At 38.5% G+C, this 288,358-nt stretch overlaps 11 protein-coding genes, 1 long non-coding RNA gene and 1 pseudogene across 30 annotated transcripts in view; 6 read left to right on the forward strand and 7 right to left on the reverse strand.

The window, feature by feature from the left end:
- The first annotated feature begins 3,891 nt into the window (after window positions 1-3,891).
- RAD54 (DNA repair/recombination protein) lies at window positions 3,892-35,505 on the forward strand. The gene is made up of 21 exons (XM_010271025.3): window positions 3,892-4,201; window positions 4,525-4,905; window positions 5,497-5,583; window positions 5,696-5,936; window positions 6,010-6,135; window positions 6,246-6,302; window positions 6,404-6,490; window positions 14,149-14,244; window positions 14,519-14,569; window positions 15,896-15,970; window positions 16,098-16,184; window positions 24,709-24,800; window positions 24,887-25,019; window positions 26,305-26,424; window positions 26,514-26,627; window positions 26,722-26,805; window positions 26,935-27,012; window positions 27,096-27,154; window positions 33,781-33,982; window positions 34,062-34,160; window positions 35,012-35,505. The coding sequence occupies exons 1-21, from the start codon at window positions 4,029-4,031 to the stop codon at window positions 35,375-35,377; spliced, it is 2,808 nt and encodes a 935-aa protein (XP_010269327.2). The 5' UTR covers window positions 3,892-4,028; the 3' UTR covers window positions 35,378-35,505.
- Window positions 35,506-41,397: 5,892 nt separating this feature from the next.
- Window positions 41,398-42,403, forward strand: LOC104606011 (uncharacterized). The gene is made up of 2 exons (XM_010271018.3): window positions 41,398-41,986; window positions 42,116-42,403. The coding sequence occupies exons 1-2, from the start codon at window positions 41,489-41,491 to the stop codon at window positions 42,155-42,157; spliced, it is 540 nt and encodes a 179-aa protein (XP_010269320.1). The 5' UTR covers window positions 41,398-41,488; the 3' UTR covers window positions 42,158-42,403.
- Window positions 42,404-54,527: 12,124 nt separating this feature from the next.
- On the reverse strand, window positions 54,528-55,868 carry LOC104606002 (BRI1 kinase inhibitor 1-like). Its single transcript, XM_010271005.2, has one exon. The coding sequence runs from the start codon at window positions 55,749-55,751 to the stop codon at window positions 54,744-54,746; it is 1,008 nt and encodes a 335-aa protein (XP_010269307.1). The 5' UTR covers window positions 55,752-55,868; the 3' UTR covers window positions 54,528-54,743.
- A 5,416-nt stretch (window positions 55,869-61,284) lies between these two features.
- ATG2 (autophagy 2) lies at window positions 61,285-109,921 on the reverse strand. Of its 3 annotated transcripts, none has more exons than XM_010270981.3 (14): window positions 109,371-109,921; window positions 97,216-98,333; window positions 96,815-96,963; window positions 94,544-94,719; window positions 91,209-94,454; window positions 90,956-91,068; window positions 69,783-69,981; window positions 69,373-69,486; window positions 64,490-64,597; window positions 64,273-64,405; window positions 62,629-62,831; window positions 61,970-62,166; window positions 61,675-61,739; window positions 61,285-61,484 (listed from the first exon to the last, which is right to left on the reverse strand). In XM_010270981.3, exons 1-13 carry the CDS (start codon window positions 109,572-109,574, stop codon window positions 61,736-61,738), a joined length of 5,964 nt encoding a protein of 1,987 aa, XP_010269283.2. In that variant the 5' UTR covers window positions 109,575-109,921; the 3' UTR covers window positions 61,285-61,484; window positions 61,675-61,735. The 3 variants fall into 3 exon arrangements, with proteins under 3 accessions (XP_010269283.2, XP_010269276.2, XP_010269293.2); XM_010270974.3 differs by having other exon boundaries at window positions 61,675-61,876; XM_010270991.3 differs by having other exon boundaries at window positions 61,675-61,876; window positions 64,252-64,405.
- Window positions 109,922-112,294: 2,373 nt separating this feature from the next.
- On the reverse strand, window positions 112,295-152,589 carry LOC104605981 (putative protein phosphatase 2C 12). Of its 3 annotated transcripts, none has more exons than XM_088887560.1 (10): window positions 152,248-152,587; window positions 151,416-152,164; window positions 149,439-149,610; window positions 144,034-144,187; window positions 143,888-143,951; window positions 116,514-116,621; window positions 113,665-113,790; window positions 113,321-113,547; window positions 112,883-113,082; window positions 112,295-112,798 (listed from the first exon to the last, which is right to left on the reverse strand). In XM_088887560.1, the coding sequence occupies exons 2-10, from the start codon at window positions 151,611-151,613 to the stop codon at window positions 112,779-112,781; spliced, it is 1,269 nt and encodes a 422-aa protein (XP_088743686.1). In that variant the 5' UTR covers window positions 151,614-152,164; window positions 152,248-152,587; the 3' UTR covers window positions 112,295-112,778. The 3 variants fall into 3 exon arrangements, with proteins under 3 accessions (XP_088743686.1, XP_088743685.1, XP_010269263.1); XM_088887559.1 differs by having other exon boundaries at window positions 151,416-151,715; window positions 152,248-152,586; XM_010270961.3 differs by lacking the exon at window positions 116,514-116,621 and having other exon boundaries at window positions 151,416-151,715; window positions 152,248-152,589.
- Window positions 152,550-153,741, forward strand: LOC104609556 (protein translation factor SUI1 homolog 1 pseudogene; annotated as a pseudogene).
- Window positions 153,742-166,724: 12,983 nt separating this feature from the next.
- Window positions 166,725-242,473, forward strand: NQR (ARP protein (REF)). Of its 8 annotated transcripts, XR_016076469.1 has the most exons (20): window positions 166,725-166,880; window positions 171,899-172,072; window positions 172,661-172,842; window positions 174,609-174,714; window positions 174,921-174,997; window positions 186,797-186,884; window positions 190,273-190,462; window positions 191,766-191,892; window positions 192,099-192,179; window positions 206,159-206,260; window positions 206,650-206,745; window positions 208,057-208,131; window positions 226,277-226,396; window positions 227,810-227,938; window positions 232,793-232,870; window positions 233,583-233,669; window positions 234,262-234,470; window positions 234,582-235,815; window positions 238,943-239,029; window positions 239,154-239,528. XR_016076469.1 is itself a non-coding variant. In XM_010270907.3 (18 exons), exons 1-18 carry the CDS (start codon window positions 166,826-166,828, stop codon window positions 239,202-239,204), a joined length of 1,905 nt encoding a protein of 634 aa, XP_010269209.1. In that variant the 5' UTR covers window positions 166,725-166,825; the 3' UTR covers window positions 239,205-239,528. The 8 variants fall into 8 exon arrangements, 1 of the variants encoding a protein (XP_010269209.1); XR_016076468.1 differs by lacking the exons at window positions 234,262-234,470; window positions 234,582-235,815 and adding an exon at window positions 242,246-242,473 and having other exon boundaries at window positions 239,154-239,257; XR_016076471.1 differs by lacking the exons at window positions 234,262-234,470; window positions 234,582-235,815 and adding an exon at window positions 233,475-233,512.
- Window positions 239,618-243,600, reverse strand: LOC104605950 (B3 domain-containing protein At3g19184-like). 3 transcript variants are annotated; one of them, XM_088888440.1, is made up of 8 exons: window positions 242,938-243,600; window positions 242,672-242,797; window positions 242,469-242,570; window positions 242,146-242,177; window positions 241,879-242,038; window positions 241,224-241,430; window positions 240,986-241,070; window positions 239,618-239,813 (listed from the first exon to the last, which is right to left on the reverse strand). In XM_088888440.1, the coding sequence occupies exons 1-8, from the start codon at window positions 243,160-243,162 to the stop codon at window positions 239,803-239,805; spliced, it is 948 nt and encodes a 315-aa protein (XP_088744566.1). In that variant the 5' UTR covers window positions 243,163-243,600; the 3' UTR covers window positions 239,618-239,802. The 3 variants fall into 3 exon arrangements, with proteins under 3 accessions (XP_088744566.1, XP_088744565.1, XP_010269220.1); XM_088888439.1 differs by having other exon boundaries at window positions 241,879-242,041; window positions 242,938-243,597; XM_010270918.3 differs by lacking the exon at window positions 242,938-243,600 and having other exon boundaries at window positions 241,879-242,041; window positions 242,672-242,931.
- Window positions 243,601-244,406: 806 nt separating this feature from the next.
- On the reverse strand, window positions 244,407-247,667 carry LOC104605961 (B3 domain-containing protein Os01g0234100-like). 3 transcript variants are annotated; one of them, XM_019199848.2, is made up of 7 exons: window positions 247,240-247,667; window positions 247,021-247,110; window positions 246,496-246,527; window positions 246,252-246,417; window positions 245,943-246,149; window positions 245,521-245,614; window positions 244,407-245,431 (listed from the first exon to the last, which is right to left on the reverse strand). In XM_019199848.2, exons 1-7 carry the CDS (start codon window positions 247,387-247,389, stop codon window positions 244,707-244,709), a joined length of 1,464 nt encoding a protein of 487 aa, XP_019055393.1. In that variant the 5' UTR covers window positions 247,390-247,667; the 3' UTR covers window positions 244,407-244,706. The 3 variants fall into 3 exon arrangements, with proteins under 3 accessions (XP_019055393.1, XP_010269230.1, XP_010269238.1); XM_010270928.3 differs by having other exon boundaries at window positions 244,407-245,434; window positions 247,240-247,666; XM_010270936.3 differs by lacking the exon at window positions 246,496-246,527 and having other exon boundaries at window positions 244,407-245,434.
- A 2,764-nt stretch (window positions 247,668-250,431) lies between these two features.
- Window positions 250,432-256,702, forward strand: LOC104605974 (putative membrane protein At3g27390). The gene is made up of 9 exons (XM_010270950.3): window positions 250,432-251,045; window positions 251,237-251,345; window positions 251,470-251,665; window positions 251,770-251,906; window positions 253,088-253,376; window positions 253,463-253,569; window positions 253,706-253,880; window positions 255,318-255,766; window positions 256,322-256,702. The coding sequence occupies exons 1-9, from the start codon at window positions 250,961-250,963 to the stop codon at window positions 256,473-256,475; spliced, it is 1,701 nt and encodes a 566-aa protein (XP_010269252.1). The 5' UTR covers window positions 250,432-250,960; the 3' UTR covers window positions 256,476-256,702.
- Window positions 256,703-257,909: 1,207 nt separating this feature from the next.
- On the reverse strand, window positions 257,910-260,909 carry LOC148791239 (high mobility group B protein 10-like). 3 transcript variants are annotated; one of them, XM_088888435.1, is made up of 6 exons: window positions 260,560-260,909; window positions 260,213-260,288; window positions 259,322-259,484; window positions 259,082-259,132; window positions 258,566-258,993; window positions 257,910-258,360 (listed from the first exon to the last, which is right to left on the reverse strand). In XM_088888435.1, exons 1-6 carry the CDS (start codon window positions 260,778-260,780, stop codon window positions 258,076-258,078), a joined length of 1,224 nt encoding a protein of 407 aa, XP_088744561.1. In that variant the 5' UTR covers window positions 260,781-260,909; the 3' UTR covers window positions 257,910-258,075. The 3 variants fall into 3 exon arrangements, with proteins under 3 accessions (XP_088744561.1, XP_088744562.1, XP_088744563.1); XM_088888436.1 differs by having other exon boundaries at window positions 259,094-259,132; window positions 260,560-260,908; XM_088888437.1 differs by lacking the exon at window positions 259,082-259,132 and having other exon boundaries at window positions 260,560-260,908.
- A 1,269-nt stretch (window positions 260,910-262,178) lies between these two features.
- Window positions 262,179-270,091, reverse strand: LOC104605936 (uncharacterized). Of its 2 annotated transcripts, XM_010270894.3 has the most exons (7): window positions 269,552-270,091; window positions 265,264-265,321; window positions 264,551-264,631; window positions 264,334-264,369; window positions 263,825-264,064; window positions 263,586-263,727; window positions 262,179-263,074 (listed from the first exon to the last, which is right to left on the reverse strand). In XM_010270894.3, the coding sequence occupies exons 1-7, from the start codon at window positions 269,725-269,727 to the stop codon at window positions 262,581-262,583; spliced, it is 1,227 nt and encodes a 408-aa protein (XP_010269196.1). In that variant the 5' UTR covers window positions 269,728-270,091; the 3' UTR covers window positions 262,179-262,580. The 2 variants fall into 2 exon arrangements, with proteins under 2 accessions (XP_010269196.1, XP_019054704.1); XM_019199159.2 differs by lacking the exon at window positions 265,264-265,321 and having other exon boundaries at window positions 269,552-270,039.
- A 15,781-nt stretch (window positions 270,092-285,872) lies between these two features.
- The window catches only part of LOC148791240 (uncharacterized), a 6,689-nt gene continuing 4,203 nt past the window's right edge, over window positions 285,873-288,358 (forward strand). The window contains exons 1-2 of the long non-coding RNA XR_016076425.1: window positions 285,873-286,820; window positions 287,715-288,358. The exon at window positions 287,715-288,358 is cut by the window's right edge and continues 4,203 nt beyond it. This is a non-coding gene — a long non-coding RNA (uncharacterized LOC148791240). The remainder of the gene's footprint in view (window positions 286,821-287,714) is intronic.

Consider the following 288,358-nt stretch of genomic DNA (forward strand, 5'->3'; position numbering starts at 1 on the left):
CATTTTATCACTTTAGGTCAAAAAAAAATAGATATCAGGCCGGGCTTGTTTATGTATTAATTTAATACATTCATGCTCAAACCCGAGTCTGGACAGAATTTTGAAAAAAATTTCTTTTTTTTATTCAATAAAAGTGTTTTATTTAATTTATATTAAAAGCCCTTAAAACTCAAAAATAATAAAAGACATTACTATTGTTTTGAAAATGATAAGAGAAATAAAAAAATATTATATATTTTTTATTAAATAAATTGTGTTTTTTATTATATAATATATATTATTAAGTCGGGCTGAGCTTTTTTGAGAAAGGCCAAACTTGACACGAAAAAAAGGCTGGATCCAGTGTTTTAGGCCTGAACCCACGGACCTAAAATAATGTCCAAACTCAACTTAGAATGGGACGGGCTGGGACCAGCCCAAGTATGCCCCTTACATCAGTAGACATTTACATGCCTCATAGGCCAGAAGGTGTGCTAAACTATTTTTCTGTGTGAGGAATATATACACAAAATATTTAGATTGAAAGAATTGTTGTATCTTGTCGTGTACCCTAATGAAGATAATCCACCCATGAGAGGTGTATCTTGTTGTTTCTACTCTCATTTTCTTCATCAAATGAACCAGCTGTATGGGTGAGTCGATCTCTAGCCTTTTAAGATGATGATCTTGCTTTTCATTTGTTGCATTTAATAGATCGTTTAAAATATTGCAAACTAATATAATAATGTTCAGATTATAAATATTGTATAATTTACCTGAGAATCAAATGAACATACGTAAATTTACTTACCTGAATAGCTTTCCAAAAAATGAATGGGACAAATAAATCATTATTGAATATATATATATATATATATATATATATATATATATATTTTATTCAATAATTAGCTATCTTTAGTAGTTTTTGTATAACATCTAATAGAACATGAAAATATGTTTGTACCAAGAAAAAAAACAGATGGACACACCGTTAACTTATCATTCCTAGGAAGGAGGTGGTTTAATACCCTCCCTCTGAATGTACTATAATGTGAAAAAAAAAGGGAACTTCACCTTGGATACACATTTGCAGGAATATTCTCTTAACCCAAATTTTATTTCTTAGGGAGCGTTCTTTTTTTGAATCTCAAGATAGTGATAGTTGGTCAATGTGATTTTGATTCCCATTGACCAAGAAATTCATGTTTTTTTTTCAGATTTATGTGGGGATTATGAAAAACTTATTTTCCTATGTATCACTTATACTCTTAAGTGGGTAAATAATTTTTCCACCTAGGCATAAGTCACTAACACTTAAATGGGACAAAAAAAAAATGACACCAATCGAGGGCTGACTCATTGGTGTGTTAGCTGGATTGTCCCAGCATTGACGTGGAATCAAATCCCGCAACCAGCACTTTGGGAAAATAAAGGGAAAAAGGGGAAAGTTATTATTGGTTAATAAAAAAGGGACAAAAATGCCCCTTCAAATAATGAGGTTTTATGGCTAAAATGGCCATTGCCTTATGTTTTGTACTCTGATACTTGATAGTTTATGATTATTATCTTGTTCGTTTCTACCAAAAAAAAAAGAGAGAAAGGGTGACACATGGAGTACTGATTTAGTATAGGTTTATTCAGTATACAAGATATATACGTTGATGTATGTGTATAAACATGTTTATGTGGTAAAAAAATAAGAGAGAGGATGATGATAAAAGGGTAATTTGTCACATTGGCTTAATTTGGAAGGAGTGCAAATGCAAATATATTCGGTGCAAAATTTTGTGTATGATATTTATAAACATTGTACACATTTGTATTTGTTCTCTTCCCAAATTGAGCCTCCCTTGTAAAATGTCACAATATCATTTTCATATGCAATATATACACTTTTCCCTCAACAAAGATAACCTAAGTTGACATTTTATATCTTTCGTTTTCTAACAAACCAAACATAATCTTAGAATTAGGGCCACGTGGGTTTCTGTTTAGGGCCTTTCTTTCTTTCTTTGGTTTTTTTCCCGGTTCATCTCTTCATGAATCATGAGGCTACACGACGGGGTAGCTTATCCCTCCCATGCCCATAGGCCATAGCCATAAGACCTGTTCATGGCCTAGGCTTGGAACTCAGCTTTACACAGTTTCATGCCTAGACTGTTAGATTTTAATCTCATTAGAGATTAAACTTAATGGGGTTTGATTGGTTAATTACGAGAAAAAACACACTTGCACACATGTCTTAAAAAATAGTTTTTTTTTTCTCTTACTAAAACCAATTTTTAACTTGTCCCACGTTGGAAAATTATAAGAATTATTTTGAGTTTTTTAATAGGAGTTGATTTACGTTGTTTATATATAAAGAGGAGAGTATGGATGGTTGTTACTGTGCAACGCAGGTGTGTGTGTAGCACAATAAGGTGCACTTTGCTCACACTTTAACTTTTGGTGCGAGACTGATCGTTGATATGATCAACGACCACGATTCGATTATGTGTGATCAATAGACACCATTCAAAGTTAACAGACATTAGCTGTTAACTACCTTTTAACATATATGATTTCTGAAATTGTTATTATTCAATAAGCCTTTTTTTAACCAACACTTTCCTCTTGCTCCATTACTCTTTAGAAGTTATTTAAAGAGCATGAATCAAGCATTTGCACACACAATTTCGAAAGTCACTTTTTCTCTCCCTTTCTCTCAGTCCAGCCTATTATTGTCTCGTAGAATATTTATTCGGAGACATCAACTTTGTTGGTTGCATATTCTCGCCCAAGGCTTTGTTGTATCTTGGGAACGGATTTACATGTAACTCATCAGCAAATTCAGTGAAATTGGGTGGGGGCAAATAACGTTCTAAATGCAGTATCTTCAAACACGCCTCAAGAGCTTATCCTCTAAATTTTAGTGACCCAATTTCTCAATACAAACTTCAGGCTAAGTCTATGCAAATTTTTGCAAAAGTTAAGCCTGATCCCGGCCATGTCCATATCATAACTAATCACCCCAACCTTGGTGGCAACAGGATTTGGCCCCAAATCCCTGCTACAACCAACTTTGGTTGCAATTGAGCCACCAACAATTGGCGGTTATGGTTAGCATTGATTTTAACCCGAGCCAATTTGGTTGAAGTTGCATCTCTATTTAGAACTATATAGGCTGTATTTGGCATCATTGCCTCTTCTACTTGCAATATTTTAGGTTAACAATGCAACATTTGTGACAATATATTTTTGTTATACCACAAATATTTGAGTTATCAATACAACATTTGGTACTATTATTGTTTATTTAAGTTACATTTGGAAGTGATGTAAAACATCGTCAATGTAAAAAGTTTATCTCGGTTCAGTTGTGTCGATGTTTGGATGGAGTGTAAATCAAGATCTATATAAAACTCAACTCCATTTTAGATTTATTGTTGTTTGTATGGAGTGGAGTTTTATATCATAGCAAAACTACATCAAAAGTAAAGTTTTACATCGATTACCAACGTAAATACTACATCCATCTTTTATCAATGTAAAAACTTAACACTTTTTCCATACTTTCTGAAGCTCAATAGTAACTTTTTTTTATTTTATGGTTCGGTGTAAAACCTCATGTAAATTTACATTGACGACGTTTTAAATCGCTTTCAAACACAGCCTTAAGGAAACATTAAATTTGATATTTTTACTTTAAAAGGTAACACTGAATCGAACGCCTATATTTTTTTTATTAAAATTTGTATTGACCAAGGCCTTTCAAGTAGAAGGCAATGGTACCCAAACACAACCATAATGTTTTGGCCCGCTCCACTACGAACGAACGAGGCCCAAATTTCGACCGTTTGAAAACGGGTGTGTATGGGTCGAAAGAGAAGAGCCCGGTTTATATACGATGGATTCTTTTATAAACTTGGATGCTAGAGTATCTTGTTCCTCGTTGGACCTTGGACGGGTCCTCTTTTCCGCCAAATTTCTGTAAAATTTAAACAAGTAGAGCTGCGCTTGCCTTGGGAACGCGAAGCCTGAACGCGGGAAGGTGGATTTCATCCGTCATGGAAGACGACGAAGGGGTCTTCTCAGCGTCTGACTCCGACCTCAGCGATTCCAGCGACGAGTACCGCGAAGGCAAAGATGACGAAGTTGACAATGATGAAGAGCGATCTCCGGCTGAATCTCCCCCGTCCGACGAAGATCGGAAGTCTAAGAATGTAGCCGCACTTCTGAGGTACATCAAGAAAATTACATCTTCCTCATGGTCTATAAAAAGCTACAAATCCATACATGTTGATGGAAATCATTTTCCTCCCTGTTTAGTGGTTTACATTTCCCGAAACACAATTAATTCCTTTGAATTGGTTAGGCCAAGTACTGTTGGTTGGTTACGACCTCCGGTTGTCTATATAGGGTTTCGATTTATAATGGTATTTTTCTGGGTGATTTATTTCAACGTCTGGTGAACTAATATCTTCAAATTATTGCAAGAATATAAAATTATAGTTAAATGCACGAAGATTAAAGGTGTTTTTTTATATGCTTGTGATTCATCAGGGGCAACCTTGTTGTTAGAAGGCAGCCACTACTTCCTCGAGTCCTTTCAGTGTCAGATGGAGCGGCCGTGGCTAGGAAACCATTTAAGCCTCCATGCACTCAACGATATAGTGACCAGAATGAAGAGCTTGCTCGCCGTCTTTGGGCTCGTAAGAGATTTGTCCCATGGGGTTCTTCAAGGCCCGCATTGGTTCCGGTAACCAACCGCTTGAGTGCCTCAAGCGTTGTTGAGAAATATGTTCCAGAGGAGAATGTGTCTCTGCCGCCAGGGGTAGAACCCTTGGTATTGTGGCAACCTGAAGAATCTGAAGGTGAATATGGGAACATGACATCAATAGTGGTGGAACCTTTGCTTGTTCGTTTCCTTAGGCCTCATCAAAGGTATTTTGCTTTTTCAAGTAGCTAATCTATACGATATTGGGATTCATAGTGTTAAAGTCTAATTGGAACATATGCTCATGATTTCATATTACAGTAGCAGTATGGTTCTGAGTTATTATAGCAGCTAAGTTTTACTGCTATTGTTTCTTTAGTTAAATTTATGGTACTCCATAATAAAGCACGAGAATTTGGATAAGCAATATAGAGATTTTTGGATCAATAATAGAGATTTTAAAAATCCCTGCCATTATAATGGTAATTGTAATTGTTAATAGTGACCAAGGTCCGCCACTGTTAACTATCTTTTTTTTTTAATCTTGTACCATAAGTATATATATATATATATATATATATATATTTTTTTTTTTTGTAATTTCAACACTTGAATATTACTTATCCTCCAGTACATTAGAAAATTGTCAGCTAATATTATTTTAGATTTCCCCTTAATTTTTTAGTTAACTTTGAACTGGAGTTTAGAACATGTTAGAGCAACACTTAATTCACAATGTTAGACTTTTAGTAATCTGAATTTATTAGTACTCCAATTGTTTTACTCAATTTATATTTGTGGATGGAATTCTCATGCAGAGAAGGAGTTCAGTTCATGTTTGAGTGTGTTTCTGGATTGTCCAGTTCTGCGGGTATTTCAGGATGTATTCTAGCAGATGATATGGGGTAAATGCCTAATCCAATTTGGGTATTTCATTTGATTTCAAACCAGTAGTCTCTTATGATCTTATTTTCTGGCCATATTGTTTAGGGTAATTATTTTGTCTTGTTTGTGCAGGTTGGGAAAGACTTTACAGTCAATCACATTACTATACACTGTTCTTCATCAGGGATTTGATGGGAAGCCAATGGTTAAGAAGGCAATCATTGTTACTCCCACTAGTCTCGTTAGTAACTGGGAGTCAGAAATTAAGAAGTGGGTTGGGGAAAGAGTTCAACTTATTGCTCTATGTGAAAGTACCCGTGATGATGTTGTCTCTGGTATTGATAATTTCACAAGACCTAACAGCCCTTTTCAGGTAAACTTCTGTACCTCTGGTTTTGTCAATTTTCCTGATTACACTAATACTGATTCATTATATACTATGTAAGGTGCTCATTGTTTCGTATGAGACATTCCGGATGCATTCATCAAAGTTTGATCAAAGTGGATCTTGCGATCTTCTCATATGTGACGAGGCCCATAGGCTGAAAAATGACCAAACATTAACCAATCGGGTCAGAAAGCAGAAATGTTGGATTTTATTTTAGAATACACTATTTTTTCATGTAGGTATAATGATATTCCCCATTATCTTAGTAACTTTATGCATATTGTGCTGAATCAGGCACTAGCTGCTCTTTCATGTAGACGGCGTATTCTATTATCAGGAACTCCAATGCAGGTTGGATAAAATTTACACTATTTTTGTTCTTCAACTTTGAACCTTCTCTTGTTGTATAGCAGTTATTGGTTTAATATTTATTTATTTATTTATTTTGGCAGAATGACTTGGAAGAATTTTTTGCAATGGTTAACTTTACTAACCCAGGAATTTTGGGGGATGTTGCCTATTTTCGTCGTTACTATGAGGTGAGATGCTTAGCTTTATATATTCAAAACAGACCATGGTTAAATAGAAGTCCTGTATATACTTGTAATTTTGCTCAATGTCTTCCACCAGAATGTTAGTCATTCTTGGTACAACATATTTGCATTTAACAACATTTCTTGGATTTGGGATGGGATTCTTGTTTAACTTAATGGTTAAAGTTGGTTGAGAAGATTAGCAGCCAAACTAGCTTCTGATCAATGTTTTAAAACGCGGAGGCATGATGCGAGGCGTTCCACTACCTAGAGGCGTGAGGTGTAGTTCGGAACGCAAGAGGTGTAAGCCTTCGGAACACAAGGAGGCTTACACCTCTTTAAGAGGAGGGGGGTTAGGAGGACTTGACATTGAATTCAGTATGCTTCGATCACGACTTTCTAGTGATCGTGACCCCCTTGCCTTACATGCCCTCCGAGCAGTAGTGCCAACCTACTATCTGTTGATGAAGTTTCCGACAAACTATGGAGTAGGAGTGGTGTGAGGTGATCAACTTGAGTCTCGCAAGTGCTACCTGGCCATGCTAAAGGGCAAAGGAAAGCAGGCCGTTGACATCAATTTGGAGCTGCCTCCGGAGAATGACGATGAGAGAGCTTGCCCCATGGACACCGCCTTGGTGCCGGTCTCGGATACCGACCCCGAGAAGATTGTGCGGATCAAAGCTTGCCTCACGGAACCACTGTGTTCTGGGATGGTAAATTTTTTAATTAAAAATATAGATGCTTTTGCTTGGTCGACAGTAGAAATGCCTGACATAAACCTCTCTGTCATAACTCATAGGCTAAATGTTGATCCTTTAGTCAGACTAGTCCGGTAGAGGAAGAGGAACCTCACCTAGTAGCGGTGGAGGATAATAGATGAGGAGGTCGGGAAGCTCCTCGCAACAAGCTTTGTTAGAGAGGTCTAATACCCGAGAGTTGGATTGCCAACCCAGTGTTCGTGAAGAAAGCCAACAACAAGTGGCGCATGTGCGTCGGCTACACCGACCTCAAAGTTTGCTCAAAGGACAACTTCCTACTTCCTAGAATAAACCGCCTGGTAGACACGACCTTAGGATTTGAGCTGTTGAGTTTCATGGATGCCTACTCCGATTACAATCAGATCCAAATGGATCTAGACGATTAGGAAAAAATTGCTTTTGTAACTGAGACAGACTTGTACTGTTATAAAGTAATGCTCTTTGGTTTAAAAAATGTTGGGGTGACTTACCATCGCCTTGTAAATAAATTATTTTCTGATTAAGTTGGAAATAAAATAGAAGCATATGTTGATGATATGGTTATGAAAACCCGATTTTCAAACTCCTTAATTTTTGACCTAGATTGTGTTTTTGACATTTTAAAGTACAACATGAAGCTCAAATTGAACAAGTGCGTCATCGAGGTCATGCCGGGCAAGTTCCTCGGGTATATAGTGAACTAATGTGGCATCGAAGCCAACTTGGATAAAATCCAGGCCATCCTAGATATGAGACCCCTTGGTTCAATTAAAGAATTTCAAAGGCTAGCAGGTTGGATAGTCGCCTTGAACTGGTTTATGTCTAAGTCAGCTGGGCAGTGTCTTCGTTCTTCAAGGCCATAAAAAAGAACCAAGACTTCGAGTGGACTGAAGAGTGCCAGCTCGTGTTTGACGAGCTCAAGAGGTACTTCAGTTTGCCACCTTTGTTGACTAGGCCGGAACCTGAGGACAATCTCAAACACCACCTCTCTGCCAGTGATGAGGCAGCCATCTCGGTCCTAATTTGCGAGGTGGACAGAGTGCAACGACCTATCTACTATGTGAGTAAAGTCTTGCACGCTGTGGAGACCAAGTACCCGAACATCGAGAAGCTGGTCTTCTTGTTGGTGCTAGTAGCCCGTAAGTTGCACCCTTACTTTTAGGCCCTTACCATTGTGGTTTTAACCGATTGACCTCTAAGGCAAGTCCTTTAGAAGCTTGAAGTCTCGGGAAGGCTGATAAGATGGGCAAAAGAGCTCAATGAGTACGACATCCGGTTTGAGTTGCACCTAGCGATCAACGCGTAGGTCCTAGCTAACTTCGTCACTGAGTGCACGTTCATCATGTCGGCCCTTGAAGTTGTTGAGCTCGTGACCACCTTGGAGGCATCAACTAGTGCATCATCTGACTCAACTTGGGACGAAGAACCGTAGATCCTTCATGTGGACAACTCATCTAGCCAACGTGGAAGCGGAGCTGGGCTGATCCTCTATGGACCTAGCGAGGTGAAGATGGATTACGCTCTCCGGTCCGCATTCCGAGCTTCGAGTAACGAAGCCGAGTATGAGGCGCTGATAGCCGGGTTATCACTAGCAAAGGAGGTTGGCATGAAACATATTGTGGTGTACAATGAATCTCATCTAGTGGTGAACCAAGTGAATGGGTATTATGAGGCCTAGGAGCTCGCCATGTTGGCCTACCTGACTAAGGTTAGAGAGCTCCTACCCAACTTCCACTCTTGGTACATCCAACAAGTGCGGAGGTCCGAAAACACCAAAGCCGATGCGTTCTCGAATTTGGTTGGTGCAATGGACATTACAAAGAAGACACTCTACATTGAAGACCTGCCACGACTAAGCATAGAAAGGGTGGCAGAAGAGGTTGCTCTTGTTTTGGTTGCGGAACCGAGCTGGATTGACTTGCTTGTTGATTATCTGTGCCATGAGACCCTACCAGCAGAACACAACGTAGCTTGAAGGGTAGAACGACAGTTAGCTCGCTATATTATCATTGGCGAGCAATTATATCGCAAGTTGTTCACGTTCCCCTACTTGTGCTGCTATGCGGACTCAAAGCTTGACTCTCCCGAGCTAAGGCCTAAGGGTCTGTGGGTGGACAAGCTACTTAGTGTCCTTTGGGCCTACCGAACTACAATCAAGACGGTGACATGCGAGACTCCTTTCAACTTAACCTATGAGACGGAGGCTGTCATCCCAACCGAGATCGAGGTGCCGACCTTGTAGTTTAAGATGTACAATGAGGAGGCTAACGAGGACGAGTTGTGGACTAACCTCGACCTAGTGGAAGAAGTCCGTGACTTGGCCTATATTTGGACCGTGACATACCAGTAGTGAGTAACTCGAAACGTTGGAGGGGAGGCAGGTACCTCGTGCATGGAATGTTGACAACTTAAGGAGATATTATCTGTGAGGAGTTTAGAAGTTTTGAGCTGTGCCCGCATAGACTACAAATTTCACTAAGTATGAAAAATGAGACCACCCGCCTTGGCGACTTGGTCTAGCTGATCTACACTGTGATCACTTCGGCTAAGTTATACACAAGAGGAAGCCAAACCGCTTTCAGCTCTGAGGCCCCTTACGTCGACCTTGGAATACTTCGACAGTTCGACAACTTGACATCATTTTGACTTGGCTGAAATCATAACTCTAGTCGCTTTGGCACCTAGGCAATTGGTGCACCTTGTTGTCTCGACACCTTGGATTGTGTTTCCAAGACTTAGCCTACTATCTAAGGCAAAAAGATAAAGACACACGATGTGCAAAGATGTGGTTCCATTAAACAGAAGAAAAGAGTACATCGTTACTCAACAAAAAAAAAGGAAAGAAACAATCAAGAGCACATAGGCTCTAAAAAGAAGCATTTAGGAGCACGCATGCTCTAGGTACAACAATTTCCTAAAGAACGTAAGTAGAGACTCCCCACCGGAAGTTTCCCCTCCTTATCACCCTACAAATCGTCGTCGACCTTGTCTGTCCCCTCATCCTCTTCAACATTGCCGATCTCGCCAACCTCCTCATCCGGAGTTAGAGGCTCTTGGTTGACTTGAACGGCTAGCTCATTTGGTACCAACCTAATAGATAGTACCGAAATAAAAGTTGGGATGCAGGGACTTGAGGAAGCAGCAACATAGCTTAAATCCCCTCTTCATAGAAGGAAGGGCGTTGTCGACCTTTTCCTGCTCATACTTTGGTGATAGGTGGAAACCCTTGACTGTTGCGATCTCAACTCAGTGAGTATCTTTAGTATATTTAGTTCGCTGCTCTTCCAGCTGACGATCCTTAGTTTGCACTTTGTCGGTTACGGTGGCGATGGTTCATTTGGGCTGCTCCAACTCGCGTTGCATATCGATATTGAGCTTGAAGAAGCATTGGCGGTCTTCCTCTGCACTGCGGTGAGCCGCCTCAACGCTTAGGTGATCTCCTTCTAGTTGGGCCTAGGGCAATGTTTGCCTACATTTCATGCTTTTCACGCTTGGATAAGGCGGCCTGATTTAGCAAGGCCTGGCCCATCGTGTTCGCCTGTAAAAAAGGAAAAATAACAAGTAAGGCTTGGAATGAAAGAAAAGCAGACATCAAAAATAGAGATTACACACTTGAAGGATGCATTGAGTCATCCTTGTGTCGACATCGGAAGGATCGAGCCCATTGTAGTACTGGACGTCCTCAGGGAGAAGGATTCCTCTCCCCATTCGCAGAGCAACTAGAGGATTGGTAAGACAACCGGCAATCAAAATGTCGATGTTGGGGATGAAACGAGGTATGTCAGAGTGAGAGGGACCGGAAGTGCACTCTTTTGGGGTGACCTAAGGGGATGGAGCGACCAGACCTATGGCAACCTGAGCGGGCTCTACGGACATGGGGTCGTCGCCCCCTTCAAGGTCGAAGACCTCGGGCATGTGCACGCGAGTCTCTCCTTGGCATTGGCTGTCGAACCCTCCATTGACGAGTGAACCGAGGAGTCAACCACCACCTTTCTCTTCTTCTTTGAGGGCCTCTTGGTTGCTGCCAAGAGGAAAGTAGTACTCGCCATCTCTGAGAAGCCACACAAAAGAAAAGTGAGTTAGCCGAGCTAGAAGGTAATCTCCAATATAAAAGGAATTGATGATTTTGCTGACCTACCCATAGGACCCAGGCCAACCTAAACGAGCATAGGCTCAGCTAAGAATTGATCTATTAGTAACCGTTGACGTACAAGGTGTTGGACTTCAACAATAAACTCTTCATCGAACTCGACCTCAAAGACCTTTCTCGCCTTACGTCGCCAGACGGTGTCCATAGGCCAACCAACTTCCTGAGAAAGGAAGAAATACCTATTCTTCTAGTCCCTAACCTTTGTGGGGAAACCTCCTAGAAGCTTATAACCTCGGTGGAAAGACAAGTAAAAACAGTAGGATCATTGGGAATCTTCATTATACTGCATAGCCCCGATAAGACATCTATGTCCAAAGGAAAGTCAAGATGGTAATTAAGAGAAATTGTTCCCACAAGGGTTCGGATGGCATTCGAGTGGAGTTGCCCCAAAGAAATACCGTAGAGAGAGAGGACCTCAATAATGAATGGGTGTAGAGGAAATTGGAGGCTGACAATCAATGCCTCCTTGAAGACACAGACTTTGCCTCGGTCGTGGCTCCAAGGGAACTGGTCTGGGTCGGGCTGAATACAATTGAACTCATTTGGGATGTGGAATGCAAACACTAAACCAATGATTTCCTCCCCACTTAGCTTGCTGGTACCGAACTGGGAGCTGGCTTCTGACTCTTGCCGAAAAGTTAAGGCCCTAATATGGGAACCTCGTTGATCTCGCACTGAAGTCCGTTCCTCGGCCCGAGTAGAATAAGAGAACCCCCCTTCTAACTCACTTGAGGACATGGCTAAAAGAAGGAAAAAGACTTACAAGCTTTTTGGAAAACAAAAATCGACCTCTACCAATCTGATTTCGCCCGCCGAACTGATAGCGATCTCCCAACAGGATTCTCCAATTGCTTGCCCCACTCTCTCGTCGAAAATCTCATAACAGTGCGAATGGGACCCCTTATTTATAGCCATGGGTGTGGAAAATCAATGGATGAGGCAATACGACGATGGATTAATGATCGAGGTCACACCGCTTGCGGGCAAATTTGAATTTTAAAATTTATGCACCCAACTTGAAATTTGAAATTCGAATCTTGCTGCATGCTAGCCCACCCTTGAGCCGAGTTTGGTAGACAGGCCGAGCAATTTGCGAACCGACTGAATGAGTCACCACGGGTCGAAGATTGACAGCGAGCTACTCCCTTCGCCTAACTGGCATTGACTCGAGAGTGAGGGGCAACTGATGTGGGGCGATTTGGCCCTCCAGTGACGTGATGACATGTGGCACCTCAAAACAGTCAACTAACATCTTAACACCACGTAAGAAAACCTCGGGAGTGCCTCAGACACCTTGCACCCGCCTTGGCGACCTTGGCACCACCTTGGTAGACCGAACTACGAATGGCTCGACAAGACGTTAGGTCTGCGTAAGAGGCGACCTGCATCCGCTGACCTGACTTGAGTTCAACTAGTGACCTGCTTGACGTGCTGAGTCCATCTTTGGGCGTTAGGTCGGGATACCGTCTCCGACTTCCCTGGGATCATGTCGCCATGTTGGAAGAGCCGATTACCACCCCGCTTGCTTCGAACGCGACTGGATAGACATTACCCACTTACTTGGAGTCCATCTTTGGGCGTGGAACTGCCTCCGAACCAGACGGGCCGGAGATCTCAGACGCGCTTCATGAGCCTCACAACAACTATCCTATATAAAGGCATCCCCATTCACAGTAAAAGGTAAGCGCGATTTAGCATTTACAACTCTCTAGCTCTCTTACTTTTTAGCTTTCTCAAAACTCTTCGTTGCCTTAAGCATTGGAGTGCCCACCCTGGGTAAAGCAACCCAGACACTCTGATCTCTTTCTTTGCAGCTCAGCTAGGCGACCTACCCAGTTTGACGTCCGTGTTGTCTGCCAGCAGGGAGCACTAGATCACACATCATCAGATAGGATTAGGAATGAAGTTATCCATAGGAACCTAGGAGTAGCTCCAATAGGTGATAAAATGAGAGAGAGTAGATTAATATGGTTTGGGCACATAGAAGACCACCAACTGATCCAGTTAGAGGAAGTGATTTATACACATTGAAGGGGCTTGAAGTGACCAAGTTAGACCAAAAAGGACATAGGGGTAATAAGAAATGATTTAAGCACTAACAATTTAACCGTGGAAATGACTTTAAATATATCAGATTTGCGAAACAGGATTCATGTAGCTGACCCCATATAGTTGGGATAAGGCATGGATGATGATGATGATGATGATAATGATTGATTCTTGATTGTCAACACTTCATTACATATAATATAGTGATCATTTCTCTTGTACTTGTCAAGGTTAATGTCTTCCAGAAGCTTCACCATAACTTTACTTAGCATGTGACTTGATTTTAAGTTAATGAAACATAACCTGTTACCATCAAGGAAAAGTAGTATTGACATGGATTGAAGTAGTGAGTTTCTTTTCTTTCTAATGATACTGATGTTATCGTAAATTCATTCTAAAAGAATCAAATCAATTGCTATGGTACTACCAAGGTTCAAAATTTGATACAATACACCCTATATTGGGCATATTGTATCATATTGGCAAACCCCTGATACAAGAAATACAAGGCTTTTGGGGTTTTGACCTAAACTGCCCCTTGGCCAATTTTGAAAAAAAAAAGGTTATGTAGCTTCCAAACACTCAAAATGCATATTTGGCGTATCAATACTTTGAACCTTGAGTACCACAATGTATGTAACATTAATGATTTGGCATTTCCAACTTTGCTAAAAGTTGATAATTTTAACTCATTTTACTTCAAATTGTGACATTCACCTTGAATCAAGGCTCCAATCATTTGTGGAAGAGAACCTACAGCAACAGAAGAAGAGAGAAAACTAGGCATTGAACGTTCTGCAGAATTAAGTGCCAAAGTAAATCAGGTAATCTTTTCTTTTTGTTGTATGGGCTAGATTGTAAGATCTTCTTTAGTTTTTTGAGAGACCTATTCATGCCTTATCTTAATATAAAAACAAAAACATTTATTGTTGAAAATAAACACCAACACCTGAAGCTGTTATCTTGTGGTCAAGCTGCATATACTGCATCATAGTTTCAGATGTGCAGTTTTTTTTTTTTTTTGTAACCAATGACTTACCTAGCTTTGTAGTTGGTGTAAGATTTCTCCTCAAGTTAACATATGGCTTTTTGTTTCAGTTTATCCTGAGGAGGACAAATGCTCTGTTATCAAATCACTTACCACCAAAGGTATGGTGTTTATTTTGGTATCTACTCCAAACTTTTGTTCAACATTGCTTAGTGCATTCATCTGGCAAAATATCTATCCACATTACACATCTTGCATCAATCATCCTTTGTTACTATTTCATAATATCTCCTTGGTCATTTCATTTGGTGTTCTGTTGTTGCCTTGTTGGGCAACTATGTTCTGTTTTTGCACCTTTGTATTTATGGAGTTATCTTTGTATGGATATACTCTAAGACTAACTAGGAGGTGATGCCTATGTGTAAATAGTTTCTGGAAACACTTAGTGCTCCAAATAAGATTTCTAAAACATGTTTTTTCTCAAAAGAAAAAAGATAGAGTTGTAAACATGCAGTAGCATGAAAAGCGAAAAAAATGTAACAATTTCTTCATACAAAATAATGAATGGAAATAATTCATTGGTTGTATAGTGGAAGCTTGATTGCATTTCATAAATACAAGGTTGACTGTCCTTTGTCGTTCATGTAGGCTTGAGAATACGCTTACCTTGCAATGGTTATTATTTGAAACAGAGGGTCTGGTTTTCCTTTAAGACTTGAAGCCTGGACCCTGATCAATATGAAACTTCTATTTCTTTTACAAATAAGCAGGAAACTGATTTATCTTTAACACCTTAAAATGGTTGAAGTAATGCTAAAGGTTAGGATGGTAGCCAGTTTAACCCTCTCAAGATCCTGGATAACTGGGATCAGCATTGGAGTAAGTAACAAACATATTTGAAGTTAATGTTAGTGTGCATATGATCTTCATGCTTGACCAGATTCTCTTTTTTAATATAACTAAGTTCAATGTCAAGGTGGAGATTTTGTATTTGTGACACATTGTATAAATAGCGTTATCTCCATCTAAGAGGTATACCTGACATTGCTGGACTTGATAAAGACATCTGATGATCGTGTTTTTTTTTTTTTGAAAATTTTGTCTTGTCAATTCATTTTCATCTTGACAGGGGCCTGTTGCCTCTATGACCTTTATTGATTTCATTACTACTAAAAAAAATATATAGATTTTTAATATTGGATGCTTAGATGTGATGCATACACTTGGCACTTAGCACAACACTTTTTGGAGCATTCAATGCTTCTCCAAGCTGAATTCAGCTAAAAACCTTTGCATCTGCACTCATAAACAAGATATCACAAAAGGACACATCCAATAATCACTTCTTTATCACCTTTCCATGCTTCATATTTATTCCTGTTATTTTCTTTTTATATTTATGAGCATTTGCTTGATATTAACAGTTTTGTTGAACGAATGTTGAACTTATTAGTTCTTGAATAATTGAGTTGATATTTCCCATGCAGATAGTTGAAGTTGTTTGTTGCAAGCTGACTCCTCTCCAATTAGAACTGTATAACCATTTTATACATTCGAAAAATGTAGGTTTTTACACTTTTTTCTTATTGCCATACATTATATGTTTCTGCAATAGGTGCAATTCTCATTGGATATGATACAAGGAAGTGATTGACTGGACTACTACACCTTTCATGACCTCCATTACAGGTTAAACGGGTAATTTCTGAGGAGGTGAAGCAGTCAAAAATTTTGGCATATATTACAGCCCTTAAAAAGTTGTGCAATCATCCAAAGGTGAGATATCAATTAAATTGATGTTTTCATTAAGAATTGGGGGTCCGTTTGGTTTGCAGTTGGGATCAGAATGGTCTATTCCTCCTGTCTGTTTGGTTCAGACGGGAATGACCATTCCCTCAAATGGGAGAATGCCATTCTACCAGGAATGGGAATAGGGTTCTGGTTCTGCCCAGGCAAACGACTGGAATCGGAATGGACCATTTCAACTCCAATTCCAGATCCCTATTCCTGCGAACCAAACAGACCCTAGAAATATCTTCTTAAAAGACAATTAACATTATAACATTATTTATTTTTGTGTAAGGATTAAGAATTTATGACCCTAACATGGATTTGTTTGGGCTTGCCTTGAGGGGCTTGGTACAAAGGTGGCTCATAGAATTAGGAATGCAAGATGTTTTACATCACATTAGCTATTTGAAGTAATGCAATTGAGGAAAGAAATAGAGATTGTGGGTTTTACATGCTTGAAAATGTTTTATATGTTTGGTTTTATTTTCAAATTTTCATTTGAATGCACTTTACATGTCATGTTCATGTATTTTAATTTTAGATAATAGGTTTTTTTAAAACATTTATTTTAAAATTTAAGTTTATACTTTTTATTAATATTATGTTTAATATATTTTTTTTATTTTTTGAATTTTCTGACATTTATTTTGATTTTTTTGGCATTTTTGTAATTTTGTGTCTTGCTTCAAAAAGGCACACACCTCAGCTGTAAATTGCCCCTTGCACTTTTTTTTGCACCTTGCACTTTTAAAACACTGTTGCTGAGATTTCTACCCTTACAACTTTAGTTATGGTTCGTGATTAATTCTCTGTGAATGTCTTGTAACATATCCAATTTGCAAGGTTCTCTTTGCATAAAAGCTGAGATGTAAATGTATTTGTGTGAAAATTTTGGGAAAATTTCATGCAATATAATTCAGTCAATCGAATGATTAAATTCCAATTAACATGGTCGTAAGCCTTATCCAGATCTAGTTTACAAAGCAGCCCAGGCCTCCCCTCCCTTTTCCTTGAGTCAATTAGTTCATTTGCCACTAGAACACTGTCTAACATTTGTCTATCCGACACAAACGCAAACTATCTAGCTACTATTGTGTCTTAACTTGATCTCTTTTGTTATATAGATAAACCAAGGAAAAGGTGTGAACAGGGTATTGACATGGAATTTACATAAAATTGAAGTGTTTTGACATGGAGATGACACCCGAACTTTAATTATAGGTGTTAGAGGGGTATGTTGGGGGTTGGGGGGGGAGTTTCTGTGGGTTGGGATGAGCCTGGTTTAGGACCAACCAAGGCCCAACAACCCCAACTAAAAGAGTTGGCCCCAAATCCTAGGGCTGGTCCAACTTGAGGTAAAGCCCTTGTTGGCTAGCCCAAGCATACCCTATGTTGGAAAGTAGAAGATTCCTAGGGCTGGTCCAACTCTCTGATTGATTCTCCATAATTTTAGGTCCATCAGTTTAGGAAACTTAATTTCCTAGAATCATGGGATATCCTAGAATCATGGGATATTAATTGGAGAATCCCACTGATATAGAAATTAGTTTTTTTGGGAAAGTTAGTTTCCTATTTTATCACCCTGTAAATTAGCTCTGTAATTTTATATAAAGTTGTGTATATGCTCCTTCCAAGACAATACAATCAATTCATTTTTCTCTCAAATTTTCTCATGGTATCAGAGCCAGGTTACGACCTAATCCACACATAGTATCTCTTTGGTCATCTCTGCTGCGTTCAAGAACTCTCAAACAGTATTTGGGAGGTTCTTGAGTGTCCTTGATTCTTCTTCGAGATCGGCTACAGATCTGGACTCTACATTTTTGCTTCTTCTGGACTGTTGCGCCATTGGATTCATCCTTTTTTTCTTGGATCTCTTTGTAGAGACATCAAATCAGTCTGAAATCTTAGATCTGGTGTTGCCCAGAGCAGATTTACTGAATCCCTTTGGTTTCATTTGGATCAGCTTTGATTTTGAGTGGTTTCGATCCACTCTTCAGTTTGGTGGAGCATTACAGTTACTTTTTTTTTTTTTTTACATTGGCTGAAAGATTCTTTAGGCCTTCATCGCCAATCCTTACTAAGTTTTTCAGACCCTCATTGTCTGTTTTTCTCTCTTTCTTGAAGCCCACCCAATATGTCAGAAGCCACCGTATCAAATACTACTGCACAATCGGAAGAAGTTTCCTCACATCAAGCATCTGGCGACCTGCAAAACATTCAGGCAACATATAGGTTGAACGGGAAAAATAATTTGAAGTGGTCTCAGTTTGTTCGAACATATTTAAAGGGAAAAGGAAAGCTTAGCCATCTCTTAGGGACGGGACCGAAGGAAGGAGATCCAAGATTTGATGCATGGGACGAAACTGGCTCCATGATCATGTCATGGTTATGGAATTTAATGAACCCTGAAATCAGCGACACGTGTATGTTTTTATCCACGGCTAAAGAGATCTGGGATGCCATCCGACAAACATATTCAAAAGCACGTGATGCAGCACAAGTGTACGAAATCAAAGTCAAGACTGGAGCAACTAAACAAGGTAGCAAGACAGTTATCGAGTAAGCAAATTTACTGCAGAACCTGTGGCAAGAACTCGATCATTATCGGTGCATTGAGACTAAATGTGCAGCGGATGCAGCAATCCTAAAGAGTTTTATCGAAAAAGATCGCGTTTATGACTTTCTTGCAGGACTCAACGCAGAATTTGATCAAGTTAGGGTCCAGATTCTCGGAAAAGAAGAGGTACCATCTCTAAATGAGACTATTTCTCTGATTCGTGCTGAAGAAAGCCGTAGGGGGGTTATGCTTGAACCCCAAGTACTAGAAGGTTCAGCCATGACTACAAGGATGGAACAACCGAAAATACTGGAAGGATTGAAGACAGATTTGTCCTCTGCACGGGACAACAAGGAGTCTCTTTGGTGTACCTATTGCAAGAAACCAAGGCACACCAAAGAGAAGTGTTGGAAGCTGAATGGTAAACCATCGAATAGGGAATGGGGCTACCGAGGAGGACAACAGAAGAGTCGAAGTCAATCTAACTTCACCACAAATCAGCCGAGCCAAGAAAAGCCTCCAGACAAGACCGAGTTCAATAAGGAGGAGATCGAAAAGTTAAGGGGGCTTCTGGGATCGTTGGAGAAACCTAGTGGTACAGGCTCTCTTGCAATCTCAGGTAAGTTTTCTATTCCTCACGGACTAAATGTCTCAGATGAACCTATTAGGGATTTATGGGTTATTGACTCAGGAGCCACAGATCACATGACTCGCTCCTCACTACATTTTAGCACTTACACCCCTGCCCAAGCAATCGAAAAATAGCCATTGCAGACGGTTCCCTTACTACCGTAGCTGGCCTTGGGGATATCCATATTAATCCATCACTTACACTAAAAAGTGTCCTTCATGTTCCAAAGTTGTCCACTAACCTGATATCCATCCAAAAACTCACCCATGACATGAACTGTAATGTGCTTTTCTATCATTCTTACTGTATATTTCAGGACCAGGATTCGGGGAAGAGGATTGGACTTGCTAAGGAGAAGAATGGACTCTGCTATCTTGAAGAATCATGCAAATCAAATATTGTCCTGGATAAGTTATCTCTGTCATTCTTTTCATCATCCAACAAAGACACCATTTGGCTTCATCACTTTAGACTAGGACATCCATCTTTTGGAATTCTGAAAACTATGTTTCCCTCCTTCTTTAAAGGATTGAGTGTTGAATATTTTCATTGTGATGTGTGTGAATTTGCAAAACACAAGCGCGTGCCCTTTCCAATCAGTAACAAGAGAAGTTCAGTCCCATTCTTTTTGATCCATAGTGATATATGGGGACCCTCCACAGTTCCAAATGTGTCTGGTTCACGATGGTTCGTCTCTTTTATTGATGATTGCACTAGGGTCTCTTGGATCTTTTTTCTTAAATCTAAATCAGATGTAAGTAGTGTACTCCCAAATTTCCATAACATGATCCAAAATCAGTTTGGGGTCAGAATCAAAAGATTTAGATCGGATAATGCACGGGATTATTTCAACCAAACTTTATCCCCTTATTTTCAAAAAGAAGGGATTATCCATGAATCCTCATGCATTAATACTCCACAACAAAACGGAGTAGCAGAAAGGAAGAATGGTCATCTACTAGCTACAACTCGAGCCTTACTTTTCCACCAGCATGTTCCAAAAACCTATTGGGGGGAAGCTGTGCTTACAGCCGCATACATTATAAATCGATTACCTTCAAGGGTTTTGGGATTTAAAACACCAATGGAAACACTTTCTCAATTTTATCCCGATCTACGTACAACAAATAATCTCACCCCAAGAATCTTTGGATGCACTGCTTTTGTCCATGTTCATACCCATAATAGAGGGAAGTTAGATCCAAGAGCCATCAAGTGTATTTTTGTGGGTTATTCGTCCACCCAAAAGGGTTATAAGTGTTACCACTCACCTACTAAAAAATTATTTGTCTCTATTGATGTCACTTTTGAAGAAAAAACACCATATTTCACTCAACCTTATCTTCAGGGGGAGTCTTTGTCATTCATTGAAGATAAGGACAGAGAATTGTTCCCGCTTGGTCTACCTACAGTTTCTCAACACCCAAACTCAACATCTATACCAATTCAATCCGTATCTGCACCTATCGAACCACCTCAAACCAAACCAACTTCTTCACCCATTCATACCAGACCCATGATAGAGAATGATGAACTTTCTGACTCTATGAGATTGCAGGTATATTCAAGAAGAAGAAATCAGGATCCTAATCTTGTGTAGGTTCAAGATTCAACTCCTAATCCTGAGAATGAGGTAAATACAGTTCCAGAAATTTCTTCTGAATTAGCATCTGACCAAGATCTTCCTATTGCCCTTAGGAAAGGCACAAGAGAATGCACTAAACATCCCTTATATCCCTTAGCAAATTTTGTGTCCTTTAAAAAATTCTCACCATCACATAGGAGTTTCCTAGTTAGTCTAAACACCATTCATATTCCTAATACTTTATCTGAGGCATTATCTGATGAGAAATGGAAAGATGCTATGAGAGAAGAGATGCAGGCTCTTGATAAAAATCAAACATGGGAAATTGTTGACCTACCACCAGGAAAGAAACCCGTGGGCTGCAAGTGGGTTTTCACAGTAAAGTACAAGTCAGACGGCTCTCTAGAAAGATACAAGGCAAGACTCGTGGCAAAAGGATATACACAAACCTATGGTGTTGACTATCAGGAGACATTCTCTCCAGTGGCTAAGATGAATACGGTAAGAATTTTGTTGTCACTAGCAGCTAATTTCGATTGGTACTTGGAGCAATTTGATGTAAAGAATGCTTTTCTTCACGGTAATTTAGAGGAGATATACATGGATATTCCTCTGGGCTTCAAAGGAAATCTAAAAGGAAATAAAGTTTGCAGGTTGAAAAAAGCACTATATGGTCTCAAGCAATCACCTAGGGCGTGGTTTGGAAGATTTACTAAGGTTATGCTTGCCATCGGATACAAACAAAGTCAGGGAGATCATACACTCTTTATAAAGCATTCGGATGTAAGGGGAGTCACGACTCTTCTGGTATATGTCGATGACATAATTGTGACAGGAAATGATGAAAAGGAGAAGGAAGCCTTGAGAAGATGCCTAGTCAAAGAATTCGAAATAAAAGAACTTGGGAGATTGAAGTGTTTTCTAGGGATTGAAGTAGCTCATTCCAGAGAAGGCATCTTTATCTCACAACAGAAATATGTAACAGATCTTTTAAGAGAGACAGGAAAGTTAGCATGCAAACCATCCTCCACACCGATTGAGCTAAATCACAAATTGGGAGAAGCAAATGAAGATCCAGCCGTGAATAGGGAAATGTACCAAAGATTAGTAGGAAAACTTATATATCTTGCCCACACAAGGCTAGACATAGCATATGCCGTGAGCGTGGCTAGCCAGTTTATGCACAACCCGAAAGAGGTTCACCTACAGGCGGTCTTTAGGATACTACATTACCTAAAGGCTAATCCTGGCAAAGGAATCTTGTTTAAAAGAAATACTGGATTAACCCTAGAGGCATACACCGATGCAGATTATGCAGGCTCTCCCATGGATAGGCGGTCCACTACAGGTTACTGTACGTTCCTTGGAGGAAATCTTGTGACATGGAGGAGTAAGAAGCAGAATGTGGTAGCTAGATCAAGTGCGGAGGCAGAATTCAGGGCAATGGCTCAGGGAGTATGTGAATTACTATGGTTCAAGATAATTTTGGAAGACCTAAAGATCAGATGGGAAGGTCCAATGAGATTATTCTGTGACAACAAGTCAGCTATTAACATTGCTCACAATCCCGTCCAACATGACAGGACAAAGCACATTGAGATAGATAGGCATTTCATAAAGGAAAAGCTGGATAGCGGATTAATTTGCACTCCATACGTCTCAACGAATGGTCAACTGGCAGATATGCTGACAAAAGGGCTTTGCAGTGTGGCATTCCAAGGACTTATCTCCAAGCTGGGAATGGAAGATGCATATTCACCAGCTTGAGGGGGAGTGTTGGAAAGTGGAAGATTGACCCTCTGATTGATTCTCCATAATTTTAGGTCCATCAGTTTAGGAAATTTAATTTCCTAGAATCATGGGATATTAATTGGAGAATCCCACTGATATAGAAATTAGTTTTTTTGGGAAAGTTAGTTTCCTATTTTATCACCCTGTAAATTAGCTCTGTAATTCTATATAAAGTTGTGTATATGCTCCTTCCAAGACAATACAATCAATTCATTTTTCTCTCAAATTTTCTCACCCTAAGCTAAACCGTGGCACAAAGTTGGGCTGAGCTCTAGGATGGATGGGTTTGGGTGTCCTTGGTTGGGCTTGTGGAGATTGGTTGGGTTTGAGGGTTTTGTATTACATATTTTGCTACTCTAGAAATTCTTTAAGCTATACAATCCTTTTGGAGAAAAAGGAAATGAAAGAAAAATACAATAGAAACATCATTGTAGATGTAATTGCTAGCAGTGTGCATGCTCTGTGTTAGTGAATTTGGGCCCAATAGGAAATGCACGTGTTGGTATTACTGTAAATGCCTGATCAACATATGTATATGTGTGCTAGCAAGTACATAATATGCATACATACACAATGTAATACATAGTGGATGTATGTTAAAAATGTTACACAAGCTCAGGATGCTAGGTTAACATTGTGTTGGGTTGGACCTGGCTTGGGCCCAAGGCCTTAACCCTAGCCCAACCTGATCTAGTGTCAATCCCAAAGCTTTGGCCCAAAGCTTGAAAACCCAAACCCAACCATGCAAGAAGAACAAATTGGCTGGGTTAGGTAGACCAATGTTGCACCTCTTAATCTTTTGTGTCAATTAATCATTTTCAATAACAGCCTTGGAGCTTCTTCTGCCTACGGATTGGTACCCAAATCAAAGTAACACTATCTTTAAACTCTTCAGATTTATTGGGGACAAAAACCTACTGCTTATTGAAGAATGTTTGTTTACGGTTAGCATTAGGAATGCAATCAAATCGAGCTTTAATCGAAGAATTCAAACTCAAACTCAGTTAGGCTTGATTCGAGTTCAATGCTAATTGAGTTGAAATCTCAAGGTAAGTTTGATTAGTTTTTCAAACTTGAATTTGGCCAATAAAATATTTGGCTTGAAAGCTTGCGAGTCTGGCTCGATTTATTTATATATATATATATTATAAAATATAAAAATATTATATATTTTACATTATACACAATTACACGTATTATATAACATATTAAACAACTTATATAACATATAATATTAGACTATGCAGTGTCGTTTTATCTAAACTAAAAATCAAACCATGTTGCTTCATTTTGAATTGAGAAACCCTCACACTAATTCGCTGCCTCTTGGCCTCTCCCTCTCTCAGTGCTCCACTGGAGCACCACTATCCCTCTTGCTCCTACGTTTTTTCTGTTGGAAAAGAATAGTGAGAAAGCCCTCATAGTCATGGTTGCAACCTCTTGATGCCATGCTTCTGCTTACATGATAACATTTTGAATTGCAAGAGGTTAATGGAGAAGTTCGTCATTGTCTTCTTCTAAGCCTTATCCTAACTATATGGGGTTGGTTACATGAATCCCGTTTCACCATTCCATTTTGTTTAATGTCATATCAATTGTTTAATTATGAATGCTTAAATCATTTCTTACTACATCGACCCATGTCATTTTTGGTCTACCTCTAGCCCTTCTAGCTCTTTTAACTTGCAACATGTCACTTAGGTTAATGGAGAAGTTCATATTTCATACCTTGATATTCTTCAGATTTGCTGGGTACAAAAACCTACTAATTATTGAAGAATGTCTGACTAAAGATAAATGACTGCTTTCAATGGGATAAAATTTTCCCAGCCTTCATTCATATTCTAGTGCTAGTCTGCATCCCTCTTTTAGTTTTCATATTCATTTTATATATGCATTCCTGATACTAGTCTAGTTTTAACCATGGTAATTTGTCTTCCAGCTTATTTATGATACAATCAGGAGTGGAAGTCCAGGTACATTGGGATTTGAGGACTGCATACGATTTTTCCCACCAGAGATGTTTTCTGGCAGGTAAGCACTTTGCTATGGTATTATTTACGCCTCTTCTTTAGAAACAGTTTTTTCCTTCATAGGTGCCTTGTGCTTTATTTAATCAGATCTGGATCATGGACTGGTGGTGATGGGGTTTGGGTTGAACTCTCTGGAAAAATGCACGTCCTGGCTAGATTACTGGCCCAACTTCGTCAGAAAACAGATGATCGCATAGTTCTTGTTTCAAACTACACTCAGGTATATTTTCAGTTACTTTTAATATCTAACCTTTTTCTAAGTTGGAGGCCCTAATTTTGTGGAATGGTGTAATTGCATAATTGTGATGGCACATGCTAGTTTATATATATATATATATATATATATATATATATATATATATATATATATGGACCAATAAGTACTCTTCAAGTTCTGTAAAAAGTTAGGGTTACCATAATTTTTTTCCCATATTGAAGAATTGGTGCCTGGGGCTAGGGGAGGTGATCTTATTTATTTATTGTTTATTATGTTTCTGCAAGATCCAATTCAATATTGGGGCATTTGGTTTTTTTACTGACAGTCATTGGGCCCTTATTTCAAATAATTTCTTAATGCTGTTGGGCCTCAGCCCATGAGGCCCATGTTACTTCATTTGTTTTTATTTGTTTCTAGCAGTAGTCGCCTCACTATATGTGCAGAGGTAAGGCTGCGTACATCTATCCCTCCCCAGACCCCGCATTGGCAGGAGCCTTGTGCACTGGGCTGTCCTTTTAGTAGTCGCCTCGCTAGGGGTGTGCCTGTCTTTGTGCTTTTTTCTCTTTTAAATATAAATGTTGAATGGGGTGGCCATACTATCTTTTGGCTTCTCTCTTCTCTCTATTTTTTCTTTCTTTCCTCTCCTTCTGCTCATCCCTCTCTTTCTCCCTTAGTTTTCTTGCTGTTTTTCATTGTTAACAGATTTCTACTGTTTTCTCATATTGGAACTAAACTTCTCTAGTTAAATTCTTTGAATAGTCGATAACTATTTCAAACCTCTTTCTCATATTCTTCCATGATTTTTTTTTTTTTTTTGTTTTTTGTTTTCAAAACTTAGGTGTACACCTCTGGGAGTGCTTATGAAAGAATGAACTTAAATTAATTTCCCTATCTGACTTGTTTGCGCATGAGATGGATAATAGGTTGATCTTACACAATCTTGTCAATCTGAAAGAAACTGTTCTAGCATTGATGATCTAGTTCTTTTTAATAATATTGCATTACCACTAATGATCTAGTTTGATAGCATAACAGAATTACATAAGTTTATTGATTCAGAAGCAAATTAGAGTGAGTTCATACATCATCCCAACGAAAGGCGCGAGCTGCAGCCCCTCCTTGAAACTTACAAGTAAACTAGGAAAGAAAAACAAGAATCACAACTGAGCCCAAGAATTACATAACTCATTTGTCAACTATTTAATTATTACTCTGAAGTTCTCTGTTCTGTCCTGCTTTTAGAAGTGAGCCTTTGGTTCAGTATATTCTTTTTATATTCGGTGATCAGACTCTGGATCTTTTTGCTCAACTGTGTCGTGAAAGGCGGTACCCATACTTGAGGCTTGATGGAACCACATCTATCAGTAAAAGACAAAAGTTGGTCAACCGTTTTAATGATCTATCAAAGGTACATGCTAAATTTTCTAATTTTATTTGGCTCTTTCACCTACCAATGATGCATTATGGGGCTTAATTAGCTTACATCATGTCTTATAGGATGAATTTGCCTTTCTTTTAAGCAGCAAGGCTGGTGGTTGTGGACTTAATTTGATAGGTGGTAACCGCCTTGTGCTTTTTGATCCTGATTGGAACCCGGCAAATGATAAGCAAGTAAATACTAACTTTGATGTGCATTAGAAAGATGCCTATTCATTTCATGATCAACAATTTTCTAAGTTTTTCCAATTTGTCTTTCCACAAATAGGCTGCCGCTAGAGTCTGGAGAGATGGACAAAAGAAGAGAGTATACATCTATAGATTTTTGAGTACTGGAACCATTGAAGAAAAGGTATTGATTAAAACATTATGTCACAACACTGGATGATACTTGCTTCTTCCCTTGCATCTGTGATTGTTTTTGTTGCCATAAGCTATGGTTTTTAGATTGTTTGAAGGTTTATTTGAACACATTTAATAGGTATACCAGCGTCAGATGTCAAAGGAAGGCCTTCAGAAAGTTATTCAGCATGAACAAATGGACAACAATAAAGGACAGGTTCTTGTAGTGACTACCTTTTGCTTGCTACATTTTTGACATTTGCTTTTGAATGCTAGGTCTATTAAATATTCTATTTGCAGGGGAATTTTCTTTCAACAGAAGACTTACGTGATCTTTTCACATTTCATGAGAATGTGAGGTAGTGTTCATTTCTAAAGTTAAAAGTTCCTCCCAGCATCTACAATTACTGGAATGTTATTTTATGTTGTCCCATGGCATGTAGATGGGCTTGATAATGGAAGTAACAGGATTCTTTGAGCTCTACTCTAATCCTGGAGTATTTTATTCATTAGTACAAAAAGTAAAGGGTGGCCTGGAAAATCCTTATCAGGTTTTGCTTCCTTCAATGCATAAGGCTTTCTACCTTCTAGCCTGTCACCTTTTTCACCACAAAGTTATATACACTACCACACGCAATTTGCACCATCACATGATGATATGCAATTTTTTTGAATTGTTGAATGACATGACATCTAAGATGAGGATACTACGCCGAACAAGAATCTGCACTCCAATGCATAGCAGTGAAGTTATTTCAATTGAATAGTGTGGCTAATCTCTAGAATTTTAGATGAACATGGTTAATAGCCTTCTTCTATTTTATAATCTGCTAAACATAAACAGTGTGCTCTTGTTTGTATAACAGCTTAGGACCTACATGTTTTCCATGGATAAGCACAAAAAAAAATGATCATTAGAAATTCTCACATAAAACATTGTGAAATGTTATGCAAGATGATCAGTGTAGAAAATCCACAACACAACTAGTAGTACATTCTGGAATTTTCTTAGATGTGCTTGTCCCTTTTTCATTTTTTGGTGGTGATGACTCGTTTTTTGGTCTTCTTGTTTTCTTTTAATTCTAAGTTTGGTCTTCCTGGCTTCAGCTAAATTGTAGCTTTTGTTCTTTTCTCCTTTTGATGCTGTTTTGGAGCAGCTACAGTAACCCGAACCAGTGAAGGAAGAAGACAAGAGAAAGAACAGGAGGGTTTAGTCGAAACTGATTAGTCTCCCATTCAGTCGACCCCCTAATGTTTATTAGGTTCTAATTACACTTACAAAGACTAAACTGCCCTCACTTAAGTGTGGGGCAGAGTACTCTAATAAAACAGCCACATAAGCAAAGTACTTAACTGACATGAGATTACTAAACTACCCCTATTCGGCTCACTCTAACACTCCCCCTCAAGCTGGAGAATATATGTCATATAATCCCAACTTGTAACATAGATAGTTCACTTTCCCTGAGTTTAGAGCTTTTGTAAACAAATCTGCCCATTGATCATTCGAGCCCACATGTTCTGTGTTTATCTCTCCAGCAAGGACCTTCTCCCTCACAAAGTGGCAATCAACCTCTATGTGCTTTGTTCTCTCATGAAATACAGGATTGGATGAGATATGGAGTGCAGCTTGGTTGTCACAATACAGTCTCATAGGTTTATCCATGTGAAACCCAATTTCTTGTAGAAGATTCCTCAACCATACTAACTCACAGGTAGTATGTGCCATGGTCCTATACTCAGCTTCAACACTACTTCTGGCCACAACTGTCTGCTTTTTACTCTTCCACGTCACAAGATTTCCTCCAAGAAATGTGCAATAGCCCGTAGTAGATCTTCTATCATTCACTGAGCCTGCCCAGTCTGCATCTGTATACCCCACTACTTCAAGTTTTCCTCCTGGTTTATACAATAGTCCACGGCCTAGAGCTCCTTTCAGATACCTCACAATTCTAAGAATTGCATCCCAGTGAGGTATACGGGGGTTCTACATGAATTGACTCACCACACTGACTGCAAAGGATATGTCGGTTCTGGAGCTCCTTTCAGATACCTCACAATTCTAAGAATTGCATCCCAGTGAGGTATACGAGGGTTCTGCATGAATTGACTCACCACACTGACTGCAAAGGATATGTCGGCTCTCGTGATAGTCAGATAGTTCAGCTTCCCCACTAGTCGTCTATACCTTTCAGGATCTTCAAATACATCTCCTGTATCACTGCTCAACTTAACATTTGGTTCCATAGGGGTCTTAGCCGGTTTTGCACCTAACAGACCTCTGTTTCTTCCAATAGATCAAGAACATATTTTCTTTGGCACATAATTACACCTTGTTTTGACCTGACAACCTCTATTCCCAAAAAATACTTCAATGTTCCAAGATCTTTTGTTTGGAAATGATTTTGCAGAAATACCTTTAATTTTCCAATCCTCAATTTATCACTGCCAGTAATGACAATATCATCCACATAGACCACTAATAGAATCTTCCCAGCTTCTGAGTCATAGCTGAATACTGAGTGATCTACCTGGCACTGCTTCATTCCAAAACTCTTCACCACTTCACTGAACTTCCCAAGCCAAGCACGCGGCGATTGTTTCAACCCATAAATTGCCTTCTTCAATCTGCATACCTTACCATCCTCCTCCTGAGCAACAAACCCAGGTGGTTGCTCCATATATACCTCCTCCACAAGATCACCATGGAGAAAGGCATTCTTTATATCAAGCTGAAATAGAGGCCAATCATACATAACTACTAGGGAAATTAGTACACGAACATAACCAATCTTAGCCACCGGAGAGAATGTCTCCATGTAATCCACTCCATACAACTGTGAGTAACCTTTAGCAACAAGTCTGGCCTTCAGACGCTCCACACTACCATCCGGCAAGTATTTCACAGTATACACCCATTTACAGCCCACAACATGCTTACCAGGTGGGAGAGTAGTAAGTTCCCACATTTGAGTATGTTGAAGAGCAGAAAGTTCCTCCTCCATTGCCCGCCGCCAATCAGGTGAACTGAGAGCTTCTTGAACATTGTTAGGTATGGAAATAGAGGATAAAAGGGAAACAAACTGGCGATGTGAGGTAGAAAGACGAGATAATGAAACAAAATTCGAAATGGGATGGAGGGTAGAACTGCGTTTACCTTTCCGTAAAGCAATGGGTAGGTCAAGGTCTGAAGGTTCAACAATAGGAGTCATGAGAGGATCCGCAGATGAGGTAGAAGTTGGAGGAGGGGTCGGTGTCGTTCGACGTGTATACACTTGCCGGATTGGTGGATGTTCGGTGGTGATCTGCATGGGATGAGGTGATGAGTCTACTCCAACAATAGCATCTGGAACTGGATCACTGACAGGAAGAGGAAGAGGAAGGACGGGTGGAGACGAAGGCACTTCAGGACTTGAGAAGAAGGGGACTGACTCAAAAAAGGTGACATTAGGGCAGACGTAGCACTTCCGGGTAATGGGATTATAACACTTGTACCCTTTTTGAGTTCGTGAGTAGCCAAGGAAGACACATTTAATTGAGCGTGCATCTAGCTTGTCTATTCCAGGGCTCAGATTGTGGACAAAGCACACACAACCAAAGACACGAGGAATTAATGGGAATGGAGATAAAGTGGGAAACAAGATAGAGAAGGGGGACCGACCATGAAGGATGAAGGAGGGCATCGATTAATGAGAAAACATGTAGTGAGTACAACATCACTCCAAAACCGTTTAGGAACATTCATGTGGTGAAGAATAGACCGAGCAGTTTCAAGAAGCTGACGGTTCTTTCGTTCAGCTACCCCATTTTGTTGAGGGGTGAATACACATGATGTCTGATGAATAATGCCACGCTGTTCTAAATACTGTTGAAATGAAGTAAGAAAGTATTCACGACCATTATCTAAACGGAGAATTTTGATTGGAAAACCAAATTGTGTGCGTATTTCAGCATGGAATTTTTGAAAAATGGAAAACAATTCACTTCTTTCTTTCATTAAGTAAATCCATGTCATTCTTGAACAATCATCAATAAAGGAGACAAAATACTTGTACCCATTATAAGACTATATTTTGATTGGACCCCAAACATTTGAATGAACCAAAGAAAAATGACTCAACATACGACTCTCAACTCTTGGACTGAAGGACACACGACGATGTTTCCCAAACTGACACGACTCACATTGCAAAATTGACAAATGACTCAATGACGGGACCAAAATCTTGAGAGCCTTGAGAGATGGATGTCCCAGTTGGCAATGCCATTGTAGAGGAGTAAGTGAAGTCTGAAAAGCAATTGAAGATCCACCACCGTCAAGATAATACAATCCACCAGCTTCATGCCCCCCACCAATCTTCTTCCCCGTCTTGAGATCCTGAAAAACACAAATGGGAGGAAAGAAGGTAACAGAACAGTTAAGAGCTTTGGTTATTTTACTAATAGACATAAGATTGAATGGAAACTTAGGGACATATAAAACAGATGATAAGGGCACAGAAGCCATGTCAACATTACCAACACCATATATGGGGGATGAGGACCCATTGGCAAGTGTAACAGTTTGTGATGTGGAGGTTTCAGAAAGAGAAGAGAACACACCTAGAGTCCCGGTCATATGATCTGAGGCTCTAGAGTCAATAATCCAGGGAGAGGTTTTAGATGACATGCAAGCAATACCTGATTGGGCAAGTGTGGCAGTTGTATGCTGTGAAGTAGTTTGAAGGAACCGTTCATACTCATCACGCGGTACGCTCACCATTTCCCTCCCAGAGGTAGATGTAGATGTGGGAGGAGTTCGGTCTGCCGGTTTACTGTCACTGATATCAACCTCACCTGCTACAGCATGATTAGCCCATTTAGATCATAACAGAAATTCACTGTGTGTCCCTCTCTACCACAATGAGTACATTTCCTTGTAGAGTTATTCTTCCCTCTGCCACGGCCTCCCCCTGAGTCACGGCCACCCCGACTAATCATGGAACTGCCACGGCCTCCTCGGGGAGCATGACCTCCCCCTCTTGTACTATGTCCAACCCCTCTAGCTGTCACAAGTGCTGATCTATCAGATTGTGTGGAGTTCTCTGTCTATCCCAAAGAAATTCTACGAAGCCTTGAGAATACTTCCTCAAGTGTAGGAAGAGTAGAGCCCCCCAATATTTGGGCTCTAACTGGTTCATATTCCGACTTCAGCCCCACTAAAAATCTTGTAACATCTAGTTGCTCCCTTTGCTGTTGCTGAACTTTAATATCTGGAGTAAGGGGGTGATAGACATTGAGTTCATTCCTTATATTCTTCATGCAGGCATAGTACTCTTCTAGTGTTTTGGTTCCTTGTTGTAAATCAAAATACTCCTGATAAAGCTGATACACTCTTGTTGTGTTGTCTTGTCCAGAATATAGCTTCTTAGCATGCTCCCATATATCCTTAGCCGTATCAAGGAACATTAAGTTGGCACTAATTTTGGGTTCCATACTATTCCACAGCCAAGTCATGATTTGAGCATCTTCTTGTTCCCAATCATCAAACCCTGGAGAGTCCTCTGATGGCTTCTCATCTCTTACATGCTTTACTTTCTTCTTTGCCTTGAGAAACACTTCCACTGATTTAGCCCATGGAACATAGTTCTCCCCATTCAGCTTAATTGAGGTCATTTGTACCCCTAGGTAGTCGGAGGAAATTACCACACTAGGTTTCTGATCATTGTAGCCATCTCCTATTGCTGCCATTGTACTCTTTCACAGTTGCTTCTAACCTTACTTCTCAGCTACAAGCTGATTGATGTTGTTCACAGTTTGATACTTCAGCACCTATTGCAGCCCCTAAACACAACAGTGGGAGCACACACTTGTTCTTCTTCACACTACTGCTGACTTCACACACCTACGACCCACATAAGCATCACAAGCACCACAACACAACAGTAGGCCCTCTTACAACCACTCAATAAAAAAAATTGTGCATCACAAGCACCACAACACAGTCAAACTGCTACACCCAGTTCAGACTTGTTTAACACACTTAAGAGGGCATTACACAACCACAAGGAGCTTGGCAAGGTCACTGCATTCCACCTTACACCACTCGGCCACCTACAGCAGCCTTAACACCACTCAACAACTCACAGCAGCACTACACCATTCGGCTACTGCACACACAGCCCTTCCTAGGGCAACAATGAACCTAGTTCTCTAGGTTCTAATCAGTACTAACTGATTCTTGAAGGGTTCCTACCCAGAAATACCAGCAACACAAAAGGACTAAATAACCAACTTTCCTTTGAGAGTATCAGCCAACCATTCACTGCTGAAATCACCTTCCTCGATGAAGAAAACTGTGCGCAGCAGAGAGCAACGAGCGGTGATGTCTCAGACCTAGGGCGAACCAGCTCTCTCCATTAGCTAACCAGAAACGAAGAGGAAGGTGTCACGAACACAGCTGAGATGCTTTACAAGCAGAAGCAGGTCAGAAACCTCGCTCTGATACCATGTTTTGGAGCAGCTACAGTAACCCGAACCAGTGAAGAAGGAAGAAGAAGATGAGGAAGAAGATAAGAGAAAGAGAAAACAGGAGGGTTTAGTCGAAACTGATTAGTCTCCCATTCAGTTGACCCTCTAATGTTTATTAGGTTCTAATTACACTTACAAAGACTAAACTGCCCTCAATTAAGTGTGGGGCAGAGTACTCTAATAAAACAGCCACATAAGTAAAGTACTTAACTGACATGAGATTACTAAACTACCCCTATTCGACTCATTCTAACAGATGCAATGCAATCTTGTTATTGAAAAGACAAAAAAGAGAACTATTTATATAATAGACATCACTTTCTCAACTTAGTAAAACAATGAGGGTCTGAAAAGTTGTGTTCTTCTCTGTATCATGAAGTTTTACTCCCGGATCTTTGTGCTTTTAAGGCTCTATTAGCAAGTTGGTTTCTTTTCATCTATGCATATTAATTCTGATCTCTTACTGTTTATGCAGGTCTGAGATTCATGAAAAGATGAACTGCACTCGTTGTAGAACACATGCATTAGAGATAGATGATGGTCCTGAGATCGCAAGAGAGGTTGAAGGTGTCAATTCAACACATGGAGTTTGTCATTCTGGTGAAGGCACTTCAGATATAGGTGGATTTGCTGAAATTGCTGGATGCTTGCATAAGTTGAAAAGCTCAGAGAAGCAGGTAATTCTTAGTTCATTCATCCTATATTCAAGTGTCTTTTTTTTGCTTCTATTCTTCTGACTGAAACATCTGTTTTCAGCTTGGAGCCCCTCTAGAAGAAGATCTAGAAAGTTGGGGGCATCATCCTTTTCCAATGTCAGTACCTGATGCAATTTTTCAATGTTCTGCTGGTGATGAGGTGCGTTATAAATTCAAACTTATATTTTTAGTTTGATTATATTTTGAGAAAACTGATTACTGTCCTCACGAAGCTTAAGCATCACTAAGTTTCTAAAACCAGTAGCCATCATCCGTCATTTTTCAGATCAGGAAATTAACATTAGTGGCTGAGTATGCAAATTTTCGATTTTTTTTAACATTCAACTATCATTGAGTGGGAGAATTAGTTTTCTGTTCCTATTGAGTCAATTCATTATTCAACAGATTACACACTAGTTGATTAATTGGATATAGAAAAGCAACTCTTTGCATTTATTGGTTGTCACCAAAACAATGTTTTCTTGGTTTGAAGATTTCTTATACAATATGCTTATTTTCTTCTCTTTTTTCGGTATTCGGTGCTATGCACCATTAATAACTTCCCCCTACCCCTTTTTTCCTCAAAGTGCTGGTTGTGGGATTTGATTCTGCATCAACACTGGAACAAATTACACACCAGCGAGCCAGCCCTCGATTAGTTTTCTTACTTTCTTCTCAACTCATCATTATGCAGCCAATTGTTTTCTATGCACATTACATTGTATGTCCATGACCTGTTGTCCATTAGAGAGCAAGCACCCTATGAGACCAAGTACACCTTTATATTATTTGGAGCCTAATGTTGTATATTGTAGTACATGATGTTTGATTAAAGCAGCGTTCTTAAAATTCCTAAGCAAAGCCAGGCGATGAAGGAGGCTGTAAACTGAGGTGCTTAGGCACTTTCCTAGTGACCTGGGTGATTGGTATTCGAAGTTGTAAATTTTACCTCTTCCTAGGAGTTGAATATATTTGATGTATATTGTTTTAAGCTAATCTTGGTTGCTGCAGGTCACATTTGTTTTCACAAACCAAGTGGATGGAAAGCTTACACCTGTTGAATCAGTGGGGAGGTCAAAAACTCAAAGAGAGGTAGAACAAAAAGAAGACTCTGATTCAAAGGCGATCCGTAGTCAAAATTCCTCATTGCGTCAACATCTACGGCTGAACCCCATGGTCTGTTCCAATGGAGATCCTATGAGGAACCCATCAATTGCCACATTACGGCCCACTACAGGGGCGTCTGTAAAATTTTTGAGAACGTCTCTGAAAGGCACAATGCATGCGCAAACAAAGCCAAAAATATCTAACGGGAATAAGTTACCACTGAAAAGATTGTCTGCCAATTCTGAAGAACATGATGATGATTTTATGTAATTCATTGGCAGCTAAAGTTCCTTCATTTTTTTTTTCATTCTAAAAATTCCTAGTCAATTCTTTGGTTAGGATTTCCCTAAAATAAGTTCCGATATTGACATCTTTAGAGCTTTGCATCTTCCAAGAAATGACATGCTTGGGGAGCAATAGATGACAAGCATCTAGAAATTGTTTGGTTGCCAAGGGCAAATTCTAGAAAGAAAAAAAAAGGGGTATCAGTGGATTCTCAGTCTGAACTGATGAGTGACAACCGTGGGTTAAGCTGTTCAAACTGTAGCGTATATGTTTAACAGGACGAAGGTGGGATTCGATTGGATAAATCCCACCGGGGGACTCGTAGCGACTGAACTAATAGTCTAATACCATCAGACTCGACCTGGTTTATTTATTTTTATTTTTTTATTTGATCATCTTTGGATGAGAGCGTGGTTGTATACTCACTATCAGAAAAAGTACTCTTGTGTGTGAACTGTGAAGGGGAGGTTGCCTATTCTTGATTTATCTGAAAATTAATATGATGGTTAATACACATTTTTAGCTCTCGTGTGTTGAACTGTGAAGGGAGGTTGCCTATTCTTTTTCTTAAATAAATTGTTGGCAAATTGAGACCTGAACTTGGTCCAGTTCAGCATTCATTTTTTTATGGATCCGGAGTTTCAAGTGTTGACAACCACAACCTTAAGTGGTTAGTAGAGTCCTATACTCGCATTTTGGCTTGGGAAAAGTCATGATACCCAGTACCCTCAGGATTGATAGACCTGCTTGTGTTGAGCGCAAACGCAATAGGGGGAGATACTTGATAGTCTTTGTTCCGTTTTTCTTCCTTTGCCTATCATCATCCAGAGAATCAGGTCTGGATTTCCTGCGGCAGCTGCACCAGTGACCAGTCAGAGTGGAACGTGCTTCCTCTGATGGGTGCCGAGCCGTATTTAAAACCTTTTGGTCATTAACTCGGCATACGTGGGTTACGGACAAGCTGTGGTGTGTATTCTAGTAATTATGCCATAACATAGTGACTAAAATACCCTTATAAAGTGTTTGTGTACTGCTTTTACAGGTTACAGGCTTGCAGCAGGGAAGTGAGAAGTGAGAACTGAAACTCGATTTGTGCAGCTGCAGCCTGCTGCCTGTTGCCTGCAGGCCTCTTAAATGTAAATGGACCATTTGGATTGTGGACTGGTTCACTGAGGATTGCCCAATGGAAAATGGTTTTCCATACACATACAGCCAACAGGCAACAGTCTGTCTAAATAAATAACTTCTCGGAATGGGGTGGGCCGTGGGGAAGAATCTGGCCAATCCCCACCATTCATTGGACATGTGAATAACCCATGTTTTCTTTTCTGGAAAATATACATTGAGACACTGGTTTTGCTAGTGATTACGATGCGATCTAGGTAGGTACCGTACTGAGCTTATTGTAGTAGACCGGAACCCCAGCTGCCACATGGGAGGATGGATCCCCAACCCCACGTCCACCAGGTCCGTCCAAAGTCCAAACTCCTCCGGATTGGCCGTGCCGTCCAATGAGGGTGCCTGGGGGATTGCTTCATTTTGGCTTGGCAGAGATTCTATTCATTTCCGATTCAGCCCCACTACTGCACTAAGCTAGAGATGCCATTCATTTCAGTTTCAGCCACGTCACCTATTTGTTACTTGTTAGGTGATTGAAATAAATAATATAAATACACATAGAACTGAATATGTACAATGGTACGATGCAAAGCTAAGATGCCTGCTTTTCCAGAGAGCTCAGACTCCAGAAGACTGTGTATCTGTGGGTCGTTTTGATGTACACCAAATCCAGCGGGTTTAGAAGCTGATATCAATGTTGGACAAGTAAATATAAGTACATAAATGGGCTAAGAACCAAACGAACAAAGATTATATTTGATTTAAGCAGGTCACCGCAATATCTGGAGTTGTGAAGGCAAACCAAGGTACAGAAACAGATTTTGCGTATCCTTCATTAATGTTGATAATCCATCCTTCCCCAACAGTCAACGCTTGCATTTGTCTAACACACAAGAAGATTCTCATTCATCACGAGACTGATTCAACTCTGAAGGCTGAAGCTAGTTATTAGAGAGTGGACTCACTCCAGACTCCAGACTCCAGACTCCAGAGGCATTGAAGCTGGATCATCTCATCTCTTGTGAGTTGTGACCTCTGTGTGGTACCACCATTACCAATCAGCTTTGAGCCCTCCACGTAAACACCAACTCAATAGCGCGTACTTACAGCTGTCTGTCTGTCTGTCTGTCTGTATCAGTGTGGTACCTCCACCTTAATATCAAATCAATGCCTTCAACTTGAAGGGTGATTCCTGATTCAATGAGGCTGTCGGCGTGGGGATACAGATGTTGATCCAACGGTCAGGGCTGAATGCTCATTATTATTTATTTATTTATTTTTATTGGCTCACGGGCTTCTTTTGAAGCATCCCACCAAACCCCTCTCTTCTGTGAGCTAGCTACGTGGACTATGGAGGGTGGTGCCATGGTGGAGGGCAATGTTTACAACTGCAAGAGCCAAGGAGGAGGGAGGATAGATGCCTCGGGAATGGCTTTCCAAATTCCAACTGGTTGCAGCTCAGCTCAGCATCCCTGTGCCCATCGTACCAATAGTCCATAGGTTGGGTTGCTGGGAGTTATAAAACATCTTCCAATCCTCTATCAACTTGATCTAACATCGCATATCTCACCCATCATAAAAGTGAAACTCATCCGGAGTCCCGTGCTGAGGAGCTGCCTCGAAGGATGTCAGAGCCAGAGCCCAACCAGCAAGCTAATATGACTCTTAATAGCCATGAGGATTATATTTCTGTTTCTTTTCCCCCTATGGGGAGTAGAGTATTAGACATTGTCAGGAGAAGAAAATTTTATATATTTGTAATGTAAGGACTTAGAACTTATTAGGAGGCTATAGCTATACATAAAGAGATAGGATTATGTATATTATATTGTTCTTCATTAGTGGATGTCCTGCGATCATGACCCATCCTAGTTAATGCATGAATGCCACGTATTTTACTCCTGCAACTGAAAGAGAAATAAGAGATAAGGGAAAGAGATTATTTGATGGAATAAAACATAGATTGCTGTTACTGGGAGAGTCATTTCAAATATAATATTAATTAGCAAATGAAATTGAGAATAGTTCAATTAAATAAAGCTTAGAGAGGAAGTATTCATTATTCAAAGCACCCAAATTAAGAGAGAAGTGTTAGTAATTAGCAATTACTTCCTCTGATCCAACATCGTAAGGCGCAACAAATATAAAAGAGTAGACAGGTTCTTAGTTTAAGTCTATAAAGCCAAGTGCTGCCGCCAAGGCAGGAGACCAAAAGAGAGACAAACACCCTTAGACCTAGCCTTACCCACTGTGATTCTAAGGAGTTCCGATGTGTTTGACTGGTCCTCCTCAAATCAGAATCTCTGCAACTGGTAGAGAGAGAGATGTGGGAATCGGCCACCTGTCGCCGCTCCATTTGGCCGCCCACCTGAGTTACGTTCCACCAAAAAGGGTATACCATGTGAGTGACAACGGTGCCTTTTGGTACCAGTAAAAAAGCTCAATCAACCACAACCCCTTAAATTCTTGTCTCTCATGTTCATGCTATGGTCATTTGGTCAATCCTATCCCTATGCCATCTAATTCCCAATTCCTAAGTCTAATAAGTGACCTATCCATCCATCCACTAACCACTTTCAGCCCAGTTAAGGTATCTTTTCCTTTCTTTTTCTTCCTCTTCTTTTTTCTCAAAAAGAATCAAAAGATGATGACTGAGTTGCCCTCTGCGTTTTTCTCTGTCATCAAGAGTCATGAGGACTAGAGGAGTCCTTGGTCACACAAAGTAACAATTTACATGCGTGGTACATATTAAAGTACAAATATGTTACCTCTTGCATGTACAGTTTAATGCCTCAAAAAGAAAGCATTAAGCAAGGGGAAGAGAGAAATTTGAAGGATGATTTATTGGTACATTTACATACTATACACTTAATTATCTCTAGACTCTAGTTAGCTTCTTAGTTCTTTCCCTTGGAATTCTTCACTCACTGCATCCCCACAACTCACACCATTAATACTTTATAATTAGGGTTGCAAGCATGCATCCATCCAGTATAAACAAATATATATTTATTAACAATGTAACCAGATTGAAAGATTACAATCCAATGGTAATTTGTCATCCCTCTTTTCTTAATAATATGTGCCCGTACATTGGAATTGACTTGGTGATTGTTGAAATATTTATATATCCTCCCTAGAAGTTACTGAATCCTCATTCTTTTTTCTTCAAAAACAATGCAGAACCCTAATAGTAATAGACACACTCAGAGAGAGAGAGAGAGACTGACATTTGTTAACAATTCGAGAACCCACGCTTACCAACCCATCTCCAAGGAATACTCGCTTAATCTTTATGAAAACAAACACCATTGGATTAAAATTTTTATTGTGAGGATTAATTGAATCTACCAAAGCAGTGAGTGTAGAACCGTGCAAGAAATGGTGAATTAATACTAGAATCCTTATCCTAATTAAAGAAAACCCATTTCCTGTGCTTACACTTGTTCTCCATGCATTCTTAGAATCTCTCATTCTTATTAGTTATTATTACTTACTAATGATAATAATAATAAATTATATGAACCATATGAAGCATGTTGGCGCCATTTGCATTTTCAAAATCTGTCCTTGTTTTACTTACTAATGATAACAATGAGGCAGTGGCATTACCGTAATTTAAGGCAAGGGGGAGGGGGGGGGGGGGTAGAAGCAGAGCACTAGCTTAGTTAGAAGGGAAGAGCCCTTCACGTGCCCACGTGCTTTGGTCCAGAAAACAAATATGGGGTAATAAAAGGAGGCACAGAGCAATCTTTTTCGTTTGATGGAAGCTGAGTGTTCATTGCGAGGGTCTACTTAATTTATTTCTTCATATTTATATCTTATTTATTAAATTATTTTAAGCCAGAAAAAAGAGAAGAAAGTTATTTAAGGAAACCCTAGTCACGTGATCCCATTGATCAGTCGGCATCGCCAGCTCATTCATTGCTAATAACTTATAAGTCAAACATCGGTCAACTCTCTCTCTCTCTACAGTCCCATATTTCCTCCACCAAAGTCTCAAAGTTAAAAAGTTAATAAAACCAACAGTATACCTTTTATTTACTCGTGTTGCTTCCTATCCCAGCAATGGAAACTGTCACCCTTTCTCCCCTTTTAAAACTTACCAAATTGATTCAATCCGTCCATGTAATCCATCATTCCATCCTTCTACCCATTCCCCATAAATGGTAACAATCCATTGGTTCAAAACCAAAACCTAAAGTGGGTTACATCCATGCATGTCGCCATGTCCACATGCATGCATGGATAGAGATATGCATGCATTCATCATCATGACCATTTATAACAATAACATTGTGTACCCACTTCATGCACGACCTCCCCTTTGTGCATAAGTAGTGCACTACTTATGAACCACACAACTTCCACAAAATAAAAAATAATAATAATTGCATAGAGCAAACTCATCAGTTGCCTCATTGTTATATCACCCACATGGGATATATATTTATGATATACATATCATACCATACAATGTATGCATCTGTACCCATAAATATCTCATGGTCCAAATACAAAACTGGACCAAGATTATTCAACCCATACTCGGAAAAATCTAAGAAAAAGAAGAATAGATAGATTAAAATTAATCTGTTGTAACTCTATATATGCTGCCTAATGTCTATGGTGAGTTGGGTTGAAATAAAGAAAAGACCAAATTAAATTAAGTTGATAAAGAGAGAGAGAGAGAGAGAGAGGATGTCACAGCACAGACGACAAATGTAGATGTTGTGGGCGGCATTAAGAGGCATGGAACATGACATGACATAGCATGCACAAAGAGACAGAAGCTCCTCTCTTTTTCCATATAAATACAAACACCAGCTGCGCTCATTCACATATAAATAAAACCATCCACTTGTGGGTAGGTTACAACAGTGCAGGAGGGAAGGTGGGGGGGTGGGGTGGGGACTGGGCCGGTCGGGTAGAAGAACAAGTTAAAAAGAGGGTTAGGCTGTGTTGTTGTGGGTTCCCATGGCATGCCTAGACATGTTCAACAGCGAGCACCAAGGTCTCTGCGCTCCCATGAGCCCCAGAATCTCCTTCTCCAACGATTTCGTCGACGCCCAACAAATGATCAAGTATGAACGTAGCTCCAGATCAGAAGCACCCGCCTCTTCCGATTTTGAATTCTCTGTCACTAACTACAACATGATGACTGCTGACGAGCTCTTCTTCAAGGGTCGCTTGTTGCCTTTCAAGGATAATTGCACCAACCAGTTGCAGAAGATGACTTTGAGAGATGAACTCCTCATCGATGACGACGATGTACCGCCGAGGCCGCCCAAGGGTAAGTGGAAGGGTCTGCTGGGTCTGAAGAGGACCCCCCACATTTTGTCCAAGAAAGCAGCTGATAAGTGTGATGCTTCCAATTCCATGTCCATGGAGAGAGTATCAGTAGCTGTTGGAGGCAATAAGACACAGCTGCTGGTTCATGACGAAGGCTACATTATTAGCAGCAAGACCTCCCAGGTAATTAGGATGGAGAATGGATGAGATCGATTATATATATTTTGTTAGTGCAGTGTGCAGTTACTAACTAGTAACTAAACAGACGTTCTTATTACACTTGAGACTGATTTGGTTTAATTCTTGATGCAGGAGCTCTTGAGTACTGATGGTGGACCAAGTTGCAGAGAATAGGACTTGCCTTGATCCATTTCATAACGGGGTCGTTGTAGAGTTATTGGAATTTTTTGTTCGAAGGGAGGAAGAAGGGATCTTAATTTCGTGTTCGTGAGCTTGTTTTAACTTTCAATATTCGTCTTTCCCTTTTTTTTTTCTTTTTTGGTTTTCATGTTCTTTTTTTTTTTTTTCCTGAGGTTGGTGTTTGGCTGTTCTATGTACAAAATATTTTGCAGTTGAACTTCTATTGTGTGATGCTGTCCATTGATGGATCTAACCATGGGAGATAAAATGTCGCTCTAATTGCTTTTCTTCCCCCGTTTTTTCTTTCGCTTTATATCTGTCTGGCTCTGTGCACTGTGCAGTGTGTGTATAACTGCATATGTGAGAGAGAGAGAGAGAGAGAGAGAGTAAAAAAGAACTAATTAAGTAGGACGAAGGGGACTCTAGAATCGCGTAAAGGGTCTCTATCCAATCCATCCCTCCATTATTTGCTTTAAAAATCGGGACTCTATTATGGGGCAATGGTCAAAGAGGATCCAAGTACCTTTCATGAATGGAGACTTCATAAAGTTCAAGTAAGAATATAATTAGTTACTCACGGAGACATGAATTTGATCCAACCTAGCTTGCACTGTGGGGACCCTCTATAGATCTGAAATAATTCGTATGTTGCAAATAATTGATTAGCAGTGGTGTGAACCAGCTGTTTCTTTCAACGTACAAGCTAGTTCGTTTTCAAGCTTCAACGTGTGTGTGTGTGACTGTGTGGAGAGAGAGATCAGCCGTTGAGAGGACTTTTACTTATTTGATCTTTACTGAAACCTGGAAGCTATCTTAACTATCTTGAGAGAGAAAGAGAGAGAGAGGATGAAGAGGAACACATCGGTCCGCACTTGCCGATTTTTAGGGTCCCAGCAGCAGCAGCCACACCACCACCAAAAATAATAATAATAATAAAAAAAGGAATCCCAAGATATGACCCACCAATTGAATAACCAAGGATATGCACTAACCCCGGCAACACTTGAATAATTCATCGCCACATTATATTGATGTTATGTTAACATTAAAATTTGGCAAAAGAAATTCAATTTGCAGGTGATGGGGATGGAAAGGGAGGGGAGGGGGGACAGCCCAAAATGAGAGAGAGAGAGAGAGAGTACATAAAGGCAAAGGCCCCAAGTGGGCATATAAATCCAACATAACATTCATACATAGACTTGTGGGCCTTTGCCTTTTTATTAATCTCTCACCCGAACAAAAAAGGGGCTTGTGCCTCGTGGGCCATAAAATTCAGATGGACCAATCCATATATCAAATCAATACACCTTTACTAATCGAATATTTTTTTGGTAAAATTACTAATCGAATTTCAATCAACAGAGATTGTCTTACTTGAAACTATGGAAGATACCCTACCCATCAGGCCATCACCATTCACCTAATTGCTCTAAAGCTTTCTTTTTATATTGTCATGTTACTATATACAGACGGACAGACCTATGAACATAGATAGACATTCATTCGGAGACGGAGATGGATCAAAGAACACCATTTCCCGAGGAGAAGAGTCCCATGAACATGAAGACTGCCTTAAGATACCCTTTTTTTTTATTTATTTTTAATTGACCAGGCATAAAAGAAAAGTTCAGTCTTGAGCTGAGCGACGCCATATTTTTTTTTGTGGCTCAAGAAAATGTTACATGAGGATTGAATGAATACTTGTATTACTCGTCCAAACTGAGATAATGGCTGAACTAGCTCAACTGAATGACTTATTTGTTATTTTGGATTGTGGTGAAGGAAATAATTAAATGATAAAATATTTAAAAATAGTATTATCATTTATCAGCCCAACGTAACTTCTGTTTTAACCATTAAGCAGCTTACAACCTCGTTGATAAGTTAATGACTCCAGTTCAACCATTTCAGGCCCCGTTTGGTGCACACTTCACAGAAATAGGGGTCTGGAATAGGAATTGGAATAGGTCATTTCCATTCCAACTGTTTAGTTGGGCGAAATTGAAATCCTATTCTCGTGGAATGGCATTATTCCCTCCCCCTCCCTTAGAAATAAAATCCTATTCCTATTGATTCTAATTTTCATTCCCATTCCTATTTGAACCAAACAGACAATGGGAAACAAATGTTTTGTAGTGAGATCATTCTGATCCCAATTCTGATTGCAAATCAAATGGACCCTCAGTTCAACCCTTTTAGTTTCAGCTGTCACTAAATGGCCCCAGAATGACACGCCATCCATCCCTCTACTCTCTACCTTTGACTCGACTCTTGCCCATCATGAATCAGAATGTATCATCTTTTGCAGAATGAGTTGAGTTAGAGAACTTAATAAAAAATGCATTGTCTTTGGTAAAGGGGCTTACTTCTTGGAGAGGTAGATCAGTTTGGGAAGAAGCTGGTTCAAGTGGGGCAATTCTTGATCAGTACCTTATATATATATATAGGAAAATTCTTGATTAGTACCCTGTATTTTGGTTCGAGTGACAATTTGGTCTCCGAACTTTAAAATGCGATTCAGCACCCAAGCTTTCAAAATGTGACAATCCAATACCTGCCATTAACTAGTCCGTTAATCAACCGTTAAGTGACATTTGAAAAGTCATAAATGCCCTAAGAATGCCATCTAATTCTCTTTATCAACTATCCAAACATTTACAATAAAATGAACGGTCGCAATTTCTAGATTCTTCTAAACAATCACCAACTTTTTTGAATAGAAGAGGCTAGGATTTGGGAATGTTTAGTTTTTTTGTTAATGTTTGAATGGTTGATAAAGAGAATTAGATGGCATTCAAAGGACATTTTTGACTTTTCAAATGTCACTTAATGGCTGATTAATGGACTGGCTAATAATGACAGGTACTGGATTGTCACATTTTGAAAGTTCGGGTACTGGATTGTCGAATTTTAATGTTCGGGGACCAAATTGCCACTCGAACCAAAGTACAAAATACTGATCATGAATTTTCCTATATATATATATATATATGTGTGTGTGTGTGTGTGTCACTATCTATTATTTGGATTGATCAACACAAATTTGTAGGAGAGATTTTTTCACTTGATTTTTTTGAAAATATTTTAAATTGATCAATACTAATTACTATTTTTACCTAAAACGTCAAATTTAATATTTTTTACATATATGCATATTTCTATTTGTTGTCATATGATGTTATAATACATATTTCTCACAAGTTTGCATTGATCAACCAAAATGCAACTGCAACACAATGATGTACCAAACACCCCATGATTAGCAAATTTATCTATAACATATGTCTATTGATGCTTTTTTCAAAGAAAACATCTTGAATTGCATTTTTTTTTTGAATTATGGAAAAACGTATATTTAATTCAGAAAAAAATATATAATAGGTGAATTATTTGGATTTGAAAAATATGGGACCAAAAATTGAAGAACTTTCAATTATATATAATATATATATTTAAAAGTTTAAATATATTCATATCTTTGCCTTGGATTCATGTTTCGAGTCTTGAACTGGTTCTCGGTTTCTAGACTCTGATGTATCTTCTTCTCTTCTTTTTTAGTTTTTAATAAATTTTAATTTACTTACAAAAAAATAATTTAATGGCGCTATATAATGTTAATGCTTGAAAATAATAATTGTCTATATAATTTATCTTTTTTTTTTAATCCAACCATTAACTACATTCAAAGAAGTATAATAAAACAAGCTACTAAAATCAAAATGTCTTTTCATTTTTTTTACTCTTTTACTTTTACTCTACAGTTTACACCCACGTGTACCCTTCCACTAGTGTATGTTTAATATGCTATACACGTATTTTTAGGTAGAAAGTGTGTCGATTTTTTTACTTTTAACTTTTCTGCAATGATAAGACCTAAAGTTCCGTTTGTCTGCAATGCAGTTTTTTTGCACTATTACAAACGTCCTTAAAACTTTGGCTATTTTCATTTGTCCAAAATAACATCAACTATTTGTTTCATCGATCTGCTCTTTGCATTTTTGCAGAATGAGTAAAGTGTAATGTAAGGTTTTCGAAAGACTCTTTGAGATCAGTTTTGAAAAAAAACGCGTTTTTATTGTTCCAGGGGAGTTAAACCCAAAATTATTCATTTATTCTTCAAACCGCTGGAGCTTATTTATTGCCGCCAAAACGAACTTTTTTATGCTTCCAGGAGAACTACCTTATGGTTGATAATTGATATCGCCAACGCCAAGCTTGGTATTTCAATTGCCACTTCAGGTCTTCTCTCTCAATGGATCGGTTTTGGACTGGACGGATCAATTTGAAAGATATAGTGGATTGGACCAATTTGGTCCAAAATATTTATTAGATTGGATTGGACTTGATCCGTCCGTAATAAATTTATATTGGATTTGGTTGGATTAAGTCAATACACGGTCCATTGATATAAGATAAGAATATAACTGTTAATGGATTGGATTTGGGTTAAAATCAATTTAAATTAAGATGAATTTGAACAAATTCAACGATCCAAACATTAAATTGGACCGGTCCAAAAATGGTCCAAATTATTTATTGGATTGGATTGGACCTAATCCATTTATAATGAATTCACATTAGACTGGATCGAATTGGACCAAATCAAGTCGAATCGACACTCGCAAAATTTGAGCTTGAGTTTCTGGTCACGGAGGTATTAATTTTAAGATTATTTGAAAGCAATGGATTATTTATTAAGCTGATAAATTTGATGATTGAGCCCAGAGAATAGTATGTATTTTCTGTGGGACATCTTTACAATACATTGCTGACCGTGTGCTTATGTCTGTCCAACATATCTTCTAACCAGAGCCAAGCACCACGGTTTCAGTGACTGTCCAAATCCAAACTCACTGCTTTGTCTCAAAATACAATTTTGCATTTGACAAGGGCATCATGATGTACATAGATCAACAACAAGATAACATATTGTGGTCATATATATATATATATATATGTGACAAGGGCTCTGGTTAGAAGATTCTAAACTATGGTTGTTGGGCAGAACAAGAGGAACAACTATGCTCCCTTGTTGAACCTGAGATGCTAAGTCATGTGACAACCAGCTCTGATATGATTTATCCTTTCACAGGACACAGAATACTGTGCTATCCGTTGGACCAGAAAGAATAAGTCCCCTATATTGAAGGATCCATCATGTCTTAAGATTGTTCAAAATCAGTGAGGTTAAGGTTTCAATGTTGAACGAATTTACAAGATTAGGTCTGCAACTTGGGTTGGGCCAACCCAGAAATAATAGGGTTGGGTTGAAATTTGGTTTCTTTTTTTTGATAGCTAATTAGGTTGAAAATTAGGTTGAGTTGATGCCTTAATGGGCAACTATGTATGAAATGCATATTGATTTATTTATAAAGTATGTTTATGTAAGAGGGAGAGAAGAAAAGAAGTTGATGCATCATTTTGCATATATATGTGTGTTTGCATGAGTATGGTAGTGTTTTACTATTACCACTAAGCTATGACCAACCTATTTGTCAAGAGGGAGTTAGTTTTTTGTTTTAAGTATATAAATATAAGATTAATGGGTTTGGATGAATTGGATTGGGTTAAACACAACCCATTTAATTTTATATAACTGGGTCATTAATGAGTTGGCGGGTTAGAAGGATTGGGTTGAAGCTCAACCTAAATCAAACTCAACCCAACCCGCCCAATTGCCACCGCTAGTAATGTGTATTTGTGCTTGTATTTGTAAACTTGGTGTAGGGAAGGTTCGAACGCAAACCCAACCCCATTAACCTGAGTTCATGATTGGATTGCATTAAGGTTAGGATTGAGAACTTTTATCACATCGGGTTGGCCTAGGGCTGACATGTCAATCTACATATTTGAATTGAATTGCCACAGAGACTCTGTCCATGTTTATAGGCTAATCTCTTTTTAAGAACACTATATTCTACCATGCCCTATTAGTAAAAAAAAGGTTGTTCTAGTGTTCTGTGAGATTTAAGAAGCTCTTGAAGAGGTAAAATACTTCATAAACACAACAGAGTTTTGGTGCAAAATGTGGGGATTAATGTAGGTGATGTGGAATACAAGCAAATGAGATGGGTTCATCCGCATTTAATTTTATTCTCTATAAATAACTAGCAGCTGTTTTTTGGACAGCAGGTGGGAGAATAATATTCCAGAATCTTTTTCTTTTCTTGAACTAGGAACAGATTTGAAAAGCATTTATTAATTGATCTCATTCAGATTAGGGTGGCATACTGGTGTCAGATAAGAGATGATTTCAAGTATTTCAGGGATGATTTATTATGTTTGGACAGTGCATATCTTATAGATCATATTTTTTGGACAGTGCAGGAAGAATAAAATTCCAGAATCTTTTCTTTTTCTAATATTTTGAACAAGAACAGATTTGAAAAGAACTTATATTGATCTTATTCAGGTTAGGGTGGCATATACTGGTTTCAGATGAGAGATGATTTCAAGTATTTCAGCACAGATGGCATCATAAGAAGATGTTAATGTGATAGTAATGACATCATTTTGGAAAACCACATAGAGATATATGCAAAGTTTGTGCAGTTGTTGAAAAGAAATTAGAAGTACAGCTTCTTAGATGAGAGGAAAAATTAATTAAATGAGAAATACGAAGACACCAAAGGGTGAACTGCAGGATGGGGTGATTTAGTTGAAGGAATGCAAAGTTAGGATCCATATCCAGTCCACTCCTCCCAAGAACACAGTGGCCCAGAGACCAACATTGGGTTGTGGATCTTATTTGGAGATGCTATCAGCTGAAATTAAGATCTTCAAATTGTGATGCATGCAATAAAGGCCACCGCTTGGTCTACATCCATCTTATGCCATATGCTGAAATCAAGTGTCAGAACTCAGAACACAGGTTGAAAGTCTGAAAGCAGCCACTTTTTGCAAGAAAATGCTGAAAGTTAGGTCTATAACCAATCTACCTCTTCCAAGACATCAGGTAGATAGGATAGGACCAACACTGGTTAATGGCTGAAACTTTAGTTGCCAATTTGCCATGTATTTGTAATGATCCACCTTTGATGACTTGGAAGTTATCACACTAAAAACTGCTTGTGAAGATACTTTGACAACAAACTACGTACTTGGATTACTTTTCCTGACATTATTTTATGCATTCCTAACCATGTAATGAGTAGCACAAGTTAAACCATTACACGGTTTTACAATGGAAGGGAGAAAATTAAATTGTCTTAAAGCCAGTTTTGTAAAGTATTACCAGTTTTAAATTTAATTTGCAACATCTTTGTGAATATGTCCTTCCATAATTGTATACAACTGCAATCCATTTACTATAACTTATTTTTCCCCCAAAAATATTCTTTTTCCTGAAAAAAGAAACAAGGGAACCGAGGTGATGAAGGTGCTTTTAGATGTCATTATGGCACAATTGCAATACCATATAGACCCATAGGACAAGGAAACTTGGTTAGTGCCAAACTATTGGCAGCACTCCAAGGGCTGAGTCTTGGAAAATCTCTCAAGGGTTGTTGGTGGAAGGGGATTCAAGTTTAATTGTTGGGTGGTTCAAGATAAATAGTTCAGGGCCTTGGCAATACAGGCATAAGTAAGACACCTAGCTATCTGGAGAAATGGTAGATACTTTCACTTGGACTCAAAGATGAGCTTACCATATGGCAGATGAACTGGTTAAACAAGGGGCCATCAGGACTCAACTGTATTGGGGGTCATTCCTAGGGAGACTAAAAGAAAAGTTAAGGCAAAATGTAGTCAAATATAAGGGTGCTAATTGGTCAGGTAGCAGAGCTAGCCTAGATTCCTTTGGTATTCTTGAAATGCTTACATTTAAACATTCTTTCTCAAAAATTAATAAGAAAACTTCTGAGTTACTGAAACACTGCTGAGGCTCTGAATCCTATTTTGTTTGGCTTACCAAGACTGTTAACTTGTACACTTGTCAGATTTCGATACATGTGCCCATATCCTTGTAACGTAGAGGTAAAGGCATGAGAAAATAATATATGGCTGGTATATTTCTTGTTGTTCCATGGACTGGTACATTTTATGTGTGGTAGGTATTTCCCTTTCATTGTTACATGAGGCTTATTCCGTTACACATTGTTGTATTTAGAATTGTTTCGTATATTGCATCTCATATTTGTTTGGGTATTTTTCTTCTCTAAATGAGTTCATATTTATGTGGTATCTGCAATTGAATTGCCTGTGCAGGTTGAGTTGTGTCTTTTCATGTTTGGTGAAATGAAAGAGCCATGTCTAGGAGTTTTGCAAACTAAAATGGGTCTATATGGCTCTTGATAGAGTGCAACAGTGGAATGGAATCCATGTAGCTCACCCCAAATAGTTGCAAGGTATACCATGTGTGTTGTCTAATTGGGAGATCAATATTTGTGTTGTGTTGATGATTCTTGATTTTTCTTATGTTGTTACAAATTCTTTTTTCCTTTTTCACCCCTTTTAAAATTGTATCTACTGGAATGGTAGCAACAAGTAGAAATAGAAAGGAAAAACATTCTTACACAGTCACTCATGAAAGCAAGGCTTGCTATAAACAAGTGAACCTCTAGTTCTCTAAAATGGATAGTTAGTGAAACCAGAGAGGGCAATTACCCAATAATTGTCCCAGCTATCTAGGGTCTTGGGCCAATATTAAGAAATCTTTGTATATCCCTCTTTCTTAGTCTGTGTATTGAATGTGTTGCCTTTGTCTGTATGGCAGTACTCTTAATTCAGATTATAATAGTTTATTTGCAAATGCATCATAATTCATAATAAGTGATGGGGCTTAAGAAAGAATGTCTAAATTATCAACATATAGGCTGAGTGTCTAAACCACTCTGCCTGTCTAAATTATCAATAGATATCAGTTTCTGAAAAAAGCCACAGGCCTCAAGGGAGAAAATCTGTTTGACCATAGTTATAAATTTGGCATATTGGTCAAAATACAAGAAAAGTTGGATACATTCAAACAAATGAAATACAGGAAAGGACCAGGTAAAGATGCATTTGTTTTCTGAAATTCTTCTTCTTTTTTTTTGGTAAGCAGGGTATATGTATTAAGAAACCATTTTCTGTGGAGCTTTTCTTCATCATTACTGTCAATTATCATCATATGCAAAACAGTGCATCCAACTTTTATTGATAATTAAGAATATTTTCAAATATTCAGCATTTTATCAACCAGACAGTGAGAAAGAAACCCGAAAGGTAGAAGGCAACTTGGCATACCATGACCATTGAGCCTGACATGGGATTATTTGATCCTTGCCCCAGTTTTTCCTTCCTGGGCCCAAGATAATAGATAATGAAATGCCATTGAGACATGACATTTTTTCCATTTGTTCATGGAAACATCTGTTCAATACAGATTACTCTTAGGACATTATATCCATTCCTAACAATGTTAAAGCATCTATTCTCTGATTGTAAGATTTAATCCACTTCAGGATTTGATAATTTGTCTTTTAGGTATCCATATTTTGTATCCAATATTGTGGATGTTAATGAAATTTATCCACGCAGTACATTCTCTGTGTAAAATGCTGAGCACATATTTTTCTTGTATACCTTATAAATTATAGGCCACAAATCTGGAATATCATATATGGAATCCACATGACTGACAAGGGAGACACACTCAAACTGACATAAAATTCCGGATATGTGGTATGTAGTGAATTCATTTATAAGGTGTAGAAGAAAGCAAATTTGCAAGCTTAGCATTGCTCTGTTTTCCGCTTGACATGCTTATTTTTTTGTTCCTGCAAATTAGACTATAGGTTATTGATCAGTAAATTTAAATCGATTGATTGTCTATATTTTACTTTCAAATTATGTAAACATCTGATTGGGTTATGTTACGTAACTGTAGAATTAATCTTCTCTCTCGTATGAATGGTTAATATATTGAACCAGAAAGATCGGTTTACATAAAAAAAAAAAGAAAATCTTGTTGCCTACTCGAATGCAAGAATGCCCTTTTATAATGGAAGAGACCGATAAAAGATGATTCTTTCCCAGTATCTTCTAAAGTGATCCTGTTTAACGCCATCAAAACTCCTTGAGGTCAAAACCCAGCTCATATGATCTGTTGTTGTACAGCATCCAAAGAACTTAAAATCGTTTAGTTATTGCTTACTCAAGCAACTGATATTCACCTATTGACTTTTTTTTTTGGAGTGCTTACGTACCTTGAAAGTACCTGTAACGTATTCTTATTTGCATCTCCAATTGTACTTGGCTGATGATTGGAGAAGATAAATTTTCCGGGAAAAAGATCACCCATGAAGGAGCCAAGAGCCAACTACCCTTTTCAGTCCCCATTATTTACTGTAAGAAGTCCTTCCGTGGGGTAGTGATCTACTCGTGATCATCGGAAGATTTTTTAAGTCGGCAAGGTGGAAACTCTTTCATTCATCATCTTTCGTTTTTTCTTTCACCCTTTTCCTGGTTCAGGTTAGAAATAGAAACCCATTGGAAGGTAAACTTCAACATTTGAGACTGATGGACGGGGATCTGTCCTCTTGAGTCTTGAGGAGAATTGACCTTGATAGGACTCCCTACCTACCGCATCTTGATGTGAAGCTGCAAAAAGCAATGGATTACCTTACCATGTGTAGGAATACGGTTGAACCTTTTCTGATGCACACTTGTGATATTATTTCCTTTGATTTGCTTGCTCTCTGTTGTGTGTTGTTTTCCCTTCTGACTCTTGCTACAGATAGGGGAGAAGGGAGATTTACTTGCATCTCTGGAATTTAACTTATGGGTCATAGTTTTATGTGAGGTTAACATTATATTATTTGAGCCCACTGGTCGTCATTCTTCTCCATCCCGTGACTTTCATTGGTGGTTGGAACAAACATTCAGTTCCAAATTCCAATGCGACGAAAAGAGCGGTAGGTCTGCAAGGCCCATTCAATAAATGTTTCAGACTTACACGAAGGAGGAGGTGGCATTATTATGTTTCTCAACTCTGTTCTAAGGTCTCTAAAGTGAAGCTGCAAAAAGGATGGAAAGCATTTCCATGTGGAGTGGGGCATTGTTTTCAGGGAGATACTAATATAAAAATAATAAAGAAGGGCATTGGTACAGGGTACTGGTAGGAGAAATGAGCTACTCAATTGCTCATATCATTATTATAACTTATATTCTCCATTAACAGAGACATCATCATATTCCTTCTATTTATTGGAGGAGCTGTATTTGGTACTTATCTCTGTAAATTCCAGATCTATCAAATCATCGGGAGACCCACAGGCATGGAATCCCAAAGGATTCTCTCCCTTTTGGTAGCCCCATTGCTCTTGAAGCTTCAACAATACAGAATTTCCTCCATCGTCCAATTTAATGCACTAAAATTAATGCAGAGTTATAATCATGCATGTAGTAGTCATGTGAGGGATAAGGTTCTGTATGTGGGTCGTCGTCGTTCATGGCTCATTATCCCTTTCCTACCCCAATTGGGGGTTTCATTTGAGGGGAAGGGTGGTGCAACCATTTTATCAGACCGTCGACCACTAGAGAGTAGAGGCGCCCCACTAAGCTGGTCACATGGTCAGTTCCCCGTCTTCATTGGCTCCCTGCTTAAAGCATGCATTGGACTCTTTCTGTCGTAATTCTACTTGCTGAGTCATCAAATTGCCAATTGGTAGAATGCCCAGAAAAGGCTGTCTTTTTGCCACGTGGTGGGGACCGCTAAAACTTGTTGAGATGGTAAATGCAAGGACCAGCTTTTTGGGCTGCCACCGACTCTGCCATATGGAAGATTCCTGCTTTGTCTGAGAGTATCTAGGTGGACGAATTTATCCTAGGCAGTCAAAAGGGTTTGGACCCATATAATCACGAGCTCGATTGAAGGGTTGTCAATGTCGGGGGTTACACTTTAACCTACGCAAAAATATATGTGGATGCAGCTTAAAGCTACAATACATGGCCTGAAATTGATCTTCATCACTTTCCTGGGTACGTAAGCCCAACAATGAAGATATTGTCTCAACTCGATCGTTTTACAGTATTACTGGTTGCTAGCATTGAAAACCGTCGTGGTGGTGGTATTAATTGTAGATAGGATTCGTTTGTTGCGTTTACTTAGATGAACTGAAACGAAAGCTCAGAACGATGAGTTTCAGGCCATGGTTAGAAGAGAAGACTGCTGCTATTTTAAATTTTCTTTCCTTTCTTTTATTTGGAAGCGTGGGCCGTGGGGGTGGACAAAGTAATTATTAATTAAAGTAAAAAATGAAAAACTCAATGGTTGAGAGAGCTTTCCAAATCAATTATCAAAAAAGTACTTTTGAGTTTTGACTGCACCAAGCCACCAACACCAACAGTAGTGTTATTGGAGATACCTGACCATACTGCAGTTAGATTTTCAAATGGAAAGCAGAACTCGTTATTACGTTTCCATGAAAGAAAAGAGCTCAGAAACGGTCTCATGAACATGATATATAATATCAATCTTTCGAATTCCTTTTGTACTACGTTTTAATTAATACACTCTATACAGCAAGAAGGGAATGAAGGAAAGCAATACCGAATTAATGGAGAGAATTGAAAAATTTTCATCTTCATCAATATAATCTGATCAGCATTTGAGTTTCTCCTCCATCGCGATGGAATTCTTGCAATGCGCAATTGCAGCCTGGATTGCGTTTTGCAGCTCTTCCATGCTGCTATCGCTTGATGGAGAATGAAAAGCCTGTGTAGCAACAAGATGACCACTGTTGGTGGGAGACGTCCATATGGACGCCGGAGCTGAGAATTCTCCTCTTCTTCCCCTCCACTCTGGCTTCCCCCTCGAATTTAAATTACCTGAAAACGAGTAAGGCTGCCTACGATGTTGCCGGTTATCCTTTCCACTTCCAAAGAGCAACAGTGGTCGAACCATTCTCACGTACCTTTTTAAAATATGACTCACATCGAATTTCAGCTTCTTCTTCTTCTTTTTCTCGTCCTCTTCATCCTCTCTTTCTCCAATCTCAGACCCTTTTCGCCATTTATTAGCAAGTCCAAACAAGGAGCTGAAAGACTTTGGCTTGCTTCTTCTTTTTGTCGCACTAGTACTAGTACTGTTACTATGACTATTGTTGATGATGGTGTTGTTGCTACTGCGGTTGTTGTTGTTATCGTTGCTGTTACTGTTGTTGCCGGTGCTTTGGTTGCTGTTGCTATTGTTGATGATGTTATTGGGTTTTCCGTCTTCTAACAAACCTGTGACGGGAGGATTATAACTTTCAATGGAGTTGGTGGAGGAACGGGGAGAGATGGGAAGATGAGACAAAAGGTGGAGAGGCAGGAGATGTCCATGAAAGAAAATATCGTCGGCTGGAGACAAATCGATTGCAAACGAAGGTGCGGGCTTGGTTTTGTCTGGTACTGTTGAAGGGGGACGGAGAGAGATTGTGAAGGAGAATTCATGAGAAGGAGAGGAAGAAGCTGAAGGCGGAGAAGAATTGGATGTAGTACTGGATGTTTTCTGATTTGTTGACTGGTCTTCTTTTACTTCTTGCTTTGATTTTCCTTCTGCTGCTGCTTCTCCTCCTCCTTTGTCTGCAACTTTCTCTGTTTTCTTTGAATACTGTTGGGTGTCCATAACTTAACAGTATTATAGGAGAGTAGTTTATTTGGTTCAATATCTGGACTTGGGAGAACTCCCTGCTTTCTAACTCTTTTTTGATATTAGCAAACTTTGCCAAAGAAAAGGAGAGAGAGAGAGAGAGAGAGAGAGAGAGAGGCACAACTTAAAGAGAAAGAACAAAACCTGGACCGGAAAGTTAATAATAACCTATACTTAGATCAGCTTAGAATAAGGGAAAAAAAGAAAAGAAAAACAATTACATTCATTAATGTGGTGGGGTCCTTTTCTAAGTTTCCATTACTTGAAATGGAGACAAATTAAATAACCAAACTAAATCCAAGTTAAGTAAAAGCAAAACTAATGTTAGGTATGCATAGATCTCTGTAAATGAGTGGCTCCCCAAAGAAAGAGAAATGTTAAACACACGTTAGGAGAGGAATCTTCAAATATGACAAATATGCCCCTTTCTATTTTCCATGAATTTCGACCTGCATGGAAACCAAGATTGGAGAGGCGTAGCTATGTGATGTGATGATACATGAGGAAGGAGAGCCCAAGTCCCAACCCAACCAGAAGTGGTGATGTTACTCCGACTACAAGAAAAGATAATTAAGCTTTGAAGCTAAGATACTCCTCCCACAAGCCATCTCTCTCTCTCTCTCTAATTATCAAGACTAATTAAATGAAAATATTTGCTATATATGCTGTAGGCATGTAGAGCAGGAATTAATTAGTATAGTTCCAGTGGAACTGATGCACTGCATGCACCTACAGAAGTGGGGACACTGGAAGCGAAATGAGGCACAGGTCCACCAACTAATCCAGTCTAGATCAGAGGGTTGTGTATGGTTTGGTGTGGTCCATGTAAACGAGATGGAGTCCCACAGGCACGTGTATATCGCGGTCCATCCAACATGGTTGAGTTTTGTTTGTTTATTTGGATTTTGGGGTGTCAACATCACAATCATGGATGCATTATTTTGGTGGACAGGCTCCTCTTTACCACTAATGCCATTACCCACTCAAAATCATATTCTATATATATAAAAGTAGAAAACAAAAGATCAACAAGCAGACACTGCATAAAACAAGACTTCCCAGTTCCCACTCCCATTCTGCACATCCTTTTGCTGCCACCATTCCTTTTTCCACTAACCCCTTCACAAGCTTTATTTTTTCTTTCCGTCTCTCTTCATTTCTTCTTCAAATTTTTTAAGAGGAAATGGCATCCTAGAAAGCAAAATCAACAAGCATAATATTAAATAAAAGCAATCATCTCTCTCTCCCTCTCTCCATAAATTTCAATATTTAATTTTGAAATCCTAAGCACTGCACCGATTACATTACTTCTTAGCAAATTGATTTGTTGACAGTATTAATAACTAAATTATATTGATATCTAAAAAGACTCAATGCCATATTCATTGTTTAGTCTAGCTTTTTAAGCAACTTAATCTTTAAGTTAGTTAAAATTGATAACTTGTAACAAAAAACGCAAATATATTATATTTATATAAATGAACACTTGCCATAAAAAATGGTATTGACTTTTATAAATTCAATATTTAAGAGTTTGTGCTCAAAACGCCAATCTAGCTGATAGGTTGGTGCATGATTAATATATGTATACTTACGTTGTTATCCACGCGATGGTATTCTTTGCAAAATTGCAAGCAAAAACTCACATAATCTGAAAGTGTGGGAATTTGTAGGGGTGTTCATAGTTCGGTTAATCGAATCGTGGGCTAATTTTTGAAACCGAGTCAAGGTTATCAGTTGTTTTGGAAAACCGGTAACCAAAATCGAATCAAAGTCGATCGATTAATCAGTCGACCGATTCTGTTAATTGTCGATTTGGTTCATCGGTTTTTTATTATTTACAATTAAAAATATATAAATATATAATAAAATACTAGAAATATATATATATATAATATTATATTTTAAATATTAAATAATATATATTTATATAATGCATATTTATTAATTTATAATGTATAAAATATATATAATATAAATATACATAAAATATATATAAATATATGTATACTGGTCAGTTCGGTTAACCGCCGGTTTTCTATTTTGATTAACTGAAACCGATTTGATACCTTCATTTTTTTTAAATATTGAACCGGACTGAACCGACTGATTTGATTAACTGAATTTTCGGTTCGATTTCAATTGGTTCAATTTTTCGATTTTTTTGCTCAATCCTAGGAATTTGGCCATACATCAAAAACATCTTGCAATGAACAATGAACTTAACATAAATGTACACGAGATATTCCTAATGTGCGGCTACATGCTATGAACAGAATTTTTGCTTATCTGGCCTTGTTATGCAAGGGTTAAGGATCCACACTTGATGCGTAATATTTGTGAACCTTGTACCTTCATTTCTTTCTTTCCAGCACCCAATATGATCGAAGATAAATATGTCTCAGTACTCTCTCTCTCTCTCTGTACCACAAACAATATATTTTGAGATATGATTTCGTATCAAAGGTGGACATCTCAGATTTGGACAATGACGGCATGGGTCTGGTTATCTGTGGCTCTCTTGAAGGTATAGGGTTTAGGGTACAGAAAAGTTAGTCTTTCTTTCGTACTAATTAATTTATTAAACGGCACAATCCAATAATAATAATGCAATTGACATCATTTTATTTTTCTTTACTCTTTTGTTTCATCAAGCAATGGTCCTTGTCTATACTAAGCTTTCTGGAAGCATGTATTGGTAGAAAAAAAATGGAGCCCACCCTCCCATAAATTGATAAAATTTCTAAGTACATTACCTATATTCATCATATAATAATACCGTTGAAATTCCTTAAATTGGGCCAATAATTTCATTACCAATTTATCACACAAAAATTACAAGTTTAAAACAACTCAAATAGACCAACTTCTTACAAAACATTTATTGAATGGTATAGCCATAATGATAATAATGGCCACACCAAAACTGTGACAAAATTTCTACCAAAAAAGATGAGAAATTGTCTAAAATTCATCCCGACTTTTTACGAATTCTCTTAAACTCACAACTTTTTAAAATGTAAAAAATTCCCTATATAGTAAGTTTTTATTTTCTAAAATTCACCTTCAGTTATATCACTGTTAATGTTCGTTGACAAAAGTCATCCACATCAGCATAAATAATATTTTCATGACCAAACTACCCTTGACTGACGAGTTAGGGAAAAGTGTCATTTAGGGTTAGATTCTCCCGAAATTCTCTCTCGCTCGCTCCCTTAGACCTTTCAGCCATTGCAAGTCTCACACTTTTTCTTCCGGCCATTGCAAGTTTCTCTCTTTCTCTTTGTGCACAAATCTTCAAAAGGCAGATGACACCAACTGACTCCCTCTCTCTTGGTTAACTCACTCAGATCTATAGTGGGTGAATGCTGCACCATCCTCTCTCGCTCAAATCTCAATTATGGCAACCACACCACCCTCTTGCTTAGATCTTGATTCCAGCCACCGCACTATCCTCTCTCACTCCAATTTCGGTTTCGGCTGCCGCTCCACCCTCTCTCTCGCTCAAATCTCGATTCTGGCTACTGCACCATCTTTTCTCGCTCAGATCTCGATTCTAGCCATCTCTCTCTCTCTCTCTCTCTCTTAGATCTTGATTCCAGCCACTACACCTCCCTCTCTTGCTCAGATCTCGATTTCGGACGCTACTCCACTTCTCTCTTTCTCAGATCTCGATTCCGGCTGTCACACCATCTTTTCTCACATAGATCTTGATTCCGGCCATTGCACCACCCTCTCTTGCTTAGATCTCAATTTCGACTGCTGCCACACCACCACTATCCCTCTCTCACTCGCTCCTATATCCAGTTTGAAGTTGTGAATGATCAGAAATTCTAAAGATTTATAATATTTTGAAATATGTAAATATGTAAATATGTATTGTAATTTTTTTTGCAACTTGAATATGGAATGCAAATCCCCACCGAGGGCTCTGCAAATTTATGCAAAAATATTTTTGTAATTTTTTATGTAATTCTCTGAAATATTTTTTGAAAATCTCTTGCAATATTAGTTGGATGCAATGGCTAATTTTTGTCTATTTTTTTTTGAAAACTTTTATCATTTTAGTAGTTTTTTTCTGCAATGTTAGTTGGATGCAATGGTGACCATTGTTTTTTTTTCTTACACTTGGTTTCGTTTTGACCAGTCTTGTTCTTAGTGGGAGAAGCAGCAGCAATGGTTCTCTTTTGTTCAAACTATTAGGATTTTGTTCAAACGATGGGGTTAATTTTGGGATATTGTTAAATGGATCGAACTTGAAAAGTTATGGTGAGTTTAAGAGAATTCATGAAAAGTGATGGTGAGTTTTAGACAATTTCCCAAAATAGATATGCCATAAAATGCTGGTGAAAACACTCAGGAAAATAAGGACACTTTGACATGAATGCATTATACATGTTGCATTCAAGGTTCAAAATATTACAAGTATCATAACGTATTATATGTATCTATTTTTAAACTTGGGATATGTCAAGAAATTTGGAACATCTGCCAAGTTTCAAATACAACTTTAAGACTGCAACAATGGTGCAAAAATAATGGTTGACATAAGCTTAAATAAGCAAAGAGTATCAATTCTTTTAATGGCTCAATACTGAAAATTTTGGTATCGAGTGCATCAACCAATGTTCTAAAAATTGACCCGAAGGCCAAACCGTTTTTGCCTCCAGGTTGCAGGTCACCAGGTCGAATGGTTCAAACTGTTTGAACCATTGATCCGAAATCATAATTATATACATATGTATATATGTATAAATATATATATTTATTAATAAATAATGTATGAATATGTTTTAGATATGTTATATGTATTTTTATTTTTAACTCAAAAATAGCGTGGCAAGGCACCTACGGTCCTTGGAACGCATAAATATAAAAAAATTACCCAAAATAAAAAAAAAATCACCCCAATCGAACATCGAGATGCAAAGTTATGACCTCTGAAAGTTTGCATACATTGCATGTGCAACCTGCAACTCGGTGATCGGGTTGAACAAGTCGACAGTTGAATAGGCCGGGCTAAACGGTTCTTGACCAAGTAATGGGGTCAACTGGTCTGACCAACTAGGTCAACAATGGGTTGAAAACATTGGTGAGGATCAAAGGCTATATAACCCAAATAATTTAGTTCAAAAGGGGAAAAACAGATGAAGGAAAGTGGAAGACCCATCTTGTCCGTACCTTTACCAATAACTACCCCATATATTGAAGGAACTGTCTGCTACAAGAATCTCACCTTTACTAGTAACCAAGGTTCAAAATATCGATGCGCCTGATACACGGTAGAGGCATCTTGGGCAGTATCAATAGCTTTTTTTTTTAAATTTTTTAGATTTAAGGTTCATCAACCCCTGAACTGGTCGAAACACCCTCTGTAGAGGTGTATCGGGAAGCTCCCAATACGATATGTATCGGGCCGTATTGATACTTTGAACCTTGCCAGTAACAACCTCACAAAAAATGTGCATAACACTGGTTGTATTATATTAGTAGGGAAAGGCATCACAAATTCAACAAATGAAAGCTTGCTTTCAAAGAATATAATTTAGTAAAATATTACATACACATTTGACTGATCTAAGCCTATCATCACAATTACAAGAAGGCTCGCCAGCACGGGATCAAACCATATAACACATTTACTATTTACACTGTACAAATATAACATCTATTGAATCAAGGGAAAAATCTGTTCAATTGAATATATACCTGCATCCAGAAAACGTCATCAACTATTAGATTTCATGGAGAGGTGAGAGGCCTGAAATTGACAATGGAACACCAATAGCCAAAAAGCAACCCCTTGTGTACACAAGCACCAAGATTATGTCCAAGTGTCATCTCCCCATTAAGCTTTAGAAACAAGATCTAAGACATGATTTGAGTAATTCAAACTTACATGGTACAAAGGTGTTGGTACTAGCCACCATGACGCTTCAGTAATCTGTATATTGTTCCAGTCACCTGTATCAATACAAAGCCTCTTTCAAGTACAATATTAAGTCAGGTAAAAGCAGCAAGAACACCATTAACTATGATCTTGAGGTTGACTGGGACCCAAGTATTTCTCCATTGATTCTTTCTTATGTTCAGGATCAAGGCTGCAGATGTGGATACAATTGTTACTATGATTCTAAACATTGATCCTATAAAAACAAATATGGATAAAATCAGGTCAAGAAAACAAGCCTGACCTGTTTCTGACTCCAAGGAGTGCACAATGGACAGCACGAGCAGCAGCAGAGGCAGGAGCTATTGCAGCTGCAGGGGCAGCACATACAGCAGTGGCCAAAGCAGATGCAGCACCAGCACCACGCTGGTACGTCTTCATGGGAGTTCCAACAAGAGCTGAAGCTGTCTTCTCCAGGCCATCACTGAGGCACTCGTAAGCCTGTAAACCAGATTTAAGTCATTTATTGTCAATGCCCACTCATAAAGCGCCGTAGATGTAGATCAAGACATTAGTGACTTTAATAGTTTAAAGAATAAAAATATAATAGAGGCCAATAGCTAGATAGATCAAGACATCATTGTGGATGGAGCAGGTTCCTTATTGGTACATGAATAGATTATAATATAGTTTCTAATGATGCAGAATGCTCAGTCTCAGTATAGTGAAGTGTCTTGTTATATAGATTTACTTTCTTCTGGAGGGGAGCATGTGTGAATTATACTGGTGCATACATGATCATCGGTAAGATGAGATTGAAATCATTGGCCTTTGTATTTTTTTAATTGATCCCACATGATAACCTAGCTGAATGCTACAAATCCTACTAATATGTTGAAATTCATATTTGAAACCCAAAATGACAGGAGCAAACACAAATTAAAGGACATTGGAAATGGATACCTGCCGGATTCCTTGTTGGGCATCCTTGGGTTGATTTGACCTAACATTTGTCCTTGCTCTGCTTCTAATGGACCATGGTGGAGAAGGTGGAATGCTTGCAAGAATATATTCTGTTTGAAGTAGAATGTCATGAGCTCCAGCTGCCAAATGTACCCCCAATCCAACTGCTTCAAGTGAAATACTCCTAAGAAATGCAATTGCACCTGACATGGATATATTTGTATCAGTATTACTTCTCATTTTCATCATATTTCATGGACCAAGAAAAGCAATATCAATGAGCACATGAATGAAATCAGTAAGACAAAGAAAAGCATTTTGGAAGAACATCATGGTATTTAATTACATTACACATTACATCGAAAGAAAATCTAAAACATGTCATAGCTCTACTTTGTAGCCTAAGTACCTACCACCAATTAAGGTGTTGGTTAACTTCTTTACGCCCTTAGTTATTATCACTTTTTGATTGGTGACTGATGAGTTGTATTGATTCAAAAAATAAGGATTTAATTAGCACTACACAGCTCTCAACCAGAGCCAAACCCCACAATCACCTTATAAGTATTAATTGGCCCCAAAAAATTGCTCCCTGGACACCCCCTGCTTTGCTAAAGTACCTGCAAATGTGTTTACTATTGAGAGATGGCCGACTTAAATGGTCTATTCATCAGGATAGATAGGTATGATAATTGTAGCTAACTGCTTTTGGGATGACCATCCTCAACATTAGAGGGACCATGGCCCCTTGGGCATGGTAAGAGAAGCAAAGATGTTGGGAATCCACTTGAATTACTTGATCGGTTGGGTCCCCAGATCCTGCAACAGTATCATGGATTCTTTACCAAGGGCAGGGGTCAACAGCAATGTTTTAAACTGGGGGCATCAGGATCAGGCCTTGGATTGGAATTTCTAGCTACATGGAAAATTGGTTACTTGAACAGCAAGTTTAGTTATTTTTTGTCAGATACAGGCCATGTTATACCTTCATTCATTCTAACTGTCTGGAATGAAGATCTTTTCTCTCTTTACTCAATAAAATCTCATTTTAACATTGCTGATAAGAAAAGAACTTTATCACTGAACAAAAAAAAAAAAAAAAACAGAAAAATGTGATAATGATGATGATATGACATCAGGTTATTCCTAAAATCTGTACATGGATGCAAGTTTTTAAATATCGATACACCTGATATGCATGAACCTTGTGTATCGGGTATTTCCAAGGCATGCGTGCTTTTTTTTCAAAAGCCTACAGGGGGGGGGTCAGTTTTAGGCCTGGTCACCCTCTGAAATTGCTCAAAACCCAAAATACCATTTTATTTAGGCGTATCTGGGTGCTACCAAAACAATACGATATGCCATTTATCATCTTCTTTCCATTTACGCTTCTCTTTTTGTGTATGGGGAGAGGGGAATCGAAGACACTGCCTTAACATATTATCATCATTTATGACCCAGTTACGTGCTACCAGATCAATAAATCAAAACTTGCATGTTACATTACCTTTTCAAAAGAGGAAAAAAAGATCTACCCATCCATTTGAAGCATGTCATCACATATGAAAGTACAGAAGCTCTAAGGTTGCATGAAAAGCAAAACAAAATTGTGATGATAAGTACATGTGTGAAAATGTTAACCACCTCTTTGCACCCCCTTGAGCAGTCTGTGATCCTTCCTATAATTCTTGACTGGTAAAGAAACCAGCTTAGCAGCACCAGAACCAACAGCAAACAATGATCGTACGGTAGGAAGGCCTTTCAACAATTTGTGAACCTACATTTTAGATTGCATAGTTCATTAGTATCAAACAACTAATGGAACTTTCAGCATTATCAACAGGGAAAGGTATAAGAAAACCTGAGTTTGAGAAATATCTTCTAACCATGCCCCGGCTATTGTTTCACAGACACTGCTCCAACCATAGACACCAACAGCATGTACATGTTTGAGCTGTAACTCAATTCCCTACATCAAAATTCATCAAGTATCAAAAGTATTCTCCACTCACAGATGCTGAAGCCTTAATCACATAAGGACCTATTAGTGCCCACAATTACTATCCAAGCAGCAGAAAGAAGCTGTTGGTGGACTGCTTTAATTAAAGATATCATGTGAAATGAATTACAAATTAGTTATGGATCCATCTGTAAAGACCAGGCGGAGGGGCCACAAGAAACATGTTAAAACCACAGTTTACATGAGAGGACATAGAAACATCACGTATCACTGCCAAAGAACCATATAGGCATGAATTTCACTATATGAAAAGCCCTTGCTGACTGGGATCTAGTTAACCCGCCATTAGCAATAGAGTTTAATCCCTCATTCCATCTCATATTAGCAATTATCTAACTAAAGATCTACCTTATCTTTCTTTTTTTTTTTGAGAAAAGATAGCTTGCATTTGGAGGCAAAAAGGGGAAATGTCCCTTATCTCATTCATGTAGTGACCAAATTTCCAAGTCCCAGAGCCAATACTTTGATTTCATCTAATAGCACTGCTGAACTTCCTTCTACTATGAATCAGTACACATCCTCTGCAAAATTTGAGTACCTGCCAATAAACCTATGTCTCTAATGAGTCATGACCATGTTCTTGAAGGTTTTGCTGCCTGCTAACTCTTGTAAGAAGATGAAGACTTTTCTCCCTTTCCAACATGGATTAAGATCATCTTTCCATCCATCAATGTCATGTGGTGAGAAAGAGCATCTGATACAGACCAAATCTGAAACAGATGAGAGAGAGAGAGAGAGAGAGTATAAAGCATATAATGTGGCAGTTATTCTTGTATATCTCTTATGCGATTAATGAAAGAGGCAGGTTTCTCAGGTGGCAGAGCTGCTGTCAAGACTGCAAGGCAAAGTTTAAACCCTCTGGCCCTGGACCAGCACTTTTGGGGTTGGTCCAAGTCTGAATCCTTCTCCGTTAAGTCCTCATATTCTGGTTTAGATCCTACTCTTCCTGGCTCCTTCCCCAGTCAAATAGTCTGGGGTGGTCTGGCCCCCTCTAAAGTGAAGTTTTATGTTACTTTGGGTAGTGGTTGGGAAAAAGTGTTTGACAAAGACTATGCTGGTTAGAAAAGGGTTGGTGTTACTAGATGTCTCTTGTGTCCTGTGCAGTAAGGGTAATGAGACTATCAGCCATCTTTTTCTCCACTGTGAGTTCTCTTCAAGAATCTGGACTCATTTTGTCAAGGCCATTCATTATTCCTCCTGCATGCCTAGCTCTGTCAAGTCCCTTGAGAGCTGGAAAGTTGGTGGCATGAGCAAAAAGGGAAGGATCTTGTGGAGTGCAATCCCTTTAGCAATCCTGTGGTCCAATTGGAGAGAGAGAAATAGGAAGATATTTGATCAAAAGCAGTTCAAGTAGAAAAGGTGATAAATTCAACCGTAGATGACTTGAGAGGGTGGCTGAGTACAAATGTGTTGTTCAAAGGGGATGTGTTGGGTTCTTTTGTGATGGTTAATTTTTTTGAGGGCTCTTAAGTTTGTTTATTTGTACAGACGTTTGTACAGCGGGCAGTTATTCTTGTATATCTCTTTTGTGATTAATGAAATTTTACTTTACCTCTTCCAAAAAAAAATAATATAAAGCATATCATGTGGAATCCAGTACTCATTTTGGTGGCTGGGTAGGTGGCTAAAGACCATAGTATTGGACTTGGTTAGTACAGGCCTATTGGAACTAGCCCATAGTAAAACCCATTTAGTGTTCTTTAAGAAACATGATATCTGATTTTCTCTTCTCGGCCTTGGGTTCTGCATCAACTTGTTTTGTAGTTTAGAAAGTAGTTCCTTTTGTCATTCAAATACCAAGTATTACTAAATACAACTAAGCATCAACTATGCCATTCTCCAATATTATATAATAAAATTAGGGAAGTGATTTTGGCACATCCGACTTTTCATATAAGGGGCCACACCCCTATCCATCAGTCAAACAATTACATGTTTGAAGGACAAGAATACATTCCTGTATAATAACTCCCACTTTTTTTATCATTAAATAACCACCCTAAAATCAAATGCATTAAAAAGAAGGGAAAAGCATACAAGATGTACCTATTAAAAAAATACAAGTAGCTTATCTTACTTTAGTTTATACCACCATATAAGTTATTGCTGTTATTTCTTTATGAACTATGAATCATCATATTCACACAATCTAATCTGGATTAATTGGTAAAAGGAGAATTATGATCTCTTGACTAACACCTTGATACCATTGATTCAGAATAAATTTGGTCGTCTTTTTTCTATGAATAACTGAATTACTTCATTAATGATTAAAATAAAGAAGATACAATACAATCATTGAAAGCAAATTTTGTGTTAAGAAAGGTACATTAAGATAGGGATTTTTTTATCAATAACTGAAACTTTTCATTAAAAAGACATTAAGAATGTCTTTATCAATAACTGAAACTTTTCATTGAAAAGACATTAAGAAAGGAACATTAAGATGAACGCATTAAATGAACAGTGAGAAATAACCCCTCTTATCTCTCCCCAAACACAATTACTTCAAAAAATCTTTAATTACAGCTGAGCAAAAAGAGTTGAGTTCTTCCTGTCCCTTGTCTAGCAAAGTGTATCTTCAAATGAATTTGCACTTCTCTTCACCCACTGTATTCTCACCTCCAGATATAATACATCCAATGACTTGGCTCTTTATTTTGCAACCAGTTCACCACCAGTTTTGAGTGAAATGGAAGGGATTGTTCCTTGTGCTAATTTGTTTTCCCTCATTGAAGCATAGGAACAAAAATATTTTTTACTTCTTTCTGACCAAGTTATGAAAGTTGTCATCAGATGAAACTTGATTCACTTTCCCCAGAAACATGAAAATTTGATAATCTTGCCAGCAAATACACTTGCACACACCACTATTGGTCATTAGATTGATTGCTAAATCTAATGGATTGTGAGTGGTTTTAGAATATGAGACTTGTTTGACAAATGCAAATATATATTCAGGACAAGATTGTGGGTATTTCAATACTTTAGCACAAGCTATGGGAATGCCTAAGTTCAGCTCGTGACCAAGATAATTGGTTCAGGTATTCAAGAAAGACTAGTTTGATTGTTCTTTAATAGATCATATGGACTTTGATTGACTGAAATTGAATAACAAGATATGTTGTGCCAGCACCGCTTAAGAGTAATAAGGAAAATGATGCTGGTGATGATCATTTTCTAAGTAAAATAGGTATACATATATACAATGGGAGTTAGTCAGCTAGTTGGATTGTGAAGAAGGCTGAATGACAAAGGAATCTTCCACGTGGAAATTTTGACTTGGGGCTCAAAATGGCTCCACATATTCCTCTTGCTCTCCTCTATTAGGGCCATTACCCAATGTTGGTTCCAGCTATCTAGGGTCTTCGGTGGGATAAACTGGATACAGTCCTAACCTTTGACTTTTTTTTTGCACAAAGTGGCTACTCTCAGACTTGAAATCACATTGTCATGCTCACCAGCCCAAGATTTTACCATCACACCAAATAATAATCCTTTCTCATCATCCTTTATTAATGGTTCAAACTTGAGCCCAAATCATTTGCCATGTGGTCAGAATAAGCAATGTTTTCAACTTGCCAATGACCTGGACAGTTGAACTATTCAAATCATCACCTGGTCACATTCACCATCCTACCCAGGCAATTGAACCATTGATCTGCTTGACCCGGTCACCAGGTCATGGGTTTTCTAGAGGCCATAACTTTGTACTTGGTTGTCCGGTTGGGGTGATCTTTTTTTATTTTGGGTAGCTTTTCAAGATCAATGTGTTCCAAGGAGCCACTATTTTTATCAAAAAATGGCCTCAAATTTTAATTTTTATCTACTTATTTATAAAGATTAAAAACTGAAATACAGGCAGTTCAAGAAGAGGTATGAGATGGCAAGATGCTACCTCCCCTTTAATTTAAGCAAGATGGAGGAAGGCTTCAACTCCTACCATTCCACTTCCCCTTCCAAATTTTTTCTCATATCTCTGATAATATTGTTAATATATCAAGGATATATTGAACTTCATTGATAAATTAAACATCTGAGATTTAGAATTTAGAATATCATTGAAACTTTTTCATATTTCAAGAAAATCATTGAAATTTTTTGGAAATCTTTTCCTGAAAAAAAAAAACGAATGGAAATTCATGGTTTTGATGATTAACTTACTATTCCAAATGTCATTCCCTTCTGAATCCATCATAGTTAAAAAAAAAAATGAAAGAAAGAAAGAAAAAAAGAAATACACACACAACTGAAAAAAAAGGGATTCTCAATATAAAAAAAAGGTAACATAAGAAGACAAAGAGAAAATGGCTACAAGACTAAAAGAGATACCCTTTGAAGTGTCTTAATCTTGTTTTACTTGATACAAACCGTTGCTTGCTATGGCTTTTCATTGTGTAATTATACTTCTTCTGACAATCCATGAAGTTTCTTTGATGAACTCCATGTTTTTATTAAATCTTCCTAATTTCTTTAGATTTTCCAAATATCTCAGAGAAGTTATGAAATATTCCCAAAATTTACCAAATTTTGCATGGTGAAACATCCATCAATCTCAAAATTGTGGACCATGCATACAACAATGGCACACAGATACAACAATCTAATAATCTCACTATTAGGCCATAATATGAATTCATCAAAAGGAAACCATGCTATAGAACTATTTTACTGGCCATAAGAATTATTGTTTCCAATGTCACAACTGTGAATGAGTATTTTACCTTCCAAGGCACAAGATTAACAAGTTCTACATATTTCCCTCCTCGTAGTGCTGCAAGATCAACACGACAAGGACTGTAATCCACCCGAATGAGAACAGGACATATGTCAAATTTCTGATACAAAACAGGAAAGTCTTCAGTGCACAGCATAAAAAGTTTAACAACTTAAGAACTTAGAGGGAATAATTATCATAATTTATTCTACAGTGGGAGTCTAAGCCACTGCTTAATCCAGGAAAGAAAATAATAATGTATGGTAACAGATAAAAAGAAATCATAAGATTTTATCTTTTAATGCTCACACCTTTTTACTATCTTTTAATGCACTATATTGATCTTGTTTCTAATCCATCAAAAAAGGACTTCATTGCATTGCATGATAGAAGCTCAAAGAGGATTAAACCACTTGCCTGGAAATAAGGGAGCAATGCCTCCTCTGCAATTGTATGCTCTCCAAAGTTACCAACAGGCACCATACTTGACCCATCCAAATCATGAGAACTCAATGACTGGTCAACTTTTGATTCTTTCCCTCCAAAGAAGCTAACAAGAAAATCAAGTTGGCCTTGATGAAGATGCAATAGTATAGGAAGGAATGCAAGACGTAACCTGGAAGCCACACAAATACAACAAATTACTTATCGCCCTTTACTTTTTTTTCCTCCATTAAGGGTATTAGTATACAAATCAAGGCTGTAAACTGGATCAAGACAATGAAGCTCTCAAAAATTTTTCTGTTGATGATCTTCCATGAAGCTGGGGTGCAATATCAGTCATCTCCCCCAAGGTTTTAAATATTGATACACCCTGATATGCATGAACCTTGCGTATTGGATGTTTCCAAGGCATGTGTGCTTTTTTTTTTATAAGTGAGTAGTTTTACTAATTCAAATAAAGAAAGTACAGTCAGCCTAGGAGGAGGCACAAGGTGTTACCTCCTCCAAGGACTGAAACATAAACACTAAACATACACAAGCCTGAAGCACAATTACAAGGTAACCCAAAACAAGTGTTTTAAAAGCACAAGGCACAAAAAAAAAAGCGCAAGGGCCAAAGTTTACGCCTGAGGTGCAAGGCGCAAGGCAAGGTGTACACCTTTTTAAGCAAGGTGAAAAATTACAAAAAAAAAATCAGAAAATTCAAAAAAATGCCAAAATTTTTTTAAAAAATGCGAAAAGTTCAAAAAATATTTAACATAATGTTAATAAAAATATAAACTTAAGTTTTAAAATAAATGTTTTAAAAAGCCTATTATCTAAAATTAAAATACATAAACATAACATGTAAAGCGTATTCAAATCCCACAATCTCTTCTTTTCCTTAATTGCATTGCTTCAAGTAGCTAATGTGATGTAAAACATAGTGCATTATTGATTCTATGAGTCGCCTTTGTACCACGCTCCTCGAGGCAAGCCCGAACAAGTCTATGTTAGGGTCTGAAATTCTTATTTCTCACATAAAAAATAATGATTTTATCTTTCATTGCCTTTTAAGAAGATATTTTATTGCAATGAATGAATGAACAACATTAGCAAATAGGGGGTTCTTGGAGCCGTTAGACTCAAAAAAAAAGCAAAAAGCACAAAATTTTTAAAAGGCATACGCCTGGGATGAGGCGCAAGGCTTTGAAAGGGGTGCGCCTAGGACTTGGGCGAGGCGTATACCCCAAAATGCGCCTCGCCTGTTCACCTAGGCATGCCTTTTAAATCTATTGAGTTGGGCCGATTTCTAGTTATTGGGCCCAGTTATTTATTTATTATTTTTAAGTTGTTAAGTTAGGAAGTTGTTGGGCTTTAGGCCCATTAGTTTATGTTTTTAAGTTGTAACTGTTCAGCTACTTAAGTAGCCGCCCTACTAAGGGCATTCTTGTAATCTCTCATTCTTTTAAGTTGAGTATATAATACAAAGAGAGGTTGGCGGCCAGAACTAATTCAATTCTGGTTGGCATCCTACTCCTTTTCTTCTCTTCTTTCCTTCTCTACTGCTAAAACTTTTCACCTTCTTCTTCTTTCTCTTCACAAGGAATTTATCCAAAACTGTGATCAGTGCTTTCTACTTGGTATCAGAGCAGGCCGAAGGTTCCTTGAGTTGTTTTATCATGCAGCCCTAGATCGGCCGACTGCATGGTGATTTAAGAGGCTGATCGAAGATCTCGGATAAGCCCCATTTTTGGATTTTTTGGTGGATCTGTTTGCTCTGTAGCTGGTTTAGGTTTCCCATCAAAATCAGGAGAAACTGGAGAAAGTGAGAGACTCTTGTTTTTGTTGGATTCTTCAATTTTGACCCAGGAAGTGGCGCCCTAATTTTTTAGGGTTCCTTGGAGTTTTCTGAGGGAGGTGGTTCAAGTTCTACCTGTTTTGGAGGTTTCTGGAGAGAGTGGCTGCCTCTTCTCTCTCTTCTCCCGTCCCGCAGAAAAGGAATCTTTTGTGAGAGAACCATCTAGGGCACCATAAGGGTGTTGTTGGTACCAAAAGTGATTTATTTGATATTCTTGCATATTACAGTAACCTTCTACCCCCTTGTTGATAATTATGGAAGGTACGGAGTTGAAAACAAGCTTGGGAGTGAAATGGGACCAGTGGGAGGAGGTGTCGGAGACCTTTTCGTGGCTGGAACCATTACTACAGTTAAGTTGGATGGTTCAAATTACTTAGAATGGTCACAATCTGCAAAGGTGGCCCTTGGTGCTCGTGGGAAGTTAGGGTATATCATTGGTGAAGAAGTGAAACCCGAAACTAACAGCTCCCGGTGGGTACAGGAAAACTATATGGTGATTATTTGGCTGTGTAATTCGATGCTGCCCCATATAAGAATTTTTTTTTTTGTGGGCAAATACAACTAAGGAAATATGGGATGGGGTTGCATAAACATATTCACAGAGGGAGAATGTTGCTAGGACTTATCAGTTGAGAAATCAGATTATTGCTACAAGGCAGGGAGATAGACCTATTACTGTTTACTTTTCAGCCCTTAAAACCCTTTGGCAGAAGATTGACCATCTGGAGACAGTTGTTTGGGAAACCACTAAGGATGCAACTGCCTATCAGAAGCTCCTAGAGAAGTATAGGGTTTTTGAATTTCTTGCTGGCCTTAATCCCGAGTATGATATTGCAAAACAACACATTCTTTTCGGGGAAAGTGTTACTCTCTCCCAAGCATATGCCTTTGTGTCAGGGGAAGAGAGCAGAAGAAATGTGATGATGAAAAATTCTGGTTTTGATCAATCAGCCATGGTTAGCATTGTGAGACCTAAACAAAGTAGAGACTGGGGTGGCAATGAAATCAAGAAGGAAGACAAAAAAGATTTGATTTGTGACTACTGTAAGAAGACTAAACACACAAGAGATACTTGATGGAAACTTCATCCTCATCTGGTGCCAAATAGACTCAAAAACAAGAAGGGAAATGCTCACATGGCAATCACTGGTGACATACCGGCCCCTCCCATTGCACCTACTCTAGAGTCTGTTGCGGTTGCTGTAGTGAGGGCCAAACTTGAGAGATATGGGCAGTTCCTAAATCAGTGGGATACAGTTAGTTCTAATTTAATAACAGGTGGACAGCCGGGTACAGGTGGTTCTGGTGGAGCACGCTCTACTTCCTTTGCTCACACAGGTAGTTCACATGCCACTACAAATTATGTTTCTGCTACAGGTAAGGAGGGGCCTCCTTGGATTATAGATTCTGGAGCCTCAGAGCACATGACCCATAGTTCCACTATCTTTTCCTCTTACTAGCTCTGTTCTGGTAGAGACAGAGTCTCCACAGCTGATGGATCTCATGATCCCATTGCTGGGAAGGGGTCTAGATTAATGATTCCATTTCCCTTCCCTTTGTCCTTCATGTTCCCAGATTGTGTACTAACCTGTTATCTATTAGTAGTTTGACTAAGAACCTGAACTATTCAGTAATTTTTCTCCTGGTCATTGTATTTTGCAGGATCTAGATTCAAAGAGGACGATTGGGAGTGGTCGTGAAGTGAATGGAATCTACCTCCTAGATGTGCTTCCTCCTCATCAGGGTCATCATGTCAGCAGGGATAGTGAGTCAGGGTCTATGAGTCAGATTATGCTTTGGCATAATCGCTTAGGTTATCTATCTTTTTCTTCTTTGAGTTTCTTGTTTCCAAAGCTTTTTGAGTCTATTAATTTGTCAAGTCTAAAGTGTGAAGGTTGTCAACTTAGAAAACTTTGTAGACATTCATTTAAAGCTATTAATAAAAGATGTTCATCTCCTTTTAATGTTATTCATTCTGATGTGTGGAGACCTTATCATGTTCTTTCTATGGGTAGTTATCGATATTTTCTCTTATTTGTGGATGATTTTTCTCGATATTCTTGGATTTACTTAATGAGATCCCGAGATGAGGTACCATCCTTGGTAAGGCAGTTTCATCAGATGGTGCTAACACAATTTGGGATATGAATAAAGGTGTTTAGATCAGACAATGCCAGGGAATATTTTGAAAAACATCTTGCTTCGTATCTGTTAGAATATAGTGTTGTCCATCAGAGCAGCTGTTCCTACAATCCACAGCAGAATGGTGTTGCAGAAAGAAAAAACAGGCACATTGTTGAGATTGCAAGAAGCATGATGATCACATCTACAGTTCCAGTTCATTTTTGGGGTGATGCAGTTCTCACAGCAGTCTTTTTGATTAACAGGGTGCCCTCCCGTATACTTGGATTCAACACCCCATTCAGTTTCCTTTTTCTTGAGGGGGAGATGTTCCATTTCCATATTCCTCTCAGAGTGTTTGGGTGTGTTTTCTTTGCACATATTCTTGGTCCTCATTGTTCGAAGCTTGATCCGAAGGCAAAGAAGTGTGTCTTCCTTGGATATGCAGAAAATCAGAAAGGGTATTGTTGCTATGATTCGATCTTTGGGAGTCGGTATGTTACTATGGATGTCACCTTCTTTGAGTCCACATCCTTCTTCTCGAAGAATCCTTCTCAGGGGGAGTGTTTTGGGGAAGTGAGTGAACAGTCTATCCCTCTTCCGGTTCCAGTTCCTGTGTCTGATCCTCCTATGTCATTTACCTTACTACCTCCCTTGCGTCCTGCTTCTCAGCGTTACTCATGACAGAGACTTCACAGGGAGGTTGATTCCACTGCAGCAGAACTCACATCACTTCCTGTCGGTTCCTTGGAGACTCTAGATATAGCTGACACGGATTCAGGTATTCCTCTTGATCCCTCTATTGTTTCAATTCCCATTGATTCTACTAATCCCATTACAGATAACCTGGACCTTCCTATTGCTCTCGGAAAAGGGAAGAGAATGTGTACTGCTCATTGTATTTCACAGTATTTATCCTATAGTGGACTTTCTCCTTCCTACCGTGATTTCCTTTCCTCTCTTGATTCTGTATTTATACCCAAGGGTGTCAGTGAGACTCTCTCCAAACCTGAGTGGAAGACATCTATGCAGGAAGAGATGAAAGCCTTAATTAAGAATCAAACATGGGAAATTGTGGATCTACTTGAGGGCAAGGAGACTGTTGGATGCAGATGGGTTTACACAGTTAAATATAAGGCAGATGGAAGTATAGAAAGGTACAAGGCAAGACTTATTGCAAAAGGGTACATACAGACCTATGGCATTAATTACTTAGAAACCTTTGCACTAGTTGCAAAGATGACTTCTGTTCGAATACTTCTTTGTCTTGCTACCACATACTCTTGGCCCCTGTTTCAATTTGATGTGAAGAATTCTTTCCTAAATGGAGATTTGCAAGAGGAAGTGTATATGGATCTTCTTGCTGGTTTCTACAGTGATGCTGAAAAGGGAAAGGTATGCAAACTTAAGAAGTCACTTTATGGTTTAAAACAGTCAACCAGAGCATGGTTTGACAAATTCAGGAAGGCCTTGGTTGCTTTTGGCTACTCTCAAACTCAATCTGACCATACCTTGTTTGTGAAGCGGAGGGGATCCTTAGTGGCAGCCATAATTGTTTATACGGATGATATTGTTGTCACAGGGAATGACTTGACAGTTTAACGAAGAATCTACACAGGGAATTTGAAATTAAAGATCTTGGAGAGCTTAAGTACTTTTTGGGCATTGAAGTTGCAAAGTCAAAACATGGAATCTTCATTTCTCAAAGGAAGTATGTTCTGGATCTTCTACAAGAAACAGGGAAGCTTGGAACAAAGGTAGTCAGTACTCCTATTGATTAGAATCATAGAATTAATGTATTCGTGTATGACAAGACCAGACATTTCCTATGCAGTGAGTGTGGTGAGTTAATACATGCATGCCCCACGAGTCCAGCATTGGGAGGCTTTGACAGGATTCTTGCTTATCTGAAGGGACACCCAAGCAAAGGCATACTATTTGCTGATCATGGACAATTGAAGCTAGAGGCTTATACAGATGTTGATTGGGCAGGATGCCTTGATGACAGGAGATCTACTTTAGGAGTCTGCACCCTTGTTGGGGGTAACCTAGTCTCGTGGAAAAGTAAGAAACAAACAGTGGTGGCAAGATCAAGTGTAGAAGCAGAATACAGGGCCATGGCACATGGAGTTTCAGAATTTCTCTAGATCTGTTCCTTGTTAGGAGAGATTGGTGTAAAGGCAGAACCTCTGATGCTGCATTGTGATAATCAGGCAGCAATTAACATTGGCCCATAACCCAGTTCAGCATGATCGGACAAAGCACATTGAAGTGGATAGACACTTCATTAGAGAAAGGGTGACTTCTGGGGAAGTTTGTCTCTCATACATTGCTTCTGATCTGCACCTTGTTGATGTTCTCACAAAAGGTGTTGCAAGAAACAAGCTGGAGCATGATCTATGCAACTTGGGAATGTATGACATTTACTCCCAACTTGAGGGGGAGTGTTGAGTTGGGCCGATTTCTCGTTATTGGGCCCATTAGTTTATGTTTTTAAGTTGTAACTATTCAGCTACTTATGTAGCCGCCCTACTAAGGGCATTCTCGTAATCTCTCATTCTTTTAAGTTGAGTATATAATACAAAGAGAGGTTGGTGGCCAGAACTAATTCAATTCTGGTTGGCATCCTACTCCTTTTCTTCTCTACTACTGAAACTCTTCACCTTCTTCTTTCTCTTCACAAGGAATTTATCCAAAATTGCAATCAGTGGTTTCTACTAAATCATTACCCAAAACAGATCTCCCCTTGATACTCCTTGCTTGGCCAGAGAATCAGCCATTGCATTTGGTGATCTGCAGACCCATTGAACCTTGACTATCATATTTCTTGTCAGCCATTTAACTTTCTTTAACAGATTCCTGTAGCCCCAACAAGTTGTTTCCAGACTTGTCAACCAGCCCACTACTACTTAGGAATCCCCTTCTACTATAAAACTGTTCACTCCAAGTTGACTGGCCATCTATACACCTTGTACCGCTGCTAGTATCTCGGCCCTTATAGAATCACCAACACCCTTTGGTCCTAAAGATAAAGACAACATGTTGCTTTGTCTCTCAGAATCCCTCCTATTCCGGATGGCCTTGGGTTACCTTGGCAGCTACCATCAAATTTCAATTTTACCACTCCATTTGGTGGGGGTTTCCATTCAACTTGTGGTTTGTTCTTTGTGGAGACTATAGAAGCCACCGCTGCCCAATTTCTCCTCAAGTCTTCAAAGGAGTAATCCGCCAACAAGTCTGAAGATTTCAGCCACGAGACTGTCCTTGTCATTATGCATTCCTTGATTTCAGCAAGACTTCTTTCTTTTTCTTGAAATATTTTAGCATTTTTTTTGCCCCTTGCAGAGGGACAAACTGCAATCTCCAGCAATTAGTTACAATTTTGCCCAATACAATGAAGATCTATTTGCCCCTTGTTTTGCTAGGGTATCTTCCATCCCATTTGCATCCTGTTTGACCCAACGAAACCGAGAGTTGAACTTCCTTGCAAGTGTGTCAATTTCTCTGAAGATAAATTTGAGCTTCCAAGGTACTGATGTGATGTTTTTGGCCCAAGAATTGACCACTAGTGAGTCTCCTTCTATTTCTAAGTCTGTTGTTCCTATCTGTTCAGCCATCTTTAGACCTTGAAGTAGGGCTAGAGACTCAGCCTGTATTGAGTCACCAAAACCTATTGGTCCTAAGTAGAGTGCCACCACCACACCCAGATGATTTCTGAACACACCCCCCTATGTATGCCCTTCCTGGGTTGCCAAGAGAACTCCCATCAAAGTTTAGTTTTAGTTTGTTCAGTGCTGGTGGCTTCCATTCCATACTTACAAGTACTCTGGGTACATCTATTTGTGCTGCTTTAGCCCAATTTCTTAGGATCTCATTCGTGGAGTAGTTTTTGAATATCTCCATGGTCTTCACCCAATGTGCAGTTCTGATTTTTATGGCTTCAATAACTTTCTCCTTTGTTTTGCTTTTTCCAGAAATGATTCTTAGGTTTCTTTCCTCCCATATAGTCCATACTGTAGCTGCTCTTACTACCTTCCATAAGCACTTTCCTCTTTTCTTCTGTTGACACAAGAAAGAGGGGCTGAATAGACTTACCACATCCTGTAGGGGAACCCATCTGCATCCAAAGAGAGAACAAACAACATTCCAAATACCAGAAGCAAAAGAGCAGGATAAAAGTAAGTGGATTAGGGTTTCACCACATCGCAAAGAATACACACATGAGGAGAGAGGCAATTGTTTGGCCTCCTTTTTTGTAGCACACCACAAGTGTTTACCTTCCCTATGAACACTTCCCAACAGAAAGCTTGTACTTTTGGAGGGATCGGTTTAGACCAGATTTCTCTCACTGGGAAGTTCACCCCCATAGAAAGATGCACAAGAAAATAAACCATCAGAAGTTGGGGACCAATCTCTACAATCAGCTATAGATTGGTCCAAGTAGACCCTCTCAAGTGTTGAAATCAAAAGCACTAGAGACTCACACTCATTTTCCCTCAACCCTCTTCTGAAACCAAAGTCCCAAGAGATCCCTGAATCTGAAAGCACACCAAACCTATCAACAGGTTTGTTTTTATGGTTTGATAAGGAGTAGAGGTCTGGGAATTTCATCATAAGAGGCACATCCCCAACCCAAAGGTCTTCCCAGAATAAAACTTTGCTGTCATAACCAACATCAAACCTGATAAATTGAAGAAAGGTTGGATATACCTCAAAGATTGCCTTCCAGGGAGAAAATGGAGCTGCATTGGGGGCTAGTTTTGCATCCCAGATGTTATCTGCTTCACCATGTAAGCTTTTAATGACCCTGTGCCACAACCTTTCTTCTTCATAAGGGAATCTCCACAGCCATTTCCCTAGAAGGGCCTTGTTTTTTTTTAATAGGTTCCCTATACCTAATCCACCCTGCTCCTTAGGGTAACAAACTTGCTCCCACTTCACTAAGGTGTCGTTTGATTGCACTTTTCAGAGGTTTGAATCTGAAAATGCTACTTTTCAGACCTCACCCCTTGTTTGGTTTGACCTCTTAAAATTGGTCTGAATCTTATTTTCAAATCTGAAAATAATGGACCTTGGGCCGGCTCTTAATGTGCTCAAATGCGTTTCAAAGCCAAAATATCCTTACAATGTTCTGGAAATGACGTGAGTTACCCTTGATAACCCCAAACCCAGAAAACTTAAACATTTGACCTCTCTTTCTCCCTCCCTCCCCCCCCTCTCTCTCTCTCTTTAATTTTTAAAAAATATTTTAATTTTTATTTGTGTAAATTATTAATTATTTTAATACTTTTATAGTCATTAATTATTTTTTAATTTTAATCGTTTCATTTATTAATTAGTAATTATTAATTTATTATTTTTTATTTGCATTGTTTCAATATTATTTTGAGGTTGAAAATTATTTTTTATGAGATAATGCAAATTGAATTCAACATTTCCAAATAGTATGTTTTAGGGGTAAAATAATAAAATCAGTAAATTTCAAATGGTAAAGGGTTGATCCAACACAAACAAACTTATGGATTCAGATCCTCTAAAAAGTAGAAAAGCATATATGCCTCTTTTCAGATTTCAGACACTTTTAATGTCTTTTTAACTTTTTAGATTTATCAAATGCCACCTAAATGATCTTTCTTTTCATCACCTGGTTCCCACAAAAAGTCCCTCATAATCTTCTCCAACTTCCTAGCTATTTTCACTGGGATCTTAAAGGTGGAGAGGAAATAAGTGGGTAGGTTTGCTAGGGTTGATTTTATCAAGGTGATTCTTCCCCCAAAGGATATATAATTTCTCTTCCACATTACCAATTTCTTTATGAACCTCTCTACCACCGGTTTCTAGATGCTTTCAGCTTTTGGATTCCCACCCAAGGGCATACCTAAGTATTCCAGAGGCCAATTTTTCACTTCACAACCTAGCAGATTTGCCATGGCTTGGAGGTCCCCCCCTTCAATGTTGATTCTATCTATGCAGCTTTTTCCCCAATTGACTTTCAGTTTGGAGACCTGTTGAAATTCATCCACCAATCTTTTCAGATTCTTTAAACTGGATTCATCACAGCTTTCACAGAAAATGATTATGTCATCAGCAAATTGCAAATGTGACACCACCACTTCTGATCTACCCATCCTCCAACCTTTAAACTGGTTTTCTTGATCAACCTTGGTGATTTGTCTACTCAAAACCTTAGCCACAAAGGTGAATAAGAATGGGGATAAGGGATCACCCTGTCTTAGTCCTCTTTTAGCCTAGAAGAAATCTTTTGCTACCCCATTCATCAAAATAGAAAAATGTGTTGAGCTAATACATTCTTTAATCTACATCCTCCATCTTTCACCTAGCCCCATCTTTTCCATTAAAGTCAACAGGAAAGACCAATCCACCATATCATAAGCTTTTTCTAGGTCCAATTTACAAATCAAACCTTTGCCACCTCGTTTTCTCTTAGCTACAACTAAGATTTGATCCACAATTTGTTTCCCTTCTACAAAGCTCCTTGGTTCTAAGAGATAACATAGGGCAATACAGTCAACCTACCAGCCAGGACTTTAGCAATGATTTTATAAAAGCTACCCACTAGACTTATCGGTCTGTAATCCTTAAGGGTTTTGGCCTCCTTTTTTGGCACTAAAGCAATAAAAGTTGCATTTGCTCCAGGTGATAATTTCCCTTCTTGATAGAACTCCACAAATACATCCATTAATACATCTTTCAAGATTTCCCAACAATCCTGATAGAAAGCCATTGAAAATCCATCCGGCCCCGGAGCTTTAGATCTATCCATCGAGAATATTGCTTCATGCATCTCCTCAATAGTGAAAGCTCTTTCTAGGAGGTTAACTTCGGATTCTGGCACTCTGTTCCACTGTAAATCTCCCAATTCTGCAATGTTTTCATCAAAGGAAGCTAGGATTGACTTAAAATGATCGACAAAGCATCTTTCAATTTCCTCTTTTGTAGTTACTACTCTTCCCTCCACCTCTATACTGGAAATTTGGTTTTTCTGTCTTCTGTTTGCTAGGGAGTAGAAAAATCTAGTATTTCCATCCCCCTCCAAAAGTCATTTACATCTAGATTTTTGCCTCTAAGAAATCTCTTCTTTTCTTAGAATCTCTTCCAATTACACTTTTAAGTTCATCTTTCTACTCTATCCTCCAGCCCACATTCTTTCCAGTCCTCCTTTTGGTCCACTTCCTCTATTTTCTTGGCTAATTCCTCCAATTTTGAGCACACTTGATTTTCTTGGATATTTGACCAGGTGAAAGAGGCTTGTAACAATGTAGGTTCCTTTAGTTCTAGGGACTCAATCAAGGAATTGATGTGTCTCATACAAGTTGTTAAGGGCTGGTCAGGGTTGTTTGTCTCATTTGTAAATCTTATTACACTGAAATCTCCTACCAAACACCACGGACCCTCCCAAATGCCCCTTACTACAGCTAGCTCTTCCTAGAATGTGCTCCTCTCTCTATATGAATTTGACCCATACACATTAGTCAACACCCACTCCCTTCCATCACTCGTCCTCTTGGCTTTTATTGATACTGAGTATTGTCCTATCAATTCCTCCTGACAATCAACTTCCTCATTCTTTCACATTGTAAGGATCCCACCCGAGGCACCCCATGGTGGGGCAAAGGACCAACTTAGACTCCTGCTACTCCAGATACTTCTTATCAACCTTCTGTCCAAATCCAAAAGCTTTGTCTCCTGTATCATGACTATAATCGGTCTCTCTTTTCTTATCACATTCCTGATGATTCTTCTTTTCTTTGCATTTCCTAAACCTCTTACATTCCAACAAAGCACCTTCACTCCACTCTTTTTTTTTTCGACCCAAACTCATTTCCAATTCCTATTCTCCTCTTTTCTTCTCCCTTTTCCTATTTACAAACTTCTCATAGGAAACACCACAGGCCTTTCCACCTCATTCATTCTCCTCTCTCTTTTTTTGTCATCTTCTACCTCCTTTCTAAGATAGACCTTCCCTTTAGCAAACTTCCTTCTGACTTCTTTTTGTTCCTCTCCTTTTACTTTGGGTGTCTCTCTACAGCCATCTTCTCCCTCATCTAACCGGCAGACTTCCTTTTCCTTCTCGAGTACCTGCACCAACTTCATTTCCCCCAGCATCCTTCTCCAACTCCATCACATAAATCAATTTCTCCTCGTTGTCTTTTCCTCCTCCCTCACCTTCTTTTACTATCGCACATGCGTCATTATCAACCACCGGTGAAGTTTCAACAGCTGGAACTGCAAAATCCAAAAACTGAAGGTTACTACAAGGATCAATACCAAATGAATTTTGACAAAAAAGTGGGGGCGAAGAAAGAACTAGATTGAGAGGGAGGGGGGAAGAAACTCCCTGATCTTGAGTCTGGCTTTCACCGATTACTCCAAAGACAAACCTTGATGGTTTGAGTTCAGGTATAGTGTCCACCTGCGTAGCTAGGGGGAGTTGTTCCTCGAGTGGTTCCATGGTCGGTTTGCACTAGATACCCATCTCCACAAAGATGCAATCCTGTCTTTGCTCTTGATTTGTATCTATTTTCTTCTCTCTCTGTGAATCACCTGTAAGCCTCCCACTTTCCGCAGTAGGATTACCAACCCTCGAATCCTGTGTCTTCAGAATCTCCGTACCAGCATCTTCGATGAATAGCAGTTCAGTTCCGAGATCTTCAAAGTCTGTGAGGTTACAGGCCTTTGTCGAGTTGATGCTACCTATGCTGGACGGTAGATCTCCATCATCTTCTTCCACATCTCTCAATGCCTCCCAATCTGAATCCTCTTCAGAGTCTCCTTGCAAGACCCTATTGTAGCGAGGGTTCGGCTTCTCAGGCGTCGTGGAGTTATCTTCAGTCGCCAGCCTCCATTGAAGTTCCAGCCCAGTCCCCGAAGTCGTTCCAACAGCCGGAGGAAGAGGAGGGGGGGTTTTCTGATCACCGCCTTTATATGGGGACGAGACGAACGAACAGAAGCAGTTGGGGACGATGCCACAATCATCGTCCCCCAAAGGTGCACAGGAGATGCACACATGCTGTTTTAAGAGGTCACGTGACCCGTTTTGAACCTTAAGACCTTGCTTGAGCAGTTGGGTCAGATTGTGGGAACTTGGTGTAGACTTTCCATCTTCCTTCTCATAAAGGGCGTGAGCCGGCCCCGCCTTTAGACTTCAGCACCTCTACATACGATTTCATCTAGGCCATTGGATCCCATTCGAAAACTTTCGAAGTTACTCCCTTGAATGAAGATAAGTGTTGCTTAAATCTTTCACGCGACCTTTCAGTTCCCCCATTATTTTGGTCAACTTGGCCCTTTGGGCTGTCCACCCAACTGATGCCACATGTTCTCCAATAGTCCACATCAGCACCTTCTTCAACCTCCAAACCATTCCAAAGAGACGCTTCAACTTCCGACGCCAGCCACACCATTCTCCAACAATCGTCAGCGAAAATGTCTAGGCTTCTTGGAGTTTTTTCCACTCTTGCTCCTGCCACTTTGAGTTTTACCACTTGGAGGTTTTGCAAAGAAAATCCTTCCAGAACACCTCCACAAACCGCTGCAATCTTGTGGAAGATGTGTTCCTGCCACAAATTAAAGGGTAATCCTAGGATCTTGATCACTAGGGTTTTCTGAGAAATATTCACTTCATTATAGGAGGGCGACCAGTTTTCTATTGCAATCTGGCCAAGTGAAGTTTCAAATATTCTGTTTTCTCTCTGAAGTTCGGCCATGTCCAGAAGATCCTTGCATTTATCAAATGGTATCAGGGTGATTTTCTCCTTTGGCTTAATCGACTACACCAGTATGTGCAACACTTCTTGCCAGTCTTCCACCTCTTTTTTAAGTTTTACAACTTTCCTTTTGCCCCAATCCGCATTCCTTTCCTCACATTACCTTCGAATTGGTTTCAGTAGAAAGTACTGAAATGGGAAAGAATGAGATATTTTGTTTGTTCGTTTTCCCAATTTTTCTCCCACCTATGACCCCTGAGTAAAGTTCTTTACTTCTATCTTGTTGTTCGTTGTCCAGTAACTCCCATTTTCCCTGGTTGAAATCCCCAAGTGCTCCAGCAATCACCCTCCACCCCTGTTTAGCTTGTCCCTCTGGTAGACATATTATTCGTTTTCTCCCCTTGCCGAAGAACTCTGTTAAAACTAAGAATCCTCCATTTCTATTTCTTTTGTTTGCTACTGTGAATCTCTTCCCTTTGTAAGTCATTTCATTTTCCCAAACTTGTGTTCTTTCTGCATAAAGTAGACCATCTACGAAGCCTTTAAACCAGTCCACCACTTCTGAATCCATTATAATTGTTGCACGTCGGTCTTCCCTTATTTTCAGGTTTTTTTGCCTTCTGTTATTTATTTCCTCCAATAGGATTTTCTTTTTCTCCAGTTGAAATGCTCTTCTTCATTTCTCCACCCGAATGAAACTCCCCATTTTCTACTCAGCGGCTGTCTTGCTCCCACCTGAGATTTGTCACCGGAGTTAACAGTCTCCGGTGGTATTAGTGAACAATCTAGAAGTACGACGAATCATCTCACCACACAAGGTAGCATCTCTGATACATTTCCACATTAACTTCCCTCTTTTTGTCATTCTCCCAAAGGCAGGTGGAGTGAACAACAGCTTTACTTCAGAGGGCAAGTTCCACCTGCACCCAAATAATGAAACAACCCAGTTCCAAATATTGGCAGCAAAAGAGCACAATATCAGCAAATGGTTACAGTCCTCATCCTTCACTTTACACATAAAGCACCAATTTGGGGACAAACGCATATAAGGTTTCTTCTTTTGCAAATTTCCCACAGTGTTCATCTTACCATAATAGGCTTCCCAACAGAACACTGCTATTTTTGGGGGTATTGGCCTTGACCAGACCACTTTAACGGGGAAGACCTAGGAGGGGTTGGAGCAAAGGGATTTAAAGAAAGATGCACAAGTGGAGGCGAGGTTAGAGACTAAACCATCTTATTCAGGTTAGGGGGTCCAAACACATCGAGTCTAGAAGCAACAAGAGCTCTAAAACACAATAAAATTCTTCATCCCTTAACCCTTTTCAAAATCCAAAATCCCAGTTTAAAGCCAAAGGGAGAACCGGGGTAGGGAACCATGAAATGGGTTTTTTTTTTTTTTTAAAGAGGGAGATGGAATAGAGAGAAGGGAAACGGTCTTTTAGGGGTTGAGTGCTCACCCAAATATCTTCCCAAAAAAGAACAGAGTTTACAGAACAAACATCATACCTTACAAACCTAAGGAATTTGGGGAGAATCCCAGAAATAGCTTTCCAGGGTGTTGTGAGCAAAGACCTTCAGGAGAAGGGATACCCCCACGTCCCAACTTGATTCAAAACAACCATGGATACTCTTCACTACTTCATGCCACAACCTCTCCCTCTCCAGGGGTCACCTCCAAAGCCACTTACCTAAAAGAGCTTCATTCTTACTCACTATATTCCCTAAGCCTAGGCCTCCTTTTTTGCTTCGACTCACCACCTCCCACCTAATCAAGTGATCTTTTTTCTCTTCCCCAGGTTCCCATAAGAAGTCCCTCATCAATTTTTCCAACCTCTTTGCCTCCCTTTTAGGAATTCTAAAGACTAACAGGAAGTATAATGGCAAGTTGGCTAAAGTTGCCCTAATCAAAGTAACTCTACCCCCCAAAGAAATATAGTTTCTCTTCCAAGCTGTCAATCTTTTTTTGAATTTTTCCACCACCGGGTTCCAGAACCTACTTTCCTTTGGATTTGCACCTAAGGGAAGTCCTAAGTAGGATAAAGGCCACTGAGACCAAGTGCATTCTAAAGAGGCTGCTATAGACTCCATCTCATCTCTGTTCAAATTTATTCCCACAACACAGCTCTTCTCAAAACTTATCTTCAAATTTGGGGCCCTCTCAAAGTGAATTATTAAATCCTTTAGATTCCTTACCTTCATCAGATCACAACCTTCACAAAAGATTATTATGGCATCTGCAAATTGAATATGGGTAATTGAAACTCTATCTCTACCTATTCTCCACCCTCTTAAAGACTTGGCCTTATTCGCTTTTGAGAGGAGTCTACTAAAACCATCGGCAATAAGAGTGAATAGGAAAGTGACATGGGACCACCTTGTCTCAGACCCCTACTAGCTGGAAAAAAAATCATTAACCCATTGACTAGGATGGAGTAATGGCAAGAGGAAAGGCAACCATTTATCCATTTGCACCATCTATCCCCAAATCCACACTTCATTAGCATGAGTAATAAGAAACCCCAATCCACTAAGTCGTAGGCCTTTTCAAGATCTAGTTTACAAACATAACCTTGACACCCAATCTCCTCATCTCCTCCACACATTCATTTGCTATTAGAATCCGATCTACTATTTGTCTCCCTTGAACAAAAGCTCCTTGGGCTTGGCTGATAAGAAAGGAAGCACCTTTTTGATCCTCAAAGACAAGACCTTAGCCACAATCTTGTATACACTAGTCACCAAACTAATAGGTCTAAAGTCCTTTGGATGCTTAGCCTCTTTCTTCTTGGGAATTAAGACTAAAAAAGTAGCATTCATTCCATGACTAATCATTGAATTATCCTCAAATTCCTTGAAAACCTCAAAAAGATCTTCTTTGACTATGTCCCAACAATCTTGAAAGAAAGCCATTGTAAATTCGTTTGGCCCTGGTGCTTTATATATGTTAAGGGAGAAAACAACTTGTCTAATTTCTTCCTCCTCAAAATTCATTTCCAACCAGCTTCTACTCTCTTCTAGAAGCCTCTGCCAAGTCACACCTTCCAACTCCACTCTAGGTCCTAGGGGTCTCCTCAAGATGGATTTGAAATGGTCAACAAAACAATTGGCTATCCTTTATTGGGAATCAAGGACCAGTCCATCGACTTCTAGTTTGGATACTAGGTTTTTCCTTCTCATTCCATTGGCTAGTTCATAAAAAAAATTAGTGTTCCCATCTCCTTCCTTGAGCCACTTACATCTAGACTTTTGCCTACAAGAAATATCCTCTCTCAAAATGACTTCATCTAACTCTCTTTTCAGTTTCCATCTCTGATCTCTTTCCTGAGAGTTAATGACTCTTTGGGATTCCTTCACATCCAATTCCTCTATTTGGGTCATCAAAGAGGATTTCATTTCTTCTATTCTCCCGAAATGCTCCTTATTCCAATCCTTTTATTCTCCCGTAACATTCTGACTTATCGTCTCCGGAACGAAGGAAACACTCTATCTCCACTATCATCGAGTGCTTCTTGAACCTCAGATTGCGCCATTCCGGGGAGTTGACTTTTTCTTAGAGATTGGAACCCATGCCCAATTCGGATTTACTGCTCCACTAAGGCTGAGATTTTTTCCTGCGAGCGGTGGTTGTGTCTTGCTCGAAGGGGACGATGATAGACCATCTTTTGTGTCCATCATCTCCTCTTTTCCCTTGGTCACCTGCCCACTTAAAGAGGCGTGTGGCTTGTTAAGACTTGGGTCCACCCCTTTTAAACAGTCGGCCCGGTCATAACTAGAGGCTCATTATTTCCAAAAGGGTCTAGGCCCAATCCCCCAACCTCTTTACCGGTCATGTGTTTACTTAAGGCTTCACGTGACTAGCCTTAGTTCACTGGACTAGAATGAACCGGCTCACAAGAATGGTTTGAAACCTGAACCCTAACCGACCTTTGCTAAATTTCTTTTGAAATTTGAACTTCTAGTGCATGCCTGTCTCCATTTAAGCCTCCTGTCACCATCTGAACATAGGATCTTCCATCGCTCTGCCCACCCTGCCATGTAGACTTTCCCTAAGTCTTTATGTTATTCTCTTTTTTCTTGGTTTCCTCAGTTGACAAAGCCTCTTTTGTAGTAACTGCTCTGCCTTGCAATCCACATAAACACTTGTTTTGTCCCTTCGTCCCTCCTTCCATAGCTGAGCTTCAATGGAAGTAGCAAGTCAAACAGGGTATGCTAAACCATCTAAAGCAACCTCTATCTTCCTTGGAATGTCACTGGGTTTAACTCCGCCTAGATTCAATGCAACTGATTGAAGATCAAAATCAAAGACACCATCTAATCTTGCATCATAGATTATAGCTATTGACTGTAATACCTCCTCCTAGAGATTGAAAGGTGTAAGTAGGAGGTGGTCAGGTTAGGTGGGGATGGTCTCCTTGAAGGACAAAGGAAGACCAGGAGTGAAGAATCAATCGAGGCTAGGATAAGAGGAGGGAGTGATAAGACGGCTGAGCAAGAAATTCAATGACTGGGTTAATCAATGGTTGAATGAATGATCTTCGTTATGAGGAGGACCTTAATTTATTGGGAGGGACCCCGAGATCCCAAAAGGAAGGAGTCAAAAGTGTGTTTTTCTATTAGGAAAGAGAATATTAGATTTAATGTCGGTTATTAAAGAACATTGCTAGGGTTTCACTACGTGTGTTTATGAGATCTCTCAAGGGTTGGCTGTCCTTTCACCCAAGGATTCTCATAATCGACATGTGCTACCGCCTTTCGCACCTTATTTAACCGACTTGGTGCTAGTGACGTCATTGCGTAGCGAGCAGCCCTTTATTAAACTTAAGTGGCGCCTTATCACGCGTGCAACTTAAAATTACACGTGCGGTCAATACTTAAGTCCAGTTCTCAACGAACCACGGCTTTGTAACGGTTTGGGGTTTATCGTGAGACCGCGCTCCTTCGGATTTCATCGCAGGACCGCGTGGGTCTGAGATTTATCGCAAAGTCACACACATCCATGGTTCATCGCGGAACTGAATGCATATAAAATTCATCGCGGGTTTAATTAAAACCTATTTTAGGCTCGTGTCAAGCACAAGTCCATCGCGAACGTGCAATGAGCCACGTGTTTATTGCAAACGTGTGATACACTACAAGTTCATCGCAAGTGGCTGGTAAGCTAAAGACTGTTCGCAAGCATCCATATGGTATCGATTCAGTGTCTTCTGAACTCTGAAGGACTGAATGAGCATGTACCTACAAAAGGCAAGCCAAGCAGTCTGACTATTATGTTGTCCTCAACCTCAAAACTTTTGGTATTAGAGAGAGGACATCATTTCGAGACTATGGCAACACCAGCCTCTGAGTGAATATTTAAAGCTGAAATCTTTATTTCAACTTCACCCAGATCTATCAGAGCTTTACAAGATTCATAAGGTGTAATCACCATCGGCTTTGGCAGGTTCAATTCTCTGAGTATCGCCTGCGCAATACCCCTCCAACCCTTTGGTGGGCTTGAAGTTTCCACCACAAATTTCTTCACCCAATCCTCCTTTCCTGCTGTTGCTACCAATTTACATTTTCTTTTTCCCTTTTCTGCAATCGTCCATTTCCTGTCACTGGATTCTTCCTCTCTCTTTTGTTTACCCACTTCTTCTCCTTTGCTACAGCTTCTATTTGTTCTGCTTTTAGTTGTTGAGTAAAATCACTCAGTAACTCTACCACTACCTTCCATCCATTACCTCTTCTACCTTCTAGGAAGCAAACTAACTGCTTCTTTCTTCCTCCAAAGAATTCCTGCAGAGTTATGTAGCATCCTTTTGCATTCTTTTTACATTCCAGCTCATATCTCTTTCTTCCATCTAAGTTTAACTCCATAAAGTTCACATGTTTACCTTTAGAACTTGCTTCTAAAACAAACTTCTGCATCCATTCGATCACTTCCAGACCTTCCAGCAGTATCGTGGCTTTCTTTGCCTCCCTAATCTTCAAGCTCTGCAGGCCTCTGATCCTTATCACTTCAAAGATGAAATATTTTGCTTCAATCATCATCGCTTTCCTCCATCTTGCAACTTCTACGAACCTTTCCTCCATCTCTTCTTTCCCCCCAACTCATCGCTCTCGGGTTACTGGATTAACATTAACTGGCATGTGTGCTTTTTTTTTCAAAAGTCTAGAGGGGGACTGGTCTTAGGCCTGGTCACCCCCTGAAATTGCACAAAAAAGGCAAAACCCAAAATACCTTTTATAGATGTGTATCAGGGTGCTATCGAAACAATACGATACACCCCAATTTGTAACGAAATTTTGATGTTTGAACCTTGATTCCCCCCATAGGAGGTACCATTAGGGATCACAATGGGAGTATCTTGGCACTATTTTCTGGGCCCATAGGGGTAGGGATCACAATGGCTACAACAAAACAAACAATGTCTGTGGCAATATTGGTATCAATTGAAGCAAATGAGAACCTTGGCCACTGACCTAAATGCAAATTTCACCTAGACTTAATAGATTAACTAATGTGCTATAATAGTAACAGGTGCAATGGCTAGACAAGGGGTGAATAGGGCACATTTTCTGTGACAACTTGTTGTATGACTAACTGTAGAGTGAGAAAATGCTTTAATAAAGTGTCTAACACTCATTTCTTGGAGATGATTTGCATTCTGTACATATTCATTTTTACTTAATAATTAAAAATTTTCACAGTTACCAATAAAAAGGGGCATTACTCCAAAGAACCATTATAATACAATCCCAGAAAGAGTACTGTTGTTAGGGCATTTTTTTTATCAGTGAATGGTAAGATTTATTAATTCATAGCCAAAGAGAGTACAATTTAGGGTGAGGCACGAGATGCTACCTCCCCTTTAAGGAGGGGAGATGGAGGATACCATCATCCCTTTAGTTAATAAGCAGAACTTTTTTTTATCAGTGAATGGTAAGATTTATTAATTCATAGCCAAAGAGAGTACAATTTAGGGAGAGGCACGAGATGCTACCTCCCCTTTAAGGAGGGGAGATGGAGGATACCATCATCCCTTTAGTTAATAAGCAGAACAAAGGACAAAGAAAATTACAGAGAAGCCCAATACAAAGAAACCCGAGTAGCCCCTTGTTAAGCAAGATAATCAGCCAAGGCATTAGCCGATCTACCCACCCACTGAAACCTAATTATCATAACCCTCGAAAGCCATTTAACCTTTTTCAAAATATCCTTAAAGCCCCAAGTGACAGTACCCCGGTCAGCCAACCATCCAGGGAACTCTTTGATGGGACCAACCAAATGGTGGGTTCTGATTCTCTGAATATGGGACATCAAACAAGTTATGTCATGGCAGCCCCAAGCACAATCTTTTGCTATGTAAGTGAATCATATCATTACATAAATTAGAGTCCATTAGTCAACAATGAAAGATAAAAGATAAAATAAAAGAAAAGAAAAGAATTAAATTATAAAACATAGGGCATACCTGTACTCCTCAAGAGGGGTTAAAGGATCTGGCCTCACAGATTCCAGTTCCAACTTGAATGCTTTTGCCGAGGATTCTCTAGGATGATCTCTTGAATGGTAATATCCCAACACCTTCAACATGAACAGATGAGTGAATTGCATTCAAATGTTACACAATGAGAATTTGGTAAAAATGCAAGACAATCAAGGTATTGTCAATAGAAATATGCAACAACCAAGAGACCAAGGTCTCAAAAATTTCAAATTAATACCAGCTTCCAAGGTGCATCCCTGCTCCGATCATAAAGATATAAATCCTTGACTGAGAGTGAGAGTTTTGAGACACATATTTCACCATCCGGAAAGATGTCATACTGAAGGCTCATGCCAGATAATGCAAGCTCTAGATATATAGTTGCGTCCCTTCCACATTTGTTAGCAATACGCTGAATATTGTTGTTATCTTGGTCATTCCAATCAGATCCAGCATACATATGCCACCTTACCTCAATGTTCTTAAGAAGTACTTGTCCTATTGCCTTGCAAAAACTATCAGAACCTGTATTGTGAATAGAAGAATGCTTGTGTTCTCCTGGGACTTGCTTCTCTCCAGGCTGCTCACTTCCTTGCGAAATATGGTCTTCAACAATTCTCAGTGAGGTGTCTTGATACCAACCACCACTCCCACTTCCAACATATCCATGGCCTCCATTCCAGGGTTCACATTTAAGATCATCATGCAGTGGCTGGTTGGTTGTAGATAATTCAGATGAAGGGCAAAATTCAGATAAACAATAGCCTTCTATAAATTCTGGAAAACAATCTTTCTGTGGAGATGATGTCTGAGTACTTTCTACCCTAGTTCCAGACATTGACCCATTGAAGGAGAAATTACAAGAGAAACTTTCAGGGGCACTGATCTCCATATTACATCCCTCTCCAAAAAGACAACCATCAAGGAAACCATTCAACTGTGATTCAGAGGACCAAGATGTGCCTCTAGGATTTTCATTCACATTAAAAGCATTCTCACATATGTCATCCATCAGGCCAACTGTCCCAGATCTACATTTAGAATCTAGACTTGATGACTGTGCATGCAGAGACAAGGCAGCAGTATTACTAACAATGCAATGCCCATCATGTGCCTGCTGAACAGTATTCCACCTAGTCTGCAAATGCACTATTGATTCCTCCACATCAGGTGCAAAAAGCTGCTGCAGTTGAGCTACCAAACAAATAACACCAGAAGTGGTGTCATGGCAAGTACTCAGGTTAATGCAGAATTCAGAACATTCTACTTCCCAGAGGTGGCCATTCTTACAATTTGTCCTTAAAACCGCTTCAACAAGTGCCTCACTAGCCACTTTGACATAGCCCACGTGGCGAAGATACTCCACAGTGTAACTGCTACTAGCATCTTCAAGCCCAGAGAGTGCACGAAGAAGGAGACCTAGATCCTGCACCCTAATCTTGTAGTCATTTTCCATACAATTTGCGAAGGTTTGATTGGACAGATTAATTGAAGCTGCAGCTAGCAAACAAGCCACATATTTTTCCCCCGAATCCTGCATAAGTTTGGCAGAATCATTGAACCCAGATTCCATAGTTTCACTACTGGCCACCAGATTTTTCATGTAGGGTTCATAACTCAAAGCAATGTCCACAAAGTTAAGAAGGAGCAATGATCCACAAGATGAGCCATTCTCAGAAGAGCCCTTCCCTTGTTCATTCTCTTGAGAAGGTAAACTGAAGAAGTAGCATATTGCATTTAACCAATCCAAGCGGCCTCCTGGAGCTACCAATGTGCAGCATCTTACAGTTATGGATGTGAAACCTTGAAAAGTCTGTGGGTCCCAAAGGCGAGCAATTATAGTTCCAGCAGAACCAGAAGACAATGCATTGGCACCTTCTCCATCACCACGCTGCATTGTAGAGTTGCTACAAGAGATCAAGAGAAGCTCACGGGTTGGAAACCCAGTTATGGAGCCCCACAACTCACCTTCACCATGGCCCAACCAAAAAAAGTTGGCACCACTAATTCCCCCAATATTTGAGACAGAAAGCAACTCAAATCTCTGTACCTTCAGTTTTATGCTATGCCACGAACCAGGAAGTTCTTTCTGTATTGAGCATTTCACTTCCTCCACCTTATCCAGGTTAATTAAAATTTCTACAGAATTGCATTCCACAAGCAAAGATGTTTGAGACTTGACGTCTTCTATCTTGTCATCCTTGTAACCTGGAGCTACACTTGTCTCACATGGCGCATATGATAACCCATCCAGAATCTGGTTTATCAGATGATGCATGCCTTTATATTGAGAACTGTCTAGATTGATTGAAACAGGAAAGAGACGAATATGAAGGAATGATGCAGAGCTTAAAATCATCTCCTGATGAGTACGAGAATTTATATCCTCCAGATCTTTCACAGTTGTTACAGATGCAAACTCATAACCTGTTGCTTTGTTTCTACTTCTCTTTAGATCTTGTGAAGTAGCCAAGGACTTAGCTTGCTTTGCTATCCAAGGGCCAGTCACAGGACCCTCCTGCCAAAGCATACTAATGCAGGAGAGGCATCCAATTCTGCTGTTGACAGAGAGGATCTTCTGAGAAGAAAAAGTCTTTATGTGGTTGGTATAACAGTTACTTCTAAGACCATCTTTACAAGAAGAGGTGATCAAGTAAATCTTAAGGTTTCCAACATTCAAGTGGAGGGAACCAGAAGCCACAGAAGAATATCCACTCTGAGAACTTGCATCAGGAACTTTTTCATTGTTCAATGGAGAGGAAAAATCAAGAGCAATAAACTGATCCCAGGAAGCATAGCGTCCATTATCTCCATTCTTCTCAAAAGGGAAGCATAAAATCACCCTTGCATTAGGGAGGAATATATTCCCTTGCAGACTTCTTTTAGGAGACAATGTTGTAACATAAGGATATGTCTGTCTTTTCACATTCCCATGACTTGACAAGTCATGCTTCCTATTCAAAGCATCAGCTTCAAAACACTTGTTTGCATTATTTATTATTTCAAATGAAGATGTGACTTGCTTTAAAAGATCCAGCAACATGTTTAACAAATGAAAGTTCACCCAAAAAATGAATGGTGGCAGATTCAAAGAAAATGATGTTGAGCCCGATAAATTGTCATCTGAGCAAGTCAAATTCAAGGTAAATTGACAATGACTGACACTTGATGTTTTCAGAAATTTAACCTTGACTAAATCCTCCTTGCAAATAGTCCTAAAATTGATTCCTTGTCTACTTGAAGGAAAATCCAGGGTATTCAACCCACTTGTTGTCTTTTTTGGATCAGAATCCTGGAAAAGCAAAGGAAATGATGGGAGAGCATGCTGAACTTCTGCCTGAAGATGTTGGATTGGAAGAATCTGCTTGCAAATACCACTCTCATAACCCAACAAGCCAGAAGTCAGAGCATTTCCACTGCTAAAGTAATCATCAAGCTCAATATGCATCACAATTGCTTCAAACTTTTTTTTTCGAGGACATATCTGTTGACCATATGAAAAGTTGAAAATCAATCAAAAACAATTCACAAAACCGTTTTAAGGAGAGAAGTACAATTTAACCAGATCATTACCTGCAAAACAAGGAGTAGGTCTAGACACTTCATATTCAGATAGTGTATATTTTCAACAAAAGTTGCATCATCAGACATCAAATTACATGAATGTTTCTGGTATTCATCATGCAAAGAAAGCACAACAGAAACCCCTGCAATAGTTGCCTTGAGATTTGTTTCAACATGCTGCTGTTCTGCACAAGTATTAGGAAAATAAATCAGTATCTCATAGACTACTTGCTCAGAGATTAGCAAACAACATTTGTGTACTAATGAGAACACTGATAAGAAACCTGTAAGGAATGGCAACATCCAAATATAAAAAAACCAAGTAACTTTCATGGGTAAATAAATAACAACTATAGAAGTTACAGATCCACAACTCTGATGAGAGTTTGAAACTTAGAATAAGCTTAAAAGCAAGGTACATGCACAAAGGGTGCCAACCAACATCTTCTCTCATTTCCAAAGTGTCTAAGATACTAGATGGGCCCTCAGATATAGCTTCTCTAGTATGATGACAAGATACCATAGGGCCCCAGACCCATCTCCCATCCACCCAATGACAATATGTAAATATCCCTCCACCTCTCCTTGCCATCCAACTCTGCCCTCTCCTAGCTTAGCCCATGATCCTCATAATTCACCCTTAACTTGACCTCCCCACAATCCCCTTTTCTAAAAAAATTCTGCCCTCTTAATCTCTTAACTCATCATCTTCCATCAGCTTCTACGATGAACCCCTTCATATGAGCTGATTCAACAACCCGTAGCATATGAGTAAATTCAACAAGTGATAGCCTTGAAAAAGGGGTAACAGTGAGTTTTTTTAACATTCCACATTGACAAGTTAAAGTTTTATACTTTTCATAGAGGGGATCTATTTTCACATCATACATGCCTTGGATTCTCCCTTTTGTACTCAGTCCTATAATTGCACCTTTCATATTTTTATTATTAACTTATTAGAGAATTCTATTAATATTGAATCACATTATAGTAAACTACAGAAAAGAGAGTCAACATATTAGACAATTTTATTAATGCCAAACCAAAGAATAGTGAAGTACAGCTAGATGAGAATCAACTGACCCTCCCCAAACAGAACAAATGAGAACTGACTCTACTGCCCTCCTCACAAGATGCCATCTCCGTAGAACAAGAAATACACTCTGAACTGGGGGTGTGATCCCCAAGATGACTATTAAGTCATGTCATCCCTAGCAAGAGCGTTAGATAAAACATTTGGTGATTGAACCACCTAACCAAGTAAGAGTTCAGACTCAAAGCGAAAGATCTTGCCTTAACATGATTTTGAAGTTGTCAAGGACACTCAGTTCTCATCCAGCTAATTACCATTTGTGAATCCCTTTCCACCACCAGATTCCAGCAACCAATTAAGCACCCCAATCTCAATGTGGCAGTGGCATGAATTCAGTCCATGTGGAGTTTTTGGCCCCCACAGGACCTGAATTAACCATCAAGGTTTTGCCTTCATGCTTTCTAAATGCACCAACCACCGATTTTCAAGTTTCTTGGATTATAGAAACTGCACCCTCAAATCTCAGTTTTATACAATCAGTTGGTAAAGATATACTCAGGGACCCTCTTCTGGTAGATCAATATGCCCCTGCTTGTTACCATTTTATGATGTCATTCAAAGTAAACAAGGAGAACTAATTCATAGCCCACCAATGTGCCAGCCACCCTGATAGTTATGACCTCAATCAATGCCACTGCACTTTACCTTGTGTTAAAGAACTCATCCAACATACTTTTTGTTTACCAATAAAGGTGCCTATAAAGAGGACAATAACACAATTGAGCTGGAGTTCAACAATAAATGTAGTCATACTTGAATTTACTTACAAGCATAAAAATCAACATCATCAGGTTCAAAGTAAGAATACAAATTAAAGGGTCCATTTGGTTCACAATTGGAATTGGAATCGGAATTGGAATGGTCTATTCCCATAGTCTGTTTGGTTCAGACAGGAATGGGAATAGGAATTGGAATAAGCAGGAATGGGATTTCATTCCCAAGAGAGGGGCAGGGGATGGTCATTCCCTCAAATGGGGGAATACCATTCCAGCAGGAACGGGAATGGGATTCCGATTCAGCCCAACCAAACAGTTGGAACCGAAATAGTCCATTCCGATTCCGATTCCAATTCCAGACCCCTATTCCTGCGAACCAAACGGGGACTAAGATGTCCAAGCTATCTGTAGGGAATGGAATAGGTCTAACTTGACATTCTCCAGATAACACAATGGTTACAGAAAGGTTACCAGAAGGGATATGCAATGACCCAGAAGCAAGGCTAGATGCAGCAGTTATTGCACTGAAAACAGAACAAGTCCAGTTCCATATCCCACTGTTGCCTAAAGCTGATTGGGAAGACCTCATTCCATCAAAGCATTCAAAGAAGTGATCCACACTGCAAATTACCCAATGGCACAATAAAGTGAGATATTAGCTCCTAGTCAAAGTTAACTCAATGAAATAAGATAATATTGCATGAATAACTCATTGAATTAGGCATTGAGGGTTTGAACTGCAAGAACATAAAACATCACAAAACCTTGGCAGTGCCTGTTAGGGGAGTAAAATAAGGAATCATAAAACCAACTTTAATTTTAATGCTACACCTTGGAAGTTGGAAGTCTGAAAACATAAAAAGGGAACGAACCTTGCCCCAAAGTTGTGTTCTACTTCATCTCTGTCATTTGCATTTTTGTTGAAGGACAATGGAACCCAATCTGGTATAAGATGTGACCCTGGTAGCAAAGCATCTGTTCCTGTTTCTTGACTAACTAGTGAATAGAAACCTGATGAGGAGCTTTCACTTTTTGGTGTCACTATATCTGAAGTAATCATAGAAGCACATGGAGTGGATGATTGGTAGAGAGATGCTGAACTAGGATAAGCTAAGCCTGTGGCCTTGTGCTGCATATGAATTCTTGCATCCTTGTCTATATTCTTGAGAGATTCCCATAAGCAAATGAACCATCTAATGGTGCTGGGCTGAAATATTAATTCCAAGGAATCAATAGAAACATCAGCATCCACTTTACGGATATCCAAAGAACCATTTTTCCAAGGTATACTTAGTTTCAGGCTCCCTGCAAATCCACCGCTTCCCCCTGTCAAAACTGGAATTGGAGAGTTTGATGAACAGTTTCCTAGATACCATTGACCAAAGGTCTTTCCACAAGCACATGGAGACTGTGTCTGATTATCAACATCATCTGTTTGAAGAAGCTCAATGAAGGCTCCATGAAACTTTACGAAATTTGTTAGCCTAGTCATCCCAAGAAAGCTATCAGATTCTACACCAGAACTTACATTAGCATCTTCAGAAACATAAGTCCCACATTCCGTTTCCGTAATTCGAAGAACCAAAGTTTTTTGATATTCCGATTTGCTTTCATCTTTATTTAGACAAGGCTCAAATGCAACAATCAGTTTTTTTACTTTTATATGAAAGCTTGTAAGCAACCATTTTACCATTTTTGCAATTGTTTTAACTCCTTCATGGACATCCACAGATGGAGATGCTGAAACCTTGTTAGCAACTTCATGCTCAAGCTTTTGCAAGCCATGACTGGTATGTTGTTTAACATCTTGACTGGAAGTAGATGTTCCCGTAGAAGTTTTAACTCCAGCTTGTAAATTGTTCTCTACACAGGGAGCAAGAACGAGCTCAAGTTCATCCAAATCTATCTGACAACTTTTACCCTTCCAAGGGATTTTAACCAATAGGGAGCCAATTGATCCTTCTTTTACAATGACTGCTGCTGAATCCAACTGGAAAAGGTAGACAAAAGAAGATTAATCATTTACAATTGATCCTTCTTTTACAATGATTGCATAATGGCAGCACTGTAGCTAGCCTAAACCAATAACTTGATTAAATAAACAGGTCATACAAATGCAAACCAAAAAGTCACTCCCAAGTCTAAGAAGTGAAAATGGAAGTAAGATAGTGGTGGCAGTCAAATAATTATTACGGAAGTTGGGCATGTTGGGGAGTTCATATCTCAACATCCTGGGATTTGATCAACCATAGCTTTTGGAAAAGTGATAGATTTGAGAATCTACTGTTAGTCTAAACTTCCAGATTGACAAAACAAGGTGAAGGTTTCATTTTTCAAGTTGTAGAGAAGCTGGTTTCTCCAACTGCATAAAGTATACATTCTGGTCAATAGTCAAAACTTGGCCTTTGACCAGCAGATCCCACCAACACCCAGAACAGGGAACCTATAAATTATTGTTCCAATGATTTTAGTTGAGTTTTAGTAGTTGAAAAGGGTGAGAATTTTCTCTTTGAAGCCTAAGTAAGATTAGGACAGAAACAAGAAGTGGAAGTTTATATATCAAGTTGGCAGCTTCAAAGATTATTCCCTCTAATCCCTATGCTAGATTATGTTTTTTATATAATAAAAGGAAAATTCTATTCAAAACGGAAGACAGAGTACATTTTATTCAAGGTGATGAGCTAGCACCCGCACAACACAACCAATAACAAATATTAAACTATTATGTTACGAGGCGAATCAATTGCATCCCAAAATCTAGACCTGAACTCTGCCCTATTATCACTCTTTAAATCAGGAAGAGTCAAAATCAGTGTCTAAAAATCCAGCCTGAAGGTTGAACTGCTTTTCCTTCCAGGTTAACAGGCCAGTAGTTTACTTGCCTGAGTCAATGAGTCAATCCATGATATCATTGTAAAAAATTTCAAAACAAAAAACTAAAATAATACGAAAAAAATAATGACTGATTGATGGGTCAGACAGATCAACAATTCAACCATCTAGATTGATGGGTGATTGACCAATTCAATGGCTTTCTGTAATATAGCAGGTTAGAGATTGACCCAAACCAGGGTTGTGACAGGTTGAATACATTGGTCAAAACCCAATCCACAGTTAGATTTCCAATCTCAACACGAAATCTTTTTTATTGTTAATGTCAACACAAATTCCTTCACAGCTCCTTTTATTATCTTCAAACAATCTTTTGTTCCAATCCTTCCAAATACCCTAACAGATTGCAAAAGGAATACAGCCCCAAAGAAGTTTGGGCTTCCTGCTCTCTTGAATACTTGGCCATCAAGCAAAAATTTGGTCTGGATTTTGTGGTTGTAGAACTTGAATTCTGAACAAGAATGTGAAGATGAATCACAACCTCTTTGTTAACTTGCAATAGATGAATAAATATGTCGCAATTTCTTCACTGTTGTAGCACAAGTAACACATACTAACCATATTAACACCCATCCAGGGCCGGATGGGTTTACAATGGCTTTTTATCAGGATTGTTGGGATATCTTGAAAGATGATCTCTTGTGGGTGTTTGAGGAGTTTTTCAGGAGAGGAATTGTCAATCCGGGTGTGAACTCAACATTTATAGCCTTAATTCCAAAAAAGAAAGATGCATCCCACCCGAAGGATTTTAGGCCAATAAGCTTGGTTAATAGCTTGTATAAGATCATTGCAAAAGTGTTGTCTTTGAGGCTGAAGAAGGTACTGCCAGATATCATTGCACACTATCAAGGAGCTTTTGTGAGTGGAAGACAAATTACAGATCAGATTTTAATTGCTAATGAGAGTGTGGAGAACTTTAAGAGGGATAAGAAGAAGGGAGTGGTCTGTAAGCTGGACTTGGAAAAGGCTTATGACTTGGTGGACTAGGAGTTCTTGAGGAAAGTTTTAACTAAATTCGGGTTTGGGGCTAGATGGTGTAAGTGGATCATGGGCTATGTCTTGTCATTACTCAGTGCTAGTGAATGGGATAGTGGTAGATTTCTTTCCAGCCAGTAGGGGTATAAGACAAGGAGACCCCTTTTGTCCTTTCTTGTTCATTCTAATTGCGGAGGTTTTGGGGAAACTGATTCACAGAGCAGATTCTAGAGGGCTCATTAGAGGCTGGAGGGTTGGGAGGGTAGAAACCCCCCTCACTCACTTACAGTTTGCTGATGACACGATTCTGTTTTGTGAAGGCGATAATGTGAGGTTTATTAGGAACTTAAAGTCGGTGATACAACTGCTTGAGCAAATGTCCAATTTGAAGGTTAACCTTGGGAAAAGTTGTGTGGTGGGGGTGAATTTGGAGGAGGGAGAGATCAGGGAGAGTGCTGAAGTGCTAGGGTGTGAAGTGTTGGGGTGGCCTTTGAATTACTTGGGATTACCATTAGGTGATAATCCCAAGAGAGAGAGTTTCTGGAACCCGGTGATGGAAAGGTTTGAAAAAATATTGGTATCCTAGAAAAAGAACTTCCTCTCTACCACGCTTGCTAACTTACCCATCTTTTTCATGTCGGTGTTTAAAATCCCAGTGAAGATTGCTAACAGATTAGAGAAGATAATGAGAGATTTCCTGTGGGAGCTAGGAGAGGAGAAGAGAGATCATAGAGTTAGCTGGGAAATAGTGTGTAGGAGTAAGTCGTGTGGTGGTTTGGGGCTTGGGAGTAATAAGAGAAGGAATATGGCTCTGTTGGGGAAGTGGTTGTGGAGGTTTCCTATGGAGAAGGAGAAGCTATGGGCTAGAATAGTGGCAAGTATACATGGGCTGAAGCACAATGGATGGGACGCTGGAATTAGAGTTAGGATCACAAGCAATTCTCCTTGTAAAGCCATTCATGACCTGCTACCAGTTTTCTTCCCTAATATCAGGTATGACTTGAATTCCGGTAACTCCATAAAATTTTGGGAACAAACCTGGGTGGGGAGCGCCCCTCTAAAGGATCAGTTTCCATCTTTGTATTCTCTTTCTGATTTGAAAAATGAGCCGATCTCGTCTTTCACCACCCCGTCCTCTTCCACTTCTGGGATTGGGTGGAACTTGGGTCTAAGAAGGAATTTGAGGGACTCAGACTTCGACTGTATTTCAAGCCTTCTTGCACTTCTTGATAACGTTGTCTTAGACCCCACTAGGGCGGATTCTAGAATTTGGACACCTACCCCCAATGGCATTTTCTCTTTTGCTTCGTTCTTCAAAGTCTTAAGTCAGTCCACCAGTCCTACCTTGTCCCCTTTCCCTGTTGGTGAGGTTTGGTGCAGAGCTATACCTCCTAGGGTTGGTAGTTTTTGTTGGGAAGCTTATCTGGAAAGAATCAACACTGGTGATCTACTCCAAAAGAAGAGACCCAATACTTGCTTGTCACCTCAGTGGTGTGTTTTGTGTAAAGCAGATGGGGAGACTGGTTTTCACCTAATGGTGTCTTGCCACTTCGCGAGGTCATTGTGGGATTGGGCTTTCTCCTTATTTGGATGCAGCTGGAATCCCCCATCAGACATGTAGGGCCTTTTCTCCCCTTCCTTTTTCAGGTGGCGGTTAAAAAGGGCCTTTTCTCCCCATCAGACAATGTGGAGAGGACTAAGGGCTGCAGTATGTTGGACACTGTGGGAAGAAAGAAACTTCAGGATATTCTTAGAAACTCAGAGAGAAACAACAGATCTGAGGGCTATCATACATTTTAGGGCGGTACAATGGCTGAAATCTTTGGAAATATTCACAGATTACACTGTGGATGACATGTTGAGGAAGTGGGGTGAAATTGCAAATTGCACGCAGACCAAGTCAGTAATGAGTGTGGCTTGGACCCCCCCCCCCACCTAGTGGATTCTTGAAATTAAACTTTGATGGATGTAGTAGGGGAAACCCGGGACAATCGGGGATCGGGGGTGTTTTTAGGGATGAAAATGGGGTCATCTCTGCTATGTTCTCAGGCCCAATTGGAGTGGGTGACTCCCTTAGAGTTGAGATCTGTGCAGTTATGGAAGGAATCCGGAAAGCTAAGGAATTGAACATCAAGAAACTTATAAATGAAGGGGATTCAGAGGTGGTGATAGAGTGACTGACTAAAGATCAAAATGATTTATGGAAGTATAATAATGAGAAGAGGAAATTCAAGTGGCTGGTGCGGGAGATGGAAGTTAAGACATGTTGGATTAAAAGATCAGCTAATTCCCTAGCTGACGGTTTAGCTAAACAAGGGGCAGAAAGGGATTCATTGTTTTGGGCTAAGCTGTAACGTTAGTGTCTTTGTATTTTCTTTTTTCCTTTCTTGAAGCTCTTTGTGACTCTTGGAAGATAAGTGTGTTTGTCTTCCACTTGTAAATTTTCTACTGGTGAATTAATGAAAGTGTTATTGATCAAAAAAAAAAAAAATGATCTGGCTTTTAGAATTCCACCCATTGCAATCACCCAAGCAAAAGCTTCCACTCTTGGTGGAATGGATTTCCCCATACTTCTTTAATCTCTGAAATTTCCCATCGGATTCTGATAATCGCATTATATAATGATTTTAACTGAAAAGCACCCATTTCTGCATTCTTTCTAGGGCTGTCAATGGATCAACTCTGATTCACAACAGTCTGTACCAGTCCCAAACCGATTATCTAATCGGGACAAAACATAAAGCATAGACGCAGAACCGTCCCGATTAATAATCGGGATAATCAGGTCTGACCCGATTATACTGACATATAATTAATACAATGGGTGGGGAGATCAGCAAATGCATTGACCGACTGTTTAGCCAAGCAAGGGGCAAATAGGGAACAATAATATAGGGCACAAGTATAGTTTGGTTTTGTTTTCTTTTTACTATGTTGGGAGAGGATGCAGCCCACACCTTCCCAAAGGATGCTTGTATCATTTTGAATCCATGAATTAATAAAATAATTTACTTATCAAAAAAGTTAAAACTTGATTTTTGATAATATAACCATAATAAAAATGACAGTAAATTATTAAATTATTAATATGTTAATATATCAAGTGCTTTTTATTATCTTATATGTTATCTATCAAATTTACCTTCTAGACATAAAATATAATAAAATTACAAGGGAACTAGAAAATCTTTATATATTATTAACAAAATAATTAGTTTGGAACAAGCAATAATCATAACCGACCCAATTGTTAATCAGAAACGATTCAGCCAATCAGATAGAGCCAACCCATTGACAGCCCTAATTCTTTCCACCATCTAATACCCCCCCCCCCCCATTATTGATATGTTTGCAGTTTCAAGCTTACTTAATAATGTTATGCACTCTTCCACCTCTCTTTCAAATAGTGGTTAAGAAACCATACCACCCTCTTCGCCCATATCTCAAAGCAATGGCTGAAAAGAATATTGTTTATACTCAGCTTGTATAATCTAGGACATACCTCACACAGTCTTCCAACATCACACCACTTATCTTCCCAAAACATAACCCTTTACTCCTCACCCGCATGGCTACATTAAACATAGGGCACACACTCTTCCACCTTTCTCTCTCCAATAGTTGTCTTTTAAACATAGGGCACCATAACACCCTCTACCCCCCCCCCCCCCTCAAAGCATTGGCTGACAGGAATGTTGCTTATACTCAGTTTGTATGATTAAAGACAAACCTCACAGTCTTTTTGATCAGCAAAGAAAGATTAATTTTATTAATGAGTGAGAAACAGGTGCCAAATTACTATATAACCAACATGTCAACAAAGCCATAAAAATTACAATTGTGCCCAAAACAACTGCTGCCTATGGACCCCCTGCTTGGCTAATGAGTTGGCCATTTCATTTGCAGTCCCTTTGATCCAAGTGAAAGAAGCATTGAGTACCCTTGCCAGGCTTTCTATCTCTCTCGGGGTGTGTCTATCTACAAATCCAGGGAAAATTACACCTTGTGATAGTCCAAGAGATAACCAGTTTTGAATCCCCTCCAATCTCCAAAATTTGAAGGTTTGCTTGCTTAGCGAGTTTTAGACCTTGTAACAGCGGAAGAAGCACAGCCTTTATTGAGTCTCCTACCCCTAAAGAACCTGAGTACATTTCCAATACTTTCCTTGAAGAATCTCCAAATACACCGCTAATGCCTGCCAGTCCCAGGTTTCCTAAAGAGCTCCCATCAAAGTTTAGCTTGACTTTATTGCTAGTTGGGGCAGTGATTTAAAAGGCATGCCTAGGCGCACAGGCGAGGCACATTTTAGGGTATGTGCCTCGCCTAGGCCCTAGGCGCAACCTTTTCAAAGCGTGTGCCTGATGCGCCTTGCGCTGCCCAGGCGTGCGCAATTTGAAAATTTGACACTTTTTTGCTTTTTTTGAACTAGCGACTGGGCCGGGGCTCTGCCCCTGGGCCCCCGTGCCACGACACTCGAGGCAAGCCCAAATAACCGGAGCTTTGAGAACCCCCAATTTGGTAATGTTGTTCATTCATTCATCCTAATAAAATGTCTTCGTAAAAAGCAATTAAAACTAGAAAATCATTATTTTTTGTGTGAAAACTAAGAATTTAAGACCTAACATGGACTTATTTGGGCTTGCCTCGAGGGGCGTGGCACAAAGGCGGCTTGTAGAATTAGGAATATAATATGTTTTACATTACATTAGCTACTTGAAGTAATGCAATTGAGTGAAAAAAGAGATTAGAGGTTTTACATGCTTGAAAATGTTTTATTTGTTTGATTGTATTTTTAAATTCTCATTTAAATATGCTTTACATCTTATGTTTATGTATTTTAACTTTAGATAATAGGTTTTTTAAAACATTTATTTTAAAATTTAAGTTTATATTTTTTATTAATATTATGTTCAATATTTTTTGAATTTTCTTAATATTTTTTTATTTTTTAGCTTTTTTTTGTATTTTTGCACCTTGCTTCAAAAAGGTGCGCGCCTCGCCTTGCACCTCAAGCGCAAATGGACCCCTGCACCTTGCACTTTTAAAACACTAAGTTGGGGGCTTCCAATCCATCACTTTTTTATCTTCCTCTTTAGAAGAGTGTTCTACTTCATCCCATGCTCTTAATATGTCAGTCACTAAAAAGCTTTGGAAGAGCTCTAGTGTTTTTAGCCAGTGTGCGACCTTTATCTTTATAGAATCCACAATTTCTTCCTTTGACCTGTGAGGACAAACCTCACAGAGTCTTCCAACACAACACCATTCCTCTTCCCAAAACCTAACCATTGACCTCTCAACTACCTTAAATTATGTGAGCTCCAAAAATGAATGTTGAATAACACAATCCCCTTCCAACATACACCCCATAAGAGTGTGAAACTTTCCTTGACTCCCACCCACACCTAGCTACCCCATATTTGCATGCCACTACTCTTCTACATAGAGCTACCCTTCCTTATCCAACCAAAATCTCCACAACCACTTCCCAAATAGAGCCTTTAGCCTAAATAAAAATCTTTGCTCTCCTAAAATCCAACCCACCCATTTTTTGGCCTGCAAACCACTTCCCAATCCCAGACTTATGGAGTAAGTGTTCCAATGGTTGTTTTACTTAGAAAATCCTATTACAAAGTTTTGATGAGAAATCAGTTTGAATGCTTACAAGTTAGCAGATTGTGGGATAATAGGTTTGACCTAGAGTTGAAGCCTTTGCATAATTATTTTCCCTATGCACTAACTTAAGTCTTGTCCTTTTCACTATTGATCATTTGAAGTGGTTCCATTGTGGCAACTGTCTGTGTTATGTGGCAAGGATGAAAATTTGCTCCTCTATGTCTACAGCCAAGCTGCTTGTTTTACTTGGTCTTACTTTTTTCCACTCTTTAGTTGTCTAGATGGGACTTCTCATCCTACAATATTTTGTCATTGTGGCCTTGCATGAAAAATGGAAACATGATGATTATTTTTGGAGTTTGATGTTCTCTACAGTAGGTCAGAGGACATAGAGAGAGAAAAAGAAGAATCTTTAAAAGAAATGAAGAGGCAAGGATTTACCCATGGAGTTATTCTAATATTAAATCAATTATGTTGGACTACCTGGTTGTGTATCCAAAGTTTGATGAACCTGATGGGTCATCTTTGGCAGGAGCTTTTGGTAAGCTTTGTATTTAGATGTGGATGACTGGATATATGGGCTTCATTCTTCCTTTTGTTATCCCTTTTGCCAGGGATTTCTGTATTTGTTTGATTTTTTCTCTCAAAAACTCCTTTTGTTATTTATTTGATAGGTAATGGTAACGCTCATTAAATTTGGAAACTCTTTGAAGAATACATAGGTTCAGCCCCTTATATTAGGGATTCCAACCCCCAAAGGTTTACAATTACAATTCAGCCCAGAATAAGTCTCCTCTGTTTGTCAAAGAGATTTGGGGTAAGCCATAGGGTTGGGAGTTTTTGTTGGGAAACTTTTCTGGAAAGAGTCAACACTAGTGATCTGCTTCAAAAAAAGATACCCAAGACATGCTTATCTCCTCACTGGTGTGTTCTCTGTAGAGCCGACGGGGAAACTGGTTTTCACATGTTGGTCTCTTGCCAATATGCAAGAGTGATTTGGGAATGGGCATTATCCCTTTTTGGGTGCAATTGGTTCCCTCCTATGAGCTTGCAGATGTTATTTTCTTCCTCCTTCAGGTGGCAACGGAAAAGAGGCAAGACCATGTGGAGATGCCTAAGGGTTGCAATATGCTGGTCTTTGTGGGAGGAAAGGAACTCAAGGATTTTTTCTGAAAAAGAGAGGAGGGTTGAAGACCTGGTAGACTTGATCCATCTGAGGGTAGTGCAATGGCTGAAATCCTCAAAGCTGTTCAAAGATTTCACTGTGGATTACTTGCTCAGAAAGTGGGGTGAGATTGCTAGTCGTACCCTAGGTCAAAACAGACTTGAGATTGTCCTGGATTCCCCCCCCCCCCCTCTCTCTCTAGTTTCATAAAACTGAACTTTGATGGAAGTAGCAGAGGAAACCCGGGGCCTTCGAGTATTGGAGGCGTCTTTAGGGATGAGAATGGGACTGTTTTAGCTCTGTTCTCAGGCCCAATAGGGACGGGGGATTCTCTCAAAGCTAAGATATGTGCAGTCGTGGAAGGCGTCCAGAAGGCAAAGGAAATGAACATCAGAAGACTTGTAATTAAAGGGGATTCGGAGGTGGTAGTAGGGTGGATGAAAGAAGATAAGGCTGGCCTATGGGTGTATAGCAACGAAAGGAAAAGGTTTAAGTGACTGGTCAAGGACATGGAAGTGAAGTTTAGATCAGTGTTTTAAAAGCACAAGGTGCAAAAAAGGGGCAGGGGCCAATTTGCACCCGAGGCGCAAGGCGAGGCACGTGCCTTTTTGAAGCAAGACACAAAAATACAAAATAAAAAAAAAGCTAAAAAATAAAAAAAAAAGTCAGAAAATTCAAAAAGAAAATGCCAAAAAATCAAAAACCAAAAAAAAAAATAATAAGCATAATATTAATAAAAAATATAAACTTGAATTTTAAAACAAATGTTTTAAAAAACCTATTATCTAAAATTAAAATACATAAACATAACATGTAAAGCATATTCAAATGAGAATTTAAAAATAAAATCAAATATAAAAAACATTTTCAAGCATGTAATACCCACAATCACTTTTTTCCTCAGCTGCATTACTTTAAGTAGCTAATGTGATGTAAAACATATTACATCCTTGATTCCACAAGCCGCCTTTGTGCCACGCCCCTCAAGGCAAGCCCAAACAAGTCCATGTTAGGGTTTCAAATTCTTAATTCTCATTCAAAAATAATAATTTTATAATTTGAATTGCCTTTGAAGAAGATATTTTATTAGGATGAATGAATGAACAACATTAGCAAATAGGCACATACCCTAAAAGGCGCCTCGCTTGTGCACCTAGGCACACCTTTTAAATCACTGGTTCAAATGGGTGAAGAGATCTGCTAACCCATTTGCTAATGAGTTAGCTAAGTTGGGGTGGGTAGGGAAATTTTATTTTGGGCTCAGTTGTAATTTCAGACTTTTGTCTGGGGCTTTGGCTGCAGTAGGGGAAGTTAAGAAATTTTATTTCCCTTTTTGTAGCATATTTACAGGCTAATTAATGAAATTATTGTTATTGATCAAAAAAAAATTCTCCTCTATTTGGCTAGATAGCCAGTTAAACCCTTTTCTGATCTTTTAACCCATCTAAACACCACTCCAATCTCTCTTGAGAGAATTGTAATCCCCCTCAAGCTCTGCCTATGTGTCCAAATCCCTAGAGAACCTGTTATTTCCCATAGAACTATCTGTTTATTTAATATAATCACTTTTTTACTCCAGTGGTTCTTTTGAACAACTCTTTAACAATGGTTCTTTTGAACAATTCTCCAATCACAGTAATATTAAATATTACTCTATAGACAAGTAGAATATCCCAAACTTCAATCAACACGGTTTTCTTGTCCAGTATTACTTCTATAAAGATTTGAACTTCAGGACTAGCGTGTTCATTAATATTAACTTATTAACTAATTGCTTAGACTGAATTGGTTTCATTTATATTACTGTATATTAGCTTCTTGTGGATGAAATTTGATAGAACATTCTGTCATTCAATTAGTTAGCTAAACAAATCCTTACTTGATCTAGATTCAAAGCTCAAATATTTATGTTTTAATGTTTTTAATATAATTTACCATAGTTCATAAGTCTCATCCACAGAGAGCCGCCATACAATCAATAGCATCCTCTTAACTGTCTGAAAGTAGAACTATTGCTAAGGCAATTTGGCACAAACTTGTAAGTGAATGCCCAATTAATATACGTCTAAGGAGGCATCTTAAAAAACATAATGATCTTGCATATAGGTTTCTTGAAACTTTTCTTTCAGTTATGTATGAAAGTTTGAACGTATTGGGAAAAAGAGGCTGCACAGTCATTAAATTGACCTAAATACACCAGTAATAGTGGTTGGTAGACTCAATTCTTCTATTTCTCCAGAGTCCAGAACATTGGCGGATTCAATGAATTGAAAACATATAAAAAGGCCCTATGCTCTTGATGAACAACATGCCAAAATAGAAAGCTATATAAATTCCATAAGAAGTGCAGATAAATCAGTAGTAAGAGAAGACCAAGTGTACCTTCTGGTTAATATAGTCAACATTGAGGGCAAGATCGCTGAGTTGGATGGTGCCTGCACGAAGCTGCACATCGAGCTGATTGAGGTCGATGTCTCCGAGAATGAATTGCCCCAATTTCTTCTTCAAGAGGAATTTACAGACGTTTTTTATGGCCCAGCGAGAGAACATCGCCTCCGCAGATTTGGCGATGTTCCAGGGAAACATTGCTCCTCTTCTCCTCTTCTTCTTCTAAATATTTGGGGCTAGGGTTACGAGTCCTCTGAGCATGGGCCTTGAGAATCCCAGTCGAGCCAGTACTTGCTGGTGATGCAAGCTTTGCACTTCCATCCAAAGCAGGCACTCAGCCAGCAAGCAGGCACGGAGAGACAGAGACGGAGACGACGGAGACCTAAAAGAATTCCCTTCGCGGTTAGACAAAAGAGAGCTTGCCGCTGCCGGAATGAAAAAAGGAGGAGAATGAAAGAAAGAAGAAAGAAAGGAAAACGACGAACGACGCGTAACAGCTCGGGTACGACACAATAACCAAAATAATATATGTAAAGTTTAAACATAAACAAAACATACCAATATTTGGATTTATGAATCAAAAAAAAAAAAATTGGATTTGGGAATTGGGTAGAGTTTGGATAAAAACTTAGGCGCTGTTTGGGTAGAATTATGCTTTTAAGTTTTGTAAAGTATACTTTCCGAAATAAATAAATCATTTCCTGCTTGGTAAAAGTACATTTGTCCATGCATCCGGTGTTTTGGTGGGTAAGACAGGGTGGTGTAACTCTAATAGCGGCGAATGAAGATAGGGTCGAGAGTTATATTGGAGGGTGGTCAATTACCACCCGTTCGCACGAAAATAAAAATATTATTTCGCCAAAAGCACAAAGTATAAAAAGCCGAATTTGGAGGTTTTTATACTTTTAAAAATTATAAAAATAGAAGCACAAAATATATAATACAAATACTATATCATATTAGTAAAGTCTATCCAAACAGAGTCTTAATAAAAGCTCGTGCTCACTGCTTTTAAGCCCAAAATTTTGGCAGGTGCTCTTGTGTCGAGGTGATTAGAATTTCGTATCGTATTCGTACAGGGACTCGCAGCCAGGGTTCATTCGGCACAAATAAGCACCACACCGAATGTATCTGAACGCTCGCACGGCACGGATGATGCTGATCTCACTCGTGTCCGAAACTTCGCCGACTGAGTCGGAGACCGGCCGTCTAGGGTTTAGAGTTTGGATACAAAGATATTCGAATAGTGGGGCCCACAGATTGCGGGAGATCCCGGGTGTGGTTTGGGACCCATCCCTGTACATTTTTATACGCACCGATCGCTCTCAGAAGTCAGGCCCCAGCACCCCAGCAGTTCGCTGGCCCACACCGAAGTCATCATTTCCAATCATTTCTAACCATCAGATATTTGACTTATTGTTGAATCTTGCCCTGGTGAATGCTGATCGCCTGATCGCCATAATAAGGAAAACGGGTCTGGGCTTTAAATGAAATCCAGTCCAATAATCTTTCATGCGGTAAAGATTGTTGGGGCCTGGGAGGCCCAAAATTGCCACAACCATGTTAGAAAGAAAATTCCGTGAATATGCAAATACGAATATGTATGGCTAGATGCCACGTCATCTCCAGCATGGATTGGCATAATCGTCTTCAACGTGGATGATGAAGTTGGGCCATGATATTAAAAATCTTATCCTTTCAAGTTTCATCATGGGTATAAAGAAGCTAATCAGCTCGTTGACTTCAGAGCCAACCATGTTCATTACGAGTGTGGAAATCTGGCCAACCCTTCTGATTAGGCAGAGCTAGTAATCAGGTTGAACGTCAATCTTTTGAATAAATAAAAAAGAAATTCAAAGCAAGGTGAAATACAGACCGTATGTCCATCGAGTTCATATCTGCGCCCTACAATGCCCGTACATTCCGACCTTGTATTGGGAACATCTCCCAATGATAATTATGGGAGATAATAAGACATCACCAAGAGATGTTAACAATATAAGGTCGAGATGTGCTGTGGGGCCTTATGGGGCGCCCAATTCATGTCCATCACTGGGACTGGGGTACTTACTACTTGGTTGGGGGTCCATCAAAGAAATGAATAACTTGTGGATTAACTTCAATGGGTATCATGAATGACGATTCAGCCCAGGGTCAAAATTTTTAGGCCTAAAGTACAGTTGGGGTAAGTGCTACCTCGGAATTGATGTCAATTCATGGGTGGGCGTTGATGTATAGAGTGGGGGTTTTTGACATTTTGAATGTTTATAGATCTATAGTGAAATTCAGAAATTTGCATTAGACCTGTCCGTACTTTTCCATTATTTTTTTTCTCTATAAATGATTGAATCATTTTTCGCATGCATACATGCCCTGAGACATGTTCACTCTTTTTCAAAAAAAAAATGTTCACTCTGTTTTCAGGTGTTCGACTGCTTTTAGTATGCATATACATAATCATATCTGCTTCTGCTTGTCTCACCATTTGGATAATTTGGTCTTTTTATTCCATTATTGGACTGCCTTAACAATGCTCATGAAGTAATTATTGGTCTTTTTCCTTGGGACAATTCTTCAGTGCAGCGACCATGCTTGGAATCAACCAGTCAAATAATTATCTCAGCAGATTTCAAAACATCCAAAGGGAAGTTTACAAGGTCCGTACAGGCAGTCCACAAATGTGCGTTGTAGAAAGGACGTTTACATCATTGTCAAGCTCTGTATATTGTTATATTCACCAGGAAATATTATATGGAAGTTTTGTCGTTCTTTTTCCCCCCTCACTACCTTTTCTTTGGTCTTGCCTAATCAAGAAATTTAGAAAACAAAGGGCACTCATTATACGAGTATCCTTTTCTTTATCTTTGATTTGATGTTCAGTTTGCCTGCTTAACAAACCCAAATGAAATTTAATGACATTTGGAATAAACGGTTCAGCAATTATGCTTTTTAATCTAAAAATTAATACAAATTTCCAACGTATTAGGGTGTTACATATTACAGTGGTGGCTGCTTAATTGAACCCATATACAATGAAGTGATCTCAAAAAGAAAATGAGTCTATCACAGTTGTCAGAGATCTCTTGTGCTTGGTGAATTCACCACTTGCAAACCATTCGAAGAAAAAAGGGAAGATCAATACATCAATCCTCAAATCAGAAGACAACTCTGTAAATAAACAAAAAAGCTCAAGCCCCTGATCTTCTGTGTTGAAGCAGCATAACAAGTGATTTATCAATGGGTCTTGGTGGTCACTTCAGATTAGAGCCCATTTGTTCAATCCCATCATGAGTGAATGAACAGTTAGTACCAGAACAAGGGCCCAGATTTTCCATTTCTGGTCAGTTCTGAAACAATTGTTAGCACCAAGTATTGTAAAATCATGACATTGCCACCAAGAATTTACCAGTCACGTTCACTATCTGAAAAAAAAAAAAAAAACAAAAAAAAATCAGAGAAAACCAAGTTCCATAACATTATACTTTTGAAACTAGGCAAGAAAGTACCTCTTGGTCTTTTCCCTTCCATGGCTTCTTTCTTTGCCTGACAACTTGAACAGAGAAAAGGGCCATCCCAGGGACGCGCTTTTCCTGGATTTGATGAGCCTTCATGCACTGAAATGCCCTCTCCAGGTTTCATCTCTACCTGGCAAACTGCACACATGAACAACCTGAACATGTTGCACAGGGGATATTCTACATCTAACCTGCAAACCAATGTCTCCCAAGTCAGAAGAACCCAAGCACTTGGCATTTGTCTAAGTTGTGGCAGTACCACCCAGAAGGAAATCACAGAAAAAGATAACATGTAAGCAAGCAAAGGAAAGCTTATGGACAATGACCAAGAAATAAGCAACAAGAGAATACAATACAAACATAGACCATGCTTTTCCAGACTTGAGGTAAAAGCCTCAAGTTACTAATGATACTATATAGAATACAAACCTATCTGCAAGCAAAGCAGATCCTTCCTCGTACATTTCCTCCACAATATCTGGCTCTAAATATTCCTTTTCCCAATCAGAAGTCGACTCGTATGACTTCCTGCAGAACATTGACTTGAATACTCCTTTCCCCTGCTTCTTTGAAACAGGAGGATTTTTCTCCTGCGGTAGTATATCAACAACAATGCATGTGGTATCATCTCGGAGTCCCTTTGGTTGCACCGCCTCCTACAAACATAACAGAAAAAACAATGTTATTAAACGTCACCAAGTCACTAAATGCAAGATAATCATACATAAAAAAAAAAGGAAAAAGAAAATTCAATATGAACTACAGTGCAATACTTTGACGATCTGGGCAGCTGCAGCATCTGCTGGCATCCCACGACAACAATTTAGAGCCATTTCTGATGATAAAGCATCCCAAACACCATCACTTGAGATGATAAGCCTACCCCCAGCAGTTGACAACTGTAGAAATAACAATAATGGCAATCATTTAATGTGATGATTAGTGCTTGATAGCAACAAATGAATGGAGAACTTGCTGCTGACATAGATCAAAAGTGAGAACTGAGGTTCTGTATCTCAGATTATCAATACCAAAATCAATCTAAAATGCCATTTGAGACAAACTGAAAATTGCAACCATTTCAAACATTCTTTTAGTTTCAGAAAAGTCAAATTGCACAGACTAAAGTTCCTTGTACATAAGTGTGATTGAAATGGAACTAAATAAGCAGAATGTGTATGCATGTTGTGAGTTCAGTGTGAAGAAAGTGTGAAGAACCTTTTTTGATTGATAACTGTTAAATCTTATTATTTATGTATAAAAGATGGTTAATACATTAAGTGTCAGACGTCCCAGTACAAGCAGTTCTTTACAATTGTCCCCAAAACAACTGAGCCCTGTTCACCCCCTCTTAGGGTAGTGTTAGCTAGCTTATTTGCCAACCTTCGAGCCATGAAGAAAAAAACTTCGAGCCCAAGAAAAAAAGGACACCACTCAACTAGCTAAGCATTTTAATTTCATCTAGTGTGTCAGTATTGGCATGACTCTCTGGCAATTGTTTCTCAGTCATTGCACAACCAAGAGCCCCCCCCCCCCACCACACCATGTCATTAAAATCAAGAAACCTGCTCATCAACCTCAAACCCTGTATAACTGCCAATTCTTCTGATTTTGTGGAGTCCCTTACGCCTATAGTTCCTGAATAGATGGCTAATATGGTACCTTGGTTGCCTCTAGAGACCCCACCAGTGTCGAATAATCCTGGGTTTCCCAAGCTACACCTATCAAAATTCAATTTGACTAGGCTGTAAGCTGATGGATGCCATTCCTCTGGAGCTAAAGATCTAGTTGTTCTTGAGGGTGCTGCATTCTGCCAACCCCTAAGAATATTGTCTGTTGAGAATGGTGCAAAAACTATCAGTATGAAGAATTAAGAATTACTATTTACGTTGTTGCATTTAGCATATATTGACATTGAACAGACAAAAATATATATGGAGTAGGGTATGAGAACATGCAGCAATTAATATCGGTGTATAGAAAACCGGACCAAACCGGTTGAATCGTGACACGGGACCTTGGTCGATTCAGTCTTATCCCAATAACTGCTTTTGCTAAAAGTCGATGAAAGCCAGCTGAGTGGTTTTAACTGGAAAACCAATGAACTGGTCCCAGTTTCATGAAACCACCTGGGTCTTTAACCAATTGAAATTTTAAAATGTATTTAACAAGATCTGAACCCCTAACCTCTTATTTTCATATATTGCTTAATTACCATTAGAACACCTCTTAACTTGTGTTAATTAATGACTCTTTATTGCACATATTACTTTATTACGCAAGTATTTTAAAGAAAATGTAAATTAAGAGACTTGAGCCCTATTTATTTGCTTTAAAAATTAAGGAACTTGTGATCCATACACCATATTTAAGTATATTAGAAGTTGTAAAATATATTATATATAGTGATTATATGACCTGTAATATATATATATGCCATGTCATCACGGTTTGACCTCCAGTTGAACCTCTGACCCGTGAACCTCTCCCTTCACCGGTTCTATGCGACTATGCCCGGCCAGTTCTCTGAACATCGATTAATATTGATGGGAAGCTTTTTATATATTCATCTGATACAAGATTGCACCAACCTTGCCTTCCAAGTGTCATGTATAACCCAAACTTTGAGAGTAAGACTGCCTATCTACTTCACCCTTTGCTTTGTTTATGCAAGGCCTATCTATACAAAGTTTGTAAAGGTTTCCCTACTTTTCCCTACTTTTTCCTTCAAACCAAACATAGCCTTAAAGAAACCCATCATCCCCTTCTTCAACAATAAGATTTTCCATAATATTCCTGAATCTTGAAGTTAATTGATTTTAATTCTTAAAAAATATAAATGATTCAATCCAGTTTAAATATGAAGCAAAATGAATCATATGGATGAAGTAATGTATTTTCTACTGCAGAATCCAGATGCAATAAAATGCACAAATCTAAATTGTACCGAGAAACTAGGAAGAACAAGTAAAGAAGAAGAAGACTAACATATTGCCAAAAGAAAGAGCTACTTATAAACTAGAATTTACACACTATAGGATAAAGGAAAAATAATAAGATAAGATGATGCATACATAGACTGACTTGCAGAGAAATGAATTAAACTTGGACCTTAACAATCAAAGCACAAGTTGTTATAGAATGCACCAAATTCTGGCACTTGGGAATTTTGTTAGTTCTGAAATTCAATAAGTTAAAACACAAAAGCAGACTTTTTTACTAGACTTAGCTGAACTTGGATTGGAATTGATTCCATACCCACTTTACAAGTTGCATCAACTTGAGATGGAATTAAACATGACTTGGACATGATAATCTTATTGCCTCACAGCCTCAGTTGCATTTTCTTTAATGAGTAAGATTTCTGTGCCCTACCCTCTTATTACAAGGTAACCCTTTTTCCTAACAAATATGATTACATCAACTTTGCCTTCCCTGTAATGGTTCCAAAAATTCAGCTGTACAGTGTGTTTGTGCGAATGAGCAAAGCAAGCAACTAAGGGAGGGGGGTGAGGGGAGGGGATCAAAACTAATTTAGTCCACTGAGATGTTAATGATAATAGAGCACATTAAAACTAAGAAATAATCAATTCAATGTTCATCTAGAAAGTTACTAACAAACCTTGATTTGTTTCACATAGGGGACAGGAACGATAAACTCGCCAACATCCATATCTCCAATAGATCTTGAAATGCATAAGCCACCTGGCCAACATCTTATAGGGCCAATCTGAAAAATCAGAGTTGAAGCACAATCAAATAGCTTTCTTTGATCCAAAAGATTAAGTCAGGGCATGGAACTTTACAATAAAGTACATCCAAAACACCAAGACCTTAACAGGAAAATTAGAAAAAAAATGAAGTCAAAGGACAGAGTATAGTTGCAAGGCTTTATCTGTGTGACAAAATTTTGAGATGGATTTCTTATCTATGGTGGTCTATGGACATTCTGATATCATCACAGTTGAAAAACAGTCCTCTTGATGTATGGAACTGCTTGAGATTAGATGCAAACCAGAAAATAAACAAACAAGAGATGATTAAGAGGAAGAAGAGAGAGAGAGAGAGAGCTGGCGGCAATGAGAGTTAGAGAGTGAGAGGTTCGAACTAAACCTCCCTCTAACACTCTAAACATTTTATTAAGTTAATCTTTGAAATATTACAGAGAGGCCCTTGAGTGGGCAAGAAATTACAAAAAATTGAACATTACAGAGTATGGGCCCAGAATAACATAACATGAAATGACAGTCTATGGGCCATTCGGCCCATCTCCTCTACACTCCCCCTCAAGCTGAGCATAGATGTTAATCATGCCCAGCTTGCTAGTGTCATGTTGAAGCCTTGCCTTGGAAATGCCCTTGGTGAGGAAATCTGCCAATTGTCCTTCAGAAGTAATGAATGGAAGACACACTTCACCGGAGGAGACTCTTTCTCGAATAAAGTGTCTATCAACCTCAATATGTTTGGTTCTATCATGTTGTACTGGGTTGTGAGCAATGTTGATGGCAGCCTAATTATCACAGTACAACATCATGGGTTTGTCATGATCAATCCCAAGTTCTTCCATTAAGGACCTTAGCCACAACAATTCCGAGACTCCATGTGCCATGGCTCTATACTCTGCTTCTGCGGAGGATCGGGCCACAACTGACTGTTTCTTACTCCTCCAAGAGACAACATTACCAGCCACCAGACTACAATACCCTGAAGTAGATCTTCTATCATCAATATTTCCAGCCCAATCAGCATCAGTATAGGCTTCAAGTTTCAGATGACCATGCTTGGTAAATAGAATTCCTTTTCCTGGACAGCCTTTCAGATAGCACAAAATCCGTTCTGCTGCTGCCATATGAGTATCTCTAGGAGCATGCATGAACTGGCTAAGACAACTGACAGCATACGCAATATCTGGCCTAGTCATGCACAGGTACAGAAGCTTCCCAAGAAGTCTCTGAAAGACCCCTTTGTCTTCCAACAAAGTTCCATCCGAAGTTGAAAGTTTGTGACTCATATCAATGGGAGTTGCAGCTGGTCTTGCACCCATTTTCCCAGTTTCAGACAACAAATCAAGGACATATTTCCTCTGGGAAATAAGAATCCCATCCTTGGATCTAGCAACTTCTATGCCAAGGAAGTATCTCAACTCCCCCAGATCCTTAATCTCAAATTCTGTACGGAGGAAAGACTTAAGGGCTAGCATGCCTGAGGCATCATCACCAATCACTATAATGTCATCAACATACACAATGAGATACACTGCTAGAGATCCACTTTTCTTCACAAAAAGAGTATGATTTGACTGTGTCTGAACATAGCCGAATTTAACAAGTGCAGTTCTAAATCTCTCAAACCAGGCTCTAGGAGATTGTTTGAGGCCATAAAGTGATTTCTTCAATTTACATACCTTTCCTTGCATATCTTTCCCATACATTCCTGGAGGGAGACACATGTAGACCTCCTCATGTAAGTTACCATTAGAAATGCATTCTTTACATCTAACTGATAAAAAGGCCAGTCAAAGTGAGCTGCCAGAGATAAAAGAACCCTCACAGATGTCATCTTGGCAACAGGGGCAAAAGTCTCCAGGTAGTCAATCCCATATGTCTGTGTGTAGCCTTTTGGAACAAGTCTGGCCTTGTACCTCTCAATAGTCCCATCAGCCCTGTATTTAATGGTAAAAACCCACTTGCACCCAACTGGATCCTTCCCTTCAGGCAAATCCACCACCTCCCAAGTACCATTTTTGTGTTGAGCATCCATTTCAGACTTCATGGCATCTCTCCATTCTGGAATCCCAAGAGCTTCTGATACAGACCTAGGAATGGGGTTAGAAGCAACTGAAGAGAGGTAGGCAAAGTATGAAGGAGAAAGTAGGTCATAAGAAAGGTGTTTGGAAATGCAATGTGCAGTGCACTTCCGCTTTCCTTTCTTAACAGCAATGGGAACACCAAGATCTGGGAAGGATGATTCCAAGGGGGCTGAAACAGTACCTGTTATCTCATCTGTGATTGGGAATGTATGAGCCTCATCTGTTGTAAGGGAAACTACTTGCTCATTCCTGGATCGCTGCCTTTGATACACTTTGGGATTATAGGTAGGACGAGGAGGTAAAGAAATAGGGGCACTAGGACAAGAGGAATGAAGTGGCTGATCCTCCTTTGATTCATTTGGTGAGGATACAGGCTTGTCAAGAGACTCAATTGGAACAAGAAGAGGAAGAGCAAAAACTTGTGACAGACTCTCCCCCTGTTGACAATGTCCTTCCTGAGAGGAACCATAAAAAGGAGAAAGTTCATCAAAGGTAACATCCATAGAGACATGTTGGGTGCCAGTCTTTGGATCAAAACAACAATAACCCTTTTGTGTGGGGTAACCAAGGAAGATGCATTTGTGGGCTTTTGGTTCAAACTTATGTCTCTGCACACTTGGAATGTGAACATAACAGCTACAGCCAAACACACGAAGAGGAATTGGGAAGAGATCCTTGTTTGGATGAAGAAGACTGAAGGGGAATTTAAACCCTAAAACCCTGCATGCCATACGGTTTATGAGATAGGTAGCAGTAAGTACAGCATCACCCCAAAATCTTGTGGGAACATGTGAGGCAAACAAAAGGCTCCTTGCAACTTCAACAATATGTCTATTTTTCCTCTCAGCAACCCCATTTTGTTTAGGGGTTCTAACACAAGAGCTTTGATGAATAACCCCCATGTTAGAAAGATACAAGGATAAACTCTTCTCAAAATACTCTTTTGCATTGTCAAATCTGAAAACCTTAATTCTGATATCAAATTGAGTTAAAACAAGCTCATGAAATTGCCTCACAAGTCTTGGGACTTCATCCCAGGATTTCATTAAGTATATCCAAGTGAATCTAGAAAAGTCATCAATAAACGGGATAAAATATCTATAGCCCCCCATAGAGGATAAGTGGTAAGGCCCTCACACATCAGAGTGCACAATATGAAAAGGAAAAGAAGATCTTTTATTGCTCACAGGGTAAATGTTTCTACAATACTTTGACAACTGACATGACTCACAATTGAGACTGGACACACTGACTCCCTTAAACAGTTTGGGAAGTAAATGACTTAAAGCAGAAAATGGTAAATGACCCAACCGACAATGACTCAACATAATTTGATTGACAGACTCTAAAGAAGTAGAACCAAAAGCAACATTCTTGGGATGATCAAAGCATTGGCCAGGGGTGTTGAGCAAGTATATTCCATTCGCTTCATGGCCACTCCCAATCACCTTCCGAGACTTTAGGTCCTGAAACACACAGTGAAAAGGGAAAAATGTTACACAACAATTCAGTGACTTGGTCAAGCTACTTACAGATAATAAGTTGGTATTTAATTTAGGTACATGAAGAGTGGAAGATAAGAGTAAGGAGTCTGTAGGCTTGATAGTTCCCTTGCCAGAAATAGGGGCAAAAGAACCATCAGCTAAGGTGATTTTGTCACGACCAGGAAGCAGATCATATGAAACAAACAAAGTGGAAAGGTTGGTCATGTGGTCAGAAGCACCTGAGTCTATGATCCAAGGGGTCTTGGGATTACCTGAGGTGGATGCATGGTTAGCAAAAGCCCTTATACCTGAGTGAGCAAATGCGGTGGTGGCAGGACTTCCAGAAGGGTTGGATGATGAAGTTAACACCTTCAAACTGGCTGATCATCTTTCCAAACTTCTCATATTCAGCTTTCATGGCTGCCAACTGTGCACTGGCAGACTCAACCTCTGTATCTGTACTTGTGGCTGCATGTGCACTTCCTGTCTTTCTACTATCATTCTTCTTCTGGAATCGGATAGGGACAAGACTGGGATGCAATTTCCAACACTTGTCCTTGGTGTGTTTCAGCTTCTTGCAATATTCACACACCACCTCCTTTCCTGTGCCACTGGGAGCTCCTGTAACCCCTTTGGGTTTAATTCCCATATTTGCAAAATGATCATTGATACTGACTCCTTGAACCTGCACTTGCCTCCTACTCTCTTCACTGTTGACCAAAGCATATGCTTGAGACAATGAAACATCTTCCTTGGACAAAATGTTTTGCTTTGTGATGTCATATTCAGAATTCAGCCCTGTCAAGAACTCAAAGACCCTGTTCCTTTCAACTAATTTTCTATATGTTTCAGCATCATTAGGGGTATCCCATGTCACAGCCTCTATCAAATCAATCTCTTGCCATAGAGATTTCAGGGTTGAGAAGTATACTGCAAGTGACTTCTCCCCCTGCCTTAGATTCTTCACATCACTTCTTAGTTTGTAGGCTCTGGCAACATTCAACTTCTAGGAGTAAGTTTCTACAACACTATCCCAGATTTCCTTAGCCGAGTTCATCCAAAGATAATGCTGACTAATCTGTGGCTGCATTGAATTCACAAGCCACCCAATCAATGTGTAGTTTTCTTGCATCCATCTCTAATAAGATGGAACATCCTCTGGAGGAGCTTTCTTGCTCCCAGAAATAAAACCCCATTTTCCTCTGCTACAAATATGGATTTTCACTGATTGTGACAAGGCCAAGTAGTTGGTCCCATCAAGTTTAACTGTAGTTACAGCCAACATAGAATCAACTGGGGTTCCCAAAGTCTGTCCATATTCAGCAGCATTCTTGTTTTCAAGGTTTGAGAAATCCATCATGCAAAGGCTCCAATTAGGATTTTAATAAGTTTTCCAAGGTGTTGGGGTTCCTGATGAGCTTAGTTTTAGCTGAATGGGCAACAACAACCAGCTCACAGAATCAGTTCAATCTTGATAACTGTGACAGTCCAGCTCGGTGGTAGCTCTTTCTATACTGTTTCAGCCTTCTTCAAGGAACAGCCAGCAAACCCCCAATCACAAAGTATTTCAACTCCCCAACAACCGTTGTCCCAAAGAGAAGGGAAAAAAAGTCCACAGTCCTTAAGAGACCTTTTGTCAAACACTCAGTGTGCAATAGTTAACAGCCTACTGTTAACTAGAAGAAACCACTTCAATAGTGTTTTGTATAGGTCCAAGAAGAGGTTGGGCTGAAAATGAGACTAGTACCACTTAGTCCAAATCAGTTTCAGCAGCTTGGCAGTCCAATAACAGCCGAACTGCTCTTCCAAAATAACCCAGAAATTTCTGAGTTGAATCAGTCCAGCAACAGTAGGGCAGAATGGAGGAGGGGTTTGAATGCTTTAACAGTCCTCCCAAGCAACAAAAATAACCCAGCAAAAAACTGAGAAAACTTACAGTAAGAGAATCTCTTATTTGAACTTCAAACCAGGCCAAACACCTTGCTCTCTGAGATAAGTTCGAAATCCTTTTCTCTGTTTCTTCCTGGTCACCGAACCCTTCTCCAAGTGTGTAGAGACTTAGGCACCCTCCAATGACCTCCAAGAACCAGGCGAATGACTGTAAATTTTCATCCCTAGAACCTCCTCATGCAGTTGGCTGAACTAGAACCACATGAGGGTTACGCCAAGCAATGGCCCGCTCTGATACCAAGTTGAAAAACAGTCCTCTTGATGTATGGAACTGCTTGAGATTAGATGCAAACCAGAAAATAAACAAACAAGAGATGATTAAGAGGAAGAAGAGAGAGAGAGAGCTAGCGGCAATGAGAGTTAGAGAGTGAGAGGTTCGAACTAAACCTCCCTCTAACACTCTAAACATTTTATCAAGTTAATCTTTGAAATATTACAGAGAGGCCCTTGAGTGGGCAAGAAATTACAAAAAACAGAATATTACAGAGTATGGGCCCAAAATAAGGCCCAGAATAACATAACATGAAATGACAGTCTATGGGCCATTCGGCCCATCTCCTCTACAATCACTTCAAAAGCATTGAGAAAGAGAAAGAGAGAAGGTTGTCAACTTCTATAGCAATGCATTTGGTGGTGATAATTCACTCTCTAAGATTGTGTTTGGTACCATTGCCACTTCTACTTGCAACGTTTTAAGGTTGGTCAATGCAAATATGAGTATTATTTTCTACCACAAATGTTTTGAATTATCAATACAACATTTGATACCATTGTTGTTTCTTCAAGAAACAACAAATTTGGTGTTTCTACTATAAATGCCAACACCGAATCTAGTGCTTATATTTTTTTAGTGGAAGTGGTTATATGATGTGATGCACCAAGACAATTTCTCAAAAATTTGTATTGACCAACCTAAAACGTTGCAAGTAGAAGTGGCATTGGTACCAGGCACAACCTAAAATTATTATTTGAATATGTACCAGCATGCTACCATTTTGTATTACATTACCATAGAGTCCAATTCCCATATTACCTGTGAAACCATAAGAGACCATGAAACTTCAATGGTAACCATAAGCTAGGTTTCACAACTCATCAATCAATCAGAATCTTGAAAATGTCATAAAAGGGCAGCTCAGTGCACAAGGAATTGGACTTGAAATTGCATATATTTCTATTACATATGTAGCATCCGAAATGATATTTTCTTATATCTTTCATTTTCTATGGTTTAATCTCACATTAAACTCATAAGAATGTAGTTTATCATCACAACCCTCCATCCAGAGGAACATAATAAGTCGGGCCACAACCCAATTACTTCTCCCCTGACATAGTCCCATCAATGAGTTGGGTTCAGATCAGATATACTTAAATCAAATTTCCACCCAATTAATACTCGAATTAGAATAGAATCTGATTGGTTGGATACTGATTAGATTCAGATACTATTTCAGTAAACCCTATGTAAAAGAACAAATGGAAGATTTCATTTTATTGACAGTTTTTTTTCATTAACTGCCTTTTTCTAATAAACTGGTTAGTTCTATTTATATCCCATATACTATCTTTAAATATTTTGGAGTGGCGTTTCTAATCTAACAAAAAAAAAAGTTAAATTGATTTACATTTTATTTAATATCATTCATTTGTTAGGGGGTTAAAAGTAGTTAAAAGGGTGGTGTAGGCAGCTGAGCCAGCCTAAATTGAAGGGCCCATGCTTTTGTATATAATCTAATATTTCATTATTTTAATAAAATTTGAGTTAAGTTATTCATCAAAAAAACAAATATCATTTATGCAGAACACTTTAACTTGATCTGATATCAACAACACTTGTGATGATAATTGTGATATCAAATGTAGCTTATTCTGTCCCATTGTTGTCAGACTTGGATCAAATGCAAAACTGCTCTGGTTACTGGGTCATGGATTAAACATTTCAACTATCAAGATTAACCACTTGACTTATTCAAATAAAAAAAAGTGTAAAAATCAGAATTTTAAAAGTAAATGATTCTAAATTATCTTGTACAACCATTTTAAATCAAAATGAGCTTAAAACAATAACTTTGACCAAATCAACGTTTCTAAGAACCATGCATGCTGAAAACTGTTTTAGCTACTATTCTCACTTCCCAGTCCCAGAAGTTCAACCATCTTCTCTATTCCAAGTAGTCCACCAGTACCCCTAGGCATTTTAGCTTAGGATTGGACAGAAAGGCCAAATCATTTCATCAGATTGTCATGTCTACCTATTCAACTTTGGATAAATATCCGGTTTTGCACATGCCTTCTCTGATAGTGGGTATTATGTATCATCAATAAAATCAACTAAGAGTACATTCCATTTACTTTGAAATCCACTCCCATGAGACTTTTTTTAGAAGTACGGTATCAATTCATTAAGAGGAAAAATACAACCAGAGGCTGTACAATGGAGGTATAAAGACAGCACTCAAACTACAAAACCATTGGGAGATACAAATAGACATTCAAAGTCAAAAAGAGAACTGTGAAAAGAACTGTCAACTTTAAGCTGAATCGAAGACCAGGAAAATAGCTTCGCCACTATCTTTTGCCACACTTCCTCTTCTTGACAGCTTTTTTTTTAATATCCTTGAGTTTCTTTCTTGCCATATCAACCATAACACAACACCTGGAATCAGATACCATAGAACTTTCCCTTTCTTGCTTAGACCTTGTAGCCTCCAGTTGTTGACGAAATCAGCCATTGATTCTGGGCAGCAACTTCTGATTGCAAAAATTCTGAGAATCCTCACCCATATTTTGTAAGTGAAGCTACAATGCATAAGACACATCTTTTAGAATCAATCACCATACCCCTCCTAACCAAGTTGTCTCTTTTAGGAATCTTATTCAGGTAAGCAGCCCAAATAAAAAAAGGAGACCTTCGATGGAATGTGTCTGCACCATATTACATGCACAGGAAATTCCAGATCTTCTTCCTCTTGGGCCAGTTTACCATAGAAAGATTTCACCGAGAACTGGCCTTTGCTATCTGCAACCCAAAACCTTTTGTCTTCTGCATTGGTGTCGATTTGAGTGTTATACAACCTTTGAAGAAGCCTACTGAATGGTTCGATCTCCCAATCATTCAAAGCCCTTCTGAAAAGAGGATTCCAGACAAGCATCCCATTGAGACGGGACATATTCAGCTACTTTTGCCTCCTTGTTTGTTACAATTGCAAATAATCCTGGGAAGTCATCCTTTAGCGTATTGTTACCACACCAACGATCCAACCAGAAATTAACTCTAGTACCCCTTCCCACTACAAATTTGATTTCCTTGCTGAAAGCATTATAGTTTTTTTCAATTCCCTTCCAAACTGAACAACCATACAACTGATTCGCATCACCAGGGATCCAACCTTCACTTCTTGTACCATATTTTGCTTCAATTACTCTCCTCTACAAGCAGTTCCTTTGGTTACCAAACCTCCTAAACCACTTGCCAAGTGAGGCTAAATTCATTTCCCGAATTCTTCTTATTCCCAGCCCTCCATTCCTTTTTTGTTTACACACCTTTCCCCAGTTAACTAAATGAATTTTTTTGCTCTCCCACCCCAACTCTCTTATTTTCCTCTCAATCTGGTTTGCAACTCCAGCTGGAATTGGATACAAGGAAAGCAAGAAAACAGGTAGGGATGAGACGACATTCTTGATTAGAGTGACCTTACCTCCCTTTGATAGGTACCTCGATTTCCATCCAGCCAACCTCTTCTCAATCCTCTCCAAAATTGGATCCCAAATAGACTTGGAATTGCACTTAGCCCCTAAAGACATTCCCAAATACTTTAAGGGGAACTTACCAACTTTAAATCCCCAAGATTGCAGCTCTTGAACCTCTCCCACTGCCACCAGGTCACTTTTGTGAACATTCAAGTGAAGCCCTGAAACCACTTCAAACCACCAGAGAATGGCCATTAAAATGTCAATTTGCTCCCCAGATGCATTGCAGAAAAATAAAAATTGAGTCGTCTGCAAACTGTAATAGGTGGACCTTCAACCTGTTTTCTCCCACCCTGAATCCTTCCAAGAAACCCCTGTCACTGCTTTCCAAGTCAGTTTCCCTAAGACTTCCATCACACATAAAAATGGCAAAGGAGACAAGGGGCCCCCCTGCCTTAAGCCCCTTGAACTCCTAAAATGACCACAAGACCTCCCATTCACCAAAACCGAGAAAGAGAGAGTAGTTACACACACCTTCATCCAATTCCTCCACCTGGTCATATGCTTTTTCAAGATCCCAATTCACATGGTCATATGCTTTTTCAAGATCCATCTTGCATAGCAAACCTGCTCTCCCACTTCTAATCCGGGAATCAATCATCTCATTTGCAATTAAAACACCACCTACCATTTGTCTCCCCTCAACAAATACACCTTGGAATTCTGAAATAACATGCCCCATGACTGGCTTCATTCTTTTAGCTAAAACTTTCGAAAGAATTTTGTATATACTCCCAATAAACCTGATCGGCCTAAAGTCCTTTAATTCTTCAGCTCCTTTCTTGTTTGGGATTAGAGAAATAAAAGTGGAGTTGGGACTTCTCACAAATGCAGCTGAAGCATGGAATTCTGAGAAAACAGCCATTAGATCTTCTTTCAGGAAACCCCAGCACTTTTTAAAAAACATCACAGTGAATCCATCGGGTCCCGGTGCCTTATCTCCTTCCATATCTTTAATTGCTTCCCAGACCTCCTGCTCAGTGAATGCCCTCTCCATTTCTCATTTGTTCTTGAGGTAAACTGTTAAAAACCAGATCGTCTACCTTGGGTCTTTTCTTCCAAACTTCTTTGTAGAGTTTAGGGAAAAAAAAAAAGAAGCATTCTGCTGCTTCTCTGATCCTTCCCTCTTCCTCCACCACTTCCTCATCTATGACCAGCCTTTTTATCACATTTTTTCTTCTTCTGACACTTGCTATTTTGTGGAAGAATCTGGTATTCTTGTCACCACCCTTCAGCCACAGACATTTAGATCTCTGTCTCCATTTCATCTCCTCTTGAAAAGCAAGTTTGTCAAAATCATATTTTGCTTTCCTTCTTTCTTTATCCCCTTCTGAAACTTGCCCTTCCTCTTCTGCCTTACCCACCTCCATAATTATATCCAGGCATTCTTTCTTCCTTACCTCTACTCCTTTGAAAACCAACTTTCTCCATGTTTTTAACTTCTCCTTGAGGCACTTTAGCTTCTTACTAATTCTAAAGCTTGTTGATCCTTCGAAATGAAGCTGCAGCCACCAGGATTCAAGCATACTTACAAAACCTTCCTCTTCCGGCAAGAGGTTCTCAAATCTGAACGGGGAAGGCTTAGGAGGAATTCCATTACTATCTAGACAAATTGGCCTATGGTCAGAGAGTGACCAGGGGAGAGCCTCCATGGAAAGGTGATTAAATTTATCCTCCCATTCCGGCGACACTACAAATCTGTCTAGCTTTTCCAAAATTGCCTCCTCCTGGTTATTGGTCCATTTGAATTTTGCTCCCACTAGAGGAATATCCACCAACTCCCACCTGCACATGAATTCCCCAAAACCCCTCATACCCCTCCTTTTTTCTCACCGCTACTTGATGGTATTTGCCAAATCTCCTTTTATGAGTATGTTCTGGTAGCCCAGATCTCTTGATATCCTGATTCCAGTTAATGTTGCCATAACTTCAGCCTTTGTTGAAGAGGCTACCCGAATCAGTCCACTGAAGGCCCAATTAATTGTACCATCTCTTCTTCTAAACAATCCACCAATTCCTGTTGCAGCATTTCTTCTAAACAAAAAATCTGCAGCATTTCTTTGAAGATCAGAAATAGAAACTCCTTTAAAAAACTCTGAGTTGGAAGTCCCAAGGAAACATCTATAGGAAATGATAGACAAGAGCTCCTCATAGTTTCTTTCTGTTGTTGAAAATGCAGTTATTTCTCTCTTCCCAGATGGTCCAAAGGATAGCATGTGCTACTATTACTAAAAGCCACAGAGTCCTCACTCTTTTGCTTAACCCTCTTGCTGTCCATTGTCTGAGACAATCTATCACATGTTCTGGGAAGGTCCAACTATAACTGAAAAGATTGAGAAAGAAAATCCAAAATTTCCTAGTTTCCTCACAGTGAATCAGTATGTGATTGGCTGATTCCCCAGCTTTTAAGCAGAAGCAGCATACATGTGTGGATAAATAGGACCTTCCATAGTTCTTTTTCTGGAGGAGATTCAGAAGTGTTAATCTTCCCACACACACACACGAAAAAACTCTAGAGGGATTGTGTGTGCACCAAATTCTCTTGAAAGGGAATTGGACAGTTGTCTGTTCTTCCTTGATTAGAGCCCTGAAGCAGGACTCAGTTGAAAACTTACCGGCTGGGTGTAGGGTCCAGACTCGAGTGTCAAGGGTATTTGGGGAGAGGTACACTTCTCTGAGAGTGTATAAAAATCTATTTATTTCATCAAGTTCATTTTCTCTCAAAGGTCTTCTAAGGTCTAGGTTCCAATTGACCTGAGAGTGGGAAGGGGATAAAACAAGGGAGATGTGAGCTTCTTTGTTTTGGGTAAGGCTGTAGAGATGACAGGGATTGATCCACAACTTAATGGCTTGAGCTCTTTGGTTAAAGGTGGTGCCCAACTCTTGTGTGTAAGTCCTACATGCATGTATGAGCTCCCCAGGTTTGGCAAGCCCCCCTGACTATCAATCATCTTCACATTAGGATCCATGGGAGTGTCAACTGGCTTGGCTCCTAACGGTCTTGTCTCATCCAACAAATCTAGAACATATTTACATTGTGACAAGGAAATTCCCCACTATGACCAAGTGTTTTTGGATGTTATTGCACACGTCTCATCTCCTTGAAGTTGCTCGGGGCATGTTAATACACATGCATGTTCCCAAGAGTTTTTAGATAAATGTTGTTTTATTTGCCACATATGTTATCAATCGTTGCCTTCTCAGTTGTTACAGTACAAGACCCCACACCAACTCTTGCTTCCTAAAGTTCCATTGTTATGCATGTCTTTGGATGCCAATGTTTTGCCCATGATCTATCTCCTACTCGTGGTAAGCCTGATCCTAAAGCTATCCCTTGTGTTTTCCTTGGCTATCGCTCTTCTCAAGCAGGTACAAATGCTTTGATCCGGTTTCCTGTAAGTATTATATTTCTATGGATGTGTCCTTTGAAACTAAACCCTTCTTTCCTGTTTCTCCTCAGGGGAAGAGTAGGGTTGAGTAGATACCAATTTAGGTTCAGCTTCCTTCTTTTCCTAATCCTCCTCCCTTTTGTGTTTCTCCGCCATTGCAAGGGTCAACAAAATCCAAGAGCTACGGAACAGCTTGAAACCATGCAATGAAATATCATCAAACTCTCCAAGGGAAGATCCTCCTCAACCAAGTACCCTTATCCCTGTTGATATCTCTAACCCCATTGATAGTGATACCTCTACTACTAGTGATATGGACCTTCCTATTGCCAAGAGGAAGGGTCTCAAATTTTGTACCACTAATCATCCCATACCACATTATGTTTCCTATAAAATATCTCACCCTCCTTTTGTGCCTTCTTTTTCTTCCATTGACAATGCTTCCATTCCCAAAAGTGTTGCAAAGGCCTTATCTATTCCTAAATGGACAAATGCATGAAGGTAGAAATCAATGCACTACATAAGAATGGTATGTGAGAATTGGTGGACCTTCGAAAAAGGAAAAGAACCTGTAGGATGTAAATGAGTGTTCACAATGAAGCACAAGGAAGATGGTACAGTGGAGAGGAATAAGGCCCGGTTAGTAGCAAAGGGGTTCACATAGGTTATGGAGTAAACTATGCAGATACTTTTGCCCCTATAACCAAAATGAATTCTATCAGAGTTCTACTTTTTTAAGCAACTAACCTAGACTAAGACCTCCATTAGCTAGACATCAAGAATACCTTCTTGAATGGTTACTTAGAGGAAGAGGTATATATGGTTCAGCCTCTTGGCTTTTGTGCTGAAGGCAGTGAATTAAAGATCTACAAGTTAAAGAAGTCTCTATATGGGTTGAAATATTCACCAAGGGCTTTGCTCAATAAGTTTCATTTGGTTGTACAAGAGATAGGGTTCAAGCAATACTAGTCAGAGTAGACCACACACTTTTGTGAAGAGAGGGCAGGGAAAGATTGTAGTATTAATAGTGTATGTTCATGACATAGTGCTCACATGTGACTGGATCTCAGAAATACAAAAACTGAAGAAGTTCATGCCTACTAAGTTTGAAGTGAAGGATCTAGGGCCCTTACATTATTTCCTTGGAATTGAAGTTGTCCACTCTCAAGAATGGATCTTCATTTACAAAGGAAACTGAAGAAGTTTCTCACTCTCAAGAAGTGATCACAAGTGATTGGATCTCAGAAATGCAGAAACTGAAGCTCCTGTCTACTCAGTTTGAAGTGAAGGATCTAAGGCCCTTATGTTATTTCCTTGGAATTGAAGTTGCCCACTCTCAAAAAGGGATCTTCATTTCACAAGGGAAATACATCCTAGATCTTTGGAAGGCGTAGGTAAGCTAGAGTCAAAGCCTACTGACACCCCCATTGACCCAAATCACAGGCTAGGTGAATGTAATAGTGACCTTACGAAGGATGTTAAATAGTACCAAAGACTTGTGGGGACATACTTATCCATAACCAGCTTGATATTGCCTATGTTGTTGGCATACCTAACCAGTTTATGCATGCCCCTGAGATTGCTCGCTTAGAGGCTATAGAGAGAGTCCTCAGGTATCTCAAGAAGTTTCTTAGAATTGGGTTGTTATTCAAGAAGAATGGTCACTTAAGAGTTGAGGTATACATTGATTTTGACTTGGTTGGGTCAGTTGATGATAGACAGTCTACCAATGGGTATTGTACCTTTGTGAGAGGTAACATAAGGCCATGTCTCAAGGAATTGCAGAGTCTTGTGGATAAAGAATATGTTGGGAGAGTTGGAATTTGGTGTCAATGGTCCTATGTCATTCCATTGTGACAACAATGCTGCCATTAATATTGCAGCCAACCCAATTCTACATGATAGGACAAAACACATAGAGGTGGATAAACATTTTATTAGAGAGAAGCTTAAAGTGGGGAAGTGTATACTCTTTATGTCCAGTTCCAAAGAGTAACTAGTAGATCTGTTTACAAAGGGGTTTCACCACTTGTGGCACAATGATCTTTGTGACAAGTTGAGCATGATAGACATCTATGTCCCAACTTGAGGGGCAGTGTTGTGTATTTATCATTATATGTGTCATAGGGGCACTAATGTTTTTTTGCTCTTTTATTTCCTGTTGTATAGCTGCCCTACTATAAATACCAACATAGGTGCCACCAGCCTATCTCTTGGCTCTCAATTCTTTTCCTCCTCTTCTCTTCTCTCTTCTCTCTTCTCTCCTTTCTCCTCTCTATTTGTTCCTTTTTATTGCTGTTAATAGGTTACATTTCCATGATCAAACAGTTAAGGGGGTGTTCTTTTCATATTTGTGTTCATGTTTTGTTTAGTTCACGAATACAACCAGTGTTTTGCATGCCATTTGTATTATTGATGGTTTTGGAACCAACAATCCATGGTTCCAGAACCAGCAAAATAGTCATTTTTGAACACAACTTATTATAGCTTTCTCAACCAATAACCATGGTTTAAAAAAAAAGCATGACATAAAAAAGTATATGGTGAGTCTAACAAACCAATATGGCTCAAGGCATAATGTTTCCATTTGATGATAACTGTACAATTAAAAATAAATAGTGAAAAGTGCATGTACATATGAATCACATAATCAATGCTCACATACCATGGTTCAAAAAATGAACCATGAACAGAACAGCCTCTTTTGCATTTTGTGGTTCAAAAAAATACACCATTTTCAAAAAGTATTGGTATGGTTTTGGAACCACACCACCCTTGTTCTGAACGATGAACTGAACACCACCTAAATTTTTCATAGCAATACAATTTTAATCTGCAATAAGAAGTCATCCGATGCAAGTTGATGGTTTACAAAGAGAAAGAGAAGCACAAAAATTAAACAAGATGCGGTATTTAGAAATGACCTTTGGGGTCTAACTATTTAAAAGTGGATATGACCCTTGATAAAATAGAATGGCAAAATAAGGTTCATGTAGACGACCCCAATTCCTATACAGTTGGAATAAAGATTTATTTAGTTGAGTTGAGTTGAATAAGATGGTTTGAGCTGAACTCCCAAAAGAAAATAGTATAAAATCATTATTTGGTGCTAGATCAATCCATTCTCTTTTCGTATCTCTAAATCCAATGGATGTCATAAATCATGTTCATGTTGTACAAGGTGTAATTATTAAGTACAAAAGTTACTTGTGGTTGGATATGAACTATGATATCAACAATTTCAGGGAGGAAAGAACATCCAAAATATAGAACCACTTGGGAAAAACATAACTAATGAACTTGTTTTTGAATCCGTCTACAAGGAAAAAATATTCAACTACATAATTAAAATAACTAAAGGATAAAATACAAAATTAGATTTATCAAAAAAAAGTAGGAGACAAACCCCTTTTTGGTTAAAAAAAAGATAAAATGCAAAATTAGTTAATTAGGTTCATGGACAACTGCATTAGAAACAAGAGGTTTTAAAATAATTAGGACCAAAACAAAATATATGCAGTGTAAATTTAATAACAATAGGAGTGCAAGCCAGGATACACTTAGGACAAGAATTGATATTTCACAATGTATTACTATCAGCCCATATCAGCCGATACGTATCGTATCGATGACCCACCAATATGCCACTTTAAGCGTGGTGTCAGGGTTGACCTGTTTCAGGGGGTAGACAAGCCTTATACTAACCCCCTTGAACAGGTTTGAAGAAAACTAAAAAAATAGCAGTGCCCAACGATACAGACCGATTCACCCCATCCGCCTATCAATGTGACCCCTTCCAGTACCTTGGTTCAAAGTTCAATAATTCATAACAAAGAAGAGATTGTGGAGGATGTCATCCAAAGAATTAGTGCAGGATGAGCAAAACAGAAGGGTGCATCTTATGTGATAGGTGAGTGCCACTTTGGCTAAAAGTAAAATTCTATAAACAGTTGTAAGGCCAAATATGTTGTATGGAGAGTGTTGGACAGATAAAAACAACATGTCCAAAAAATGATTGTGGTAGAAATGTGAATGCTTAGATGGATTATTGGTAAAATAGAAAAGACAGGGTCAGAAATAGAGTCATATGAAGGAACCTAGGAGTAGCTCCAATAGGTGATAAAATGAGAAAAGTAGATTGAGATGGTTTCGTCATGTGCATAGATGACCTTTTACAGCACCTGTTAGAAAAAGTGATCTGTTATGGCCCTAGAAGTGAATCTGGCTTCTTAGTCTGATAAGAAACTTGATTAAAGAAATAAAAAGGTGAGAAAGGAAGAAGACAACAGCAGAATAGAAGAAGGGGATGGAGAAGAAGAAGAAGGTCTGATAATCACCTCTCTCCCCTCACTAATCCTTTTATTAATCTTCACTAATGTGGTTAATTACAAATCAGCCCTTAAGTGGGGCGTCCAGCTAAGCATAAACTTAAAATAACTTAAAAGAAGTTAACAGGCCCATTAGCATACAAAATAAATAACCTACTACTGAAACATAAAATAAACACTAGGGCCCATTCAGCCCAGTCTCTCTACACTCCCCCTCAAACTGAGCAGTCAATCATGCCAGCTTGCTTATATAGTGTGCCAGCTTCCCTTTTGGAACACCTTTGGTCAAGACATCAGCCAATTGCTATTCTGGCGAAATAAATGGCAAGCAAACCTCTCCTGAAGCAACTCTTTCCTGTATAAAATGTCTATCAACCTCTATGTGCTTAGTTCTGCCATGTTGAACAGGATTATATGCAATGTTGGTAGCAGCCTGGTTGTCACAGTAGAGCATCATTGGCTTTTCATAGTCAACACCCAACTCTTCTAGAAGTGATCTCAACCACAGTAATTCCGACATCCCATGTGCCATTGCATTGTATTCTGCTTCAGCTAAGGATCTAGCTACTATAGATTGTTTCTTACTCCTCCATGAGACAATGTTCCCTACCACTAAAGCACAATATCCTAAGGTGGATCTCCCATCATCAATACATCCAGGATCCAGCCCAATCAGCATCAATGTATGCTTCCAACTTTGTGTGTCCATGTTTAGCAAACATAATACCTTTCCTTGGAATGCCTTTCAAATAACACAAAACTCTTTCTATAGCAGTTAAATGTGTGTCTCTGGGAGAATGCATAAACTGACTAATAACACTTACCGCATAGGAAATATATGGCCGAGTCATGCAAAGATATTAACAACTTCCCAAGTAGTCTCTGAAACACTCCCCCTATCAGGCAACAGTTTACCATTAGTGGCAGAGAGCTTATGATTGGGATCTATAGGGGTAGAAGTTGGTTTAGCACCAAGTTTACTAGTCTCTGCAAGGAGGTCAAGAACATACTTGCGTTGAAAAATGAAGATACCATCATTGCATCTAGCAACTTCAATTCCCAATAAATATCTGAGATCCCCCAAATCCTTGATTTCAAATTCAGAGTTAATAAATCTTGTGAGCTTAATCACTTCCTGGGTGTCATTACCTGTGACCACAATGTCATCGACATAAGCAATTAGAAAAGTCACCAAAGAGTTACTTCTTCTCATAAACAAAGTATGGTCAGATTGGGTTTGTGTGTAACCAAAGTGTTAGAGTTAGTCGAATAAGGGTAGATTAGTCAACTCACCTTGGTTAAGTTATGAGCTTATGTGGCAGTCTTATTAGAGGTTTTCTGTCCCATACTTAAGTAGGGGCAGTTTAGTCCTTGTACATTTAATTAGAAGCCTAATCACTATTAAGAGGTCGACTGATAGGGTTTAGCTATCAGGTTCGACAGTTCTTTCATCTTCTTCTTCTTCTCTTCTTCTTCTTCTTCTCCTTCTCTTTCTTCTTCTCCTTACTGGTTCGGACTACTGTAGCTACAGTAGAAACATGGTGTCAAAGCGTGACAACTTTAGTAAGTGCTGAATTAATGTCGAGTGTAGTCTGTGTTTTTTTTTGTGAAATCAGTAGTGGTGTGGATAAGAACAAAAGCGTGCGTATCTATCATTGTGTTTAGGGACTGCTGTAGGTTCTGGAACATCAAACTCTTGACAGCAGCACTTAGTTGGTGATTGGTAATTCAGATTAGAGGCAGCATTGAAAGAGTATCATGGCAGCAATGGGAGATGGCTGTAGTGATCAGAAACCTAGTGTGGTGGTTTCCTCTGACTATCTAGGTGTACAGATGACCTCAATTAAACTGAATGGTGAGAACCATGTTCCATGGGCCAAGTCGGTGGAAGTTTTTCTCAAGGCAAAGAGAAAAGTGAAGCATGTGAAAGAAGATAAACCACCGGCTGACTCTCTAGGGTTTGATGATTGGGAACAGGAGGATGCTCAAATCATGACATGGCTATGGAACAGCATGGAACCCAAAATAAGTGCCAACTTCATGTTCTTAGATATAGCTAAGGACATACGGGAACATGCCAAGAAGCTGTATTCTGGGCAAGATAATACTACAAGGGTATATCAGCTCTATCAGGAGTACTTTGGTCTGCAACAAGGAAATAAAACCCTAGAAGAGTACTATGCCAGTATGAAGAACCTCAGAAATGAACTCAATGTCTATCATCCTCTCACTCCAGATGTTAAGGTTCAGCAACAACAGAGGGAACAACTAGATGTCACAAAGTTCTTAGTGGGGTTGAAATCAGAGTATGAACCAGTTAGGGCCCAAATATTGGGGGGCTCTACCCTTCCTACACTTGAGGAAGTGGTTGCTCGGCTTCGCAGGATTTCTTTGGGACAGACAAAGAATCCCACACAGTCTGATTGATCAGCTTTTGTGACAGCCAGAGGAGGTGGACGTGGTACGAAAGGGGGAGGACATGCCTCCCGAGGAGGTCGTGGTGGTTCCATATTTGGCCGTGGTGGTGGTCGTGACTCAGGGGGAGGCCGTGGCAAAGAAAAAGGCAGCTCTACAAGGAAGTGTACCCACTGTGGCAGGGAAGGACATTTCGTAAATTTCTGTTATGATCTTCATGGCCACCCTCCCTCTAAATGGGCCAATCATGTTGTTGCTGGTGGGGTTGATGTCAGTGATAATCAACAGGCAGACCTAACTCCTTCCACATCTACATCTGTTTCCGGAAGGGAGATGGTGAGTGTACCGCGTGATGAGTATGAGCGGTTCCTCCAGTCCACTTCACAGCACACTACTGCTACTCTTGCCCACTCAGGTATAGCTTGCCTGTCATCTAAAACCTCTCCTTGGATTATTGACTCTGGAGCCTCTGATCACATGACAGGGACTCCAGGTGTGTTCTCTTCTCTCTCTAAAACTTCCACATCTCAAACTGTTACCCTTGCCAATGGTTCCTCCTCTCCCATCTGTGGTGTTGGCAATGTTGACATGGCTTCTCTTTCTTTATCATCTGTTCTATATGTCCCTAAGTTTCCATTCAATCTTGTGTCTGTTAGTAAATTAACCAAGACTCTTAACTGCTCTGTTACTTTTTTCCCTTCCTCTTGTGTTTTTCAGGATCTCAGGACAGGGAAGAAGATTGGTGGGGGGGCATGAAGCTGGTGGATTGTATTACCTTGACAGTGGTGGATCGTCAGTTGCACTTCAGACTTCACTCACTCCTCTACAGTGGCATTGTCGACTGGGACATCCTTCTCTCAAGGCACTCAAGATACTAGTTCCGTCTTTGAGTCATTTGTCAGTGTTACAGTGTGAGTCGTGTTAGTTTGGGAAACATCGTCGTGTTTCCTTCAGTCCTAGAGTTGAAAGTCGTATGTTGAGTCCTTTTGCTTTGGTTCATTCAGATGTTTGGGGCCCAATCAAAATAGAGTCTTATAATGGTTACAAGTATTTTGTCACTTTTATTGATGATTGTTCAAGAATGACATGGATTTATTTAATGAAAGAAAGGAGTGAATTATTTTCCATTTTCAAAAATTCCATGCTGAAATACGTACACAATTTGGTGTTCCAATCAAAGTTCTTCGTTCAGATAATGGTCGTGAATATTTTCTAACTTCCTTTCAACAGTATTTAGAGCAGCATGGCATCATTCAACAAACTTCTTGTGCATCCACTCTTCAAAAAAATGGGGTGGCTGAACGGAAGAACCGTCATCTCCTTGAAACAGCTCAGTCTATTCTTCATCATATGAGTGTTCCTAAACGGTTTTGGAGTGATGTTGTACTTACTGCGTGTTTCCTCATTAATTGGATGCCCTCCTTTATTCTTCATGGTCGGTCTCCCTTCTCTACCTTGTTCCCCACCTTGTCTCCCTTTCCATTAACACCTCGTATCTTTGGCTGTGTGTGCTTTGTTCACAATTTGAGTCCTGGAATAGACAAGTTGGATGCACACTCCATTAAGTGTGTCTTTCTTGGCTACTCTCGGACTCAAAAAGGGTACAAGTGTTACAATCCCATTACTCGGAAGTGCTATGTCTGTCCTGATGTCACCTTTTTTGAGTTTGTTCCCTTCTTCTCAGGAACTGAAGCATCTTCGTCTCCACCTTTACTTCCTCTTCCTCTTCCGGTCAGTGATCCCGTTCCGGGTGTTCCTGTTGGAGTTGACTCGTCACCTCATCCATTGCAGATCCCTACTGAATGACCACCAATTCGGCAAGTGTATACACATCAAACGACACCGGCCCCTCCTCCAGCTTCTACCTTGTCCGCGGATCCTATCGTTGCTCCTGTTGCTGAACCTTCAGGACTTGACCTACCCATTGCCTTACGGAAAGGTAAACGTAGTTCTACTCTCCATCCCATTTCCAATTTTGTTTCAGTATCTCGCCTTTCCGCCTCACATCGCCAGTTTGTTTCACTATTGTCATCTATTTCCATACCTAACAATGTCCAAGAGGCTCTTAGTTCACCTGGGTGGAGGCAGGCAATGGAGGAGGAACTCTCTGCTCTTCAGCATACTCACACGTGGGAGCTCACTACTCTTCCTCCTGGTAAGCATGTTGTGGGTTGTAAATGGGTGTATACTGTTAAATACTTGCCAGATGGTAGTGTGGAGCGTCTGAAAGCCAGACTTGTTGCTAAAGGGTATTCACAGTTGTATGGAGTGGACTATATGGAGACCTTCTCTCCAGTGGCTAAGATTAGCTTTGTCCGTGTGTTAATTTCCCTAGCAGTTATGTATGATTGGCCCTTATTTCAACTTGACATAAAAAATGCCTTCCTTCATGGTGACCTTATAGAGGAGGTATATATGGAGCAACCACCTGGGTTTGTTGCTCAGGGGGAGGTTGGTAAGGTATGCAGACTGAAAAAGGCAATTTATGGGTTGAAACAATAGCCTCATGCTTGGTTCGGGAAGTTTAGTGAAGTGGTGAAGAATTTTGGAATGAAACAATGCCAGGTTGATCACTCAGTGTTCAGCTATAACTCAGAAGCTGGAAAGATTTTATTAGTGGTCTATGTGGATGATATTGTCATAACTGGCAGTGACAAATTGGGGATCGACAAACTCAAGGTCTTTCTGCAAAATCATTTTCAAACAAAAGACCTTGGGACATTGAAGTATTTCTTGGGTATAGAAGTTGCTAGATCAAGACAAGGTGTAAACCTGTGCCAAAGAAAATATGTTCTCGATCTATTGGACGAAACAGGACTGTTAGGTGCAAAACCGGCTGAGACTCCTATGGAACCAAATGTTAAGTTGAGCAGTGATACAGGGGAAATATTTGATGATCCTGGAAGGTATAGACGACTAGTGGGGAAGCTGAACTATTTGACTATCACGAGACCAGACATCTCCTTTGCAGTCAGTGTGGTGAGCCAATTTATGCAGAACCCTCGTATATCTCACTGGGATGCAATTCTTAGAATTGTAAGATATTTGAAGGGAGCTCCGGGCCGTGGGCTATTGTATAAACCAGGAGGAAAACTTGAAGTAGTTGGGTACACGGATGCAGATTGGGCGGGCTCTGTGTCTGATAGAAGATCTACTACAGGTTACTGCACATTTCTTGGAGGAAATCTTGTGACGTGGAAGAGTAAAAAGCAGACGGTTGTGGCTAGAAGCAGTGCTGAAGCCGAGTACAGAGCCATGGCACACACTACATGTGAATTAGTGTGGTTGAGGAATCTCCTACAAGAAATCAGGTTCCACATGGATAAACCTATGAAGTTGTACTGTGACAATCAAGCTGCGCTCCATATCTCATCCAACCCTGTTTTTCATGAGAGAACAAAGCACATAGAGATTGATTGCCACTTTGTGAGGGAGAAGGTTCTTACTGGAGAGATAAGCACAGAACATGTAAGCTCAGGTGATCAGTGGGCAGATTTATTTACAAAAGCCTTAAGCTCAGGGAGAGTGAACTATATATGTAACAAGCTGGGATTATATGACATATATTCTCCAGCTTGAGGGGGAGTGTTAGAGTTAGCCGAATAAGGGTAGATTAGTCAACTCACCTTGGTTAAGTTATGAGCTTATGTGGCAGTCTTATTAGAGGTTCTCTGTCCCATACTTAAGTAGGGGCAGTTTAGTCCTTGTACATTTAATTAGAAGCCTAATCACTATTTAAGAGGTCGACTGATAGGGTTTAGCTATCAGGTTCGACAGTTCTTTCATCTTCTTCTTCTTCTCTTCTTCTTCTTCTTCACCTTCTCTTTCTTCTTCTCCTTACTGGTTCGGACTACTGTAGCTACAGTAGAAACACAAAGGATACAAGAGCAGCTCTGAATCTCTCAAACCAGGCCTGAGGAGACTATTTGAGACCATAAATATATATTTGCAATTTACACACCTTCCCTTGCATTTCCTTTCCATACACCCCTGGAGGCAAATACATATAGACCTCTTCATAGAGGTCTCCATTCAAAAAGGCATTTTTAACATCAAACTGGTGAAGGGGTCAATCAAAAGTAGCAGCTAGAGACAATAAAATCCGAACTGAAGTCATCTTGGCCACAGGAGCAAAGGTATCAACGTAGTCAATACCATACATCTGAGTGTAGTATTTAGCAACCAATCGAGCCTTAAACCTCTCAATAGTGCCATCAGAATGGTACTTAATGGTGAACACCCATTTACAACCCACTGGTTCCTTCCCTTCAAGCAAATCCACAATATCCCAAGTATGGTTCTTATGCAAAGCATCAAGTTCAGTCATCATAGCATCCCTCCATTCAGGTTTGAACAGGGCTTCTAGTATAGACTTGGGAATCACATAGGTAGAAACAGAGGCAAGAAAAGAGTAATAGGTAGGGTTTAGAAGGCTACAGGACAGGTGTTTGGAGATACAATGTGTTGTACACTTCCGCTTGCCTTTTCGAAGGGCAATAGGAAGGTCAAGGTCTGAGAAGATAGGTGGGTCAAAGGAGGGCTGACCTGTTACCTTAGTAGTGATGGGAGGTGCAAGAGGCTCTGCGGAAGGAGTGGAAACAACTTGCCCATGCTTGAATCTTTATTGTTGGTACCACCTTTGGAGAACAGGATGTGAAGGAAATGTATGAAGATGAGCTGGAGGAGGAGGGGGAGCAGGAACATGTGGTGGAGACACAATGAAAGGGGAGGCATCAGAAGAAGAGGGCTCAGTAGAGGACTCAAAAGGAATTGGAAGAGGAACTATTGGAGACATAACAAATGGCTCCTCATGATGCTCCCCCTCAGGAGAAATACCAAAGGAAAGAATGGACTCAGCAAATGTGACATCCCTAGAAACAAAGTGGGTGCCACTAGCCGAATTAAAACAACAATATCCTTTTTGTGTGGAGGCATATCCTACAAAGACACACTTATGTGCCTTAGGCTCAAATTTGTGTCTCTAATGATTATGAACATGTACATAGCAAGTGCACCCAAAAACTCGGAGAGGAAGAGAAAAGAGATCCTCGTCCGGAAAGAGAAGGCTAAACGGGGTTTTGAAACCCAAAGCCCGAGAAGGCATACGGTTAAGCAAGAAGGTGGTAATAAGGATAGCATCCCCCCAAAATTTAATAGGAACATGAGATGCAAAAAGGAGGCATTGAGCAACCTAAACCACATGGTGGTTCTTCCTTTCCACCACTCCATTCTGTTGTGGAGTGTAGGAACAAGAACTTTGATGAATAACCCCAAAGGTCTCAAAGTAGGATAAAAGGTTCTTCTCAAAATATTCCTTAGCATTATCAAATCGAAATATTTTGATCCGTGTATTAAACTGGGTAAGGATAAGCTTATGAAAATTTTTCACAATAGTTGGTACTTCATCCCAGGATCTCCTGAGATAAATCCAAGTATAGCGAGAATAATCATCAATAAAGAGGATAAAATATCCGTAACCCCCCATAGTAGGCAAATGATATGGCCTCCACATATCAGATTGCACAATATGAAAAGGAGAAATGTATCATTTTTTGCTTACTGAATAAGATTGTCTACAATGCTTTGCAAGTTCACAAGACTCACAATGAAAACTCGATAAAGACATTCCCTTAAACATATCGAGAAACAAATGACTCAAGGCTAAAAAAGGTAAGTGACCAAACCACAAATGACATAACATGACTCTATCAATAGACTCTGACACAACAAACTCCAAAGCTACTCCATTAGGTGGTCCAAGACTCCTATCAAGTGTGTCCAGCAAGTATATTGTATTCGCCTCATGGCCACTCCTAATCGTCCTTTGAAATTTTAGGTCCTAAAAAACACAATGGGTAGAAAAAAAGGTTATGCTATAGTTCATGAATTTAGTCATGCTACTAACAAATAAAAGATTGGTATTAAGCTTGGGGACATGAAGAACAGAGGACAAGACAAGTGTGTCAGAGGTCTTGATATCTCCTTTGCTAGAGATGAGGAGCAAGAGACCCATCAACAAGAGATATCTTCTCTCTACCGGAGAGGAGCTAATAGGAACAAAAGAGGTTAAACAGACTAATCATATGATCTGATGCACCAGAATCAATAATCCAAGGGATTTTATGATTACTCGAAACATAAGCATGATTTGCAGAGGCACGAGTACCTGAGTGAGAAAATGCAAATGATGAAGTGTTGCCAAAAGGGTAGGATGCTGTTATAGTGGTTTCCAAGTGATTCAGTAACCTCCCATACTTCTCAAGGCTTTTCTATTTGACCATTTTTCTTAAAATTGATGTTATTCCGAAACCTGCCCGAGAGAAGATCAGGATGGAGTTTCCAACAAGTGTCCTTAGTATGCCTTGGTTTCTTGCAGTATTCACATATCACTTCTTTCTTCTCGGTCAGACCTTTCGGCTTTAGTCCAACATGTGCAAAATGTTCTGTAGGTGGATTCTATAATTGCATCCATCGCCTACTCTCTTCACCTCTTACTATAGCATATGCCTGAGCAAGAGTACCTCATCCTTCGCCAGAATATTTTGTCTAATAATGCTGAACTCAAGGTTGAGTCCTTTAAGAAACTCAAACACCCTATTTTGTTCCACCAGTTTCCTAAAAGTCTCTACATCATTAGTACTCTCTCAAACAACTGTCTCCATAACATCAATTTCCTGCCATAGTGATTTCAGCATGGAATAGTAGATCACTACACTCTTCTCCCCTTGTCTCAGATTTTTCACATCACTTTTCATCTTATAGACTCTTGCCACATTCAAATTCTATGAATATGTTTCCGTAACATTGTCCCAAATTTCCTTGGCCGAAGACATCCAGAGATAATGCTAACTTATATGGGGTTGCATAAAGTTAACCAACCATCCAATAACAGTGTAGTTCTCATGCATCCATTTCTCATATGCAGGGTCTATCTTTGTGGGTTTCACCTTATTGCTTGTGAGATATCCCAGTTTACCTCTACAAGTCTCAGTCGCACACTTCTAGAGATCAAACTACACCTCCCAAGTCCTGAGTGCCACATCCAAATCTTATCCTTGACTTGCAACTTGAAAGCTCTCTAGTCGGCTAGGATTTTGGGCAGAAAATTACAGCTCCACTTCTTGGCAGTTTTCAGCTAGATCCTAACTCTCCAAACCCTCTACCAACTAGGCAAAAATATTCTTTGATCTATCAGGAACTTATCCCTCCATACACACTCCTAATCGAAGGGTGTATGGGAAAAGAGAAAAGAAAAAAAAGAGGGAAAACCTGCTCTAATACCAAGAAGTAAATCTGACTTCTAAATCTGATAAGAAACTTGATTAAAGAAGTAAAAGGGTGAGAAAGGAAGAAGAAAACAGCAGAATAGAAGAAGGGGGTGGAGAAGAAGAAAAGGAAGGAGAAGAGGGTCCAATAATCACCTCTCTCCCCTCACTAATCTTTTTATTAATCTTCACTAATGTGGTTAATTACAAATCAGCCCTTAAGTGGGGCATCCAGCTAAGCATAAACTTAAAATAACTCAAAAGAAGTTAACAAGCCCATAAGACAAGCCCATTAGCATACAAAATAAATAACCTACTACTGAAACATAAAATAGACACTAGGGCCCATTCGGCCCAGTCTCTCTACAGCACTCAAAGGACTTGGATGGAAGTAATAACAGAAGATAGAACATCAAGGGGCAAACCAAAAGGACTTGGATGGAAGTAAGAAGAAATGATTTAAGTGCCCATAATTTAACGATTGAATAATATGGCACTGAACAGAACAAAATGGCAAAACATGATTCATGTAGCCGACCCCATATAGTTGAAACAAGGCTTAGATGATGATGGTGATGATATGTCACACTCAAAGAAATATACCTGTGCGCCACCACCAGTATTAAGCCGACCAACCTCACCACCACTTGCAGTTATGCGTTCCCTCCTGTTAAACGTGTACTAAGTAAAACTCTAATAAAAGAGCAATATGTGGTGGGAAAATGTCAAAAAATATTAAGTACACTTACTCTTCTTCATTACATTCCAGCCTATGATCTGCAGACAAAGAATATATGACACCATCAGCAGATTCAAATATGCATCGAGAATCACCAACTGATGCTACAGTTATGGTCCATCCATCTATTATCACAAAAGTGACAGTTGTTCCAGATTTTTGAGCTGAAAAGATAATCAAATGATCAATTTACAACTACAAGATCATTTAATGCAATCAAAAGCTGACATTACTGAAATCAGATGCATATCAAAGAAGAAAAATAATGTACCAAAATATATTAGAGTACCCCCATTAGTACACTAGAACATAAAGAAAGATGCAGATATTCAGAGCTAAATATCTAGAAGCCTTGTATGGATAACATTCCTTTATATGCCTGTGAATGGATAATGTTGCCATCCATCATCTGAGAAGCGACCATATGGATTAGCCATGTGAACAATAATCAAATCCATAACTGTGTCAACTTAGTATTGTTTGGTTTTCTAAATAACAAGAGAAAAGGCAGGGCTTTTTTTTCCATGCAGCAGAGAGCTAACTGCATATAGATTACAAAAAAAAACAAAGATACAAGTCCAGTTACAGATTAGATTTATGTTTTATTTCATAAAATACATTTTTAGAGCTTAAAGGTCTCTTGTACTGGAAATTTAAGAAACCTTTGTATCAAATTATCAATCTTAGAAATGATTTTAATTTTAGAGATTTGAGAATTCTATGTTTTCCTTTTGGTAGGGATGCAAACGGATTGAATCGAATTAGGATAGGGATATATCCGAATTCGATCTGACGAGATGTATCCTATATTTGAATTCGATTCGAATCCAATCGGATATAGAATACAACCATTTGAATTCAATTCGAGAAAGTATCGGATATCCGATAACAAATCTGATTCAATTCGTTTAATTTGATTGAAGTTGAAAAAAAAAAACAAACATATAAGAGGAAAAAAAGAGATTAGGATTAAGGGTTTACATCTGTATTTGAAAAAAGAAAAAGAAAAGGTTTTATGCATACCTTACTCTTGTAATCTCTGGTTCCACAGAATTGATGTTCTTTACGTTTTGTGGTCAAAATCCATGTTTTTCTTTTTTTTTCTTATTGAGAATAGATACTTCCCTGATCATATACTTTTCTCCTTAGAGCAAACAGATAGTTTGAGAGACACAAAACATGACAACTGAAAAAATCAAGAAACCTAAATGCCAACTTGTTACAGTATGTACAAAAAGAAAACTGTAAAAAATCCTTAGAAAAATTAATACCCAACTTGCTAGAGCAAACAATCAAATGGGCGAACAGCAATTCAGCAAAACGTAAAGAACAGAGCGCTCACAGAGATTCCATGGAAGCCGGATGATATCACCTCTTTCCTCTTCAACAAAAAATGGAAGAAAGCCGAAAGGTCAGCACTCTCAACCATTAAGCATCGATTGTTTTTTCTTCTGAAAAACGATTAGGGTTTTCTTCTAATCTTCTTTCTTTGATTTGGTTGATGAATAAAACAACTCTGGTTTTTGGATTTTCTTCGTTCTAAAGGATGAAAGATGAAATGTCTCTCTTTGTTGGGAAGTTCTAAAGGTGTAACATGGCGATGAAAGATGAAACGACTCTCTTCTTTGGGAATTAGAAGAATCATCGAAAACCAAAAAAGTGAAGGACGGACAGTCCTATTCAATTTGTCAGATAAGGTACTAGGGAGTAGGTAGGGAAGCTTAGGAGATAGGGAGCTATTAGGTTTCTATTGTCTTATCACCAAACAAAAATAGGTTAAAAAAATCAACTTTATGTGTGTATCTCTGTAAAATGCATATATAATCGAATTGGATTTTTTTTTGGATCGAGTCAGGGGTATATCCAAATTCAATCCAGTAAGCAAACGGATCATATTTTCTGATCCAATTCGATCCAATGATCCGATAATATATAACCGAATCCGACATTATCAGATCGAATTTGAATTCAAATCAGATCAAAATCCAATCCATTAGCACCCCTACCTTTTGGTAGGTAAAGACAAAATATATTATTTTTGCTGTAATAACAGTTTAGAATGATGCATATATCGTATTGGATGTTTTAGCAAGTATCTGTGTAAGGTTCTCTCTTATGTTATCCTCTTTAAATTCAACAATAGTCCTCTCATTATTATACTTAAGTAAATGCTGTTACGATCAAAACAAAAATAAAAAAATCGGTACCCCGAAAAAACAAAATTTTCTTGAGTATGAACATATGTACAAAAGATTTATAATCTAATTGAGAAACAATGATCTTTCATGAGGCTCTTTGTGGCTCTTGGAAGATAAGTGTGTTTGTCTTCCTCCTGTAAATTTTCAACTGATGATTTAATGAAAGTGTTATTGATCAAAAAAAAAATTGAGAAACAATGATCAAAGGTGGACAAAACTCTGATTCCCTTTTGTTACAAAAATTCAACAATAGTTCCATGAAGTTCTTCAATATATGGACAACAGAAAAAAAACTAAATATCAATCTTTCCAAACACCTTAAATGCAAGAAAGCTATTTTATTCAAAAATCCTACAATTATGCACCTTCCACCAAGCCAAAAGATATATTTAGGGGTATCCAATGAAAAGAGTTCAACCAAACCTTCAAATAGAATAAAGAATATACATATAAATGAGCCACTTTTTCCATTTGACAGTAAGATAAGCATGTGGCTTTTATTATCTTCCTTCTTCAGATCAGATGATCAAAGCTAAGACCATTAACCCTGATGAAATTGAAACTTTGAACCATGATCCTAATGGTAGTTATGTAATTCGCTTGAAGTCACTACAACTTAGAAACTAGTTCTTTTGTACCGATTTGTTAGTCAATTCATCAAAAATCAGAGAAGAGCCCTCATGTTAAAGAACCAAATGTTGGGGGGGGGGGGCTTGTGAGGGTGGATTGGATACAGACCTAACCTTTGGCACTTTTTGCACAAAGTGGCAACTCTCAGACTTAAACCCTGCTGTCTCACGGTTTTCAGCCTGAGATGTCACATCATACCAAGTAATGGCCCCTAAATAGACATCAAATAATAGCAACCCATTATACACTACAAATGATAGTAAGAATCAAGCTTAAATAAACATCAATGGGAACATCTAATTATTACCATGAAACATCAGCATCTTTACCAACTTTAACTCTTACATCTTGACTCCTTCACTCTGAGATTATTTAAGGTCATCTATATCATAAATTGTGAGGTCATATTAATTTTTACCATGATTATAGCAAATCGTACATGATAGAGATAGAACCAGGTTCTGGATTGATAGATGGCATGGGCAGCTCCCACTGATGGAGGTTTTGCCTTTACTCTTCCTATTAGCACAGAACATGGAGGCCATGATCAATGAGTAATTACTCAGTGGCAATTGGCTCAGTTGCATGGAGTCCCATTTTCAGGAGGAACTTAAATCATTGGGAGTTGAACCAAGTGATGGACCAGCTATAACCAATTCAGGGCATCATCCCACAGGTAGGCCTCTCAGACTCGAGGGTCCGGGTGTGGAGAAAAAATGTTTTTTTCCTGCAAAATCTTCTATAGGAATCTGAGACAGGAGGATGACAGTGAGTTTCCTGATAGAAGGATTTGGCTGTCAGGGGCTCCACAAAAGTAAAGCTTTTGGTGTGGAATGTTGCTCTATAAAAGTTTTTGACCAGTGATAAACTGTTGAGAGGGGGAATGATGCTGGACCAGGTGGGCTGTGTATTTTTCTTTGAAGGTATAGAAATTGCAAAGCACATTTTTTTACATTGTCAGTTTGCAGCTAGAATCTGGTGGACTGTAATTGAGATCTTCAAGTGGGTGGAATGCTTCCCACACAACATATTCAATCTTTCTTTGAGGCTAGCAGCTAGAAGGTATCAACAGCAGGGGGGAAAACGATGTCAAATATAATCCAATGGCAGTTTTGTGGTGCATATGGGATGAGAGGAATGACAGGATATTTGAGAACTCAAGCTCTTCAGTCTCTGATGTATTGACACTGTTTTTGTTAATATCTTGCTAAAAATAGTTGTAGTCTCCTGTATAGGCTGGTGAAGCAAGTTATAATCCTCGTACATCTTTTTCGCATAATATTTTTTATCAGCACATAATTTTATTTAATTAATTAGTTATGTGTGGAAAGCAGTACAAATTGATGACCAGGGTGTTACCCCAAAAAACATATGCTAGGATACAAAGAAGCCCAAAACAAATGCTGCCTTGTTGTCCCTTGTTTAGCAAGGGAGTCAACTAACCCATTTGCACTCCTTACCCACTTGAATTCAGCATTTAACTCTCTTCCAATCCTTTTTGCATAATAATTTAATACTTTACCTTTTCAAAAAAATAAAGAATATCAGATTGTGGGTATCGTAATGAGCCCCCACTCTCTTATATAGTTGCTTGAAATATGTGAAACATTTAAAAAGGTCCCTAATAAGGTGGCAGTAACAAAAGACCTATAAAAAACTAAAATAGGCACATGACCAAATCACCCAATTACAATAAGTCCATAAAATAAATAAGCATAAGAAAGAAATAAATCTAGTAATTCCACTTCTATTCCTGCTTTCAACAGGTTGTTTCCATTGCACACCCTGGAGAAATAGGGAAGTTTCGCTATGTTTTGGAGAAAATTGCAAACCATGGTTAAGACATTGTCAATAACCTCAGTCTACATGGGGAGGGGGGAGTGAACTTCAAAAGGAATATATGTGGTGACCGTATCCACTTCCAATGGAAGGAATCAGGTTTAAATCCCACAATAGAATTATAAAAAGACAAATGTGACACAGCCACTCAGGTCAGCTATCGAAACCCTCACAACTTCACTCCCCAAATTAAGGTGATTTTGTTGCAAAAGAAGTGCTATGAGGCTACCCACTTTGTATCCAGTAAGCATTTGACAGAATCTAGGACATGAGAGCACTCATTTGCCCAGGCTTCATAACATTCCAGCACTAAAGCTCCCTTAGACGTTGCCATCCTATACGGCTATACATAAGTAGAAAAACCATCTTTAAGGGTGTTTGTACCACTCCATGCATCCCCCTTTCTCAACTAAGTTTTTGCACTGCAGTAACCTCATCACTCACAGCTTTGAACCAGCCTCACACTCTAAGATGAGCAAGATGCATTTTAGTAATGAAACTTCTCCAACACCAATACCAGTATACCACTTAAAGAATTGTCATTTACTTCCACAGTGGATGTCATTCCTCAAAGTGGTGGCTGTAACTTCACTGACAATGTGGTTAGCAGCACACTGTCCAAAAAAAAATCATCAAATTAAAAAGAAAGAGATCAAAAAATGCACAATCTTCTTATCAGAAGTTATGTATGGATATTTGGTGACTGCCAAGTCATGACAATAGAGTACATATAATAATACACTGGTACCTTTTTGTTGAAAATCCTTATCCGTCTTCACAAACCCTGCAACCAAAGCCCTTGGCAATGCTCCTAACCATTCATCTCGGCTTAGATCTGAAGGAATAGCAGCCAAAACATTATTTAACAGATTCTCCTTAGTGTATATAGCAGCTGCAGACCCATTATGACCATCAAATAGCTGCAAATAATGTAGTGATTCAATCAATCTACAGAAACATAGAAAGGTTAACAGTATAATTGCAACAGGCAGCTATGGTTAATAACATTTTTCATCATGCTGCTAGCAGCAAGAAAATAAATGTATTATCATGCTCATGCAATAGCTTGAGCGTGTCAAAGCTCAAGTAAGTACACTTTCAAGCTGGAGTGTGCATTAGTACACTGTACTCTTCTTGCTTGTTGCCCTTACATTTTCTTCACAGGAGTGTGCAAGATAGAAGAGAGCATAGTTTTCTATGAAACAACACTAGTAGGAATAATTGCTGAAACATATCTAGCAAGATACTATGAAGTGCCCACATAGGAAGCAACTTAGCCATTAGACCAATAGCTAGAACTTGGATGCACAGCTTCAGAAAGGAATGATTTTTTATTGGAAATTGTAACTTTCATTAAGGAAATTATGGAAATACAACTGTCAACCACCCAGAACTAGGTGTTGACCCCAAAATAAACAAATTACAACACAGCCCAGAACAAATTCTCCCTAGAAGCCCCTTCTTTTACCAAAGTGTCAGCTAAACTATTCACTGATCTCCTGATTCATCTAAAAGAAACCCCGATCTCCCTTGCTAAATAATTGATTTCCCTTACAAATTGTCTAAGTGCCCAGATCCCCTAACAGTTATTTTGCATCCAGTCAATGACCATCACTTTGTCTCTTAATGAGTCCCCCACTCCTAAAGGTCCTGAATAAAAAGCTATCAGTCTGCCTTCACCATCTATGAAAGCTCCCCACCAACAAAGGAATGTTGTTTTCTGTATTGGAGCAAAATGACACCAGAAATGTGGTTGAAACAACAAGAATCATGGGCCCCAAGATAATATTAGATGATCAAGCAAATACAGGAGTCGTTGATTAAAAAAATTGAGAATTGGATATGTTCACATTGAAATAGTAAGAAATGATTTGTTACAAGGACATGGTCAGGAGTGGTAAGAAATGATTTAAGCACTAATAATTTAACAGTGGATATGGCTTTAAATAGAACGGATTGGTGAAAAAGGATTCATGTAGCTGACCCCATATAGTTGGGACAAGGCATGGATGAAGTTGATGATGATGATGAGATATGTTCAATATCTCCTAGGGATTGACCAAGACTTTCTAGTTACCCAACAAAAGCTGCTTCCCCACATAACAGCATCCATAATTGTCCAGTGATTGTTAAACCCTTCCACTCTAATTCTATGTATAAATCTGCAACTCCTGCACTTTAAATAATGCACATTGTGTAGAATGTGTTCAATAATGGCTAAAAAATTAAGAATACACCATAATCAGGTAGTCTGTGTACTCTATGTCTAATTCTTGCACCATTTGGTGAAAACTCTTCAACAACCACGTACTACTTTTTTTATCTTAGTGGTATTTTCTTTTTTATTAGCATGAAAAAATATCTAATTCTTGCACCATGTCATTCCATATCCAGTCAACCCCTCCCAAGATCCCAGCTTGCCGTGATCGACATTGGATCCATCACCACTGTTTCATGGCATCACTGAACCCCAGAGTTTCTAACCCCGAGTATTGTTCTTTCAAGCCGCAAACATCTCTCTTGTTGAACCTTCCAAACCATTAAAGATGACTGTGTATGTTTGTTACTTCATCTTTCTCTTGCGTTTTGTTCCCTTTTGGGTTGGAGGGTGTAATAGACAGCAGTAATAATAAAAGGAAAATAATCATGTCATCAAAAGAATTTCAGAAATCAAAGAATGATCTACAAGCATGAAGAAAAGTCACCATAAAGACTATAAACGTACTCCAAAGACTGAGAATGTCGTAACCCCATCTCCTGGTACTCTTTCGCATTCTGTCTTTAATAATGTAAAGTCCTCCCCCTTTTTGCTCTGGTTGGCCTGACCGTGCACAATTTCTGGTTTCTCGATCTTCTCATTAGACAATTCACGCTTGAGCAAAACTGCTAGCGGCACCATTTGACGTTCATTCTTCGCGGACATCGTTCTCACCCTAAATCAGAAAAAGTTCCCTCCTTGTAGAAGTTGTTCTGCTCTAGTCCTCCATGCCTCGAAATTCAATCAAACTATAGACTCAACAGAGGCCTGGAACAACGAAGTAAGCAACAGAATTTTACACGACCGGAACCTCTCATATCGTCAACATTCTTGTAAACTTTCTTTCTTTTCTTTTTTATTTTTCTTTTTCTTCCCTCTTTATTCAATCTTCACATTCAAAAATGAATAAAAGTAATTTGACCGACCGAGTCAAAAAAAGATAAAGGAATTGAAGCAGAAAATACAGAAATTAACCCAGATTATCAATGTACCTGTAACGATAACAAAAACTAGAACAGTATAATGTATATAAACTAAAAATGGGAACACGACTTGAAAACAAAATAATCCGACGATCAAACAAGAATCCAAGATCCAAACAATAGACCAAACACAATCTGTAGAACGGAAAAGAAAATGCAAGGCAGATTCTGATCAATTAAGTCAATGCGAATAATATCAAATCCGTGGAAACAAGATTCGTTGTCGGAGAATTCCTGAAACCGATAAAATAACGAGCTCAATAATAACAGGAAAAAATCAGCGAAAATGAAAATTGGAAAAATATTAAATTCCTCACTGGACTAGAGATTCGTCGTGATGGTTGTTAGCCGCGAAGGAGAGGTGAAGTGATGAACCGAATTTGTTGCAGAAATCGATAGACGCGGATCCCGGTGTCCTGCAAAAATTCCATTGGAGATAGAGAGAGAAAGGCGAGGAGGGGTGCATTAGGAGCTGTTCGTCTCGTCCTCCCCTTTCTCTTCATGTGCTGACATGTCAACAACGCCCCGTTTGAAGCCGAAGAAGGGCCAGATTCTAGCGTACGCCTCGGGCCCGCTCTTTCTATTTAAATACAAAGCGACATTAGCTAACTTGCGCTCGATGGGCTCATCAGAGAAGCTAAGGTCTGGACTGATCTGGAGTCTGGACACAACTCTGACCGTGAAGGTCTAGTTTGTGCAATCGTCCGGTATCCTTGTGTTATCCTTGTGTTACTTTACTTCAATAAGAAACTCGTCGTGATTTCATGTTTTCAATTCTACGTTCCGCGATCTGCAAATTGTGCAATCTGAATACAGTCATACTCTGCCGCTACGCCAATTCAATCCTAACCATTCAATTATCTGACTTATTTTATTTCGTTAACAGTTTTATACTTTTATTTGCTATCTTAGCGTGAAGCATTTATTTAATTTTTCTTATTTCCCGCCATTATTGTCTTGCATTTTTTTCCAGACGGATGGATTTCATATTGGCACCGGTTAAGAGCTCGAACAAGGGAGGCTCACGATAGCAGTGTGCCCTACACTGTGTAATCCTCCCTCCGTTCCGTTTTCTTGAATATATTGATTTCTATTTCATGGAGAAGAAATGGGCCACGTCAACCCTTTTTCCTCAAGGAACGGAGAACAGTGAAAATGTTATTAATTATTAAATAATTATTAGGGTAAAATACAAAAACCTTCTTTGAAGTTTTTGAGAATCATAAAAAACTCCTTTATAGTTTTATTTTAGCAAAAAACTCCTTAAATTTTTAAAGAATTCGTCAAAAACTTCCCTTTTGCCAATGATCAAGACGGAAAACATTAAATTGATTAATTATTTTTTAAATACCTATTTTTACCCCTGTAAGCATGTTATCCCCTTTTTCCTCTCCCAACGACATCTTTCTTCGTCAATTGGCCATACCTTCGAAATTCCATTTGTAGTCCTCTACTTTCAACATCCAAGGTTCATATCTAAACTCGACATCCAAATTTCTACAGCCTTCCATCCCTTTACAGAGGAAAATGCTGAGAACTCAAGCACTGGGGCAAAGGAGTATGTGCATGTGTGTATACAATAGAGAAATGGGCGAAAAATCCTAACAGTGCAAGGTTTGAGGAAGTAATTCAGTTACTTCAAAATACTTGGGGATCTAAAGAAGGAATTTTGTTGCAATGGTACTAGTGTCCAGGACCCAAAGCTAGGCCAAGTTATTCAACTTCAAGGTGATCAGTAGAATAGTGTGTCGACATTCCTCGTTTAGGCTGGATTTGTGAAGAAGGAACCTATCAAAATTCATGGTTTTTGAGCAACAACAGACCATTTCCTACATTATCATATTGTATACATGTCAACAGAGAACTACATTGTCCGAAGAGGAGGGATGCAACATTGATTTCACCAATCCAAACCCATTATTTATCTCTCTTTTCCTCTCTTCCCTCATCACTGTCCCTACATAGCATTGAACCACCCCCACACAGCCCGAATCTCCACCGTGAATACAACACCACCGTCAGAACCACGACGATTGCCATTCCCAACCAAACGTTGTCTAAAGAAGAACACAGGTTGCCAAGTTTGCGCTCAAATCGATGGTGATGACCGTTGATCAAACAGTGGAGTTTAGGGGAAAATAGGTAAACGGGAGAGGAAATAATATAATATGTAAGTAAGGATATTATTTCAGTAAAAATAAATGCAAAATAATTTATAAAAGGGTAAAATAGGTATTTGAAAAAAAACGATTCTTTTGTTTAGTATTTTCAGTCTTGGACATTGATGAAAGAGAGGTTTTGATTAATTTCTATTAAAAATCTAAGAAATTTTTGCTAAAGTAAAACAGGGAGACTTTTAGGATTATTAGAAACTTTAAGGGTGGTTTTTATATTTGACCCTAATTATAAATGTGAGGCCGGCATCAGAACTTCCCATCATGGCCAACAGAATAGAATAAGTTGATTGCTGGATCCCATCGATGACTTCAATCCGTCGGTTATCCAGAGCATCTCATGTAATGTAATTATGTAGGGCCGCTTTGAAGGAAGAAATAGAAGATAAAATCTGCCGGTTAAAAAAAGAATGATATAATATAATGACAACAATTATATGCTGTTATTCTAGTGGGGTGGGGTTTTGCGTGTAAGTGGGCCCCATTCAATCATGCGCCTCCCCCTCTCTTCGCTGTCTGCCTTTAAGTTCCAACCTATTGATTTGACTTCTACTTGGACCACGCGGACAAATAATCCGAAATTCTCGGCGCAATTTATTTATATCCTTCGTATTAAAAGCTTCAGTTGTGACCCCATGAGAGACACCTTTTACGAGGAAGATCTTCTTAGAACCATTGGATCATTATTTGTAGTGGGACCCATGTACATTCATTCTCTTCCAGCGGTTCAGATTCCCTTCTGCTCTTTTACTTCCATTAATATCCGACCCTGCACGTAGATCCGCTGGAAAACACATGTACGATAAATAAACCCTTTAAAAATTAAAATAAATAAAATAAACCGTTTGACTTGCGTATTGAAACCTCATCCAAATCGACGCGTTTAATCGGTGGGCCGTGGGCCAACAGATTAAAATTGGACCTAGGTTGACCCATGTGAACGTCGTGTCCTTGTCACTGATTCAACAGATGGCAGGACCTTTTGGTGTACAGCAATTTCCCCATAAATATTCATAATTGCACGTTGTGAGTATGGATAAGTTATATAAGGCTCAATTTGAAAGAGTATAAATATAAATATATATTGCAAAATATACGATAAATACATATAAAATAATATAAAATATAAGATTTTGCAATCTACTTATTTGTAAGCTTATTTTAGAAAGAGTTAAACATATATAAATGCAAATATATATAAGATACAAGATTTTATACTTTACATATTTATATTTATACTGAGTCTAAAGACTTCTTCAATTTATGTCATACTACAGTGTGAAAAATAAAATTTTCAAACAATAATAGGGAAAAACCTCAACCACATCATTTTAAAATCATTGTAGATCCAGACGGTTGGACAGTTGGGCCAGGAAATCAGTTGGTGTATCAATTTTATTTTAGTCTGAAATAGCTGTGCTATCAAAAACTGTTGAATCGTTTAGCAGTTCAATGACCCGGGTGGTCTGACCGCTGAAACGTTAGATTTAAACAACAATTCATGGTTTAATATATTATTTGAAATTAAAAAAAATGAAATAATAAAAAATAGATGGAAAGAGATCGATCTTACAGAGAATACATATAAGGATTTTGAGAGATCTAGAAATCTCTAGAGAGAGAGATCTCAAATTCAGAGATATACGAGAGAGATCCATAAGAGATCTCAGGTCTATTATAATCGTCGCCATAACCATTGTTGTTGCAAGTCGTTTTCACCTCTTCCTTCTCCTCCTTTTGTCATCCACCATTGTCGTCTACCATCACCGGCATCTTCTTCTTCTCTCTTTCTTTCTCTCAACTTTGTTTCTTTCCCTTTTTCACTCTTATATATACATATTCCATCTTACCTTGTTATTCCAATCCAAAGGTAAGATGAGGTATACATGTGTTTTAATTGTTGAAATGTTTGAACCATTTGATTAGAAAGATCAAACCATTAGCTCAGGCACCGATGGCAAAAAATAGTTCCATTTCCTAGTTGATTTTTAAAACCTTGACCTCAACCTCTCACTTAACGGGAACTAGGTTATAAGTGAGTTCGGATACTGGCAACAAATTTCCCTTCCAACACATTCCAATGTGATCTATGTGCTCATCACATGCATGGGTCTTAGTCTTATCCAAGTGGTGGGTCCTATACACGATAATGATGTGCAGACATTGATCATTTTGAAACATGTTGGAAGGGACTTTTCTTGGCAAGAGATCTCACTCAGTGTAAGTGGAGAGGATGTCAATATAAAGGGGGAGGGGATGTGTGACTCATAGTTCATTTCATATGATATTTAGTACGTGTTTGGTTCTGTGAGAGTCTATAGATAGGGTGTTTATTGCTTTAAATGTTTATTTGAAAAACTATATTTTACATGTTTCTTTCTTTTGTTGTTTGGTTGGGCATTACTTTAAATGTGTTATACTTTCTACCTCAAATTAAAACCCCATATAGTATGCTAAATAAGTATTTAATTTCAATAAGCATTGGTGTATTGGGGGAAATAATAATTTGGCATTTCCCCAATGCTCATGTACATAAATGTAAGCGTTTATGTTTTTTAGTGTTTATTTGATAAACGTTGAAATCAAACAATGGTTTCATGCACAATAAATGCCAATACCAATGTGTCAGCATTTTTTCAATAAACGTCCACGGAACCAAACATAGCCTTAATGAACATTGTTTTTATACACACATTTACCCTTCATTTTTATCCATTTTTAAGTTTTAATCCCACTAGATTGACCAACCTATTCTTAATTTCTAGTTTTCTACACACAGAGTTAACATAAGGATAGGAGGTCTCTTTGGTCTCTCATCATTCATCAAATAAATATGTAAATATTTAAAGAAATGTGGTTAACTATTAGGGAAATTTTATATTAGTACTCTGTACTATGGGCTTAGTGTCACTTTGGTCCCTAAACTTTAAAATGTGTCAATACACCAATGCCTAAACTTTCAAATCGTGCCAATTTAGTACCCATTTGTTAAATGGCACCTAAAAGAACACAAATTCCATTTTGATGTCATCTAATTTTCTTTATTAACTAGTTCTTCACCTTGGTTTTAAGAAGATGATATCGAAAAAAAAAAAAGAAATATTACCGAAACACTATTTGGAGAACGTCGTCTGATATCATATATAGACACAGTAATAAGTAAATCTTTGATTGACGGAAGAACACCATAAGAACAGAAACTTATTGTGTACCGTTGGGGATTAGAGAGCAACATCACCAACAACATGGTGCTCCTCTACATTAAAATTGCCAGCATCGTGAACATCCCAAAACACACTACACGCGGAATCAGCCTTACCCATGGAAATAATCCCACATAGATTCGAGTTTCGACATCTCTGATCTCTTTCTCGTAGGTCATAACTACTAGACCTGTTTATGGGTCGGGCTTTTACTCTTCATGAATAGAAATTTGTTAGGCCCAACCAACGAGCCTATAACTTGGGCCCGAGCCCGGCCCTGATAAAAAGCCCGAAGCCCGAGCTCGAGCCCGAGCCCGAGCCCAAAGCCCAACCTAATAAAAAGATTGGGATTTTTCCTTATTCAAATTGACATTATCTATTTTAATTCAGATAGTTTTTTCCCCTATTCAAATGAGCAACGGGCCTACAAGATGGTTTTTTTCCCTTTCTTTTACATTTTAAAGCATATTTTTACATTCTTAAATCAAAAAATCTATTCAAATGGACATAATCCATTTTAATTTCATTCTTTTTTTTCTTACAATCAAGTGAATCAACAACCTTTTTTAAGGTTGTTTAATATATTCCCTGTTGTTTGGTTGTTTCTATACAACCAAGGCAAACTTGAAATAAAACATATGATAATCCATTTTAACTCTTACAAAGAATCCACTTTAATTCCATGTTTTTCTTACAATCAAGTGAATCAACAACCTTCTTTAAGGTTGTTTAATATATTCCCTATTGTTTGGTTGTTTCTATACAACCAAGGCAAACCTGAAATAAAACATATGAGACAAAGAAAACTTGAAAATAAAACACATGAGACCAAATCATATAGGTTCATATTCCTAAAATAGCATGACACACTAAAACTAAATTCATATAACTTCAAGTTCATGTTCCTCCAAAATCATAAAAAAAATCTAAATAAGACAAACAAAATCCATAAAACATGTTCTCCATCAATTCTTGAATTCACCAACAAGATAGAATATTCCAATTCTCTAATTCCAAGCCATTCTAAAAAATAAAATAAAATACCACTTCATTGCCCATATCAGACAAAACATGTTTTAGCCATATCCATTTATTCTTGAATTCACCAACAAGATTGAACATTCCAACTTCCAAGTTCCAAGCCATCCTACAAAAGAAAATAAGAGATAAATTCAGTACCCATGTCACATATGTAATTTGTTATCATGTCAAATGACAAATAAATAACGAAAATATATGTTATTATAATACCTAAAACATATCATCAAGTTCAGCATGTTCATTATCATAAGGTTGTTTATATCATTCTCTAACAAATCTCTAATAGCATTCAAACAAACAATAGCATTGGACAAACAATAGCATTCGGCTATGTAAACAGTAAACAGTAAACACTAAACACTAAACACTAAATAATAATTTCGTAATACAATAAAATGGCAAAGAGGACTCACCGCCGGTGACTGTGCTCGCCGGAGCTGAGTTCGCGGTGAGCTGCGATTTTAACAGTGAAAAGTGTGTCCGTTCGCGCCTGAGAGAGATAGATAGATAGATAGATAGATAGATAGATAGATAGATAGATAGATAGATAGATAGATAGATAGATAGAGAGAGAGAGAGAAAGGACTCACCGCCGCCGCCGATGCCTGTATTCGCCGCCTCGCCGGTGTCTAAGATTTGAAAGAAAAGAAGTGAGAAGAGGAACGAGAGAGAGAGAGAGAGAAAGAGAAGGAGAGGACTCACCACCGGAGTTGTTTGCGCCGGTGAATGTTCGCCGCCTCGCCAGTTGTGTGGCTGCCTGAGAGTGTGAGGACTAAGGAGGATGTGAAGAGAAGAGAGGTTCGTCTAAAGGGAAAGAGGTGAAAGAGAAGGGTTCTTACTTTTTAGGATATTAGGGTTTTTTAAGTTTAGTCTATAGGTCGGGCCGGGCCGGGCTATTTTGGCAAATCCCGAGCCCGACTCGAATTTATTGTAGGCTGGGCTTTTTGGCCCAAGATTAAGCCTGCGGGCTCATTTGCGTATTCAAGCCCGTTCGGGGGCCGGCCCGGCCCGGCCCGTTGGGCCACCCGGCCCATAAACAGGTCTAATAACTACTAACTACTGACTACATTCCATCGCCCAGTTCCTTATTGATGAGGGCAGATTTGGCCCTCCAGTGAAATTGCGACACGTGGCACCTCGTGACAACTAGGCAAGCCCCCAGGCAACAACTTACCAAGTTGGTCCCCCGCCCCCCGCACTGGTCTGGCTGGCCTGGCGTGACCTACGCGCGACCTGGCGCGGCCTGGCGCGGTCTACGCGCGACCTGCGCGCGACCTGGCGCGACCTGCGCGACCTGGCCGGATCAGCCTGCCACATGCGCCGACCTGGCAACCTGGCCCGGACACGCACCGACCTGGCAACATGGCTCGGACACAGGCGCCGACCTGACAACATGACCCAGACACAGGCGCCGACCTGATGACCTGACCTGGACACAGGCGCCGACCTGACAACCTGGCCGGACACCGACCCGCCGACTGACACAGGCGCCGACCTGGCAACCTGGCCCGGACACCGACCCGCCGACTGACACAGGCGCCAACCTGGCAACCTGGCCCAGACACCGACCCGCCGACAGACAGGCGTCGGCCTGGCAACCTGGCCCAGACACCGACCCGTCGACTAACAGGCGCCGACCTGGCCGCCTGGCACAAGCGCCAGCCTGACAACCTCGAGGAGTTCATCACCGTACCCCGGTTCTGACGGGATATGACGTCTTACCATTTGAAGGCTTTTTACCCACCTAACCCGCAAGGGCACCACTATATAAGGACTCCGACCCCCAAAGCCAAGGAAGGAAAAAGTATGGTAACCCCCACTCTCTAGCTCTCTCATTTCTCTCCAAACCCTCTATAATCAGAATACTAACATAGGCATCGGAGAGTCCCCGCCGGGAAAATACCCCCGGGTTCTCTGATTCAGTTCCCGCAGGTCCCTCAGCTCTCGCCGTCTACAAAGGAGAGAGAATCACCTCACGCGGAGGGTAGTCGGGTTGCGCTGCACTAGGGAGCTCCACCATCCTCTGAGTTGCAGACCGCCTAGGAGCAAGTCAAGTGACGAGTTCGCCATCAGGCAGTTCGCCACCAGGTAGTTCGTTGTCAGGCAGTTCGCCACCAGGCAGTTCGCCATCTGGCAGTTCGTCACCAGGCAGTTCGCCATCAGGCATCGCCACCAGGCAGTTCGTCACCAGGCAGTTCGCCATCAGGCAGTTCGTCACCAGGCAGTTTGCCATCAGGCAGTTCGCCACCAGGCAGTTCGCCACCAGGCAGTTCGCCATCAGGCAGTTCGCCACCAGGGAGCACTGCCGGGCAGTTCGCCACCAGGCAGTTCGCCATCAAGAAGTTCGCCACCAAGTAGCTCATCACCAAGGCACGTCACCACCGGGTCAAACACGAGGTACTTAGCCAAAAAAATTTATACATCACAAAAAATGGTACGTGACCAAAAACGGTTACATCACTTATGTTCATCAATATCAAAAGTTCAGAACGTTCTCCAGCTCTATACTTAGGCCTCGGTACAAAATACACTCAGCCACTCAGGCCTCTTCAATGATATAGAAACACTCATTCACAAAAGCTCACAAAATCCAGTGAGTGATACAGACGACATAACACAAAAGCTTACAGAATTCACCCAAGTGTTGAATTTACTCAAGAATTTTTTGTTTTACTTAATGAGTTTTTAATTTTTGTGAAATGTGAAGTGAAATCTATTTTGAGTACAAGAAGTGTTAACTATGAATTATACATAATTGGTGGCTCAACCATCCTTCAAGCTTCAAGATCATAAGCTGATTCACTTCAACACCAAACTCATCGGGAAGCTTGTCAAACACATCCTTGCAGAAGCCAGAAATCATTGCTCTCATGAACAAGCTCATAAGCTGATTCACTTCTAGCATCCTTTATCTCTAGCTACATCAATATGAGACACCATGAAGGAGTACGACCTAGTAGATCTGGGCGAGTTTTTTTTTCTTTGATCAACATGTCAATTACTCTGTGAACCAACCTAGAAGAGGATTGCACTTGAAAGCACTTCATGGATAAAATCGAAATCATGGAGAGAAAAACAGTGTACAAACAACTCAACAAAGGAGGAGCTCCTCTAGTCTCTGTAAATTCTCTAGTGGTGTCTGAAGTTAGTGTTTTGATGGGTTTTGGAGGAGGAAATTGAGAAAATGCACGAGTTTTACCGATCTTACAGACTCTGTTACACATCCAATTAACAAACCTATCACTGCCCGAAGACGTTCTAATTGTTGTTTCCGTCTCTCAAAGCTCCTCTTTATTATTAAAGAAAAAAAAGTACAACATTCAGCTAAAAACTCCAACCTTCCCTTTCATTAAACTCTAATCAATCCCCTTCTCCTACAAATTCCCGGAGAAGAAAGAAAACTCATAATATGCACATCTTCATTGCTTTTAGCACGTTGAACGATAATAATCAATGACTGGTGACCCTTGTTGTTGTTGCTAGTGAATGGGTTTTATTTATAGCAAATGATCGGAGAACACATGTGGGGTGAACTTCTGAATACCGATAGTCACGTTTTCTAATGGAGAGTTGCCAGTGAATGGGTTTTTAGATTCGTAACCGACATCCGCCCTGACCTTTAAGAGCTTGGAACCAGTGCTGCTCCTAGCCTTCAGGGTTTTCAAAGCATCGAAGTTAGGAGAGAATCCTTTCGGGGTTTTGTTGTTTCATGAGGAAACTTGAGGGAAGAAGTGTGAAACACGGTTGACTAGAAGAGAGGCCATGGATGTGCCTACCGTTCATCTATAGACGCCATTAGTTTTTTGTTTTGCACCTCTTTTTCAGATGAAGGTGTTTTATTTCAAAGGGTAATTTTGATATTTTCAAAAATTTTAAATTATACATGATGTCACCTAATATATATATATATATATATATATATATATATATAACTGATGGGTATTAAATTGGTAAGCTTTTAAAGTTTGAGTACTGGATTAGCAAGTTCTAATGTTCTGAGACTAAAATGACACTAGACCCAAAATACAGGGTATTAATCTGGAATTTTTCCTTAATTATTAAACACTAGTGAGATTTGTGAAGGTTTTTATTGTGAGCGTTTACCTTGGCCAATATAATTACCTTTTTTTATTCTCAACTAAACCTAGCTTTGTCCCAATTGCATGGGAATGGGGTAGGCTACATTAAATTTGCTCAACTATTCATTTTTGGTCAGTGCCACATCCTCTCATACGTTCTAAATTAAGTGCAAGGTTTATGTGGTGTTAAATGTAATGGATGCAAACATGAATTCTAATAAAGCATATATTTTTTTTTTAATCAAAAGTCCACTTGAATGCAAATTTATTTTATTTTTATTAATGCACTTTTACATATTATTATCAATGTAAATATACATGTCATTTGTCAATGCATAAATGTAATGTTGTCAAATACAGGCAAAAGTAAATCAGAATGTAAATTTACCCTAAATCGGAATTTATACTCCATTTATATCATTTCCAAAAAAGACGAAAACAAATTTATATGATGTTTTAAATCAAATATATAAAAAAAAAGGAAAAACAAAACAGATCTGCTACTACTCAAATTTGTAACAATGAGATGATAATAATAAAACAAAAAAACTAAAGTTCCGGCAACCTGTGACCTGTCTTCACAGAAAATTTCTCAGAGACCCTAAGTCCTTTACCCGATTACCCTGATTACTTGGGTGGAATCTCTGATACTCAAGATAGACGATGAAAATGCACAAAGATCATAAGGCCAAACTAGAATAGTAGCAAAGTGGGTAATATGATGTATCCTCATGTTTCATATTGGGTTTTTTGCCCTTCTATAAAGGAGGGGTCCCCAGATGGAGGAGCGACAGTCCTTGATCAACTCTTGATTCTTATCTGAAACAGCCTCTTTACTCGGTCGTCAATTTTCATAATAGATGCACATATGTTTCTACTTTCTAGTTCAGCGCTCTTCATCAATTATGTCTATGAATTTTCCACGTTGCCCTTGGCTCGGGCCATGTGGCGCCCTTATATTGGTAGTCGATATTTGGCCTGTTGGCCATATCAAACCCATAATATTCTCATTCCTTTCCATGTTGTCTAGTAATAGTTAGTAATAGCTGAAGTTGATGTATTAAGCGTACATTTGGTTTGCAGTTGGAATCGGAGTCAAAATTCTTTGGAATTGGAATCAGAATGTTCTATGTCCAATCTGTTTGGTTCAGATAAAAATGGGAATGGGAATTAGAATCAACAATAATAAGATTTTATTACCAAGGGAGGGACAGGGAATGGCCATTCCCTCAATGGGAGAATGCCATTCCAACATGAATGGGAATGTGATTCTGATTCTGCCCAACTAAATAGTTGGAATCGGAATTAACGCAATCCAATTCCGCTTCCAGACCCCTATACCTGTGAACCAAATGGGGCCTAAATGATTTATCGTTGTATTTTTGTGAATTATTGGTGGCGACCTGTATGAATTTTGTTAAAATGATTCGAGGCAAAAGGCTAGGGAGTGCAATTTGGGTGGGCCCAACCCAAGCCCAATCGGCTCGACCAAAGCTTTTGCATAGGTTGGGCTTAGGTTGAATCCTTGAGTAGCCCAAGCCTGACCTGATCTAATTTGAATCGGCCCAACATTTTATGTTCTACTAGAAAATTGGGCTATAAAGCTCAACACACCTAAAGCCCAAGCCTAGCCCGAGATGTTGGGTTAAGCTCGGGTTGGGCTTGAGTTGGCCCTCAATCCGACCTAACCCACCCAAGTTGCAACCAAATAAAGAGCATTTTGACACTCCTAATTGCATTAATTTTTATTTTTACTAAATTATTTTAATTTTTACTAAAATTTTATTTAGTATTATTTTTGTTATTTTTAAATGGATTATGATATTAAAAATAATAATATGTAAATTTAAAACTAATATTTTTTTAATTTCATAAACAAATTTTAGTATCATTTTAATTTTTAAATGAAATTTAAATAGATATCAAATCATATAATATTTAATCTTGAAACAAAAACTTTCCTACTTTTTTGTTGTTTTATTAACAAAACATGTATTAATTTGTATTACTTTATTTTTAAATAAAACTTGTAATTAAGTTATAAGTTGTAATTAAGTCATAATTTTAAATAAAGTCTTGTATCAATAAACATGTATTAATTCGCATGATTTTTTATCTATAATTTTTATTACATTATTAACTTAGTTAATTAACTAATTGAATAAGCTTCAGTAATTGAGTTAGAAATAGTTGACTAATTGTATAATTATCTTATTATCTAATTATTATTCTTTTTAATTATATAATCATTTTCTAAGTTAACTAAATTTTTTAAGCTAGTTAATGTAATTTAAAAAACTTAATTAATAATTTCATACTTTAATTAATAAAATAAGTTAATTAAATATAAGTAATTGATTAAATAACCATGAGAAGGTTAGGTGTAGACAAAGTTAACTAATAACTAATTAATTAATCTTGGTTAACTAATTTAATTTAATTAAAGTAGTGATGTTAATTAATTTAGATATTGACTTTAAGTAGGTCAATGAAATAAATCGAATTAAAAATTATTTATTTTCAAATTTAACTAATTGAAAATTATGTAATTAATAACTTAATTATGTTATCATTAATTAACTAAGTAGTTTAATACTTGAAAATAGTCAAAAAGGTCACTTGTGATGGTAATTGGGATGATCCTCATTTGTCTTTAAACAAGTAAATATTAACCTGAAATGGAATAATGCATATAACCATATAGATAGATGTATTAATTAGTTGGGTTAACCCTCCTTGTTAGTTGCTAAACGGGTCAATATGGACTCAAAATGATTATCTCCTTCACCCTTATATTTAAAAACGGCTATATTTAGCAGGTGTTTTTTTTTTTCTTTTTTAAGTTATGTAAAACTGCAACATCCCACATGATTAGATAGGGTGGGGATTAATAGAAATATCCAGTTGGAGGATGGAGAGTCAAGTCCACACCCCGCCGTGACCCTGATTATATACATTAGATATATGTGTATGCATATTATATTAAATAATATAAATATTATTTGTGTTATTTATAATATATATATCAAAAGATATTTGAAATAATTTTTGCAAATTTAGTTTCATTTATTTTAAATAAATACCTTTATGAAAACAAACTTTTAATTAAAAATTTGGGGATTCGGGTCCCTGATGGAGAATTCGTCTCCATTGGGGGGGTGGGGATGCATGCCACTTTTTTTCTCGACAAGGATTGGGGTCAAAGAAGGGGATTAATTTAAAACTTGGGGTCTAGATTAGGGGTATCATGGGCCGGGCCGGGCTTTGCACTTATGGTAAGGGCTATAGCTTAGGCCCGGGCCTGGCCCAGCCCGGGGTTTCGAGCCTGAAACATAAGCCCTATCCTAGGTCTACACGGGCTTAGGCCTGATTTTGGGCCAATGTCTTTCATATATATAACATTATATATCTATAATATTTTATATTAAATGGCATAACATTAATTCTTATAAACTTATTTTATACATTATATAATATAAAATATTACATATAATCTAAATTATACATGTCATGTTATAATATTTATATATAAAATGTATAATCTAATGTAAAATAACATGTATACATATGTATACATTATACACAAAATATATAAGTTTAAATATATGCGGGCCGAGCTAGGCTCGAAGTATTAAGTCCAAGCCGACTCTAAAATTTGCGGGCCTAAATTGGGGCCGGGCCCAAGCCGGGTCTGAACACAAAATTCAGGCCCAAGCTCGAAATTTAATAAAAATTGTAAATTATAATTATAAAAACTGAACTAAACAATTTAAGAGTTAATTTCCCAAAAAATTAATAAAAATTGAAAATTATAAAAATAATTTATTTTATCCACCTTAAATGATTTATATGTTTTATTTTAAAATTATGTGTAAAATAAACAATTGTGTGTTAAAAATAAAATATATTTATTATTTAAAAAATAGAGGTTATTTATATAAAAATACTAAATATAAATTTCCCAAAAAAAATAACAAAAATTGAAAAATATAATTATAAAAAACTGAAATGTTGTGAAAATTATTGTATGATATATACATCTCCCAAAGTCCCAGTATTGTTGATTATAATGTTTGTCTTCATATAACAAGTATACATTTTTCATGTATTTATATCTCATTTATACTTAACACAGCTTTAGATTTAGTATTATTAACATATTTATTGATTTGTATGCATTTTCCTAATATATTAAAACATTTTCATATCTTTCCTCCCTTGTTCCCAACCGTATCCGTATCGGAACTGTCTAATACGAGATACCGATATCCGTATCGGAACTATAACGACCACCGCTCAAATACGAGTTCCCTTCTTCCTTTCTAATTTCTATTTTCTGCACCATCGTTATAGCCCGTTTGTCGAAAAGGAAAAGTTGTTAGATCCCAGGTCGAAGAGATGGAACTAAAACCAGGTTTATCGGCTCTTGTAACCGGGGGAGGCTCAGGAATCGGTAAATTATTCAGCTCTTTCATTCTGATTATCTTGATTATAAAAAGATATATTTTCCTTAAGCTATACGCCATATCTATATGCCTCCAATTGACAGAAAATGTTCAGATACAGAGTCAAATTCTTATAGTAACAGATTACGATCATCCCAATAAAATTGGTTTTTGAATCATTATTCCGTCAGCTCTGTGCTGAAAACAGTTGACACATATGCTTTGGTGCTTTGGTCATCATGTATAATAACTGTTGTTTGGCGCGGAAAGACTTGTTTAAACGCTTAAATTTGGGAGCTTACCATCTTATCTGTGGTACTAAATCAGGGATTTGACCTTTTTTAGACTAAGGACTGTAACATCGTGAAAAGGTCTGCAGTTTCATGGTTACACAGTTCAATTTCGAACCAAGAGACTATTGTACTGAATTTGTACTAGTCTGTTATTTTCAAATATGGTGCATATGTAAACTGTCTGAATCTGATCAACTAAGAGCCCGAGAGATTGGAAAGCAGATGGATATAAAATATAGACACAAATTCGATTTGTTTATGTATCTGGCTATTTGATACATATCTGATCTGATTAAAATATCAGTGCGTTCATCTAAGGTTGAAATAAATTCATAAAATTAAATATAAAGCAAAAATATGTACCATAAGTGGAAAAAATAAGTATTATCTAAATTCCAAATCCAACTTAGAGTCATCAGACTGCCATTATTAGCTTGTTTAGGAATGTTATCCTTCTATTCACCTATGTTTAGGAATGTTATCCTTCTATTCACTTTGGAGTCGGCAGATTATCATTATTAGCTTGTTTAGGAATGTTGTCCTTCTATTCACTTATGCCTTTTCTTTTTGTCCCTTGACTCTTATACATGTTCATTATTATTAATAAAATCCCATTGTTACTGATAAATGGAAAAAGCAAAAAATGCGATTACTTAACTTGGTAGGAAGTAAAACACTTCTCTGGATGTCATGGTTGCAAACATTATAGACTAGCATATTTTATGGTGATTAGGCACTATGTTGTCTCCTAGATTCATCTTCTTCTCATTCTCTTTCATATAAGTTTAATCTTTTGTGATGGTTTTAGTGGAATGGTATTAGCATATTACTAAAAGAGGGTAGTCGTTGTTCTGCTATATAAAGGGGATTATTCCATGCCTTTCTTTGAAAACTCCAAACCTTCTTCTTTCCATTTAAATCCCTGTAGTTTTATCTTAATCCACCTTTCTCAATCCACCTGCTATTAGCTTTATATGTCCCATTTAAATCCCTGTAGTTTAGTCTTTTTTTTTGACCAAGCGTTGTATAATCTTTATCTCTTTCTTTCAATCTTTTTTTCCCTTTTAATTGTTCATGATTATAGGCAAGCTCACCCCACTATACATGCTATTCTATGAGCATTAATTATCTTTTGGATCATTGATCATGTTTTATTGTTGTTTATGATACAAAGTAGAAAGCATTTGTAGGGTGTAACAAATTTATAATGTAGTGAATTTACAGGATTCTCTCTCCACTCTTTTACTTATAACACAAGTATTTATCAAGTACCAATTGACCCATCCTTGTATAGAACTATCTCTTTGGAAAACTTCAAGTGTTAAACTAAAAGAAAAAAGGTTAAACCTTGAAGACCTAATTGCTTTTTTCCGAGAATGTTGGAAGATTCTGAAGGGTGGTGTAATGGAGGTATTCTTGGGTTCCATGACAGAGGAATGATTAATCCTGGAGTGAATGCAACTTCTATAACCCTTATTCCAAATACACCAAATGCCAAGCCATCCAAGAGACTATAGGCCAATCAGTTTGGTGGGAAGTTTTTATAAAATCATAACCAAGGTGCTTGCCTTAAGGTTGTAAGATGTTCCATCAATCATCTCACAGTTCCAATGGCTTTTATCTAGGGCTGCAAATCACAGACCAAATCCTAATAGCCAATGGGAAAACACATATGACTGTGTATTTGTCATTTTTTGGAGAAATATTAGAGAGTTTTCGATTTAGGGCTAATTGGCAAAAGTGGATCAAGGGTTGCTTAAATTTTAGTATTTGATTTAGTAAATGGGATGGTGAAAGACTTCTTTTTTCCAACCAAGAGATGATTAAAGCAAGGTTATCCTCAATCTTCCTTTCTCTTCACCCTCATTATGAGTATTTTTAGTCAATTAATCTCAAGGGCAGAAAGATGCTGTCTAGCTAAGGGTTGGAGAATAGGCAGGGGAAATTGTGGTGACACATTTGCTATTAGCAGATGATGTCATCCTATTTTATGAAGATGAAGGGGAAATGAGGGCAAGAAACTTATATCTCCTGATTAGTTGCTATAAAAGAATATCAAACCTGAGAATTAACTTAGAAAAGAGTTGAATTGTGGGCTTCAATATTGGTGAGGTGGAGGTAGAGAAACTTGCTGCCCTATTAGAATGTTCAGTGTTTTGTTGGCCTATGAAATATCTAGGTCTTCCCTTAGGGGGAAATCTTAGACTGAATAACTTATGGAACCTTGTGGTGGGTGGATTCACTAAAAAGATGACCTCTTTGGAAGAAAAGCTACATATCATTCATTGGTAGCATTACATTAATAAAGCTAACTTTGACTAACTTCCCTATTTATTACTTGTCAATGTTCAAGAGTGCAGATTTCAAAAGGGCTACAGAAAATCATGAGAGGCTTCCTATGCGAATCTGGGAAAACCAAAAGGGATCACTTATAAATTGGGTCATAGTAAGAAAAAGTAAGGAGGAGGGAGGTCTAGGTGTGGGTAAAATTGTTGAAAGGAACAAAGCTTCGTTGGGACGATGGCTTTGGTTATTTTCTTAGGATGTAGATAAAATTTGGTACAATGTGATTGCAACATCCATGGGATGCTAGAGTGGCTACAAGATCCTCAATTACCTCTCTTTGTAAAATTATTTAAGGTTTGCTTCCTATGTTCTTATAATATATTCAATATGATGTTTGATTCAGGAATAAAATTAGATCCTAGGACCTTCAAAAGATTGTCTCCTAGGTATATAGTTCACCTCTTCTTATAAGTGTTAACTTATACCTCATTGTGCTACAAGATTTGAAAGGGATTTTTCTTGGGATTTGGGTTCAGAAGATGTATAATATATTTTGAGATAATGGAGGCTATTAATTTAGTGATTTTGTCCTGCAATTCCCCTAAACCTAACTGTTGTATTTGGACTACAACTCCACCAGGCCTCTTTACTTGTGCTTCCTCTTTTAAAGTGCTTTCTGGCCCCCTCCCCTTTGTAGGCATTTCCAATAAAGTCTATTTGGAATGGGCTGATCTTGCCAAAAATTAGGGCCTTTTGTTAGGAGGTGTATGCGTGACTGTGAGAGATTACTAAATGAATTCCTAATTGGTGTCTTTCATCTCATATGTGCTTTCTTTGCAATCCAAGCTGTAAATGTACTCATCACATACTGATCTCCTGCCTGTTTGGAACTAGCATTTGGGAGTCCGTCTTTTCTCTCTTTGGTTGTTGGAGGACCCCCCTGATGATGTAGAAAGCCTATTTAAGTCCCTGCTTTTCAAAAAGAGAGGGAAGATTATGGGAAGGTGCACAAGGACAGCGGTACTTTGTTCCATATGGGAAGAAAGATGTACACACAATTTTTATGAAAGAGAACCATCAGGGGAAGCTGTTGTTGCTAACATGTTAATCAAAGTAGTGCATTGGTTAGAAACCCTAGAAATTGTTGACCCTTTCTCTATAGATGATACCTTAGGGGATTGTAGCAAGTGGCATATTCATCCTCACCCATATCAATAAAAGAAAAAAAAAGAAGAAGTTCAACCACAGCCAGACCAATAGCAAAGATGGATTGGAGTCCTCCAGCTTTAGACCACACCAAACTCAACTTTAATGGATGCAGCATGGATAATGTAGAAAATTCTGGTGTAGGAATTTTCAGAAACAGTGATGGGGCTATTCTTCTATCTACTCAGGTTCCATTGGCGTGGGGGACTCAACAAGAGCAGAACTATTAACGGTCTTGTGGGGTTAAGACTGGGCAGATTCCTTAATCAAAGGAATGTGGTGGTGGAAGGGGATTCCCACTTTGTAGTTGGTTGGTTAAAAAACCATAACCAGATCTGAAGGCAAAATAGGCACTTCATGAGGGAGGTAACCAATCTAATTGAGGGAACTAAGATGTTCAAACATAAGGGTCCCAAGATTTGCAAACTGTTTTGCTGATTTGTTTGCCAAATAAGGGGTGAACTGAACTCTTTTGGGAAAACATTTCATAGTGAATGATGTAATCTGTAGTAGCACTGCCTAGCCTAACATATTTGAGTCCCAAGCTATCTGATGCAGATAATTCATTCTTTAACGCATATTCAATAAAAATTTTCACTGTTGTTGATAATAAAAGAGAAAAAAAAAGAGAGCACCCTGATCAGCCTTTTTAATTTTTTTTTGTTTTACCTTAACCGTCGCTTTCAACCTTGTTAATTTTCTGCTGCTTTCTTGAAAAATCAAAACATTATTAACTTCCATGAATAAAAACTGCAGTTATCAATAAAAAAGTACATATCTTACCAATCAAAATTTCTTATGTTACCAACAAAAAATGTACACTAGTTAAGAAAAATTTACACTAATTTTCTTTTCATGAATTGGAGTTGGTTTTCTATTGTTTTTCTTAATTTATCCTTATTCATGATTGAAGCAACTTCCAATTTGCTATATTCATTTTTTATTTCCTTTCAAACACCTTACAAATGCATTGTGACTGTTTAATTGTCATTAATTTTTTTCTAGATCAGTAAGCATGAATTTTATTTAACTTTCATTTGTTTCCATTTGCTGCATCCTTTAGTTTTCATTGTCATTAATTTTGTATAGATGCATACTTGCATTAGTATCTTATTGTATGGTGTTGATGGTAATATGGTATATAAGCAAAACAGTTAACTTGGCTTTTGGAAAGGAAGGCATTTTTTGTATATGTGCATACTTGCATTAGTGTCTTATCATATGGTGGTGATGATATATAGGTAAGGCACTTTGCTTGGCTCTTGGAAAGGAAGGCATTTTTGTGACAGTTGCAGATTTATCTGAAGAAAAGGGAAAAGAAGTTGCTTCATTGGTTGCAAAAGAGAATGCCAAGTTCCATCCCAAGCTAGAATTTCCTTCAGCTATGTTCATTAGGTGTGATGTGACTAATACTAGTAAGTTAATTGTTATGTTTCATGTACTGTTAGTGGTCTTGATATTACATTTAGCATTAATGAGTTCATTTGGGTTGTTGACTTTGGTAATCACTGCTGACTTACTTCAACATGTAACTAAGAAACCTCCAATTGAGGTGGTCAAATGCCTTTTCCATATCCACCTTGCAGATCACTCAAGCTTGGCCACTCTTAATTAATGAGTCAATTAACTTGTTGGCTCTTAAAATCCCATAAAAAATTTGGTGTTCCTCCACAAAATAGGTTTGATGAATGGATTTTGGGGCATGCTGTTTGCTTGGGTATGAATTTTCAGATGAAACATGCTTCAAGAAATTTCTTACTGTCTTACATGCATGGCAAAGAAAAATAGGTTTGAAACTATGTAATTTAGTTTCTCATCCTCTTCCTCTAAAACTTTGTTTCTTTAATTTAGTTTCTCCTAAATCCCTTTTTTATTGGTTTTGTTTCTAAGATGATACAATGGGTTTATGTTTCTTTGTGTGTGTGTGTGTGGAGGATGCTGAGTTTAATATGATATTAGGTGATGCCTTTAAAATAGCTAATTGACCTTACCATTATGAATAGGAGAGACAGCTGCTGCTTTTGAGAAGCATTTGGAAACATATGGAGGGCTGGATATCTGCATCAACTCTGCTGGAATAAGCAATCCTTTACCCTTCCATAAAGATAAAACTGATGGCACTGGTTCATGGAGACATACTATACATGTAAACCTGATAGGAGTTATTGATTGCACTCGCCTTGCGGTATGCATAAATCAAACTTGACTTTCCTAGTTTACTTAATTCTATAGATGCTCCAAGATCCCCTCCAACCAATAGGTTTTTGTAATAATGTGTTTTGCCAATTTCAGGCCTTTTCAAAACAGCCAATAGTTCCCTTGTTGAATTGCTATGACATATAGGCCTAGAAAAGATAGCCATTATGCTCCCTTGGCTGTTGTGGAATACTTTCCATATTTTTGAGCAGTGATATGTAATGCTATTCTACTTGTTTTCCATTATTCCATTTCTTGCAACCTTTAATAACAGTAATTGTCATGTTATTCTTAAATGTATATATAATATACAAAAGATCCAGTCTGTCATAGATAATGTATATATGATGGAGGACAAAGGGGCTAATTTTACCAAACTGTAACTTGAGGGCGGAAGAGAGATTGAGAGATGGAGATAAGATATAAGATAGTGGAAGGTGCTTCTAAAGTATGAGTATTAAGATTTGCCTGTTTGTATGGGAGTGTGTGGCTATTGAAAAACTGGAGAAAAACTTATTCTGATGGTAAATAATGAAATGCAGATCATGTTGCCACCATGGAGTGGGGAAATCAATGGTAGGGGAGGTTGATAGGATAAAAATGAGGGAAGTACAAACTATATTGCCTTCGCCGGAAAAAAGGTTTGAGAGTGGTCTGAAAGGGAAATAGCATTGAAAAAAGAGGCACAGGAGAACTTTCCTAGGTTAACAATAGTCTAGATTCTCTTAGCACTCACACTAGGGTCCAATAAACACCATCAAACAATTCTAGTAGCGAACTGAGTTCTGGAATTTCAAAATAAATAAGTCTCTATGAAGGCCATGGTCCCATGAATTAGTGCTACTAGAAAAGGTTACAAAGGAGGCTATGGAGTAGTTCTTGAAATTGGAGAATTTCATCATCTATATTAGTATCATCTAACTAATAAATGCAAAGATGAAATTGACTGAGATGCTAGGGAAAGTGAAAAAACTTAGCATATAAAGTTTAATAGACTCTAAGCATTAGTTAGGTTTCTTTTGAAGATGTATAAGAAATACTTTTGACTACATAAAAACAAAAAAGTTTTCCATCAAACAATTCTAGTAGCGAACTGAGTTCTGGAATTTCAAAATAAATAAGTCTCTATGAAGGCCATGGTCCCATGAATTAGTGCTACTAGAAAAGGTTACAGAGGCTATGGAGTAGTTCTTGAAATTGGAGAATTTCATCATCTATATTAGTATCATCTAACTAATAAATGCAAAGATGAAATTGACTGAGATGCTAGGGAAAGTGAAAAAAGTTAGCATATAAAGTTTAATAGACTCTAAGCATTAGTTAGGTTTCTTTTGAAGATGTATAAGAAATACTTTTGACTACATAAAAACAAAAAAGTTTTCCATTAGTGCTTTGTGATATATTGTAATTTGGTTTTAGCCATCAATTTTATGGTTAGTGTGCAGCTTCTGGGCTTCATATTTTTTTTTTTTGTGATCAATAGCTGAAATTTCATTAAAGGTTAATAAAGAAAGTATACAAGACAACCAGAGAAGGGAGAGATAAGCTCTCTTAACTCTCCCTAAGAAAGTTAGGTTTCTGGGCTTCATATTCTTCAATGTCTAGGTTTTCTGATCTGTTAATTTCAGCTTTCATTTTGAATCTCAAAAAAATTAGGGTGATGTTTAGAATGCTCATTTATTTTGTTATTTTAAGTTTTGCATTGTCTAAATACGGGAAGGTTATGTGGTGGTTGCCATGTCACTTTGTCAACAGATTCAAACCATGCAAACTGCACAAAAGCCTGGTGTTATTATAAATATGGGATCTGCTTCAGGTCTTTATCCTATGTATGGTGACCCTATATACTCTGGGTCCAAAGGTTTGTTTCTTTCTCTTTCTACCACTGGCTTTTCTTTCCCCTTAATCTCAAAGTTTTTTTGTCAATTTTTCTTGTACTTTTTTTGATGCAAATGCTGCCTAAATTGCTTGACCTGTATGCTGCAAAACACAAAGAACAATACAAAGATCCTTTTTTTAAATGAGATTTGCTTTGGTTTCTAGTCTCATGAGATTACACTTTCACAGGTGGTGTGGTTTTATTTACTAGATCACTTGCTCCATACAAGCGTCAAGGAATTCGTATCAATGTGCTTTGCCCTGAGGTAATAGTTAAGTTTGAATGATTATAATTATTTCCAACTAACAGAAGGAAAATGTTTTTTTTTTCAATTCCTGATGAGCGTTTTTAACAGAATCCAATCTAATAAATATTTTAACTCTTTTGAAAGTGTTACAATTCTGCACTTTGTTCAGACCTTCAACATGATTACATGAGAATGCTAATTCTTCTGTGCTCTTGTCAGTATATTGAAGTTACAATCGTGATTTCTTGTATTAAGTTAGTATATAACATGCTTATATTGGATAATTAGTACATAAACAGCCCTTGCCAATTCCTTCTTGGATCTTTGATGCTAGTCTGAATGGTTCAAACAGGTTTTATCATGTTATGGGGCCTGTCATACCAATACACTTGATTGCATCTGACTTTCTTCACTAGTTCTTATTTTGTTGTCTACCTCTATTTTTTGTGCTTTCTGGTTGTAACTTTGGTCTTTATCATTTCACTAAGAGATTTACTTCAATGATTGAAGAGGGAAAAAAGCAAGAGGGAAACATATTCCATCTAGACACATTAAACAAAGAACTTTTTTTTTTTATAACAAAATAAAAAATTATTGAGAAACATAAAAGGTTATAAAGCAAAGGATAAAATAGAGATTACACTTAGTAGAAATCTGCTGAATCAAAAGACGTGTAAAGAAGAAAAGAAAAGAAGTATTTCTTGTGGAAGAAGAGAAAGAGAAGAGAAGAGAAGAAGTTGAGAAAGAAAGAGAGAGCCAATCAGATCTGGCCGTCCTCTCCATTAGTATTTGTACTTTAATTAAAAAAGAGAGTACAATGACTAATATGCCCTTATAGGGCGACTAACACAAAAACTGCATAAAAAACTTAAAAACATCACTCCAAAGGGTCTCAACAAGTGTTCTGTGGTCCCCACTTCCTTTCTAAACAAATAATTAACAAAATTAACTAAAACATTTGCAGAAGTCTGCACAAAATCCTTAATACTCCCCCTCAAGTTGGGAGTAAATGTCACACATTCCCAACTTGCGTAGGTCATGTTCAAGCTTGTTCTTTGTATCCCCTATGGTGAAGACATCAACTAACTATAACTTAGAGGAGACATAAGGTATGTAGACTTCTTCGGCTGTCACCTTTTCTCTTATGAAGTGTCTATCAACCTCAATGTGTTTTGTTCTGTCATGCTGAACTGGATTGTGGGCAATATTGATTGCAACTTGGTTGTCACAATATAACATCATGGGTTCCTCTTCATCTATCCCAATCTCACTCATCAAGGATCTAACCCAAAGTAATTCTGAAACACAATGGGCCATAGATCTATGTTCATCCTTTGCACTTGACCTTGCCACCACTAGCAGTTTTTCACTCTTCCATGAAACCAGATTTCCTCCCACAAAGGTGCATGCCCCTGATGTAGATCTCCTGTCATCTATACAACTTGCCCAATCTGCATTTGTATAGGACTCTAGTTTCAAATTCCCATGATCTGAGAATAAAATTCCTCTGCTAGGATGCTTCTTTAGGTATGCAAGTATCCTATCAATGGCTTCTCGGTGCTGAAGAGGAGCATGCATATATTGACTCACAACACTCACAACATAGGAAATATCTAGGTGTGTCATACATAAATATAGTAGCTATCCTATCATCCTCTAATGTCTCCCCACATCCTTAACCAACTCACCATTCAAAGCATTAATCCTGTAGTTTGGATCAATAGGAGTATTAGCTAGTTTAACTCTTAGCTTCCCAGTTTCTTGTAGTAGGTCCAACACATACTTCCTCTAAGAGATGAATAGCCCATGCTTGGATCTTGCAACCTTAATCCCCATAAAATATTTTAGTTCACTTAGATCCTTAATCTCAAATTTTTGTTGTATTGACTTCTTGAGTGCATTAATCTCCCTCAGATCATTCCTTTCAACAACTATATCATCCACATACACAATCAGTACCGCCACAAGTGCTTCTCTCCTCTTTACAAAGAGAGTGTGATTTGACTGGATCTGTGTGCATCCAAAATGGAAAATGCCCCCCTAAAGCTGTCAAACCATGCCCTAGGTGACTGTTTCAATCCATATAGTGTCTTTTTCAGTTTGCAAGCTTTTCCTTCACCAACATTCTCATAAAAAGCCAATTGGAAGGTCCATGCGTACCTCCTCCTACAAATCACCACTAAGGAATGAGTTTTTAACATCAAACTGGAAGAACAACCGCGAGTAAGTAGCTGCTAGAGACAAGAGGATCCAAATTGAGCTCATCTTAGCTATTGGTGCAAAGGTCTCCAGATAATCTATACCATAGGTCTGTGTATACCCTTTTGTAACCAACCTCACCCGGCAGCAGCAGCAGAGCGGGGCCCACACGACAGCTCATAGGGGTGGGCCCACCCTTATCTGGACACGTCAAGCCAACTCGCCGCCAACTTATCTTATCCCTTATCCCTTATCCCTATCTTATCCCTTATCCCTTATCTTATCTTATTTTATCTTCTTAAGTAAGAGTTATGAGTTTTAGTTTGAGTAGGAAATTAGGAGTTTTAGTTTGAGTTGGATTACCCTAGCCTAGCCGAATCCAACAAGGAATTCTCTTCTGTAATCTCCTATTTAAGGAGCTACGAATTGAAATAAAGCATTCAGTTTTCGCAGTCAAGAAAGAGAGTAAGGAGAGTTCAGGTGATCTCTTGGACAAATCACCCATTAGGAGAGTTCGGGTGATCTCTTGGACAAATCACCCACGCGATTGCCGCAATAGGGTTTGCACGCAAGGGAAGGCGCAAGGAAAAGCAGGGCTTTCGCACCGTGGGCCGACCCGTGACGGGATTCTACGCGCGGGACCATAACAATTTGGTATCAGAGCCAAACGTCACGGGCGATATGGAGCAGCTATCAATCAAGGTCAACGAACTGGAACATAGGCTAGCAGAAACCAGCATGGAGGTTCGTGAAGTTAGGGAAGACGTCCGGGAGATGCGACGCCTGCTGGAAGCATTCCTCCCCAACAAAGAAATGAGTTCTGAGGGAATCGCCAACACCAACAGACGCCGTCCGGATTGGGCAGAGGCATCCAGCGAACAACAGATCGCTGCCCCTACAGCCGCAGTTATTTCCAAGGATCAGCGCATGGAGGATGAAACTGTAAAGTCTCCTCCTTTGGCCGGGGACAATGTCACGAACATTATAGTAGAACCTGCAGAATGCGCTCCTTTGAAGAAGACAGGTGGGCTTGGCGATGTTGCTGGGGCTTTACTGAAGGCCTTGGCTCGGCGTGGACATAGAGTTATGGTTGCGGCACCACAGTATGGTAACTATGCAGAAATCCAAGAAAAAGGAGTGCGCAAGAGATGTAAGGTGGAGAGGCAGGATATAGAGGTAACTTCCTCTCAAGCTTATATTGATGGCATGGATTTTGTGTTCATAGACAGCTCTATGTTCCGCAATATTGAGGAAAATACATATGGGGGAGGCCGAGGGGATATTTTAAAACGCATGGTTCGCTTCTGTAAGGCTGCTCTTGAGGTTCTCTTCTGTAAGTATACCCGATGCGTTCCTGTGATCCACAACAAAGCACATCGGGGCCGTGGTCCAGTATGCGATTTTTGTTATGTGGATCTTCCACAAAACTACTTCAAACTATATGATCCAGGAGGTGGGGAACACTTCAATGTCCTTGCGGCTGGACTGAGTGCAGCAGAGCGTGTAGCCACTGTAAGCCATGGTTACGCCTGGGAGCTGGAAACTAAAGAAGGTGGCTGGGGTCTGCATCAAATAATCCAGCTTTATGCACTGAGATACGGGGCAGTCCCTGTTGTTCTTACTGTTGGTGGACTGAGAAATAGTGTGCAGCCATTTGATCCATTCGTAGAGTCCCAAGCCATGTATCCGGAATACGAGCTTGAGGACAAGCTCGTAGTCCGGGAGGGGTGTAATGTTATGGTCACACCATCCGGAAGTGCACTACGGCGTAGTCATAGGCAGCAGCACGCACAGCAGTAGGCACCGCCTGGCAGTGCCGCACAGCAGCACGCACCGCACGGCAGCACGCACACGCCCGGCACCGCACGGCAGCACGCACACGCCCGGCACCGCACGGTAGCGGCACCATGAGCCGCGCGCACGCACTGCGTGCATGCACCGCGCGGCAGCGGCACCATGAGCCGCGCGCACGCACCCGACAGCAGCAACAGAGTGGGGCCCACATGACAGCTCATAGGGGTGGGCCCATCCGGCAACGCAGAGCGGGGCCGACCCGTGACGGGATCCATTCGCAGAGTCCCAAGCCATGTATCCGGAATACGAGCTTGAGGACAAGCTCGTAGTCCGGGAGGGGTGTAATGTTATGGTCACACCATCCGGCAGCGCACTGTGGCGCAGTCATAGGCAGCAGGCACACACAGCAGTAGGCACTGCCTGGCAGCGCCGCACAGCAGCACACCGCCGATAGTGCGCAGCACGCACCGCCAGGCAACAGCGCGCACCGCACGGCAGCACGCACCGCGCACATGCCCGGCACCGCACGGCAGCGGCACCATGAGCTGCGCACGCACTGCGCGGCAGCGGCACCATGAGCCGCGCGCACGCACCCGACAGCAGCAGCAGAGCGGGGCCCACACGACAGCTCATAGGGGTGGGCCCACCCTTATCTGGACACGTCAAGCTAACTCGCCGCCAGCTTATCTTATCCCTTATCCCTTATCCCTATCTTATCCCTTATCCCTTATCTTATCTTATCCTTATCTTATTTTATCTTCTTAAGTAAGAGTTATGAGTTTTAGTTTGAGTAGGAAATTAGGAGTTTTAGTTTGAGTTGGATTACCCTAGCCTAGCCGAATCCAACAAGGAATCCTCTTCTGTAATCTCCTATTTAAGGAGCTACGAATTGAAATAAAGCATTCAGTTTTCGCAGTCAAGAAAGAGAGTAAGGAGAGTTCAGGTGATCTCTTGGACAAATCACCCATTAGGAGAGTTCGGGTGATCTCTTGGACAAATCACCCACGCGATTGCCGCAATAGGGTCTGCACGCAAGGGAAGGCACAAGGAAAAGCAGGGCTTTCGCACCGTGGGCCGACCCGTGACAGGATCCTACGCGCGGGACCATGAGTCATCAACCTTGTACTTCGAATTGAACACCCATCTACATCCAATTGTCTCCTTGTTTGTAGGAAGATCAACTATCTCCCATGTCTGGTTTTTAATCAAAGCCTCCATTTATTCTTGCATAGATGTTCTTCACTCAGGTTTGGGGAGCCTCATTGACATTCCTAGGTATAGACATAGTATCTAGGGAAGAAAGGAAGGCACAACAGGAAGGTGATAGGGCACTATAAGAGAGATGGTGTGAAATGCAATGAGCTGTACACTTTCTCTCTCTCTGGTAGAGTGCAATGGGAAGATCAAGATCAGCTGCAACATCAGTGCTAGGTATAAAAACATCATCAATGGGATCAGAGTCAATAACAAGCTCAAGAGAAATACCTGGAGCTGTAGCAACCAAACCTGGAATCTCAGATGGACCGATGGAGAGCGGTGCAGGTTCTCCTACTAGAGCATGTATGGAGTCAATCCTCTTGCGTTGGTGCTGAAAGAACTTTGAGACAGGTTGTAATGGATCAGGTAGTGGGATTGAAGCTGATGGACCAGATTGAAGGAACATGAAGAGGAATAGATTGTGAACTCTCCTCCCCAAAACACTCCCCCTAAGGAGAACCACCAAAGGAAAAGAATGTAAACTCAAAGAAGGTAACATCCATAGTGGCAAACCTATTCCCTGACATTGAATCATAACAACTATACCTCTTTTGGTTTTCAACATACCGAAGAAAAACACATTTTTTGGCCTTAGGATCCAACTTCTTATGATGAAGATTGAATGACACCTTAAACCCTAGGATGCATGAAGGTACATGATTGTGAGAAAAATGAACAAGAACTGAAACACACACCCTAAGACTTCTTGCCACCTCCACAATGTGTCTATTTTTCCTCTTTTCTACCTCATTCTACTGCGGTGTATAAGCACAAGTACTTTGATGAATCACCCTATGCTCTAAAAAATATGTGGCCAAATCCTTTTCAAAGTATTATCTATCATTGTTTGATATGGAAATCTTAGTCCTCACTCCAAACTGTGTGGGAACCATCTGGTAGAACTATTGCACCAAAATAGATACCTCATCATGTGATCGTGTCAAATATATCCAAGAATACTGAGTATAATCATCCACAAACAAAAGAAAATAACAGTAACCACCCATGGGAGAAATATGATAAGGTCCCCATACATCAGTTTGAACAATATCAAAAGTAGAAGAACTTCTTTTATTACTTGGTTTAAAAGAATGTCTTACAATGCTTTCCCAATTGACAATTTTCACACTCTAGACTAGATAACTGACCAAACTCAAACAACTTTGGAAACAAACATCTCAATGAACTGAAAGAAAGATGACACAACTGATTATGCCAGAGCATAATTTAACTCACTGACTCTGACCCACTACTGCTGCTACTAACATGGTGGCTTGAATGTCTCAGAATCTCATCTAGAAGGTAGACTCCATTCACCTCACGACTACTCCCAATCGTCCTCTTTGACTCCAGATCCTATAAAACACAATTACTAGGAAGGAAAGTCATTGAACAATTCAAATTTTTTGTTAGACTACTTACAGAAAGAAGATTAGTATGAAGCCTAGGAACATATAAGCCAAAAGACAAAGTAATGCCATCAGTCACCCTAATTGCCCCTTTCCCAACAATGGGAATATGAGAACCATCTGTTGTAGAGACTCTATCTCTACCAAAACACAATTGGTAAGAACTAAAAAGGGTAGACAGATTGGTTATGTGCTCAGATGCTCCTGAGTCTATAATCCAAGGAGGTCCCTCTTTACCTAAGGTGGATGCATAATTTGCAACCGCATATGAACTACCTGTATGAGCAAAGAAAGTAGTGTGACTGGCTTCTAGATTTCCTGCACTTTATTGCCTGCCTAAAGAACTAGAACCAACCGAATCCTTCTTACTCATAAGCTGTTCATACTTCTACAATTCAGTTATGACTGTTGCCATTGCAATGGACTCCAAGTTGGCTTGGGTAAAAGGTCCCAAAGAGTCTCTAGTAATTGACACATTTTCATTTCCTTGCTTGTTCTTGACCCAAATTAGTATGAAATGTGGATGGAGCTTCCAATAGGTGTCTCGCTTAAGCTTCTTGTAGAAGTCACAAACCAAGTCCTTTTTATCCTCCCTCTTGATCTCACTACTCCCCCTATCTCCATTTGGCTTAGGTTTGACTGTATTGACCATAGCCGATTGGTCAACCCCCAGATTGTCTCAACATGACATTCCTCCTGTTCTCCTCTTTTAACACAAAGGTATAGGCTTGAGAATGATTCAAACTCTCTCTGGAAAGGATGTGTTGCCTAGCAATATCAAATTCAGGGTTTAGTTTAGCTAAGAACTCAAAGACTTTGTTCTTCTCCACCAACTTTTGATAGGTTGTTGCATCCTTCGTACTCTCCCAAACCCCACAGTCTCTAAGTGATCTATCTCTTGCCAAAGTGTTTTCAACATGGAGAAATACATAACAAGAGGTCTATCTCCTTGTTTTGTATTAATCACCCGATTCCTTAGCTGTTAGACTCTAGCTACATTCTATTTCTAGGAGTAGGTCTTAGTCACTCCATCCCAAGTCTCCTTTGCAATATTAGCCCAATTTTTACCAATGTGAGGAGGTAACATAGAATTACACAGCCCAGACATTACCATGTAATTCTCCTGCACTAGTTAGGAGGAATCTGTATTGGGTTTCTTCTCGTCCCCAATGGTGTATCCCAATTTCCCATGAGCACCAAAAACCATCTTGGCTGATTGTGTCCATTCTAAATAATTTGTACCATCTAATTTTGCTGTGGTAATAATCCTAGACCCAAAAGGTTCCTACACCCAAACCTGTAGAGAACACTGATGAGGGTCCCACGACTGTGGTCCCCATTGTGTTTGTATGACAGCACATATAATCTTTGTTAGTTATATCAGTGTTAGTTGGTAGTTATTCCAGACAGCTTGTTATTTCAGCTTATTATTGTTTTATTTGCCATGTAAGCATTAATGGCAATTCTACCTTTTTCTACAATTAGTGAACATAACATATAAATATTAAGAGTGGGGCGGCATATTCAACTAATCTGTCCTTCTCCTTTCTAAACCCTAGTGTACTTCTGCTTCTCCTCCTTTTCTCCTTCTTTTCTTCTTCTTCTTTTCTCCATCCGAAACCTTTTTGGATTCAAGACTGACTGTAGTCTTGATTGACTACTTGGTATCAGAGCCTATCTAGGGTTTCTCATGTGTGTCTAGTCCAGCCGACCACATGAGAACTGCCTAGGGCTGGAAGCTTACAAAGAACTGTTCGTTGGCTGATTCTTGGAGGTTACCAAAAGGGTTTAGCAGCTGTCCGAAGGCTTGTAGAGGCTTGGAGAGTGTTTTGGTAATCAAGAAGAATCAAAGAAGGTTAAACGGATCAATATTAGGGTTCAGGCCGAGATTGAAGGTGGCGATCAGAGTTTTCTGGGTAAGTTTTTATTTTTCCTTGAGATTGTTGTCAGTCAAAGATAGGTTGGACCTATCTAGGAGGAGCGGCTGAACTCTCCTTTATTTTCTCAGAGGCGATCAGGTTTTTCTGATTTTTTTTAGGGTTTGTCATTAACCCTACGACCAGATTTGACTGTGAACCTATTTGGAAGGTGTGGCTGAGCACTATTTATGTTCTCACAAAGGTTTCCTTAACCCTACGATCAAACCCTAAATCTACTTCAGCATTACAGATTGTTTTCTAAGTGGTTTCTAGACCTGTTTTGGCTTGAAAGCCTGTTTTGGGGTGAGAACCTTTATTGGACTGCTTACATTCTGAACTGCCGATTGGTTTCAGATCAGATCCGAACTGAACTCATACAGAATTCTGACTGTGATCAGTTATTTAAGTGCTGTTTTCTATTGTAGTAGCTCTAATAGTTCTTAATTACTGATTCTTAACCAAGAATGGAGTTCAAGAATCAGGGGGAAGGTGTTTTTGGGAACAACAGTTCTGGTAACATGTTTGAGACTGCGTTTCAGATTACAATTGTGAGATTTGACGGATCCAATTACTTAGAATGGGCCCAATCGACCATATGGCTATTGGGGGAAGAGGAAAACTTAGCTACCTATTGGGAGATGTGAAATAACCTTCCAAGGAGGACCCAATGTATACCGAGTGGGTTCAGGAGAACTACTTGGTTATGACCTGGCTGTGCAACTCTATGCAGCCACATATCAGCCGAAATTATTTGTGGGCAAAAACAGCCAAGGAGATCTGGGATGTCATGAAAGAGACCTACTCCCAACCCCTTAATGTTGCTAGAGCCTATGAATTGAAGTGTGAGGTAAATAACCTCAAACAAGGAGAGAAACCAGTCTCTGTTTATTTCTCTACTTTGAAATCTCTATGGCATGAAATTGACCATCTGGAGACTCTTGAGTGGGAAAGTCCGAAAGATGTATAGACCCATAGAAAGCAAGTTGAGACCAATAGGGTGTTTGAATTCCTGGCTGGTCTGAATTCTGATTATGACATTGTGAGATAGCAGATACTGACAAGAGACAGTGTGACCTTATCTCAAGCCTACTCTTTGGTGCATAGTGAAAAGACTAGGAGAAAAATTATGATGCAACATCAGCCCTTCCCCCCAGCCCTAGCAACAGTTAAACCTAAGTCTGGGGGTGATACAGAAAGAGACATGAAGAAGGAAGATAAGCGGGATCTAGTGTGTGAACATTGCAAGAAACCCAAGCATACTAAAGATACATGTTGGAAGCTGCACCCTCATTTAGTCCCAGCAAAACTACGGAACAAAAGGGGTAATGCTCATATGGTTGTTAATACCGATTCTACATCCTCATCGGGCACAAAAGGCACGCCCATAGACACCTTATCTGCTGTTCGGGCTGCCCTAATACAGTTGGAAAAGGAGGTTGGGAATTCAACTCAGTTATCTCAGTCATCATCAGCGCCTGCCACATCAGCCTTTGCTCATTCAGGTACTCGGGCCTCAGCTTACCATGCTTCAGCTCCATGTAACACTGGACATTTTTGGGTAATAGACTCAGGTGCATCTGACCATATGACTAGCTTGCCATCACTGTTCACTACCTATCACTTATCTTCTGGTAGAGATAAAGTATCCATTGCTGATGGTTCCCTTGTTCCCATTTCTGGCAAGGGAGACATCAAGTTGTTTGATACTATCTCCTTATCCTTAGTCTTGCATGTTCCTAAACTTGATACTAATTTACTTTCAGTCAGTAGTATTACAAAACACCAGAACTGTTCAGTAACCTTTTTCCCTGACCGATGTGTTTTTTAGGATTTGGAGACGAGGAAGGTGATTGGGACTGGCCGTGAGACGAATGGGATCTATCTGCTTGGAGAGAGTTCTCATTGGAAAGAACATGTGGATAAGAAGTCCTTTGTTTCTCAGTCTGTGAGTCCGGTTATGCTTTGGCATAATCGGTTAGGTCATTTATCATTTCGGTCTTTGAAGAGTCTTTTTCCTAATTTGTTTGAGTATGTTGAGATGTCAAATTTGAGATGTGAGAGTTGTGAGCTTGCAAAGCATTGTAGAACATCTTATTCCTTGAGTAATAAAAGAAGTAGTAATTCTTTTGATGTTGTGCACACCGATGTTTGGGGCCCATATCGCATCCCTTCTATGGGAGGGTACAAATATTTCCTGTTGTTTGTTGATGACTATACCCGTTTTTCTTGGGTTTATCTTATGCGTTCTCGAGATGAGGTTCCCGCTCTGACCCAGACCTTTCATCAGATGATTTTAACGCAGTTCGGGTCAAAATCAAAATCCTCAGATCTGATAATGCGAAAGATTACTTTGCCAAGCCACTGGCCTCTTATCTACTCGATCATTGGGTTATTCACTAGAGCACTTGTCCTTATACACCACAGCAGAATGGGGTTGCCGAGAGGAAGAATAGACACATTTTGGAGGTGGCTAGAAGCATTATGTTTACCTCCAATGTGCCTATCCGTTTCTGGGGCGATGCTATTCTCACGGCAGTATATCTCATTAATCGGGTTCCCTCACGGGTTCTTGACATGAAGCCTCCGTTTACCCTTCTATACCCAGATGAGGAATTATTTACTGTTCCCCTTAAAACCTTTGGTTGCACCTGCTTTGTTCAGATTCTTGGCCCTCATCATTCCAAATTTGACCCTAAGGCCTCCAAATGCATTTTTCTCGGTTATGCACAAACTCAAAAGGGTTGTACAGTATCATAGTTCTTATTATTTTATTTGTTCTTTTTATCTTTCAGCCCTGTAAGGGCATTCTTGTAACTGTACATACTTTTTATCTCTTTAATATAAAAGAGGCTCTTTGGGGTGGGGGTCGACTATTTCTTGACACCCCTAGATCTGTTTTCTTCTAGATCTGAATTCACTTCACACCTTCACACTGGTGCAATCATTTGTAATGACCAAACCATCTTGGTTGACCTATAAAAAGGGCCATTATCCAATGTTGGTCCCAACTATCTGTTTGGAGGGGTGGATTGGATATGACCTAACTTTTGGCTTTTTCTTTGGCTCAAAGTGGCTATCTCTGTGTTTTCCACGATTTTTGATCTTCTAGATTGATGCATTTATGTTCTATATTCTTTTTTTCTTGTCTTTGTCACATGTAAGAAGAAAAAGCAGCTATCTGTTGCTTATCAACTGTAAAGCTCTAGTAACTCATTTGGATACCTGCTATCTGAATGCAGTTTGTTCAAACTGAGCTGGCATCAAAGGTGGATTCAAGATTTATTGATTTAATTGGAGGTTTTCTGCCCATGGAAATGATTGTCAAAGGTATTGCCTTACTGCTAATTAGTTATGCATTCTTCCCTTAAAAAACAGTTCATTGCAACTGAATATAATTGTTATTGAACGGATAAAAATGATGGAACAGGATTTATGTAGCCAACCCCATATAGTTGGGACAAGGCTTAGATGATGGTGATGGTGATCTTTTGATCAATACCTATATATCTTTGCAATCAATGTCCTAATACTCTTCCAATCATTAATGACATTTTTGTTATTGAATAAAAATATAATATTAGGTTACAATGCAATTTAGACCGACTATTGATTGATTTATTTCAAATGATGTCTTGCAACCAGGTATTTTTGAGAAACACAGAAATTTAGTGGATTATATTGTTGTGACTAATTTGTTAGTGATGGATGTTAGTTCTTTTACTCCAATTTCCTTCTACATATTTATGGTATGGGTATGAAATCTGTTGGTTGGTCAAGTCTAGGCCTTCAGGGCTTGTGATGGTAATGTTGTCATATCATATTTAGTGCTGATAGAAGTCAGGAAATGTGTGAATTAGTTAGTTTGGATTTCTATCCAACTCAAGGGATGGGATTGGCATTATCCATGAGCTTTACCATTGAGAAGTGTTCACAGATTGCAATAGATTGGTTGAGGAACTGGTCTCGATATCCTTGAAAGTTGGTGGATCTCTAACCAATTTCAAATTGGGTTTTGTCTCCAATAAGCAACGTTGTTAAAATATTGCAATTACAATACGATTTACAATTTGAATCATGAATCCCAAGGGTTTCGATTCGAATCTTATGTCCCAATCCTTTTCTGTAAAAATCTTACAATTTTTGTTTGAATCCTATGATTTGCTTCATACATCTTATGGTTTATGCGATTCCCATGATTCATTGTGATTCAAGTCAATTTAATTAAGAATTACTTCTCTACTTTGTCATTTTGTACCTTACTAGAAATTGATTTATTTATGTTATTTAAGACCATATGTTGAGTTCTCTACTTGGTTTTGGTGCAGGTCATAAAAGTTAAATTTGAGTGCATAATGTCAATTTATACTTTTATGCTTTCCTTGCACACATGCATAGCACATGCCCTTACACTAATGTTGTATAAGTAGTAATTTCTATTGGTTTAGGTACGGATATGGTAGAGAGACTTAAAAATAGGGTAGACCGCTTTTCCATATATATTTAGCATTTTAGCATTATCTATGCTTAATTTTTTGACAAATTTGTAAAAATAGAAATTATCTTATGATTTACGATATGATTCACAAGTCGATTTGATTCAACTTTCTCTATGATTTACGATTCGATTATGATTTTCAGAACATTACTCACGAGTAACTAGGTATAACCTATCTATGGGTGGGGGAGTCTCTGAAGTTACGTCACTTCAGTCCCATCTTTTATTTAAAGCAGCAGAGAAAAACAAGTACATATGTCCTCGTCATTATGATGATTCAAATATACACTGAATTTACAACCATATCCTTTTATGAGAACAGTAGCCTTTCTCAATTCCCCTTGTAAGCAGGGCATAGATGTCTATCATGCCTGGCTTGTGCACACTGAATCCCAATTGTCCCTTGACAATTCATTTACCGATGATCTAAACTAGCTGATCTCCAAATTCCAGCCTTATCAAAGGGTACACCAATGTATAAAGGAGCTACCTATTTTCATATGAAAAAAATGCCCGTTGACCACTTGACCTCCATATGTGTAGTCCTATGATTCTTTTGGTTGGTTATATTTCAGCCGAATTTTTGTAGTAGAGTTCTCAGACATTCCATGTGCCATGGATATATGAAGTATTTTGAGCAAGGGAAGAGGAGAAAATGAGAGAAGAATAGAGGAGAAGAGAATAAGAAAATGGGGCGGTTGGCTTGTTCTGTCCATCCCAGGATGGAATTTAAATGTAACTTAAAACATGAGAAATTACAAGGTTGCCCTTCATTAGGCGGGCTAACCATAAACATATTAAGAAATGAGTAACTTAGGCCCATTAGGCCCAAAAAGATGTAAACTTAATTACAGCCCAGCCCATACAACTTTAAGACTTAAACACTATATACTCCTCTGTACTCACTCTAGTTAAAACAGACTGCTTCTTATCCCTTGAAACTGATGTTTCCAAACAAAGGTGCAACATCTTGAGGTTGGTCTACAATCATCAGTTAACTCTGCCCAACAACTCGAGTATAGTGTTTGCCTTCAGATGACTATGATTGGCAAAAAGAAGTCCTTTTCTTTCTAGGGGTAGATCTCAGATGCCTTAGGATTCTTTCAGCTATTTTGTGGTGAATAGTCTGAAGAGTGCATCAATAATACTCATTGCATAGGTTCTGTTTGATTTCAGAAGAGACAATAATGAAATTCTCCATACAAAACTCCAAAACTTTCCCTTGTTGGAAGTACCTTTATCTCAATTTTGGACTTGGGTCAAATAAAGCGTCAATTGGTCTTGCACAAAACTTCCTATTCTCCTTTGGTAAGTCTAAAAACATACTTTGGGATCTGAAGATCCTTCTTTTGGAGAAAGCTATCCTTATCCCAATAAAAACACTTTGTAGGGAATTGATTTCAAATCCTTTGTTATTGATAAAAAAATCAATTTCCTTTGCTAGAAGGGCTTTGATTCTTTGAATTTTTGAAGTGCTATTGTCTATAACAAAAATATCATCAACAGAGACAATGAAAAGCTGTATTTCATTTGCCTTCATGTTTAGCAGTGTTTAATCAGCACTCAGCAATCTTCTGATGTTCTAAGGATCCAGTTTGATTGCAGAAAAAGTCACATAAAATTTGAAAATTTCCAAGGGAATTCTTGGAAAAGGCATTTGACTGGCATGAGAAAATGGGTGGGACCCACTTTAGGGTTTCAAAAAGTTTCTCCTGATATATTAAAATGCAAGAAATTTGAATGCAGGGTCTAAATGAATGGCTAGGGCATTAGGGAGCTTAAGATCCCACATCTGAACATTGACACCCTAGAGGACATCTCCTCCCATTATGAATGAGGTTGTTTCTCATCTGGAGTTTGATAATGTTGGGAGATCTTTTTTTTTGGTCTAAGATTTTTTGCTACTCTATACATTGGCAATGATGATATATAATGAATTGGTGTTTTAATGTAATTTCAAGAATGGATGTCTTATCTCAAGTCTCTTTCTCTATAATGGATTGATGTTTTCTTGTTATCCCCATCCCCCCCCCCCCCCAAAAAAAAAAAATGCATTAAAAAACAATTCAAATCTACCATGGTTTCAATTTGGTTCATTTGTTTTGTCTTCTGGCGGAAAAAATAATTTATGCTTTTCATGTTATTTTTTGATTGGTAAGAATCTTAGACAAAATTGTGATGTCTCTGTTGTAAGTTGGTGTTTGAGAATTTTTTTTGTAGGTGCTCTTGAGCTTATAAAAGATGAGAGTAAAGCTGGTTCTTGTTTGTGGATAACGAAACGCAGAGGCATGGAGTATTGGCCCACACCCATGGAGGAATCAAAGTACTTGGTGAATATTTCAAACTTAAAAAGAAGGTTCTCGTACCCTATGCAATTTAGTTTTCAAGTTCCCTCAAGTTTTGAGAAAGTGTAAGTAGATATCTAATTCTTGCTCAAGTTAGATTTCTTAGTCTATTTTTTTTTGGTAGGTACTGTAAAAATTTATTAAATATGAACAAAAGAATGTTTTACAACCATGGAAGTGCCTAGTGCTTCATTTTTTAGGCTAGCAATTGCTACCTAACCTTCCTTTCACATATTACATACAACCAGTGGGAGGTGGCTCCTCAAAATAGCTGATTTTTGGTCACTCCTTGTTTTGCTAGCACATCACCCAACATTTTAGCAGATCTCTGAGTCCACATAAAACTATCCTCATTTCCCTTGCCAACTATCTTATCTCCCTTATAGCATGCTGGTACTGCCATGAACCTCGGTTATTACCCTTGACCTAGCCGTCTAGCCTGCCACCACCCTAGAGTCACCTTCCATCACCATGTTTCTGAGGTTGAGAAATAGATCAGCCTTAGTCCCTACAATACTACCAACGACTTTGCCTTTGTTGAGTCTCTTTGATCTTTTTGTCCTAAAAATACTGTTAGTACATCCCCATTGTCGGTTCTCAAATACCCCACCTATAGTGGAGTTTCTGGGATGTTCCATAGTACTACACCTACCAAAATTCTTCTTTATGATATCAGGGTTACACACTCTGCATTCCATAGCCATGATTGCTCTGTTATCGATGAGTGTGTCACATTTGTGCCACCCTCTAATGATTTCATTCATAGAGATATAAACAAATAAATCTAGTGTCTTTACCCAATTGTGTTACTTCCACCCGTTATATTTTCAAAGAATGCTTCATTTATCTAGGCCTTGAATATTCTTGAGTTTCTTTCCAAACTGTTCGTAACACTGCAACCCTAGTGCATTTCCATATGATTCTCTCACTTATTTTAGGTAGTGTGAAAAAATAGGTCTTCAAAGCTTTCCACATTTCCTGGAGATGTCCACCTGCAACAACATGAAAAGAGCCACTACCCCATGCTAGATACAAACTGACTGGAGATAGTAAATGAAATGTATGTAGATTTACATTTTTTATTACAAAGAAGTACATGTTGGGTGGTAAACACTAGTTAGGCCTTCTCCTTTGAAGATTATCATAGTGTTGATTTTGAAGTGTTTGCCTCCCAACAGAAAGCCTTGATCTTTGGAGGGACTTGCCCTCTTCAGATTGCCTTAATTGGAAAAACCTCAGTGGGTGAGCCTTAAAAAGGGAAGAACAAGTTAACAAACCTGATTTTCTCAGTTTAATTTGCTAAGAATGTAAGAGTTCAATGGTTACTTTTTTTCTGATAACAATATTTCTGTTCCTTTTTCCTTTTAGAATTGTTCACACCTTGAGTCACAATTTTCGTTCTGCAACTAGCATTGTGCGTGCACCCTTGAGATTACCCATCAAACCACGTCATGTCCTTGTTAAGATCATTTATGCAGGTGTAAATGCCAGTGATGTAAGTTCCTTGAAACTTCTTTTTCTTTTGACTTGTATTTTTTTTTATTATTTTGCATGTGAATATTGAAATAGTGGATAATTGCATTATGCTGCAATATTTGAAGTATGAAAATTTACTAATGATATTTTACTGTTGTTATGATACTTTACGATTCAAACTTATAGATTTTTTATGCTTGACTGACATGAATATTTGATTAACAGGTTAATTTTAGCTCTGGCCGTTATTTTGGGAGCAATGACAAAGAACCGGCTTCCCGTCTTCCATTTGATGCTGGCTTTGAGGTGATAAGATGTACTGGGAATTCCATCGCCGTTATTATATGAAGCTAATCATGTTCAGAAAATTTTTGCTTTTTTTACATTGATGATGGATCCACTACATTGTTCAATTACTGATACTGACTCTGAGGTGATAGGATATACTGGAATTGCATTGTCGTTATTATATGGAGCTGATCATGTTCAGAAAATGTTTTTTTTTCACATTGATGATGGATGATATTTCATCTATTACACAGTTCCCATAACAGTGCAACTATATTTTTGTTGCTGGATAACTGACTAATGGTTTTCTTGTTATAGTTGGTTGTATGTGTTATCTTTTAGTTACTAGAATATATATCCACCATATGCTATTATAAGTTTGACTGTATGGATTTTATTTTTTTCCTTCATCCTTATACTTTTCTTCTTTCACTTTTTCTTTTTATTGTCTAACATCCATTCCTTTGACTTAATTCCATGGTCTATTTCTTCTTTGTAATAGTCATTGCAATTTTGAATTCCTTTTGATTTAGGGTTGATTGGAATTTCCTTTCAGAAAGTCCAATGACTTGTGCACATATGTTTATGGTTGCTTTTGTGTGCTCTAAAAATGAAGTAACAGGTAAAATATTGTCACTGGGACTTTGAAAGAACATTAATAACTCTGTATACCAATTTTGCAAAGACTGTTAGGCTCTTTATGACTTGTATCCTGAGTCATTACCCAAAGAAGATAGAAGAGACCTTCAAATTAATAACATGGTTATTTAAGCTCACACTTTTTTGAAAGGAAGTTCTGATACTTCTCTAACCAGTTGAAGGGGAACTTTTTCTTTTATAATTTTTTGACTGTTGCTGCACCATGTTGATGTTCTACATCTGTTAAATACTTCCATGGAAAATCAGAAATCTGGAAGCTTCCATATACATCATTTTACATTTGAAGTGATTGATTTAGCTTCCTGGAAACATTACAATAATGAAAATTCTATGTGATTCATTTACTTTTTTCTCATCATAGCTTCGTAGAAAAATTTGACTGCAAAGCAGCCAATTGGATATCCGTTACACTGCCTTGCATCTGGTAACGAGGTTGTTATCTTTGACACCTGCCAAAAAGGATGATTTCTTCATTTTTCTATCAAATAAAGGTATTTAATGAACTGGATACCAAATGATAGGACTGCAACTTGGGCAGGCCCAACTTGAGCCCGACCCGATCCAATGTTTTGCATGAGGTGGGCCTAAGTTTTTGGGCTGCAGTCTGGGTCTGGGCCAGAAAACTCGGGCATGACCTGAACTTGGGTAGCCCAAGCTCGGCCCAACCCACCTTGGGCTTGGCTGAACCCGAACCTGCCCAAACAAATACATACACAAATGCATTTTAATTATATAAAAATATTTTTTTTCTAATTGTATGTGTATAAAATACATATGTGTACATTTGTAAATGAATTTTTTACATATTTTCAATCAACTCTACTTCTAAATTAGGCCATAAAGCCCAATAAAAGATAGTTATACCCTTGATGTCATCATCTGTATAAGGTATAAACATCAAACAAGTCTAAAGTTTTAGCCCACTGTGCCACCTTGGTGGAGATATTATCAATGATTGTCCTCAGTCCATTTCCTTATCATTGAAGGTATGGACATTCCTTTCTTCCTGTTGGAAAATGTGGGGTTACTGGTGTAGATGCATATTTGGTAGTTAGCATCTATATTTGGTAGTTGTGTAAAAATAGAATTGTGTGAATATGTATTCCTAGGATTGTGGAAAAGTATAATCCCTTAAATATGGGGATTAAAATAGTTAGTCCTTTAATTATAGGAATTGATTTAGGAAGATGTTTTCTATTTATTGCAGCAGCTTACTGTATAAATATGCCGATTGGCAATGGAATGAAAGTAGATCAGTTTTTTACCATTGCAAAACATGGTATCAGAGCTCTAGGTTTGCCAACCTTGAGAATTTTTTTTCGGCCTTCATTGCCAGTTTTTTTCGTGTTTTTCTGGCCTTCAGTGCTGATCTGTAACCAGCAGTGTTTCTTTTCCCCCTTCTTTATTCTCCTTTCCCGCTAGCCTCATTCTTCCTCCATTGACAATGTTTGACGTGACTGCAACAAGTGCTCCCGTCCAAACCGATGAAGGAGCAACGAATTTTCATCCTCACACCGGTGATTTGCAGAATATTCAGGCAACATATAGACTGAATGGCCAGAACTATTTGAAGTGGTCACAACTAGTGCGTACCTGACGCAGCGTAGAAGCAACGAGAACCGGAGCTGGCTATGCAAGCACCGGGCATTCGCTAGCACCTAGCGAATAACACCGATTTCTCTAGGAGAGAGAAAAGGTGGCGAAAATAGGAAGAAGAGAACTTGAAGAAATTCTGAAAATCTGAAGTATGAATTGATGATTAACTTTGGGAAAATAGCAGTATTTATAATACATTTGGAAATTGTAAAAGAACTAGGAAAGAACATGAATCTTGATCTTGATCCTCTTGGGCTGTCTTGATAAGGTCGAACCCTCTTGGAATTCTTGGGCTTGATCTTCCACCATCTGATCTCCCTGGCTCTCCTTATGCATGAATCTGGGAGTCTTGGATTTCTTGATGCTTCTTGGAGTCTTTGTTGGATCTTGATTGGATTCTTGCTAATCTTGGAAGTCTTGATAATCTTGGGTTCTTGATAAGTCTTGGAGTCTTGGATTAAGTCTTAATGGATCTTGAATTATCCTTTCTTGACTTATCTTGGACTCTTGACCTTATCCTAGGAGCTGCCGCCCCTAGGGGTGAGATGGGCCTTGGGATGGGCCTCCATCATTCTCCCCCACTTGGAGAGAACTCGACCCCGAGTCGTGACGAGGATAGGCAAGTGTTATCTCTGGTAGGTATCGGTGAAGGTCAGCAACGTTGAAGGTCTTGGATATACCCATATGATCTGGTAGGTCCACTATATAGGCATTATCATTAATCTTCTTCACGATCTTGTATGGACCATACTTCCGAGGCTTCAACTTGTTGTAGGTACCTACGGGAATTCTTTCCTTCCTTAAGAAGACCATAACCTCATCACCTACATCAAACACTTGAGGTCGCCGGTATTTGTCTGTGGCCATCTTGTACTTGGCGTTGGATTGCTCTAGCTTCTGCTTCACGGCGTCTTGGACGGACTGGATTTGTTCTACCATCTGTTCTGCTGAGATACTGGCGCTGGGTACCTTGGGTAGTTTCACTAAATCTAGTGCATGGTTAGGGACCTTCATGTACATGATGGAGAATGGGGATCTGCCTGTAGAACTATGCACTGCATTGTTATAGGCGAACTCAGCCTGGGCTATGGCGAAGTCCCACTGTTTCGGCCGTTCCCGACATATGCTGCGAATTAAATTCCCTAAGGTTCGATTTACCACTTCTGTTTGTCCATCTGTCTGCGGATGGGCTGTACTGCTGAAATTAAGTGATGAATCAAACAACCTCCACAGGGTCATCCAAAAAGTGACTGAGGAACCGTGTGTCACGATCTGAAGTGATGGTCTTGGGTACCCCATGTAAGCGAACAATCTCCCTGAAAAATAATTTGGCTGTTGCGGATGCATCTGCTGTTTTCTTGCATGGGAGGAAGTGAACCATTTTTGAGAACCTATCAACCACCACGAAGACGGAGTCCATGTTCCTCTGGGTCTTTGGCAAGCCTAGCACAAAATCCATGGACAGGTCTTCCCATATAGCAGTAGGAACGGGTAGGGGCATGTAGAGACTTGTGTTCTGGGTTTGTCCCTTAGTTGTCTGACAAACATAGCAGCTGCTTACGATGGTAGACACGTCTCTTCTCAATTTCGGCCAGTAATATCGCCCCTTAACAGCTTCTATTGTTTTGTCCCTTCCCAAGTGTCCTGCTAGTCCACCCCCATGCAAATCCCTGATGATCTTTTTGCGGAGGGAGGTGCAAGGGATACACAGCTGTTCCCCTTTCATAAGGAACCCGTCATAAATAAAGAAGTCTTTTGCTGACTGCTTATTCACACATTTCTCCCATACCTGTTGGAAGTCTTCATCTTGGGTATATAAGTCTTTTAGGCACTCAAAACCCACAATCTCAACGCTGAGGGTCTTGATGAGAGCTACACGCCTACTAAGTACATCAGCCACTTTATTTTGCTGTCCTGTCTTATACACAATTTTATATGGGAACTTGTCTAGGAAAGCAGACCATCTGGCATGTAAATCACTTCTTAATTGCTTTTGCCCACTAAGATATTTTAGGGCCTGGTGGTCAGTATAGAGAACAAATTCTTTTGCAATTAAATAGTGTTCCCATGTTTTCAAGGCTCTAATCACAGCATAAAACTCCTTGTCATAAGTAGACCACTTTTTCCTGGCTTCACATAATTTTTCACTAAAGAAAGCAATGGGTCTTTTCTCTTGGGACAATACAGCCCCTATGCCAACTCCACTGGCGTCACATTCAACTTCAAAGCAGTACATAACTTTTCTTTTATGAGAGCAAAACTTTGCTCTTGTTCTTCTCCCCATTGAAATTTCCCCTTTTTCAAGCATTCAGTAATGGGGGCCATGATACTACTAAAATTCTTAATAAAACGCCTATAGAAGGTTGCCAACCCATGAAATCGCCTGACATCTGTGACAGTGGATGGGGTCGGCCACTCCCTAATGGCTTTCACCTTTTCCTCATCTACTTTCACACCATCCTTGCTTATAATAAATCCCAGGAATAATAAATTATCATTCATAAAGATGCATTTCTTCAAATTAGCATATAATTTATTTTCCCTCAATGTTTTCAGGACCTCCCTAATATGTCCCACATGCTCAGTGATAGATTTGCTGTATATCAAAATATCATCAAAATAGACTACCACAAATTTACCAATGAAGGGGCACAATACCTGGTTCATCAGCCTCATGAAAGTGCTGGGTGCGTTGGTTAGTCCAAAGGGCATGACCAACCACTCGAACAAGCCATCTCTAGTCTTGAAGGCTATCTTCCATTCATCTCCGGGACGGATCCTGATTTGATGATATCCACTCCTGAGATCTATTTTTGAGAAAACTACAGCTCCGCTTAGTTGGTCCAGCATGTCGTCCAGCCTAGGAATGGGAAATTTGTACCCAATGGTGATCTTGTTAATGGCCCTGCTGTCGACACACATTCTCCAACTGCCATCCTTAAGTGTAAATAAGGCAGGTACTGCACAAGGACTCATGCTGATTTGAATGTGTCCCTTTTTCAATAATTCTTCTACCTTTTCTCGTAAAATTTCATTCTCCTTAGGACTCATCCTGTAATGTGGGAGGTTAGGTAGACTAGTACCTGGAACAAAATCAATATGGTGCTGTATATCTCTCATGGGAGGGAGTTCATTTGGTAACTCCTCTGGAACTACATCATTAAATTCATCCAGTAGTCCCTGTATTTCAGCTGGAATTGTATTTTCATCATTAACATCTTCTCCTTTTACTACTAACAAATGTATCTCATGAGTATCCTTACATTCTTTAACAAATTCAGCATGATGATGGGTGATGGTAAGGAAATTTTTCTCATGTGCCTTTGGAGTATTTGTAATACCTTTTTCTGCTATGGGTAATAAAGTATAACGTGTACCTTCTTTTTCAAGTTGGTAGGTATTCTTCCTACCCATGTGCCTTGCATCTGTATCAAATTGCCAAGGCCTCCCTAACAAAATGTGGCAAGCATCCATATCTACAATATCACAATATGCTTCATCATGGTACTTACCAATTGAAAAAGGTACCTTGCAGCGTTCTTCCACTCGTACGCCGCCCCCTTCCTTGATCCACCCAATTGTGTATGGGTTGGGATGTTTTTCAGGAATCAACTGTAATTGTTGGATGACATCCCTACAAATAATATTTTCCTGACTACCACTGTCAATAATTAAATTAAATAATTTTCCCTTGACAGTACATCTGGTACGAAATAATCTGTGCCTTTGAGAAATATCCTTATTTTTCTGGGACAACATTAATTTTCTTACCACACAAGTATACTCCTCATGTTCATATGGACCCTCTTCATCCTCTCCATCAGGTCCACAATATACTTCCTCCTCAATATCTTCTTCCTCCTCCCTTTCTACCATATTAACTGCCTTCCTCCTGGGACAGTCACTGGATCTATGTCCAACCTCATTACATTTAAAACATTTAATAGGAGCAGGCCTTGCATAAGGGTTACTGGGTTTAGGAGGGTTGGAAGGATTACCTCGAGTATGTCCTCCTGTAGTAGCCTTACCGGCGTTACTTGTACTTGCCGGGTGAGAAGGTTGTACTGCCGGAACTGATTTGTTCCTGTCGACAGTTGCCGGTCTGTTGTCGCTCCCGTTGTACCGGCGATAATTATCACTGCGTGCCTTGTCCTGGAACATTAATTCTGCTTTCAAGGCTAGGTTCCTTGCTTCCTGCACACTAAGAACCATCTGTACCCCAATTTTATCTCTGATAGACGGTCTTAAACCGCTTAGATAACGGGCTGCCTGCTGGTTATCACTTTCAGATAATTGATTTCTTTCAGCTAATCTCAAAAATTCAGATGTATATTCATTAACACTACGAGAACCCTGCGCACACCTTTGATAAGATTCAAACATATATTGTTCATAGTCAGGAGGTAAAAATCTACCTCTGATTAATTGTTTCATGCGCCTCCAGGTTTGAACAGGACCCCTTCCTTCTCTCATCCGGATCTCTCTCATCCGTTCCCACCAAACAGATGCGCCTCCCTTTAATCGGAAAGCTACTAATTTTACCCTTCGTTCCTCTGGTATTTCCATGTAATCAAAGAACCTATCGACTTCTGTGATCCAATCCAGAAGTCCCTCTATACCAAGATCTCCACTAAAAGTAGGAATATCTACCTTGAGTTTAAATTCATCATTATTCCTACGGGGGTTGAAATTACCTTGATTGTGCCAATTTCTACCGTTTCTGTCGTTGCCGGGAAGAACTGGAGCACCACCAAATTCGAAATCATCATCACTGTCGTCGTCAAGAACTAGACGTCGGGACGCAGTAGCGACGGGTGGTCTGTCGTGGTCGTCTCCTACGATCTGCTGTGGATTGTCCCGGATTCGTGGGACAACCTCCCGTAACAAGGTTTGCAGTTGTTCAGTCACCTCTGCCAACTGCCGTTCGATGTTACGTGTGGCTGTACGCTGCTCTTCGATTGCTCTCCAAACGGCTGGGAACCCCTGATCTCCGTCACGGGGTGGGTTGCGACTGCTACCGTCTGGGTTGGACATGACTGGGCGAATTCCCTGCTCTGATACCACCTGACGCAGCGTGGAAGCAACGAGAACCGGAGCTGGCTATGCAAGCACCGAGCGTTCGCTAGCACCTAGCGAATAACACCGATTTCTCTAGGAGAGAGAAAAGGTGGTGAAAATAGGAAGAGAATTTGAAGAAATTCTGAAAATCTGAAGTATGAATTGATGATTAACTTTGGGAAAATAGCAGTATTTATAATACATTTGGAAATTGTAAAAGAACTAGGAAAGAACATGAATCTTGATCTTGATCCTCTTGGGCTGTCTTGATAAGGTCGAACCCTCTTGGAATTCTTGGGCTTGATCTTCCACCGTCCGATCTCCCTGGCTCTCCTTATGCATGAATCTGGGAGTCTTGGATTTTTCTTGATGCTTCTTGGAGTCTTTGTTGGATCTTGATTGGATTCTTGCTAATCTTGGAAGAGTCTTGATAATCTTGGGTTCTTGATAAGTCTTGGAGTCTTGGATTAAGTCTTAATGGATCTTGAATTATCCTTTCTTGACTTATCTTGGACTCTTGACCTTATCCTAGGAGCTGCCGCCCCTAGGGGTGAGATGGGCCTTGGGATGGGCCTCCATCAGTACCTATTTGAAGGGAAAAGGAAAAATTAGTCACCTTTTTGGAATAGGGCCAAAATTGGGCGAGCCTAATTTTGATGCTTGGGACGAAGAGGACTCCATGATTATGTCATGGTTGTGGAGTTCAATGACACCCGAGATTAGCGATACTTGTATATTTCTTCCCTCTGCAAGGGCTATTTGGGACGCTGTCTGACAAACCTATTCCAAAGCCCATGACACTGCTCGTGTCTATGAGGTCAAAGTGAAGACAGTGGCGGCCAAACAAGGGAGCAGAAGTGTTACAGAGTATGCAAATCTGCTGCAAAATTTGTGGCATGAGCTTGATCATTATCGGGTTCTTGAGATGAAGTGCCTCGATGACGCTGTGATCTTGAAGAATTTTATTGAAAGAGATAGGGTGTATGATTTTTTGGTCGGACTGAATGCTGAATTTGATCAGGTCCGAATACAAATTCTCGGCAAAGAAGAAGTGCCTCCATTGAATGAAGTTATAGCCCTTGTCAGAGCTGAGGAAAGCCATCGTGGAATCATGATTGAGCCTAAAGATCCCGAAGGTTCTGCTATGGTGGCAAGGGAAGGAAATTACAGTGGTTCAAAGGGTGAGAACAATCACAACTTGGCTCGTGACACAACCACCCGTGACTCTAACGATAACCTCTGGTGCACCTATTGCAAGAAGCCCAGACACACAAAAGATCGCTGCTGGAAACTTCATGGGAAACCTCCCACATCCAGCAAGGAATGGGGCAATTGAGGAGTTTTGAAAGCAGTTCAACTGGCCCATAATGTCTCTACAATCCTGCAACAAGAACACTCAAGTCAGGGGCCATTTAATGATGAAGAAATTGAAAGGCTAAGGAGTTTCCTGAGATCCTTGAAACCAGGAAGTGGTTCTACCTCTCTTGCTCTCTCGGGTGAGTCTTTATCTCTAGGATTACATGTCTTGGCTAGTGTTTTTCCATGAATTCTTGATTCTGGAGCTACTAACCACATGACACCCTCTTCACTACATTTTCTCACCTATACACCTTGTCCTAGTAGTAGAAAAATTTCTGTTGCTGATGGTTCTTTCACCACAGTGGCAGGAATTGGGAATATTCAAATTACTCCATCCCTATTACTTAAAAATGTGCTTTATGTTCCTAAGTTATCCACTAGCCTTATCTCTATACATAAACTCACTCAGGATGTGAACTGCAATGTTGTGTTCTTTCCTTCTTACTGTGTATTTCAGGACTAGGTTTCGGGGAAGAAGATTGGACTTGCTAAGGAAAGGGATGGACTCTACTACCTTGAAGCAACCAGCAAACCATCTCACACTGTTATGCATGTCACACACGAGTCATTCTTATCTACCTCCAATAAAGATTTAATTTGGCGTCATCACTTTCGTTTCGGTCATCCTTCATTTCCTGTTTTAAAAACAATGCTTCCTTCCTTGTTTAAAGGGATTGATGTTGAAACCTTTCATTGTGATGTTTGTGAATTTGCTAAACACAAAAGGGTTTTTTTCCCAATCAGCAATAAAAGATCTTCAACTCCTTTTTATTTGATTCATTTGGATATATGGGGCCCTTCTCGAATTCCCAACATTACTGGTTCTAGATGGTTTGTCACCTTTATTGACGATTGCACTAGGGTCACATGGATTTTTCTTCTTAAGTCTAAATCTGATGTGGGCACCATTCTTCCCAACTTCCATAACATGGTCCAAACTCAGTTTGGTGTGAAAATTAAAAGGTTTCGATCTGATAATGCTACAGATTATTTTAATCAGAATTTGTCCTCATTTTTTCAGAAAGAAGGCATTGTGCATGAATCTTCCTGTGTTAACACTCCCCAACAGAATGGGGTAGCTGAGAGGAAAAATGGCCATCTTTTGCAAACCACCCGAGCCTTTCTCTTTCAAAATCGGGTCCCAAAACAATATTGGGTGGAAGTTGTCCTTACTGCTGCATACACCATAAATAGACTACCATCTAAAGTTCTTGACAACCGAAGCCCAATACAAGTCCTCTCTCAATTCTACCCTGATATTCGAACCCCAAATAATCTCACACCAAGAATTTTTGGTTGCACTGCCTTTGTTCATGTCCATAATAAGGGAAAATTAGATCCACGAGCAATCAGGTGTGTCTTCTTGAGATATTCCCCAACTCAGAAAGGTTATAAATGCTATCATCCAGCCACTAGAAAATTCTACACCTCCATCGATGTCACATTTGAGGAGGGACAATCCTTTTTCACTCAACCTTATCTTTAGGGGGAGCCCTCACTAATGGAAGATAAGGCTTTGGATCTACCCTTTCTAGATGTATTACCCTCCTCACAGTCATCCAACCGTCAAGAATCACATCCTTCTGAGTCACATTCCTCTGAGCCCCACATTTCCGAGCCTCAACAAGAGTCAAACAACCCGACCATTGAACCAAATCCAGACACTGTTAACCCCACCAATGATGTGCATGATGATGTGAGATATATACAGGTTTACTCTAGGAGAAGAAATTCAGATCCTCAACTTGTGCAAGTCCAAGATTCAACTCCTAATCCTAGAACTGAGGGATGTTCAGAACCTGAACCTGTACCTTCACAGTCTGAGTATGAGTATGACCTACCTATTGCCCTGAGAAAAGGAACCAGAGAATGTACCAAATGCCCATTATACCCTTTAGCCAAATCTGTGTCGTTCCAAAGATTCTCTAAATCCCATAAAAGTTTTCTAGCCAGCCTTAACACCATTCCAATTCCTAATACTCTAGCCGAGGCACTTTCTAATAAGGAGTGGAGAAAAGCCATGAGAGTGGAAATGGAGGCACTAGAAAAGAACAACACTTGGGAAGTTGTGGATCTACCGAGAAACAAGAAGGCTGTAGGTTGTAAATGGGTGTTCGCAATTAAGTAAAAATCTGATGGGTCAATAGAAAGGTACAAAGCACGACTGGTAGCCAAGGGATATACACAGACTTATGGGGTAGATTATCAGGAGACTTTTGCCCCAGTAGCTAAAATGAATACAGTAAGGGTGTTGCTGTCTTTGGCTACTAACTATAATTGGGATTTGCAACAGTTTGATGTAAAGAATGCATTTCTCCATGGTGATCTAGAAGAGGAGATATACATGGACATTCCACCGGGTTTTGGAGAAGGCATTAAGGGGAACAAAGTTTGTAGGTTGAAGAAAGCACTATACAGTCTCAAACAGTCTCTGAGGGCATGGTTTGGAAGGTTTACAAAGGTGATGCTTAGAACAGGTTACAAGCAAAGTCAAGGTGACCACACATTGTTTATCAAACACACAGCCTCAGGGAGAGTTACTGCTCTATTAGTCTATGTGGACGATATAATCGTTACTGGGAATGATAAAAAGGAGAAGGAAGCATTGAAAAGCTGCCTTGCCAGAGAATTTGAGATAAAAGACTTGGGGAGACTAAAGTATTTTCTTGGAATTGAAGTTGCACATTCTAAACAAGGCATCTTTATCTCTCAACAAAAGTATGTTGTTGATTTTTTGAGAGAAACAAGAAATATGGCATGTATACCAGCTTCCACGCCTATAGATCCCAATCATAAACTTGGAGAAGCCAACGAGAATGCAAGTGTAGACAAGGAGATGTTCCAAAGACTGGTTGGAAAACTCATCTATCTTGCACATACATGGCCGGATATTGCATATGCCGTAAGTAATAAGTCAGTTTATGCATAATCCTAAAGAAGTTCATCTACAGGCTGCTCATCGAATTCTGCACTATTTGAAAGCCAATCCAGGGAAAGGAATTTTATTCAGAAGGAATGGGGGATTGGCTCTTGAAGCATATACAAATGCCGATTATGCAGGATCTCCAGTAGATAGACGGTCCACTTATGGTTACTGTACCTTCTTGAGAGGAAACTTAGTCACTTGGAGGAGTAAGAAGCAAAATGTAGTGGCTCGGTCAAGTGCAGAGGCAGAGTTCAGGGCTATGGCACAAGGAGTGTGTGAATTACTCTGGTTGAAGATAATTTTAGAAGACTTGAAGATTCCACGAGAAGAGCCTATGAAACTATATTGTGACAACAAGTCAGCCATCAATATTGCTCACAATCCTGTTCAACATGACAGGACGAAGCACATCGAAATTGATCGACACTTTATAAAAGAGAAACTGGACAGCAAGTTGATTTGCACTCCCTATGTATCTACAAAAGGACAACTGGCCGATGTACTTACTAAAGGGCTCAATAGTACAAACTTTCGTAGAATTATAGCCAAGCTGGGAATGGAGGATCTCTATTCACCAGCTTGAGGGGGAGTGTTGGAAAATGTGGGGTTACTGGTGTAGATGCATATTTGGTAGTTAGCATCTATATTTGGTAGTTGTGTAAAAATAGAATTGTGTGAATATGTATTCCTAGGATTGTGGAAAAGTATAATCCCTTAAATATGGGGATTAAAATAGTTAGTCCCTTAATTATAGGAATTGATTTAGGAAGATGTTTTCTATTTATTGCAGCAGCTTACTGTATAAATATGCCGATTGGCAATGGAATGAAAGTAGATCAGTTTTTTACCATTGCAAAACACTTCCCATACTCACCATAGTGTTGCAGCTCTAAGACACCTACATAGGATTTCTCTCTTCCTTAATGGGGAGAAGAATGAGGCATCAAACTAATGTTTTAGATCATTGGGAGGTAACCTCCTGCACCCAAACAATGAGAAGTACTCCAAAATAGCAGGCATAAAGGTAGATGAAAATAATTCTCACCATTAGCTGTACACATAGGACAAACATGAGGAGAAAAGCACCAAGAAAGCCTTTTACTTTGCAAAGTTTTAGTGGTATTGATTTTGTCATGATAAATCTCTCAACAGAAAGCTCTAATCCTAGGTGGTGCCAGACCTCCCCAATTGGCCTTGAAAAGGAAGCTAGGACTAAGGGATGAAAGGAAGTGCAAGAGAGAACCTGAGGAGCCGAGGATCCAGATTCTCGCATCATGCTTATGTGGGTTCAAGAAGACACTTTCTAAGGATTCAAGGAGATCCATGACATTCAGAGTTCCACTATCTTTAACACCCCATCTCAAGCCCAGGTCCCAAGATAAATCAAGGACATTAACTAATTATAATATCTTCACAAGTCAGACATACAGCCCTGGGCACAAGTGCACAGTCTTCCAATGCCTCACCGTTCATCTCTGTGAAATAGAAAGTTGAAGAAATCCCAACCAAAGGTTTTGTATAACCTGCAAAATGTGTTGTTGAAATGTGATAACATTTCTCCAGACACAATCTGATATCCTAGAATCCCACTCAAATGGGTGGCCTCGTACTTACAAAACTAAAGAGGAGAAGGGGAACACCGGTTTTAGTTAGAGAATATAGCCAATCATAATTTATGAAACTCCTGTTATCATTCAAAAAGTAAAAAAAAAGGAAGATTGCAATAATATCCCCATATAGATAATTAAAAATATAGCATACAACAGAAAAGTACAAGTATGGACTTTCACCCAACATATATATTTCTCAACATTCACTATTTCTCAAGATTGTGTTCCAAGGAGTCTCCGTAATAGTAAAAGTAGTACTGCCGAGTTGCATGAAATTTGTATAAAACTTCAAAAAGAAATCTGTAAGAAAATTTCAAGATTTTCTTCCATGTAATGGTTCTACATGTACACCTTTTATACTTATAATAATTTAATGGAAATTTATTGTAGTTAATTAAGAGAAACTTACATTTGGTAGGTTCTTATATTTCATTATCATCATGTACTAAAAATTCCTTCCAAGTTTGATGTTTTTTGGAACTAGATTAGTTTGGGAATTTTCTATTTCTTGTCATTTTATTGCTAATTTTCAGGTGAATATATTTATGTTACTCATTGTTGTCAGTTAGGAGGCGTTTTTATATATAATGTTCTATTCTGTTTGTAACGAGGGCATACTTGTCCTTTTACCTTATGTTTGATACCGTCATATATTAAGACAAAGTGGAAGCTGCCAGACCACTTTGATTGCCTCAATTCATTTCTCTTTTCTCTGCCGTTTTCTTCTCTGTCTTCCAGATCATACTAGACATGTATTTGCTACTTACTGTCACCATTCTTATTTTCAGGCTGTGGGAATAATTGCTGCTATAGGGGATTCAGTCTCTGACTTGAAAATAGGCAGTCCAGTTGCACTTATGACCTATGGAAGCTATGCCGAATTCATGGTGGTATACTTTCTTTCAGAGTTTGTTTAGCAATGCTAGTCCTGCTTTTAAGAGTAGAAAAGCCCAACCTACTTTGACTGAGATATCTTAATGTAGGGTGATTTGTTAATGTAAATGAGGTTTGAAAATGCACAACCTTATGTAACTTAGGCTCAGTTTAGAAGGAGTAGAAATAAAAATTTGTAGTGTACAAAATCTTGTACTTCGTATTATTTTGTATGTATTTGTACTGTACATATTTGTATTTGTACTCTTTCCAAACTGAGCCTTACCAAAATACTTCCATATGCACACTTTCCCTGTATTAGAACATTTATCAGGGTTTCATTTTACACTCACAGATGTACTAGAAACTATTACAAATTTCAGTATCCTTGATACTGCAATTTCAGGTTCCTTCAAAACACATTCTTGCTGTGGCACGACCAGATCCAGAGGTTGTGGCTATGCTTACTTCAGGACTTACAGCATCAATTGCATTAGAAAAGGTTTGCTGCTTCAAAATTTTATGCAGATATTGCTTTACTTGGTACTTATAAATTCTAGAAGTTTTCTTGGTACATATGTTTATGATGTGCACTTATAACAGTTAGTATGTGATATAGGACTTAAAAGTGTAGGAACACAAATGTTTTGTGCTTCTCTATGACAATGTTATTTCTTCATTTTGAAAGTTATTGGATGAAACTTCTCCGTATATTGATTCATTCCCTTCATTTTTTTTTTCTGAGAAAGGTAAAGATATTTTATTAAGGAAACAAAGGAATTAAGCCACAAGGCTTGTACAGTGAGGCAAGAAAACAGAATGGAGCCACCCTTCAGTACACTGAACAGTCTCTAGAAAAGATACAATTATAAATAGTTTTGTGACAGAGAGCCAAGCAAAGACAAGACTAGCAGTTCTAATAACGTTATCCTCCTGGGTTGCGTATCTGTTGAAGATTCAAAAATTTCTTTCCATCCAGATGGGCTATGTTTGCTCACACTGCCCTGCCTTTGCTGTTTATTCCACCAATTTACCAACCATCCACAGATTCCCTAACAGAACTAGGGAATACCTAGCTCACATTCATCATTGTCATTATCCAAGCCTTACATGCTACATGAATCCTGTTTCATCATTCTGTTCTGATTAATGCCATATCCATTTTTAAATTATGAGTGCTTAAATTATTTATTACAACTTCAACCCATGTCCTTTTTGGTCTATCCCTAGCCCTTCTAGCCCCTTCAACTTGCAACAGACCGCCTCTTCTTATGGGTGCTGTCAATGGTCTTCTATCCATGTGGCAAAACCATCTTAGCCTACATTTCTCATTTTATCACCTATTTGATCTACTCATAGGTTCCTTCAAATGACTTCATTTCTGACCCTATCTTTCCTAGTTTTTCCACTAATCCGTCTCCACATATGCATTTTTATCACACATTCTTACAAACCATAAAAGCAAATTTTGAAGGGACAATGAGTTCCACACCATCTCAAAATGGAAGGGGTTGTTCCTTGAGATAATTTGTTTTTTCCTCATTGAAACGTAGGAACAAGAATATTTTTTGTTTCTCTCTAACCATGCTATTACTTTGTTTTGAAAGTTGTCATCAAATGAAACTTGATTCACTTTCCCCAAAAAAATGCATCACTTATCACTTCTTTCTGATATTTTTGTTCCTCTCTAACCATGCTATTACTTTGTTTTGAAAGTTGTCATCAAATGAAACTTGATTCACTTTCCCCAAAAACATGCATCACTTATCACTTCTTTCTGAACTTGTTACAATTTCTTGTATGGAATTTGAAGGCAGCACAAATGGAATCTGGGAAGGTAGTTCTTGTTACTGCTGCTGCAGGAGGGACAGGACAGTTTGCAGTCCAGGTCTGTCATATCTCCTTGAGATCAGTTTCATATTTGCTTCTGTTGCATGCCCAGGAATGTTTGAGAAGTTCCTTTATGTTGGCGCAGTTACTTATTTCCATTTTGATTTCAAAAAAGGGAAACAAACTTGGATGGTTCCTCTATTTATTTCTTGTACATGGAAATTTATTTATGCGTTAGTGAAAGGATATAGCAGGGGAACCGATTTTCTTTTCCTTTATTAGAACTACAGTTGGTTCTTACAGAGGCTAGTACAAAGGGATTTATTGCCCAAAACACAGTTTTTGAATTTGATGGTTTTACAATGGCGAACTAGTTTACAAGATAGTAATGTGGGTTAAAAAGTAGAGAGAGAGGTTAAAAAGTAGGGATAGTGATGTAGTGGTTCAAATCCAATTAGAAAATTCAATATCTGAATTCGATTCGATATCCGACGGATATTGAAAATTAATATTCGAATTCGAATTTGACCAATTAATTATTTTGGTAATTAATAAATATATAAAATAAAAAATTTATTTAAAGTATATAAATATCTAATTATTTATATAATTTAATTATTATATATAAATTACATAAAACATTTAAGTATTTTATATATTATATTATAAGAATTAAATAATCGGTTGAATTTGGATATTTATCGAATCAAATCAGGTCATATCTGAATTCGAATCTGATTAACTATTCGGTATGAATAGGATATCTGGATTTGATTGATTAGATATTTGAATTATCTGAATTCAATTCGATTATGTTGAATCTCAAATTCAAAATCGGATTTTCGAATACCACTGACACTCCTAAGGGAGAGAGGGAGAGAGAGAGAAATTCCCAAGGAATCAATCCAAGGGTCCTAGAATTACTCTAGGGTTTGTAGGAATCAGTTCATACAACAAACTTGCAAGAGAGCTCTAAAGAAATCTTCATTCATTCATGTAGAGAAGATGGGCCGAATGGCCCATAGGTTGTTTATTCTTTCTTGTTATTTATGTTTCTTTTCTGTAATGGGCCTTATTCTGGGCTCATCCTGTCTATATTAAGTTCTTTGTAAATTCTTGCCCACCTAAGGGCCTCCTTGTAATTATTCAAATATATCTTAATAAAAGAATGTTAGGGTGCTGAGAGAGAGTAGGTTCAAAACTCTCATTCTCAGACCCTCATTGCTGAACTCTCAAGCTCTCCTCTCTTCAGTTTTCTTCATGGTATCAGAGCATATCTGAACCTAAATATCATAGGGCTGGAAGCTTAGTCACATACTACCTGATTCTTGGAGGTCAGTGGACGAGCCCAAGACTAGAATCTCTTGGGGAAGGGGTTCGGTGGCCAGGAAGAATCAGAGAAAAAAAAAGGGGAAGGAGAAGGGGAACAGCTCGGTTCTGTTTTTGAAGCTCGACTGTGTTTGGACTGTTGAAGCTCGAATTGTAAGTTGTGCTCAGTTTTCTGCTCTGAAGTTCGACTGTGTTTGGACTATTGAAGCTCGACTGTGTTTGGACTGGTTGTTCTGTTTTTGAAGCTCGACTGTGTTTGGACTGTTGAAGCTCGAACTGTAAGTTGTGCTCAGTTTCTGGTTGTTCTGTATTATCTTCGACTGTGTTTGGACTGTTGAAGTGTCCGAAAACCCTAGCTGTTTTGTACTACCTTCGACTGCATTAAATCTGGTTTAACCCAGAAATTTCTGGGCTGTTTTTTCTCTTCTTCTTGGACTGTTAAAACCTATCGAAACATCCTTGTAACAAGGCTGTGTATTGTTACTCATATTTTGGCTGTTTTAAGGGGCTGTACGAACTGTTTTTTGGGGTCTTTTCTCTTCCTTGACAGTGGGGCTGTCTCTATTGCCCACACTGTGTTTGTGAAAAGGCCTGTTCAGCAATACCGATTGGTATTTACTCTTCTTGGCTGAGTGCACAACTTTGAAAAGGTACTTCGGCTGATTGCACAGTGCCTAGGAGTTTCTGATTACTTCTTGAAGGCTGAACTCAGTATACTGTCTTCTTGTGGTCGGCTGAACTCTGTTTAGAGTGTTTACATGATGTACTCCTCAGAGTTTGAAAACAAAAGTGGTGCCGAATATGGACTGGTTCAGGGAACTCCAAATGGTTCCTTATTGACTGTGACCACAGTTAAACTAGATGGAACTAATTATCTGGCATGGTCACAATCAGTAAAGATTCATGTTTGTAGTAGAGGAAAGTGGGGATTCATTTCCGGGAGTAAGAAGGCTCCCCCAGAAGATGATCCATCCTACGAGAAGTGGATGCAAGAAAATTACACTGTCATTGGGTGGCTTGTGAATTCAATGCAGCCGCAAATCAGCCAACACTACCTATGGATGAATTCAGCAAAAGAAATTTGGGACAGTGTTGCGGAAACCTATTCACAAAAACTCAATGTGGCCTGAGCATATAAATTGAGAAGTGATGTAAAGAATTTAAGACAAGGGGAGAAACCTCTTGCTGTATATTTCTCAACCCTGAAGTCCTTATGGCAAGAGATTGACCTAATAGAAGCTGTACCTTGGGACACCACCAATGATGCAGAGACCTACAGAAAATTGGTTGAAAGGAACAGGGTATTTGAGTTCTTAATTGGACTAAACCCAGAATATGATATCACAAAACAGAATATTCTTTCCAAGGAGTGTGTCTCTTTGTTACAAGCTTATGCATTGGTGAGTAGTGAAGAGAGCAGAAGGTCTGTTCAGGTTCAAGGGGCTGATATGTATGATCACTTTGCCAATATGGGGATTAAACCCAAAGGGAATGCTGGAACTTCTGGTGGCATAGGAAAGAAAGAAGTTATATGTGAGTACTGCAAGAAGTCAAAGCACACCAAAGATAAGTGCTGGAAATTACATCCTAATCTTGTTCTCAGTCGGTTTCAGAAAAAGTATGATAGTAAAAGATCAGGAAGTGCAAATGTAGCTGCCGGGCCAGATAGTGAAGAAATGTCTACTTCTGCACAGTTGGCAGCCATGAGAGCAGAATATGAAAAGTTTGGGAAGATGATTAGTCAGCTGAGTGATGTGACCTCTTCTTCCAACCCTTCAGGCAATTCTTCTGCTGCTTCAGCATTTGCTCATTCAGGTATAAGGGCTTCTGCCAATCATGCTACCACTTCAGGTAATCTCAAGACCCCTTGGATTATTGACTCAGGTGCTTCTGACCATATGACTAATCTTTCTACCCTATTTGTTTCATATGACTTGCTCCCTGGACGTGATAAAATCACTTTAGCTGATGGTTCACTTGCCCCTATCTCTGGTAAGGGAACCATCAAGGCTACGGATTCCTTGTTCCTACCTTCTGCCCTTCATGTACCTAAACTAAATACAAATTTGTTGTCTGTAAGCAGTTTAACCAAATCACTAAACTGTTGTGTAACATTCTTTCCTTCCTACTGTGTTTTTCAGGATCTGGAGTCTCAGAAGGTGATTGGGAGTGGCCATGAGGTGAACGGAATATACCTGCTTGATACTCCGGAACAATGCACTGATCATCTTGGGAATGCTGCTCTTGGATCTGTTTCTTCAGAGTCTGTTAGTCGGATTATGTTGTGTCATCGTCGTTTTGGTCATCTGTCTTTTTCTGCCTTGAGTCATCTTTTCCCTGAACTGTTTAAGGGAATTAGTTTGTCTAGTCTTCATTGTGAATCTTGTGAATTGTCAAAGCATTGTAGAAACAATTATCCTTTGAGTAATAAAAGATCTTCTTTTCCTTTTAATATTGTGCACTCTGATGTGTGGGGGCCTTACCACTTACCTTCCATGGGTGGCTATAAATATTTTATCCTGTTTATTGATGATTTTTCTCGGTTCACTTGGATATTCCTGATGAAATCCCGTGATGAAGTTCCAAGACTTGTAAGACAATTCCATGAATTTGTTTTAACTCAATTTGATACCAGGATTAAAATCTTCAGATCTGACAATGCAAAAGAATACTTTGAGAAAAATCTATCCTGCTATCTCTCTGACATGGGGGTTATTCATCAAAGCTCATGTGCTAGGACCCCAAAACAGAATGGGGTTGCTGAGAGGAAAAATAGGCATATTGTTGAAGTTGCAAGAAGTATCTTATTTGCCTCACATGTTCCTACCAGGTTTTTGGGGTTTAAGTCTCCCTTCAATCTTCTTCATCCAGACAAGGACCTTTTTCCTGTTCCTATTCGTGTCTTTGGCTGCACCTGTTATGTACATGTCCCAAGTGTCCAAAGGCATAAATTTGAACCCAAAGCTCAAAAGTGTATCTTCCTATGTTATTCCCCCACACAGAAGGGTTATTGTTGTTTTGATCCAAAGTCTGGCAATTGGTATGTCTCAATGGATGTCACCTTTGATGAGCTTTCCCCCTTTTATAGTTCCTCTTCAGAAGGACATTGTCCATAGGGGGAGGATTTGTCACAGGTGTTTGCTCTTCCTCTTCCTGTCCCTGTTGAGTCTCTTGATGTGTCTGCTTCTCCTTCAAATGCATCAAGGGTGGATCAGTCATTCCTTTCCCCTTGTCCCAGTACTCTACCTCCTCGTCCTATCCTCAGTCCCAAGGTGTATCAAAGGCAAAGATCCAGAAATGTGCAGGTTGTTTCTCCTACAACACATGGGCCTCATACACTTCCAGTCACAGAAGAGACAACAGGTTCTGTTTCAGCATCTTTGGATTCATCCTTCCCTGACCTTGATATTCCCATTGCTGTTAGGAAAGGAAAACGGAAGTGCACTTCACACTGCATTTCCAAGCACCTTTCTTACAGTTTGCTTTCACCTCCATACTTTGCCTATCTCTCTTCTGTTGCTTCTCATCCTATTCCCAGGTCTGTGTCAGAAGCTCTTAAGATTCCAGAGTGGAGGGATGCTATGAGATCTGAAATCGATGCCCTATACAAGAATGACACATGGGAAGTGGTGGATTTGCCTGAAGGGAAGGATCCAGTCGGTTGCAAGTGGGTCTTTACTATCAAATACCAAGCTGATGGCACTATTGAAAGGTACAAGGCCAGACTGGTTGCAAAAGGCTATACACAGACATATGGGATTGATTATTTAGAGACCTTTGCACCTGTTGCCAAGATGACATCTGTGAGGGTTCTTCTATCTTTAGCTGCTCACTTTGACTGGCCCCTTTATCAATTGGATGTGAAGAATGCATTTCTGAATGGTGAATTACATGAGGAGGTTTATATGTCTCTTCCTCCAGGGATGTATGGAACTGATATGAAAGGGAAGGTATGCAGGCTGAAGAAATCTCTTTATGGACTAAAATAGTCCCCTAGAGCATGGTTTGAGAGATTTAGAACAACACTTGTTAATTTTGGTTATGTGTAGACACAGTCCGATCATACTCTTTTTGTGAAGAGAAGTGGACCTCTGGTAGTATATCTCATTGTGTATGTAGATGATATTGTAGTGACTGGTAATGATGTTTCAGGAATTCATGATCTAAAATCTTTTCTCCATACAGAGTTTGAGATTAAAGATTTGGGGGACTTGAGATACTTTCTTGGTATAGAAGTGGCTCGATCCAAGGATGGGATTCTTATCTCCCAAAGGAAGTATGTTCTTGACTTGCTCTCCGAGACTGGAAAGATGGGTGCTAGACCAGTTGCTACTCCTATTGATATGAGTCATAAACTCTCAGCCTCAGAAGGGACATTGTTAGAAGACAAAGGAATCTTTCAGAGACTTCTTGGGAAACTTTTGTATCTATGCATGACTCGGCCAGATATTGCATATGCAATCAGTTGCATTAGCCAATTCATGCATGCTCCCCGAGATACTCATCTGGCAGCAGCAGAGAGAATCCTATGTTATTTGAAGGGCTCCCCAGGAAAAGGTATTCTGTTTGCCAAGCATGGTCATATGAAACTTGAAGCCTACACCGATGCTGACTGGGCTGGAAACATTGATGACAGAAGATCTACTTCTGGGTATTGCAGCTTGGTGGCTGGTAATGTTGTTTCTTGGAGAAGCAAGAAACAATCGGTTGTTGCTCGGTCCTCTGTTGAAGCAGAATACAGGGCCATGGCACATGGAGTTTCTGAATTATTATGGCTAAAATCATTGATGGAAGAACTTGGAGTTGAATATGACAAGCCAATGATGTTGTACTGTGATAATCAGGCTGCCATCAACATTGCTCACAACCCAGTGCAACATGATAGAACCAAGCATATTGAAGTTGATCGACACTTCATTAGGGAAAGGATCTCTTCGGGTGAAGTGTGTCTTCCTTTCATCACATCTGAAGGACAATTGGCAGATTTTCTCACCAAAGGCATTCCCAAGGCAAAACTTCAGCATGATACCAGCAAGCTTGGCATGATTGACATTTATGCTCAGCTTGAGGGGGAGTGTAGAGAAGATGGGCCGAATGGCCCATTGGTTGTTTATTCTTTCTTGTTATTTATGTTTCTTTTCTGTAATGGGCCTTATTCTGGGCCCATCCTGTCTATATTAAGTTCTTTGTAAATTCTTGCCCACCTAAGGGCCTCCTTGTAATTATTCAAATATATCTTAATAAGAGAATGTTAGGGTGCTGAGAGAGAGTAGGTTCGAAACTCTCATTCTCAGACCCTCATTGCTGAACTCTCAAGCTCTCCTCTCTTCAGTTTTCTTCAATTCATTAGCTTCAAAAGAAAGAGAATACATCTATTTATAGAGCGACTTGTGTGGCCCGGAATACTGTTCACCATAATTACAAAATTCCACTCCTTGTCTTGTGGATCAAAAAACACTAACTTTCTATCCACTAAGGCAAATAAACTGAAAATTGAAAGAGAAGCACTACTAAGCTAGAGGAACAAGATGCTATAGCCTAAGCTCACATGGGACTGGTCAAAATGACGAAAATACTCAATACTGTCCAAATATACAAAAATATAGAAAATTTCAGAAAATTCCAAATTTGATTCTTCAGCTCTTGCGTTATTCTCCCCTGGTTCAAAAAAAACTCATCCTTGAGTTTTGAAGAACTTTGAGGATGAAAAGTTGATGTATCTCAATGACAGTAGTAGTAGTAATTCCCATAGCTACTTAAATACACTTGGACTGTAGAGTAGATGTCACACACATAGCTATAAATGGATCTTTAAAGCAATGTATGTCTGAAATACTGCCTTTCATAACCTTCATTGTTAAATCATCAATAACATTAGCCTCCTATACACTTACATCATCAATCAGCCTATCTTGTGGTGAATCTTCCCCTTGCTTACCACTATGAACTTTCATATCCAAAATCTTAACTACAACATTTGGAACTTTTCCTTCAACCTCTAGTTGAGAAATCTCCATCTCTATGTGTTCAGCTGCCCTTGGTTCTTCAGCAAACTCTTGAACTCTTGCCATTATTGATGTTGGTGGAACTTGTACTATGTCAGCTTGTAATTCTTGAATTGGTTACAGTTGAACTTGTAAGGTAAAGTCATGACTTACTTCCTTACTAACATCTACTACAACCAATACATTTGCATCTTGCACCTGAATTTTTTAACTTGCTCCACTTCTATCTCTTCTTGATCATTGACCTCAAGTTGACATGGGTGTTGGAAGTTCCTTCTTCAACAATTCTAATCTTTTCTTGGCCTGCACCCTGTTGTAAGGCTTACTTAATTGTTACTTTATAGCTGTTGTTAGTAGGCTGTTGGACAATTACAGTTACTTGTTTCTTTTTTCTTCTTTCTTTTTTCTTATTATTCTGATTCTAGGATATGCCGCCAGGGGCATACTTGTAATTTCTTATTCTTTTATGAAGTTAATATAAATAGAAAACTGGCGGCAGCCAGTAGTAACTTTTTCCTCTCTCTCTCTCTCTCTCTCTCTCTCTCTCCCAATCCCCACGAATCACCACATGGTATCAGAGCAGGTTTTCTGGGTTGAAAAAGACCTACGATCCCTCCTGCCCTATTCTTAAAAAGTGTTTGGACGTGGCTGTTTCTGCAGAAACCCTAACAGGTTTCTGGCGGCAGTTTTTTTGGGAAACCCTAGCAGTTTCTGGCGGCAGCTTTTGTGATTTCTTTTTCTTGGCCGTAATAGCAAGAAAACCCTAGTTGGAGAAGGGTGATGCTGGTGCAGACTCCCCTGTTCGATGCTGTGAAGTCAAGTTCAAATTAGCACCTTCGTACAAGTGCTGAACAGGTGTTTTTTTTTTTTTTTTTGTTTCAGTTTGTCTCAGCCTTCTTTGGCCGATGGTGCGTAGGGCTCATGCCTTGATTATATAGTTATTTGTTTGGACGTTGGATGGTTAGAGTGTGTGAACTACAGTCAGACTGATTGTAATGTCTGTATTGGTGATGCTGAACCGATTACTGGACTGGTTTATTGTTCTGTTTGGACGTTGTGTTGACTGAACCCCTTGTTCTCAGCAGTATTCCCTTTGTTCTCAGCAGTATTTAATGTTCTTTTGCTCACATTCTAGGAGTAAACCTGAGTTGCTCACATTCTGATTGTGGCGGCTGTGTTGTTGGGTGGTATTTGGACCGGTTTTCAGTAGTATTCGATGGCAAGTCATGAATTAACTTCTTCGGGGGCTACACCAATCCGCAACATAGCGGGTATGGGAGGTGAAAACATGGTTTTTCCCATGCCAATTACCCCTTTAAATGGTCTGAACTACCTGGAGTGGGCTAAAAGTGTAAAACTCTATGTAACGGCAAGGGGTAAAGCTAGTTACATCTATGGAAGGGTGAAAGAACCCAAGGGTGAGACGACTGAACATGATAGGTGGGACCAAGAAAACAGTATGGTTATGTCTTGGCTCCTCGCAGCCATGGAACCTGATGTGAAAAAGAATTTTATGTGGGCAGACACCGCCAGTGAGATCTGGGAACAGGCCAAAACTACCTATTCTGAGTAAAGGCATTATGCCAAGGTTTACTAGTTGCAAGCTGAATCCTCAACATGTAAACAGGGAAACCGTAGCTTGTCTTCATACTATTCAGCCCTTACCTCCATATGGAAGGAATTGGACCATTACCAGGCCATAGAGTGGAAGCACGATGATGATGCTAAGGCCTACAGGAAGCTGGTCTCTCAGCAACGGGTGTTTGCTTTCTTGTTGGGACTGAACCCTGCATATGAACCGTTGAGGGTGTAGATCCTAGGAAGCAACGAGTTGCCTACGGTTCACGAGGTATACTCCCTTGTCCAATCTGAAGAAAGCAGGCGGAATGCGATGGTTACAACTGAGGGAGAGCAACAAGTTGCCTTGGCTGCAATGAATAATAGCTCCATGGGAAAGAAAACTGACCCTAAGAAGGCGGATAATAAAGATAAGTTGTTCTGTACCCACTGTAGGCATTCATGACATACACATGACACTTGTTGGGACATCCATGGGAAACCCAAGTGGGCAGCAAAGAATCAAGAATAGGGTAAAGGTCATTTGAAGAAAATGAGCACAACACATGTGGCAACCCAAGATACTCAAGTTGCCGGTAGTACCCGGGACCACCCTAATAAGTCTGACCCCAAGGAGGATATAATGAATTCCTTCAGAGAGCACCTGGAATCTTATGGTAGGGCCTTGCGGCAAATGGACAGCTCAGTCACTAGTACTCCCTTTACTTCATTTGCATCTACTTCAGGTAATATGGCTTTTGCATTCCATGTCACTCCCACAGATTCCTCTTGGATCATTGACTCAGGGGCCTCCAACCACATGACCGGTAAGCCTAACTTATTCTAGTCTTATAGCCTTTTGTCAGGAAGGGATAGAGTGAGACTTGCAGATGGCTCTTTTTCTTCCATTGCAGGCCAATGATCAATATCCCTTCCCCATGGCCTTAACTTGAATTGTGTATTGCATGTCCCTCAGCTTCCCATAAACTTGCTTTCAATTAGTAGCATTACAAGCTCCTTGAATTGTAGTGTGACATTTTTTGCTGACTCATGTGTTTTTCAGGATCTAACTTTTGGGAGGACGATTGGTAGAGGAAGCCTAGTGGATGGTCTCTACATTCTCGACAACAAAGCTGGTCTCTCGGTGTCATCCTCAGAGTCGCATAATCAGTCAAATAAGAGTCAAATTTTCTTGTGGCATAGTCGTTTAGGTCATGTTTCTTTTGAAATATTAAAATCTTTGTTTCCGGTTTTATTTAAGTCATGTTCAGTGTCAGAGTTCATGTGTCAAACGTGTTAGTTGAGCAAACAATGTAGAACAACTTTTCACTCAAGTAATAAAAGATCAAATGTTCATTTTCATGTTGTGTATTTTGATGTATGGGGGCCTACCAATGTAATCTCTGAGGGCGGATATAAGTACTTTATTACATTGACCAATGATTACTCTCGCTATACATGGGTAATTCCTATGCGTAGCAGAGACGAAGTTCCAAAGATAGTGAAAGACTTCCAGAGGATGGTGTTTACACAGTTTCATGTTGAAATACAGATCTTCCAATCTGATAATGCGAAGGAATACTTCCATGGGGAGCTCAATGAGTTCTTTGCCTCCCACGGATCTATTCATAGGAGCTCATGCGCCAGAAGACCACAACAAAATGGTGTTGCAGAAAGGAAAAACAGACACCTTCTTGAGGTAGCCCGTGGGATGATGTTACACATGAATGTCCCAAAAAGGTTTTGGGTGGATGCTATACTTGCAGCTGCGTATGTCATCAACCGCATGCCCTCCACAAAAATCAGACTTGCGAATTGGTGGATCCTCCAAAGGGGAAAGACCCCGTGGGGTGCAAATGGGTGTTCACAGTTAAGCACAAGGCAGATGGAACAGTTGAAAGGTACAAAGCAAGACTAGTACCCAAAGGGTACATACAAGTATATGGGGTTGACTATGATGAGACTTTTGCCCCGGTGGCTAAGATGAACTCAATTAGGGTTCTCCTGTCCTTAGCTGCTAATCTTGACTGGGAATTGCATCAACTGGACATAAAGAATGCTTTCCTAAATGGTGACTTAGAAGAAGAGGTATACATGGTTCAACCTCCTGGATTCTGTGCCAAGGGGAGTGAAAATAAGGTGTGCAAGCTACGAAAGTCTCTCTATGTCTTAAAACAGTCTCCCAGAGCCTGGTTCAGTAAGTTTCACATGGCAGTTCAAGAGATGGGATTCAAACAATGTCAGTCTGATCATACACTCTTTATGAAGAGATGTCAGGAACAAGTTGCTGTATTGATAGTGTATGTAGACGATATCATCATTACAGGAAGTTGGAGCTCAGAGATACAGAACTTGAAACAATTCCTTGCATCTAAATTTGAAGTGAAAGATCTAGGACTCCTGAAGTATTTCCTTGGGATTGAAGTTGCCCGCTCAGAAAAGGGTATCTTTGTCTCTCAAAGGAAATACACCCTTGATCTATTACGGGATACAGGTAAATTAGGTGCAAGGCCGGCAGATACTCCTATGGATGTGGACCACAAGCTAGGTGATTGTGTTGGTGAACCTCTAAAAGATGTGAAGCAGTTCCAAAAGTTAGTGGGAAAGCTGATTTATCTGTCCATGACCCGTCCAGACATTGCCTATTCCATTGGGGTCCTGAGCCAGTTTATGCACTCTCCTAAGAAGCCACACATGGAGGCAGTAGAGAGAGTCCTTAGATACTTGAAGAAATATCCAGGAACATGCCTACTATTCAGTAAACACAATCACCTAAAGGTGGAAGTCTTTACAGATGCTGATTGGGCAGGAGTTGTGGATGATAGAAAGTCTACTAGTGGGTATTGCACATTTGTGGGAGGAAATCTTGTGACCTGGAAGAGCAAGAAGCAAAGTGTAGTAGCAAGGTCAAGTGCTGAAGCTGAATATAGAGCTATGGCACATGGGGTGGCTGAAGTCCTTTGGCTAAAGAACCTTCTAGGGGAGCTTGGAGTTGTTGTTCATAGTCCTATGTCCCTTTATTGTGACAACAAGGCTGCAATAAACATCGCCAGCAACCCAGTCCTACATGAGAGGACCAAGCATATTGAGGTGGATAAACACTTCATAAAGGAGAAACTAGAAAAAAGGGAAATTTGCATCCCTTATGTCAACTCCAAGGAACAACTTGCTGATGTCCTTACAAAGGGGCTTCCGTGCTCACGGCACAATGAGTTATGTGACAAGCTGGGCATGATAGACATCTTCAGCCCAACTTGAGGGGGAGTGTTGTAAGGCTTACTTAATTGTTACTTTATAGCTGCTGTTAGTAGGCTGTTGGATGGTTACAATTACTTGTTTCTTTTTTCTTCTTTCTTTTTTCTTATTATTCTGATTCTAGGATATGCCGCCATGGGCATACTTGTAATTTCTGATTCTTTTATGAAGTTAATATAAATAGAAAACTGGTGGCAGCCAGTAGTAACTTTTTCCTCTCAACGTACTTCTTTCTTCCTCTCTCTCTCTCCCAATCCCCACGAATCACCACACACCCTTTTAATCTTCAATGTTTACAACTTATATAGGTTGAAATTCTTCATTCACAACTTTAGCTCTAGGATGGACATCGACATGCAAGAAATAATCTTCTTTATCTTCAACTTTGTACTTTCTTCTCATTGGCTTCAAATTCTTTGTTGTAAGCAGCTGCTTCTCTATGTTGAGAGCCAATTCAAAGGCATGGTCTAAGTCATAATTCTGAATTGTAGAAGTAGAAAGCCTTATGTGCTGATTTCGGCCAAGCTTCTTGTGAAAGGAAGAATAGAAAGTTGGGGATTTCAGCAAGAGACAGAGGAAAGGGAAGAAAAGAGAAGAAGGTCGACTAGGATAGATTAACATCACCCTAGCCGCCAGCCCCTCATTCTATTTATAATTAACTTAAGTATGAGATATTACAAAGATGCCCTTAGTAAGGTGGCAACTCAAACTAAGTAATTACAGCTCTTTAAAAAATAAAAACTAATGGGCTCAAGGCCCAACAACATCTTAATTTAAAAGAAAATAAACTAAACACAAGTCGGCCCACTCAACACTCCCCCTCAAGTTGGAAGTAGATATCATACATCCCCAACTTGCGTAGATCATGCTCCAGCTTATTCTTTGCAACGCCTTTTGTGAGGACATCAGCAAGCTACAGATCAGAAGAAATGTATGGAAGACAAACTTCTCCAGAAGTTACCCTTTCTCTGATAAAATGTCTATCTACTTCAATGTGCTTAGTTCGGTCATGCTGGACTGGATTATGAGCAATATTAATTGCTACCTGGTTATCGCAGTATAGCATCATAGGTTCTTCTGCCTGAACACCAATTTCTTCCAACAGAGAACGAATCCAGAGAAGTTCTGAAACTTCATGTGCCATGGCCCTATATTCGGCTTCTGCACATTCGAATGAATAACATCAAAAGGAGAAGAACATCTTTTATTACTCGGTTTAAAAGAGTGTCTACAATGCTTTCCAAGTTCACAACCTTCACACTTCAATCTTGACAGACTCACAGACTCAAACAGTTTTGGAAACAAAGAACTTAAAGAAGAAAAAGTCAAATGACCCAGACGATTAAGCCAAAGTATAATCTGATCCACAAGTTTTGACTCACTGTCCTTGCAAACATGATGACTTTGGTGAATTGGAAGAGTATCCAGGAGGTAGATTCCATTCACTTCACGACCACTCCCAATCGTCCTCTTTGAATCCAGATCCTACAAAATACAATGTCCAGGAGAAAAAATTACTGAGCAGTTCAGATTCTTAGTCAAACTACTAACAGATAACAAGTTGGTGCTCAATCTAGGAACATGGAGGACAGAGGGTAAACAAATGGAATCATTAATCTTGACAGATCCCTTCCCAGCAATAGGAACATGGGATCCATCAGCTGTGGAGACCCTATCTCTGCTAGAACTGAGCTGGTAAGAGGAGAAAATGGTGGAGCAATGGGTCATGTGCTCTGAGGCTCCAGAGTCTATAATCCAAGGAGATCTCTCCTTACCTGAAGCAGAAACATAGTTTGCAGTGACATGTGTACTACCTGTATGGGCAAGGGAGGTAGAGTGAGTTCCACCTGTGCTACCTGTACCTTGTTGTTCGGTTGCGGCTGAATTGGAACTAGTTGTATCCCTCTGATTCAGAAGTAACCCAAACCTCTCAAGCTCGGTCCTTACTGCAGTAGCTGCAACAGACTCCAGGGCAACTGTAGTAGGGGGAGGCGGAGTGTCACCAGTAACTGCCATATGTGCATTTCCTTTCTTATTCTTCAATCTGGTCGGCACAAGATGTGGGTGAAGCTTCCAGCAAGTATCTCTTGTATGCTTCGGTTTCTTACAGTAGTCACAAACTAAGTCCCTTTTGTCTTCCTTCTTGTTCTCATTGCCATTCTGTTTAGGTTTCACAGCACTTACCATAGCAGACTGATCAGACATGAGATTCTTCATCATTACATCCCTCCTGCATTCCTCTCCTAACATGAACGCATATGCTTGGGAGAGAGTGACACTGTCCTTGGAAAGAAGATGCTGTCGTGCAATGTCATACTCAGGGTTAAGGCCAGCAAGGAATTCGAACACCCTATACTTCTCTAAGTGTCTTTGATAGGTAGTTGCATCCTTGGTGGTTTCCCAAGCAAAGGTCTCTAGATGGTCAATCTCCTGCCACTGGGTCTTAAGGACTGAAAAATAAGCTGCAACAGATCTATCTCCCTGCCTAGTAGCAATAATCTGATTTCTCAGTTGATAAGCCCTAGCAACATTCTCCTTCTGTGAATAGGTCTCTGCAACCCCATCCCATATCTCCTTAGCAGTGTTTGCCCATAAAAAGTTTTTACTTATATGTGGCAACATAGAATTACACAACCATGTCATTACCATATAATTTTCTTGCACCCACCGGGAGTTGCCAGTTTCGGGTTTTACCTCTTCACCAGTAATATACCCCAATTTTCCACGAGCTCCAATGGCCATCTTTGCAGATTGGGACCATTCCAAGTAATTTGTACCATCCAACCTAACTATAGTAATGGTTCCGGCTCCGAAGGGGTCTCCAGCACCTCCTCCCACTGGTCCCATTTCATTCCCGGGCTTATATTCAACTCTGTGTCCCTCCATGTGTCTCAAAGAGGTACAGAAAACAGCTAAAAAATGCAACAAGAATAAACAAAATACCTTCTGGAACCAACGACACTCCTTTGGTGTCCTGGACTTTCTTCCCACGAAAGATTCCTTTTCGGTGGGATGGGGAGAAGAAAGAAAAGAAGCAACCGCCCTCTCTAGAGGCCTCAAAACCACATGGAACTTGAATCGCCCCTTACAAAAAACCCAGAGGAACCCTAAAAAAATAGGGCATCACTACCTAGGTCAAAATTGAAGAGTCCAACAAAATCAGGACTCTTCCCCTTTCTCCAGTTTTTCCTGATTCTGATGAGAAACCCTAGACCAGCTACAGGGCATACAGATCCATCAAGAAAATCCAAAAACTGGGCTTACCTGAAAGCTTCGATCAGCCTCTTAAATCTCCACGCAGTCGGCCGATCTAGGGCTGCAGGAACGAACTCTTCAAGAACCTTCAACCTGCTCTGATACCAAGTAGAAAGCCTTATGTGTTGATTTCGGCCAAGCGTCTTGTGAAAGGAAGAGTAGAAAGTTGGGGATTTCAGCAAGAGACAGAGGAAAGGGAAGAAAAGAGAAGAAGGTCGACTAGGATAGATTAACATCACCCTAGCCGCCAGCCCCTCATTCTATTTATAATTAACTTAAGTATGAGATATTACAAAGATGCCCTTAGTAGGGCGGCAACTCAAACTAAGTAATTACAGCTCTTTAAAAAATAAAAACTAATGGGCCCAAGGCCCAACAACATCTTAATTTAAAAGAAAATAAACTAAACACAAGTCGGCCCACTCAACAGTAGACAATTCATTCTTGATATTATCCCTTGGTCCATTTGTGAAACGAACTAATTTGTGCCCTTCACTTTCTGTAATGTCACATCTAATATATAATTCATCAAACTTGTGCATATATTGAACTACGGATAGAATACCTTGCTTGAGAGTAGTCAACTCCACATATAGATCATCATGGAAGTACAGTGGAATGTACTTTTCTTGCAAATACCTCTTCATCTCTGCCCATGTGGTAATGGAATATTCACCTCTATTTTCTAGTCTTTGTCAAGGGTTCTCCACCATATTGTAGCATGACCCGTGAGCTTCGTGTGTGCAAATCTAAACCATTGTTTTTCAAACATATCATGTCAATCGAAATATTCTTCTAATTTAGAAATCCAATCAAAGAATGCTTTCTGGTCTTCATCTCCCTTGAAATTGGGCATTTCCCTTTCTCTTCTAACATTCTTGAATCATTACTAAATCTACTTTCTTCCACCAACTTCCCAAGTAAATCAACCATAGACCCTTCATAGGGTTCAAAAACCCTATCATCATTGATTCTAGCCCATGAGATTGTTTAAATGATACCCTAGGCCTATAAAGTCGGACACTTTGTGAGAACATGGTGACTAACCATTAGCTCTGATACCAAAACTGATGCAGTAGGGCTGGAACAAACTATCACGAGAGAGAGAGAGAGAGAGAGAGATCCCAAGGAATCACTCCAAGGGTCCTAGATAATCACTCTAGGGTTTGTAGGAATCACTTCATACAGAAAACTCGCAAGAGATCTCTAAAGAAATCTTCATTCATTCATTAGCTTCAAAAGGAAGAGAATACATCTATTTATAGAATGACTTGTGTGGTCCGGAATACTGTTCACCATAATTACAAAAATGCCACTCCTTGTCTTGTGCATCAAGAAACACAATAACTTTCTATCTACTAAGGAAAATAAACTGAAAATTGAAAGAGAAGCACCACTAAGCTAGAGAAACAAGATGCTATAGCCCAAGCCCAAATGGGACTGGTCAAAATGACGAAAATACCCATACTGTCCAAATATACAAAAATATAGAAAATTTCAGAAAATTCCAAATTGATTCTTCAGCTCCTGCATTACTGTTACAAGCAAAACTATAAACAAAATTTGAATATACTGTGCATAATCTGGAGAGGGGCCTTTTTGGTATTTGTTTTACCACATACACGCACATATCAGTTTCACTCAAATTATGACTGTAGGAAAGAAACCTAATTTGATGATAAAAACTAGATTTTTCACAAGGGGTGTATTTCTACATTGAGAACAATGAAACTTCACAGAGGTTCATCTGTAGATATAGGCTCAAATTACTGAACCACATTAAAACTAGTATTTGCTATCACATTTTCTTTTGTGGTTTATTGGTTTCTGGCACAACAGTGTTGTTTCATATGCTTGTATAGCAGGATGTCCTATCAAAGTAACATAGTTATTTTAAATAATTTAGTATGTTTTGTCAGATTCTGGTGGGGTCAAGGAAAAGATGGTGGAAGGGTTGTGAAGGGGGTATGAGAGGTTTTGCTATTTTCTGATTTTTTTTTTTTTGGGGGGGGGGGGGGGGGGGGGGGGCGGGGGGGTGGGATTTCTAGTGTCCTCACTTTTATCAGGTTGTCTTGTGGGCTTGCTCTGGGCGATGTCTCTTTTAATTAGGGTGATCATGAGCTGGGCCGGGGGGCGTATTATTTTAAATATAAAATATAATATAATATACAATGAACAATATATGTATAAAATTTATGTTATACTTTATGTAATATAAAATATTATATAATAAAATGATACAAATAGATGTATATATTTAAGTTAAATAATTCCCATATAGTTGGGATAAGGCTTGGACGATGATGATGATTTAATTTATATAAATAATTGCAGGCTGGGCCGGCCCTAAAGTATTGGGCCCAGGCCTGGCCTGGAAATTTGCAGGCCTGATGGGGGACCAGGCCCAGGATGGGCCTGAACACAAAACCTAGGCCCAAGCCTGGCAATTTGCAGGCCTGATGGGGGACCAGGCCCAGGATGGGCCTGAACACAAAACCTAGGCTCAAGCCTGGAATTGCCAGGCTGGGCCAGGCTGAGAAGGATCATCTTTAGGTGTTTCTCTTTTCATGTATAGGATGTTCCCCATTTATCAACAATGGGATGTGCCTGAATTACTATGATTTTTTTTTCTGCACATTCTTTTTCTTTGTTGGCATACACATTCTGTATTTTCTTCATTACATATGTTTCCTACATTCTGCATAGAATCAGCTCTTGTTTGATCAAATAAAATAACACATGATCTGTTTAACCTATATTTTTTTATAAACAATGAAAACTAACTCCAAACTGGCTCTTCAGCTTGCAAAGTTAGCTGGAAATATGGTTGTTGCAACTTGTGGAGGTGAACAAAAGGCTGCACTATTGAAGGATTTGGGGGTAGATTGTGTCATCAATTACAAAACTGAAGACATCAAAACGGTATGTCTCTAGAATTCTTTTCTTTCCTCCTTGGGGGGAGGGGGGGTCAGTGGAGATAGAATCACTTGATGCTCACAATACAGATTATTGCTAATGGAGATATGAGCTCCACCCCATTAATATTTGGTGGTTTAGTTGGAATATTCCATTTGGAGATATGTTTTTCTTTTTGCTTCAGAAGAGGAAACAATAGAAAAAATGAATGTTTTTTTTTTTTGTCTTTTCTGAGCAGGAACTAATGATATAATTATATTAATTTTTGTCATTGACAGATACATATCAGAAACAACAGAAAAGTATATAAGATGTAGGAAATAGGAGTCTTGACTCTAGACAGAGGAAAGGATCTCAAATTCAAAACAAAAATCCCCCATACTCATCATAACATACACTGGAATCTCAAGAGAAGAAAAGAATAACCAAGAATAAAAAATTAGAAAACTTCACAGAACTGGAGAAACATGCATATTTAACACCTCAAAATGCAGCTTCAATGCTTACCAACTGGAACAATAAAAGGAATTCGTTTTGTAGAAGGATGAACACAAAGACATGTGATACCAGATCTGTTTCCCCATTTCAGGGAACTGAAATTCCTTCCAAGTTCCATCAGAGAGCTGAAACCAGAACAATTAATGTACCTATATACTTACTTCTTTCCTCCTATGGTAGAATCCTTTCTCAACCTCTTTTGAAACGCTGCTCACCTCCCAAGACAAACCAAAAAAATGGAGAAAAAGAAAGAAGAGAAAGAGAAGGAAAAGAAAACGCTTTAATCTAAGTACTTCACTGTCCTTTTCATCTAAACAAAATGTCCTCCCTGAATCCAAGCCAATGCAGTCATGTGATCATTAGTAAATCTCGTCCTCCTTGCTGTATCCCTACCTTCAATATGTTAACAGACTCATTAGCCTGTTGATTCACTATCATGGGAAGAAAAGAATCAGCTTTTTACTAATCAGTATGGGTGATTTTTTCTATTTGTCTAATTGGATTGTGTTTTAAAGTTTTTGTATGATAAGGTAAGCCATGCAATAAATTAATGAATATTCTTTTCTACTTTATTTCTTATTGTTTCTGACCTACCTTCATTATGCATATATAACATTGGTTATAACAACAAATGTAATAGTCATGCTGCCTAATAGTCATGGAATACATCTTTCTAGATATTGGGGAATGTTCATCTTTCTCAAAATAAATAAATAAATAAACATAAAAGGGTGAAAAGAAGAAATGCTTGTTGGTTAAAAAATGGGAAATGAAGATGGTGGCATCATGTTTTCTAAGCCCTATTATACTCAAAATTCAATAAAGCTGAATTATTTGTTATCCTATTCAAGAATCATGTAGACTGGTTAGTGATTTAAAGTTCTATGTAAGTTTACAATATTTAATTTTTGCTTGCTCCAGGTCCTTAAGAAGGAATTTCCCAAAGGCATTGATATTATATATGAATCTGTTGGTGGCGAGATGTTAGATCTCTGCTTGAATGCACTAGCGATCTATGGACGGCTTGTTGTAATTGGGATGATTTCTCAGGTTGTACACTTATCAGTCCACATATACGAATGGTTTCTTCAAGTACAGAAATGTTCCTTAAATTCTATACCATCACTCTTCAAATGATCCATTGCCATCATTTTTGATACATTATGCTGATTCCATAGAAAGATTAGGACTTCCAAAGGAAATAATCCATAAATGGGAGTGTGAATTCTCATATAAGCATCGAAATATTGACATATCTATGCTGTATATCATTTGCATGAATTTCCTACACTAGTTTCTATCTTTCTGTTCATGGAATTGATCTCAATATCAATGCATCAATGTGTAATCTCCTAGTAACATGCAAATTGATTACAAAAGCACCATAGGCAGATTTCTCTGCCTCAAATCTTTACATGGCCTGAATTCAACCACTTAAATATATAATGGTTGGAAATACTTACTGCACTACCTTTAATTAAAAGAAAATGCATAAAACAAAATAGCAGATACTCGAAGGATTCCTCTTATATAGCCTTCTTCAGAAAAATAAAAAAGAAACTTATATCATTAGCCCAAAATTGAAACAACAAATGTCTTCCTACAATAGACTTGGCTTTTTCAATTGAAAGAATTGTTCCACTGATGCCTTACGGTCCTCTTAATTGTTGGACATTTTTTTTTTTTTTAAAGTTAAAGTGTTTTGTATTAAAGTATAAAATCAGAGGGTCTATAAGTAGGTTCCTGTACAAAGAGTTTGTGTATAATTTAGACAACCATTAAGGATCCCCCCCCCCCCCAAAAGTCTTTTTTTATCAGCAACAAAGAATTTTAAATTTATTACTAAAAACAAAGAATATACAAAATTACAAACAAGGCTGAAAACAATTAAGCTTTTCTTCCACCTACATGATTTTCAAACAGTTTCTAATTAACTTTTACATTACAAATTTACAATAGAACCTAGAAAAGCTATATCCATGTTGCCTCTTGTTTAGCAAGAGAATCAGCCAAAGCATTAGCTGATCTTTGAACCAGCTATATTGTTAACTGCATATTCCTTGAGAACCATCTGAATCTTTTGATGATCCATTGTGCACTACCTTCCTTCATCAGCCAACTTATTGCTATTTTTGAATTTCCTTCAATAATCAACTTTTCCACTCCCAATTCCACTGCCTTTTGCACAGAAAAAATTGCTGCCATGAGTTCTGCCCTGAACCAACTTTCCTTCACCTATTGGGCCTGAAAACATTGCATGTACAGTGCTATTTGCATCTCTTAACATCCTCTGATTGCAAAAGGTCCTGGGTTGCCCAAACTGCTTCCATCAAAGTTCAACTTCATAGATCCCTTCTCAGGTAGGGATTGACTTCTTAACTCTATCAGTTTTCTAAAAGATGAGCCTATTACTTCTCCCCCCATCCTCCCCAACTTCTAATAATTCCATATATTGTGTAATCTGAAAAAAGATCCATAGTATTCACCCAATGTGCCAGTGTCACCTTTACTATAATTGTTTCAATTATTGCCCCCTTGCTTCTCAACGTGTCCTCAAAAGTATGAGCATTCCTTTCCTTCTTAATAGTAAAAACCAAAGCCACCCTGGTGCATCTCCACATTACCCTTTCTCTTCTTTTTGTCCACTTGAAGATATTTGATTCGAAAAACCTATCCAAGCTTATAGGAGAGGTCCACCTGCACTCAAAAAGAGAAAAGAACCATTTCCAAATACAAGAAACAAATGGACAGTCTAATCATGCTAATTTCTGAGTTAATCACCACCTCTTTCAGATTAGTCTTCTGCTCAACGATGTTTTATTCCTTTCAGTTCAAGCCAAATGGCCCATCACTTCTAAAGGTATAATTGCCTAACATGCTTTGCCTCACTTAGACACAGTGTTTTAAAAGAGCAAGGTGCAAAAAAAGCACAAGGGGCAATTTGTGCATGAGGCACAAGGTGCAAGGCAAGGCGTGTGCCTTTTCAAAGCAAGGCGTAAAAATAAAAAAAAAATGCAAAAAAAATATTAGACATAATACTAATACAAATAGAAACTTAAATTTTAAAATAAATATTTAAAAAACATATTTTCTAGAGTTAAAATACATCAACATAACATGTAAAGTATATTCAAATGAAAATTTAAAAATAAAATTAAACATATAAAACATTTTCAAGCATGTAAAACCCAATTTTTTTCCTCAATTGCATTACTTCAAATAGCTAATGTGATGTAAAACATCTTGCATTCTTGATTCTACGAGCCACCTTTGTACCAATCCCCTTGAGGCAAGACCAAACAAGTCCGTGTTATGGTCTTAAATTCTTAATCCTTACACAAAAAAATGATTTTATAATTTTAATTTCCTCTTAAGAAGATATTTTACTAGGATGGATGAATGAACAACATTAGCAAATAGGGGGTTCTAGGAGCTCTGGTGGGAGCTCCGCCCCCTCGACTTAGCCGCTAGGTTCCATAAAGAACAAAAAGTTCGAAAAATAAAAGGCGCACTCCTGAGCTGAAACACAAGGTGCACCAGGTGCAGACCTTTAAAGTGCTGCACCTAGGGCCTAGATGAGGCACATACCTTAAAATGCACTTCACCTGAGCGCCTAGGCACACCTTTTAAATCATTGCTTAGACATACCTTGAACTTGCCAACTAGCTGGAAGAGCCTTCACTGACATAGAAAAGCATCTATAGACGGGAACAACTTTGCTAAAATGATGTCAAAATTTTAACATAAATTTTGCATAAGAGGAAAAGATGATTCAAGGACTTGATGTCAGTAGAAAGGTTTGGACAACCTGTTTTGATATAAAAATTGTAAAAGAAAGAAGAAAAGAAAGAGGAGAAAAGGTTTCAGCTAAGAAAGAGAGAGATGAGAGATAAAAGAGAATGGGAGAAGCTCAGAAACAACTTCCTAGGTCAAAATTGAAGAGTCCTACTAAAACAGGACTCTCCCCCTTTTTCTAGTTCTTCTTGATTTTGGTGTAAAACCCTAGACCAGCTAGAAGGGATTGCAATTCCACCAAAAAAATCGAAAAACCGGGCTTACCTGAAGTCTTTGATCAGCCCTTCACCTTATCATGCAGTCAGCCGATCTAGGGCTGCATGATGGAGCAGCTCAAGAAATGTTTAAACTTGCTCTGATACCAAGTAGAAAGGTTTGGACAACCTGTTTTGATATAAAACTGTAAAAGAAAGAACAAAAGAAAGAGGAGAAAAGGTTTCAGCTAAGAAAGAGAGAGATGAGAGATAGAAGAGAATGGGAGAAGCTCAGAATTAGGTCTGGCCGCTCCTTTCATTAGATTATATACTCATAAATAAAAGAGAGTACAAAGACAAGTATGCCCTTGGAGATTTTCAGGTTGGGCCGGGCAAGGTTTCTGGGCCAGGCCAAGAATGATCACCCCTAGTTTAAACCTCTGGAGAGAAAATCAATGATTACCCAGGTGGGAAGAAACCCAAATCTTCAAGGACCAATTGAATTTGACTCATTAACTCTACTCCACTCATCAAGGGATTATCTTAACTATATGGAGTTGGCCACATGAATAGAATTTTTCCACTACATTTGCTTGAAATGGTAGTTCATGGTTCATGCTCTTAAGGGTTTGGAAAAATTAAAAATGTATAGCTGGGTGCTAGTGTGCACAGTCATCCTCTATCTGGGTTTGGGCTGGCAGTGCAAGACAAGTTCATAACTGGTGTGAGCTTAACTAATTCATATGCGAAATGATCATTGAGGAGGAGAGATTGTGATACTGGATGGAAGATAAGTTATGAGCCTTGGAATTAGTTATCAGCTTAGAGACGATCTTTGCCTACTATATTGAACTATTTCATTTAGATGGGTTCTAGTGGTTCCTACTATGTTGTAGAGTCATGCCATAGGGTTAGTGAGATGGAGCTTGCAGGACATTTCTTACCCAACTTTGTGTATTTCCTTGTCCATAAGGGCCCTTTTTCTAGCTCATTTGCTGCCTTTTGGCTTTTTTCTCTCCTTTGCATACTCACCACCTCCATTCTGTATGGTTTTGGGGTTGTACTTAAAATTTTTCCTCTTTAATGCAAGTTATTAAAAAATGATATGGTTCTAGTTTGGTTAGTAAGGAATTGAGGATTTATAGGAAATATTGGAACCCTAGAATTTGTTTATTTTAAAAATTTCAAATGCTAAAATCTTTGTTAACTGTTGGCATGACCAGATACAGTTTCTCAAACCAAAACCAAGCTATATGAAGTCCTGTAGATGTTGAGACAACAGCCCTAGGCCTATTTATATAGATGTAAATATTTTTCCCTTCTCCCTTGTCGTTATGTAGGTACACTGATTCCATAAAATTCACCATAAACTGGTATTATCACTCAAAAATTGCTCTGTGTAGGCATCATTGCATATTGTTGTATTCTAGTTTCTGGTATCACTCTAGAAAAGGATATTTATAGAAAGAGAAAGATTTGTTTCTAAGAAATTATTTCAATGGGAGTTTGTGGTATGTATTTGTTTAGGAGGATGTTCTCATAGTTTTTTTTTGGTAGTTTCTGCCACCACTTTTTTCAATTCTTTCTTTTTTCTCTTGATGAATCTTGTTACCTATCAATAAAATATATATTCTAATGGTGTTTCTTAAAAGAGTTGCAAAAATTTATATAACATATTATTTTTTTATCTGAACATAACTTGGTCTTACTAAAATTGTTGTGGCTCTTAGTATTTACTAAGAGGTTTCTGCCTAAGCTCATTCAGGGTTCTGATTTATGAATTCTGATCTTTTCTAGGTTCCTCGGATTGTTATATTTATATTTATTCTATTTAGTGAATGATCCGTGCTGTTATCTGGAAGGTGTTTTGTCAAATATTATTTTATCAGTTTTAACCAACTAATTCTGGTTTCAGTATCAAGGAGAGCATGGATGGAGGCCTTCAAACTATACTGGTCTGTGTGAAAAGATTTTAGCAAAAAGCCAAACTGTGGTATGTAGAATCTGTTCATTGATTAAGTGATGTGAAGTAGCATCAGATTTTAGCCTTCATTTGAGTCAGTTCTTGCTTTCTAAGAGGTATATTACATTTTCGTTTTGTACAAAGAGATCCATCATATGCAATCATGAAAAGTAAAAACTCTTGGTGATAACTACTACTGTGATCTTTTATTTGTATTTGGCCTTGACAGTTTATGCTACAGATCTGGGTTCTTTTTTCAATTCGTATTGTGCATTCGGTTTTTTACAGTCAGAACTCAAGCACAACCTCTAATTTTCTCTACTACCTTTTCCCAATGGTTCTTATAAAACATCTATCCTTTTATAACCTTTTTCTAGGAATTTGAGCTGACCTGTTCAATATTGCACTTGAGCCAGATTCTAGATGCCTGAAAAAGTGACCTAATGTTTTAGGAATTTAATTGTGGATCTAAGTACTTTGCAGTATAACGTTCTTCAAATCATGAGTGGTGGTTCATGTTTACTCTTTAAAGATGGTTTCCACATATAGATGTTTTGTAGATAGAAAATGATCTTACTCCCACTCCCTAGTCTTATTCTCTTGTTTTATATTGACAAGTTTTTTTTTTTTTCAGAACCTAATGAAATATCTGTCAACTTTTATTAATATATGGTAAAGTAAAAATTATTTGTGTTACCTTTTTTCCTCTAATAATTTGGTTAACAGGATCTTAGTGTTTCAGGCTGGCTTTTTTCTAGTCCAGTATAGTCACTTGTGGCAACAACATCTTGACAGGCTTTTTCATCATTTCTCCTTGGGAAAGCTTAAGGTAATGCTGTTCAAATTCTACTTTATGCTAAAAAAAAAAAATAGTTCTCTTGGCATATATGTATGCAGAATGCAGATCCACTTTAATTCAAATCTCTTTCAGTGGGTAGCATAGGCTATGATAAATCAATCAATTTCAGCATATAGCTTGTATTCAGAAGAACATAACCTTCATCTTGGAATATGGGTGATGTTGCTGATTCTGACAGGTTAGGTCATAGCCTTGGTTATGAATTGGTTGTAGCCAAGGTGAACTTCAAATGTGCTTCTCCATATTCATACGAGAAAATAATTGTATTTCATTCTATGTGGTCATGCACAAGTGACATCTTTTTGATAATTCTAACATGTTTCCAAGCATGGATTAGAATTATTTCTACTTTCTTGATATTGCTTTTTCTTAAATAAGAAACCTGTATTTCTTTCTTAGTTTTCTTCATTATAGGTTCTTCTTGACTGTCTACATAATTTCTTGTAGACAAATGCACCAAAATTTTAGCAACAAAACCAAGCCTTAACCTTGCAGATGTACTCAGCATGAAATATAATTCATGGATTAACTCAACATTTTCTCATTGCTGATCTGCATGCAGCATACAGACACACAAGCATTAAAACTGGATAGTTTTCTTAAGCATTCTCGACTGGCATTTTCTAGGCTACTGTGAAGGCCAATACATCAAGCATGAGAGTGCAGGCTCGAATCTGAGAGCAGCCACTGTGTGCAAAAAACAATGTCTAAGTTTATGACCATATCCAGTCTACCCCTCCCAAGACCCCAAATAGATGGGACCAACATTGGGTAATGGCCCTTTTTATTCATCATTTAATTTCAACCATGGAGTTTTTTTCCTCCTCTTTTCCACTGAAAGTTTCATAGGCAGCCTGCTGACTGCTGCTTCTTGTGCTCAAGGTCCTCTGGGATGCAGCTGAGCAGAAATGTGGCATGTTTTATCCTAATCACGTGGCATGAAATCCTCACGTACTAGCCTCATGGAGCATCCATTCTAAGAGTGGCATACAGGCATTAGTGCCAATATTCCTACAAAATGCTGCATACTGAGATGTACCCGGGGGTTAGGTATAGTCTGGCAGACCAGCTGCAGCAGCCACGCATGATTGTTATGTCTGTGAAGTAGTAATTTAATCCAGGTGGAGGGAATCACCTTGAAGTTTTACTAAAGGTAGCATAAAGTTATGTCAAGTGGGAAGGACATTGACCTACAAAACCCCCTAGTTACAATAATTGCAGCACAAAATCTCATCACTCAGCCCCAAATACAACAAACATTGGAGGGAGCACAGACTTGATCTCTATGCTTAAACATAGCAAATAAAAAGCTGAGGGCAGTAGAAGAATGCCGGGACCTTGATGTTTGGGATACTGCAGTTGTCCATCCTTGTGCAGGATATAGCTTTTCTCCGAAGATGAGTTTGCAAAAAAGGATTTCTTGCTGTTGACATCTGACTTTAGTCAGTAGACTGTGCAACTCTCCCAGAGTTCATGAGCAATGGAGAACCTTATACTTGGGAATATTGATTATAAGTCTGCACCATGAGATACTAGAATCGACCCAAGTTATTTTGGATCCAATTCACTATGTTCATGAATCTGCATCATGAGAGACTTGCCTGCAATCACGGCTGAATACAGTCCAATATCCTAAAGTGTCATGAAGAGCCCTGACCTCAACAATCAAGATGTTGGTCTGATACGTATCCGTCTGATAAGACAAATATGCCATTTACCTTCACTATAGCAGAAGCATCCTCCGCCCATAGTAGCACATGGGTTCCCTGTTGAATCTCCATTAATCATGATCATGGAGGTTTTTCTCCTCACAGATGCCCTTTCCAACAAGTGAAAATGTGCACTGCACTCTAACAAGCCTACCAATGGCCTGAAATGTTAGGCTGTGATTGGTTGTAGTGCAAATTTCATATTGGTGTAACTGCATTGGAGTGCAAATTCTGGCTTACTTTTGCTTCACATTTGATCTTGTCTTGTTTGTTTGTGAAGAAAATAGGAAGTAAAATGGTGTGGCTCCACCTTACTACAAGAGAATGGAGGTAGGACGAAGGTTATTTGTTTGGGAGTGAGGTATGAAGCAAGATGTTGTCCCCGCTTTATATGAGAGAGAATTGAGGTAGGAGGAAATTTGTGCAAATTGTGCATCAGTTTTGAGATGCAAACTTTATACTCTTAGTCAGTGCAAATGAGACAAAAAGTACAAATTGTGTATATTAGGTAGGAGTGCAAATTGTAGTTACAAATAAATAGATGTAAATTTGAACCAGGTACAAAATTTGTATCTGTTTTAGATTTGCACTGCAACAAACACTGAAAGGAAACCAAATCCCACAGCCCAGAAATTCCTACCATGCCAAGGAGACCAAAATGAGCCTTGTACTTCCCTGGTGGTCTGGTATTGGTAGTTGTATACCTCTGGAGATCTCAGTTGAGTTGGATGAGCCCATACAGGCTGTAGTCTTGTTGGTCTTCCATACTTTATAATTTATAACTAACACTTACTAACATCAACCTGAGCTCATCAAACCTTCAAAGCCCTCCACGGTACATTTGTGGATACGTAAAAGTATTTGTTATAGGTTATGCATCAGATATGCCTGTGAAGTTAGGTCTCTTAGGCTGCATTTGGCATTCCTTATTTTAAGGACTTATCTTCTTTTTTCAGTTAAAATGCCTCTATGAGCACTGAATTTTTAACAGCAAAAAGGAGTAAGTCCTTAAAATAAGGAATGCCAAATGCAGCCTTAGACTGGTTAACGTAATGGGCATATAAGTAGCATGGGTATTCTGGTCATTACAGTGATATAAGTGGGCTTTTATTAGTCTGTCTTAGGAGTTCAAATCAGGCCCCTACAAGATTGTCCCTCACAATGTCCCACAGCACATCCCCGCCGTATATTGGGAACATCTCCCGATGATGACATCATCATTTCTGGGATTATCATTGGGAGATATTCCCAATACACTGTGGGGATGTGCTGTGGAATGTTATGGGGGGCTGATTTGGTCTCCTGTCTTGGGGGCATTTATTTTTGGTAATCTATTAGGGGCATGTTTGTAATGCACTATTTTATCAAATGAGATAGAAAATTGGTCACGACTGTTATGTTGTCTCGAATGGAGTAGAAGGGGGTATCACTCATGATTCATAAAACAGTCTAGGAGACCGGATCGGCTGGAGACGAAATCATATATACTGTGCTGGGCAACCTATCATAAGTGAACACGCCAGCATTCTGTATACATGGGACTTATGTGGGACCTACACCTTGTGAGTATGGAGCAGCACTGATGTGTAAGCTTATGATAAGTTGCACAGCCTGGTGTGTGTGATTCTGTTCTTTAGCCCATCCAGTCCTATGTATAGAACTGCTTCGTTCTTGATGTCTTTCTTTCTTTCTCTCTCTCAGTATCTTTTTCCCCATCTAAGCTCTGAACCACAATTACAAAGTTCATATCCAGTCTACCATTCCAAGACCCCAAACAGCAAGGATGAACATTAGGTGATGGGAATTGGATTCTCATTCATCCGGCCTGACAAGCATGAGAAAAACAGGTGAAGTCTAAGTGTCTGTTAGGTTTGTAGTTGACAATATTGGAATAATCTGGAATGGATTCTCATTCCTCAAATGGGGAATGACATACTGATAAAAGGGGGGGGGGGGGGGGGGGGGGGGATGACGTTCCACCAGGAATGGGAATTGGATTCTAATTCCATTCAACCAAACAGTTGGAATTGAAATGGTTCATTCCGATTCTGATTCCAGACCCCTATCCCCAGTTCCCCACGAACCAAATGGATCCTAATTGACCATTCTGATTCTGATTCCAGACCCCTATTACTGCAAACCAAACATACTCCAAGTGTAGCCATTTTGTGCAAAAAAAATACTACTATTAGATGCATATCCAGCCCACCCTTCTCAAGACCCAAGATACCAGGGACCAACATTGGGTAATGACTGTTTATTTCAAATATATTGAAATGTCTTAAGTAGTAATTAAAGATTTGAGGGGTCATAATTTAATGCTACTGAACAAAACGGATATTTTGAAGGTTAAAAGCAATTACAAAAGTATATATTTATTTATTTATTTATTTAAATACAGATCTCCTATGTTTAAAGTTTGACTACTCTGGCGTCCAAAAAAGAAGAAGGTTTGGTCACTCACCATTGAGCCACCTTCTAATGTAACCAAAAAAATTAATAAATAAATAAAATTGATCATTAAATCAGTATTTTATAAGTATCAGTGAAACTAATGGTATTTCAAGTCCGTTGTTTCATATTTATGTCCTTGATGTAAAAATAATAAAAAAGATGTTCTTTTAGCAAATAAAGTTTATGAATTGCATTTGATATGTATCTTTGAAATTCTAATAGATTTGATATATTAAATTAAAAGTATTTATTTCTGTAAGTAATTGATTAATAATATAATTTATAATAAATAACAGTATATTTATTTATTCTTTATATAAATAAAACTATTATTTACAAGATTTACTTAATTTACATTAGTGATTTTAAGAAGTTATACAGACACTAGCTAACATATTAAGAATTTAAATTAAGTTCACTTATTTTTGTTGTAATATAAAAATTATAAATAATAAAATATAGAATTTTTTTAGCTATTAAAACTAATAATTGCTTATGATTTCTGTCTTGGACTCATGGATTTATTGATCTTATACACTTTCGTGGATCCAATATTTTTAGGTTAATTATATATTTCTGTATTTATTAATTAATAATTTAACTTAAATAAATAATAACATATTAATAGCCTTATATATGTAGTAATTTACAAAAACCTGTATAGTTATTTCAGTTAAGGCCATTAATATGGTTTGTTGATCTTATATGGTTTGTAAAGTTTTCCCTACCTTTCCCTTTCTTTCCCTACTTTTTCCTGTCAGTGTTTTGCTTTCTTTTGGCCTTTTATTTCACCTGATCAATTTCTCATGGAATTCAGTGAATTAATTGCGAGAAGCAAACTTCAGATCCTTTCCATATTATGATACATCCATAAAAAGCATCTTTACAACCTCATTAAGCAGAGTAATCACTTTCAAAATGGAGAAACTACTCGATTAGTATTTTTGAAAAGATAGTGAACATGAGATGGTGGATTTTCAACATGGGATATCCAACAAATCTCGTTTTTTTTCAATCAAGTATTATTATTGTCATGCTGCTAATAAAGTAACTGATTTAGTCAATTTTTTCTTGTAATAGGTTACCATAGACCCAAAGAAGTTTTTGGGTCTTCAGTCTGTTGCAGATGCTGTTGAATATCTCCACTCCGGCAAAAGTGTTGGCAAGGTATTTTCAGCAAAAGATTGTTATCTTATATTTATCTTGCAAGTTGAAATATTAGGCTTGTTCTATAATTCTAGCGCCCTTTGTTTTTTGAGGATTTATCTGTAATAAAATTGAACTCTTTCAGGTGATTGTGTGCGTTGATCCTACTTTCAGTCCCCAAGTGGCAAAATTATGAGGTTATGGCATTAAATGATCCGTTACTAACTATTGTGGATGATCAACACAAAAGTAAGTGTATCTTGCCTATGAAGTTCTTTGTTTACCGAAGTCAAACCAATGAAATTCCTGCTTTGGTGGAAATAAAAGTCATGGAAAAGAAATTTTTCTTTGTTTACCAAAGCCAAACGAATGAATTTCTTGCTTTTTTGATGGAGCAGATATATTTGTTGGTACACACTACACAGTACACTCATTGTGTCTTGAGGGTTTAGTTTGTATGAAAACATCAAAATATTTTGTGATAACAACAGCTAATGTCAAGCATATTGCATATTTCAAAGTCATCTACCAAAAAAGAAAAAAAAAAAGGTATCCCAAAGTCTGTTTCAGCATGAAACGGCAAATAATAAGTCACGCACCACATGAGTATTGCAGGAGAGATTATCGTTGTTGTAGAGACTTGTAGTAAATGGTTGTTAAAGATGTGCAAACATCAAAAACATGTCTTTTTGGATGTTTACAATGAGATCATAGAAGACAATAACAACGTGCACCAAATTTTCTTTCCCATAAACGGAGAATTAACAAAATTTATGCAATACCGACCACGATTGCTATCTTTTACCTGCACAAATTAATAGGTCAGTCAGTTAATGAAAACATAAAAATAGAGAGCAATAATTAATGAGATATATAATAACTTGAAAAGAAAAAGAAAAAAAGAATATTACAATAGCATGCATCCTTTTAGATCTTGGAATGTTTTGGTTATTTTTTTTAATAAACCTCTTGTTAGAAGTGGTTAAAAATAGAACTTTCTGGCTTCTGCTATCAGAATATCAAATAAAAATTTCAGATAATTTTCTCGTATATCCTTTTTTTGGACCAAAGTATTTGGTTTCTTGCAGTTGACAAGTTTATGCTTTTAAACAAAAATAACAAAAACTATTTTGTAAATCTGTACATTTAAATGCAAAATATACAGTACATATTAAGTATAAGAAGAGGGTGCAACAGTTAATTATTTGTTTTTAACTGATTAACAAAATGTGAAGCATATCTAGCAAAACCTCATACATGGATATATTTGGCTTCAGCAAAACATTAAACTTGCATGTACAAAGTTGTGTATTCCTTAAGAAGTACAACAAATTTCTCCAAAAGCATATCTAGCAAATCCAAATCTTTGCCAACGCTTAACAACATATAGTGGATTCAAATCCAAGTAAAAACACAGAGAACATACACAGAACAATGAGGAAACTAATATTAACAAATAGCAAAGATAGAGAATACTCATAAAACTAATAAACTAAATATATGCACTTAGGGTCAGCTTGAACTTTAGATTTTCCGATGTGGATTATCCCATATTCCCATTGCAAATATTAATAAATGATCTGTCATTCTCTGTGAACAGAGGGGCATAATAACTACTAACAACCTATTCCAAGTAAATAATCTAGGTCCATATTCAGTCCAGCCACCACAGATCCTAAATAGCAAGGACCACCATTGGGTCATAGCCCTTTGTATTATTAACTGATAGTTTAGGAGTAGAGCTTTCAGCTTTGTCTTCCCATTCAGAATGTAGTCTGGTGTGCTATTACATGCACATACTAGGTACAAAAGTCAGAAGCCAACTGAGTATTTTCAGCCCACCAAAAACATAACCGAGTCCTTTGATATAGAAACATCTAAACAAGCATAGATCTAATTTTATCAGTCAAGATCAGGGCAAGATGGTTGCCTACAATATGGATTTATGATGCACATATTAGAGAAAGAAAATATTACCTGCATTGATACGTTTTGCACCAACATTTGTAACACTTGAAGTCTTGTCAACTTCTTCATGATCATTCACCCGTATTATATATACCTGGATAGGCAGGGGAATCAAGTACAGATAGAAGACAATCATTAACGAGTTCATCTCAATCTTCAGGACTTAAGAAATCAATCAAATAATTCCCAGTACTACACTTGAGAACTAATCCAAAATTCCAAATAAAGAAAGTAGACAAACCAGTACCTTAAAAGTTGTGCGCTTAACTAGCTGGAAAACTAGAGCATCCCCATCAACCAATTCGTGTGAAATTGCAAACCCTCTCCATCCAGCACTTAGTCCTGTTTTCTGTGCCAGGAATGTTGTTGGGTGCTCTTCTCCATTCTCATCTTCCAAAATAATTGTTTCATCACGTTTTGGAAGGTTCATCTTGCAGAACTGGACAGAAAGTCCCTGACAAGAAGGTTGCCAAGAAAATATTGTAATTATTGCCTCCATAATATTCATTTATATTCCACTATATGCACAAACAACTTCTGCCAATTTTTATAGTCAGGGATCACCAATTAGCTCCAAAATTGTGTCATCTGTATTCTTGGATAAAAATCCACAGTCAAGTCATACTCTTGTTTTAAGTGATTCTGCCTCGCCATAAGTATTCTAGGATTCTGGCCTAAAGAATAATGCAAAGGAAAAGATAATGTACTCCAACAAAAGAACAATTGATAAATAATGAAAAGATATTATGTGAAGAGAGTACAACCAGGGTAGTTTGATCATCCAAGAATACGGACCAGATACTAGGAATAGAACCCATAAATCCTCTTGGCAGTTCACAATTTCATACTATTTTGGTTTTCAATTCAAATCTCGTAATTAGATGGATTATCATCATGCTTACCAACCAAAATCCGCCAGTCACATGAGATTGGAGCATTGTCTTCACAAAGCTTGGGTATTCGGGTTCTAGATTTTCTAGTAATTTTTCTGCTCTCTCTATGGCATAAGATCTGGCCTCGTCTGAAGCGTACACGCGATTTGACAAATCCCTCCTCTTATAGCTTCTGGTAGTAACCAATGGCAGAATAGTATATGATATATTCACAAAATCTAAATGTATGCCGGGCAGAATCCAGAAAATACAAGGTTGACTATGCAATGTAGTTACCTTCTAGGCCTCTCTATATGATCTACCGTTACCTGTCAAGAAGCAGAGAATTACTGCATCAATTTGCCTATATTTTTTAAATACGAGATTCTTTTAACAGGGCATCATGTTTCTACCACATTGAGTAGATTAAACTCCTGAAGCTATTGTTATTTCATGAAGAAAAAGAAAGCACCGTTCAATGAGAAAGGATAACATTTTGTGTGAAAAGTGACATGAAGCTAAGTTACAGACTGCAGCTAATGGACTGTGCTTTCAAAGCTGCAAAAGCAATGCATTCTGGCGGGGGGAATACAAAATAGGAGGTGAAAGAAGAACTCAACTTCCTTGTAATTGGGAGGGGGCTTATTGGCGACACGAGTCGACCTTCTTACTGCGGCCAAATCTACTTGCGGGCGAAGTGTCCGTGGCTTCATTTGCTTTACCTGTGATTCGAGCAAACAAGAGAAGACAGAAACAGGCAAGAAATTTGAGAGACAGAAAAGTGGGAAATGGACATAGAGAAGGAAAGAAAAAGGGTATGAACCGGTGAGGGTTTGGGGCTGGCATTGCGGAGAGTCTGAGCGAGCTGAGTAAGGTTGAGGTCCTCCATCCTCTTCTTGTTCTCCTCTAATCTCTGTCGACGCAAATCCTCGTAGGTTGTTGGTTTAGCCTTCACCATTTTTGAGCAGTTCAAAGTTCAAACTCTTTCTCTCTCACACACACAAACACGCGTGCGCGCAGAAAGAGAAGAAGGGAAGAAAGGAAAGGAAAGCGAGAGGGAAATGTAGAAAGAATCAAAGAAACACCCACCCTCTCGTTCGCTCTAATCAGAAAGAAATTGCTAGAGTCGACCGTTGAGCTCCCGCATATTTTTAAATTTCGAAGAGACTGGAGACTTGGACCGTGGAGAGTGACTAATGTACGGGACGAGGGAGTCAGAGAGCCTTTTGCTTCGGGTTGAGGAGCGGCCGGCACAGAGAGAGAGAGAGAGAGAGAGAGAGTGTCAAAACTCAAATTACCAGCCGGTCGGCCCATCTAATCACACAACACCAGACTACTGTATCCCTTGATGTTCTGACGAAAAAGCCCTTGATTTGATAGTCATATCCCCGTTCTGAACAGAATAATCCTGACATGCGGCCAAGGAAGGGGGGATTTGTGGTACTGGAGTGGTGGTAGTGTAGTAGAGTGTAGAGACCAGCTACCGGATTCAATGGTTTCAGCTCAGGTAGATGGATCATCCTTCATCCATTGTTCTATGATAAACCCTGTTAATGGATGACAAAGCGGGAAGCATGCATAGATATGTCTTGGTACCACTCTTTGGGTTCAAATGGATTCCTCCTGAAGAAAGGTGGATTGAATGATTGTCACAACCCACAAAAACCATTAAAGCATTTGCAGCAGCTTGTATCTGATCTGATCAAACTCAATTTTTTCTCTTATTGTTAATATCCAAACTTGCTTTCTAGAAAGAAAAAAAAAAAATTCTAAAATATAGTAACTTCTTATCTTATTAATTATAGTAACTTCTTGTCCTGACTCATTTGGCTGGAGGAGTTATGGCAATATGGCATATGCAAAATTTCTAAAATACTCACAAATACCCTTCACACATAATATTGAACTATGGGGTCAATGACAATTACCCCCATTAAACTATTTGCAATAAAGACCCTCTAAACTTTCACGTTGGGACAAATACCCCCTCTATTATAGTTCCATTATTAACTTCAAAAAAAAATTCTCATTCAACTGTTTAAAATTTCTTAAATCTTCAAACAATCATTTTCTTATTTATTTGAACAATCTATGATTCAATTGGTTTTCTAAATATAATATTTAAGTCTTCTCGGTTGTTCCAACAGATCTTTGCAGATTTATAGTTCGATTCAATATTTAGATGAAATGGCAGAGGTTTTTTCTAATAGATGTAAATTTAAGGTTTTATTTTGTTTTTCTTGATTTATTGAAAAAAAGAGTGGTTGATTTTTATATTTTAAAAAGAAAAGAGACATTCATGCTAGTGAAATGAAACAAAAATTTAAAGAAAACTTATTTTTCTATGTCAGTGAAATGATTCTTGTTGTTTTAGCTGATTTCGTTTAGAGAAAATGGAGGTATTTTTTTGGGTCAATTAGGGTTCAAGAAAAAGGGCAAGGAAAAGAAATTAAGAAAACTAGAAAAAGTTCAGATGCATATTTTGGTAATTTAATGCATTCCATCATCTACTTAACGGGCAAATGGACCCACAATAGGGGCACCTTTGTAATTTACCCTAATAAAAAAAGCAGCTTTTATGACCATTAACCCTATATAGATCAGATCAGAATTTAAAATATACAGTGTTCTCTATACAAAAAACACCGTAAGATAGGTACGTTGAGTCCTTAAAACATGCATACATAATTCTGGGAATATATATATATACATGTACTATGCACCTAGTAGGGATAAAATGCCTCAAAAAGTCATCATCATATCCTTCCTTTTGTCCATCAAAATGGGTAGAAAGAAACTGTTGGCATAAGATCCTTCATGCTCACACAAAGGCTGAGATCGCCCAACAAAAAGGACTATCACCAAGGACTATTAACCTTCTCCTGAAACTTTATCTCAAGCATCTCAGTCTGCACCTTCAGACTCTTAATCTCGTCCTCATATCTCTTATGTGTCTCTTTAAGTTGTACCAGCTTCACTTCCAGATTTCTTATGTTTTCTTCCAACTGAGATTGTGCAACCATTCCTTCCTTGTACCTCCTTAAAGCCACAGCCTCCTCTGATCCGAAGGCAAGATCAACAAGGCAATTCAGCCGAGAACGTAGAAAGCCTACATTCATTCCAAGATATTCAAAGGCCTGTAAGCTCTTGTCCCATTTCATTAAGTCGTCCTTGGATGCCGTGGTCAGCTTGCAAGCTCTTATGGCGTCAGCTATGTTGACAGTCTCAGAAATGACTCCACTGCTTAGCAAACAATTGATGCCCTCAAGCAGATTGTCATGGAGGAAAGCTTTCTGGCTACAGCAGAGCTGATAGTAATTTTTCCTTACGTGTTCAGGGAGCTCCGAGTTTATAATTAAATCATTCACCACAATGTTGAAATCCTCAAAATTGTTGACATCTTTGAATTCAACATTGGCCCCTGAAAATCTGATTCCTGTTTCCAAAACCTCTGGGCCAACTTCTTGACCGTCATTTTCAGACTTCTCTCCACTTGGCATCCCAAGATGAGATATGGATATTGGGTGGTTAGTCTTTTGACGTTTCTCTGCATGAACAGGTAAAAATGGCGGGGGATCCTCGTCTTCTTTTGACATGAGCAAGGAAAATGACGAAGATATCAGAGAATTGAAATCCATGCTAAAGAATGATTCAATACAGAAATCAAATTACCTGCAGAATCCATTTTCCTTGCACGACCGTCCAAATTTAGAAGGCCAAGGGCTCCATCAACTTCAGTCAAATCATTTTCCCTTATTATGTACACCTACAGATGTGGATGTGGACAGATGGGTAAAAGTTAAGCCAAGGTCTATCACATGAACAAAAGTAGCCAACTACAGACATGAAAGAGTTATGGCTAACAGCATTAATAGAACTATTCGTCAATTAGATGTTTCTGATGAAATCAAAATCTTAGCCTTAGAAATAAATAGGCCACATCATACAAAGAAAGAATGGACAGGGGACTAAGCTAAGATATATGGGGATTGTTGAATCAACACAAGAAACAGAAGTGACTCATCTGAGTTATCCACTCGAATTCTATTCAATTATTTCAATTTGCTTACAACAACAGCATAGAAACTAATTACCTTGAATTTAGTAACAGTGACTAATTGAAATATCAACACGTCTCCCTCGACTAATTTGTGGGCAATGGAGAAGCCTCTCCATCCACCACTCAAGCCCACCCTTTGGGCAAGGTATTTTGCTGGAGTTTCTTGCCCATTTTCATCCACCAAAGCTATGGTAGTATCTTGTTTTGGTAAGTTGGAAAGGCAGAATTTCGCAGGAAGCCCCTGTTAACAAAAATCAAGTTCATACCATAATTACTCAAGTGCAGTTCAGGTCATCTACTCTCAGATTTTTCTATCTAAATACACTAAGACAATTGCAATTACCAGCCAAAACCCATTAGTAACATGTGAGCGAAGCATAACTTTCACAAAGCTAGGGAACTCTGGCTCTAAATTCATCCGAACTTCTCTCGCTCGTTCCATGGCAGATGTTGGATTAGCTTTCCCAGAAGCAAATAATCGATCAATGATAGACCTCTTTTGCTTATAGCTTCAAATAAATCAAAGAAGCAGAATGATAATAAGGTAACCAACCCAGAAAGAAAAGGGTCAATACACATTCACTTACCTTTTGCAAGTCTGTGCATGATGGACAACCACCTGTTCAAGTATAAGAGTTGTCCATTAATTTATAGTTTAGTCCATTAAACTGCACTTCTATATTCTGATGCATCATTCTTTTTAATCAATCCTAAGGCTCAGTTTGAAGGAGTATAAATACAAATATGTAGAGTGCAAAGCCTTGTATTTTGTATGTATTTATACTGTACAAATTTGTATTTGTACTCCTTCCAAACTGAGTCCAAGTATCAGAGGGTTGGAATTTTTCCAGCTATGGCTCACCCAAGAGTGTCACCAGGTGGGAAAATAGAGTGCAAATAGGAATAGAATCAATAGATCAAGGTTGCTGTCTTGCTGCCAAAGACATACAACAGTAACTGCCAGCTTAACGGCTCTAACGAGAGGGAGATATAAGGAAAGAGGAAACTGAAATAGTGGGTCATATCACAAAATTCTGAAGGACGATACAAGGTGTGAAAAGTAATATACAGAAAATAGGCAAAAGAAATAAGGAGGTCTCTCGGTCTCTCACTTTCTGCTTCTTACGTATTCGTGGGGGAGCGGAATGCCATCTTCTCCGAAACAACTTCGTAATAGTCTCCTTCGGCTTACTGCGGCTAACCTGAAGACAAACAAAACAGGGGAAGAAAAGAAAAGTTTTTTTTTTCGGGAATACAGGTTGAAGAACAGTTTTCAGTATTTGGATAGAAGAAAGAACGAAAGAAATCGGGAGGTGGAACAGAAAGCAAACCGTGGAGGTGGGATTTGGACTTGGAGTGGGGCTTTGCCGAGTTTGAAACAACCGGGAAAGTGTGACCCGGTCTTCATTATCTTTCATGTCTTCCTTCACCTCTGCTTTTACCCGTTCAGTGTCTTCTTTTGCCTTCTGATCCACCACCATTTCCGAAATCCAAACAGATTAAAAAGCTCGCTCTCAGGCCAGAAGTTAGATTTGTAAAAAGTCTAAATGTTGACCGTTGAGCTGTTTAAATTCAAAATCCACACTCCCACTCCATTTATAGGACAGGGGAGGGGAGGTGAAGCTTATGTCTGATTTGACAATTTTCTCTTTTCGAACCAGAATTCTTATTTTCTGTTTATTTTTTATTATTTTTATTTTTTTCGCTGCATCCCATAATACCCATTTCCCATACTTGTTTTCCATTTGGGTTATTATCTTAAAATCTCCATGCATAGACCCCCCCCCCCCCCCTCCCCACTTGTTGTCACTTGTCAGATATCTACCCGGACTCGGAGAAGATAAACGGTTTTAACAAAGTTACCATATTACCCTTGTATCTATAAAATTCGTAAATGCTGTTGATTGTTGATAGTAAAAAGCTGTTAGGATCAATGGCAGACGGCAGGTATAATAAAACAGTAAAAGCAATGAAAGACGACATCAAGTAAATACAGAGCAATACACTATTATGATTGCAATGGAAGAAGAAGGAGAACCCACTTATGCAAACGTACATATTCCACACAGAGGAATGGAAATAAATAGAGTTATAGAGTGATAAACGGGAAATGAACCGGCCTGGATCATTGTTAGAGATTGTGGTTTTCTTCAATGGTAGCTACCCGTAGAGTTTAAGGAGGAAGATTTGAAATGGTGCGAGACGTACAGAGATCCACTTTCAAACAATTGCGGTAAAACCGTCTTGGCCTTATCCGATCTCCATTTGTTGTTTTAAGGCGAAGTAATCATTAAAAAACACTTATTATGATACAGAAAATAAAGATTGCAGATAAATATACAGAGAGAATAGAGATACTAAACCAGATTTTAGACTCTTGTTCGACGATGTTTAATAGTTAATGGGTTGTCCGGTCTGTTGGGGTTAATTTGGTCATTAAATAAAATTAATAATAACTTGAGAAAATTATGGATTAATACCCTGTATTTTGGGCTAATGCCACTTTGGTTCCAGAACTTTAAAATGTGACAATTCAATATCCGAACTTTCAAAATATGTCAATCCTGTGACATTTGAAAAGACACAAATGCCCTTTTAGTGTCATCTAATTTTCTTTATCAACCATCCACATGTTGATAAAAATGAAGTCTCAAATCCTTGCCTCTTCTATTCAAGAAAGTTGGGGTTATGTCTCAATGGGTAGGTTATTTCTTAGGGGAAACACTTACTTGGATAAAGTGCATTTATTTATGTCTTTTTTTTTCATGTAAATAAAACAATAACTGTTTTAGCCATATAAAGCCATTATTAAAAGGGGAAATTCTTCATCAAAGTGGTGTTAATTTTTTCCTTATGTGTGAAAATTATTTATTCACCTAGGAGATGGGTACAAGGAAAAATAAATTTTTCATAAACTCCACATAAATCTAAAAAAAAGAACATAAATATCTTGAACAATAAGAGGAAGTTGAAAATCAAAATCCCATTAACCAACTTTTCCCTTTCAAAATAAAGAAAAAAAACGAACTTGCCTTAAATGAACCGTCCTATGTCAATCACTTAGACAGCACAGTTAGCGGCAGTGATCGGTGTTGCTGATTGTACATTCTAAATGGTCCCCTCCCCCCGCAATATCATATTAACCGGATAGAAGTCCACTATCGCCTATCGGATCGAAGCGTAACTCATGAAGTCTAGATAGAAGGGAATTAAGCTCCCTGTTTGCCTCTTACGTAGTTGCTCATCTTATGGTTGAAGCTAGGCCAGATCTCAGATAGTAACAGTGTAGTAATGCAATTGATTGATATTCAGTCTTTTTCTAATTCCGCAATGACTAATATTTCTGAAATAAGTTTATATTATCAATCAAGAGGATTGAGAGTGGATAACTATCCTGATTAATCTCTCTTATGCTATGCTTTGATTTGTGATATGTTTATTAGTGTCCATAGGATCAATTCGTATGGAGTATGAATTCATCTCATCCTATAGTTCGGTGTTGCAGACCTCCACATTCACCTATAAAAGGTAACATAAAGGGTAGATTCAGGGTAATTTAGTCATTAAATATAAGGTAACCTCCCCTAATAAGTTTTATGACAATCATAAAATCTTCCCTGTAGTTTTGAATAATCATGCATTTACCCCATTCCCTCATTGTCCCATACAGAAGGTGCTGACCTAATGTGTGGTTTTTAAATACCTGTTTTGCCTTTATATCTATTAATTAAGATATAGATTAATTAAAATATCCCTAATCACTATTTATCCCTCCATCTATTCAATTCTTTCTTTCTCTCTCTCTTTATATATTCGATTCCTTCATTGTTCCATACCAATGCATTTTAGGCTATGTTTAGTTTTATGGGCATTTATTGAAAAAATACGGTCATACAGCATAGGCATAGGCATAGGCATTGGCATTGGCATTTATTACGCATGAAATCATCATGAATTTATGTGCATGAAGAGTTGGGAAAATGTCAAATTCTTATTTTCTCCCACGCCTAGGCATTTAGAAACGAAATGCTTATGTAATACATAAAAAACCATAAAATAAACATTTATATGACAAACGCCCCATTAATAAACCCCCACGAATCCAAACACATTCTTTAAAGTTAGTTGCTTCTGCTGCTTCCAGAGCTAATTCGTAACTCCTGGTTTGCCTTTATCTATCTAAAAAAATTAAAAAGAAAGGTGACGTTTTAGGTTTAGGTTGGACGATTGACGGAGCAACCCCGTCCCCGTGCCACACGTGTCACGTAGGTGTTCGTTGACCGCAGCCCAGAAGGTTGTTTCCAACTTTTTGAGGCGCAGGACCAATGAATGCATGACTTTGTTGACTTCGTCCCTGATTCCGAACCAAAAAGAAAGAACGATTGTGTTACATCCCTCTCTGACTCTGATCAACGGTTGAAAAGTACGGACAACCGTTGTCTTCGTTTACACCCTACACAGTATCATCCCTTTATTTGCGTACACCACACTGGATTTGATTTTGATATTCTGGTGTGTTTACGTTATACGTGCAGTCTACACTACTCGTACTCGCGCCAATTCCCAAATCCAAACCAAGCATTGATTCAATGATTCAATCATCAATCCTACGTGCTCCCACATTGCTCCACAGGGAAAAAATGACAACCACCAGGTTGGAGATTTGAAGTAAGAGGATCGTTGGGTCCCCACAGATCTTCCAATCTGAGAATTGTAGGATGAGTTTTCATGCGATCACATCCAAAGGGGGGGAGTGTTCATTTGCTGACAGTGATTCACAGCCTGATTGATGCAAAAAAAAGTCGTCCAGTCATTTCTCTGTTTTCCCAACTTCATCCTGTTTTTGATTCTTTCGTTTTGGTCAGCAGGCTGTTCTTGTCATTTTGGTTTCATCTTCTTGCGCCTCTCGCCGCCTTTCTTTTCTTCTTTTATTTATCTTTTGCCCGGACGTTTTGACCTTCGTATTTCTAAAACTTTGCTCAGGATCTCTTTAATGGTTCTTGTTCTTTACTTCCTTACCTCCTCTGGTTCTCTCATCTTCCCTTTCTCGACATGTCAAATACCGTGAAAGAATGGCTTAAGATAATCTATGTGGTCTTAGCCTTCTGCTCTGCCTTCTTTCTGGGAGCTCTCAAAGGTATTCTTGTCGTTGCTGTTCTCCTCACTCCTCTCTAAGCTCCCTTTTTTTTTTTTTCTTTTTTGCATTCAGTTTAATTTCCTTGCAGTTTCTGGATGGTGGGTATTATTTCTATTCTACATATGCTTCTTTTTTGGTAGTAACTTAGTTATGGCCTCATGGGTTCTTGTCTTTGTGCTCTGTTGTTGCAGGTATGGTGGTCGGTCCAATTGCTGGTTTGGTGCTGATAATTGGGAATGTTGGAGTTATTCTGGGGCTCTTCCCTGCTCATGTTGCCTGGACCGTCTATACTCTTATTAAGTCAGTATCTCTGAAATCTATATTTCTCATTTCTAAGATAATTTCTTCTATTGATTGGATTGATTTTTTGGGAGTTTGATTTGCAACTGAATCTTTAATTTAATCGACCGGTTTTATCACACAGAACCAATCGGTTGGATACTCCCCTGAAAGTTGCTTTCCTGTTTGCTTTGGCTCCACTATTTGCCCTCTGGTTGGGTCTTGGCATCGCTGGAAGCGTTCTTGTAGGAGTGGGCTATGGGTTCTTCACGCCTTGGGTTTCGGCCTTCGAGGCCTTCAGACAAGATACTGAATATAGAAAGTTTGTTCACTGCATTGTGGTAAATTTTGGATTTTGCCTTGTTGCCATTTGTTGATTCAGCGCCTAAATAGACAAAGAACTTTATAGCGTCCTAAACTCTGTCCCTTGTCAATTAACCATTAGGATGGGACCTGGGGAACCATTAAAGGGAGCTGTACTGTGGTCCGAGATTTTGCAGACATATGCTACCATTCCTATCCAGTCTACTTAAAGGAGTTACGTGGAGGCTCTGGCAGTTCAGATGAACCCCAAACTCTGAGGTATGGTATTTTGCTTGCTGAAAGTTATTCTGTGACTGTACACCAAATAATCTCTCTCCCACGTGGGGCACGGCACAGTTTCCATTGGCTCGATCAGTCTGAGCCTCAAAGACTAAAGAGAATTCACAAAATACAATCTGAACTTTTAACAACATTTGTCCTGTGTCTAAGTTTCCCGATAAAAGCTTCCGATAATCCCATTAAGAAGCTGGAACTTAAATCCATCTTCATGAATAATTAACAGGATTCTGGTTGTGCAAAAAATAAAAAAAAAAACAAGATTCTTGAGGAAGAAAATACAAACCTGAATGTCATTTCATCATTATTTATTGTGCATGGGCTGAAGAAAATGAAACTAGGGCTTCATTGACATTCCTTAATTTAGATGATATTTCTGACGAGCCAAGCAACGGGGCTAGAGCCAAAAACCTTAGAGATGAAGTTAACATCTTTCTCAAATAAAAAGGGAGACAATATGGAAATGAAAGTCAAAATCCAGTAATTGTTGACCAGATATAGAAAATCGCACGGTATTAATTCATAGACAGAATAGAAAATGACGAATGCCTTGCTGTTATAAGGAAGGAGTGGAGACTACATGGCTTAGGCAAACAAATCAGCGACATTATTCACAAATTCTCATGACAAAGCTGGCATAGCATTGAACTCTTTGTTGAAGAATGTGGAGGTGTGATGTGAGGCATTTCACTGCCCTGAGGCTGGGGAATAAGTTCAGAACGTAAGAGGCATGAGCTTCCCAAGCACAAGAGAGGCACAAGCCTCCTTAAGAGGAGGGGGATGAGGAGGGGCCCTTGGCCCACTTTCTTTCCTTTCTCTTTCCTTCCCTTCCCATCCCTTTCCTTTCCTTTCTTTCTTTCTGAGGCACACGCCTCTAGCACACCTCATGCAAAAGGCATATGAGGCATGCACCTCATGGAGATGCATCAGTGCATCTGCATATACTCAGGATGTTTTGGGGACGCCTCCCACGCATTTTAAAACACTGATTCCACTTTAAAAAGAAATTAAGTCATGATGCTAGGCCCAGGAAAAACAAATATGCTTTAATCAAATCCATTCTGCAGGTTCTTGCATGCGTCATTTTGGCACCATGAGAACAAAAAATGTTACTCATAGTAAAGAAAGCAAAAGGTATCATACCAATCTTAACTTTTGTGCAGGTTGGTACATGTGCCTGCATGCATCATTGTGGGGTTGATGGGACTAATTGTGGATATTCCTCTTTACACTGTCATCGCCATAGTAAAGAGTCCATGCATGCTTTTCAAAGGCTGGCACAGATTGCTACATGATTTAGTAAGCCGAGAAGGTCCATTCCTAGAAACTGCTTGTGTCCCAATTGCTGGGTTGACAATCCTTCTATGGCCAGTTATCGTCATTGGGAGCATATTGTTGGCTATTTTCTCCAGCATCTTCATTGGGTTGTATGGCTCTGTTATAGTATATCAGGTGACCAGACATTCAGCCTTTTATCATTCATTTCTCAGACTTAAGACCTTCTAAAAATTCTAAGATTCAGGTTTTTTATGATGCAGGAGAAGTCTTTCCGGAGAGGTGCAGCTTACATAATTGCCATGGTTGCAGAATTTGACGAGTACACAAATGACTGGCTCTATCTGAGAGAAGGGACTGTCCTTCCAAAGTAATATTCTTTCACTCATCTAACCATCTTTATTTTCTATTCTTAAATATGTTGATTTAAGCCTATTCATTAATACTTGTTGCACTGTCATTCCTGGTTTTCCCTCGATGTTATATGTCATATTTCCCACAGCCAGGCCCCAGTACCGAAAGAAGAGGGCCACTCACTCAGCAGAGTTTTCTACTGGAGGAAGTCAGGCAGCTAGAGGCAAGTTTATCCCTGCTTCCATAGAAGCACCCACAATTCTCATACCAAGTTTAGCCCCATCAAGATCTGTTAGGGAGGCAATACAAGAAGTGAAAATGGTGCAGGTCTGTTTCTGAATTATAGAGTGTACATGGATGGATTTTTCCTAATTTTTGCATCTTAAACATCAGGTATAAGAGTTACAACCTACTGGTGTAGGTTTTGCAGAATTCTTTTTCTTTTTAAGACCAAATTAAATAATCCACGTAAAGCTACAGTCCACCAAATAATGTCAATCTTAATGGGTAATTGGGCTTGAAAGAGATAATTGTAGAATAGCATGGCAGTTCTACAGTCCACATTTAGAAAATAAAAGGGGCATTTTACCACTCAATATTTCTGGTAGAATGAAATATTTGAGAGACGCAGGAAGATATGAGCTCATGTAAATGAAGCATGAGCTCAACTTTGACCTTTTCATGTGACTGAAGTCCCCAAGATTTTTACTCATTAAAGAGGGATTGAGGTGAATCAACAAAAATTCTTTTCAAGACATGGAAAATGGTGAATGTTGATGAAAATTATGTTATCCTCTAGTTATGTTTCTGCTGTTAGTCAACTCTCCATAATGTAATATTCAATATGGTAACAATCTTCAACTCTACATTCTTTGAGGAAGTTAGTTGGTTCCTAGTAGAAGATCATAATCCCTATACAAACTACACAACAGATATTGTTTGCAAGTGTACATGCCAAATATATTGTAAATACACCTCATATCAGAAGGAAACTTACCTACTTTGAAACAAGAAACTCTTCCTTTTTTCCTTTGAGAGAGGGTCTCTCCTGCATATGATTTATCTTCTATTAATGAAAAATAGGTAGAAATATTTAATATCTAATAATTTTATCATTTAATAAATTTTCTCCTACACTCACTGGATGGATTTTCTGGAGATTAAAAGTTCTAGCTATAAAATGAAAGAATACCTAAGAATAATGACATCATACAAATAGCAACATTACAAAATTCATGAGTTGCTATGATCCTCCTTAAGCTGGAGCTTGAGAAGAATCATATGTAACTTAAAAATGAAACTATCTAAAACCCTGGAGTTAATAAGAATATCCACTATTTTATTCTTTTGCCAAAACTATTTCTAGATAAGGCTCTGTGCCAGAAGACATTAAATGGCACAATCATGAATCAACATAAGGGCATCAAAACTAAAAGATAGGATGCCCCTTAACAAAAAAATTCATATGTTTTGAGATATTATGGAAAGAGGAACCATCAACTACTACCCTGAAACAGCAGCCATATCTAAGTTCTTCCATTAGACAGGTGCACTAAAATGCTGAAAACAAGAATATCTCTCCACAATTAAATGTACAGTTATTCTTGCTTACAAGAAAAAAATGCAATTCTTACTTTTTCTTTCCCTGTTTATTTTCTTTTAATTGGTTAATAATCAAAATTTTATCTCTTTTGAGATAAATGGAGAAGGAAAATATAGAAGCTTATGAGCTTGCTATGTCTGACCTGATTCAAAATGCAACAGATATGGGGAAACATGATGAAGTCTTGTGAGATGAGGGGCAAGGAACTTGTAGATGCAAATGTCATAACATCAGCTGACCTTAGTGAATGGTACAAGGCAAAGAGTAACACTGAAGCAACCATAGTTGGTGTTGGTTTGCCTTCTTATTCATTCTTACATTCTCTTCTCTACTCCATCAAAGCTGGATCAGATGGTTTAATGATGACTGATGGTATTGAAGTCACCCATCTGAACCGACCCCAAGACCGGTTGTTGGACTGGTTTTTCCATCCTATATTGGTTTTAAAAGAGCAGATCAAGGTCATAAAGATGGAAGAGGGTGAAATGAGATTTTTGGAGAAGATTGTCCTCTTTGGTGATGATACACAGCGCATGGAGGCTTGGGAAAATGGCTCAATGGTTCCTCTGGATGCTCTCAGAGCTGCTCAAATTCAGGGCATTAGCAGAAGGTATGTGCTGTGTCCCTTTTGCACATGTTTCTGTATCATTGTATTTTAATATTCAGTAGTCTTTGTCTCCCTGAGGAGGAATAGTGAGTCTTTCCTCAGGGCATAAGGCTCAGATTTTCCCAAAATGGAAGAGACATTTTTCTATTGTATTCTCAAAATGATTGACATTATGTTGACTGATAATACATTCTGAAACGCCTACTAAATGTGTATCAAAAGAGTGTTGAATTGATCTTGATCACTATCAGGTATCTAGGATTAATCCTGTTTTGATTGGTAGTGACCTTGACTACTCATTATGACCTGAGCAAGTATTTGACATCAAACCTGATTTAAAATACTCAATTCTTTTATTGACAGTTGATAGATTTTATTGCAAGTCTTAAATTTAGATGTTCAGAATTGGTCTTTGGCCAACTGAAGGAATTTTATTTGGTTAGGCTAAAAAGGAACATAAAATTTTCTTTCCTCCCCCTAATATCTTTTTCTGTATCTTGACAAAGAGTAAATCAGTTGAATAACCTTTCTGAACATACTGCATGTATCTATTGCCAGGCTGATAGGAATGATGAGGAGTATATCAAAGTTCCCAACTTACAGAAGGAGATTTCGCCAGGTAGTGAAGGTCCTGATCACATATTCTGTTGAGAAGGAAGGTCCAACCAGATCTAGTTCAGTCAGATCGGTTGCTTCCATTGAAACTGTTTAGGCTGAAGTTAAGCCAAGTCTTCTGTTCATGTTTGTGCTTATTTTTGTTTTGTTTTTGTTTTTTTTTTTTTTTTGCTTCCTAGCTTAAATTATTATAATTAAAAGGAGATCGAAATCCAATTTCCTTTATCTTGTAATTAACATTCGGCCTCACTCTAGATGTTGTGGCCTGACAGAACCTCTCGTGTTGTAAATATTCACATAAATAATACACATTTTTTTATTTTATTTGGGGCCATTACCCAAGTTTACCATACAATTCAAGCCTTAAGGGTCATTACCCAATTTTGGTCCCAGGTCTCCCAGCTATTATTTGGGGTCACGAGTGGGGACTGGATGCAGAACTAACCCTTGACATTTTTGCACAAAGTGTCCATTATCAGCCTTGAACCCGCATTCACACGCTTGTCAGCCTATGATTTTACCATTTCGCCAAGTGATGGTCCCTGAGAACGGAAATAGCAGATGTAGCAGCATGATGATGCGAGTACCTGGCTCAACTAGCATCTACTAGTAGAAATGCTGGCATCCCAAATCATCCTATTTTGGGGATCCCACCTTCCCAATGACTATTAAATGGACATTCTATTTCAGAAGACTGAAAAAGGAACCCCTTACGGGTTGGTTGATTTGGATCATTCAGTGACTTGACTGACATCCATTAAGTCCAACAATGGTGTTATGATTATAAACAGAGAAACCCGCCTAGCTGAACTTTTGTTTATTCCTACACTAGAACCTTAATTGAACTATAATTTGGACCCTGTGAACTGGAGTACAAAATCTTTGGATGCTTACCTACCACACTAGTCTGTCAAGGACCTTTGAGGAATAAACTATATGCTCTGACAAAGATGAAGAAGAAATAGATGTTTACACTTACAGGGAGAACACCAAGAAATGACACCCAAACGCTTGAATTGAGTTCGGAGCTTTGACGCTGCAGACTCGCAAGCTTTCGTTGCTCCCATGGTCGTAGCAGAAGCGAACTCCACTCTTCTCATCTCTGAAGTCTGAGTGAGTTTGCCATAACAATTGGCTACCTTTTAATTTTGAATTAAAAAGAAAAAAAAAAGATGCGTGGTAAACAAGTTTGTTTCTCTTTCTCATCTGCTATGTAACCGTCGGTGACGGTGATGAGCCCAAGAGAAAAGAACAACGATGTATATATTGTCATCTCCACTGTCTTCGTCTGAGATGTGTGGCTATAGATAATATTAGAACTTAGAAGCGATGAAATCCGGTTTGCGTAGCAAATCATGGTTCATGATGAAGCTGATATGATATTTCGTATCGGTTCAGTATACTGGAGACAATTTGAACTTCATTGAGCCATATTGACGCGTTCGACCATTTGCATTTGCGTAATTATGTAAGATTGTTGAAACTTTGGAAAGGTATAGAGTAGAAACAGTCGGGTCGTTACGCACAAGAATTTTTACACAAAAAGATTCAAGGATCCGTAATCGATAATAGCAAACAGTTTTTTTTTTAATCAACAACGTAACCCCACAAAAAGAGGATGATGCATGGACCTAATTAACAAGCATCCAATCCATGACACTTCTTACCAAGAAGCAATAGGAACTCATCTTAAACCTTTAAATCCTTCCACAGAATTCATCCCAGCTAAACTGTAATATGGAGTCCATATTCTGTTGAGCTCCTTCCATCATTTGCAAGGCCAACTCAACCATGGATTCTTCGGGAACGAGGAATTCATCATTAGGTTCCATCTCTGTTTGCAATGATACATGATAGGCATCATCAACAGCTGCATCTTGACTGTGAGGCTTGTTCTCTGTCTCTCTGGTTTGTGCATTCTTGTACGCATCCATTTCTTGGTCATACCGTTCCTTGTCCCTCCTACTCTCCTCAATGTATGGCTGCAAGAAAAGAAACTTTCCATACTGAATATGATGTTCAAAGGTCTCAAAACTAATCAAATTTCAGGCTTTCAGCGCAACATCTGTCCTAGGTGAGATCACTAGGATTATATTGGAAGAGTATGTCTCATTTGATCGCTAGACAGATAACTTGAATTTGAATGCTATAAAATGTAAAGAAGAAAAAGCTTCAACCCATTTCAACCTGTCGATCACTCTCAGAAAGACATTTCCATGCATCGTTTGCCATTTTACGGATGTCTTTGCCCGATCGTCCTCCATGAATCTTCTTTAACAGATTGCATTCCTTGGTCAGGAAAATCTGGTATGCATTCTTTGGTCTCCGCGGAGCATTTGGATCCTTGTTTCTGCCTTTATGCTTTGATGATGACTGCACAGATGGTTCTTGGATTGCAGTGAGCATGCCCACTGGCTGCGAATCATGATCTTCCGGACCTACACCTTCCATTAAGTTGGGGATAACAGCAAACTGCTTTCCAGCAGATTCATCAATGTGACAGAGAAAACCATCCAATTTTTCTGAACCAACCATGACTGTTATCAAGTAGCCGCTGTTAAATTCAGTTTCAATCATGCCTATGACAGTCTTACCTAGTTGGGCCCCGGGATCAACTGAGAAAAATAAATGCATAAGCAAATAAAGATGAAAATGAGAACACAAAGAAGCCTTTCATGAAAGAAAGAGAAGAGAATAGAAAACCAGAGAGTTGACCAGAGGCTTCATTGATGGGGCTGGATCCATCAACAACTCCTGCGAAAAGCAGCATTTCGAATAAAATAGAAAGGGTATTTTGCAAGAAACTTCTTTACATCCAAGAAAGAAAACGAAGCCACAAGATAGATGGGACCTCAATAGTGTTAAAACAAAATCTGATGTTCAGACCACTGTCCTGACATTTGGCTCTTCTGAAACAGGACTGGGCTTTGCATTTTTACGTACCATAAGTTCCGGATGACTTCCGAAGCATCTCTAATAAGCAGATCAGCTCAAATCGATAAAGGATCTGTTTATAAATATCGTGAAGTTGAAGACAAATATCTGCATCTCTGTTGGTCAACTTCAATGCAGATGCAACTTCAGCCCATTTTCCATCTCTACTAACCTGAGAGAAATGTAATTTGGCTGAACTTTGAAGCTAAAAAAAAAAAAAGCTTATGCACCTAAAATCTATTACTAAGGTATAAGACACTTGATCAATCATTTCTTTTTACTACAAATTGAACCAATGGAATAGAAACATAAAAAGAGACTTTATAACTACAAGAGAAACATTATTAAAAGAAACAGGGTGAGATATCGTAGCTCCTCTTTTTGCCTCCAGAAAAACTTACTCTCCTGCGAGTTTCTAAACTACCCAGTACTAAAACCAGGAAGATCATCCCTTTGATTATTTTAAAACCATCACTAGACATTTGGATGTTACAAGGGTGGTGTTGCCTGCTTTAATTATTGTAGAGAAGATTCAAAAGTTTTAATTTTTTTCCGTAACTACATAGGATGAAGTAGAACCAGCTGTTTGAGAATTATTTTGGCCTTTTAACTCAAAACTGTCAATTGTCGATACTTCAACCCACCTGATTATCAACAACTGATCCCTTTATTTAAGCCTGATATATCCATCGTCAAATAATGACTCCACTTCTTTCTCCACTGTCTTACAATTCTAGTTGCGGTTTCCTTCTATTTCTCCCCCTCCACTGCCGGCCGGGAAAAAGCTGCATTAATTACTAACTCGAAAAAGGGATAATAAATAATAATCGAACATGTTGCATTACCAACGGGCAAAGGAGATGAGAAGGTTTGGTGGGGATCAAACAAGAAATAATTTACCTGTAGAAATCCTCCTCTCATCGTGACTTCTTTGTAAAGCAGATACAAGTCCAAGACTGCGTCCCCCACTTCAACACTGTCACCATGATAGTACTCGATTCAATTAATGTCAGCTGAAAATTGAACCAGAGATAGGGGAAATCGAGAGCAAAGCACGCTAAACAAAATGAGCGAAGAACAAAAAAAGAAAAAGAAAAGAAAAGATGGCCAACGTCAACTTCAAGTTATAAAAAACTTTCTGCGACAAATTCGAAACTCAAGAAACATCTCCAACGAAGTTCTAGAATCAAAGAAACAAAGAATCCGGAATCTTAAAAATGGTTCGTTTCATTAATTAATAAACTCACTGTAGACTTGGTTGAGATGGGTCATGAAGCTTCCTGAGTTTGTCGTAGAACGCGGGCTCGTCTAAATCCGGAAACATGGGTCCCTGCGGCTTCGAGCTTAGGGAGGAATCGTCCTGATGAGCAACTGTGGGCGTCAGCGCAGACGCAGAGGCACTCGCTCCCACAACATTCGAACTCTGAGAAGAGCAATCTAACGACGACGCCTCCGCTTCGACCTGCATATTGAACAAGAGCAAACCTCAACTGCATTAATGACTTCCACGAATTTGAATTTGTACGTGAACGACAGCAGCGTTGCACCAAAACGTGAGTATCAGTAACCATAAAAGATGCTCGATCGTTCCCTTACGACGGTAAATATATGGAGGCTGGAGAGCCTGGAGGGCAAGTGAAAAATGTAAATATAGTAGCCTACACGTTTCGCACATGCAATTAATAAGGATTACAGCTACGTGGGTTAAGGGGAAGACTACAAGTTAACGAGTTATAACCTTTTATTTGACGATAATGCCCTTGTTTTTTTTTTTTCTTTTTTACTTTTTCTGTTTTACGCTGCTGGCCTGTTTTATTTTTTATTTTTTTTCTTCTCAAATCCCTGAGGAACCTAAAAACAAGGTGATTTCTCCCTATATCTTTTAAATTTTAGAGTAGAAAAGAGGGCTGGTGGATTTGGGCAGGGGATGACAATTGCCAAATATTATCGGTGGAGATCCAATACCCAAACAGACGGCCTACAGGCAAGTTGGCAGGTTGAAAATACAAAAACGTGTCATGTAACAAAATCATAAATAATTCAGATTTCAAACAAATGCATTTTTTCTGTGATTTGATATAAAAAAAAGCACATGCAGATTATATTTAACGTGTTAGGTTATCCCCACATTGGGAAGCCATCTCCACCACCAACCAGTTTGTGAGTACATAATTGAGATTTCAGACACTCATATCTGCGCTTCATCAACATGAACAACAAAGACAATATCACAATTTCAGTCGAAGAAAATTACAACGTTTATTTCAGAAGCGGTTATATCTTATTACTTTATATTAATTAAGGTAAAATGGAAAGACTTACGCTGTACTTTGGAATATTAACACTTGGGCCTCGTTCATTTTCCAAAATTTACTGAGGGATAAGTTGGTCAATAAAATGATCATTTTATCTGCGTTTGTTTTTCACTATAATGGGCCAATGTTACTCAAGGGCATCAGTTATCTGGGTATTGTGTTCTCTCTTCTTATTATGAATCCAGATCTTCTGGCCACAATATCATGTCATCGCAGTGCCATATATGCAGAATATGCCAATGCTGTTGTAGATAGACGGGGCAGGGCAGCACGTCATCCTCCTTATCCAGGTAAATAAAAATGAACGGGGCATTATGGACTTGGATCCCTGAACTTTCTTTTACGACAAAAAACAGTTCCGAGTATTTTTTAATTTCCAATTACATTGCTCATGCCATTAGGATTCCGTCAATTTTGCATTTTTATGAGACCATTGTACCCGTCCTTCAAAACTTGAATCCGATGCAACAAGAGGGGGCAAAGTGGTCAAAACAGACGAAATGAACTTTGCTACAAATTCTTACAATCCATAGAATAATGAATACCGCCACTTGAGTAAAACTATCATTACGTATTACGTAGTAGGCACTAGCTGCAAATTCTTACATTCAAGACTTCCTCTTATTTCCAGTTATAATTCTTCTCCAATTATAAAACTTAGCTACCTGTACTCTTTACCCCCCAAAAAAACTACCTGTACATTTCATGCCTGCATAAAATCACAAGAACAAGCCTTAGAAATATCCTTTGTTGCCATAAAAAAACAGGGTTAACACCTCACACTCACAGATGTGCTTTCTGTGTCTACGTCTCTAGTTTTTGTGCATCTCATGGGAACAAATGGATAAGATTTGCTTGCATGTTCATGGAGATCTTTGAATCTGAATGGCGCCCATACTTCCATCCCGCAAATTCATAAGCACGCTACAACGAAATTTCTATGTATGTCAGTCTTATAGTCTCGAGCGACGTATGCATCTGATGGGATTAAAAGGTGCATGCCTACGCACAGAAGAAAATGGCTTTCCATTCAAAGGACCAGGCGGTTTTACATCCCATCCTTCAATGTTCTTGGGGACACACACGTCAAAGAGTATTTGACCCAGAACCCCATATGCATTGATTCTTGGCGGGTTCTGCACATGGACCAATCCTTCCCTCCGTTCATCTGGCACTGACCCCACATCTCTACCCTCCTGATAATCCACTGAGCTAGGCAAGAAGAAATGGTCACTCGGCCCAATAGCAACTCTGCGTAAGCTCTGATTTGAGCTAACCGCTACTTTTCGAAGGGTACAGATTGACTCAGATATATCATCATATGACCTTTCCTCTCCCATCCTTTCTCCTTCAAGTTGTTGAATCTTTCGGGCATAAACTAAAGCAGCCTTCCCAAGCAATTCAGTCACAGCAGCCTTATAATCAGTTGGGTAATGTCGGTAGTGACCTGTGAGGCAACAATTCAGATGAATAAGATTCAATAAGGTAGAGCCATGGCAGTATCGAATCATTGGAAAAAGAGGAATCATATGGCGGTGTTTGGCATGCTTTAGGACTTTCTGATTCTGGTTCTTGTGCTCTTAAGTCTTGATTCTTAAAACAGTATTCAAAGTTTGGATAGCAAGAATCATGAGAATGTTTTTCAGCTCAAAACTCATCCCACAAGCATTTGCAGAGCTGAACAAGTTGGCTTCCCAAAAGAATGATTTCCAGCTTAAAGCTCATTCATAATTATCCATCCCCCTGAATAGAGTTGATGCCAAATACCGACTATGCTACAAGAAGGAATAATTACTTGTGCATTCCTAGGAAAAACTATCTATTTTGTATCCAAAACTCAATACAAAAAATCATATCTAAGTTTGTTTGGAGTAACATATTTGTTATCACATATGAAACAGAACTTAATAATGTGATAACCACAGTGCAGATACCAGTTAAGTTTATTAGTACCATACCTACATGAGGGGAGCCATTCCATTTCACTAGTTTCACATCACCCCCAAGGCCTTGCAAACGTTCAGCAAAATTACATATTATTTGAAAGGGAGCAAGCTCATCATCTTCTGAGCAAAAAATTAGAAATGGACCCCCAATGCTCTGCCAAAAATACATGCACGAAGATGGTCAATATAGCAAAAGAAAGGGGAAAAAAACAGACTGACTACATGGCTGTACTTCATATGAATAAACTTACAACTGAGGAGTAGAGAGTCTGCCAATACTCAGCACGCTGTGATTCAAACCTATTCAGGAATAGGGCATCCAGGCCAGAAGAAATTCCATTTGCTATCCATGACATCAGTCTAGGTGGACGAGACATTTTAAGAACTGTGGGATGAAGAACAAATCGAGTACCCAAATCACTGGTAAAGTCTGTAGGACTAGAATCATAAATATGACCACAAAGGCAGTCTCTAACAAGCCGATGCCCATCCTAAACAAAAAAAAAGACAAAAATAACTAAAGGTAAACCAATATTAGTGTAAAAAAGTCTTAATTCACAAAAACAGCACTAACCAAAGCCAGAGTACAAATTACCGGGCACCTAAAACATACAAAAACATAATAGATAAAGGTAAAAAGTCAAAGATAGCCTAGCCTGATCCACAACTACTTTAGGTCATTAGGTAACATAAATAGTACAATATTTAGAGAATAGAGGCAAAAATAAATTAGAGAAAAATTGCAAAAAAGAACACCTACCAGATTAAGCATGCCTTCACACTTCCCATCAATTATCTGCACCATAGGGGAAATAATAAATTCCCATTATCAAAAGAGAAACATTGAAAACCAATGATTCATTAAGATCCACCAACGGTTTAGAAACCAAAACAACAGGTTAATGTCTTAATCTCAACTGCAGGTCTGCAGCACATGAGTGAAAAAGGTTAGGTTTCCAAGTCCTCAAAAACATTACCTGAAGAACCTTGTACATGCAAGCTTTTGGACCCCCAGAAAAAGCTGCAAAGACGACAGGGGAAGGCCTAACCCTAAGTTCCTGCATTTCCAAAGTGAATAATAACTTATTAATGGAAATTACACCACCTGTTGAAAATTCGAAATTCAATCAAAATTATAAGCTACTCTACTGCTAGACTTACTTTCCAAATTCAGTGGAAACTCTAATTCTAACGAGTAATATTTTTTTTTGATAAATAATGAGTAATAATTTACTGATAAGGCTAATTTCTAAATAGGGAATCAGTATTGCCAGAGCATGTTTTTGTTAATGACATGGGACTGTTTTGTTTACATGTTCTTCCCAATTTTTTTTTATCCATGTTTTCCCCCATTATTTGTATAAATAATTGTTTCCTTCCTGGAAAAAGAAAAAAAAAAAAAAAGCATGTGGGACAAAATAGTCAACTTCCATCCAAATATGGCACATATGACTGGGTAATTTGGTCTGAATCAAATAGAAGGTATTATATTCTCAAGTACAGCAGTATATATTGGATAATAAGTTTTCAATTCATCTAGATCCCACCCGACTAATATTCCTCCTACTCTTTCAGCACCAGAGCAGAGACCTGGACCAGATTGTAGCCTGATACAAGTTATTGTGAAATATCAACTAAGTGAATCCATAGAAAGATTGAACTTATAGTTGATGTACTATAATATACCAACCTTGGCCAGCTCATTGAGGACACCAAATGCTAGTGATGTGGCCTTCTCAGGGAAGAATCTGCACAGATTTGATATCGAAATCCAAAAAGCAAAATAGGAAGATGATTTTAGTGTTTAGAATTAAACTATTTCATTCAGAAAGCAGCAACACAGAAAATAAAAGGAATTAAACAATAATTTAAAATTCTAAATGACCTAAAATGATGGGCAGGAGCTTGACCATTTATCCACAAGCGATGTACCCTTTAAAGATATACATTTTGAGCCCATAAAGAATTGGCGATAAAATCATGGAACTGCTGAGGGAAAGATGTACAGAAATAGAAACTTGGAACTTTTGGGGAAGCAAGAGATATGGTGGTCTTGAGCTAAGAAACATCCCTCTCATTCTGGTTCCTACTCCTGTGCTTCCTTTTTTAAGGCCCTTACCCAACCTCCCCTTAACTCCTTTCAATCTTTTCCTGTCAAGGAGGTATGGTGTAAGCCTATCCCTCCTAGAATTGGGGCTTTTTGCTGGGAAGTTGTATATGGAAGAATTAAATACTTTTGACTGGTTTCAAAGAAAAAGACAAAAGCAGTGCTTATCCCCTCATTGGTGTATTCTTTGTAAAGCCAATGGTGAGACTTGCTATCAATTATTTATTTCTTGTCCCTTTGTTGTTGGCATTTGGTAATGGTTTTTCTCCTTATTTGCAAGTGGACTCCTCTGAATGAGATCGCAAGTCTCTTTGCTGATTTCCTCCAACAGCACTTGCATGGCCAAAGACGAGGGGGAAAATTATGTGGAGACATACAAGGGCAGCAATAAGCTAGACAATATGGGAAGAAAGAAATTCAAGGATTTTTATGGAAAAGGAATGACCTAAGGAATCATTAATTGAGACCATAACAATTGGAGTTAGGGCTGTCAATGGATTAGATATTGGTCCAACCCAACCTGGTCCAGTATGAGTTCCATTACAGATGGACCAGGTCCAGTCCAATCCAATGAATACTTTGGACCATTTTGGACTGGTCCAATTCAATGTCTAGACCGTCCAATCTGTTCAAATTGGTTTTAATTTAGATTGGGTCTAACCAAAACCTAGTCCATTAACACCTATACTCTTATCTTTGGTCAATGGACCAGATTTTAGTTCAATCCTACCTAGTCCAATATAAATCCATTACAGATGGTCCAGGTCCAATCCAATCCAATCCAATAAATACTTTCCACATTAAGTATGGACTTGTCCAATTCAATGTCTTATTGGTCCGTCCAACCTGTTAAGACAGGGTCCAACCCAAACCTGATCGGCTGATCCATTGACACCCCTAATTAGAATGGTTCATTGATTGAAATCCTTAGATGCTTTATCACGTCTCCTTCAGTGATACACTTAGTCCATGTTCGGGAGTGCTTATTTTTAAGTGTTTATTTGAATAAACACTTATTTTTTGGCCAAGACCACACCAATAAGATTTTTTTTTCGCATTAGGGAAATAAGCCCAAAATTAAGATGCCCAAATTTTGAGCTTATCTTTAAGTGCTTATTTCCTTTCTGGTCAATCTTGGCCTGCCACATCATTTTGAAAATGCCTATACTACCCCTGTTTGAAATAGTGCTTTTTCACCAAACACTCATGAAAGACAAGCACTCCCAAACAGGGGCTTAGAAAGTGGAAGGAGATGGAGAATTCAGCCATCAACAGGACTATAGTCACTCCTGTAAGGTCTCCACTGAAAAGAGGGTTTATCAACTTAAAATTTGATGGAAGTAGCTTGGGAAATCCGGTAATCTCAGGAATTGGCGGCCTATTCAAGGATGAAGAGGGTAAAGCAACTGCTTTATTTTCAGGTCTGGCTGGTGACAGAGACTCTTTAAGAGCTGAAATGGTTTTGAAGGAAAGGATGCAAAGGGCAGGAAATATGAACATCGAGAAGCTACTTATTGAAGGGGACTCCAAATTGGTAGTGGCATGGCTTCAAAGTGAGGACACTAAGCTGTTGAGATACAACAATGTGAAGAAAAAATTTAGATGGATGAAAAAGAGTATGGAAGTAAGGATACAATGGGTTAGTTGCTGTATGTTTCGATGACATTCCCACAAATGACTTGCTTAGAAAGTCAAAAAGGTGGTGGCTGATTCTTCTTTTCCAAGAGTTGTTATAAGGCCTGTTTGGGTCCTACCTCCTAGTGGGTTTATTAAGCTGAATTTTGATGGTAGTAGTGAGGGGAATTCGGGCCCTTCAGGTATTGGAGGTGTTTTTGGAACAAGGGAGGAGTTATTGCCCTTTACTCGGGGCCAATAGATGTGGGAGACTCCTTGAGGGCAGAAATGTTGGCTGTGATGAAAGGGATCCAAAAAGCCAAGGAGGTAAATATAAGAAGGGGATTCAAAGATGGTAGTTAGCTGGCTGCAAAAAGATGAGACTGGCTGGTGGAAATTTGTCAATGAAAGGAGGGAATTTAAATTTTTAAAACAAGATATAGAGATCAAATTGCAGTGGGTTAAAAGGAGTGCAAATGCCTTTACTGATGCTTTGGAAAAGCAAGGGGTGGGAAGGGATCAACTCTTTTGGGCTGTTCTGTAATTGCTGCATGTTTTTGTCATCTTGGAGAGAGTTAAGAAAGTTTATCTCTCTCCAGCATGTTCACTTGTATCTTCTTCATTAATTAATGAAATTTTCTGGTTATTGTCAAAGAAAGTTGCCTCGAAAGGACATCATAGACAAAACTGTCAAAAAAAGTTGCAATTTCCTGCCTAGGAGGGTGGATAGAGAGAGGGGAGAGCAGGAAGATAAGCACAGTTGTATAAGAAAAATCCAGCTATCGAATTAACTCCACAGCTTAAACAGGTTATCTAGATTGTACAGCCTGTGAATGCTTCTTTTCTTTTCTTTCTTTCTTTCTTTCTTTTTTTTTTCTTTTTGAAGAAAGGTAAGGTATATTGTATTAAAACCAAAAAAAAAAAGTAATTGGTTCTCTGTACAATGAGATACTGTACACATTAACCCTTTTAGGACCTCAAAAAAAAAAGTCCTCCTGCAAAAATGTATATGGTCCTCTAACTATTTGACATACTTAATCATGTAAGTTATGCTCCTTCGACAGGTTGCACGCCTATCATAAGTAAAAAACCAAGCAAGGCCTACTTAAATATGTCATCTCTGCAACCTATACTAAATTCCCTATTCAGGCATTCCAGCTTAAAATATAATAGCATTGTTCACCTAAAAAAATAAATAAATAGAACTACAATTGAGAAGTCTATACTGCGTGTCAGGTTGAGCTTTCTTCACTTAAGCATGGTATCGATTTGTATTGGTTTGTACTTTCAAAGGAACCTTTCAGTTCTTTTAAGCATAGAATGCAGACTTTTAAGTTTCCAAATTATCAAATTAAAGCAACAGATAATACTTAATTCATGTTCACCTTCATTCTATTACAACAATATCTGCTAAAATGGTTCTTATGATCAGCAACTTCTTGATATCCTTACAAGTTTTCTGCATCCTCATACTAAGCTGCTTAAAGTATTTGAAGTGCATACATATTCCACCTGGCCACCCCTGTTATATCCTTAACCTGGATTATGAGTTTAAGCAGATGACTTAAGTCCACTTCAAAGGCCACAACTTTTATGGATACGTTAAATAGCAGCCAAGAGAGGGAGAAAAATAAATATCGTTTTATTCGTAATCAGTAGAGCAAGGAACTAATGCAACAAGTACTATAATGTCTTCTCAATCCCTAACAGAGGGTCCACATATCCTATATTCTCATATCTCCACTACCAAGAATGTAGAACGACGTTCAACCAATCCCATCTTTAAAAGATGAAATCAGCATGTTCAATCTCCACTCAAGCACTTAGGTCGTCATCTGGCTGACGAAGATCAACCTCCCAGCGTATGCATCTCTAAATTTGATAAAAGGCATGTTGTCGGTTGATCTAAATTCATGATCTTAAGTTCCCCCCTCCATTTCCCAAACTAACTCCGAAACTATATTTCTACAGAACAAAGCAACCAAGTAAATTCACCACAGCTCAAAACTATAATACTTGGAGCTAAACCTCCAATTTAACAATCTGAAGTAAAGCACAACCCAAGTTCGGGAATTCAGTCGAATTTAACAGAAGAACAAGCATCAGAAGTGAAAGAATACATTCTAAGCAAAGAACGAAAGAAAAAAGAAATCATCAAAAAACCAACTAAGAAAATTAAGAAGAAGGAAGGAAGGAAGAAACCGAAACATTAAAAAAAAAAAGAAGGCAAAAGACCAATTAAGCAAATTCAACTTACAGATTGAGAAAATCGGAATGACAGACCAGGGAATTCCATCCGAGAGAAGCGTAGAGCTTAACGTACGAGTTTACATGCTTCTCCTGACTGGACATCCAAGCGAACAGCACGACGATTCCCTCGACCTTCCCATCCTCCTTTCTTCCCCAATAAAATCTACCCCCATCTCCCCACATCTCCACCTCGTCGGAGGGCCAAACCAGATAACTTTAAGGTTTTGCCCACTTTCCACTCAAAAAACCCTAACTCCTGACCGGAGCTCAGATTAAACAGACATGGAAACAATGCAAACACAAAGACGGCCAAAGAGGAGGACAGAAAGACTCATTCTACTCTCTCTCTAGCTTCTAGGGGAGGAAAGATGCGGAGGAACAGCAGTAGGTAGAGTTCCGTCTGGGTTTCGCCACACGGGTTTCCTGCTTGAAACTCTCTGTATGAGAGAAAAATCAGACCAGAAAGCAGAAAGCCATTGTCTGATACTGCTAAAAATGGTAATGGATGGACGAAGCGGAGGAAAGAGTGCGTATGTTAAGCGGCTACCCAGTAGGCGCACGATAAGGATTACATTATCTTTTTGGCTTGATCCTGCATCAGACAGATTCAATGACTGATTGAGAGGAGGCACGTGCTTTGTATTTTATAAGCGTGCGAGACCAACAACAAACTGTCACCTTTTGCGTCAAATCTCTTTAAAGTACTGCTAAGCCTTACAAGTTACTATCGATTTCAACCCCACAACTCCGATGGGGTTAAAGGCCCATACACTGGGAAGAGACCGGATCTGCTCCTCATACAGGGCGCCTCACTCGCGCTTTACAAGCACATCGTATCTAATACATGTATTGGGAATATCTCTCGTATTTATAACTTATTATTCACGGGAAATGTTCTCAATGCACGGTGGATGTGCATGTGAGGCGCCTCCGTATGAGGAACAGATCTGTTCCCATTGAGAATATCTTTTGTTTTTCAATGAGAGATGTTCTTAATATACGACTATAATGGTTTGTTGAAACAGTGTTGGGAGCGTTTATTTATGGTAGATCTGAAATCGATTGGGAGATTCGCTTGGAAAACAATTCTCTAGTCTCCATATATAATGATTAAAGATTTCCGAAAAATCGCGCTGATTTGCAGTCAACCGTCGGATTATTGTTGTTATCTATTCCAATCCAACGGAGAATGTACCAAAAAACCGTTGCACGGAGATGAATTTATCAAATTACCATGAATATTGACTCGAAATAAATTTTAGAACAGAAGCAGGGTGTCAGGGTTCGTATCTGCTACTCATAGAGCGCTCAGCATGTATCAGCCGAACATCAGGAATATCTCTCGAATAAGGTAGGATGTGGAATGTGGATAATGAATGATGAATGATGAGTGAATCACCATCCAAATCGTGCCATTTCAGCTTTCGTAGCCAAGTTGGCATCAAGTTTCGAGAATTACCATCCTAATCCAAGACTGATAGAAAGTTCTGGTGGGCCAAAGCCAAGCGACTTTTGGATCCGGTTTCCTCAAAAGGGTTCGAGCCCAGCACCGATCGGGTTCCAAACGAAGACCAAGCGGCTAAAAAACAACGCACGAATTTGCATAGTTAAAAGTTATCTGGTGGACACTGGACAGATCCTAATCTTCTGTTTATGCAAGTAGAGATAATGGAGAGAAGATTTTGTTGACAAAACCACATTTCTTGTTCAAACTGGCAATCACATAAATAGTTGCAACCTATCAATTAATATGATAGACCCACGTATCCAAGTGGAATTTTCTTTTCTTATTTTATCATTTTATGACTATTAAGAAACGCAATGGACTCCATATTCTGAATTTTCTAATTTACATGCATGTGATGAGAAAGAGAAAGAGCATATCACAAAGGTGTGGTTTCACGCCAGTCCCAGTGTAAAGATATCGGCCCATGTATTTAAATATTGGCTTGGAATCTTATCATCGGTTTTATGGCCCACTCAACAGTTTAAGCGTTTAGCTAAATCTAATGCTAAATAGATTTAAGTTTTAACAAATCATCCTTTAGAATACAGCTGACAAGAATTATCTTTTCTGTATTATTAGCGGGGACATGTATAGAAATACGTAAGAGTATATAATTGTTTTATATTTTAATAACTAATCTGATCAAATTCGACTCAATTTAGACAAACTCTCGACCTAACTAGCTCAATTTGGTTGGCGAAAACAGCATGCAACCAAACTGAACCAATACTTGAACACTCCTAATTGTAGCTAAATTAATAGTCTAATATCTAATAAATAACAATAGTTTAGTATATGTTTGGCATCATACTGCATATGAGAAAATGATGCTGCAAATGTGTGGGTTGGAAGCATCATTTTTTGAGAAAATGATGTCATTTTTTTTTTGTTTGGAATGGTTGCTGCCAAGTAGGACGTTTCCTGGAGCAACAACAACTTTCTCTTTGGTACCAATGCTCTTCAGCACTGGTATCCATTATCCAGTGCCACATCATTGTTCTATTGGCAGCAACAAGCTACAACTCCAAGAAACACCAAATTTGGCGTTGCTCCAAGCCATGCCTTCCCGATTTCCGAGGTGTGGCTTGGAGCACCGTTTTAATGGAAAAACGATTCCAAATAAATGCCCATTTCTTGGAGCACCATTTTTTTCTGACGTGGCACTGATGCGGCACCGTTTTTTGGACCAACGACAACGATTCCAAACAAATGCATAATCTCCAATAATTATTGAGAGTTATAGCAGAAATACACAATTATTGAAAATAAATTTATAATGAAAATACAATAAATATCTAATATAAATATAATAATTACAAAAATACAATAAATACTAAAAATATATTAAATTAGTCAATAAATAGTGTAATCTCAAAAAATAGTTTAATCTCTAATAAATATTAATCGATAAATTATATAAAATAAATAATTAGTAGAAATAAATTTATATCAAAATTATAATAAATTAAATTTCAAAAGTTCAATAGTAGTTGCTTAATATCCAATAATTATTGAAAATATTCTCTTAAATAACAAAACAAATATATATTTATAAATAATTATTGAAAATGTATTTATCAAAAATTACAATAAATAATTATTGAAAATACAATAAATATTAATTTTATTATATACAAATATATAATGAATATACACTATTATTAAAAAATTATTACTAATAAATATTATTTTTTTTGAAAGTTATTTTCTGTAATTATTAATTGATATAAGTGAAATTATTTATTTACAATATTTTTTAGTTACTTAAATAATATTGTTATTTAAACTTTTAAAATATTAATTATTTATTGAATCTAATAGTTCATAAATTTATAGTGATTACTATTATTACATAATTCGTTATTAATTTTGTAAAATATTAAATTATTATTAATATGAATATATGAAATCGGTTCTAATTATTTTTCTACTTTTGAGAAAATATTTTAAATTTATTACATAAGTTCGTTATTTTAACTATTTAAAATTTAGTCATGTTAAATATTTTGTTACTTAAATATTTAAATAATATGTAAAATATTTAAAAATTTCGTTACTTGAAGTTAATTTATTTTAAAGTTTTATGTAATATTAAATATTTTGTTATAAAATTATTTATCTATTTTTAATGTATTCTTATTTAAGATATTTAGTTATTTAAATATTAAATAATATAATGTTAAATTTGTATTATTTGAATAACATTTGAATTGAATCATTCATAAAAATATAATTTATATTGTTACTAAATAATTTCATGATGAATTGTGTAAAAATATAGAATTTTTAATAATATGAATATTATTAAATCTATTATAATTATTTTTTTTTGTTTTGAATAAATATTTTAAAGTTAGTATATAATTTCTTTATAATATTTAAGTAATTATGATTTTTTTAAATTAAAACTTTCTTTAGATAGATGTAGATAAAAAGTAGGGGAGAAGATAAATAGGAATTAGTGATAGTTTAGGAGAGAATCTTTGTCCTAAACTAGAAATAATTAATTTAAGAGATAAATAAAAGTTGGAGATAATTTAGGAGGTAAATAGGAATTAGAGACAATTTAGGAGAAAGTGGGGGAAAGTGATGCCACTTGGCTAAATATTAGAAAAGCAAATCCCTCATTTTTTATGGTTGTTAGAAATAATTAAGCCTATGTTGTTTCCTTATTGGTTTAATGGGTAATTATGAGAAATTAAAAAATAAAAAATTCAAAAAAAAAGGAAATTAGGAAGGGGTTTGGAGCAAGGAAAGGCACGGTGACATGGACTTTTTCATATATATATATATATATATATATATATATATATATATATATATATATATATATATATATACACACACTAGCGGGGACCTGCATGATTAGACCTGTTCATGGGCCGGGCCAGGCCGGGCTCGGGCCGGGCTTTTACTCTTCATTAACAGAAATATGTTAGGCCCGAGCCCGAGCCTGGCCCGACCAACGGGCCTACAACATGGGCCCGAGCCCAGCCCTAATAAAAAGCCCGAAGCCCGACCTAATAAAAAAAATTAGAAATTTTTCCTATTCAATAATCAATATAAATCAGATTTTATTTACATTAAAAAAATATATAGATTCAAAGTTTATTTATATTAATATATATATATATATAAAGAAGGGAAAGAGGATGTAGAGAAGAAGAATTCGGTTGGAAAAAGAAGGGAAAGGTCTATGCATGATGCACGGGAAAATCTGAAAGATTGATTAATTTTATTTACTATTAATTAATTGATAAATAATAATCAAAGTTTGTTGTTAATTAACTAAAAATATTCAAATTTATTGTTAATATTTAAAATTTTAATAATTGTATTCTTCATTTAATGTTGATTTATAGAAAATTATTATTATTAACTTAATATGAACAAATATTTTTAATAAACAATCTACCCCATCCCTGCCCTACCTCGTAGTCAAGACACTCTACCCCATCCTCGCCTCATCCTGAATGTCAAGCGGGTTTAGGGAAAGGCACCCACTTTCTATTAGGGTTGGGAATCCTCGAATTTCCCCTCCCTGACCTTAGTGTTGGGCGAGTTCAAGGCAAGGCACCCACTTCTCGTTAGGAATAGAGAATCCTCGAATTTCCCCACCCAGTCCTTAGTGGCAAGCAAGTTCAAGGCAAGACACCCACTCCTAAAAGTGGGTGTCAGGCGAGTTCAAGGATATACCGAGTATTAGACACATGGTAAATTTCTAAAAGTACACTAAATTATTGTCTTTAACTTTCAAAAAATGTAATTTTATGAATATTTTGGAAAATTTATTACATTTGTGTAATTTTGAAAATTTATTCAAATTTATTTTTAAATTATTATTAAATAATTTGTTTTTTTTAATGGTTTACTTACAAAATTACACTAATTTATCTTATATTTTCTAATATAAACTAATCAATAAATTTCTTTTCCCAATATTATACTAATTTATCTTAATAATTTGTGTAATTATTGGTTCAAATTACAGTTTTCCCTTTGTCATACTCATTTATCTTTAATAATTTTCAATAATTTACAATGAAAATTACATAATTTTTCAATAGTTTTCCAAAATCAATCAAATGTAACAAATTTTCTTAAAATTTCCAAAATATTCCAATAATTTCAATAAATATTTAGTACATTTTAAATAAACTTTCAAAATTTTTCCAAGAGGTACAATATTATATCTTTTAATTTCCAAAATGTTATTTTACAAAAATGTAGTTTTATGAAAACTTCTGAAAATTTTATTGCGTTTGTGTATTTATGGAGATTTATTGAAAATTATTTTAAATTTTTATTAGTAATTTCCTAACAAAATTTCACTAATTTTATCTTTACTTTCCAATATAAATTAATTAATAATTTCATTTTCCAACATTATAATATTCTATTCCCTCATCTATATTCAGTTATTAACTATAGTAATAGAAATAACTAAAATTTTATACTTTTTAATAATTGTTAAATATAATTCTCAATTTTATATAAATTAGTTAAAGAGTTTTCAATTTCTATAAAATGCTGTTAATTAAGATGAATATAATAGTGTTTACCCAAAATGCTTTAAAAAATTCATGATGAGTTAATTAATAACAATATTGATTAATTTCTTGTAATTTACCAATCGTATTTATTAACTTTTGATAATAACACTATTTAATACTCATTGAATATGGATTGGATTAAATATTAAGTGTATTTAACTATTTATTAATTAATATAAATATTTTAAATGAGAGAGAGTGGGATATAGATTGGGGTGAGAAATTTTAGGTAGTGATTAAGGAGTGGAGTAACATGATACGTTCCTTTTGTTTGTTTGTTTGTTTTTTTTTGTTTTTTTTTTTGAAAGAAACCCGTAGGCATAATTCCATTAGATCGATGAAGAGTACATTTGAACATGAAAGATTAGATAGAGAGCAAATAAAACCCCGTCTGGCAAGTGGCAACTAACATTTGTCGTCCGTTGCACACATAGTTCACCGATCGGGCAAGAATGAAAGGTTAGATAAAAGGCTGTTGTAGGTAGTAATGATATGGGTCAACTGCCACGGTGGATGATATGGAGATGATCCACCAACATGAGTATGAGTTTGAAAATACTATTAAACATCACCTTCAATAATAACATAACATAAGATAATTGAATCTCTTGGACTAAAAGTAGACCATGATAAAAGAGCCAAAGCTTCAGTCAAGTCATGATGGAACTTTCATGACTAGTTCAATAGAATCCACATCATGTTTAAAAGCATCATTAACGTTGGAATAATAACATAACATATGATAAGGAGTGCACAATATAATAGTGTCTTGTGAATGATTACAGAACAGACAACTTGTATCAATATGGATATTGTGCTTCCGTAATAGCTCAGTCGTGAGTAGAATTTTGTGTGCACAACGCCATAAAAACAGTTTGACTAATGGAGCTAAATACTTCTGTGACCAATAAAGATGTAAAATAGTAGTGGGCACTAGGCATGGCTATGCCAATTACCTTCAATGCAATGCAGATGAAACAATAAACTTTTCCCCAGACTAGATTATCATCCATCTGTGAGTGTGTCAATGGGAGGAGAGAACTGATTGGATTAATGTTGCAATCTTTGTTGGGAGATAATGATGCAACCTGTCAACATCCCATTGTTTTGAAAACTGATTAATGAAAGCTGCAACTTTTGGAGCTTCAGGTAGCATGTGTGCACAATCATGAACAAAGAAATTTGGATCATTGAAAAAAAAAATCAACTGACCAACCATCTCCAATTACCCATAAAACCCCTTGTTTAAGAATATCTTTTATAGAGTTTAAGATTCGCCAAGTGTGAGAAACCTTCTCTTTTTAGAAATGTTTACCATGTAAGTATTTTGCTCTAAAAATCTAGGCCTACAAAGAAAACTGGCCCAATTTAGATAATAGATAGCAAGCCTTTATTTCTATGCTTTGCTGCAACTAAAGCCCAATCCAACTTCAAATTTAGGTTTCAACATGCGCTTCCATTTGGATATCTTAATAGAGAGATTTGAGGAATATTTTTAGGTAGTTGGATTAGGAATGATAACATGGCTTAACAGGAGTGGTGGGAAGGGGAGAGAAGAAAGAGTCAAGGAGAACGTAAAATAGGGTTAATGGAACAAGGAGAGGTATGCTGACGTGGACCGTTTTACTATATATATATATATATATATATATATATATATAGAAAGAGAGAGAGAGACTAGTACTTCATAGTGTTTTAGATCTGTCTTTACTCTTTACCAAGTCAATAATCAATATTCCAAGCAACACAAATTACATGATAAGCTGTTCAATATGTCCCCACAACATTTATCATTCAACCAAATCTCTTCTATCCGTAATGCAAATTGGAAATGTGGCTTAAAAAAATGCAACTTGGAAATGGGAGACAACTAAACAAATGTAAACAAGCCTCTCAGCCCAATTCAATCCCCAACCCATTTACTAAGGCTTTTATTTTTTGGGCTAGTTCATTCATTTGGGGGCCATTCAATTTTTGAATTTTGAGAGGGGAGAAAATTGGTTAATGGGATTTTGGTTTTCATTGGTCGAGATACCGATGTTCTTTTTTTCAGATTTATATAACATTTATGAAAAATTAATTCTCTCCTAATATCAATACCCATCTCTTAAGTGGGGTAAATAAATTTTCTGCATGAGAGAAAAATTACTACCACTTGAATGAGATAAAATTACCCCTTTTAATAATAGTTTTTTATGATTAAAATGATTAAAATAAAAGAATATCAGTACCATTTACCTGGATAAATAGCTCCCAAAAAACAAACGGAGCCTTAAGGTTAAATGAGCCTTTTAGCTTGATCCACATATGAGTCCAATCTGGGATCTGAATATTGTTCGGTATGAAGAAGACAGCACACTATCCAATCCCTCCATTTTAGACCCAAATCCTATCAAGCTTAACACCTCATGGACCGGATGTAAATACATTAAAAGTATAATATAATTCTTTGTTCTTCTTTCGTGAAAAAAGTCAAAAACTACAAAAAGGACTAGTTTAAGAGGATAATCGATTATAGGTTCATAGTTCCAACATATATGGGTAGTTCAATGGATTATGCAATTAGATTTGGTCATGGTGCGTGGATAAGGATATAGACTTAGGACAAAGAATATAGGATTGGACTTCTGGCATGGATATAGATTTGGGCTTCATATTAATCTTCTGTTTAATAATGTAGGACTAATCTTCAACTCAATCTACATGCCCAAATAAAATTGAATTTTGTGACCTATTTAGGGTTGATTCGAAGTCTAATCCAACTTTACAAGTACATAACAAGGTTCAAAAATATCACGGTGTATTGTATCGCTTCGGTACGATATGTATCAGTTTTTCAACCAACTGATTGATACATTTAAATACAGGAAATTTAGGACATCTTTCAAGTTTAAATACAGCATTAGGTGTACAATAGTTGTGGCGTGATGGAGGCTGACTGAAACTTAAATCAGCATAGATTGGAGTGTACAATAGTTTAAAATAGTCTTTTGTCAAGATCCCTCTCTCCTAAACCCCTTGCTTTGAAGGTTGTGAATTCTAGTTCTAAGTTCAGATTTTGAGGGAGTCACGCTTACTGATTTGATCTGTGTTGGAGGCTTTGTATAGGTTTTTTGAGTAATTCACTCCTGATGTTGACATCATGGATACTTATTTTGTTCAGCAAGTTTAATCTAGTTTTCTCAAGTTGTATTTTCACGTGAAAAAAAAAAAAACCAGCATAGAGTATCAGTAGTCAGTACTGAGAGAATCAATATTTTGAACCGTGGTACCTAACTATGCCGCTCTGAATCTGATCCCATATCACATGCAGTCTGGTTTTATGTATATCAACAAAGCAATGATACGTTCAGACTCCGTTTGGTTTGTGGAAAGATTTGAGACTGGAGCTCCAGCTGGAGCATAGCGACCACAGAGTATTTTGTCATGGGTCTTAAGAATTCGGGTTGCAGTTTCCAGCGAGGATTCAATCTAGAGGATTGGATGCAACTCAAAAATAAAGTTCAATTGAGCATGAAGGAGACAAACGAACCATGACGACAGCAATAGGTAGAAGGAGACAAACGAACCACAACGATGATGATAAGTAGAAGGGCAAAGGCGATTATTAGCAGCAGTGGTGGCGGTAGCATCGAGAAGGGAAGGAGAAAGTGAAGGTGGGGCAGAGGATGAAGAAATCGCTGGTCAGCCGGGGGTGAAAACAAAACTCAAGTTTTCTCAAGTTTTTCCATCGGGGTCCTGATTACACGATTTTGGGATCTTGCATCCCACGTTTTTCTCATCCCATCCCCCTATTTCCCTCAAAATAAATAAGAGAAAAAGAAATATTTTTAGAATATTCCCTTTTTCTCATCCCCATCCCACAAACCAAACAGAGCCTCAAAGAAAAGCAAAGGAAAGGAAAAACAATGAACTGATTAGGAACCATTTCCATTGGGTTTTTAGGGAAAAAAAAAACTGCCAAGTGCCTAATACATTAAGTTTAAACCTTATTAAGTATGTATTTAGTTCTACGAGCATTTATATAAAGGTGCAAATGATTATGATATGATCTGATCCGAGATCCTATCCTATTTTGTCGGAGTCAGATCTCTCCTATTTGGATTTTCGGATCGGACCGGAAAATAGGATTGGATTCAGATCACCCCTATCCGATCCGATATATATGTTATTTATTTATTTATATAAATATATAAAACACATATATTATTTATTCATTTACTTATAAATATGTTATTTATATTACATTTTTGTAAATTCTTATATTAATTATTTTTTATAAAAAATATGTATATATATGATGAAAATAGTTGAAAAGATACTTATATTTTTTGTTTTTGTTTTTTTTTAATTATTATATTTTATTTTTCTTTTAATAATTTATTAATTTTTTAATAAATTTAAATCGAATTGGATCAGATCTGAAAATCCGAGTTCTTCATCGGATTCAAATAATCTTAACATTGTTTGATCGGATTCGGATATACCCTGATTTGAATCCAATCCAATCCGTTTGCATCCCTACGTATACATATGGGGTGTTTCTCATATAAATGTTTAATTGAAAAATGTTACTTTAAATGTCCATTGCTTTTGTTGTTTGGTTGGGCGTTTCAAGTAACACCCCATAAAGCTATCTTTCACCTCAGCTCAATGTTTATTGCTTTTGTTATTTGGTGGGTGTTTCAAGTGACACCCCATAAAGCTACTTTCACCTCAGCTCAATGCTTATTGCTTTTATTGTTTGGTTGGGTGTTTCATGGGCATTTCAAGTAGCATCCCATATCTTCCACCTCAGCTTACAATGCTCCAAGTAAGCATTTTATTTCAATAAGCTTGAGACATTGGAAAAACCCAGAATTTGAAGTATTCCCTAAACACCTCAAACACATAAATCCAAGTGTTTTTATTTTTTAATATTTATTTAATAAACGCAGAAACCAAACAGTAGTTTCATGCACAATAAATACCAATGTCTAAGTGGCACTGATGTGGCAGCATTTTCTAATAACCGCCCATAAAACCAAATATAACCTAAAAGATGAGAATCATTAATTTATAGAAAAAAGCAAATGTAAAAGTCAAACATATGTTATTGTTATCTTGAACGAGAGAGAGAGAGAGAAAGAGCATTAATATTTTATATTTTAATCAGTCAGGTTGGGGCTATTCAAAATTTGATAAATACTCAAACCTGAGCCAACCAAGTTGCAGCCCTAATATCAGGAGGGATTAGTTTAATGTAGTTTTGCTTTCATTGATGTAATTGGTAGACTAAAACGATTAAGAATTGAACCAGATCCAAGGGAGCAAAGCTGAGTGCTGATCAAAGCCTATGCTTCAGCGTTGAGCAATTAAGTAGGTCTCATGTTGCTGAATTTAAAATCTTCTTAACATCCTGCTTTCAGCTGATATTTTGGCAGTTAGTTATCAGCATTGTTAATGAATCGTGATGAATTTGAATACTCCATCGATCAAACCCTACCTCTTTAGATCATTCCAATGATTTTTGCCCCATGAGAAATCTCATGGTTTTGGGCATGAAATGGCAGACCCCGTGCTCCCCCCAGCCCATATTATGTGTTATTCCCAGGTAATCTGAAACTGAGGGAATTGTATAGACAAATCAGTAAATAAATCTTCAATGATAATAAAGATGTGGTAAAAAACCAACTGGTATTCATCTAAATTCATATTAGCTTCTCTCAATTGTGGAAGATTTTCAGGCACGCTCCATAGAAATTGCCTATATCAAATTATGACAATGTTATCCATAAAAAAAAATTATGGCAACGCATACTTTGTTGTTTTTCTTCATAGTCCAATCTTACAGCCTTGGAGTTAATCGGAAACAACTTAAGAAAATGGGTATTGAAATAATGGTCACCATTAAGCAATTTGACATAAATGCTGAGGTCATTTTTAAAAATTCAACTCAACTGTTGAAGCATTTATGTCATATTGTACGTTAAATCACGATTTCAACAAAAATGTCATATGTTTTATTTACTTTTTCATTCATTGATTCACATTTTATAAGTTAAGATTTTCACATACATTTTATAAGATAAGATGTACTTATCACCAAGACTTTAACAATTGATGTTAAGGACGTCAGGTATGATGTATCACTTTATTTTTTGCTTCATAATACTATTCATGCACTATAAAATAGTCAAAACAGTCAATTTTATGATTCCTTAAATTACCTCAACGCTAGACCTATAGTCTCCCAATCCTTATCCAGAACGAGAAACCTTTTAAACCAAACATCCAGTCAGCATGATGAGAATTATAAGTATAATGCTCTGTACAAAAATCCGCCTGATTAATTTCATCGACCAGCTGAGGGATAAGCATTTAATTGCCCATATTAAAAATCTGCGTGGCAATTTAAAAAGAGTTCATGATCAATGGAAAACTTGTTTCAGTTAAATTTAGCTATGTGACCTTGACAAGCTATTCTTTCATCTCATCTCTTAGCAGCAAGAGGTGCAGCTGGTGTGGATGAAAGGTGGTGGTTCTCGGTCCACCTTCTTGGCTAGTTTCTGATTTAGTTGCTCAAGGTTCGGTGGTAGTGGAGGAGGAGCAGTTCCTTTCTAGTTCGTTTTTGTGTTTTTATCTTTGTTTTGTTCTGTATTTGTTTGTCTATTGTTTCTCTTTTATTAAATGTTCATTACCCCAAAAAAAAATGGAATAACATAATACAGGGAAAGAAATTTTAGGGGTATAACTTGGGCGAATCCAGCCCAGACCAATGAGGTGTCTTTATATAGGTGTAGGTTGTCGTGAGCTTCACGAAGCGTGACTGAGATCACTAGCCCGTCTTGTTCGGAGGTGGTTTCATGCTTGAAGTCAAATTTCACATGACGTGATAGAATTTATCCGATTATCTTCGAATCGGGTGAGACGAAAGTTAGTTCTATTGATGAGGCGACATAATCCTGGAGGATTGGAGATGATAACCCACTTGTGAAGGAGGTTGGCTGCCACATTGTGCAAGTCACCTACTAGGTCTCGGTCAAGTTGGTGGAAGCATGTCACCTCTTACGCCGACCCGGTCCTTTCCGGGGCATCCATAGGTCGGCCTTCTGAGGTGGGGGCAAGGTAGTTAAGGTAGGATTGGCATGTTTGAAATGCTTCTGAAGTCAATGTCTACATGGCGCTAAGGTGTCATGTGAAGGTTCCAGGGTACCATGTGTCGCAATGTCACTAAAGGGCCAAATCACCCTCATCAAGTTCCATTTGTGAACATGAAAATTGACACCCTTCTAACCAACTTCTTTTGAAATTGTTTTCCCCAAATCCCTTTCTCCTCTCTCATTTCTTGTTGAAATCATACTTTGTTCTTTCCCATAAACGCATAGAGAATCTGTCATCCCAGTAGATTGACTAGATTTATAGATGATATAACCTTCAGGACCAGGATGAAGATGTTCTTGAACGTCAGCTCCAAATGATCTCTATATCCATAATGGACTCCAAATCCAAACAGAACATATAACCGGTGAAATCACAATGCAGGTTTAGTCTGCATTTGGCATATATTCCTTAAGGATTTATCTCCATTTACAGTTAAAATGACCCTATAAACACTGATTTAAAAAAAAAATAAAGAGATAAGTCCTTAAAATAAGGAATGCCAAATTCAGCCTTAATTCCCCATAGTTCAATCTCCGACCTTCATACTTTGCAATTTGGATCTTCTACCCTCTGTCAAGGGTGAGGGGGATCTAGGTATGGGAGCTGGATGGATTACCCTTGTTGTTTAATCCATGAAGTAAAAAGGAAGAGAGAGAACTAAGGTTGTGAAGTTCCTAAAATCATAGTTTTAAAAAAAGACACGGAAATGGAACCATTATGGCCACCAGTTTCCGGGTTGATGATTCGACCTCTTGGTTCAAACGGATGGCTTGTTTTGACAAAAAATAAAAAAATAAAAAATAATAATTAAAAATTAAAGGCCAAAAACTATTGAATAGGTCAACGGGTCAACAGTTCGGCCATCTGGGTCAACAGGTCATTGACCGATTCAACGATTTTTAGTCAAGAATTGGGTTTGGGGTAAAACCAAACCAGTTCTTGGACGGTTCCCAGGCCGAACAGTCCGACTGTCCAAGTCAACAACGGTTTGAAAACCATGCCTAAAATATCAATTAAATTCATCTTCATTTTTTTCCCTTTGATTGCAATCTTTCCATTTTGCTAATGGATCCATAGGTTTGTTAAATGATTAAACTGGTAAACCAATAATAAACTATTCAAAATATACATCTTATAGCAAACGTGTTATGTTTGTGTCTTGAATTCTTTGTAGCGACTTGTTTCATGAATCCGCTCTAAATTAATTTGAAAAAATCTGAAGGCAAATTTTCAAAGTGGTTTGTGGTGGAAGCATAGCCCGTGACAACACGGACCCGATCCATATTCAGCTTATGGGTCCAAACCAAATACAAAGAGTTATGTATTTCGGGGGTTTTCTCTCTTGTATATTTAGTATGTGTCTTGTGAGAGAATAATGTGACTTTGGGTGTACATTGGGGTTTAGGGTTTTCTGTGAATAAGATTATGAGTGCACAATTCTATATTTTTTCTCTATTACTGATTACATAGTAATTTTTGCTCGTCCTTTGTCTATAGACATAAGCTATAAGCCGAACCACTTAAATCTATTTGTCCTCCTTGCTTGCTTTCTTTATCTCTTTTCTTTCAATTTGAGTGTCATTCGAATCTGTTTTTTTTTTTTTATTTTGGGTTTTACACAACAAAACATATTACCCATAATCCTTTATCAATTAGTTTCTTTAGGAAGTTAGAAACATAACAAAGACAAACCGTAATTCACAATTCTTTTGTATATCAAGGAAATTAAATTATGGTTTTGTTTTGGTGGCATTAATTGGTGTTTCAACCTGCAGTAATGTTTTGAGATAAAACACCATTTACTCAAGCACCACTATATGTATTTGTAGTTGAATCCCGTTTGATGAGAAATGTATATATGTTTTTCATCCATTTCAACATCACATCCATCAAGGTGTTGAGACATTGCTTCCTAAAAAAGGTATATCAAATTAATGCTTATTGAAACACTCCCAAGCATGGATATTCAAGTGAAGTGTTCTATGACGGTTTTAACTCGATCAGAAGGTCTTCAACCAAACAGAAAATGGAGCGTTGAACTCAAAACACATCTATGTGGTGTTGATGCGTGACAGTATTTATAGTTGAAACACCAATGGTGCCAAACAGCCTCTATATCTCTTGCAATCTGAGGTTCATTTTAAAAGGTGTCAATGCAGTTTGGCCACTCCTTGGGGCATACGCACATTTTCTGCCTGATCACCTTGACACCTTTTTAAATTAACCACGCTTTGACATGGATCATAGTATATTCATTCTTTCATGATTTTCCCAACCTATTTATCATATTTTGCTATAGAACCATGTCACAACGAGGGTGCCCTTATCAAAATTACAAAGAACTGCAATATCACACACCATACACATCTCTGGAGAATTCGAAGGCACAAAGAATCCAAATCCAAAATTACAAAGAACTGCAAACCAAACGGACCCATAATTCTTCGGAGCGGAATTAAATTAACCCATGAGTTGAAGTTGAATGAAGCCAATTGGACTCGGATCAAACTCGGTTAAGATTCAGATAACTTGCGCTGATTTAAAAATAACAATATATATAAATATCTTACGTACACTATACAAGGCAGGCTTTCTAATCGCTGCAGACTTTCAAAATGTCATCATACCTTCCAATGACTCTCATCACAGAGCCTGAGACCCAGACCCAGGCTCTCTAATAATAATAGCCCTCCCCTTAGTTGGCTGGGCACATAATACCATGTTCATGTCAGGCAGGAATCAAGCCCCATCGATCACTGCCTTTTTTCCTTTTGACGAGAAAGGAGCTTCTTTGCTTTGGCTATGTGAGACGTGACAAAGGGCCACTGGGACTGTGGAAATCTGAATAATTTCCACATGATCAGAAATAGACTTGTCAACGACATGGATATCCATGCCTACAAACACGTAGGGTTGGTTGCTGCAGGAAACCTGTCCTCGCAAACGTTAAAGCAAAAACACACATGTTTTTCCCGTTCTTAACCCTAACTAATGCCCCTCCTTTTCCTTTCCGAGACCCTGCTGGTCCATGCATCTATATCTTTTCTGCTTGGGAAAATACACAGCCCCATAAAGCCCATTCAGTGGTTTCTGGGTTAGGTCCCCTTCTTCTCTAATGGGTCAGATCCAAGTTCCATCAAAGGTTGACATTTTGCAAACCCTGCGGCCTTGAATGATGGGGCCTTCAAACCGTCTCAAATCTCATCAAATAGATCTATCCTTTGCACATATAACAAGCTAACCAGCATAGTTTATAACATGTTTTGCATAATAATATTATATATAGTTCTTTTTTTTTTGTGGGGGAGGGTAGACATAAGAAAGTTAAAGCTGTTCAGTAAAGATTTGCAACCACCAGTACTACATTATATTAGAGTAAAACCCGTAGAGGAATCCAACTCAATGAATTGAAGCTCCCATGTCCTGCACCAACCACTTGGGCAAAAATAAATAATGGAAGGCTCCATAACATATGAAGGGGAGCCGGCCCCATGCATAGATGATGGGCCCTATAAATGGTTGGGTAAAGGGAGGTTCATGTAGTAAGGAGATCGATGACTTCTAACCTTCCAACAACTGATCGATTCTCTTGTTCTTCTACAACCTCTGCTTTTTTTTTTTAAATGTTTCGTCAACTTTTCTGGGCTACCCTCACTGGCTGAAGGCAGAAGTCTGAAGGCTGAAGACAACCACCTCCTCCTCAGCTCAGACCATGTCGTCTTATGCAGGTCATGCCAACTTGAAAAGCACTCAGGAAACTTGGAAAGTGCTTGCCTGAATTATATGGTATCTTGGCCCTACTCAAAGTACTCGATTCTGATAATGGATCACTGAAAAAACAAAGGCATGAGAAGACCCATCTCGACCATGCCACCTTTCTGATGCATGGACGTACATTATTGCGGAGAAGAAGTAAAAGCTTTATCAGAGGTATGCCAACCTCTCCATGATTCCTCAAGGATACGGAATTACAGAGCAAAGCAGGCAACCACTTTTCCAATGTGTTAATTCCTCCTGTGATGCAGTGCAACCCCAGCCCCAGGCAGTGTGACTGTGTTGCACTAAAGTCTATGGTACAACACTAATCTCCCTCCTTTCTCTCTCTCTCTCTCTCTCTCTCTAGATCTCCTTTCTTTCTTCCTTTGAAATCTTCCCGGTGGGTGAGTGTTCAGCCGGCCCCTTACCAGCTATTACTCTACCATCTTTTTGCATCGCTGCTCATAGACGGTACTGAGAGGGAATAAACAGTGAAGGCAAAGGACCACTTGCATCTTCACCGGCTAATTAAGGGGGCCCTTGCTATTCGATCCATCTCTTTTTGGGATGCCTGATCACAGACTTTGTTTGTTTCCTCGGCTCAGTCCTGATGATTCCAATGAGGGCCAACCTTGCACATGCCGCCTCCCCGGCCCCCTTTGAAAATTTCGAATTCATGACATGGCAATTTCAGTGGATAGGAGTCTGATGAATGTATATATTAACCAGGCCAATGACGTATCTGCAGAAATATAATCCATGCACACTGATCATTTTAGAAAGCAATTCAATTCTCCTGATGATCAGTCCTGATATATATATTTACCATCTTTCTACTCTTTCCTTGTGTCTATGTACTATGGAATAGTAGAGTATATATGGATGGTTGTAATCCAATAATTAAACATCGAAGTATTCATCCTTAGATCAAAACCCAACTGTCAAGAAATTAAACCTATTAGAGTGATAAGTTGCATGAATGATGATTCTTGATTTCTATCAAGAATCTCAAATATATAAGAATGATGATGCAACCAACCATTTCCCTCATTCGTTTCTTTCATTTATGATTTATCTCATCTGGGTTATTCTTAAAATGCCTTTAATTTGAAGAGATGATAACAGATGGAGCTAGCTAAGACTCTTTTTCTTTAATTAAATGGGTGTTGCTCTTCTAGGTGTTAACGTGCTGTTTGGTTTGAATTGGCTAGGAGAGCGGGTGGGTTGGGACCTATTGCAAAAGGTTAAAGGCTTAAAGCTATGATTGAAACACAAGAAGATGGGGACCGAGCCTGGTGCAGTAAACAAGCAGTACTTTAGAGCATTATTCTGTTCAACTGAAGCAATATTGCTGAATTGTTATAGGGATGAGAGCTATTACCTCTTTATGCAACCACATGCAAAGCCTGAGACCTACTAGAAAAGGAACTAGGAAATAATTGCACGGTAACAGCTAGCGGAGCCTGGTTTTAAGAAGCATCAGTGCTCAGAAAAAAAATATCCAAATCCCACCTACAAAAATACTCATTTCAAGGTTCATTAGGCCTTCCAGCATTCAAGTTTTTTTTTCTTGATTGAGCTTTTATTCCCTGGCAATGGAACATCTAACTAGTTAGTACTTAGTACATTGGAATTCTGGACTACTGAGTATAGACAGTTATTGTGGACTGATATGATACCTGACAATGTATTACCATGCATAGCAGAAAGGAATTATTGCTTAATCAATGAAATGTAGTATTTCTACTGTTGCATTCAATTAAATTGCATACTACCATTCAGCTAGGCACAAACAGTACATGTAATAGAAAGTATTCTGAGAGGCAGCTTTATACAATGTTATTATGAAGCCAAA

Source organism: Nelumbo nucifera, chromosome 5 (assembly GCF_055504915.1).
Source record: "Nelumbo nucifera cultivar China Antique chromosome 5, China Antique-T2T, whole genome shotgun sequence".
In the NCBI taxonomy this organism is placed as follows: Eukaryota; Viridiplantae; Streptophyta; class Magnoliopsida; order Proteales; family Nelumbonaceae; genus Nelumbo; species Nelumbo nucifera.

Bases quoted from the DNA above. Each gene is read 5' to 3' on its own strand.
- RAD54 (XM_010271025.3), top strand. From the start codon at position 4,029: ATGGAAGACGACGAAGGGGTCTTCTCAGCGTCTGACTCCGACCTCAGC. The intron at 15,971-16,097 runs GTAGGTTTTTAC...CCTCCATTACAG, and splicing joins ATTTTATACATTCGAAAAAT to GTTAAACGGGTAATTTCTGA. The intron at 26,425-26,513 runs GTACATGCTAAA...CATGTCTTATAG, and splicing joins GTTTTAATGATCTATCAAAG to GATGAATTTGCCTTTCTTTT.
- LOC104606011 (XM_010271018.3), top strand. From the start codon at position 41,489: ATGGCATGCCTAGACATGTTCAACAGCGAGCACCAAGGTCTCTGCGCT. The intron at 41,987-42,115 runs GTAATTAGGATG...TTCTTGATGCAG, and splicing joins TTAGCAGCAAGACCTCCCAG to GAGCTCTTGAGTACTGATGG.
- LOC104606002 (XM_010271005.2), bottom strand. From the start codon at position 55,751: ATGGACACCCAACAGTATTCAAAGAAAACAGAGAAAGTTGCAGACAAA.
- ATG2 (XM_010270974.3), bottom strand. From the start codon at position 109,574: ATGTTTCCCTGGAACATCGCCAAATCTGCGGAGGCGATGTTCTCTCGC. The intron at 94,720-96,814 runs GTAACCTTTCTG...ATACTTGTGCAG, and splicing joins GTCATTGCATATCCCTTCTG to AACAGCAGCATGTTGAAACA. The intron at 64,598-69,372 runs GTAAAATACTCA...ATTTTGATGTAG, and splicing joins TTAATCTTGTGCCTTGGAAG to GGAATTGAGTTACAGCTCAA.
- LOC104605981 (XM_088887560.1), bottom strand. From the start codon at position 151,613: ATGTCCGCGAAGAATGAACGTCAAATGGTGCCGCTAGCAGTTTTGCTC. The intron at 144,188-149,438 runs GTACCAGTGTAT...TTATCTTTTCAG, and splicing joins TAAGGATTTTCAACAAAAAG to CTCAAAAATCTGGAACAACT. The intron at 112,799-112,882 runs GTACTTTCTTGC...TTTTTTTTTCAG, and splicing joins GGAAGGGAAAAGACCAAGAG to ATAGTGAACGTGACTGGTAA.
- NQR (XM_010270907.3), top strand. From the start codon at position 166,826: ATGGAACTAAAACCAGGTTTATCGGCTCTTGTAACCGGGGGAGGCTCA. The intron at 172,843-174,608 runs GTATGCATAAAT...CTTTGTCAACAG, and splicing joins TTGATTGCACTCGCCTTGCG to ATTCAAACCATGCAAACTGC. The intron at 227,939-232,792 runs GTTGTACACTTA...TTCTGGTTTCAG, and splicing joins TAATTGGGATGATTTCTCAG to TATCAAGGAGAGCATGGATG.
- LOC104605950 (XM_088888439.1), bottom strand. From the start codon at position 243,162: ATGGGCCGACCGGCTGGTAATTTGAGTTTTGACACTCTCTCTCTCTCT. The intron at 242,571-242,671 runs GTTCATACCCTT...CTCGAATCACAG, and splicing joins CCAGCCCCAAACCCTCACCG to GTAAAGCAAATGAAGCCACG. The intron at 242,042-242,145 runs GTAACTACATTG...GGTTACTACCAG, and splicing joins CATATAGAGAGGCCTAGAAG to AAGCTATAAGAGGAGGGATT.
- LOC104605961 (XM_010270928.3), bottom strand. From the start codon at position 247,389: ATGGTGGTGGATCAGAAGGCAAAAGAAGACACTGAACGGGTAAAAGCA. The intron at 247,111-247,239 runs GTTTGCTTTCTG...GTTTGTCTTCAG, and splicing joins GTCCAAATCCCACCTCCACG to GTTAGCCGCAGTAAGCCGAA. The intron at 246,528-247,020 runs GTGAGAGACCGA...ATACTTGAACAG, and splicing joins GAATACGTAAGAAGCAGAAA to GTGGTTGTCCATCATGCACA.
- LOC104605974 (XM_010270950.3), top strand. From the start codon at position 250,961: ATGTCAAATACCGTGAAAGAATGGCTTAAGATAATCTATGTGGTCTTA. The intron at 251,346-251,469 runs GTCAGTATCTCT...TTTATCACACAG, and splicing joins ACCGTCTATACTCTTATTAA to AACCAATCGGTTGGATACTC. The intron at 251,907-253,087 runs GTATGGTATTTT...ACTTTTGTGCAG, and splicing joins GATGAACCCCAAACTCTGAG to GTTGGTACATGTGCCTGCAT.
- LOC148791239 (XM_088888435.1), bottom strand. From the start codon at position 260,780: ATGCAGGTCGAAGCGGAGGCGTCGTCGTTAGATTGCTCTTCTCAGAGT. The intron at 259,133-259,321 runs GTACGTAAAAAT...TGCTTTTCGCAG, and splicing joins GAAGTCATCCGGAACTTATG to GAGTTGTTGATGGATCCAGC. The intron at 258,994-259,081 runs GTTTTCTATTCT...TATTTTTCTCAG, and splicing joins AGCCTCTGGTCAACTCTCTG to TTGATCCCGGGGCCCAACTA.
- LOC104605936 (XM_010270894.3), bottom strand. From the start codon at position 269,727: ATGTGGGGAGATGGGGGTAGATTTTATTGGGGAAGAAAGGAGGATGGG. The intron at 264,632-265,263 runs GTTGGTATATTA...TTGGAAATGCAG, and splicing joins TCCTCAATGAGCTGGCCAAG to GAACTTAGGGTTAGGCCTTC. The intron at 263,075-263,585 runs GTATGGTACTAA...GTTGCCTCACAG, and splicing joins GAATGGCTCCCCTCATGTAG to GTCACTACCGACATTACCCA.